Source organism: Staurois parvus, unplaced genomic scaffold, assembly GCF_062004578.1.
Source record: "Staurois parvus isolate SC_StPar_1 unplaced genomic scaffold, SC_StPar_1.0 ptg000552l, whole genome shotgun sequence".
Lineage (NCBI taxonomy): Eukaryota > Metazoa > Chordata > Amphibia > Anura > Ranidae > Staurois > Staurois parvus.
In genome coordinates, this window is record NW_028318348.1 from 2,877,501 (window position 1) to 3,121,768 (window position 244,268).

The 244,268-nt window shown below is 44.6% G+C and overlaps 1 protein-coding gene and 1 long non-coding RNA gene across 2 annotated transcripts in view; one reads left to right on the plus strand and one right to left on the minus strand.

The window, feature by feature from the left end:
• The window catches only part of LOC149451019 (uncharacterized), a 10,591-nt gene extending 7,410 nt beyond the window's left edge, over nt 1-3,181 (plus strand). The window contains exons 2-3 of the long non-coding RNA XR_016315169.1: nt 1-32; nt 2,911-3,181. The exon at nt 1-32 is cut by the window's left edge and continues 63 nt beyond it. This is a non-coding gene — a long non-coding RNA (uncharacterized LOC149451019). The remainder of the gene's footprint in view (nt 33-2,910) is intronic.
• Nucleotides 3,182-69,385: 66,204 nt separating this feature from the next.
• Nucleotides 69,386-219,703, minus strand: LOC149451020 (5-hydroxytryptamine receptor 7). The gene is made up of 3 exons (XM_089691171.1): nt 218,134-219,703; nt 216,231-216,796; nt 69,386-74,241 (listed from the first exon to the last, which is right to left on the minus strand). Exons 2-3 carry the CDS (start codon nt 216,737-216,739, stop codon nt 73,470-73,472), a joined length of 1,281 nt encoding a protein of 426 aa, XP_089547297.1. The 5' UTR covers nt 216,740-216,796; nt 218,134-219,703; the 3' UTR covers nt 69,386-73,469.
• Nucleotides 219,704-244,268: the final 24,565 nt, after the last annotated feature.

A 244,268-nucleotide genomic window follows, 5' to 3' on the forward strand; every position in this document is an offset into this window, starting at 1 on the left:
TGTGACATTACTGGGTCAAACCACGGACACCTGTAATATTAGTAATAACAATAATAATAATAATAATAATAATAATAATAATAAATCAATACATTCCATAACCAGGGAACTAGCATTTATGGAATCTAGTAAAGGCTGCCACCATATTTCCCCACAAGAAGACATCCACACAGAATTTTCTATGGCTTGGATGATAAATACAAAAATAGTCCAACTTGGACAGAACGATAGATAAACAATTTCGTAACACTTTGACAAACACTTGTCCCGTACTGCATCTATCAGATATTTTCTCAGCATAGAACTTTTACTTTTACATAGTTCAGCTCGTGCCATATGGTATTAATGCATCTAAAAGCTTTCACTGACCTACTTATCATTTCAAAGCTGAACAGTGGCAGCTAAGGAGATTGTGAATCATACAAATATTCCTTTGTCATCCAGACTGCGAGAACTTAGCATGTCATTTTTCTTGTTCCTTATCCTTTTTATCTTTTTGAGAAAAAAAAGCTGAATTTTCAGTTCCAAAATTTGCATTACATTGTATTACAGTGTAATTCTTTGTTATTTTACTTTTATTTATGCCGATGTTGCATTTTTTTGATTGGAGACTTTGCAAGGCACGGGGAAAGGATTAATGTAGAGCATCCGAATAATGTCCTCTGTTGACGGAATTTGGCTTGTGTTAATGGCATCAGTATGAAATCAGTTTGAGATGCTTTTGTGATCATTCAGAATTCAATGACAGGGGCATGTGACTTGCATATGACTTTGCCTACTTCCTACTTCAAGGGAGCTTTGCATTCCTATAGACTTGTTGAAAAAACCTGTAACGCCCCCCACCCCCAGTTTAGCAGTTAGATAAATGTATTTTTTTGCCTAGTTTTTGGAGTAGTGGTTGAATGTGTTGGTCTGCAGTTTGGTCTGATAGTTTTATTGCTTCCCCCTGCCTCTGGGAGGGAGATAAGCAGGGGCGGACTGACAACTCATGGGGCCTCCGGGCAATAGGGGATCATGGGGCCCCTGTGTCCTTGCCCAAACTCAAAAAAGGCTATGACAAACGTACCAGGGGCATCTCATGGGGCCCCCTACTGACCCCGGGCCCTCGGGCAGTGCCCGAGTTTCCAAATGGTCAGTCCGCCCCTGGAGATAAGCTGAATATCAGCTGAATATTTATCATACCCTGGCTAATTCCTGGAGGAGGGTGTCCAGAAGGTCATTGGAGAATTGATACATATAGATGAGGCCTGAGCAGATTGTTCTCCCCTTGTCAGGAAGGGATCCAGTACTCCTGGGACCTAGGAAAAGTATCACCAAGGCAAAAGACTACCGTTTGGGCCTCAGCATTTTCTGTGTTAAGGGCCTCAGCAGGACAGATGAAAAAGGGGAGACATGCTGAAAGATACTGTTTCAGAGTCCAGATCTGAAGGAGGACTTTGCCATTTTCCCCATTAAGGATCTAACCGTGGAGTCCAGGTGGTAGGCAACTCCTGGGACTCCATGAGTGATGACCTTACAGTGGACTGATAGTTTTGTAGAAGCAAAAGTGAACCAGCTGCTGGTGGCCGCTCCATGGTCTATAGCTGTGAGGCCTCAGGCATTCTGACCATCCCCAGCTCTAGTACCTCCAGAGAAGCTGCTACTGAGAGAGTAAAGAGAAGCTTGTTGCTGATCATTTTGGAGTATCCCATGACCCTACACTCCTCTCCCAGGGGCAGACTGACCATTTGGAAACTCGGGCACTGCCCGAGGGCCCGGGGTCAGTAGGGGGCTCCATGAGTTGCCCCTGGTACCTTTTTCATAGGCTTTTTTGAGTTTGGGCAAGGACACAGGAACCCCATGATCCCCTATTGCCCGGGGGCCCCATGAGTTGTCAGTCCGCCCCTGTCTTCTCCTAAAGTTCTTCAGCAATACATAATAAAAAGAAATCCCCTTTAAGTTGTTGGTGTGCTGGTGTGACTGGTGGCATGTGTACTACGTAGGGAGAACCTGTCTGTTTACAGTGTCCCCTTGAGGGGTGAGCAAAAACCATTTGCATACAAAAGTCCATCAACACAGGCCCTTACATAGTTATTGGATATCAAAAATAGTTATGATGTAGGACAACAAATGTAAGCATTAGCTTTTTTGTTAGTATAATGGTAACCCAGTTGAGCTGCTTTAAGGTTATCAGGTTAGGTTTGAGTCAGAGACTTGGAGTTTTTGACCGTGCAGTATGACCCTCTGTTGGGAGTTATAGCTAGGGGTTAGGTTAAGATAAAGGTCAGAGTCTAGGGGCAAAGGCTAGGGTTAAGTGTTGGGCTAAAACACATTCTATGGCTAAAGGTTCATGGACACCTGACCATCACACCTATAGGAGCATGTTGGATATTCCATTACAAAACCATGGGCAATATGGAGTTTTCTCACTTTATTTTGTGGCTATAATAGCCTCAATCTTCTGGGAAGGGTTTCCACAAGATTTTGGAGTTCCCATTCAGCCAAATAGCATTAATGAGGCCAGGTACTAATGTTGGATGAAAAGATCTGGCTTCCAATTGATTCCAAAGGTGTTCAGTACAGTTGAGGTTATGGCTTTACATAGGCCTCTCAAGTTCCTCCACCCCAAAGTCAGCACACAACAGTTTTATGGAGATGGTTTTGTGGACAGTCATGTTGGAACAGAAAAGGGTCTTCCCTTAACTCTTGCCAGAAGACTAGAGGCACGCAATTTTATAAAATGTCTTTGTATGGTGTAGTATTAACAGTATATTTCAAGGGAAACACCTGAATTCAGTTATTTGTAGGGGTGTCCTACACATACTTTTGGACATATTATGTAGATTTAAAATTTAGATGGATGACATTTAGGTTGTTACAGTGCTACTTTTTTTGTTTTACCTTTTATTTTATTATTTTTTTCCATCTCAGGACTGCTGATCATCTTCAGCTCCTTTCAGCCACTTCCACATGTGCTCACTGCAGCAGCTATACATCATTACTCTGAACCAGCAGGGATCCTGTGATTGCTTCAACAAGTGGCTGACTTGTCCCCAGGACCGATATTTTGCCCCCCTTATTGTCTTCTAAGACTTTATTTAGACTCATATCATTGGTCAGTCACTAACAGGGGTGGACTAACTAAGGCTTCTGTAACTTTTTACTGGAGTTTTGTAAAAATAAAGAAATACTGAAAGTTGTACATTTTACTCTTTTGTGGTCTCCGAAATCTCTAAATTCTCCCTATGTCTGCCAATCACTGGGATCCTTTTATACCAATTTTGCCAAAAGCAAGCCTACAGTGTAATATAGGTATAGGCAGGGGCGGACTGACCATTTGGAAACTCGGGCACTGCCTGAGGGCCCGGGGTCAGTAGGGGGCCCCATGAGATGCCCCTGGTACCTTTTTCATAGGCTTTTTTGTGTTTGGGCAAGGACACAGGGGCCCCATGATCCCCTATTGCCCGAGGGCCCCATGAGTTGTCAGTCCGCCCCTGATCACTAATGATGTAACTTCCAAGCATGTACAATTGAGTTAGATTATTCCAGCACTCAGGATGCATGTAATGTGTAAAATGTCGAAACTGGACAGCTGAAAGAGTTGTATACACACAAAAAAAAAATGCTAGGAGAAATGCTAATCTACTATAAATGTTAACTTTCTTGGACCGCTTGACTGTCAGCGCTAAAGCAATACTGCTACACAGTGGGACAAATTTATTAAATGTGTATATTATATAGAAGCATTTAAATTTCTAGATTTGAAAGCATTTTCTGAATTCACACTCTAGAGTCCCATTAGTTATAACAACAATCTGTGGCCAGTGGAGAGTGAAAATGCCGCCTTATGCCAATGAGCAATTAGGTTTGAATCCTCATTTGCAGTATGTTGAATGTGCAGTGATTGGGGGCTTAGCAAGCAGGATCAAGTCTAACAAGTCTCCATAGGGAATCAACAGTGAACTGCTGAGACGGTCAGGCTCAAGTGGCACCATTAAGGTCTTGGCTCACAATGAAGGTTTACAATAGAAGCAATTTTTTTGCTATCTGCATGAGTGGCTTTAGACTTTTACCCTGTCAGTTATAAACCTTATTACACTATTAGGAGTTTTTCTTTATTTGACATTTCTGAACCCTGACAGGTTGAGTACCTTTTTTAGAAACATGGATTCAGAAAAGAGGGAACCAAGCAGAGCAGTTTTTGACCTATATGGTAAATGGTCCTGCGTGTAACTGCCAACCAAGTGCTGAATGGTTCTGATGGTTTATAAGTCATTGGAAAACACTCCATTCATCATTGGTCTTTTAAGTCCAACAAGAGGGTTTGTGGCACTAAATGTCAATTTAGCTCATGTTTAGTTCAGCAGAACATATACAGACTGGCAACAGTTTTGGGCCTCACTCCCTTTGTCAAGCCAAATATGTAGAGGTAGAACCTAAAATACTAACATCATAAAAGCTAGAAACATTGAAACTGGTCTTCTAAATAGTATATTTGGTCCTTCGTGTTTAAAGTGAACTGAACCTCTTTGTTGGCAGGTGTTAATGTAGACATTGAGTTTATGTTTCAATATTTTTATTAGGTTTTTCAGAGATAAACAGGGAAAAAACAGGGACAAGAGATATGGTTCATTCATACATACAATATAGCAATAAACAAAATATGGTTGATTATTTTTTTTGTAGTTCCGCCCATTGGATGGATGAGGTGTTGGTCTTGTTTAGCAATATCATCAGAGGTATTCATGTGCAATTGATGAACCTTGGTGAGGAGTTTGGGGTGTTAAGGGGTTTTTGGTGGAGAGGTGGGGCAGGATAGGATTGAGGGGAGGAGAGATGTAACTGGGTATTTGAGGAGATACCAGTCTTGGTATGGGGTGTGATTTCATCTCATGAAATGTTATCAGGGTTGTACTGAGCATTTTGGGTGATTTAACCACCGGGTCCATTGGATATTGAATTTGTGATAGGAAGAAGTGTTAATTGCGGATAATTTTTCCATTTGACATTTGAGTGTTAAGGTCTGTAATTAGTGAAGTGATTGAGGGGGTATTATTTGTGTTCCATAATCTAGTGATATTAATTTTGGTGGCAAACAGTATGTGGGTGATATTTGTTTGGGAGTGAGGAGGGAGTGTCTCGATTCCAATGTGTAGGACTGCTAATGAGGGGTTTATGTTAATGTTTCTATAGGCACTGCAGTTATGCACGAATTAATGCCCACTACCTATGGGCCTCACTGTACGTAGTGGTGCATTGACCGGAGTATAGGTCACTTCCCGTTGCAAGGGTATATAGAAGAGTGTTCCCTGGGGCAGAATCTTTTGGTTCTATGGGAGAACAGGGGAGACCACACATCTTAAATTGTGCTCATTAACAGAGGAGGGCATCCACATGGACCAACTGGACTCAACTGGGCCCAGAGTTGGGAAATTGCACGATGTGTGGGAAGTCTTTAAGATAAAGGTATGCTCACCATTGTACCGCAACACCATTGTACAGCCTTACCATGGTATAGCCTACCAATGAATATCCTTAACCATTATTACAGCTTAGGCTACCTCAAGAGGAACTGTCCTATTGACCATTGTCTACACCACACAGAAATCAAATGATTTATGTGCAAATAGTGTGTTTGTTATGGAATAGTCTAATGTAAATGAATTGACTGTGTAAATGTCATTTATTATGCAGAGCAATGTAATATCTTTGTGCTAACCTAGGGAACTACACTCAGTAAACAAGTTCAAGTCTGGTCTGGTCACCTAATGAAGATAAGCTTTTGTGTGCCATTACAGTGTATGCAATAGGGGAACAAAGTGTAATTGAATCAGAGTGGTTTTGTAACTGAGTGCTTGTGTACCATTAGTATGCAGAAGGAAGAGCAACCAGTTCTGAATGCGAATGGTGGTGGACAGTGACAGAGAGTTCCAATCCAAAGGGTGGTTTGGTGTCTGTTTAAACATGCTCTTTTCAGCAGTGAGTCCCTATCCTTGGGCCATTGTGGTATGGAACTTTCCTAGGGACAGGGCTTTGACAATGGAAAAAGTAAGACCTCACATGTGTATGGAGTTTCCATTCCAATCCCACGGGTTTTAACAAGACAAAAGGTGCTGAACTGGTGAAGGATATTTATGTGTCTGTCCACGAGGTTTGGAGCTCAAAGTCTATCAAAACCACAGAAAAGCCACCTCAGTATGAATGCTCACACCCCACTTTCCAAATTAGAGCAGAGGGGAGGGATGTCTGTTAGCCTTGTGCATACTTGGACAGCTTTCATCTCAGATGTTTGGGTGCAGAATGGTTTCCGGGCCTACAAGCTTGAATTTAGTTCCCAGCGTTCTCCTTGGTTTCTCATTCCTAACCTTCCTGTGTCACTGCACAGATTAGCAGATCTTCAAGTAGACCCCTCAGGTCTTCTGGATCAAGGTGCCATTGCCCCATTTCCTGTACTAGAAGTTTTTAACAGTTTTACTGCAACCTGTTCACAATTCCCAAACCCAGTGTGCCCTATCTTGGATCTCAAAGCACTGAATGCGGTCTGTCATCTCCTCCCTTCACCAGGAAGACCTAGCTTCTATGGACATCATGGACACATACCTAGCACAGTGGCTAAATGGTTAGCTCTTCTGCCTAGCAGTACTCGGGTTGTTGGTTTGAATCCCAGCCACGGCACCAGCTGCCTGGAGTTTGCATGTACTCCTTGTGCCTAACTGGGTTTCCTCCAGATACTATTGTTTCCTCCCACAATCCAAAGACATGCTGGTAGGTGAATTGGTTACTATCTAAATTGGCCCCAGTATGTGTATGTATGAATGTAAGTTAGAGGTCTTAGATTGTACGCCCCTTGAGGGACTGATGTGAATGTACAATATGTATGTAAAGCGCTGTGTAAATTGACTGCGCTATCTAAGTACCTGAAATAAATAAATAAAATAAATAGTGTTCTGCACTGGTAGCCTCAAAATGCTCTGTAGTCTGCTGATGGGACAGGTAGGAACAGAAATTACCGGCTGGAGATAAAATGCCGTCTTTTTGGTGTGGGGCCTGGTTGAGTGATTTGACACATGGTCATCTGTGGGTGATAACTTACACTCACTATCATTATTGTAGTGGGGCAGGTGGCAGGTACAACACAGTTACTGGGGGTGGCGCCGGTTTCGTATTCCCCAACTACAATTTATGCTTTCCCCAAGCAGGGCAAAGCAACAGGTTCATTTTATTGGTAACCCCAGCAGTTGCACACATTTTCCTTTCCTTCAAAACCCTGCTGCTATATTCAGCAACAGGAGTGAGGGAAAAATAAGCTCGTGTAAGTTTGCAATTGGAGCTAGAACAGGGCTGAGGACTCTCCCCACATAAAAACACTGGGTGCCTGTGTGGCCAGTTGTTGGGAACCAGCATGGTCAAGTGCAAGGAAAGGCATACGCCTTAGGCTTCTCAAACCTAGAAGTACTGAACACTTTTTTTTGCTCCTAGCAGTTGAATGGAGCAGTGACAGAGCAAAGTCAAGGTGAGTGTTTGCTGCTGTTGGGGGCCACCATTAGAGATAACCTGCTTTTTCTGCCTATATTTTGCCTTATATCTCAGAATTTTATGGTCTGCCTCTATAAGCTATAAAACACATCTCTGGGCAACAAAAACACCTACCACAGCACCAGTACCTGGCCATTTTTTTTTAGGATTCTAAAACCTAGAAACCCTTATCTGAATTTGCTGTCACATGATCCTCCGGGGTGCCTCTTCCAATTATGGAGACCACTGCTTGGAAGCTCCTCTTCCTGGTCTCCACCGCTCAGCTGACTAGTCCTGTTGCTGTCTGTCGAGTGGTGATGTCTTGGTGCCACTGCTTGAAGGCTTCTGGACCCTGTTAGAAATCTTCAAGAACCCTGTGATGGATGTTTCTGGCACCCAAAAGACAGCATCCATGTCACCAGCAAATAAAAGGATTTTAGTTCAATAAAAACTATTGAGTGGCTTAAGGTGAGTGAAGTGAGAAAGGGTTTTTCTGAATACGCTTTAAAAAGACACCTAAAATAAATCTATCCAAAAACCATTGTAGTTTACCCTTGAAGAGGTAATCTTTTCTTGCCATGATATGTACTTCCTCATACTCTATACCCTTTTCCTAGATAAATTGGTTTTTCTTAAGATTTTAATTTAAAAAAAGGAAAAATAATTCTATTGCCGTGGTCTCCAAACTGTGGCCTGTGGGCTGGATGTTTGCCCTTTGGTCGCCTTTATCGGGTCCGTGGGGCACTATTCCTCCCACTGACACCAATGATGGGGCACAATGCCTCCCAATGACACCAACAATGGGGCATAATTCCTCCCACTCACACCAACAATGGGGTATAATTCCTCCCACTGACACCAACAAAGGGGTATTATTCCCCCCACTGACACCAACAATGGGGCATTATTCCTTCCACTGACACCAATGATGTACTATTCTTCCTATGGATACCAGTGATGGGACATTATCCCCCCCACTGACACCAACAATGGGGCACTATTCCTCCCATCGACATTAATGAAGAAGCACTATTCTTTCCACTGATACCAATGATGTGACACTATTTTTCCCACTGACACCAACAATGGAGCACTATTCTTCTCACTGACACCAACAATGGGGCGCTATTCTTCCCACTGACACCAACAATGGGGCCCTGTTCCTCCCACTGATATTAATGATGAAGCACTATTCTTTCCACTGATATTAATGATGGGGCACTATTCTTCCCACTGACACCAACAATGGGGCCCTGTTCCTCCCACTGATATTAATGATGAAGCACTATTCTTTCCACTGATATTAATGATGGGACACTATTTTTCCCACTGGCACCAACAATGGGGCACTATTCCTGCCACTGACACCAATGATGGGGCACTATTCCTCCCACTGATACCAATGATGGGGCACTATTCCTCCCACTGACACCAATGATGGGGCACTATTCCTCCCACTGATACCAATGATGGGACACTATTCCTCTCACTGATACCAATGATGGGGCACTATTCCTCCCACTGACACCAATGATGGGGCACTATTCCTCCCACTGACACCAATGAAGGGGCACTATTCCTCCCACTGACCCCAATGATGGGGCACTATTCCTCCCACTGATACCAATGATGGGGCACTATTCTTCCCACTGACACCAATGATGGGGCACTATTCCTCCCACTGATACCAATGATGGGGCACTATTCCTCCCACTGATACCAATGATGGGGCACTATTCCTCCCACTGATACCAATGATGGGGCACTATTCTTCCCACTGACACCAATGATGGGGCACTATTCTTCCCACTGACACCAATGATGGGGCACTATTCCTCCCACTGATACCAATGATGGGGCACTATTCCTCCCACTGATACCAATGATGGGGCATTGTTTATTCCTACTAACACCAGAGCGTTTTCTACTCTTGCTGACAGCGATCTCCCTTAATGGTTTATGTGTTGAAGTATTATAACAAATATTATTGTATTTGTTATTTTTATTTATTCATTTTATTATAAAAACTTGCTTGAGGCTCTTACCAATGACCCACATAAAGGCATAAAGCCTATTACTTTAATGTGACTGTGACTCTAGTATCGCCTATGAATAAACATTGTTTTTATTCTATGTTTATATTCATCTAATTGCGTGTGATGCCGCACAGGATGGGATGACATTAACCCAGCATGCTATGTATTATTACATGCAAATGATTGGGTTTATTTCCTCGGCCTAAAATAACAGCATTGAGATAACAAAGTGTTGCCATTATTTATGTCAATATAATACCAAAATAGTGACACATCAATTGAGATTCGACAATAAGACATGAAAGCACCTTATTGAAAATTGGAAGAATAATGTACCTCCAGCAGAGAAGTGTTGTAAGTGACCATTGATTCTCGCTAGCAGCAGCGTGTTATCGTGTCTGTAGCGTCCTCCCCCTCCCCCAATCTCCTCTCCTAACACAAATCCCCCCTCCTAGTACAAATCCCTGCAATCCCCTCGCTTTCAGTTATTTTGTAGTTCAGTCAGGGCAGGTGCTAGACTATTTCGCACCCTAGGAAAACTTGCACCCCCCCCAAAAAAAAAATAATTTCACTTGTAGTTTTACTTCACTCCTCCTAGCACACATCCTTTTTCCCCTCAAAATGTCCACCCTGGCACAAATCCTCTCTCCCAAATCTCTCCTCCTAGCATAAATCCCCCCAGTCCCGTATCCTAGCACAACCCCCTTCAAATGACCCTTCCCAGCACAAATCCTTCCTCCCCACCAAAATCCCTCCTCCTAGCACAAATTCCTCCCTCCTAGCACAACCCCTCCCAATCCCCCCTCCTAGCACAATTTTCTGCCCAATCCCCCCTTATAACACAAACACCCCCCATCCCCCTCTACTAGCACAATCCCCCCCTATCCCACCTCTTGACACAAGTTCCCCCCCCAATCCCCTTCCCTAGCACAAATTCCCCCCATCCCATCTCCTAGCACAAATTCCCCCCAAATTCCCCCTCCTCCAAGGTCCCCTCCTAGCAAACCCCCCTCTCCAATTTCCCTTCCTAGCATAAATTCCCCCCAATCCTACTAGTATAAATCCCCCTCCATCCCCTCTTCTAGCACATGTTCCTATGAATCCCCTCTCCTAGCACAAATCCACCTGCCCTAAATTTCCTCTCCTAGCACAAATCCCCTCCCACCAATCCTCCTTCCTAGCACAGCCGCGCCCCCCCCCCAATCCCCTCCTGTTCAAATTACCCTACAATACCTCTCCTAACACAACCCCCCCATCCCCTCTCCTAACAAAAAACCCACAATCCCCTCTCCAGGCAGAAATCCCCCCACCCCCAATCCCCACACCTAGCACAGCTCCCTCCAACCCCCCTTCTCCCAAAACCTCCCTCTTACTCCTAGCACATATCCCCCCATTCCTTCTCCTAACACAAATTCCCCCCCATCATCTTTACTACCCTTCCCAGCACAAATAACCCCCATCTTCTCCCCTCCTGCACTAACCTCTCATCCAGGGGCGGACTGACCATTTGGAAACTCGGCACTGCCCGAGGGCCCGGGGTCAGTAGGGGGCACCATGAGATGCCCCTAGTACCTTTTTCATAGGCTTTTTTGAGTTTGGCCAAGGACACAGGGGCCCCATGATCCCTTATTTCCCAGGGGCCCCATGAGTTGTCAGTCCGCCCCTGCTCTCATCTCAGCACAGATGATTTTTACCCATCCCCCCTCCTTTTATTGTGTACAATTGCAGCCCCCCATCCCCAACTTACAGGTGGGAAACCAGGTAGAGGTGCAGGCTGTGCTCTCACTTCTGTCAGTGGAGTGATCCTCCATACAACAGATGGCACAGGATCACTCTTAGATGAGGCTGTATACAGTTTGATTACCCCACCCCATCTCCTCCAATGATCGCTCCTCTCACGGAAGAAGGGAGCCAGAGAATGAATCAAACACTGATCATGCTGATATATGAGAGATCCTGTGTAATCTGCTTTATGGAGGGTCGTTCCACTGACAGGAGAGGAGAGCACAGCCTGCACCTCCCTCCTCTCTTCTGTCATTTCTCCTTTGCAGGCTTCACTGCCCCAGGCTCTCCCCTTGTCCCAGAAGTAAGTGCGGGGATGGGGGAAGGCACTCAGTGGCCAGGCACAGAATCTATGGAGAGACCAGCCTGGGAGGGGAGGGAAATAACTGAAAGCTGGGGGGGCATAGCCCACCCCTGCACCCCCCCCCCCAGCCATGGTGGAGAGTGGGAAACCAGCGCCCTAGGCAGCAGTGCATCCTAGGTGGCTGCTGAGTTTGCCTAGTGGTAGTGCCGACTCTGAGTTCAGTGTTGGAAAAATATTTTTCAATCAGCAATTAAAGTGCTTGTTCTATGCATGAGGGTAAAAAAACCTACGTGATGCTCCCTCCCAGCCCCCACCCTAATACTTACCTGAGCCCCATCTTGATGTAGTGATGTGTACGGGAGCAGCAGCTCTTTTGGGACTCTCTCTCTTCATTGGCTGAGACAATTACGGGGGGGGGGGGGGGAGCTGAGCCGTGCTCTGTGTTTCTTGCCCTCCAGAAGATTTACCCCCCTTTTTGACCAGGCCATTTTTTGCTATACGGCACTGCGCTGCTTTAACTGACAATTGCGCGGTCATGCAACACTGTACCCATAACGTTTTTTTCACACAAATAGAGCTTTATTTTGGTGGTATTTGATCACCTCTAAGGTTTTTATTTTTTGCATTATAAATAAACAAAGATTGAAAAATGTAAAAAAAATTAATATTTTTAACTTTTTGCTATATAACATATCCCATAAAAAATAAAAAAATACAATTTCTTTATAAGTTTAGGCCAAAATGTATTCTGCTATATTTCTTTGGTAAAAGAAATCCCAATAAGTGTATATTAATCGGTTTGCGTGAAAATGATGGCATCTAAAACAATGGTATACATAATGGATTTTTTTTTATACTTGTAATGGCGGTGATCAGTGGGACTGTGATAGTACAGCATTCCGACACTGGCTAACTGACACTGACATCCCCAGTGACACTAATACAGTGACCAGTGCTAATAAATTGCACTGTCACTGTACTAATGACACTGGGCAGGAAGGGGTTAACATCAGTTGAAATCAAAGGGTTAACTGTGTGCATAACTATATGCAATGTGTGTACCGTGTGCTGTTTTACTAGGGGATGTGACAGTTTTTATTCCCTGAATGAGGAAAGAAAAAAGAGAGGGCGCACAGGCCTAGTGCATTACCATAAAAAATGTTTAATAAGAAATAAAATAGGTGTTGTACTCACAAATGACAATATAGTCAAGGCACGTCATGAAAGAACAGCTGGGTCAACACCGCGCTGAGTAACAGTCCGTAATGGGGAATGTAGACATCCAATAGGCTGACGTGTTTCGAGGACTTGCCTCTTCCTCAGAGCCAACTGACCAAATGACTATTGCATTGTCACTGGGTCAAAAATAAAACAGCATTCTGCTGGCCTCTCCCACCACATGCATTCCATAGAGGAGCACAGAGACCCAGTGATGATGTCACTGGGCCAAAAATAAGCTATGCGTTGAATATCATAATATTTAATTCAAGCATGTTGATAGGGGGCAGGAAAGGCAAATTATAAGCAGACTAAACTTCAGCTTTAAAGCGGAGTTCCACCCAAAAGCGGAAGCAAAACTTGTTAGCCTCCTCCCCCCTCCACTGCCATATAAGGCACCTTTTGGGGGGGTTTTGACAGGTCCCCGCTCCCACGTTCGGCCTCCTCCTTCCTCCCATTTCCTGAGAACCTTCACAGGTCCCAGAAGACCACCAGACCAATCGGAATTACAAATCGCGCATGCGCAGTGTGCACCCGGCTGTGAAGCTGCAAGCTGTCACAGCCTGGTGCCACAGTTGAGATGCCGGTGCTGGGGAGAGAAGAGGGAGAGAAGAGGGAGAGAAGGGACGGCGCGGGTGAGCACATCGCTTGACTCTGGGACAGGTCAGTGTGTTTATTATAAGTCAACGGATACAAAAACTGCAGCTGCTGAATTTTAATAAACACACTTACCTGTCCCGGAGTCCAGCGATGTGCTCACCCACACCATCTCTTCTCTCCCTCTTCTCCACCCGTGCCGTCTCTTCTTTCCTTCTCCACCCACGCCGTCTCTTCTCTTCCTCTTCTCCACCCGTGCCGTCTCTTCTTTCCTTCTCCACCCACGCCGTCTCTTCTCTTCCTCTTCTCCACCCATGCCGTCTCTTCTTTCCTTCTCCACCCGCGCCATCTCTTCTCTCCCTCTTCTCCACCCGTGCCCTCTCTTCTTTCCTTCTCCACCCACGCCGTCTCTTCTCTTCCTCTTCTCCACCCGTGCCCTCTCTTCTTTCCTTCTCCACCCACGCCATCTCTTCTCTCCCTCTTCTCCACCCGTGCCGTCTCTCTTTCCTTCTCCACCCACGCCGTCTCTTCTCTTCCTCTTCTCCACCCGTGCCGTCTCTTCTTTCCTTCTCCTCCACCCACACCGTCTCTTCTCTTCCTCTTCTCCACCCACGCCGTCTCTTCTCTTCCTCTTCTCCACCCACACCGTCTCTTCTCTTCCTCTTCTCCACCCGCGCCGTCTCTTCTCTTCCTCTTCTCCACCCGCGCCGTCTCTTCTCTTCCTCTTCTCCACCCGCGCCGTCTCTTCTCCACCCGCGCCTTCTCTTCTCTCCCTCTTCTCCACTAGCACCGTCTCTTCTCTCCTTCTTCTCCACCCGCGCCGTCTCTTCTTTCTCTCTTCTACACCCATGCCATCTCTTCTCTCCCTCTTCTCCACCCGCGCCTTCTCTTCTCTCCCTCTTCTCCACCCGCGCCGTCTCTTCTCTCCCTCTTCTCCACCCACGCCGTCTCTTCTTTCCCTCTTCTACACCCACGCCATCTCTTCTCTCCTTCTTCTCCACCCGCGCCATCTTTTCTTTCCCTCTTCTCCACCCACTCCATCTCTTCTCTCCCTCTTCTCCACCCGAGCCGTCTCTTCTCTCCCTCTTCTTTACCCGCGCCATCTCTTCTCTTCGTTTTCTCCACCCGCTCCATCTCGTCTCTCCCTCTTCTCCAACCACGCCTTCTCTTTTCCACTCACACCGTCTCTTCTCCACCCATGCTGTCTCTTCTCTACCCACGCCATCTCTTCTCTCCCTCTTCTCCACCCACACCATCTCTTCTCTCCCTCTTCTCCACCCACGCCGTCTCTTTTTTCCCTCTTCTCCACCCGTGCCGTCTCTTCTCTTCCTCTTCTCCACCCGCGCCGTCTCTTTTTTCCCTCTTCTCCACCCGTGCCGTCTCTTCTCTTCCTCTTCTCAACCCGCGCTGTCTCTTCTCTTCCTCTTCTCCACCTGCGCCATCTCTTCTTTTCCTCTTCTCCACCTGCGCTGTCTCTTCGCTCCCTCTTCTCCACCCGCACCATCTCTTCTCTTCCTCTTCTCCACCTGCGCCATCTCTTCTCTTCCTCTTCTCCACCTGCGCCATCTCTTCTCTTCCTCTTCTCCACCCGCGCCGTCTCTTTTCTCCCTCTTCTCCACCCGTGCCGTCTCTTCTCTTCCTCTTCTCCACCCGCGCCGTCTCTTCTCTCCCTCTTCTCCACCCGCGCCGTCTCTTCTCTCCCTCTTCTCCACCCGCGCCGTCTCTTCTCTCCCTCTTCTCCACCCGCGCCGTCTCTTCTCTCCCTCCTCTCCACCCAGCGCCGGTATCTCAACTTTTAATAAACATAAAAAAGTCCAGAACTATATCAAACTTGTCATCCCTGATCCAGATCCTGACTTCACTGCTTGGGGGATCTCTGTCCTGGATAGGTACCTGGAATGTTGGCTAAGGTCAGTGATGGCTAGCAAACCAAACACATCCCCAATAAGTAAGTCCAGTTGTGTCGGATTTATTACCGCTGGATATGTTGAATGTTCTCGTCTAAATTTTAGAAATCTGCTAAACCCATTGAAGATGTGTCCACTCAACTAAAAGAAAACCAGATGTTTTGCTTCTGGACATTGAAAGTAAAACTACGTCAGAAAGACGTTTCTAGTGAGATGAGGCGTAGAGGAGTTTGTAGTAACTGCAGATTCATGAAGATAACAATGACATATCCCCGTTCATTCTGAGATCCTTCATGCTGTAACCTGACTAAAGTCACCAACACACAGCAAGGATGAAAGCTGAGTGCTCGACCTTCAATGGCTGCATACTTCTCTGTGGTCACTGATCCATAAGTAGGAAGGTGACTGTAAGGAAGGCAGTCTGAAATGATCATCTCAAATATTACCTTTTTTAACCCCTCGCCCTCCAGAGGATTTACTCCGCCCTTCCTGACCAGGTCATTTTTTGTGATACAGCGCTGTGTGACTTTAAATGACAATTGCGCGGTCATGCAACGCTGTACATAAATGAAATGTACGTCCATTTTTTCCCACAAATAGAGCTTTCTTTCGGTGGTATTTGATCGCATGTGCGTTTTTTATTTTTGCACTATGAACAAAAAAAGACCGACAATTTTGAGAAAAAAAACTATATTTTTGACGTTTTGCTATAAAAAATATCCAGTAAAAAAAAATTGAAAACCTCTAATTTCTTTACAAATTTAGGCCAAAATGTATTCTGCTCCATGTCTTTGCTAAAACAAATCCCAATACGTGTAAATTAATTGGTTTACATGAAAGTTATAGTGTCTACAAATGGCGGTATATATACTGGAATTTTTATTTTTGTTTTTTTTATACTAGTAATGTTTCTAGTGAGATGAGGCGTAGAGGAATTTGTAGTAACTGCAGATTCATGAAGATAACAATGACATATCCCAGTTTATTCTGAGATCCTTCGTGCTGTAACCTGGCTAAAGTCACCAACACACAGCAAGGAATGGCAGTGATCAGTGACTTAAAGCGGGACTGCGGCGGGCATTCTGACACTGGGGGGGGAACTCATTAACTGCCACTGACATCCCCAGTGACACTCATACAGTGATCAGTGCTAATAAAAAGCACTGACACTATACTAATGATACTGGGCAGGAAGGGGTTAACACCTGGGGTGATCAAAGGGTTAACTGTGTGCTGTGTGTTTTACTAGGGAGACATGCTGTGCAGAGAAATACAAAGCAGCATGTCCTAGCTGGCAGGAGAGAGACCTGTGTTGTTTACACACAGGTCTCTAACCCTGTCTGCTTTACGATTGCCAGGTGCCAGCGGGAAATCTCTAGCCAGGACCCGGTGATTGATATCCCTAGCCGCCAATGGTGGCGCGGATAGGGTGGCACGCACGTCCCCTGCCCGGAAATGCAAATCACGTACATATACATGATTTTGCGCAGCCCTTCCGCTCTGTAGCAGTAGTTCTACTATAGGATGACAGGAAAGCGGTTAAGATGATCAGAGATACCCATCAGCTTTGTATTCTATAATAACCGTGACCAGGGGCGGTCTGACCATTTGGAAACTCGGGCACTGCGCGAGGGCCCGGGGTCAGTAGGGGGCCCCATGAGATGCCCCTGGTACCTTTTTCATAGGCTTTTTTGAGTTTGGGCAAGGACACAGGGGCCCCATGATCCCCTATTGTCCGTGGGCCCCTTGAGTTGTCACTCCGCCCCTGACCGTGACTCTTGTGAGCTGCTATGCACACCCTACTAAAACATAATCTTGTATAGTGAATCGCACACACTATGCGCACTCCCATACAAATGTGTTATCATTGAAAATCCCTCTCAAAAAGTGCCGCGCCTCACCCACCTATACACCAATCAATCCAACTGTTCAATCTCAATTTCCAAAATTATACATGTTAGTCATGTGATTCTAAAATGACTTTAAACAATAATACATAAATGTGCAAAAAATAAAACGTCCTTATACAGTCCAGGGGATCCAAACAATCACTTGGAAATGTCTTCTCATAAGGAACCTTTCACTTTGTTAACGATTTTTCCAACACCCCTTGCACTCAAAGCGGAGTTTCGGCCATTTTTGTGTTTATTAAGTCAGCAGCTACAAAAACTGTATCTGCTGACTGTTAACCTCGCTAGCGGTATTCCCGAGTGTAGCTCGGGGTAAAATGTCAGTACCAAAAGCGGTAACCCCGAGCTACACTCGGGCTTACCGTGCGGCGCTGCATAGGGAGTCCCTGCAGCACTTACCTTGTCCTGCGCTCCCGCGATGTGTCCCCTGCAGCGTCCCCGGCCATCTCCTCCGGCCGATGCCGGCATCTGGCTTCTGTGTTCCGGTCCCTGTGACGGAACACAGGGAAAATTCGAAAAAATTTCATTTTTTTCAAAACAAATTTTACATAGTAAAACATTGCTGTTTCAACCCATTTCACATACATTTTGTCCCGAGTGCTTTGTCCGGCGCCCTGCCTGCATTTTGTCTGTTCTTTCTGCCTGGAAACTGAGAAAAGTCCATGGCGTTCAAAAAGTGTCCCTTTACGTCAAAAGCGGATTTAGACCGGCTAGAGAACAGCGATAGTAAATCAGAACCACTTGCAGAATTGAGTGATAATGATTCGTGGGGGAAATTCATCATCAGACACTGAAAACGATTTTACGACTTTGCTCAGCAATGTGCGAACTTGGCGCTCTATTTCAAATTTCAGTGTTTTTGGTTTGATTATATTATTGAATTAAATTTATTATTATTATATTATTATTATTTTTTATGATTAATTATTAAATTATAATTTATGATTTCGTGTTTCAAATTTTATCATACCCGGGATGTTTACTAGACTCTTGTTCGGACAGATTTCAGTGAGTTATTCCTAAATATTACAGCCTACAATAAAAAAACTACATATTTCCATGCAAAATAATGGTACCGCTTTCAGCACCAAAAATCTGAAATAATCATACCGCTAGGGAGGTTAATAAACACACTTAGCTGTCCCAGGATCCAGCGATGTTCTCACCTGCGCCATCCCTTCTCTCCTTCTCTCCTCCATCTCAGCTGTGGGCACCAGGCTGTGATAGCTTGCGGCTTCACAGCTTGGTGCCCACTGCGCATGCGCGAGTCGCGCTGCGCATTTTGATTGGTCTGGCAGTCTTCTGGGAACTGTGAAGGTTCCCCAGGAGACTACGGGAGGGAGGAGGGGGCCGAACTTCCGGCTCACTTCGCTGCTGCAAACTGAACTGGAAGTGGGAGTGGGCACCTGTCAGAAACGTGTCCGCTCCCCACTCCCCCCCAAACGGTGCCAAATATGGCAATGGAAGGGAGGAGGAAGAGGCAAATAAGTAGAGTTCTGCTTTAAAAACAATGTCCAAATGTTAAACAAAAAAACGGGCAGATTAGATGGACCACTCAGTCTTTTTCTGCAGTCACTTTTCTATGTTTCTACAATTATTTGGAAACTTCTTCTCATAGGGAATGACCTTGCACTTTGTTAACGATTATTCCAACCCCTCTTGTGCTTAAAAATAATGTCCAAATGTGATATCAAATCCCCTCCATCAGATATGCTCTCACCTGGATTATAGGACCAAACCGCTAGATGAGGTCATATACAGCTTGGGTCTGCACTTGCTCAGTTTCTCTTAATTCTCAGCACTGTGCCCAAAATCAGAGCCACTAGGGGCCGATCTGCTGACAGCTTTAAAATTTACTGTTACCAGCACACCATGGATCTCCAATGTGGGTCCAAAGCTGACCTCATGCCTGATGAAGGGGTACTGTGAGGCTCAGAAACATTGCTCTTGCTGTAACAATTTGATTGCTGAATAAAACTTTGGACCCACATTGGAAATCTATGGTTTGCTGGTGACGTTCTTCTGCTTTGACTATCCTCGGTTCCATCTGAGGATCCTCAGTTTTGTGCATGGTAGCCAATTAGCTTCTAACTTCACCTTGTACAATTGGGCTTTGGCAAAGACCTGGAAGTTGACTGGTTTCCATGCAGGGCTGAAAAAGATTTTGCACCCTCGAGTTTTAGTAAATCAAACCCTTTGTGTTGGTAAGTTTTCTTCAGTTCAGGACACCAAACAAGATTTAGGGTTGGAGCAGGGCCAGATGAAGGCCAACTGGTACCCTAAGCACAGTCCAACAATGGTGACCACCTCGGCCCTTCCATTGCTTAACTGACAAAATATTTAGACCCAATAAGTGCTGAAAGTGAAATAAAAGTTTGAACATGTAGAAGCCTTCATCATTTTTTTCCAAGTCAGCTCCAGGCCAAGCCCTACAATTATTTTAAATTGATGTCATGTGCCTGATAAAGGGGTCCTGTGAGGCTCCAAAACGTTTCTCTTGCTGTAACAATGTGATTGCCGAATAAAGCTTTGGACCCGAATTGAAGATCCACGGAGTTCTGGTGATGTTCTTCTGCTTTGACTATCCTTGGTCCCAGCCTATAGTCGCTACAGCACCTGCCCACACACACAGCCATTTCTAACCAGGAACGTGTGCGTTGGGATTGTGCATTGCTGCTCCTCATTATGTGGAATCTTCTGATGAATCCTTAGTGTTTCCGTCTCATATTTCTGCATATGGTTAACATTCTTTTGACTAAGATAATCAGCTGGAGTACCATTACACTGATGAGAAGATACTTTTTGTTTTTTTTGTTCTGCCATGCAGCTAATTATGCTGATGAGAACCTCGCTGTGCTCTTCTGCCGCGGTTGCTTTCAAACAGAAGTGGGAAATCTGCAATTCTCCAGTTGTGTTAAAGCATACCTGTCATGACTGAGCGGAGAGTGCCGGGCTGGGAAGCAAAAACAGATTCTTGTAGTGTATTGTAGTGTACAAGGGACCTGTCAGAATGGGAATATGGGACTTGATGTCTGTATGTTCTTGTCCAGGAGACACACTTACCTTCACAGACAGGTACTATTGGAAAAGAATTACTGGATTAAGGCCTCAAATTAAATTGTAACTAACCCCAGGACCCTGTATTCACTGGATCTGGTCTCCCCGGACCCTGCATTCACTATATCCGGTCTCCCCGGACCCTGCATTCACTATATCTGGTCTCCCCGGACCCTGCATTCACTATATCTGGTCTCCCCGGACCCTGCATTCACTATATCTGGTCTCCCCGGACCCTGCATTCACTATATCCGGTCTCCCTGGACCCTGCATTCACTATATCCGGTCTCCCCAGAACCTGCATTCACTATATCTGGTCTCCCCCGGACCCTACATTCACTATATCTGGTCTCCCCAGACCTTGCATTCACTATATCCGGTTTCCCAGACCCTGCATTCACTATATCCGGTCTCCCAGGACCCTGCATTCACTATATCTGGTCTCCCAGGACCCTGCATTCACTAGATCTGGTCTCCCCGGACCCTGCATTCACTATATCCGGTCTCCCAGGACCCTGCATTCACTATATCTGGTCTCCCCGGACCCTGCATTCACTATATCCGGTCTCCCCGGACCCTGCATTCACTATATCTGGTCTCCCCGGACCCTGCATTCACTATATCTGGTCTCCCCGGACCCTGCATTCACTATATCTGGTCTCCCCGGACCCTGCATTCACTATATCTGGTCTCCCCGGACCCTGCATTCACTAGATCTGGTCTCCCCGGACCCTACATTCACTATATCTGGTCTCCTCGGACCCTGAACATTCATTATATCTGGTCACCCAGAACCCTGCATTCACTATATCCAGTCTCCCACAGTACTCATAAATACAATTATTTTAGTAAATATAAACTGCTAAATACATTTTCTCATCAGCAGTATATAGCAGTCTTGTGACTTCTATCAGTGTCCGGCTAAGCACTGGCTAAAGCTTGTAGGAGGAGTTTTCATTCTCCTGACTGTCCTATGAAACTGCAGGACCCCTGACCCTCTGCCTCAAAAAAGTGCTGATTGGCCCTGTGCTGATCACATGCACCCTCCTCCCAAAAAAATTATCTAGCTATACACACCAAACTGAACATGTGCAGAGTGTCTCCTAAAGCTCTGTTATATCAGCAGATGGATTGGGGACAGTAGAAGAAGGGGAGGATCAGAGAAGACAGGATCAAACAGCTGTTTTACACTATGCAGAGGATTAACCCCTTAGGTTCCACAGTGAGTATAACAAGCATGCTTTACTGCATATACAGACTAATTGTACTGTTGTGGGTTTAGTAACACTTTAAGGGAACTGGATGTCCCTAGTTTCTGGGAACAGTCTTTGATTTTAGGAGGTTGTCTCTGGAAAATGTGTCCAAGTTTAGTTTCCCTCTTGCTCTGGCATTTGATAACATGCAGTACACACCTGGGTCTGGGAGATATTTGTTTTTGATCCAGTTATTCAACACTACACCAGGAGCCAGGACCCCCTAACCAGTTCACATATGGGTACCATGTAGTAGAAACCTATGCCGTATCCTGGAACATGAGATCCCCTTCCTCCCCTGATGACTTCGAATAGGACCAAATAGAGAGTTGTGTTGGAGAACAGCAGAGCAGAAATCAATATTCACTCTCCATTATTGTTTGTGGGACCACTGCATTTCACTGCCTGCTTATTCATCAAATATGGGGGTCAATATGCAGCCTATGGAATCCTATGGAGTTATCTCTGCTTGCTTGATCCTTTTTTTTTTTTGCTTCCTTTATTTTTATTTTCCAAAAGACATGAGAACACAAAATATAATACAAAGGTAAAAATAAAGAGTCACTTGAGGTGGATTAAATCCATACATATACCCAGTGAAGTGACTGGCCTCAAGTGATACACAGAGATGAAACAAATCCCCCTACATAAGTTGTACCTGTTTATCTGAAGTCTTCTCTTCTCTACAGCCATTCAAAGGCCCTACAATTATTTTGAACTGGCATCACATGCCTGATGAAGGGGTCCTGCGAGGCTCTGAAATGTTGCTCTTGCTGTAACAACAGACCAGGCCCTACAATTATTATAAACTGTCATCACATGCTTGATGAAGGGGTCCTGCAAGGCTTCGAAACACTCTTGCTGTAACAGACCAGGCCCTACAAATATTTTACAGAAGAATTACAGGTATGGATTTTTATACATAGTTACATTAGTCCAGTTTGGACCAATGTATTTATGTATATATCATACCTGCGGGATCCCTCTAGAAGCTGGAATTAGACACCACTACTCCAGTGATCTCCACTAGCTTCCGGGTCCTGTGCCGAGTGTCTCCTCTGGACACAGGAGTTTGGACACGCGGCATGGGTGCCATTCAAAGAATACTTTTAATCTTCTCAATGAATACAAATCATTCTCTGATTGGACGAGGCAGAGAGCATGACATCATACATTAATTAAACAGTCAACATGAGCTCATCCAATGTAGACCAAAAAAACAAGGATGATTGGACAGAGGGAGCCAAGTAGGCCCCTAAAGAGTCTCTATGCTGTTTTATTGGATGAAGGGGTAGTTATGGGTCTAGAGCAGCGTTTCTCAAACTTTTTTCAGTCAAGGCACCCATAAAAATGATGGACAGTCCCGAGGCACCCTTTAAAATGATGGACAGTCCCGAGGCACCCTTTAAAATGATGGACAGTCCCGAGGCACCCTTTAAAATGATGGACAGTCCCGAACACCCTTTAAAATTATGAACAGTCTTGAGGCACCCCATTTTAAAATGTGAAAAACTATTCTATCAGTTTTACAGTTGCAGGAAAAAGTATGTGAACCCCTTGGGATTACTTTTGTAACCCTTTCCAGCTTCATGCAAGTCAACAATTCTTGATCGTAGGTCTTCTGAGAGCTCTTTTCTGCGAGGCATGGTTCACATCAGACAGTGCTTCTTGAAACCAGTAAACCCAAAACAGGTGTGTGTTTTTTAAGGGCAGGACAGCTGTCAGCAACACATCCAATATCATCACACTGATTGGAGTCAAGGTTGGCTCACTCCTGGCTCCAATTAGCTCTGGGAGAAGTCATTAAGCTAAGGCCTCACATACTTTTTCCTCCCTGCACTGTGAATGTTTACATATTATGTGCAATTAAACCATGGCAACATCTAATGTTTGTGTAGTATTATGTTCAGCAGACTGTGTTCTTCTATTGTTGTGACTTAGATGACGTTCAGAGCACATTTTATGCCCAATTCATGCAAAACTCCATGTAATCCCAAGGGGTTCACATACTTTTTCTTGCAACTGTATATAATGCAGCAACATCCACACATGTAGGACACCCAACATTAGAGGTGATTTATTCTTCCAAAGCAAATACACTTCTGCACACTGGTACTGACTAGTATTTCTATGTTTCTCTTCTCCCTCAGTTTTTCTCCATCACTCAGCTAAAGTGACCCCAGCACTGATGGAGAGGGGTGGGGGAGGGTCAAACTAGGATGCTGTGCAGGCAGCTGACATGCTCCTTATCAATTGATGATGTCATTGGTTGTCAGGACGCAGGTGGCTAAAAGGCCGCAATGGTGCACAATGAAAACCTGTGACTTTGTATAACTAAAAGGCAGGCTTGTTCCAACCGCTGGCTTGAAAAAAAGTTTTGGGCAATTTTTAGACATTTTGCCAAGACACCCTTAAAGAAAGCTCAAGGCACCCAAGGGTGCCTGGGCACCCTGGTTGAGAAAGGCTGGTCTAGAGGGCTTGCACACTCCAGTATTTGCTTTGTTTTCAGTACCCGGAATGGGAAAATGTATCTTAAAATCATTTTAGATGCAAAAAATTTGCTGAGATTTCAGATCCTCCATGTTGGATCCCTAACACTTTGATTGGCTGAGTCATGGAAAGATCACTCTGGTTGGTTGGTTTGTCTCGTGTTCCTCCTCTCACGCACTTGTTCTACACAGCTCTGGGTTCTGCAGATGGAAAAGTACAATCATTGCAAAAGCTAATGTGAAATTAATGATGTTTGAGATTTAGTCAATGGCTCATTTGGAACAGCTCAGCTAATAAAATCATGTGTTTATAATTACTGCAGAATTCCCAATAAGTGATTGCATGCTGCCCATTAATAACGATTAGTTGGATAAGGGTTAAGGATTGTGGTATAATCAGGGTAGTTTATATGACAATATTGTCAGTTTGAATATTGTTGCATTAACATGATAAAGAAATGCCTAGATGAAGGAAAGCGCTTAGGATATATGACTCGGAGTCCACTGTGGGCCCTCAGGCGTACACTATAAATATAATTTCCCTACATCCATTGTTAACAAGTGGTCTCATTACTCACCTGTCATGAAATATGTGGCTATTTAAAGCAGACCTTCACCCAAAAATAAAACTTTCATTTTTAACCTCCTCACCCCAGTCCGTTAAGAAATCACAGATTTTTTTTTTCAGGGAGCAAGTACCTCCTTTGAGGGTACCCGTGTACACCGTGTACCAGGGTGGGCTCCCCAGGATACAGTGAAGTCACGAACGAGGAAAGCAACCCCAACACCAGCTTTTGCCACAACAGAATTTTACTTAGATGTGGCAAATAAACACAACCATAAATGCTGGGAACAAACAATAAATTTACATACACCCAGCCCAAAGGCTGAGACCCTTGTGCTGCACAGCACGGCGCCTTCTGATGGATGAAGGTAGAAAGTGTAGTAATTTACCTACTGGCGGGCACAACTAAGTTGCCACACCTTACCTGTTATTACCCTATGAGAGCAGGAATCAGTGTATGGGTGTACGGTATAGGCTAGCCTGCGGTGCAGCACAACAGCTTATAATCTTACACAAATCTACAGTATTCCCCCTCCCATAACTGGTCCTGTAGCACGTGCCTGAGTATTCCTTCTGAGCAAAACGCCAGTCTGGCTTGAGTTTGCAGGATTTTATCAGCTCTCCAATGTGAAATGTCACTTTAAGTTGTGGAGTCCTTCCAATGATCAGTAACAACACTTGTGGCCTGACACAGAGACCCTAACTAACTAACTATAGGCCTGGACTCAGTCTCAACACTGAAATGAGGTGCGTGCATGATCTTACCGACCCAGCTCTGCTTTGCATCTGCTGTTGACTCTGATCAGAACAAATGTCTCTCCAACAAGCATGCGGTCTCGCCGTATATGCTGCTTAGCTCCTCTGCTCTCATCAGCCTTCCTGGCAGCAATCTCATCAGCATTCCTGGCAGCAATCTCATCAGCTTCCTGGCAGCAATCTCATCAGCTTCCTGGCAGCAATCTCATCAGCTTCACTTAGCTGCAGCTCTGGTTACGGAGGGACGCTTTCACACCTGGATGTCATCAGATTCTCAGCTCACAGGGCCTCTTATTCACCATGCTCCAAAACATGGCTTCTCTCTCTCCTTCCTGTTCTCTCCAACTCTGTGTGCAAAAACCCCACCTCTTCATGAATATACAAATATCTATGCAGTCCAAGCCTGTGTTAGAAGAACAGTGACATCTTGTGGCTAAACCGCAGAATGTCAGTCAAAACATTAATTTACTTCCACACAAACAGTGTTCAAACAATGAGAGCTGTTTCCTCATCTCACACCCGTTCCCACTTCCAGTCTTGTTCCTTCCCTCTGGCAGACTCCTAGGATAACATCTCAGCCCAGGAGGCTGTAGGACCAGTTTCATGGCAGGAAATGTCTGACACATGCACAGTAGAAGACTATCTGTGAGTCACTTGCAATTGACGGCCAGCCCCCCGAAGCCAAGATGGCGTAGAGGAGGAACACAAACAGTGAGAAGCATCAACTACATAGAAGACAGTGTTGTGCTTCATGGGCTGGTAAGTATCTGTTTCTGGAAAGTCATTATCTACAGTACTTCTAGCTGCCTTCATTTTCCCATACATGAGGGAACTTCCTCTTGAAGAAAGAAGTTCAGTATTTCAAGCAATCAATTAGCCCGTCGTTCCAACATTTTTATTTCTAGTTTTTGGTAGGATGAGGAAGACTAAGAACTCCTGTCAGGTTTTACTGCTATCCAGGACTCTATTGGAAAGATTTCCCCCTCACTTCCTGTCCTACTGCCAATAATTTAACCAGACAGGAAGTCAAGCAAAATCTGCACCAGGGACACAGACAGAACTGAAAATCTTACAAGGGATCCAGTCTTCCCCTACTCTACTAAAAAAAGGGATTTTATTTAATTCCCACCTTCCTGAGTGCAACTCAACTGGTCACCCCAATCCAGCAATGTTTGCTGTGCAGCCCTATAGAGTGCCACACAACCTTCAAAAGAAAATCTCTGGTTGGCTTCTCTTCATCCTGTGTGTGGCCATACTCATGGTGACCTTCAGCAGTCCAGAAGTACCTGTAACAAAGAACACAAAGAACAGCAGCATCTGAAGAGCTTCTCACCCTTCCACCCTACCCTTTATTTCTTATTGCCATCATGGTTTGAGGGCCTTTGAAGGCCTTTCATTTGTAAAAGGCTGGTGTGGCCCATCCAAGGAATATAATAAATAAATCAGTGCTATCCCAAAAATAATATTTTGAAATGCCCTCAATACTGAAATATCCTTTCTCCCCTGAAAGTCAAAGTCATAAAGTCCTGTAGTTCATCGTCTCTATAGAAACACGTGAAACCCCACAAAAATGTTTTCTTCATAAAATGATCTTCCAAATTAACAGGAATCCTCCTTCTTTAAAAGGAAAACATTTTTTTGAACTCCTCTTCTTCTGTGAAATTCCCTAAAAAAAAAAACAAAATTGCAAATAGTGCATTATCAAAAAATGCATGTTATCTTTCAAAAACGCATTCTCAATAAATGTGGAAAGACATGAAAAACACTTCAAAAATCACTTCAAAATAAAGTGCACAAATGTGTCACACACCCACCTAGTGAGGGTGTAACTATAACTTCCCCATAAAATAATAATAAATAATCACAATTATGACAGGTGAATAATAAACCACCACCTATTCGGCTTATACACCTTACCGGATGATAAGCGATTATAAACATGTATTCGTACAAGGGAGGAATCTTCCAAACATTTATCTGCACCCTCCACTTATCAAATGCTCACGCTGTGCAAGTTGAGCCCCTTGCCTTCACCTCTTCTATATATGCACCTTACCAGATGGTTGAAAGTGAATGGCGTATAAAGATGTTTCTTAATTCCATATCATGTCCAGGTTGTATCAGCGTCATCACATGTGTAAAACAAAACCAAATATAGTGTAGTATGTTTCCATAAGCAAAAACCTTTAATCACCTAAAATATGCTCACATGAACAGAGTGAAAAACCAGCATTAGACATATTGGCAATTTTCTATGGACAAACCTCTTAGAGATGGCCGCTTCGTGACTTCCTTTCAGTGTCAGACGTCACTCCTTGACGCGTTTCGTCAGTGTCAGACGTCAGTGTCTGACGTCACTCTCTGACGCGTTTTGTCACTTCCTGACTTCAACTGAGGCTCACTTGAAGTCAGGAAGTATGTATGGATGGGCATTCTGTTGTTGTTTCCTGTAATTGTCCCCAAGGTAGTGTAGTGCAGCTAAAGGCCTACCAGGTAACAAAGTTTGGACCACAGATACAATATTTTGTTTGGCTGTTTATTTCCTGGTGCCTTCAAGGACAGTCAACCTGTCTTTGATTTTATTTATTGGTAATTATGATTATTTATTGAACTGGATTTTGTAATAAGGGGCTTCTATGACCGTTAAACGCAACACCCGTGAGGTCCAAATTGTTTGGGGTGATACAAGCGGTAAAGGTGGATATGGCCTAATGGTGGTAATGGCAGGCTTCCTCTGAAATCCCCTTGTCAGGTAGAGTACAGTTGTCCCTTAGGAATGAAACTGATCAAAAGGGAGCAAATACTAAAGTTCATCATTAGGGTTTTTCATACACTTTAAAGCAGATACTGCCTCTGAACACCACTAAACAAAAACTCTAATTAATTAATTTTTAGTATTTAGAGCAAACTCCCCCATCCATCCATGTCTCCATGATTTATTTTGCTGAGAAATAACTTTGAAAAACACTCCCCTAGCTTTTCCTGACCATGGCCATGTTGAATCCAACACAACAAACACTTTTTTCCTGTGCTAGGAAAGGACTCAGTAGACCCAACAGGAATGTTCTGGAATTTTCTGGAATATGCACTGCTTGCTGCCCTCAACAGACCGGGGTGGTCCGAATACACTGGATACAAATGGAGAAACAGAAAAAGGGCGCACCGACCTAGTGCATTATCGTTTAAAATAATTTATTGAAGAAACAAAATAGGTATCATACTCACAATGGACATATTAACACAGGCATGTCAAACTGAACAAGATGTATGATCCAAACAACATCTGAGTCCATACGATGGAACCCTGGATGTCCAACTGGCTGAGAGCCAAGAGGAAGGGGTTGTGTCCTCGAAACGTGTTAGCCAGTTGGTCATCCAGGGTTCCATTGTATGGACTCAGATGTTGTTTGGATCATACATCTTGTTCAGTTTGACATGCCTGTGTTAATATGTCCCTTGTGAGTATGATACCTATTTTGTTTCTTCAATAAATTATTTTAAACGATAATGCACTAGGTCGGTGCGCCCTTTTTCTGTTTCTCCATTTGTATCCATGGCCATGTTGAGTATGGGCAGATGATTCATGTAGCTTTGACTTCCTGGAACCCATCTGCCCTTAGCTCAGGCGTGCAGGCAAGAGGGTGTGCTTAGCTGAGAAAAGCCCTCCTCCCCTCCTGAAGATGTATGACACCATTTGCCTAGGCACAAAAACCAGGGAGTAGCTGAAGAAATAGAATATAATATACTTTTCTATGTATTTACTGATATTAGCGGCATAAGGATTAAAGGTAGTCAATGTTGATTGAGAGAGTGAAGTTCCACTTTAAATATATAAGGCCAAGCCAGTCTCTCTGTCTAAAATTACAACATGGAAGTACATTTCCAGCTTGCCCTCCCTCTCTTTAAATAGAACAGTATGCTTCCTTCAATTTAGTTTATGTTGCCGTCTTACTGTGTGATTAGAAGTCCCCGCAGGCTGGGTTACGTCCTCACTCTTGCCCATTTACTTGATCAGCCAGTAGAGCAGAAGAGATGAGATACTCTACGTTCCTCCTTGTCTGGTGTGCAGCAGATTCAGCTTCCAAGGAAAGTCTCAGATCTATAGAATTCATTTTTATGGATTTCTGGTTCCCAGAATGCTGAGATGACTAGATATAAAGGGGTTAAAGTATACAATATTAACCCTGGGGTTATATCTGATGACGAGGGTCAGTATAATGACATGTCCTACTTTAGGTGTCCACGGCTGAAATGGATCATTTTCCTTGGATATCCAGTCTTCTCAGGATGATGGAACAATCAAAGATTTGGTAAATTAACCACTTACCCTCCAGAGGATTTACCGCCCTTCTTGATCAGGCGTTACGACGCTGCGTTACTTTAACTGACAATTGCGCAGTCATGCAACGCTGCACCCATATTAAATTTACGTCCTTTTTTTTCCCACAAATTGAGATTTCTTTCGGTGGTATTTGATCGCCTGTACGTTTTTTATTTCTTGCGCTAAAAAAAAAAGACTGACAAATTTCGTCATAAATGTATGTCTTTGCTAAACAAAATCAGAATACGTGTAAATTAATTGGTTTCTGTGAAAGTTATAGCGTTTATTATTATTATTATTATTATTATACAGTATTTATGTAGTGCCAAAGGTTTGCTCAGCGCTGTACATTACAATGGGAGACAATACATGAGACAGTACAATAACCATACAATACACGAGGGGTTCGAGGGCCCTGCTCCTTGGAGCTTACAATCTAGGAGGGAGGGGATAGTGGTACAGGAGGAAATGGCTGTGGGGGATGGGGTGGTAGAAGGAGTGGAAGAGATCGGCAGTTAGGTGAGGGCGGGGTAGGCTTCCCTGAAGAGATGGGTTTTCAGGGTGCGCCTAAAGGTGAGGAGAGTTGGTGACAGTCTAATGGATTGGGTAGTGAGTTCCAGAGGATGGGGGAAGACCTGGAGAAGTCCTGGAGCCGGGCATGGGAGGAGGAGACCAGGGAACTTGAGAGTAGGAGGTCTTGTGAGGAGCGAAGAGTATGTGTTGGGTGGTATTTGGATATCAGGTCAGTGATGTAGTTTGGGGCAGTAATATGGACAGTTTTGTACATCAATGTTAGCATTTTGAATTGTATGTGTTGGGCAATCGGGAGCCAGTGGAGGGATTGGCAGAGGGGGGTGGCAGATACGGAGCGGTTGGTAAGGTGGATGAGTCTGGCCACAGAATTCAGGATCGACTGAAGCGGGGATAGTCAGTGATGAGGTAGACCGGTGAGGAGGGAGTTGCAGTAGTCGAGTCGTGAGATAATAAGGGAGTGAATGAGTTGTTTAGTAGTTTCTGGGGTTAGGAACGGACGTATGTTGGAGATGTTGCGGAGGTGGAGCCTGCATGAATTTGCCAGAGATTGGACCTGGGGCTGGAAGGACAGATTGGAGTCTAGAGTGACACCTAGAACTTTGGCTTGCAGGGAGGGACTGATGGTGGCATTGTTGGTCGTGATGGAGAGGTTGGGGGGGGGGGCGCGGGCTGGGGGGAAAACTAGGAGCTCGGTTTTGGAAAGGTTTAATTTGAGGAAGTGGAGTGACATCCAATCTGATATGTCGTTCAGTAGGCAAGTGATTCGGGCGGAGACTGAAGGGGTGAGGCGAGGGGTAGAGAGATAGATTTGCGTATCATCGGTGTACAGGTGGTAGTTGAAGATGTTAACCCCTTCCTGCCCAGTGCCATTAGTACAGTGTCAGTGCTTTTTATTATCACTGATCACTGTATTAGTATCACTGGGGATGTCAGTGACACCAAGTCAGTCCCCCCCCCGCCAGTGTCAGAATGTCCGCCGTTATCCCACTATAAGTTGCTGATCGCAAAATCATATATATATATACAGTATATGTGTGTGTGATTTTGCGCATAGTTGCTGCCCTGTAGCTATGGGTCGGTGCTAAAGTGGTTAAGAGACCGGAAGGGAGCAAATAAAAGGAAAGAATTTGTAGACTGCATTCACACCTTGGCACGGCGGGTACGCACGGGGGTTCTGCCTGCATTGCTGCAATGTATGAGACCATGCATTGGGGTGCTGCAGTGCCATTCATCCTTAACGGTAGTCCAGCTCATGTGTGATTTAGTGAAGCACAACATTTGGTAACACAACACCATGCATTATGGAGTGCCGCCATTCATAGCGCAGGTCCGGCTTGTCTAATAATCAGCTAGGCGCGGTAGCTGAAGCGTCCAATCACAGTCCATTTTGTGTTGAACTTTTGATGGCTTTGGGTTTCTGTAGTGTTTGTTGAACGGTCCGTCGGCGTTCAGCGCACCTCCAGTCGCTCACAAAGTCCTTCAAGGATCTCCTGCAGCTTTTCCGTGTCCTTGGAAACCGCATTCTTATTGTAGGAGCTATACATCAGCCAAGCCGCGCGTGTAATTACATTCTGCTCTCTATACATACTTGTACAGATAATTCCCTCGCACTGTTCCTCTGCCGTCTGTGTCATGTTCTCACCGCCACTGATGGATTATTATTTATTATTATTATACAGGATTTATTTAGCGCCAACAGTTTGCTCAGTGCAATATAAAGGGAGACAATACAATTCAATACAAGAGGGCTAGGAAGGCCTGATCCTGGGAGCTTACAATCTAACGATCTGATGTATAGAATATAAAGTGACAGGGATCACAGTGCTGCTCTGGCTTGGTGCAGATACATTGCTCTTCATATATAACGGAGAAGGTTATACATTGTTACTTAATGACACGTCCTTCAGAATAACCTACAAAACTGATAACGTGATTAATGAATACCGGGGATTCGCATTCTATCGATCCCAGCTGGAGCGTAATGTACATTTCTGCATAGGTGTCTGCAGAGAGAGATAAGCAGGACAGATCGCATGGCACAGCAACGTGATATTCATTTATAATACATTCATATTGTATTTCTGCTAAAATATATATATATATATATACCTTTTAAAGGTCCTTCCTTCCATGGCCGGATCTAGAAGGGTGCTGGGGCGGGCTATGCCAATCCAGATTTTAGTTGTGCCCCCCCACCAAAGCCAACCTTAACCTGCCACTATATTGCCACTATACTACTCTAACCTGCCACCATACTGCCCTGTGCGTTGTGTGGGAGAAGGAGCTGTGCCCCTGTCTTTTTCCCTGCCAGCATTCACCCCTATCCTCTCCCCTGTTGACCTCTCATCCTCTGTTCCCCTGACATTTTTTTTACTGCACCCCCACATCGGACAGGCTAGACACGGCCCTGCTTCCTTCCATGCCGGGGTCTTGGGTTCAGAATGCAACATGACCACACTTGTAGTCTTTGCACAAAGCTGCAATGATCCTTACCCCCTATGTTTATCCTCTTAAAGTAGAACTACAGGCGTAGCTCGGTTTACGAACGCCTCTGTTAATGTAATTTTCGGTTTACAAATGAAAATCCATTGAAAATAATGCCTCGGTTTAAGAATTTTTTTCACAATACGAAGCAAGTTTTCCCGGGATGAATTGCACCTGGGAGGTTTATAGCGTCAGCCTCATGCACTTTATAAAGAGTTTTGAACAGATAAGACTTTTTTTTTACTTTTTCTGCCCTCCGGAACGGATTAATTGGTTTTCAATGCATTTAAAAAAAATTTTTAAATCATGTCCCTGTACAGTATTGATGCCTTTAAAGTGCACTCTATAAAGAGTTATAAACAGTTAAAAAAATTTTTTTACCTTTTTCTGACCTCTGGAACGGATTAATTGGTTTTCAATGCATTTACAAATTTTTTAAAATCATGTCCCTGTACAGTATTTATGCCTTTAAAGTGCACTTTATAAAGAGTTTTGAACAGATAAGACTTTTTTTTACTTTTTTCTGACCTCCGGAACAGATTAATTGGTTTTCAATGCATTTACAATTTTTTTTTTTAATCATGTCCCTGTACAGTATTTATGCCTTTAAAGTGCACTTTATGAAGAGTTATAAACAGATAAGATTTCTTTTTTACTTTTTTCTGACCTCCACAACGGATTAATTGGTCTTCAATGCATTTACTAATTTTTTTTCGCAATACGAAGCAAGTTTCCCCGGGATGAATTGCACCTGGGAGGTTTATAGCGCCAGCCCCGTGCATGCTGGAGTCTGTGGGTAGCATGTGGCGTCGAGTGTGGAGGTGTTGGAGTGGTTTTTGCATCGAGTTTTGGAGCCATGCTGGAAATTTGTAATCATTTCCCTGTACAGTATTTATGCCTTTAAAGTGCACTTTATAAAGAGTTTGGAACAGCTAAAAGACTTTTTTTTCTTTTTTCTGACCTCCGGAACAGATTAATTGGTTTTCAATGCATTCTTATGAGAAACCATGTCTCGATTTACAAATTTTTCGCAATACAAAACGTCCCAGAGAACGCATTAAATTCTTAAACCGAGGTACGCCTGTATAGGGAAAACATTTTTTAGTAAGGGCGGGTAATAACCCCAGTCAGATTTTATTTCACCATCTGTGTCCCATTGGGGAGATTTCCCTTCACTTTCTGTCCCAGAGCCAAACTGGAAGTGAGCGGAAATCCCTGCAAATTAAGGGAATTACTTGGGTACCCCCAGGTCACCAGAACCAGTGTCCCCACTGGAAGATTTCCCTGCTATTACTTTTCTGGAGACAATTCAAAATTTGGGATTTTCTTTACTTTCATTTTCAATGATAATGGTGAACAGAACAAATATGGAGGGTCAGAGGCGGACTGACAACTCATGGAGCCCCCGAGCAATAGGGGATCATGGGGCCCCTGTGTCCTTGCCCAAGCTCAAAAAAGCCTATGAAAAAGATACCAGGGGCATCTCATGGGGCCCCCTACTGACCCTAGGCCCTCAGGCAGTGCCCGAGTTTCCAAATGGTCAGTCCGCCCCTGTGGAGGGTGAATCTCCTTAAGGCTAGGTTACATAGTTACATAGTTAGTCTGGCTGAAAAAAAACAAAAGTCCATCCAGTTCAACCATTAAAAAAAAAGTTATAATCCTATACCCACAGTTGATCCAGAGGAAGGCAAAAACCCCAGCAAAGCATGATCCAATTTGCTCCTGCAGGGAAAAAAAACTCCTCCCTGATCCCCCGAGAGGCAATCGGATATTCCTTGGATCAGCATTACCTATAAATGTTAGTAACCTGTTATAATCTGTGTATCCAAGAAAGAGTCCAGGCCATTTTTAAAGCAATCCATGGAAAGGTTCACAGCTATGCAGTTTGCGTTTGATCAGTTTCTACATTGTGTTTTGCATTTTTGCCGCACTTTTTATGCTTTTTGCTTCTTTTTTTTTTTCATTGTTGCTAGGCAGATTTAAAATGCAACACGCATCAAGAACACAGCAAAAACGCACTACATGCTTTTATGCAGCTTTTCCATTGAAGTCTATAGAACCAAAAATGCAACTTTTTGTGTTAAAAAAAATACCTGACCCTTTCCAAAAAATGCATCGGGTGAAAGTGTGCAGATGTGACCGTGTCCCAAGGAAATCATGTTAAATGGACTGTACTGCATATCTGCAAAACGCAAAATGCTTGGGAGTGAACTTCGGGTAATAGGGGGCACAGACAGCATAAAAAAAGTTTTGCCTTTAGTTATACTTTTAGCTTTTTTACCCCCTTCATGACCAGGGTGTTTTTGGCTGTTCAGCACTGCTATGATTGAACTGGATGGACTTTTGTCTTTTTTCAGCCAGACTAACTATGTAACTGCGCTACTTTAACTGGTAATTGCGTGGTCCTGCAACACTGCACAAAAATGAAGTTTATATCATTTGTTTCACAAAAATCATTTTCTTTTGCTGGTATTTTAACACCACTGGATTTTTTATTATATAAATAAAAAAAGACTGAACATTTTGAAAAAAAAAATATTTTTTTTTTACTTTCTGCTAAAAAAAAATTCAACGTAAAAAAAAAAAAAAAAAATCAAATTTCTTTATAAATTTTAGCAAAAATACATTCTGCTGCATGTTTTTGGTAACATAAAATCCCAGCAAGTGTACATAAATTGGTTTGAGTGTAAGTTATAGTGTCTACAAACAATGGTGTTTATACTTGAACCTTTATTTATTTTTTTTAATACTAGTAATGGTGGTGATCAGTGACTGTGATAGTGCAGCAGGCAATCTGACACTGACTGACACTTTGTGGGAACTGACATCACAAGCGTCAAGTATTGCATACCTTTCAGGTTCATAGCTATCATTCCTTGGCTACTGTAGCCTGGGAAGCAGCTGCTCAAGCATGGTCTGTGCTTTAATATCTGTAGTAGAAGGCAGGAGAAAAATTGGAAGTCTAATAGAACCCTAATGTCTCCATAAAGAGGACCTGTCACCTGTTCATTCTACCACCTACCCTTTGGTGGTGACGGGTCTACTATCTAAAACACATGACATGTCTGGATGAGTGCATGGTCAGCCTCTGAAGGATCTGGCCTGGCACCACTGTATCAGGGCCCCGGAAAACTCTGTTGTATAGTAGTTGTGTGGCCCCCTTGCCCAGGTAGAGACAGAGCTCAGGGAAGGTTTTTGACACCCCCAAAAATGTTTATGAGCATAAGAGACAGATCAGTCTACTGCACACATGCACAGGCGGGGGTTCTTTTAAAATAGACTCCTCCTTGCTTCCTGTAACTATGACAGCATGTCAAGAAAAAAGGGTGTCATCAGGGGAATGTGGTCACAGACCACATAGGTTTTAACCCTTCTAATTCAAAATTAAAAATGTGCTTCTATTCCAAATATGGGTTCACTTTAACCAACAATTCCCAACTAGGGCTTCATGGAACCTTAGGGTTCCTCCAGAGGTTGCTAGGGGTTCCTTGAGCTGTGGCTCATTGACCTCCCATTTGTTAACCACTTGCCGCCCTGCCACTGTAGTAATACGGCGGCAGGGCGGCACGGGCAGGCAAAACCACGTTTTAAAACGTGTTTTGTAAACAGATAGGGGGCGCGCGCGAGGCGCGCCGCCGCCCTATCTGTCCCGCCGATCACCACCGCGGATGTCAGTTGCCGGGTCACAGCCGGTCCTCACCGGCTGTTTCCCGGCGATCGGCGGCAAACAGTGACAGACAGCACAGCTGCAATAGCTGTGCTGTCTGTCACTTCCCTGACAGCTCGAGGACGAGCTGATCGAGAAAGAAGAGTTTGTCTCTCTCGATCAGCGGTGTCCCGTGCAGCACACACCCCCGCCCCCTAGTAAAACACTCCCCTCACTCAGATAACCCTTCCCTGCAAAATAAAGTTAACCCCTTCCTCCCCAGTGCCATTAGTACAGTGTCAGTGTTTTTTTTTTTTTGCACTGATCAATGTATTAGTGTTTTTGGGGATGTCAGTGACCGCAAGTCAGTACCCCCCAATGTCAGAATGTCAGCCGCAGTCCCACCATAAGTCGCTGGTCGCTGCCATAAGTCACTGATCGCCGCCATAATTCGCTGATCGCCGCCATTATTAGTATAAAAAAAAACTAAAAATCCCAGTATCTTTCCCGCCATTTGTAAACACTATAACTTTCACGTAAACCAATTAATTTACACGTATTGGGTTTTTTTTTTTAGCAAAGACATTTTGCAGAATGCATTTTGGCAGAAATTTATGACTAAATTTGATTTTTGCATTTTTTTTTTACTGGACATGTTTTATAGCAAAAAGTCCAAAATATTGTTCTTTTCTCCTTAAAATTGTCAGCCTTTTTTTTTATAGCGCAAAAAATAAAAACCGCACAGGCGATCAAATACCACCAAAAGAAAGCTCAATTTGTGGGGAAAAAAAGGATGTAAATTTCATTTATGTACCGTATTGCATGACCGCGCAATTGTCTGTTAAACTAGCGCAGCGCTGTATAGCAGAAAAAAGGCGTAAATTGCAGTATTTATACCATAGTTTGTAGACGCTATAACTTCCACACAAAGCAATCAATATACACTTATTGGGATTTTTTTTACCAAAAACATGTAGCAGAATACATTTTGGCCTAAATTTATGACCAACTTTGAGTTTACTATATATTTTTTATAGCCGAAAGTAAAAAAATATTGTTTTTCTTCAAAATTTTTGGCCTTTTTTTGTTTATAGCGTGAAAAATAAAAAGCGCACAGATGATCAAATACTACTGAAAGAAAGCTCTATTTGTGTGAAAAAAAGGACGTACATTTCATTTGGGTACAGCATTGCATGATCGCGCAATTATCAGTTGAATTAGTGCAGCGCCGAGTAGCAAAAAGAGGCCCGGTCATTAAGGGGGGTAAATCCTCTGGAGCTCAAGTGGTTAATACCTATACGGATCCAGTTCCTTACACCACATGGTAGAGCCAGCAGCTTGGCACCGCAGATCTTTTTTTAGCTTTTGTTCTTCCAAATAATCACCAATGTATCGGACATTTTTCCACTCACCTCCAAAGAACTGGTTTTAGTAGGGTTCCTTGAGACCTGGCAATTAATTCAAGGGTTCCACTGGAGTAAAAACATTGAGAAAGGCTGCTTTAAACACTAGATTCACTTGAAAATGTTGGCTCTTTAAAGTCAACATGATACATTGCCTAGTGTAGGCTCACATTAAACTTTAGAGATTTCCTTTAAAATGTTGGCATAAATTATCTCTACACAATCACTTTTGCACATTCAGCATTTCTAACACGTTTGGAGTGTTTAGATGTGTTCTTGTTTTGTGACGATTATGCTAACCGCCGCCTGTGCCACGCATAATAAATGACTCCTTGCAGCAGAAAGTAATTGATTGAATGTATCTCATATATCTGCATAATTGTGATCTATAACAAGTATTAAAATGGCAATATCCGTCAGTCTATGAAGGAGGCCTTGCCTGTACATGACTGCTTCAAGCTGAGAAATATTGGCTTTGAGAAAGTCTTCAATCTTTCATTTCTGAATCTGAATAAAAAAAACATCATGGAGCAGATATTCTGTTCTCTTTAATTGTCCCCTGCAGAAAAAGACATGGACGTCACCAAATTAATACCAATGAAGGGGACAACCTTTAAAGCAGAGCTCTAGGCATATTGAAAATAAATAAAAATGTCGCCTAGCTGGTGTGAATATGGAAAACTGTGAGGCAGCACTGGGCCGATGAGTGAAAATAAATTAATACATATAGAGGGAGACAATTCTCCTTTAAGGAGGGGAGTAGGTGGTAAAAACACAGTGTATGGGGAGCTGGTTGTGGTCCGAGGTTGCTGCGTCTTTGATCATGGTGGATGGATCATTCATCAGAGGATCTATTTTTGGGTGTGGGGTTAGGAGGGCCTGGTACAAACGATCATTTAGCATGGTGATTCGTTTATTAGTTGAGAAGATCGAGTACAGCTGATGAATTTCCGGGGAATTGCCGTGGCTGATGCGGGGAACAATGCTTACTTTGCTAGGAGATGATGTAATACAGAAGACTACCTAACCTCCTAACCAGCCATGTAACACATATATGCAATGGCAAGACAGGTGGGCTTTAATGTCCAGCCACCACACGTATGCGTCCATGGTGACAGGAGGTTGTGCTCTGGGAGCACGCTCACTGCACGCTAATAGTAAATTGGCCAAGTTGTCACTGAGAGCTCTTGGACATGTTTGAGAGCCAGTAGGAAGAGCTCCTGATCATGTGACCCACCAAGAGAACCACTTTGATGCAGAAACTGCACTGCATTATGGGCAATATAGCACACTTATGGCTTGTTCCCACTAGATATTGGGGGGGACCACGTGGGTTTACTGCCCCCCAACCACTCCCCTTTTACCTGCAGAGGCAGTGCCTGGGGGTGTAAACATACTATGGCCGTGATACTTTGCTTTGTGGCTGCAACAGGAATTACACCCATTGGCCACTTTATTAGCTACACCTGTTCAATTGCTTGATAACACAAATTGCTAATCAGCCAATCACATGGCAGCAACTCAATGCATTTAGGCATCTAGATGTGGTGAAAACGACTTGCTGAACTTCAAACTGAGAATCAGAATAGGGAAGAAAGGGGATTTAAGTGACTTTGAACGTGGCATAGTTGTTGGTGCCAGACGGGCTGGTCTGAGTTTTTCAAAAACTGCGGATCTACTGGGATTTTCATGCACAACCATCTCTAGGGTTTACAGAGAATGGTCCAAAAAGAGAAAATCTCTAGTGACCGGCAGTTGTGTGGATGAAAATGCCTTATTGATGTCAGAGGTCAGAGAATGGGCAGAACGGTTGCTGCGACTTTCAGATGGTAGGGTCAGAATTTGGCATAAACAACATGAAAGAATGTATCCATCCTGCCTTGTATGAACGGTTCAGGATGGTGATGGTGGTGTCATGCTGCGGGTGATATTTTCTTGCCACTAGCAAGGTTGACCTAATAAAGCGGCCAGTGAGTATATACCTCCTATCACTTTTGGTGGGCTCTGCTGGCTCATTAAAATAAATGGGAGGCAGTGTTAAGGGGTTAATTTAGAATCCCACAAAAGCTCTCCAGCACCGAGATGCGGGTAGACACTCCTACCCCATTACATACAACGTAGGACCAACTTAGGTCCTGCTTGACATGTGATGATGTTGAAAAGAGGTCAAGAGAAGCTAGAAGAACAACTTCGGGGCACTGGTCATCACAAGTGGAACTGGTAGGGAGGAAGACTGCAGGACTACACACATGACTGCATAATTATTTAGTAAAATAAGCATTAGGGTTCATACACACGATATTATTCAGATGCCTTTTCTCCTTCCAGGAGAAAAACAGCAGAAAAAAAGTGGTAGCAGCTGTGGTTTTTCATGCGCAGTCACACGCGTCCGTGCATTTGACGTTAATACATTATTTTGCATTATATTATAGATATAAACACACCTAGCAATAACGTGTGGTTTTATTTCTTCCCAAATCCTCCTTTTCAGAACACAAACGTGATGAGGTTTTTTTTGCCTCTCCTCTCTCCTGAAGCTAAACGCCTGTAAATGTTCTGTATGCATGAACACAGGCCAGGGGTCTCCAGACTTTTTAAACAAAGGGCTAGTTTACTGTCCTTCAGGATTTAGTGGGGCCGGACAGTGCCCAGTGGGAGTAGAAAATGTCCCAACATCAGTGTGAGTAAACAATTCCCCATCCTTGGTTTTAGCATGAGGAAGAGTGCCCCATTGCTGGTATCAGTGGGAGGGATAGTTCCCCATCTATGGTGTCAGTGGAAAGAATAATGCCCCATCATTGGTCTTAGCAAGAGGAATAGTACCTCATCATTGGTCTTAGCAAGAGGAATAGTACCCCATCATTGGTCTTAGCAAGAGGAATAGTGCCCTATCAATGGAAACAGTGTAAGGAATAGTGCCCCATAATTGCTTTTAACAGGAGGAATAGTGCCCCATGGTTGGCATCAATGGGAGGAATAGTACCCCATTGATGGTATCAATGGGAGGAATAGTACCCCATCGATAGTGTCAGTGGGAAGAATAGTGCCCCATCATTGGTCTTAGTAGGAGGAATAGTTCCCCATCCATGGTGTCAGTGGAAAGAATAGTACCCCATTATTGGTCTTAGCAAAAGGAATAGTGCACCATCAATGGTAACAGTGTGAGGAATAGTGCCCCATTGTTGGTATCAATGAGAGCAATAGTACTCCATTGTACAATTGTTGGTATCAATGGGAGGAATAGTGCCCTATTGATGATATCAGTGGAAGGAATAGTGCCCTATCATTGGTATAGTGGGAGGAATAGTGCCCCATCATTGGTCTTAGCAGGAGGAATAGTGCCCTATCAATGATACCTGTGGAAGGAATAGTGCTGCATTACCCCTGGTTCACATCTGTGAGGGGAATGCGGACTCGCAGGCGGGTGCCATTAATGCTAATGGCACGCCGCCCGCACTGGAGATTGCAACTGTACTTGGAACCAAGGTTCCCGTGCAGGCTGTGTTTTACGAAGTGCAGGGACTTCTTCCCTGCGTGTCCCTGGGCACTGGAGTCCATTTAAATGAATGGGCTCTTGTGCCCGTGCAAAACGCGGCCTGCAGGAACACGAAGATGTGAACCTAGCCTCAATTGTTTCAGTGGGAAGAATGGGGTCTCATCATTGGTCTTAGCAGGAGGAATAGTACCTTTTCAATGGCATCAGTGGGAGGAATAGTGCCCCATCATTGGTTTTAGCAGGAGGAATAGTACCTTTTCAATGGCATCAGTGGGAGGAATAGTGCCCCATCATTGGTTTTAGTAGGAGGAATAGTGCCCCATCATTGGTGTCAGTGGGAGGAATAGTGCCCTATCATTGGTATCAGTGGGAGGAATAGTGCCCCATCATTGGTATCAGTGGGAGGAATAGTGCCCCATCATTGGTATCAGTGGGAGGAATAGTGCCCTATCATTGGTATCAGTGGGAGGAATAGTGCCCTATCATTGGTATCAGTGGGAGGAATAGTGCCCTATCATTGGTATCAGTGGGAGGAATAGTGCCCTATCATTGGTTTTAGTAGGAGAAATAGTGCCCCATCATTGGTATCAGTGGGAGGAATAGTGCCCCATCATTGGTATCAGTGGGAGGAATAGTGGCCCATCATTGGTGTCAGTGGGAGGAATAGTGCCCCATCATTGGTATCAGTGGGAGGAATAGTGCCCCATCATTGGTGTCAGTGGGAGGAATAGTGCCCATCATTGGTGTCAGTGGGAGGAATAGTGCCCCATCATTGGTATCAGTGGAAGGAATAGTGCCCTATCATTGGTATCAGTGGGAGGAATAGTGCCCATCATTGGTATCAGTGGGAGGAATAATGCCCCATCATTGGTTTTAGTAGGAGGAATAGTGCCCCATCATTGGTTTTAGCAGGAAAAATAGTGCCCTATCGATGGTATCCCTGGAAAGAATAGTGCTCCATTAATAGTTTTAGTGGGAGGAATGGGGCCTCACCATTGGTGTCAGTGGGATGAATAGTGCCCCAAGGGCTGGATAGAGGCAAGCAAAGGGCCGCATTTGGCCCCCGGGCTACAGTTTGGAGAGTACTGGCGCAGGCTAACGTGGAGGGACATTTGGAGGCAGAAAATAAAGTGAAATGCCTGTAAAACAGGCATTTTTGAGCTGCAGTATGCATCCTTAATCCTTTTTTAAATTTATTTTTCAAATTTAGTTTAAACGACATTAGTAGTTTTATACATTTTTTTTTCAAATTTGTAGCACACAATATTCAGACCCCATGCAAAGTTAAGTACAAAGAATCCCTATAGGGGGGATACAGAGGTTACTCTAGAAGACACTAATGAACACTGGTATGAAAGATTTAATACAAAAGGTTTTATTATAATCTTCTTTCAAACGTTAAATCCAAATGTATACAAAAACCATTAGAAATCACCGGTGTGAATGACAAGCATTGATGAGCTTAAAGCACATGTACAGGCATACAGAAGCCTGCTGGTAAACAAACAAGACAGGACATAGACAATGAACAAATATAATAAAAGATACGTCCAGACATCTGAATATTTCCTTACAAAGGGATATACCGTTGCAAAAAGCCACATATATAGCTAATAAATCATTCAATAAGGTATTTCCAGTGTATGGATATTGGGGATTGGTGGCCACTGAAACAGCAACAGATTCAAGAAGCGTAATATAGAAACCCCGTGGTTGGAAATAATTAATGATCAAAACCTACAGTGAAGGAAAGAAGTATGTGATCCCCTGCTGATTTGCATGTTCATGAGGGAAATAAGTATTTGATCCCCTATCATTCAGCAGGATTTCTGGCTACCAGGTGTCTTTCATACAGGTAACAAGCTGAGATTAGAAGCAGTCTCTTAAAGGGAGTGCTGCTAATCTCATTATATTAGCTCTATAAAAGACACCTGTCCACAGGAGCAATCAAGCAATCAGTTTACAATTTCTCCACCATGGCAAAGACCAAAGAGCTGTCCAAGGATGTAAGGGACAAGATTTTAGACCTACACAAGGCTGGACTGGGCTACAAAACTATCGCCAAGCAGCTTGGTGAGAAGGTGACAACAGTTGGTGTAATCATTCGCAAATGGAAGAAACACAAAACAAGTGTCAGTCTCTCTAAGTCTTCTGCACCATGCAAGATCTCACCTCGTGGAGTGTCAATGATCATGAGAACAGTGAGGAATCATCCCAGAACTACACGTGAGGATCTTGTCAATGATCTCCAGGCAGCTGGGACCACAGTTACCAAGAAAACAATTGGTAACACACTACGCCGACAAGGATTGAAATCCTGCAGTGTCCGCAAGGTCCCTCTGCTCAAGAAAGATCATGTCTAGGCCCATCTGAAGTTTGCCACTGAACATCTGAATGATGCAGAGGAGGACTGGGTGAAAGTGTTGTGGTCAGATGAGACCAAAATCGAGCTCTTTGGCATCAACTCAACTCGCCGTGTTTGGAGGAGGAGGAATGCTGCCTATGACCCCAAGAACACCATCCCAACTGTCAAACATGGTGGTGGAAACATTCTGCTTTGGAGGTGTTTTTCTGCTAAGGGGACAGGACAACTGCACCGCATCAAAGGAACGATGGACGGGGCAACATACCGTCAAATCTTAGGTGAGAACCTTCTTCCCTCAGCCAGGGCATTGAAAATGGGTCGTGGATGGGTGTTCCAGCATGACAATGACTCAAAACACACGGCCAAGGCAACAAAGGAGTGGCTCAAGGAGAAGCACATTAACCTCCCTGGCGGTATGATTATTTCAGATTTTTGGTGCTGAAAGCGGTACCATTTTTTTGCATGGAAATATGTATTTTTTTTATTGTAGGCTGTAATTTTTAGGAAAAACTCACTGAAATCTGTCCGAACAAGAGTCTAGTAAACATCCCGGGTATGATAAAATTTGAAACACAAAATCATAAATTATAATTTAATAAATAATCATAAAAATAATATAAAAATAATAAAAAATTTAATTCAATAATATAATCAAACCAAAAACACTGAAATGTGAAATAGAGCGCCAAGTTCGCACATTGCTGAGCTCAGTCGCAAAATCGTTTTCAGTTTCTGATGACGAATTTCCCCCACGAATCATTATCACTCAATTCTGCAAGTGGTTCTGATTTACTATCTCTGTTCTCTAGCTGATCTAAACCGCTTTTGACCTAAAGGGACACTTTTTGGACGCCATGGACATTTCTCAGTTTCCAGGCAGAAAGAACAGACAAAATGCAGGCAGGGCACAGGACAAAGCACTAGGGACAATATGTATGTGAAATAGGTTGAAACAGCAATGTTTTACTGTGTAAAATGAAAAAAAAAAAAAATGACATTTTTTAAAATTTTTAAATTTCCCGCCGCCGGCGGCGCCCGTACGTCCCGACGTCACAGGGACAGGACACAGAAGCCGGATGCCGGCATCGGCCGGAGGAGATGGCCGGGGACGCTGCAGGGGACACATCGTGGGAGCGCAGGGTAAGGTAAGTGAAGAACACATGCCGGAGCAGTGCCGCATGGTATTCCCGAGTGTAGCTCGGGGTTACCGCTTTTGGTACTGAAATGTTACCCCGAGCTACACTCGGGAATACCGCCAGGGAGGTTAAGGTCCTGGAGAGGTCTAGCCAGTCTCCAGACCTAAATCCAAAGGAAAATCTGTGGAGGAGCTGAAAGTTCAAGTTACCAAACGTCAGCCACCAAACCTTAATGACTTGGAGAGGATCTGCCAAGAGGAGTGGGCCAAAATCCCTCCTGAGATGTGTGCAAACCTGGGGGCCAACTACAGGAAACGTCTGACCTCTGTGATTGCCAACAAGGGATTTGCCACCAAGTACTAAGTCATGTTTTGTGAAGGGGATCAAATACTTATTTCCCTCATGAACATGCAAATCAGTCATCATTTGTTAGACATGCATTTCTTTTGAATTTTTTGTTGCTATTCTGTCTCAGTGTTACAATACACCGAACATTCGATTTTTAGACTGATCATTTCTTTGTGAGGGGCAAACATTCAACATCATCAGGGGATCAAATACTTATTTCCTTCATTGTATATACAAACATAAGCTCAGGAGGGGCAAGTGCATACATTTCCACATGATGGTAAAGTAAAGTCCATTCATACTTCTTCCAGGACAAAGGTAATCCCATTTAACATCTTTGATAGGAAATTAGCAATGGGAATGTTGGGAAAAAAGAAAATCAGGAGACCTCCTACTGGATGTTGAGAAACCAACTATCAAGGACACAGCGGAAGCAAGCTTGGAATCGGCAGTAATGATAGAAAGCAGTTGAAGTATAGCGGCAGTGGTCAGAGCAAGCAGCATGGTAGAAATTGAGGAAACTGACATAAGCGTGATTTAGGATGACAGACCTGATGGAATGGAAGTCTCACATTTGATTGCTATCTGTATACTTCATCAAGGCGTGGCCGACATGTAGACTCTCCTTGATGGAGGCGGTGTCACGTGATGTATGACATCAACACGCTTCGCTAGGAAGTAGCGTAGCTTCCTTTGGACGTATCTTTTATTATATTTGTTCATTGTCTATGTACTGTCTTGTTTGTTTACCAGCAGGCTTCTGTATGCCTGTAAGTGGGGATCGAAAGTTTGGGCACCCCAGCTAAAAATTTGTATTAATGTGCATAAAAAAGCCAAGGAAAGATGGAAAAATCTCCAAAAGGCATCAAATTACAGATTAGACATTCTTATAATATGTCAACAAAAGTTAGATTTTATTTCCATCATTTACACTTTCAAAATAACAGAAAACAAAAAAATGGCGTCTGCAAAAGTTTGGGCACCCTGAAGAAATTTATAGCATGCACTGCCCCCTTTGCAAAGCTGAGACCTGCCAGTGTCATGGATTGTTCTCAATCATCGTCTGGGAAGACCAGGTGATGTCAATCTCAAAGGTTTTAAATGCCCAGACTCATCTGACCTTGCCCCAACAATCAGCACCATGGGTTCTTCTAAGCAGTTGTCTAGAAAACTGAAACTGAAAATAGTTGACGCTCACAAAGCTGGAGAAGGCTATAAGAAGAAAGCAAAGCGTTTTCAGATGTCAATATCCTCTGTTCGGAATGTAATTAAGAAATGGCAGTCATCAGGAACAGTGGAAGTTAAAGCAAGATCTGGAAGACCAAGAAAAATATCAGACAGAACAGCTCGCAGGATTGTGAGAAAAACAATTCAAAACCCACGTTTGACTGCACGATCCCTCCAGAAAGATCTGGCAGACACAGGAGTTGTGGTACACTATTCCACTATAAAGAGATACTTGTACAAATATGGTCTTCATGGAAGAGTCATCAGAAGAAAACCTCTTCTACGTCCTCATCACAAAAATCATCGTTTGAACTTTGCAAATGAACATATAGACAAGCCTGATGCATTTTGGAAACAAGTTCTGTGGACCGATGAGGTTAAAATTTAACTTTTTGGCCGGAATGAGCAAAGGTACGTTTGGAGAAGAAGGGGCACAGAATATAATGAAAAGAACCTCTGTCCAACTGTTAAGCATGGGGTTGGATCAATCATGCTTTGGGGTTGTGTTGCAGCCAGTGGCACAGGGAACATCTCACGAGTAGAAGGAAAAATGGATTCAATAAAATTTCAGCAAATTTTGGATGGTGTCAGGGATCACGGCGCCGGAATCCTGCATCACGGCGCCGTCCCCCCGCGCATGCGCACTGGCGGCGAGCCGCGGCTGACAGGACGCCGCGCATGCGCAGTAGAGAGTCGAGGGCGCGCCTCAGGCGTCCAATGACAGCCGGGGGCGCGTCCCAGCCAGCCAATGACAGTGCAGGGCGCACTATTTAAAGATGCCCTGCACTGTCACCCATTGCCGCAAGGTCTTATGTGATCCTGGATACCTGCTCCTGTTCTGTGACCCTGTTTTCGACCCTGACTACGCTGCCTGCCCCTGTGTTTGACCCGGCTTGTCCTGACTACTCTGCCTGCTCCTGCGTTTTGACTCGGATATCCTGACTATTCTACGGACTGATTTACCTGGCTGACCCTGCATGTGACCTGACTACTCCTTGCCCGCTGATTTGGTACCCCGCTTACCCCCCACGGAACCACTATCCGTGCCACCCTGCTGGGGCCGTCATCCGCCTCATATCTGGCTCTCCCGGTACCTACACGCATCCCCGGAGGCCTTCCCAGCCGCTGGTGGGCCCGCCCAGAGGTCGTGACCTGGCCCGGGACTGTTTCAAGTCCATCCCCACCATCAGGGGCCCTGGTGAAGGCACAGCCCGGGCTTAGACCCCACGCTCTGGGTTGGTCTATCAGTTGGCAGCCGGAAGGCTCCGCCTGGCGGATCATAACAGATGGTAACTTGATGCCATCTGTGAAAAAGCTGAAGTTAAAGAGAGGATGGCTTCTACAAATGGATAATGATCCTAAACACACCTCGAAATCCACGGGGGATTACATCAAGAGGCATAAACTGAAGGTTTTGCCATGGCCTTCACAATCTCCTGACCTCAACATAATTGAAAATCTATGGATAGACCTTAAAAGAGCAGTGTGTGACAGACAACCCAGAAATCTCAAAGAACTGGAAGACTTTTGTAAGGAAGAATGGGCAAAGATACCTCAAACAAGAATTGAAAGACTCTTGGCTGGCTACAAAAGGTGTTTACAAGCTGTGATACTTGCCAAAGGGGGCAGTACAAGATATTAACTCTGCAGGGTGCCCAAACTTTTGCAGATGCCATTTTTTTGTTTTCTGTTATTTTGAAAGTGTAAATGATGGAAATAAAATCTAACTTTTGTTGACATATTATACAAATGTCTAATCTGTAATTTGATGCCTTTTGGAGATTTTTCCATCTTTCCTTGGCTTCTTTATGCACATTAATACAAATTTTTAGCTGGGGTGCCCAAACTTTCGATCCCCACTGTACATGTGCTTTAACCACTTGCCCTCCAGAGGATTTGCACCCCTTAATGGCCAGGCCATTTTTTGCTATACGGCGTTGCGTTACTTTAACTGACAATTACGCGGTCATAAATCAAATTTATGTCCTTTTTTCCCACGAATAGAGCTTTCTTTCGGTGGTATTTGATTGCCTTTGCGGTTTTTATTTTTTGCGCTATAAACAAAAAAAGACTGACAAGTTTGAAAAAAACATTTTTTTTACTTTTTGCTATAAAGCATATGCAGTAAAAAAAACATAAAAAATCTAATTTCATTATAAATTTAGGCCAAAATGTATTCTGCTCCATGTCTTTGCTACACAAATCCCAATACATGTACATTAAGTGGTTTACATGAATGTTATAGCGTTTACAAATGGCGGTATATATACTGGGATTTAAATTTTTTTTATATTAGTAATGGTGGAGATTAGCAACTTATAGTGGTACTGCGGCTGGCATTCTGACACTGGGGGGAACTAACTTGGTGTCACTGACATCCCCAGTGACACCAATACAGTGATCAGAGCTAATAAAAAGCATCGACACTGTGCTAATGACACTGGGCAGGAAGGAGTTAACATCTGGGGCGATCAAAGGGTTAACTGTGTGCTGTGTGTGTTTTACTAGGGAGACAAGCTGTTCAGAAAAATACAAAGCAGCATGTTCTTGCTGGCAGGAGAGAGACCTGTGTTGTTTACTGGGACTGTGGCAGGCATTCTGACACTGGGGGGAACTGACTAAATTCCACTGACATCCCAATGAAACGGTAATCAGTGCTAATAAAAAGCACTGACACTGTACTAATGACACTGGGCAGGAAGGGGTTAACATCTGGGGTGATCAAAGGGTTAACTGTGTGCTGTGCTGTGTTTTACATGATGTGCTGTGTGTGTTTTACTAGGGAAACATGCTGCTGTGTATTTCTCTGCTGTGCAGAGAAATACACAGTAGCATGTTATTGCTGGCAGGGGAGAGACGGATGCCGGCGGGGAATCTCCAGCCGGGACCTGGTGATTAACATCTATAGCCACCAATGGTGGCGCAGGCAGGGCGGAGCATGCGCATGCCCCCTACACAGAAATGCAAATCACACACATATATATATACAGTATATAAATATATATATATATATATACTGTATATATATATATGGTTTTGTGCAGCCCTGCTGCCCTGTAGCAGTTCTTCTGCTGTAGGGTGGAGGGGAAGCGGTTAAGTTCATCAATGCTTGCCATTCCCACTGGTGATTTCTAATGGTTTTTGTGTACATTTGGATTTAACTTTTGAAATAAGATGATAATGTGGTAGCACCCAGATGTTGTAGAGTTCCCCTTTAAACGCTAACACTTCTAGCAGCCTGTGTTTGTAAAAGCAAGGTTTTTGGCTCATCTTCGTACCCCCTCCCATTATTTCCTGTGAGTATAATGTGTACCGGTTTGTAACTGGGATTCTTATCTGCAGCTGCTGTCCAAGGTTATTCTGTAGAGTTTAGGAAGCCTTTTGAGTGTATAGAAAGTAAGAAAGGAATGTATGACTTGTGACATAATCGTTGGTATATACGCTTGTCAGAAGTTTTCTATAACTCACTTAGCAGATAAGAGCACGAGCCATCTGTTGAGCCAAAACAGAACCGTTTTTAATAAATCATTTGTATTCCTCAAGTCCGTGTCTGGAGTTATCTGGTTTGCCACAATTGCTACTACAATAATAAAACCTTCTGTATTAAATCTTTCATATCAGTCCCTATTAGTGTCTTCTAGAGTGACCTCTGGATCCCTCCTATAGGGATTCTTTGTGCTGGAGTGTGCTGGAGAGGCTACGAAGACAACACCAATTTATAGGTGGAGGTAGACAAGGAGTATTATCACTCTGAATAATAATAATTATCCTCCTATTTATTTTGTATTCCCATGCAAAGTTGTTGTTAATGCTTTGGTTAGACACTTTTCTTCTTCTGTCTATAGGCAACGCTGCTTCTAGGCACTCGAAGGGGCAGTTCTGCATGATTGCCAAATTATTATTATGACTTTTATATGTTAAAAAAAATCTGAAGAATATATTTTAAAAATATATATTTTTAAAGTTATTCTTCAGATGTTTTTTAACATATAAAAAAGTCATTTTAACATATATATTTACATATATTTGTGAATGCAGTCCAAAAATGTAGATTTGTATTTTTTTTTTTTTTTTTTAGGCACTACACAATTTTATTAACATTAGGGTTTGTTCACAATAATGTACAGTAAAAAATTGACAATATGCCAATGACATCTCTAGATTTTTATAGTCCCCATTTTATAAATATCTGTTAACTTTGTGGGACAAGAATTGCCTAAAGGCCCGTTCACAATTTTGCACAGTGGCAATGCACCTGCTCTGTGTGCAGTGTCATGACTACTGCACCATAGATAGGCTTGTCCACTCCTACTTCCACCATTGCCTATCCTTACCACCCCAAACCCCCCCCCCTTAACCAAATAAACGTTACAAAAAACATGACACCATTTTTGGAGTAAATGGCCAACATGGCCTTTTATTAACAACTTCACAATTTACATACATCAACCGTTCCTTAACGAAACCAAAGAATTGTTGTTGGTCTTCAAAGGCACCCACAAACGATCCAAAATGCACCTGCGGACAACCCTATACACTAGGCCTCCAGCCGCAACCAACCAGCTCGGAGACAACCATACCGTCCGCAGTGCAGCACCACCACCTTCCAGCTAAACCTTGGTTAACTGGGAATATCCACCGGGCCCCCCATACCTCGGATGGGGTCCCACACCATTGTTTTCCTTCCAAGATGAGAACCGCCTCCAAAGACCAACAACCGCACCTGCCCCCGGACAAGACCCGATACCCAACCTAACAGGGAGGGCGGGAGGGAAGCTCTGGTCCTTGCACTCATCCAGCTGCAATGACGCCCCTTCCGCAGCAACCCCCACCCTACGGTGCCACAGACACCTCCTACACTCCACGTCTGCCAATCCAATTATTCCCAATCCCATTCCCCACCTCTTGGAGCTAAATTTTTTAACCCTTTCCGTTCCCAACCACTCTGGGCCTAGTCATGTATGCCCTGCGCTATTTCCATTCTTCCCTATTCGCTACGGGCATTTCTTGACTACTGCACCATAGATAGGCTTGTCCACTCCTACTTCCACCATTGCCTATCCTTACCACCCCAAACCCCCCCCCCTTAACCAAATAAACGTTACAAAAAACATGACACCATTTTTGGAGTAAATGGCCAACATGGCCTTTTATTAACAACTTCACAATTTACATACATCAACCGTTCCTTAACGAAACCAAAGAATTGTTGTTGGTCTTCAAAGGCACCCACAAACGATCCAAAATGCACCTGCGGACAACCCTATACACTAGGCCTCCAGCCGCAACCAACCAGCTCGGAGACAACCATACCGTCCGCAGTGCAGCACCACCACCTTCCAGCTAAACCTTGGTTAACTGGGAATATCCACCGGGCCCCCCATACCTCGGATGGGGTCCCACACCATTGTTTTCCTTCCAAGATGAGAGCCGCCTCCAAAGACCAACAACCGCCACAGCACGCTGGGTAAGCCCTTACCCATGCGTGCCACGCCACAAACGAACCGCCCGTAGAATGCCGTCCTGCAGCTCCAGGGACCACAAATCCGTGCCCACCGCATTCAAATGCACTCCATCACTGCGAAGGTACCGCCAAGTATCCACCTCCAACTCCACATGCCGAACCACCAATCCCCCATTACGACTAAAAAAGCGCCCCACCTCCCGGTTGACCTTAATCCTGGCCTTGTTGAGCCGCTCCACCGACCGCGCCAAGCGCCAAGAAGTGCGGGCGACCATGTCAGACCACACCACCACCAGCCCCGGAAACTCACGCCGCAACAGAAGAAAATCCAGCTTGACATCTCTAACCAGCTCCCGCATGGACCTACCCCCCAAATCGTTGCCACCCGCGTGAATCACCAACACATCCGGTGGCCTATCCAGCCGCGCAAAACGCCGCACCTCTGGCACAACACGACTCCACAACATGCCCGGCACACCTAACCAGCGGACACAAACCTCCCGTCTATCCAACCCCAGCTGCCTGCCATTAGGCCGAACATCCGCCCGCCTGGCCCCCCTAAAAAAAAATACGAGTGACCCAGGATCCACACCAGGCACACCGCTCCACCTGAAAGAAAAGAAACAATACCGCCAGAACAAAACAGCACAGGGACAGAACCGCAACAACCTCCCACAACCCAAACCACAGGACCGCCCACTAAGCCCGCAACAAATGCGGCCGAACGTACAGGCGAAATCTCTGGGAATCCCACCTACCTATGCGCTTCACCACATCCTCCGACAGCCCCCACCTGGCCGCCTCCGTAGCAGCCCCTATCCTAAACGAGTGCGACGCATACAAAGACGCATCCAAACCAGCAGCCGTCAAACACCGGCGAAAAACCGCCACAAACTGAAAACGCGTTAAAGGGGAGCCATCAACATGCCTGAAAAAGGACCCCCGCCCCCCAGGGCGACGGGACAAAAATTCCCGAACCGCCTGAACAGGGCACACCAGTGAACCCGGAAGAGCGAAAAAACGCACCTTCGCACCCCTGCCCAATTGATCCGTCTTAGACCGACGGACCAGAACCTCCACCCAATCTTCGGAGCACACAACCTCCTCCACCAACAACCCCCCAAGAACCGACTTGGACGGACTAACGAGCTCCCCAATGCGCAAAGCCCCAAAAAACGCCACCGCAAAGGCAGCCCGAAATAAAACCACCTCAAAATCCGAAGAACACACAGTCCGCAAATGCTCAAACAAAGACCCCAACAACTCGAACGACACCGGGCGACGAGAATCCCTACAACGATGAGCCCTCCGATAACCCCGCAAAGCCTGTCGAACCCAAAAATCCTTAGTAAAATCCCTACACCCTTGCAACTTAAAGAAAAACGCCAATGCCGCTAGACGGCGATCCACTGCGGACGCCGACACCCCCCGCTCCAAACTCCGCGCCAAGAAGTACAACACCGCCACACGCACCTCCGGCCCCCAGGGATCAATAGCTACCAGCCCCAACAGCTCCAGCCATTCCCGCCAGACCGTAGAGTAAGCAGACCAAGTCGCCTCACTCACCGACCGCCGGATCCACCCCGCAACGACTCCAAGGCAATCTCCCACAGCCAGTCGGGACAAGGAACCCCGTGTTGCTCCGCCGCCGGCGCCAACTCCCGGAATTTGTCCCACTGAAAACGAGACAAAGCGTCAGCTAAGGTGTTGTCAACCCCAGGGAGATGTACCGCATGAAGAAAAACATTCAGCTGCAAGCAACGCAACACCAAGTGGCGAAGCAGGGCCACCACCGGTCGGGAAGAAGCCGAGACCCTATTGATGACCTGAACCACCCCCAAATTGTCGCAGTGAAAACGCACCTTTTGATTCCGAAAATTCTCCCCCCAAACCTCAACCGCCAAAACCACTGGAAACAATTCCAACAGCGCAAGGTTACTGAGAAAACCTGCCTCCCGCCAGGAAGCCGGCCACGAGGCCGCACTCCACCGACCCCGGAAATAGGCCCCGTATCCCGCAGAAGCCGCCGCGTCCGTGAACAGCTCCAAGTCAAAATTACTAACCGGGCCCGACATCCAAAGCGCCCGGCCGTTGAAAGAATCCAAAAAGGTGTGCCACAACTGCAAGTCCTCCCGATGCTCCCGAGTCAGCCGAATGAAATGAAAAGGGGAGGCAATACCCGCTGTCGCCGCCGCCAACCGGCGGCAGAACACCCGACCCATCGGCAGGATCCGACAAGCAAAATTAAGTTTTCCCAACAACGACTGCAAGGGCCGCAGCTGAATTTTACGCTTCCCCTGAACCGCACGAATTTCACCCTGAAGGGCCAACAGCTTCTCTTCCGGCAGCCGGCACTCCATGGCGCCAGCATCCAAAACAATGCCCAAGAAAGTCATCACCGAAGCCGGACCCTCCGTCTTGTCAGCCGCCAAAGGAATCCCGAAACGGTCAGCAACGTGCTGCAACGTAGCAAGCAAAACCGCGCACACCCCGGAAGCCGGCGGACCCACGCAAAGAAAATCATCCAAATAATGGATGACCGAATTCACCCCGGAAACATCCCGAACCACCCACTCCACGAACGAACTGAACTTCTCAAACAGCGCACAAGAGATAGAACACCCCATGGGCAAACACCTATCAACGTAAAACGCGCCCTGCCAACGGCAACCCAAAAAACGAAAACTGTCCGGATGAACCGGCAACAGCCGGAACGCCGACTCAATGTCGGACTTCGCCATGAGTGCACCGCGCCCATATCGACGAACCCAGAACACTGCCGCATCAAAGGACGTGTAAGACACCGAACACGACTCCGGATCTATAGCGTCATTCACCGACCCCCCCTTAGGGAAGGACAGGTGGTGAATTAACCGAAACGCATTTGGCTCCTTCTTAGGCACAACCCCCAAGGGAGAAACCACCAGATCCGCAAACGGCGCACAAGTAAACGGACCACCCATACGACCCAACCCCACTTCCTTCCGCAACTTAGCCGAAACGAAAACCCTCCAAAAAACCAGCCGTCAGCAGCACCGCCGCAGCCCGATCAGGATATCTATTTAAGAAAGGCACCATCCTTTCCACCCGCACCGGCGTCGTCCCTCTTACCCGCAGGCTCTCCGGGAGGGCCTCTACCCCGCCTGAAGCAGCGCGAGAAAGGATGGGATCCACCGCACCCGGAACACTCGTGCCTAAACCTACAGGACCCTCCAAAACGACAAGTGCCCTCCTGGAACTGCCAGCAGAAACCCCTACGCTTGGCGGCCGATTGTCCCGGGGAAAACGAACCACCGGCCCCGCCCTGAAAAAACGGACCAGGAGCCCGCGGCGGCGCCATGAGCCGCATCCAAAGGCCAATGTCCTTGTGGTCCCAACGCAAAGACGGGCGAACAGCCCTCCGCTGCCTAAACTGCTCATCGTACCGAAGCCACGCAGACCCGCCGTAAACCCTGTGAGCCTCACTAATGGCGTCCAGGTAACAGAACAACGCCGAGCAATGCTCCGGAGCTTTCTCCCCAATGACACTGGCCATGATTGCGAAAGCCTGCAACCAATTCGCAAAAGTACGGGGAATAAGCCGAAAACGCCGCCGCTCCGCATCCTCCCGTCTACCGTCATCAACCCGGGACCCATCAAACGGAAAACGCTCCAAAGGCAAGAGCGTGAATATGTCCACATACTCCCCGTTCCAAATTTGTTCCCGCACGGCCGACTGCAAATGCGCACCCAAGGGGCCCTCAAAACACACATACACTTCCCCCTTCGCAGAGTCCGCCACGCCGACAGGTCCGGACACCCCCGAACCCTCCCCCAAAAACGCGGAAGGAACCGCAGAACCCATAATCCCAGACTCCGCGGAAACCACCCCAGGCCCAGAACCAAGCGGAGAAGAGACCCCCAGGCCCCGCACTACCCCGCTGTCCCGTCCCGGAACCGCGAGCCCGTCCCCACCGGCCGGCGGGAGCCACGCAGAAACAGGCCCAGGGGTCCCAACACCGCCCCGCTCCAGCCGCCGCACCAAGTCCCGCAAACCGGAAAGTACCTCCCCGAGACCCCCACCAAAACCAGACAGGGGAACGCCGCCAACGACCGCCGCCGAGGCCGCACCCACCGGGGCGGCCTGACCGCCCCCCAGCAGATCCCGCAACGCAGAAGAAAAAGAGACAGACACAGGAACAGATAACTCACCAGGCTGCCTAGGAGATGTCCCATCAGCCGCGCACTCCCGCTCCATCGATGAAGAGCGACGAGCCGTCACCCCCGCATCGGGTTCAGACAGCTCGCCCTCCGACCTCTCGTCCACCACTTGACGACCGGATGGCCTCCCAGTCCCAGGAGCCACGGGTCCCGCAGGGTTGTGCCGCTCCCGACTCTGCCTCTGGGCACCAGCCATGCCTGTCGCCAGCCCTGGGCTCCGTCCAGCAGCACTCCGCCCAGCGCTGCACGTCTTCTTCCGGCTTCTGGGAGCCCCGGCTCCCGACCGTCCAGGGGGCCCACCAGCCGCATCAGGGGACAGCCCAGCAGCCGCAGCTGACTGCCTCCCGCGCCGAGCTCCCTCCCTGACAGGCACAATGTCAGCGGAGGAGCCGGTAAAAGCACTCCCTCTCCTGCCGCCACGCCGTGCGGGCGGGGGGGAGGGACTAGCAGACGAAACCCCGCCCGCCGAGCGCACTGCACGTCCTCCTCTCCGTGTGGGCGGGGGGGAGGGGCCACCTGGCGAAACCCCGCCCACCGGACTCACGACACGGCCTCCTCTCCGCGCTGGCGGGACGGAGGGCCCACTCGGCGAAGCCCCGCCCGCCGAGCGCACTCCACGGCCTCTTCTCTGTGCTGGCGGGGTGGAGGGGCCACCCGGCGAAACCTCGCCCGCCGAGCACACCACGTGTCGTCCTCCTCTCCGTGCGGGCGGGGGGGAGGGGCCACCCGACGAAACCCCGCCCGCCGAGCTCCGCCATCGCCGGGGATTCCTCCCGGCACCGCCGCTAGCAGAGGCCAGTGAGCGCCCTGCCAGCGGGGCCGGAGGGTCCCGAGGGGGGCTCCCAATGCGGCGCTGAGCTCCAGGGGGCGGGGCCGGACTAAAGCGCTCCGGAGGCCTAGACCTCCGAGCACGTGGGCGCCCCCGCCCCCCCGCTGCTGGTGACAAGACCGGGTCTCCCAACAGATCAGAGACCCGGCCCTGCAACCAGCCCATACCTCGCTCCTCCGCCGCCTCCCGAAGCTGCGCCACCAGGGCCTCCATGCCGCAGGTCAGATAGGAGGGGGAATTGCAGGACCCAGCTCAAATGAAGCTCTGGTCCTTGCACTCATCCAGCTGCAATGACGCCCCTTCCGCAGCAACCCCCACCCTATGGTGCCACAGACACCTCCTACACTCTGCCAATCCAATTATTCCCAATCCCATTCCCCACCTCTTGGAGCTAAATTTTTTAACCCTTTCCGTTCCCAACCACTCTGGGCCTAGTCATGTATGCCCTGCGCTATTTCCATTCTTCCCTATTCGCTACGGGCATTTCTTTCATTGTGAATGGCACCCCAACACCCCACATGGAAGAAAAATATATTTGAAATATACTTTTAAAATATTCTTCCCGAATATATTTGAAATGCTACAATTTTGGCCATATTCAATATATTTCAAAATATACTTCTCTTTTACAAATAATTTTATTATAGAATAGATAGGAGCGGAGAATCAGTCAAAAACAGATGGTAGATTTGTATTTTTAAAGACATACAGTATATTTGAAATGTATTTTTAAAAATATTTTAATATATTTTGTAATATAAATGCATTTCAACATACAGTGTGTATATATACAGTATATATGAATATATTTTGAAATATATTGAATATGGTCAAATTGTAGTATTTCAAATATATGTCAATATATTTGGGAAGAATATTTGTAAAGTATATTTCAAATATATTTTTTTTCCATGTGGGAGTATAGTTCAGTGCAGAAAAAAATGCAGCATGTTCTACTTTTTTTTTTTCAGGAACTGGAACTGGAACTGGTGTGACTTATGCCATTGGAAACCATGTAACATACTATCAATGCGTTTTTGGTGCAGAAAAAAACACAATGGCCTGCATGTGGTGTGAACCAGCTCACACCACCTGCAGTCCAGTTCCTTTTTTTCCTGCATCATAAATGCATGAACAGTGTTTTCCATGTATTCCAATGGCCCTAGTTCACACCAGTGCAATCAGTTTCTAGTGCAGAAAAAAAGTAGAACATGCTGCTTTTTTTCTGCACAGAACTGTACAGGATTGCAGCAAAATGCATCAAAAACGCATCAGAACCGCGTGCACTGTGAACTGGAAGCAAAAAATGCATCCGGAGTGCATTTTTGTGGTGTAAACTCAGGGGTATCATGCATTTTTTTTACTGCTTCCAAATGACCCTCCATGTTATTCTATGAGTCCATGCACACATAGACTTTTAGAAGCTTTTAGTGACAGGGGCATTTACAGTCAGGGAGAAAAAAAAACCATGGCCAGTGCGTCCAGGAGCAGCAGCATTTTGGCATAAAAAACATTTGCCGCCCCTAATCGCATCTAAACGTGATTAACGCTAGGTGCGTTTAGTGTTTGAGCGTTCTATTTAGTGGTCATAATAAATTATTGTTCTGGCCAATGAAATGAATTAACATCCAAGCGCCGGACACCTGTAAACACTTGTAAAAGCATTAGACACTGAAAAGTTCTTCCAACATGCTGCTGCCAAGAGGATGAGCATGAGGCCTTAATGAAACAGAATCAGCAGACTGATAAGGTCATCCCTCTACTCTATGGCTGATGAGTGACAACACCGTTCAGACAGCAAAGACCCTGATGAAGTCACGGGGCAGTGATGTAACGTGTGGGTCTGTTAGCGGAGCGTGATGATGGCCGCCGCCATTTTGGTACACCCTGGAAGTATAAACCCATATCAATACATGTGTTCAGGGGCGGACTGACAACTCATTAGGCCCCCTGGAAATAGGGGATCATGGGGCCCCTGTGTCCTTGCCCACATTCAAAAAAAGCCTATGAAAAAGGTATCAGGGGCATCTCATGGGGCCCCCTACTGACCCCGGGCCCTCGGGCAGTGCTCAAGTTTCCAAATGGTCAGTCCGCCGCAGCATGTGTTTGAGGCCTGATTTCAATTGATGTGATGTAAGTGTTCATTTGGCATTTCTCCATTAAAGTTTTTGCTTTCAAATGACTACACTATGGAGGCGCTCTCTCTTTCTCCTCTGGGGTGCGTCTGAGCCGGCTGATGTTCCTGTGAAAAGGATTACCAGCTTCAACACCACTGAAATCATTCCGGTTATACGGGGAGGAAGGTCATATTCCTGTGATCGGTGTGATTTCATCATCTTGGATATCTATTAAGGTCCCTGGGAGTGTGAGGCCTGAAAGCTGTGTGGCCCCTTGGGGTCTTGGCGTGGAGGTGAGGAGGCATTTGATTTATATGGTGCCAACAGTTTGCTCAGAGCTTTACAATATAACGGGAGACAATACAGCAACAATACAGTTCAATACAAGAGGGTTAGGAGGGCCTGATCCTGGGAGCTTACAATCTAGGGGGGAGGGGCTAGTGGTACAAAAGGTAGTAACTGTGGAGGATGGACTGGTTGGAAGAGTAGAAGATTCCATTATTAGCTGAGGGCAGGATAGGCTTCCCTGAAGAGATAGGTTTTCAGAGATCGCCTAAAAGTGAGCAGAGTAGGCGATAGTCTGATAAATTGGGGTAGAAAGTTCCAGAGGATGGGGGAAGCTCTGGAGAAGTCCTGGAGATGAGCATGGGAGGAGACAATGGAGCTAGAGAGCAGGAGGTCTTGCGAGGAGCGGAGAGTACGGTTTGGGTGATATTTGGAGACAAGATTGGTGATGTAATTTGGGGCAGAGTTATAAATGGCTTTATATGTTATTGTTAATGTTTTGAATTTTATCCGTTGGGCAATGGGAAGCCAGTGGAAGGATTGGCAGAGAGGGGTGGAGGACACTGAGTGGAGGCCAGGGGAGGGATTGGCAGAGAGGGGTGGAGGACACTGAGTGGAGGCCAGTGGAGGGATTGGCAGAGAGGGGTGGAGGACACTGATTGGAGGCCAGTGAAGGGATTGGCAGAGATGGATGGAGGACACTGAGTGGAGGCCAGTGAAGGGATTGGCAGAGAAGAGGGGTGGAGGACACTGAGTGGAAGCCAGTGGAGGATGGGGGACACTGAATGGAGGCCAGTGGAGGGATTGGCAGAGAGGGGTGGAGGACACAGAGTGGAGGCCAGTGGAGGGATTGGCAGAGAGGGGTGGCAGAAATGGAATGGTTAGTAAGGTGGATGAGTCCGGCAGCAGCATTCATGATAGACTGAAGAGGGGATAGCCTGTGATGAGGTCGGCCAATGAGGAGGGAGTTACAATAGTCAAGGCGAGATATAACAAGGGAGTGAATAAATTGCTTAGTGGTTTATTTATCATTCATTTCACTCAGTTTCTTTGTTCATTTGGAGTTGGTGGTCTATTTACATGGACTTTATGCCGATTTGATGATCACTTATGTTTATTTTGATGGTCACTCATTATTTGTTATATGTCACATTGCTTTCATTATTATTTTTTGTGCTTATTGACACACGTTTATTTGCACTGTGCGTTTCTCACTGGCATCAATCCTGATTATAAGATGCATTTTTCGTTTCATGCACCTTGTATGATTAGTTTCGCACATATATTTCTTTGCTTTTTGATTGTCACAGTTTTCTTTGCACGGCGCTTTTTGTGCCATTTTTATTTAGGACGTGTTAGTCCTATTATGTTAAATACATCATTTATGTTCACTTGTTGATTATTGTGCATATTGTTTTCATCACACTCCATATTGCACTTAGTTTGGTCTGGTTTCAGGCCTTTACATTTTTATGTATTATTTATGATGTGTCGATAGTTTCATGCATTTATACACCTTGTATGATTAGTTTTGCACATTTTTGCCATTTGATTTTGGTACAGTTTTCTTTGCACTTTTATTTAGGACGTGTTAGTCCTATTATGTTGAATACATTATTTATGTTCACTTATTTATTTCAGGTACTTATATAGCACCATCAATTTTCGCAACGCTTTACATATATATTGTACATTCACATCAGTCCCTAACCCTCAAAGGGCGTACAATCTAAGGTCCCTAACTCACATTCATATACAAGGGCCAATTTAGACAGGATCCAATTAACCTACCAGCATGTCTTTGGAGTGTAGGAGGAAACCAGAGTACCCGGAGGAAACCCACACAGGCACAACATGCAAACTCCAGGCAGGAGGTGCCGTGGCTGGGATTTGAACCAACGACCGGAGTACTGCCAGGTGGAAGTGCTAACCATTTAGCCACTGTGCTGCCCACTTGGTGACTATTGTTCACGTTGTATTTCATCACAATCCATATTGCACTTAGTTTGGTCTGGGTTCAGGCCTTTACATTTCTATGTATTATTTATGTTCACTTGCTGATTGTTACTCACGTTGTCTTTGTCACAGTTCATATTGCACCTAATTAGGTCTGGATTCAGGCCTTTATATTTATCACCTTTGTTTTGGGGTTATTTTTTTTCCTGTCTTCCCACTCTTCAAATTATTGTGTCCTTAGTACCAGGGGCGGACTGACAACTCATGGGGCCCCCAGGCAATAGGGGATCATGGGACCCCTGTGTCCTTGCCCTAACTCAAAAAAGCCTATGAAAAAGGTACCAGGGGCATCTCATGGGGCCCCCTACTGACCCCGGGCCCTGTGGCAGTGCCCGAGTTTCCAAATGGTCAGTCCGCTCCTGCTTAGTACTATTGATATTAGCGCAACACCATTTTATTTGTGTTTCCTTGTGCGTGTCTAGGTCTAGGTGTTTGCAGCTTTTTTCAATAGTCCTATCTATACTTATAGCCAGGGGCGGACTGACCATTTGGAAACTCGGGCACTGCCTGAGGGCCCGGGGTCAGTAGGGGGCCCCATGAGATGCCCCTGGTACCTTTTTCATAGGCTTTTTTGAGTTTGGGCAAGGAGACGGGGGCCCCATGATCCCCTATTGCCCGGGGGCCCCATGAGTTGTCAGTCCGCCCCTGTTAAGAGCAGCGTAGAAAGTTTTTTTCTATTTTTTTTGTTAAAGCTCCTAGTGCTGCCCCTCCCTCTCCCAGTGTGAGTGCTGCTGTACATTGGATTAAAAGAGCCTGGTATAAAGACAGATTACAGATTATATGTAAAAGTACTCTGAACTATTAATTTTTTTAGTGGATACATAACTGGATTATTTGTGTTTTTAGTATAAGTATAGAGTTTAGTTTTTGAGGCTGAATTGTATTAAATGCACATAATGCAGCTGGACTGGTGTTTATAATGAACATGTAATCCTCATGTATTTAGGCTTTTACAGAATTCTATATAGGCTTAGATATTGTATCCCATCAATGTGACTTAGTGCTGTACAGGTACTAGTCTAGAAGAGGGACTCCCAAGGATTACATAACAGCACAGGGACATGACCTGCATGGGCAGGCAAACCATTTCTAGTCACAGTACCACTCAAGAGCCTTGAGGAACACTTTTACAAGATGCGGGTCTAGGGGGGGGGGGGGGTACAGGAACCCCTGCGGATGTTATGTGGAACAGGACACTAGGTATGGTGAGAAGCAGGAGGAATTCTAGCATAAGTCTCTTTGGGGATTTTGTCCACCACTGCATGACCAGCTCCCCTACACAAAACATCCTAGTATGTGTTGCCTTACCTGCAGATGTAGAAGTGATTGATTAGTAGGGATATATAGGAACATATCTCGCTTCTTGCCTATTTGCTTTCTTAACTTCACACTTATTCACAGCTTAAAGTTTGGGGGTCATAGCTTACTCAAGGTTTGACAGTTCACTTGTTGGTATTCTGGTGATAGTGGAACATACCTGCTAATGATCCTGGAACATGCTTGCTGGTAATGGCGGAACATACCTGCTAATGATCCTGGAACACGATTGCTGTTGATGGTGGAACATACCTGCTAATGATCCTGGAACCTACTTGCTGTTGATGGTGGATCATACCTGCTAATGATCCTGGAACATGCTTGCTGATGATGGCGGAACATACTTACTAATAATCTTGGAACATGATTGCTGTTGATGGTGGAACATACCTGCTAATGATCCTAGAACCTACTTGCTGTTGATGGTGGATCATACCTGCTAATGATCCTGGAACCTACTTGCTGTTGATGGTGGATCATACCTGCTAATGATCCTGGAACATGATTGCTGTTGATGGTGGAACATACCTGCTAATGATCCTGGAACATGCTTGCTGTTGATGGTGGATCATACCTGCTAATGATCCCGGAACATGCTTGCTGGTGATGACGGAACATACCTGCTAATGATCCTGGGACATGCTTGCTGGTGATGGCGGAACATATCTGCTAATGATCTTGGAACATGATTGCTGTTGATGGTGGAACATACCTGCTAATGATCCTGGAACATGCTTGCTGGTGATGGAGGAACATATCTGCTAATGATCCTGGTACATGCTTACTGTTGATGGTGGAACATATCTGCTAATGATCTTGGAACTTGATTGCTGTTGATGGTGGAACATACCTGCTAATGATCCTGGAACATGCTTACTGGTGATGGAGGAACATACCTGCTAATGATCCTGGAACATGCTTGCTTTTGATGGTGGAACATACCTGCTAATGATCCTGGAACATGCTTACTGGTGATGGAGGAACATACCTGCTAATGATCCTGGAACATGCTTGCTTTTGATGGTGGAACATACCTGCTAATGATCCTGGAACATGCTTGCTGGTAATGGCGGAACATACCTGCTAATGATCCTGGGACATGCTTGCTGTTGATGGCGGAACATACCTGCTAATGATCTTGGAACATGATTGCTGTTGATGGTGGAACATACCTGCTAATGATCCTGGGACATGCTTGCTGGTGATGGCGGAACATATCTGCTAATGATCTTGTAACATGATTGCTGTTGATGGTGGAACATACCTGCTAATGATCCTGGAACATGCTTGCTGGTGATGGCGGAACATACCTGCTAATGATCCTGGGACATGCTTGCTGGTGATGGGGGAACATATCTGCTAATGATCTTGGAACATGATTGCTGTTGATGGTGGAACATATCTGCTAATGATCTTGGAACATGATTGCTGTTGATGGTGGAACATACCTGCTAATGATCCTGGAACATGCTTGCTGGTGATGGCAGAACATACCTGCTAATGATCCTGGAACATGCTTGCTGGTGATGGCAGAACATACCTGCTAATGATCCTGGAACATGCTTGCTGGTGATGGCGGAACATATCTGCTAATGATCTTGGAACATGATTGCTGTTGATGGTGGAACATACCTGCTAATGATCCTGGAACATGCTTGCTGGTGATGGAGGAACATACCTCCTAATGACCCTGCAACATGCTTGCTGGTAATGGTGGTGCTGTGGAAAAAGTATTTGCCCCTTCCTGATATTTTTTTGCATATTTGTCACACTTAAATGATTCAGATCATCAAACTAATTTTAATATTACAAAAAGATAACCCAAGGAAATACAAACTGCAGTTTAGAAATGATTTAATTTTATTAATGGGAAAAATCTGTCTAAACCTGCCTGGCTCTATGTGAAAAAGTAATTGCCCCCTAAACCTATCTGGTTGTGCCACAATAGGCAGCAACAACTGCAATCAAGCATTTGCGATAACTTTCACATCGCTGTGGAGGAATTCTAGCCCACTCTTCTTTGCAGAATTGTTTGAATTCAGCCACATTGGAGGGTTTTTGAGCATGAATGGACAGTTTAATATCATGCTACAGCGTCTCACTTGAATTTAAATCTTTGACTAGGCCACTCCAAAACCTTCATTTTGCTTTTTAGCCATTCAGAGGTGGACTTGCTGGTGTTTCAGGTCATTGTCCTGCTGTATAACCCAAGTGCGCTTGAGCTTGAGGTCACAAACTGATGGCCGTACATTCTCCTTCAGGATTTTCTGGTAGAGCGCAGAATTCATGATTTCATCAATTATGGCAAGTCCTGGTCCTGAAACTGCAAAACTACCCCAGACCATCACACTACCATCACACTACCACCGCCATGTTTGATTGTTGGTAGGATGTTCTTTTTATGAAATGCTGTGTTAGTTTTATGGCAGAAGTAACGGGACGCACACCTTCCAAAAAGTTCAACTTTTGTCTCATCGGTCCACAGAATATTTGCTGAAAAGTCTTGGAGATAATCAATATGTTTGTTGGCAAATGTGAGACGAGCCTTTCTGTTCTTTTTGGTCAACTGTGGCTTTCACCTTGGAACTCTCCCATGGACGGGGGCGGACTGACCATTTGGGAACTCGGGCACTGCCCGGGGTCAGTAGGGGGCCCCATGAGATGCCCCTGGTACCTTTCATAGGCTTTTTTTGGGTGTGGTTTGAGTGTGGGCGAGGACACAGGGGTCCCATGATCCCCTATTGCCCAGGGGCCCCATGAGTTGTCAGTCTGCCCCTGCCCATGGATGTCATTTTTGCCCAGGCTCTTTCTTTTTGTTGACTCATGAGCACTGATCTTAACTGGGGCAGTTGAGCCCTGCAGTTCTTTAGATGTTGTTCTGGATTCTTTTATGACCTCCTGGATGAGTCATGATTGTGCTGTTAGAGTCATTTTGGTAGGCCGCTACCTCTGGAAAAGTTCACCTGTGTTCCAAGTTTTCTCTGTTTGTGGATAATGGCTCTCACTCTAGTTTGCTGGCTTTGTAATCCTTTCCAGACTGATACATGTCAATTACTTTGTTTCTCATCTCTCAGCTTCTGTGTAAGTGATTTCTTGATTCAACAGGTCTGGCAGTAATTAGACCTGGGTGTAGCAAGTGAAATGTAACTCAGCTTTCCAAAAAATGTGGTTGATCACAGTTCATTCATGATTTAGCAAGGGGCGGGGGACAATTACTTTTTCACATAGGGTCAGGTAGGTTTGGACAGCTTTTTTCCTTTAATAAATGAAATTATATAAAAACTGCATTTTGTATTTACTTTGTGTAATAGTGTATTATAAATGTGAGAAACTTGCAAGAAAAAAAATACTTTTCCAGAGGTTTTGACATTTCACTTGTCTGTTCTCTGGTGTTGGCAGAACACACCTGTTAGGGATCCTGGAACATATTTGCTGGCAGGGGCGGACTGACAACTCATGGGGCCCCCGGGCAATAGGGGATCATGGGGCCCCTATGTCCTTGCCCAAACTCACAAAAGCCTATGAAAAAGGTACCAGGGGCATTTCATGGGGCCCCCTACAGACCCCGGGCCCTCGGGCAGTGCCCGAGTTTCCAAATGGTCAGTCCGCCCCTGTTTGCTGGTGATGCTGGAACTTACCTGCTAATGATCTTAAGTTTTGACAGCTCACTGGTGTATTATTTAATGATCATAGAGCACACCTGCTAATGATGCTGGAACATGCCTGCTGATGATCTTGGATAGTGTATTTAACACTGGCAAGTAACAGAGCCCTCTAGATCAGTGGCCCTGTAGGTAATGAGGTTTCTTAAGGGGGATAGGGGAAACTGTCGTGGGTGGGGTCCATGCCTGGAGGGGGCTGGGTATCTTTTCAGGAGGCTCAGACTTTAGAAGGACCCTGTGGGAGATGGGAGGGTGTTTCTGGGGCTGGGGGTGTGGGGCACTGTTCAAGGTTGAGGCACCATTGGGGGCGGAAGCTTGGCAGTAGGCTGGGGGGCACTGCAGGGACCTAGGTTGCAGATCACTAGGGAAGGATGGGGGTAATGTAGGAGCTGGGGGACATTGAGTCCACAATGAAAGGTTGAAGGGCACTATGGGAGCTAGAAGGCAGTGTAGGCGGTAGGCTAGAGGTCTGTTAGGAAGGAAGCTGCAGCCCGGCAGTGGGCCACGGCCTGGTGGATGACAACCACTGCTGTACATGATACGCAACTTTTAAGTAGAGGAATATGAGGTTGATTTACTAAAACTGCAACATCTGGTGCATCTCTGCATAGAAACCAATCAGCTTCCAGGTTTTTTCATCATAGCTTAATTGAACAAGCTGAAGTTAGAAGCTGATTGGCTACCATGTGCAGCTGCACCAGATTTTGCACTCTCCAGTTTTAGTCATTTCAAAATGAATATAGGTAGTGTACAGGCCAACAATTCTCAGTCCTAAGGGGGATGCTCAGCCAAAATCCAGCCTCAGATAAAGTAAATAAAGCTTAACCACTTCCAGACCGGCCGTTGCATATAAACGGACGGATGGTGGCACTGCAGGGTCAGGTGGTCGTTTATAAACGGCCTCCCCGCACCCTGCTTGTGCTCGCTCCCTGGGAGCGTGCAGCACCGCGATCCAGTGCCCGCTGTGTCCTCCGGACACAGTGGAACACCGGTCGTCGGACGGGAGCTCTGTACGAGGTCCCGATCATGTGATCACTGATTGGCCAATCAGTGATCACATGCAAAGTAGTAAGCAAGATGTCACTTCTGACATCATTGCTTACTACGTGTGAAATCTGTGAATGATCACAGAGGTCACATGGTACAAGCCTATTCACAAAAGCCTTGTACCATGTGACAAGCTGTGACCAATCACAGCTCACTCAGTACTTCTCAATGGCTGCAAGAATGCAGACAGAGAGAAAGAGAAATGATTGCTTTTACATCCTATATGGGTGTAAAAGCAATCAGTGTAAAAAAATAAAAAAAAAATCTTCATCACCTCCCACAAGTAGTACAGTGTCACCATGGTGACACTGTACTGCTAGGGTGACAGTATGTAAAAAAAAATAATAATAATAATATAAAAAAATAAAATAAAAATGTAAAAAAAAATGTTTAAAAATAATAATTTTTGGTTATAAACTAATTTGGATTTTTTTTTTTTACTAAAAAGATAACGGAATACATTTTGGCTAAGATTTATGATGAAATATTATTTATTTGCAAAATTTTATAAAAAAAACACTTTTTTTCAAAATTTTTGGACATTTCATTTACATAGCAAAAAAAATACAAATCCCAGTGGTGAATAAATACCACCAAAATAAAGCTTTATCTGTCTCAAAAAAATGGTAAAAAATTCATTGAAGTACAGTGTTGCATGACCGCGCAATTGTCATTCAAAGTGTGATAGCGCTTAAAGCTGAAAATTGCCCTGGTCAGGAAGGGGGTGAAAGTGTCCGGACAGGAAGTGGTTAATAAGGACGCAAGTATAATTATTTTCAAATAAAGGTTTACATTGACCTAGTTCCTGTATCAAGAAACATCTTTTATTATTACTGGCCAGGGAGGAGCCTAGGCTGAGGCTTTCTATCTCGATGTAGTACATGGGCTGTTGAGGAGTGTGGCGTCTTTCAACTACATAATGCATCCAAAAGGGGAAGTTCTACTTGTTTGCATTCTCCCTTCCTCCACTGCCACATTTGGCCCTTTTTTAGGGTGGGGGAGGGGGTAGCTGGATTTGACAGTTGCCCGTTCCCACTTCCAATCTGTGTTAATGTTTGGCCTCTTCCACCTTCCCCCCACAGCCTTCTGGGGCACATCACAGGTCCGACAAGACTGTGGGGTCATTCACAAAGTGTAGCTCAGCTCGCGCATGTGCGATAGGAAATCAGCTGTGAAGCCGGGAGGCTGTACTGGCAGTTTCTCTTACCTAAGATGCCAATGCCTGAACCTGAAGCTAACTGAAGAATCGGCTAAAGTGAGGACATCACTGGATCCCTGAAAAGGTAAACGTCCTGATGTTAAAAGTCAGCAGCTACAGTATTTGTAGTTGATGACTTTTAATTTTCTGGAAGGAGACTGGAGCTCCTCTTTAATATGTTTTTTTCTTTTCTTTTTTTTTTGAGAGGGGGTCTGACAGTCTTTCCACAAACTATTTAAAACCAAAAATGGGCACATATACAATGTTTTTATTGGTAATTTTGCTAAATTGTAATAATTTAAAAGTAAATGCTCAGATTTTCATATAAATTCAAACTCATGCCTGTTTACAACATGAAAATTAAATAGCTAAGCTTTATAGGGAATAGCGAAGAGTAGTTCAGTTTTTATTTCTGTACTTCACCAACTCATCCAACTCCCACTGTAATCTGTAGAACACACCTGTTAATGATTCTGAATCATACTTGCTGGTCATGCTGGAAGACACATGCTGGTTATCTTGAAACACACTGGCTGGTGATCCTGGAACCATCGTAAATGTGATGCTGGAACACATCTGCTGGGGATGTTGAAGCACACACTAAGGTGTCTTACAGAAAACAATCAGATTTAGCCTTGCTTTTGACATTTATTGAGCCGAGTGCATTATGTGTTGTTTCCAGGGGCGGACTGACCATTTGGAAACTCGGGCACTGCCCGAGGGCCTGGGTCAGTAGGGGGCCCCATGAGATGCCTCTGGTACCTTTTTCATAGGCTTTTTTGAGTTTGGGCAAGGACACAGGGGCCCCATGATCCCCTATTGCCCGGGGGCCCCATGAGTTGTCAATCCGCCCCTGGTTGTTTCCTTCACACTTAGAAATTAATCTGATTATTGTTATGAATTAAATAACACTGGGGCCACATCAGAGAAGTGGGCAAAGCCTGTTTATTGAGTTCATAATGAAGGACAGACAGATCGATCAGATGGACCAAGTGCTCCTTCCATTAAGCAAAACACATTGGAATAGATATTAGCTTACCATGGTGAATTTTGTTTTTCGGTGACTGTAACACTTTGCAAAATGCAATTTAAAAAAAAAATCTGTTCGACCCATAATGTTACACTCCCACTATATACATAATACCACAACTTGTCACCCACAGAACCATATAAATAGAAGCTGAGTAGCATTTCCTCTTTTGTTCCAATTAAGAATACCTCACCAAACTTTAATATTAAATGGAAACAAATCTTTCTGACAGTTCTTTTTTTAGATATATAAATGTGATTGTGAAGGTATAATGAAGAAGATCTTACCAATGCGTGTTAATGCTTTAAAATGCTTTTTTGTATGATCTTTAATTATACATATATATACATGGGGGCAATCATATTTGCTCATTACATTTATAGGCCCTTGTCCTTCTAGTATGGCCCAATGACTGTGCTTTGCTGCTCCTCCAACGAGTCATGCCTTGACCTGCTAAAAAAAATACACCATCAGTAGCAGCCATTCTCAATCATGGTTTTGTAGAACCCTACGTTCCAGAGGTTGTTAGGGGTTCCTTGAGCTGTAGCTGATTGACTTCTCATCTGAAGGTACCTGATTAGTTCTGGGGCCAACACCACTTGGCAGAGCCACCTCCATGACACCAATAATCTTCTTAACTGTCCTTAATGGTAGTATTGTGACCACAACTGTAAGAGTGTCATTCTTCCTACTGACCACCACTGTAAGGATTTCATTCTTCCTACTGTCCATCGCTGTAAGGGTGTCATTCTTCCTACTGTCCACCAGTGTAAGGGTTTCATTCTTCCTACTGACCACCACTGTAAGGGTTTCATTCTTCCTACTGACCACCACTGTAAGGGTTTCATTCTTCCTACTGACCACCACTGTAAGGGTTTCATTCTTCCTACTGACCACCACTGTAAGGGTGTCATTCTTCCTACTGACCACCACTGTAAGGGTTTCATTCTTTCTACTGACCACCACTGTAAGGGTTTCATTCTTCCTATTGACTACCAATGTAAGGGTTTCATTCTTCCTACTCACCACCAGTGTAAGGGTTTCATTCTTCCTACTGACCACCACTGTAAGGGTTTAATTCTTCCTACTGACCACCACTGTAAGGGTTTCATTCTTCCTACTGACCACCAGTGTAAGGGTGTCATTCTTCCTACTGACCACCAGTGCAAGGGTTTCATTCTTCTTACTGTCCACCACTGTAAGGGTGTCATTCTTCCGACTGTCCACCACTGTTAAGGGTTTCATTCTTCCTACTGACCACCACTGTAAGGGTTTCATTCTTTCTATTGACCACCAATGTAAGGGTTTCATTCTTCCTACTGTCCACCACTGTAAGGGTATCATTTTTCCTACTGACCACTACTGTAAGGGTTTCATTCTTCCTACTGACCACCACTGTAAGGGTTTCATTCTTCCTACTGACCACCACTGTTAAGGGTGTCATTCTTCCTACTGCCCACCACTGTAAGGGTTTCATTCTTCCTACTGACCACCAGTGTAAGGGTTTCATTCTTCCTACTGACCACCACTGTAAGGATTTCATTCTTCCTACTGACCACCACTGTAAGGGTGTCATTCTTCCTACTGACCACCACTGTAAGGATTTCATTCTTCCTACTGTCTACCAGTGTAAGAGTGTCATTCTTCCTACTGACCACCACTGTAAGGGTTTCATTCTTCCTACTGACCACCACTGTAAGGGTTTCATTCTTCCTATTGACCACCAATGTAAGGGTTTCATTCTTCCTACTGACCACCACTGTAAGGGTTTCATTCTTCCTACTGACCACCAGTGTAAGGGTTTCATTCTTCCTATTGACCACCAATGTAAGGGTTTCATTCTTCCTACTGACCACCAATGTAAGGGTTTCATTCTTCCTACTGACCACCAATGTAAGGGTTTCATTCTTCCTATTGACCACCAATGTAAGGCCCTTTTTCCCAGTAACCCCCAATTAATTGGTCTTAGCTGGAGTTCCTCACAAGAGGAAAATTATTTTAAGGCCCCTTTCACACAAGCGGACTGATGAGGTCTGCCTGCCCGTTTTTCAGGGGGACTCAGTCGGTCACAGGAAAACAGACAGAGACCTGTCGTCCGCCTGCTCAGCGGAAAGATCCACCGCTGAGCAGGCGGATCACGCTGACGGAACCGCCCCGTCTGAAAGGGGCCTTAGGGTTCCTCCATATTAAAAAGGTTGAGAAAGGCTGATCTATAGGCTTACTGTAAATGAGTGAAAATAGGAGTCTCTAGTCAAATATAACTTTCAGGTAAAAGTTACATTAAGTCAAATTGTGTTCATACTAAAAATACACTGTAGTCCCTATTTAAATCAGAACTCTGGGCATTAACACCTCCCCCCCCCTTCAAGGAATCGCTATGCTAAGTGGTTGTAAACTCTCACATATACTCAGCCAAGTGACTGGCCTCAGGTGATACACAGAGATGGAACAAATCTTCCTACATAAGGTGTACCTTTTTATCTACACCCATATCTTCCCTACACCCAAAGTGCAGAATTTAAACAGGATCTCTCAGCTCTGAAAAGTAGAGGGCGGAGAGCTGAGGTTACATCAGTAAGGAGAGCCTTGAGAGCTGATTGGAAGGAAGAGACACACCCCTCTTCACACAGCAAACAGTAACAGAGCTAAGGCTGTCATTCACAGTCTGTGCCCTCCCCGTCACCATTTATCTCTTGGTGTCAGGAAAACCCTTCATAAGTGACTCATACTGATAGCAGAGGAAATAGGCAGCTGCCAGAAATGACACCTAGCCCTCTGGATTGAGACAAGTACACACTATACAGGGATAAGCTTTGTTCAAATTTCATGTCTGAGGTTTACAACCACTTTAAAGTTCTAAAAGAACATACTCACTTCCCAGTATTTATAGTGTTTCAATAAAGTTTATTTGCACCAGAGAGAACCTAGATCCCTCCATAGCCCATGTTCTATCTATTCTGAGGTCACGATGTCTGCTGCTATGTTCTTTTAGAACTTTACTGCAAGTGAATGAGAAATGTGGTGGACCTCAGGTGGATGCTGGGCTCAACTTTGAGTGGTTCCTATTGTTGGATTTGAATAATTGCTTTGCTAGCATGGAAGCAAATTCTAAACTAAAAGTCTTCCATCATCTTCACTACAAAGGAGGAGGATCAGACAATAATAGCTGTCCAGGGATGGGTCCTCCCTGGCTCTAGAAGATTGCTCTTGTAAAATCCGAGAAGTGACCAATCGGACTGCAGTGATGGATCACTGATCTTCACCAGCAAATGCTACACATTGTGGACTTTAGTGAATAAAAACAGCTTCAGAAAGCTGCTAAAAACATTTTGAATGGGTGGAAGCTGGGTCGGGGGATGATTGCTAATGCCTGGAGATGGCCTTTAAATCTTTCCCTACGTCTACTTACACTTGCCCCACATTTCTTGTACTTGGGCATACCACACCTACTTATATGAAGCCCCACTCCTCTAAAAACAAGAACTGGCTCAAAACACAGGTATGCTTTTACATATTGGTAGTCAATATTTTTTTTTTCCATAACAGTTAACACGAGGTACAAATTTTCATAAGTGGCAAACGATTACCAAACTAAATGATATCACAATTTGATGGCGATTGTCGAATCTGAAGCTTCAAAATGATATTGATCCTTATGTAAACCTTGGAAACTGAGGACAATGCACATTCAATATAGGTCATGTCGTCCCAAGTATCTATTTAGAAATTTTGTAAGTTTCGCAAATGCATTTTCCACCCAACAGTCTGTTCAAGTGTTTTTTTTTGTGTCTAGTATGTTGTAGAGATGCCACAGGTCATCACAAATGAATGTTAATGACTTAAATAAATATCTATTAAATATCAAACACAATTCACAATAAAGCATCATCACTTGGAGTAGGCACTGTATAGCATGTCTTTTGGAGGTTTCCTTCAAATTAAGTCAAGTTCACCAAAATGAAACCACACCGAATTGTTACAGGATGCCCTCATGTCTCTCCGTGACTTTCAGAGCTTCATGCATGCTAGCAGCCGACAGCCTCCGATTGATATTGGTGTATTTACACCTCAGCAAGTTCCAGAACGTAGTCCTTAAATCCCTGTTAAAGAAGGCATAGATCAATGGGTTTATGAGCGAGTTAGTGTAGCCCAACCACAGAAGTGTCCTCTCCAGCCTGAGCGGCATGCAGCTGCACCTAATCCCACAGATGAACGGCCGGGCTGTAGATAACAGGAAAAACGGGAGCCAGCATAACGTGAAGGCCCCAACAATGATTCCGAGAGTCCTTGCAGCTTTCTGTTCCCGCTTGAAGATGGAAATGTTCTTTCTGTCTTGACGTATTAGCTTCGACAAGGTGGCAAACTCTTCCACTGCTTTCTTTTTTTTGGAATTCTTTTTAGGAGCCATTTTCTCCTCCAAACTGTATATGCCTTCCTGCTCCATAAGTCTGGGGATGTTCACAAATTTGTGCTTCTCAGCACTGATTTTAGCTGCTACAAAAATCCTCTGATACATTATGAGCATGACGGTCATGGGGATGTAGAAGGCCACTGCAGTAGAGTAGACGGTATAGCCAAAGTCTTGACTTATGAGACACGTCCGGTCCACAGTCACATTTTGGGCCCATCCAAAGAGAGGAGGGAGGGTTATGGAGGCAGAGAGGAGCCAGACGATGAACACCATCTTAGCCATGAGCTTGCCATTTTGTCGAGCAGGGTAGGTCAAGGGACGAGTGATTCCGAGGTACCTGAGAAACAAAATCAAATGTTTAGAACTTGAAGACCTCACGGTATAAAAATAAAGAGTTAATTTTGTACATTTTTTTATAGGCAATGTCTGCACGTATAAACCCAATTATTTTTTATAACACTTGTTATTTGTTTGGTATGAATAAGAAAGGGTAGTGGTTTTGTTGACAAGTTTTGTTGGACAAGTTTTGTGGAAGGCAATTTTTCTACGAGCCTGGGGTTTCTGTAGGGGATGATATGATCTGACACCAGATGGCTAATTCACACAGTGTGCGGTGACAGACGTTTTACTGCATTGTAAAACATTTGTCACAGCAATGACATACAGAAAACAATTATTTCCTATGTTCCATTCATACTGCAATTCAGTCTAGGGCTGTGCTGCAGCATGCTGCATGTTATCGCACCACACCATGCCATATCGCATGGCAATGTACAGCAGCACAGTGCACTGGGGTGTTGTACATTGCCATGAATGAAATGTATATTTTTACACTTTAAATCAAGTTTGTACAAAAAAAAAAAGGGAGCCGTGTGATGCGCTGAATCACGCACCACACTGCTCCTTACCACACCCGGGACCAGATAGCTGTCAGAGTGGTGAAGCACTCCCTGTTCCCTTGTGAATTCACTATGCTTCCTAACAGGCCACAGACTGGTAACGGTCCACGACCTGGGGGTAACCGACCTCTGCTGTAAGGGATTCAAATCTATCTAAAGCCAAAATGGATTTTTTCCATTGGATCAAAGAATGATTCAAATACCCTGTCAGTGTTCTGCAAACACAACAGGAAGTGAGAGTAAATCTCTCCAAAGTTTGGGGAAATTTCCTCCTAGACAGCAGACACTAGTATAGTGGAAGATTTCCACTCTTTCCCTGTTCTGGTGATAACTTACAACCAGGGGCGGACTGACCATTTGGAAACTCAGGCACTGCCCGAGGGCCCGGGGTCAGTAGGGGGCCCCATGAGATGCCCCTGGTACTTTTTTCATAGGCTTTTTTGAGTTTGGGCAAGGCCACAGGGGCCCCATAATCCCCTTTTGCCCGGGGGCCCAATGAGTTGTCAGTCTGCCTCTGCTTACAACTTTGCATTTCACTTTCAGCCACCAGGACAAATAGAGAGAGAGAGTATCTTCTTAGTGGCACACAGACAGCAACAAAAACTTGACAGAGGTTATAACCCTTCACCGCTCTATCCTTTAATCTAATGACTTTAGGGCTTTCTGACTTTAAAGCGGCTCTTCAGTCATTGTTACAAAAATTAAAAGTTAGCAGCTACAAAAACTGTAGCTGCTGACTTTTAATAATAGGACCCTCACCTGTCCCAGGATCCAGCGCTGTCCTCCCCCAGCTGGGCTTCGGTCCCCAGTGCCACCATACTGTGGACAGCCAGCTCTGACTGCTTGTGGCTTCACAGGTGGCCACCCACTATGCATGCGGAAGTCATGCTGCACTACCTCAATGGTCCTGCAGTCTTCTGGGAATTATGACACATCCCAGAATGCTGCGAGGAAAGAGGGATTGGATATCTGTCAAAATCAGGTCCGCTCCCCCCCTAAAAAAAGAAAGTGCCAAATGTGAAAGGGGGGGGGGGAAGAGATAGAGTGAAACTTCCCCCTTATGGTAGTTTCGCTTTAAGGTAGTCATAGTGAATCAATATGGCAGTTGGACTTTTGGGCACCATCTGACCACATATTGAATGTTTTCTAGTTCAATAGCTCAATTAACTGACAAACCATACTGAATTGTGATACTTTTTTTCCCAAAGTACACCCATACACAAGGAATGAATTCATATTACGATCAATAAACATGACCTATTTATCAAAAGTTTGCTCAGTTTTGCACAGCCGACACTAATAATCATTGTATTACCCCTAATGACCCCATTATGACTCTTTAAAGTGGAGGTTCAGTCAAAATAAAAAAAAAAAAATAACAAAAACTATAGCTGTATTAAAAAACAGAAATATATAAAAAATAAATAAAAGTCGGACAGGAATCAAGTTAGGATCTGTGGTAAGAAGATCTTGCTTCTAGAACCCCTAAAGAAAGTTGTGAAGCCACTAGACATTCACTAGACTCCTCCAATAAATGACCTACCACAAAAGCCGCAGTTATACGTGATTTGACTCTACATTAAAACCATGAAGGGGCCCTCCATCCTTCCAGTCTCCCATCTCAAAAGGTCATTACCAAAGGTAATACCAAGTACAAATAGATTTCATAGCAATCGAATAGAGGTATTTATGCATTTATTTACCCATGTGTATTTGCCTGATACTTTTGCTACTTATACAGTTGTGTCCAAAATTATTCAACCCCCACTGAAATTGAGTGTTTTGGCCAGTTTGACATTGCTTTTGATCATTCAGTCATCTTGCTTACATTTACATTAAAGAGGCACTTGTAGGTCAGACAAATATAACATAACAGTTATAATGAAATAACCACAAATGTCTTTTCTGTGCTCACAGCATTATCAGTTTTATTCAACCCCCAAGTGACATTCAATCTTAGTACTTAGTACAGCATCCTTTTACAGTTATAACAGCTTTTAAACGTGAAGCATAGCTTGACACAAGTGTCTTGCAGCGATCTACGGGTATCTTCGCCCATTCTTCATGGGCAAAGGCCTCCAGTTCAGTCACATTCTTAGGCTTGCGCACTGCAACTGCTTTCTTTAAGTCCCACCAGAGGTTCTCAATCGGATTTAAGTCTGGTGACTGCGATGGCCACTCCAAAATGTTCCAGCCTTTCCTCTGCAACCATGCTCTAGTGGACTTGGAGGTATGCTTGGGATCATTGTCCTGTTGAAAGGTCCAACGTCTCCCAAGCCTCAGGTGTGTGACGGACTGCATCACGTTTCCATCCAATATCTCCTGGTACTGAAGAGAATTCATGGTACCTTGCACACGCTGAAGCTTCCCTGTACCTGCAGAAGCAAAACAGCCCCAAAGCATGATTGACCCTCCACCATGCTTCACAGTAGGCAAGGTGTTCTTTTCATCATAGGCCTTGTTCTTCCTCCTCCAAACATAGCGTTGATCCATGGGCCCAAACAGTTCTAATTTTGTTTCATCAGTCCACAGAACACTATCCCACAACTTTTGTGGTTTGTCCACATGGCTTTTGGCATACTGCAGTCGACTCTTCTTATTCTTTGGAGACAGCAAGGGGGTACGCCTGGGAGTTCTGGCACGGAGGCCTTCATTACGCAGTGTGCGTCTTATTGTCTGGGCTGAAACTTCTGTACCCACATCTGACAAATCTTTTCTCAGTTCCTCAGCAGTCACACGGGGACTTCTCTCCACTCTACGCTTCAGGTAGCGCACAGCAGTCGAAGTCAGCATCTTCTTTCTGCCACGACCAGGTAGCGTTTCAACAGTGCCCTTTGCCTTGAATTTGCGAATGATGCTTCCTAAGGTGTCTCTTGGTATGTTTAACATCTTTGCAATCTTCTTATAGCCATTGCCCTTCCTGTGAAGAGAAATCACCTCTTCTCTTGTCTTCCTGGACCATTCTCTTGCCTTCACCATGTTTGTAACCACACCAGTAAATGTCTAGAAGGAGCTGAGTATCACAGTCATTTTAAAGCTGCCTAATTGGTGCTTATTATGCTTGATTGCTGCTCGGTGACATCCACAGGTGTTTTCAATACCTGATGGAAAGCACCTGTATGAACCTCTGTTCTTCAGAGTGGTAGTCTTTAAGGGGTTGAATAATTGTGGCAATGAAGAAACCACATAAGAACCATTTACTACTGTATTACATAAACAATTGATGTCATTTTAGTTGCATTTGGGTAGTTACAACGTCCTTGTAGGATTTGATTCTGAATACAATTCCAAATGTACACTATAGTCCCTAAACCCCTTTACAGCATTGGGGGTTGAATAATTTTGGACACAACTGTATATCACAGAGTAGCTGACACAAAATTTCCTCTTTGAATATATTTATCAATAGCCACAAAGAATATAAAACCACTTTATGTGCACCTAATTCATTCACAAACCCAAATATTACCTTATATATAACCTTTTTGTGATATAATAAATTAATTCCAAATCATAACAAAATAAGTTAAGTTAAGAAATCATAAAATATATACCAAGAAATATAAAATAGAAATAGAAATAATGAAAATACAAAACTCCCCAAATCCAAAAGTGTCCAATAATAAATCCAAAAATAAATCCAAAAACAGTGTCCAAAATTCCAATCTTATTCTCCAAATACGAAAGTTGACCTCTATTTCATCCAAAACATACATGTTAAAACCAGATTATCAACTCCAGACATGGTTTCAATCTGTTCCCACCAAACATTTCCTAAACCATGTGGTGATAACCTTAAAAATGGCCGCGGCGACACTTCCGGTCTGTGTACGTGCGTCTTGACGTCACTCCTTTAACACGTTTCGTCACTTCCGGACTTCATCTGAAAGGATCCTTTCAGTGTCGCCGCGGCCATTTTTAAGGTTATCACCACATGGTTTAGGAAATGTTTGGAATTTTGGACACTGTTTTTGAACTTATTTTTGGATTTATTATTGGACACTTTTGGATTTGGGGAGTTTTGTATTTTCATTATTTCTATTTCTCTTTTATATTTCTTGGTATATATTTTATGATTTCTTAACTTATTTTGTTATGATTTGGAATTAATTTATTATATCACAAAAAGGTTATATATAGTTTATTACACTTTCTAGGGTGGAAAGTATTAACTTTTTGAGGGGATAAAAAAGGAGGGTACACATTTAACCAAATATTACTTTGTAAAAGTAGAAATGACATCATCATTCTGCTGTACAAGTAAGAATACACACAATGAATGACATGCAGACAGGGACAGGTGCACGGATCCGAATGCAGAGCTTCTGCTTTCAGATCTCTGGACCCACTCCCGCCCGCATGTCAAACTTTGACATGTGATTGTGTCCATGCATCTGCTGCATGCACATCGAATTCTCTGGGTGCACACAGCTTTGAGGTGGATATACATCTGCCAGTGGCTCTGCACAGAGAACGGCACTAATCGACCATCTGAATGCGTGCCAATGTGAGCAGGCGAGTGGAAATTTCAAGGCCTGTATTATATATATATATACTGTATGTTGAAATGCGGTTTTTAGATATTACAAGATATATGAAAAACATTTTTTAAAATACATTTTCAAATAACTGTATGTCTTTAAAAATACATTTAATCTACATTTTTGGAATACATTTACAAATATATGTATATGTTAAAATTACTTTTTTATTTGTTAAAAGAAATCTGAAGAATATATTTAAAAAATATATATTTTTACAAATAGTTTTCATCTATTTTGTAATATATAAAAAATGCATTTCAACATGCAGTATATACATATATTGGAATATATTTTAAAATATATTGTATACGGCCAAAATTGTAGTATTTCAAATATACGTCAATATATTTGGGAAGAATATTTTTAAAATATATTCTTCCATTATCCAAAATGAAAAAAAGATTTTGCTTATAGTTCTACTTTAATTAAAAGCTGTCCTCCTGTTATTTTTTTTTTCTTCATTTGGAGTATCCGGATCCATCTCTTAGACTGAGTCTGTAGCTCCCAGCAGTTCATGTGCCGCAAGCCACATAAGCTCAACCCCCCCAATATAAAACTCCATCCAAAAATGAATGGCAGACATTAGAGAATGTTTTGAAACCCACCCACTGTCAGAGTCTGTTCTAGAATGTGGACATATGTGACCTGAGATAAATGCTGGAGGAAACAGAAGTGTATGATCAGATTTGCCTTCATTTTATGCTCTCTTGACTCCCCTCACTGATGATAAGAGACAATAATTAAATCTAATATGACTTCAAAGGAAGAAATATAAGATCCATCCAAATAAGATAGCTACAGAGACATAATTAGAATCTGAAAAATAAAATTATCAAAATTGGAAATGAAAGATTATTGTAAAATAACATAGTGTAGAAAAGATGCAGCAAATAATTAAAAAAAATTAAAATAGACGATCTGGACCTTTGAGCAGTATTCCTCAATTTTATTAGGTTTAATCTCTTCTCAGTAAATAATCCTTTTTGAATATCTATTATAAATGTAATTTAGCTTTTTAAAGCCCAATGCCAGGCAAATAAAAATGATCCTTTGCAGTGGGGCTGTGCCAGCACTTCAAGGCATTAGTTACTCATTTTGGTCTAGGGCAGCCATTCTCAACCAGGGTTCCGTGGAACCCTAGGGTTCCTTCAGGGTTGGCTAGGGGGGTTCCTTGAGCCTTGGCTAACTGTCCTCTCATCTGATGGTGCCTGCATAGTTCCAGGTCCAGTGCCACTTGTCAGAGCCAGGGGTATGATTGCAAGGGTGTCATTCTAGACACCCCTCTAAGGGTAACAGTCTTCATACTTACCACCACCAACGTAAAGAGCATTTTCCTAATGACCCCTGATGGACTTCCATGGGGTTCCATGAGGCTTGAAAATTATTTCAAGAGCTCTTCTGGGGTAAGAAGGTTAAGAAAGGCAAGTCTAGGGTAACAAAGGAAATATACTTAACTGCTCCAGAGTGAGTCCCGACATCATCAAGACCAGAGAGCGGTCTTTAGCCCTGCTCTAGACGTGAGGATGCCGAGAGACAAATCACTGCCAGATCGTGGGGGAGCACTGTGTGTTGAGGGAGCAGAGGTAAACCCTTTACCTATAGGTGTAAATAAACCAAAATAAATTCTCATATGGTGCAGTGCTAAATTAAAACGAAATATATAACAATTATATATATATATATATACATATATATATATATATAAACAAAATGTAATTAGTGTAAATATCCTACAGGGATCTATCACAAGGTGCCATATAGTGTAGATGGTGAAACAAAACAAATAGGTCCTAAATTTGGACCCTTATATAAGGTGGAAAACAACAAACTTCCCAATCCCAAATATTGGATAATACTCATACACCAAATGTGTAGAAAAAGCGAATCCCAATACTGGGATAACCATACGTCAAATACCAAAGTGACAAGTGCTTTTTTAAAAAACTCATACAATATTCACATGTGAATTCAACAAATCCATAAATATGAAAAATAAAAATTGGAATATATATATATATGGTGAAAAAACAATCATAAAAAACAATGTCCAATAAAGTCCAATAAAGTGCAGAAACAAATTCCCACATCTAAGGTGCTTCGCTATTCAATGAACGTGAAAAAATGGTGCCGTGTGGTGTGCGCACCAAACAGATCCTACAATGGCTAAATGCCCCCTCACCTCCTTCATATGACCCTATGGGCCAATGCGCCTTTTGGATCACACCAGGATCCTACATGGTTAAGACCTCCTTGCTATCCGACCTCCAAATAGGCTCCACAAACAGCAAAAGGATGTCCCCTTTCCCTGGATAGGTAGGTAGATGACCTTACAACTGCCAATTTACTCACATGTGGTCATACGTAGCTCATGAAAGAAGAAGAAAAATCCTCCATAGTGCAGCAATGCTTAATTCCAGTAAATAAAAGTGCAAAAAACGCCAGGTTTGCACTCACATTTCAGTTGTGTCATACAGGCATTCACACCACATGTTCTGGGTGTATTAACATGAATCAGGGTGTACCAAGATGGCTGCCGCCGTAATGACGTCACCGCGTATCGATGCGTTGCTTCACGTATCCCATGTGACTTCTTCAGGATATCTTTTTTTTTTATTTTTATATATTTAGTTTTAATTTAGCGCTGCACCATATGAGAATTTATGAGGGAAGTAAAACTGTTTCTTCCTTGCTGTCTGGGGCAATTTTTTGCACGTTAAAATTATAATTTTTTGCTAGAAAATTACTTAGACGCTCAAACATTATATATTTTCAGAAAACTGGAGAATAAAAGGGACATGTTGCCATTTTATGTCACATGATATTTGTGCAGCTGTTTATCAAATGTAAATTTTAGGGAAAAAATACACTAAAATGAATTTTAATGCACACAAATCCAATTTTTGGCAAAATATAACAGATGAGGTTGCGATGAGCAAAGAGATATAAAACATGTCAATACTCAAAATTGTGAGCTCTCGTGAAATGGCGGTACCTAATATTTTGTATAGGTGATGCTTTCAAAGCCTTTATGTTACCAGTGTACAGTTATTCTAATAAATGATTACTGCTCTCACCCTGTTTGTGGCCATACCCCAGCCCGCACACCACCCCCCATTGACTTCTCCATCATGTCCAACAACGCCACCATCAAACCTGCCCCGCAGGCCAGAGTACTTGGTGTCATTCTGGACTCCAACCTATCCTTCCAGCCCCAAGTCCAATCTTTAACAAACTCATGCAGACTCCACCTCCGCAACATCGCCAAAATCCGCACGTTCCTAACCCCAGAAACCACTAAACAGCTCATCCACTCCCTCATCATATCACGACTCGACTACTGCAACTCCCTCCTCACTGGCCTGCCTCGCCGCTGGCTATCCCCGCTTCAGTCGATCCTGAATATGGCTGCCAGACTCATTCACCTTTCCAACCGCTCCGTTTACGCCACCCCCCTCTGCCAATCCCTCCACTGGCTTCCGATTGCACAACGGATCAATTTCAAAATCCTAACACTGACATACAAAGCCGTCCACCATACTGCCCCGAACTACATCACCGACCTAATATCCAAGTACCACCCAACACGCACACTCCGCTCCTCACAAGACCTCCTTCTCTCTAGTTCCCTGGTCTCCTCCTCCCATGCCCGCCTCCAGGACTTCTCCAGGGTGTCACCCATCCTCTGGAACTCCCTGCCCCAACCCATCAGATTATCACCTACTCTCCTCTCCTTTAGGCGCACCCTGAAAACCCACCTCTTCAGGGAAGCCTACCCCACACCCTGCTAACTTGCCGACCTCCTCCACTCTTCCTACCACTCCATCCCCCACAGCTATCTCTCCTGTGCCACCATCCCCTCAATCCTAGATTGTAAGCTCGAAAGAGCAGGGCCCTCAATCCCCTCATGTTTTGCATTGTATTGTATTGTTATTGTTCTGTCCCCCATTGTAATGTACAGCGCTGAGCGAACTATTGGCGCTTTATAAATACTGTATAATAATACCTCAAAGCCATGAGCTTGTTATGATCTATTGTTGGTAGGACGTGTATGTACATACGGTGGTCAGCAAGTGGTTACCTAAATTTTAGATCGCAACTCCAGTCAAAATATTTTCCTTTTTATACCACTGGATCCAAAAATGAAGTTGACACATCACTGATTACAATAAAGCCTTCAAATGTGTTGACCATGTTAAATTAACATCTCATTGTTCTCATGAAGAACCTCTACAGCAATCAAGAAGCCACAGTCATGGCAGAAAATGGAGACATGGACTGTTTCAAGATCTGCAAAGGAGTTAGACAAAGCTATGTACTCCTATCATACTTTGTACTTATTCAACTTGTAAGCTAAATAACAAGAGAAGCAAGGCTGGAGGAAGGTAGAGGTTTAAAAATGTATGGAAGGAACATACATGATCTTTGATGTGCCCAGGACACTACATCCATAGCTGAAAATACGGACAACCTCAAGAGCCTCAGGTAATAAAAGAACAAAGTGAAAATAACAAAAAAATAAGGTTATGACAAGGAAGACAGCCAACTTCAGAGCTAATGGTGAAGACATAGAAGGCATCTTCTGCCTCCTTGGATCCATTATTAACAACAAAGGATTCAACAGTCAAGAAACACGAAGTACATGGGCTATTGGAGGAGCAAAGATGAAAGACCCAGAAAAAATCTTATAGTACTGATGTGTCTAGCAGAACAAAGGTCTCATTTGTCCAGCCTCTGGTACTTTCTGTCACTCTCTGCAGTAAAAGCTGACCAACGAAGAAGCACAAATGGAAAAATATTGATGTCTTTGATTTGGTGTTGGCGATAACTGTTATGAATTTTTTTAATAGAAAAAGAAAAGAAATGGATCCCTCAGCAGTTCAAGTTCAAATTTTCAGTAGAAATCCAGATTCTTTAACTCAGCGGTTCTCAACCTGGGGGTCGCGACCCCTTTGGGGGTCGAACGACCATTTCCCAGGGGTCGCCTAAGACCATCGGAAAACACATATTTCCGATGGTCTTAGGAACCGAGACACCGCTCCTGTCTCCGGCGATGTGTGGGCGGGATGATACCCTGCTCCTGTCACCTGGCCACACCTCCGGGATCGCTCAGCAGCTCCGCCTCCTCGCCGCTGATTGGCCACCGGAACTGTAGCTCAGGAGAGGCACACAGGCGGCCAATCACCGGCGAGGAGGTGGAGCTTGGAGAGGAGGAGCCGAGCGGCAGCGCGCGTACATCAAAGAAGACCGAGGGAGCTGCCGGAGCGAGTGAAGAGGAGAGCGGCCAGAGAAGGAAGACAGCTGACAGGTAAGTGAGAGAGCGAGCCCAGGCTGGAGCAGGGGTCAGCAAAGTAAGTATCATTGGTGTCAGTGGGAGGAATAGTGCCCCGTCATTTGTGTCACTAATACCAACGATGGGGCACTATTCCTCCCCCCACTGACACCAACGATGGGGCACTATTCCTCCCCCCACTGACACCAACGATGGGGCACTATTCCTCCCCCCACTGACACCAACGATGGGGCACTATTCCTCCCCCCACTGACACCAACGATGGGGCACTATTCCTCCCCCAACTGACACCAACGATGGGGCACTATTCCTCCCCCCACTGACACCAACGATGTGGCACTATTCCTTCCCCCACTGACACCAACGATGTGGCACTATTCCTCCCCCCACTGACACCAACGATGTGGCACTATTCCTCCCCCCACTGACACCAACGATGGGGCAGTATTCCTCCCCCCACTGACACCAACGATGGGGCAGTATTCCTCCCCCCACTGACACCAACGATGGGGCACTATTCCTCCCCCCACTGACACCAACGATGGGGCACTATTCCTCCCCCCACTGACACCAACGATGGGGCACTATTCCTCCCCCCACTGACACCAACGATGGGGCACTATTCCTCCCCCCACTGACACCAACGATGGGGCACTATTTCCCCCCCCCCTGACCCCAATGATGGGGCACTATTCTCCCCTCCACCACACTGACATCAATGATGGGGCACTATTCCTCCCACTGACACCAATGATGGGGCACTATTCCTCCCCCCACTGACACCAACGATGGGACACTATTTCCCCCCCCCCTGACCCCAATGATGGGGCACTATTCTCCCCTCCACCACACTGACATCAATGATGGGGCACTATTCCTCCCACTGACACCAATGATGGGGCACTATTCCTCCCACTGACACCAATGATGTGGCACTATTCCTCCCACTGACACCAGTGATGGGGCACTACTCCCACTGACACCAGTGATGGGGCACTACTCCCCCCACTGACACCAGTGATGGGGCACTACTCCCCCCACTGACACCAATGATGGGGCACTACTCCCCCCACTGACACCAATGATGGGGCACTACTCCCCCACTGACACCAATGATGGGGCACTATTCCTCCCACTGACACCAATGATGTGGCACTATTCCTCCCACTGACACCAGTGATGGAGCACTACTCCTCCCACTGACACCAGTGATGGGGCACTACTCCCCCCACTGACACCAGTGATGGAGCACTACTCCCCCCACTGACACCAATGATGGGGCACTACTCCCCCCACTGACACCAATGATGGGGCACTACTCCTCCCACTGACACCAACGATGGGGCACTATTCCTCCCACTGACACCAACGATGGGGCACTATTCCTCCCACTGACACCAACGATGGGGCACTATTCCTCCCACTGACACCAACGATGGGGCACTATTCCTCCCACTGACACCAACGATGGGGCACTATTCCTCCCACTGACACCAACGATGGGGCACTATTCCTCCCACTGACACCAGTGATGGGGCACTATTCCTCCCACTGACACCAGTGATGGGGCACTATTCATCCCACTGACATCAGTGATGGGGCACTATTCCTCCCACTGATACCAACGATGGGGCACTATGCATCCCACTGACATCAGTGATGGGGCACTATTCCTCCCACTGATACCAACGATGGGGCACTATTCCTCCCACTGACACCAGTGATGGGGCACTATTCCTCCCACTGACACCAGTGATGGGGCACTATTCATCCCACTGACATCAGTGATGGGGCACTATTCCTCCCACTGATACCAACGATGGGGCACTATTCCTCCCACTGATACCAATGATGGGGCACTATTCCTCCCACTGATACCAATGATGGGGCACTATTCATCCCATTGACATCAGTGATGGGGCACTATTCCTCCCACTGATACCAACAATGGGGCACTATTCATCCCATTGACATCAGTGATGGGGCACTATTCCTCCCACTGATACCAACAATGGGGCACTATTCATCCCACTGACATCAGTGATGGGGCACTATTCCTCCCACTGACACCAATGACATGGCACTACTCCTCCCACTGCAAAATTACAGTTATGAAGTAGCAACGCGGCATTAGAAAGGTTGAGAACCACTGCTTTAACTGAATCTGTCTTATTTTGGAAATAGTTTGAGAATAGCCAGCTCACTGGCTCACAACTAGCAACACGGAGGCAGGATACAGTCACAGAAAGTATGGGCATGCAGTTATAAAGACTTGAAACCCAAATTGAAGACAGATCATTTGTGAGAAACAATATTCATGTGGTCTCCAGGAGTTGATTTTGTTTTGAAAGCACATATTAACTACTTGCCGGCCTGAGGATTTACCCCCCTTCCTGACCAGGCCATTTTATGCGATGTGGTGCTGTGTTACTTTAACCTCCCTAGCGGTCTGATTATCTCCGTATTTCTGTGCTCAAATCGGTACTTTTTTTGCATGGAAATATGTTGTTTTTTTATTGTAGGCTGTAATTTTTAGGAAATTTGAAACATGAAATTATAATTTAATAAATAATCATAAAAATAATAATATAATAATAAATTTAATTCAATAATGTAATCAAACCAAAAACACTGAAATTTGAAATAGAGCACCAAGTTCGCACATCACTGAGCAAAGTCGCAAAATCGTTTTCAGTGTCTGATGACGAATTTCCCCACAAATCATTACACAGGTCTGCGACTAAAAAGCTGTTTGATTATTTTCATCTAATTTCCATGTATTTTGGTGAGCTGAAAACAAATAAAATATTGAAAAAACTCCTAGACGTCATGATTTGCCACAAAATGCTAAATTGTCTTCAAATTTCTCACATTTTTTTAATTTTTGGTATTTTTTTTATATTATGGGTTTTTAACCAAATTTAAAGTCCAAATTACTATTAATTCACATAAGTGCATTTAAGATCTAAAATGCCAAAAAAACCTTAAAGGGGTTGTCCGAGTTATGTAAAAAAAATATAGCATTGTAAATCTGATGGTCAGCAATATATACATAAGCTAAGCAAGTTTTAGGGAAAAAAAATTCTATTTCCTCATTTCCCTAGTTTTCTTCTGGCCCTTTGTTGTTATTTGCAGGTAAACAATCTCTGCCCCTCCCCCCCTCCAAAGGGGCTGAATACAAGTGCTGCTCTGAGTGACATGTCTGACTACTGGGATACTCGGCAGCATGCTGTATGTGTAAGTCTCAGCCCTGAGTCTGTGCTTCTAATGGTAGAAGTTGTTAATCTTTCCTGAAGAATCCAGTGGGTGGGATACCAAATACCCTTGTTTTCTGTGTCTATGGGACAGTCGAGATCGACAAAATCACTGGACCAAGAAGAGTTGGCAGCCGAGGGTGCTAACAGTCGGTGAAAAAAATGTCCTCCGAGAAACTTTGGTACCTTCCCATAAAGTTCTTCTACCACCTCTCCGCATAAAATTGGGATTGATGAAGCAATTCGTAAAATCACTTCCAAGAGATGGAGAATGCTTCAAATACTTGGTCACCATGTTTCCAGGCCTGTCGGAGGCAAAATTGAAGGAAGTATAAACAGAGATCCTCCTGGGCAAAAGGGAAATAGCCCTACTGTAAGCTGCCAACACTTAATCTGTTACCCAAACAGTGAAAATATCAAAATTACATAAATAGTGCAGCGCTCAAAACTAACTTATATACACAAATAACTGTGCTCACATACAATGGTGACACACATATAGTGAAATGACCTCAATTATAAGTGCCACTTAATGATGATCTAAGGTGCCCACATAATCACACAAATATATGTAAAACGCATATAAACAACGACTATATGTCTTTTAAACACTGTCATTAAAGTGTTTTTTGGCTCTAAAATACTGCACTTAGAGGATCTCTTTCTTTCTTGCTCACTGGATGGTGAGTAATCATCCTATAGAAGCTTCTGAGTGGGGGTAATCGAAATACCCTCAAAGTGATCCAGGACGGCAGGAGAAGTGCTGATCTCCAGGGGATAAGGATCCAGAGAGATCCTGAATGCTGTGTGGCCCTTAGGGGTCGATGTAAGGAGGTGAGGAGGCAATCTAGCCATAGGAGGGGAAGAGTTGCACTGCTGTGGAATAAGGACACATTTGTTTTGCACAAATTTTTTTGCATTTTTTGCACTTTTATGCACTTTGCATGTGTTTGCCACTAGTATTTATGGACAATTTTGTTTGTGTTTGATTTTTTGAGGATAAATCTAATTAAGTGTGGTTACATCACCACACTTGGAGCACTTTTTAAATTATTTAAAATTATTTTCCAGTGAGGACTTTTTTATATGCTTTTTCATACGTTGTTTATATGCGTTTTACATATATTTGTGTGATTATGTGGGCACCTTAGATCATCATTAAGTGGCACTTATAATTGAGGTCATTTCACTATATGTGTGTCACCATTGTATGTGAGCACAGTTATTTGTGTATATAAGTTAGTTTTGAGCGCTGCACTATTTATGTAATTTTAAAATTGAAGGAAGGTGTTCATCGGACCAGACATTAGAAGGCTGATAGTTGATCAAGAGTTTGTCAATACCATGACTGATCCTCAAAAAGAAGGGTGGATCGCATTTAAAGAAGTCGTACAGAAATTTTTAGGCAATAACAAAGATCCTCACTACAAAAAGATCGTCGGACGAATGCTGAAAGCATTTCAAGCTTTAGGTTGCCTGATGAGTTTGAAAGTGCATTTCTTCCAGTCCCACCTTGACTACTTTCCTGAAAATTTGGGAGCAGTGAGCGAGGAACAAGGTGAACGATTCCACCAAGACATTAAAGAGATGGAAAGGAGATACCAGGGAAAATGAAGCATTACAATGATGGCAGACTACTGTTGGATGCTTCAGAGAGACATTCTGTTGGGAATGCAACAGCATGTACTATAATGTACTATATATAGTATTGTGTGTTAATATCACTTGACCAGTAGATGGCACTATACACTAAAGGTTACTAGTTGTGTATATCTGAAAACTTGTTTGTTCCTCTCTCTCTATCATCTTCAGGAAGTAATGTGTCTGTAATATGTCTGCTGCAATGTGCTCTGTATGTTTGTAACTTAAGCCACACAAGTAAAGTCCTAGTTCTGCCTCATCACTACCAGTGTCTTCTCTAACACATAACCAACAGGTTATGGGCACAGCTCCAGACACTGGAAAAAAAAGGAAAACTACAAGCAAGTAAGTGCTGCATTTACAATCCTACCAATTCACTGAAAGATGGCAAGTGCTTCAGATATGAAGTTTACAATAGCAAAGCTCAACAACACCAACTACCAGCTATGGAAGTTTAAGCTTGAAATGCTGTTATCCAAAGATGACTTGTGGCAGGTACTAGATACACACAGACCCAATGACAACCCAGAAGAATGGGACAGAAAAAACAGGCAAGCAAAAGCAGTCATAAGCCTGTTAGTGGAGGATGATCAACTCATTCATATAAGGAAAGAAAGCACAGCTAAAGGTATGTGGACTGCGTTACAAAGACTGCATGAATGTGCAAACCTAAACAGTAAACTATATCTGCTACGCAGACTGTATAAGATGAGGCTGGAAAAAGGGCAGGAAATGGGTGAACATGTAAATGCTATGCTAGAAATTGTGGACCAGCTGGGTGCAATAGGTGAAGAATTAAAAAGCAACCATGTTGTGTCAATACTACTATGCAGCCTTCCAGAATCATACAGTGCTCTTATAAATGCTCTAGAAACTAGACCGGAAACTGAACTGACACTAGAATATGTTAAGGGAAAATTAATTGATGAATACAGCAGAAGAAAGGAAAATTTGCATAGTGAAGAGAACGAGAGACCAGAAGCAGCTCTGAAGATGCATGAAGGCATAAGACAAAGCAAAGAAACCAGGGTATGTTTTCGCTGCAAAAAGGCCGGTCACCTGAAAAAGAACTGTTCAATCTGGAAAGCTGAGCAGCGAAAGCGGGGGCTACCCATAAGAGAAAGAGCTAAAGCAGTCATGAAAGAAAATGAAAGTGCATCATGGAGTGGTACTTTTAAAGTGACTCAGAATAGTACCTCACATGGATGGTACATTGATTCAGGGGCAACAAGTCACATGACAAGCAACGAGACATTCTTCACAGAAATTGATTTTAGTGTAAAAGATAAAGTCTTCCTAGCAAATGGGAAAAGTATTACAGCGGAAGGTAATGGTCAGGGATTTCTGAACTGCAAAACGCCATCAGGGGGCAAGCAGAGCATCCTTGTAAAGAATGTTCTATATGTTCCAAGCCTAGAAGGAAGCCTCCTATCAGTTAAAACCCTTGCAAGAAATGGACTCACTGTCCAGTTCAGAGGTAATGAATGCACAATTCAAAATGGAAAGCAAATTCTAGCAAGAGGAAGATTAAATGAACATCTGTACAAAATCATCACTGAAAGTGAGAAGGCTAATGCGGCAACTCATAACCCATGACAAGTGCATCCACCTGTGGCATAGAAGATTGGGGCATCGAAACCCAGAAGCTATAAAGGACTTTGCAAAGAGAGGTCTATCAGAAGACATGAAAATATTGCCTTGCCACACACTCAGCAAGTGCACGTGTTGCATCAAAGCAAAGGCCACCCGAACCTCTCTTCCACAGACCAGTCAGAGTAAAACCGTCAAACCCATGGAACTGATACACAGTGATGTGTGCGGACCAATGAAAACCATCACACCTGGCGGGAACAGATATTTACTGACTTTCATCGATGATTATTCCCGGTACACAATAACGTATCTAATGAAGCACAAAAGTGAGACATTAGGAAAACTTCAAGAGTTTGTAGCTATGACAAACAAAAAGTTCCAAAGGAAACCTGGAATAATACGCACTGACAATGGAGGGGAATATATGAATAAAGAGATGGAATCATACCTAAAGAAACAAGGTATTATACACCAAACAACCGTACCATACACTCCTGAGCAAAACGGTGTAGCGGAAAAAAAGAATCGCACTCTTGTAGAAATGACAAGATGTATGATTACGGACGCTGCCTTACCTATCAAATACTGGGGAGAAGCAATAATGACTGCAACATACCTACAAAACAGGCTCCCATCAAAAGCTATTGAGAGTACACCATATGAAATGTGGAATGGATCAAAACCTAACGTAGGACATATCAGAGTATTCGGCTGTAAAGCATATGCCCACATTCCAAGTCAGAAACGCTCCAAGTTGGAGAACAAAGCCATAGAAGGCATTCTGGTTGGCTACAGTGAGCAGAGTAAGGGATATAGAATCCTTTGTCCAAAGACCAACAAGGTCACAGTAAGCCGCAGTGTTTATTTTGATGAAAGTGAAGCACCAGATAATACAATTCTTGAAAAATGTGGAGATTTACGCGCTGAATTGGCAAGAGACACTGACCCATGCGAAGCAGGACAAGAGCCAGAACAAGAAGAAGTGGAACTTACAATCAACGAGCCAATAGAACCCACTGAACAACAAGAAATCAGAAGATCCTCTCGAATGACAAAAGGGATACCACCCCGCAGGTTATCATATGCTGCTAAAACACATCAAACACAGGAGCCAACATCCTGGGAAGACATAGAAACTTTGCCGAGAAGGGAAGCCGATCAGTGGAGAAAAGCAGCTGAAGAAGAAATAAAATCACTTCAAGAAAATAAAACTTGGTCACTAACAGAACTCCCTCCTGGTCGCAAAACCATCGGAAGCAAATGTACTTTTAAAGTGAAATATGATACAGAAGGAAACATCTGTAGATACAAAGCAAGATTAGTTGCCAAGGGATACTCCCAGAAATTTGGAGAAGATTACGATGAGACATTTGCTCCAGTTGTGAAACATTCTACCATAAGAACACTCCTTAGTATTGCTGCCGGAAAGGGAATTCAAGTAAAGCATCTAGATATCAAAACTGCCTTTTTGTATGGAGACATCAAGGAGGATCTGTACATGGAACAGCCACCAGGATTTGAGAAAGAAAAGAACCTTGTATGCAAACTGCAAAAGAGCATCTATGGGCTCAAGCAAGCAGCGAGAGCATGGAATGAAAAAGTGAACGAAATACTCAGAAAAGAAGGGTTCTCAAAAAGTAAAGCAGATCCATGTCTGTATTCAAAGAATCAAGAGAACAAATGGACATACATCCTAATATACGTCGATGACATCTTGACGTGTTTTGAACAAGAAGGGGACTATGACCAAATAGTTCACAAACTGAAACAAAATTTTGAAATTAAAGAGTTGGGAAACATTACTCACTACCTAGGAATTCAAATAGAGCGGGAAGAGGATGGAAGCTATCTTCTTAACCAAAGTCAGAAAATTACAGAAATGTTAGAACAGTTTCACATGCAAGATGCAAATGAAGCGAAAACACCAATGGAACCAGATTATTCAAAAACAAGGGAACGTTATTGTTTTCTACAAAAGAGAATAAATGTCATATAATTATGCACATGCCGTTGAGAAGGGGTGTTGGGAATGCAACAGCATGTACTATAATGTACTATATATAGTATTGTGTGTTAATATCACTTGACCAGTAGATGGCACTATACACTAAAGGTTACTAGTTGTGTATATCTGAAAACTTGTTTGTTCCTCTCTATCATCTTCAGGAAGTAATGTGTATATAATATGTCTGCTGAGAAATGTGCTCTGTATGTTTGCAACTTAAGCCACACAAGTAAAGTCTGAATTCTGCTATCACTACCAGTGTCTTCTATAACACATAACCAACACATTCCAGATGCTACTCACAAGCGTAAATGCACCAAGAGGAGCCTCACGGGGGAAGAAGAATCGAGTTTAGTGTGTGTAGGTGAGCTCATTTCAGTTCAAAAAAGGATTTTCATGAAAAAATTGTAATAAAACTTTAATTTTATAAGTCTATTTCCATTTATTTTGAGGTATTGCCTTATTTATAGTTACCTAAATTGTCAGGAAACGTGATGTCCTATGACAAAATGGAGGTCATTTGCGGATTCAGAGCACCAAAAAACATAAAGATTACGTGGAATAACCAAAACAGCTCTTGAAAAAAAATTTCTTTGCAGACCTGTGTTATCACTCAATTCTGCAAGTGGTTCTGATTTACTATCGCTGTTCTCTAGCCGGTCTAAAACCGATTTTGACCTAAAGGGACGCTTTTTGGACGTTTCTCAGTTTCCAGGCAGAAAGAACAGTAAAAATGCAGGCAGGGCGCCGGACAAAGCACTCGGGACAATATGTATGTGAAATGGTTTGATACAGTAATGTTATACTATGTGATTTTAGTGTATTTAGTGAATGTCACTTTTTCACATTTTTAAATTTCCCGCCAGTTCCATCCCCCGTACGTCCCGACGCTCGCAGGGAACGGAACCCGGAAGACAGATGTCGGCATCGGCTGGAGGACATTGCTGGGGACACTGCAGGAGGGACATCGCGGGAGCGCAGGACAAGGTAAGAGAAGAACAGATCCCGGAGCAATGCTGCATGATAAGCCCGAGTGTAGCTCGGGGTTACCGCTTGTGGTGCTGAAACTTTACCCCGACCTACACTCGGGAATACCGCCAGGGAGGTTAACTGACAATTGCGCGGTCATGCAACGCTGCACCCAAATTACATTTTTTTTTCCTCAAATAGAGCTTTCTTTTGGTGGTATTTGATCGCCTCTGAGTTTTTTTTATTTTTTTGTGCTATAAACATATAAAAAAAAAACTTTTGAAATAAAAAAAACCTATATTTTTTACTTTTTGCTATTAAACATATCCAGTAAAAAAAATTTTAAAAAATCAAATTTCATCATAAATTTAAGCCAAAACGTTTTTTGCTAAATGTCTTTGCTAAAAAAAAATCCCAATACGTGTAAATGAATTGGTTTACGTCAATGGTATAGCGTTTACAAATGGTGGTATATATACTGGAATTTTTTTTTTTACTGGTAATGGCTGCGATCAGCAACCTATAGCGGGACTGCAGCAGGCATTCTGACATTGAGGGGAACTGACTTGGTGTCATTGACATCCCCATTGACACCAAGGGGTTTATTTACTAAAGCTGGAGAGTCCAAAATCAGACTCCCTTCTGCATAGAAACCAATCAGCTTCCAGGTTTCATTGCCAAAGCTTCATTGAACAAGCTGAGGTTAGAAGCTGATTGGTTTCTATGCAGAAGGGAGTCTGATTTTGGACTCTCCAACTTTAGTAAATAAACCCCCAAGTGTCATTAGTACAGTGTCAGTGCTGTTTTGTAGCACTGATCACTGTATTGTTGTCACTGGGGATGTCAGTGACACCAAGTTAGTTCCCCCCCCCAGTGTTAGAATGCCCGCCGGAATCCCGCTAAATGTTGCTGATCGCCGCCATTACTAGTAAGAGAAAAAAAAATTCAAGTATCTATACCATTTGTAGACGCTATAACTTTCACGTAAACCAATTAATTTACAGGTATTGGGATTTTTTTTAGCAAAGACATGGAGCAGAATACATTTTGGCCTAAATTTATGAAGAAATTAGATTTTTTAAATTTTTTTACTGGACATGTTTAACAGGAAAAAGTCAAAAATATTGTTTTTTTCTTAAAATTGTTTCTTAAAATTGCTTATAGCGCAAAAAATTTAAAAAACGCAGAGGCGATCAAATACCACCGAAAGAAAGCTCAATTCGTGAGAAAAAAAGGCCGTAAATTTCATCTGGGTACGACATTGCATGATCATGCAATTGTCAGTTAAAGTAACGCAGCACCTTAATGCAAAAAATGACCAAAAGCGCAGCAAAACCGCATACGCGGTTTTAATGTATTTCTGCAAATGAGCAGTAAAAAAGGGGCCTAAGACAAGCCAAAGCTCCAATGCACCACAACAGGACTTTTAACCACATGTCGCCCAGCCACTGTATAAATACGGCGGCAGGGCGGCACGGCTGGGCAAAAGCACGTTTTAAAATGTGTGTTTTGTAAATAGGTAGGGGGCGTGCGCGAGGCGCGCCGCCGCCCTACCTGTCCCGCCGATCACAGCCACGGATGTCAGTCACTGGGTTACAGACGGTCGTTACCGGCTATGTCCCGGCGATCGGCGGCAATCGCTGACAGAGAGCACAGCTGCAGTAGCTGTGCTTTCTGTCAGTTCCCTGACAGCTCCAGGACTCGCTGATCGGGACAGAAGAGTTTCTCTCTCCCGATCAGCGGTGTTCCCTGCAGTACACACCCCCGCCCCCTAGTAATACACTCCCCTCACACAGTTAACCCTTTCACTGAATAATAAACTTAACCCCTTCCTCCCCAGTGCCATTAGTACAGTGTCAGTGTTTTTTTTTTTGCACTGATCACTGTATTGGTGTCACTGGGGATGTCAGTGACCCCAAGTCAGTACCCCCCAATGTCAGAATGTCCGCCACAGTCCCGCCATAAGTCGCTGATCTCCGCCATAAGTCGCTGATCGCCGCCATTATTAGTATAAAAAAAACTAAAAATCCCAGTATCTTTCCCGCCATTTGTAAACGCTATAACTTTCACGTAAACCAATTAATTTACACGTATTGGGTTTTTTTTTTTAGCAAAGACATGTCGCAGAATGCATTTTAGCAGAAATTTATGACTAAATCTGATTTTTACATTTTTTTTACTGGACATGTTTTATAGCAAAAAGTCCAAAATATTGTTTTTTTTCCTCAAAATTGTCAGCCTTTTTTCTTATAGCGCAAAAAATAAAAACCGAACAGGCGATCAAATACCACTGAAAGAAAGCTCAATTTGTGGGAAAAAAAAGGATGTAAATTTCATTTATGTACCGTATTGCATGAACGCGCAATTGTCCGTTAAACTAGCGCAGTGCTGTATAGCAGAAAAATGGCGTAAATTACAGTATCTATACCATAGTTTGTAGACGCTATAACTTCCACACAGAGCAATCAATATACACTTATTGGGATTTTTTTTACCAAAAACATGGAGCAGAATACATTTTGGCCTAAATTTATAACCAACTTTGAGTTTACTATATATTTTTTATAGCTGAAAGTAATAAATATCGTTTTTCTTCAAAATTTTTGGCCTTTTTTTGTTTATAGCGTGAAAAATAAAAAGCGCACAGGTGATCAAATACCACCGAAAGAAAGCTCTATTTGTGTGAAAAAAAGGACGTAAATTTTGTTTGGGTGCAACGTTGCATGACCGCGCAATTATCAGTTGAATCAGGTAAATCCTCAGGAGGTCAGGTGGTTAAAGTACATGCACATTTGTATTCATCACACTTCAATACACAGATGGTTCACATCTATGCACTGTGGTGTACAACAATGAGTTGGTTCTGGCCAGCTCAGTGGATTGCTGTAGGAAAGTCCTGGATTCTTTCTTGGATACACAGAATATAACTGGATATAACATTTATAGGTAAAGTTGATCCAGGGAATATCCGATTGCCTCTCGGGGGATCAGGAAGGATTTTTTCCCTGCAGGAGCAAATTAGATCATGCTTTACTGTTTTTTTTTGCCTTCCTCTGGATCAATGGTGGGTATAGGATTATAACTTTTTTTTTTTAATGGTTGAACTGGATGGACTTTTGTCTTTTTTCAGCCAGACTAACTATGTAACAATGCAGGTCCGTGGTGGTGCACCGAGGATGGGTGATGGCGTGCCAGTTAAAATGAAGGTGTGAATCTGATCTTAGCTTTCTAGCAGTAAATTCACACAAACAAAGCGATAACATACAGTACATACTCAATGCAGGTGTGATGTAAGCCCAGGACCTCAGCGTTGCAAGACAAGAGTGCTCACCACTTAGCCAACATAATACCCAATTAGTCGTGGTTTGAGATGTGAAGTTGTTTGCCATGATAAAAGTGTTACTTATATGAACACATAATTGTCTTCCTTCTAATTACACACACAAGATGCCAGTTTACCAGACAATATGTAAATCTTATATGCAATTATCTATAATTATTCCCTGGATTATTATATCTGAGGATGGTAGAACTTTAGGGGGAAAAATATTGCAGAATGATTGATCTAAGCATGGTCTGGGGAGAAAAAAACGCTTTACATTCTTCAGTATGTGAATGGTTTCATTGAAGATAATGAAGAAGTGACAGAGCATATGATGGCATTGTGTGAGCTGTGGGGGGGCCATTGCGAGATCAACGTGCACTGTGTGTAATGGCTACAGTGATGGCAATGATCATGTGACCCAGCAGTTACCTTTTCTTGGAATACGATTTTTGCTTAGATGTTTTTCTATAGATTCTACCTTCAGTGATTTTGTAAATGTAAATGTCATGGTCAGCTCTTATAACAGCAGGCGCGGACTGACAACTCATAGGGCCCCCAGGCAATAGGGGATCACGGGGCCCCTGTGTCCTTGCCCACATTAAAAAAAAGCCTATAAAAAGGTACCAGGGGCATTTCATGGGGCCCTCTACTTACCCCGGGCCCTCAGGCAGTGCCCGTGTTTCCAAATGGTCAGTCTGCCCCTGCATGTGTTTGAGGCCTGATTTCAATTGATGTGTGTCCTTGCCCAAACTCAAAAAAGCCTATGAAAAAGGTACCAGGGGCATCTCATGGGGCCCCCTACTGACCGTGGGCCCTCGGGCATTGCCCTAGTTTCCAAATGGTCAGTCCGCCCCTGTATAAGAGTACTGCTACAGGGTGGCAGGGATGCTCAAAATCACGTATATATATGTGATCGTAGGCGGAGATGACAGGGGAGAGGTCTGTATGTAAACAATACAGATCTCTCCCCTGTCAGCACGAACAGGCTGCTTTGTATTGCTCTGAATAGCAGAGTAATACAAAGCAGCTTGTCTCCCTAGTAAAACACACACAGCACACGGTTAACCCTTTGATCGCCCCAGATGTTAACCCCTTCCTGCCCAGTGCCATTAGTGTAGTAGCAATTTTGGAAAACCAGGGAATTCTGGACACGGACTTGAGAAAAACAAGTTATTTATTAAAACAGCATTGAGTGACCCAGCCAGGCTCATGCCTGCAAAGCCGAGTGAGTTCTATCTACTTCTTACAAGCGTATATACCAATGATTATGTAACAATGCATATTTTTCCTCTTTCACTTTCTATACATTCAAAAGTCTTTCTAAACTCTGCAGAATATAGCCTTGAATAGCGGCTGCAGATAAGGGTACTAGCTACAGTCTGGTACACATTACTCACAGGAAATAAGGGAGGGGGAAAGTGAACTGAGAACTTTGCTTTGCAAACAGATACTATTAAAAATAATAAAGTTTAAGGGGAACTCTGCTATATCTGGGTGCTACCACATTAGAACAGTGTCAGTGCTTTTTATTAGCACCGATCACTGTATTAGTGCCATTGGGACGTCAGTGGCAGTTAGTCAGTTCCCTCCCAGTGTCAGAATGCCCGCCGCAGTCCTACTATAAGTCGCTGATCGCCGCCATTATCAGTATAAAAAAACTAAAATGAAAAATCCCAGTAGATATATATACTGCCATTTGTGGACATTATAACTTTTACATAAACCAATTAATTTACATGTATTGGAATTATTTTTTTTTAAGCAAAGACATGTCGCAGAATACATTTTGGCCTATATTTATGAAGAAATTGGATTTTTTTAAATTCTTTTATTGGATATATTTAATAGCAAAAAGGTCAAATATATTGTTTGTTTTTTCAAAATTGTCGGTCTTTTGTTGTTTATAGCGCAAAAAAAAAAACCGCAGAGGTGATCAAATACCACCGAAAGAAAGTTATTTTTGTGGGAAAAAAGGACATAAATTTAATATATGTGCAACGTTGCATGTAAAATAAGTACTGTATCTACTACATAGCGGTTGGTGCCTCACTTCCTTGACAAATAGTATGAGCAAACAGAGAGCGCTAAGGTATTCAACTGTACAGGTATGTACACCCAGGGGCGGACTGACCATTTGGAAACTCGGGCACTGCCCAAGGGCCTGGAGTCAGTAGGGAGCCCCATGAGATGCCCCTGGTACTTTTTCATAGGTTTTTTTGAGTTTAAGCAAGGACACAGGGGCCCCATGATCCCCTATTGCCCGGGGGCCCCATGAGTTGTCAGTCCGCCCCTGTGTACACCCTAGCACTAAATCTCTCTTATTTACTACCTTTTGTTCTGTTAAATATAAAGCACCATTCAAATGTTTTGTTATATCGATTAATAACTTATCCTGCCAGAAATCCAATGAGCTTGTAGCTTCCTGTGGGCTCCTTGCAGTGTTATTTCAAGAGTTATCAGTCCTGCATAGGGTTACCCTTTGTGAACAGCAGAATATCTCCCCCCCTCCCCAGGCTATGGAGATGAGGAGAGGGGGACGTGTTCTGTAGTCCTAATGCACTTCCTTTCTTAGGATGACAATGCCATTTCCCTTATGGATTCAGTACAGCGAGTGAGTGTTGTGATCTTAGGACAGGAAGTGTGCTACTGGCAGGGTCAATAGATGAAATCAAGAAAAAAAAGTCTTATGAACTCCAGAAAAAAAAAATGTTTTCACATGCAGTGGGCTGTGCCCCATGCTAACCATTTAAAATCAATACTATGAGTGGCTGACCCTCAGATCAGGACCGTCAGAAGGTATTATGGGCTTCCTGGTTCCGGATCAGAGACTCAGACTCTTCAAGCAAGAAGGTCAGCAAGCAACTGGCAAACTGGAATCTGCAGAAGTAGAGGTCATCAATGGCAGTCTCCATGTTCCCCCTATGACATCTACCAATAGTGTCAACCAATTAGACTCCATAATGAATGAAGTGTGCTGCAAAATTAAATATTTTTCCCACAGGAGGACCTCTGTAGAGATCGAAAACAAATTATAAAATGGATTTTCCCTGAAACAACCATTACTACTACTACCTAAAACTCCATTCAACAACCGAAGTGAATGCTTTAAATCAGGGGTGTCCAAACTTTTGACTTTCCTAGGCCACATCGGAAGAAGAGGAATGGTCTTGGGCTGCACATAAAATACACCAACAGTAAGGATAATGGATGAGCAGAAAAAGCCGGGCAGATATAGATAGTGTACCTATCCGAGTAATAAAAAACTTCATTTTTTGTAATATAATTTATTACAAAAGCAAAAGAGAGCAACAAAAAACTAGTGCGATATTTGACACTGTTTTTGTTAAACTCACGTATCAATATCTATCAATTAGATGGACGGAGTATCAATTCCCATAGAATAGTGCCCCCTCAGATATTTTGGTTCTAATTTTGCCCTTCGTGTGCTTGAAAATAGTTGCTCACAAATATAGGTGCTGCCGAAAACTGATGACATGAATAGAAGTGATTGTGAAGAGTGAGAGATTTTTCTTTGGGAAGATAAAACTTAAAGAACTCCAGTAAAGAGACACTGTCAAATTTTACTTCGGCTGCATGTGTTTGAGAAGTCTAAACACATTTTTACAAAAAATCCTCCCTGAAAATAAATTTTTTTTAATACGTTTATGATTTTGTGTTGGGCCACATTCATAGCCGCCTTGGGCCAGTTGGACACCACTGCTTTAACCTCTTGCCGACCGCGCATAGCCGAATGACGGCTTCACCGCGGCCGGCCAGTTCTGAGTGGACGTCATATGACGTCCTCCCAGAACGCGCTCTCCTGCGCGCCCCAGGGGGCGCGCACCCGGCGATCTCCGTGATCGCTGTGTCCTACGGACACAGCTGATCACGTGATGTGGTGAAAGGCCGATCCCACCGGCCTTTTACCACGTGATCAGCGGTGTCCAATGACACGCTGATCACAGGGAAATGCAAGTGCCGGTTCTCGGCTGCACTTTCCTCACGCTGTCAGATTGTGAGGAAAGTACTGCCGAGAACCGGCAGTTGTCAGAGCGGGGATCGGCACCGATCATCAGGGCACTGATGATCAGTGCCCTGATGATCGGTGCCCAGCAGTGACACCCGCAAGTTCCGCCCAGCAGTGCGCCCACTAGCCCCGCCCACCCGTTCCCAGCAGTGCCCCCACCTGTGCCCAGCAGTGCCCCCACCTGTGCCCAGCAGTGCACCCACCTGTGCCACTCTGCAGTGCCACCTACCTGTGCCCAGAAGTGCCACCTACATGTGCCCAGCAGTGCCACCCACCTGTGCCCACCAGTGCCACCCACCTGTGCACACCAGTGCCACCCACCTGTGCCCACCCACCAGTGCTGCCCACTAGTGCCACCCACCAGTGCAGCCCAGCAGTGCTGCCAGTCAGTGCCACCAGTCAGTGCCCAGGGGTTGTGCCAGTCAGTGCCGCCAGTCAGTGCCCAGAAGTGATGCCAGTCAGTGCCGTCTATCAGTACCCATCATCAGTGTCACCTATCAGTGCCGCCTATCAGTGCTGCATATCAGTGCCGCCTATCCGTGACCCCTAATTAGTGCTGTCTATCAGTGCCGCCTATCCGTGCCACCTCATTAGTACTGCCTATCAGTGCCCTTTAGTGCTGCCTATCAGTGCCCATCAGTGCCGCCTATCAGTGCCCATCAGTGCCGCCTCATCAACGCAAATCAGTGAAGGAGAAAAAATACATGTTTGAAAAATTTTATAAAAGAAACAAATAAACTTTTTTTTTTTTCAAATTTTTTGCACTTTTTTTAATTTATAGCGCAAAAAGTAAAGCGCCCAGTGGCGATTAAATACCACCAAAAGAAAGCTCTATTTGTGAGAAAAAAATGATCAAAATTTCATATGGGTACAATGTTGCATGACCGCGCAATTGTCAATCAAAGTGCGGCAGCGCTGAAAGCTGAAAATTGGCCTGGTAAATAAGGGGGTATAAGTGCCTGGTAGGCAAGTGGTTAAACTATAACCACCTATACAGCCATAAAAATACAATAAAATCACATAACAAGCACATGGGGTTTGGCAAATATCTATACTATATTTAAAATATAACTCAAAACAGATATATTTACTGCCCAAGACCCTTAACGTGTACCTACTTCTTATTAACCATGACCCCTTGGGATGCATCCACTAAACAGAGCAAAGTATGTTTGTACGAATATTCACTGTGGTGTGTGAACGCTCTTCTCTCTCCAGTGTGTCCAAGTGATTTCCTACTATATAACATTGTGTTTTTGGGGGGTTTTTTTGTTCCTTTCTATGTAATTTTTTTTACTCATTGTCTGTCTAATCATTTCTCATTATGGTATATCTGCTTTTATTATAGTATGGGATTCATACAGTGAACCTAGTTCACCGACTAGTTACAAACAACCATTAACATGAATACATGCATAGTATGCATAGATACTGTAGAACAACAAAAGCACCCAAATACTAGAAATAGATGCAAAATCAGTACAATTTAAGTTAACTGTATAACAGCATAGATATTATTAAAACAATGTATATCAAATGTATAACATACAATGTATTAAACTATATATAGCAGTGGTTTATCACATTAGGCAAAAAAAAAAACAAGAAAAGGAAGGCTACAGGTAGTAGTTGAGGTTGGGACACTTCCACCATTCTCCACTCCATGGGTGTTGCACACATATTGTTGTACATAATAGTGCATGTCATCACTCCCAGGCGATGAAATGACTACCTTATAGAAATGGATATACCCTCCATAATTCCACTCACGATAAACTATGTGGAATTCATCAGTGGTGAGTGAGCTTCCATCCAATGTTGGTAATCACCAATGTTCCCATATGGCGCACTCACAGATGTTTTACCTCTCCGCCTCTATCACCTTGAATACAGCTTTGGGGACAGGACATATGAAGACCAGATGATATCAAACCCTAACATGCCTCTGCAGTGGTGAAAGTGTTCCATTGCTCCCAGGAATTAGGGGCTTTCTCATATCTATCCTTTTCCTCAGCCCGTGCACACACTGGGCACTCGTCAACACACATTGAGACTCTTCTCTGGCCTCCTCAGGGCATCCCATATTGCCCCCAGCCAGTCCTCCCTAGCAGCAGTGCTCTGTTCTGAGGATGCCTCCTCTTACCCCAGACCCAGAGGGTCCAACAGCTGTGAGTCTGCCTCCTGTACTGCTGATGTCAATGAGTAGGACTCAGCTGTTGACTCAAGGCCGTCATCGCTGGATGACATCTGGTTACTTGCTAGTATCAGTGCTGCTGACTCTAGGTCCTCCTCCCTGGGCTCTATATGGACAGGCTCGACCCCAATACCCATGAGGAAGCCCTGGTGCTGCCCTTCCTCCTCAAATGGCACCAAGTCCAGAGAGCCCAGATGCAGCCACTCCAGGAAATCTTTAGGGCCTCTGACTTACACCCAGATTGTGTCTTCCTTCCAGGGCATCAAGCGCGCGTGCACACGCACACACAGTAAATGGCAACTCAAAGAGAAACACTCGGCAACTTCCACAATGATCCCAAGGCACCATAACAGATGTCAATGCACAAAGTAAGTAAAAAATTAAAGTGAGCGCTAGATGAAAAGCTGCTGTATGCCAAAAGGTACCAATAAACCTTCAAAAAGTATACAAGGAAAGGGCGCAGTGCTAAGAGCAATAGAAATAACCCTAATGTACACAGATAAGCATATAAATGACAGACAACACATAAAATAAGTGACTGTCGTGTGTCAAAACAACGTGCTAGAAAAGTCTTTAAAAATAGCAGGGTGATGATCAAAAACGTGCGTCTTCCGGTGATCAAATGTTTGAATTACACACTCACCAGATGCATAATTCAAATATGCATGTAGAAGATTATAATCATCTCCAGGTATCCAAGTGAGGTCATCTTAGGGTTGGATATAGCGTCTCAAGGTCACCATCTAGGCACATCTGTCTGTCCAGGCTCCCCTATGGATCATGTACTTATAGACTATAAGTCTAACTGGGACTAACTATATAGAGCATCCCTTATCTACAGAGTGAGTCCACCATCCGCAGAGCCACCAGGGAGGACAGCTGAGAGGTATACTCTATAAGTACATGATCCATAGGGGAGCCTGGACGGACAGATGTGCCTAGATGGTGACCTTGAGACGCTATATCCAACCCTAAGATGACCTCACTTGGATACCTGGAGATGATTATAATCTTCTACATGCATATTTGAATTATGCATCTGGTGAGTGTGTAATTCAAATATTTGATCACTGGAAGACGCACGTTTTTGATCATCACCCTGCTATTTTTAAAGACTTTTCTAGCACGTTGTTTTGACACACGACAGTCACTTATTTTATGTGTTGTCTGTCATTTATATGCTTATCTGTGTACATTAAATGTCAATGCACGTCACTCGACACAGATCGGCACCAGTGTTTCAACAGCCCTTCTCCGGCACATGGTAAAGTCTCGTTTTGGCATCACTCTCAGCCCAGAATCCACAGTTGTTACTTTTATGCACAGGGATGTCCACAGTTATGTCCTTTAAAAACTGCTTTACCTCTTGAACCTCGAGCTAGAATGCGGGCTGCACTATACCTGTCAACAGAGTTAGTGTGTATTTCTGCATTGCAGCCATGGCATGTGTACACCCTAATGCAAATTTAAAAAATGCATAACATAGGAGATATATTAAAAAAATATGATCAGCTAGGTTCTGTGTGGGTCTATAGGCAGGTATAGATAGAAGCTAATGTGTATTTTTTATAACAATATCAGCCGTCATTTCAGAGATCAATGGCCAAGCTGACAGATGTCTGAGTTGGAAGAACATCCTAGATCCTGGGCAACAGGCCACGGGACATAGATGGCACGGGATAAAGTCCAAAACTGTAAAACTGTCCGGCAGGATCTGGAGCACTTGGCAACCATGGCACCGGTGAGTAGGTATTAGATTTCTCTAGCTCCAGCTTAGGTGATGATGTATGAGATTTGGGAATGCTTAGCTGACATCTGAAGACATGACTTGGATCGATTTTTCAACAATTTGTATTTTCTCTCTAGGAGTGTCTGGTTTGAGCCTTTAAAAATGTGGTAACCCTACAAAACCTCAATTATTGTTCGTTATGCCGCTCTGGAATGAAAGACAGAATCATCCCTGCCCAGACACAAACAGCCTTTTACTCTGCCAAGACTTGCTGTGACTAACCGTGCCAAATGGCTTTGAAGGTGAGAAGTGACGTCTTGCAGGTGATTCATTAGCAGACTGGGCTAGAGGATGAGTATGGGAGAGAAGATGTGATACTGAAGATGAAAGGAATCATTATAAGCACGGTCATAAAGGTCTTCACTAGAACAAATAATAGCTGAAAATATGGGAGATGGAACATTACGGTTTTATAGACTTCAAATTGGTGTTTATTATGCCAGCTGCCTTCTCCGTATGTTGTCTGGATAAAAACTGAACTTATCAAAAGAAGAGGTAAACTCCTAGGTCCCATTCATGAGCTGCCAATGCACCAAAATGGACTGAAAACTGCACATGCACCATTTTTCCAACACAGCCCACCACAATCCAACTGTGTTGTGTAAACGTGTGTGGATTGGTGGATTGGTGATACGTTGCATTAGTCCACTAGGGTGCCATTGAAAGTGAATAGCACTGCTATGTACTAATGTATGTAATGGTTTGCTCTGGGCTCTTAGGGTCATCTAATTAGTAGTACCAAATGTTTTCCAATGTCTCTGATCTCTAAGGGCCCTTTCACACGGGCGGACTCCACCAAGCGGATCCACCAGCTGAGTGGGGGATCTGTCCACTGGTCCCCACTGAGCAAGAGGATGAGAGATTCGTGTCTGCTCTGCTTGTGCAGAGCGGACATGGACACAGCCCACTGTTTTGTTGTCTATGGGGCAATCAGATGTAAACGGACCGCCTGTCCATTTACATCCGACTGTCACGGATCCCCATCCATCTGTTTTTTTAGTGGATCATTGGATTGGATGCAGGCGGGTGTAAACAGACACATGTCCGTTTACATTCGCCTCTCCATAGAGGGCAATGCATGGGACGATCGGGTCCTCCTGAGAGAGAGGCAGGCAGACCCGATTGGTTCGCCCATAGGAAAGGGCCCTTAAATTAACCCTTAACCACCTCCCGTCTGGCCATTGTATATAAACGGCCGGACGGTGGCACTGCAGGGTTGGGTGGCCGTCTATAAACGGCCTCCCCGCACCCTGCTTGTGCGCGCTCCCTGGGAGCGCGCAGCACCGCGATCCGGTGCCCGCTGTGTCCTCCGGACACAGTGAAACACTGATCGTCGGACGGGACCTCTGTACGAGGTCCCGATCATGTGATCACTGATTGGCCAATCAGTGATCACATGCAAAGTAGTAAGCAAGATGTCACTTCTGACATCATTGCTTACTACGTGTGAAATCTGTGAATGATCACAGAGGTCACATGGTACAAGGCTATTCACAAAAGCCTTGTACCATGTGACAAGCTGTGACCAATCACAGCTCACTCAGTACTTCTCAATGAGTGCAAGAATGCACACAGAGAGAAAGAGAAATGATTGCTTTTACATCCTATATGGGTGTAAAAGCAATCAGTGTAAAAAAAAAAAAAATCTTCATCACCTCCCACAAGTAGTACAGTGTCACCATGGTACTGTACTGCTAGGGTGACAGTATGTAAAAAAATAAAAATAAAAAATAATAATATAAAAAATAAAATAGAAATGTAAAAAAAAATGTTTAAAAACTATAATTGTTGCGTATAAACTTATTTGGATTTTTTTTTTTACTAAAAAAAAAACGGAATACATTTTGGCCAAGATGTATGATGAAATATTATTTATTTGCAAAATTTTATAAAAAAAAACACTTTTTATCAAAATTTTTGGACATTTCATTTACATAGCAAAAAAAATACAAATCCCAGTGGTGAATAAATACCACCAAAATAAAGCTTTATCTGTCTCAAAAAAATGGTAAAAAAATCATTTGGGTACAGTGTTGTATGACCGCGCAATTGTCATTCAAAATGTGATAGCGCTAAAAGCTAAAAATTGCCCTGGACAGGAAGGGGGTAAAAGTGTCCGGACAGGAAGTGGTTAAACTGACCCCAGCATGTAACCCTACATTCACCCAAACCCAGAAACATAAACTCAACACTAAAATGAACAGTTACCATTTAATCTCCCTCAAGCTTTAAACTTAAATTGGTATTAATCCCAAAATAAAAAATGTACTATATTGCAGCTTACCAATCATTCGATGTGGCAGCTGCATTCACTTTCTTTTTTTAGGTTTTTCCCCCCTTTGTTTTCACCTGGTGGTCTGGCCAGTGGCACTCCTTTTATTAGAGTGCCTCTACTCTGAATGAAGGAGCACAGTTGGCACCTTTGGACAGCAGCATTGTCAGTCTGGGGGAGGGGAGTGTTAGATGTAATAGCAGATTTAAATATACTAACAAACCGAAGCTGAGCTAACACATTAAAAGCAGTTATAGCAACAGGTTTTCATTTTCTTTTAGGATAAAGGTTTTACGTAAATAAATAAAAGCTGATCACTGTAAGCACTCCTGCCATTAGTAAATTGTTTGTCTCAACCCTCTAATTACTACATCTGCAGGAGAGCTTGTTTTGTTGAAAAACAGCTGACTTACTGGCCAGAATACCAGTTGAAAATAAAGTCTAAAAAAAGAAAACTAATGCAGCCATCCCATCTAATTGGTAAACTGAAGTATAATAAATGTTTGCTTAAAGTACATTTAAAGCCCAAACCGTTTTCTTTACTTTTGGATATAGCGAAGAAGGGTTAGAACCCCTTGCAGGTTTTACTGCTGTTTCTGCCCCCACTGAGGAGATTTGCCTTCTCTTTTGGTCTTGGTAACCATCCTCACCAGGACAGAAAGTGATGAAAAATCCATAATTCTAAGTTTTCACCCAAAACAAGAATAAAAGAAAAATCTTCCAAGGAGAACATTCAGACAACTAAGGGGGGAATTGCCTCACTTTAGAGATATTTTCTCTATGCAAAAAAAATATAATTGCTTGCAGGGGCGGACTGACAACTCATGGGGCCCCCGGGCAATAGGGGATCATGGGGCCCCTGTGTCCTTGCCCAAACTCAAAAAAGCCTATGAAAAAGGTACCAGGGGCATCTCATGGGGCCTCCTACTGACCCTGGGCCCTTGGGCAGTGCCCGAGTTTCCAAATGGTCAGTCCGCCCCTGATTGCTTGGCTGTAGATATAGTTTTACCTTTAACCTAACTCTAAAAATTACACCTTAATCTCATTCTAACCTTAATGTGGTTCTAAAGGCTCCATTTTTTACCTTCTTGCATCCTATGTTAATTATACAAGTTTGCACTGTTGATAAAGCCAGGAGTAAGCTTGGGAACCTCTTCAATAAAGTAGCAGTTAAATATTTTATCAAAATTAGAAGAATTTCCCATACAATACCAATGTAGAAAACCACACCCAAGATAAGATAAGTCTACATCAGTAAAACCATGGACCACAGACCACATAAGATCTCCAAAATGATCAGAATTGTAATGGTATGACAAATAACGTCACAGCCATTTTAAATAACCATGGAATGGTTAAGATACCCGTCTTACAGATATCACCAATAACTCCTGTAAAATAACACCTAAAGCTAAAGCTATTCCACAGGTAGGTGAGCATAGAGAGGTGACAAAAGGGATTATAAAAGTTTCATCAGCTGGAAAGAACAGGAAAAATGAAAGCATTAGCGGTTAATTGAGAATCTAGGATCAGTTCTTTATCTGACAATGAGTAGACATTGGTTACCCCAGTTATATACTCTTTATTGTTAACACTTCTTATTGCAGAGATTAGGTGAAATGATGTTGCAAGGTTGGGTAGGTTAGAGCAGTCTTTTTCAACCAGGGTGCCTTCAGATGTCTTCAGTGGTGCCTTGGCAAAATGCCTAAAAATTGCCCAGAAAATTGTATGGATCAAACCTGCCCAGGGGCGGACTGACCATTTGGAAACTCGGGCACTGCCCGAGGGCCCAGGGTCAGTAGGGGGCCCCATAAGATGCCCCTGGTACCTTTTTCATAAGCTTTTTTGAGTTTGGGCAAGGTCACAGGGGCCCCATGATCCCTTATTGCCCGGGGGCCCCATGAGTTGTCAGTCCGCCCCTGAACCTGCCTTTTAATTACACAAAGCCACAGGTTTTCATTGTGCACCATTTAACCTTCTAGCTGCCAATGACGTCATGGGTTGACAAGTAGGACATCGGGCACCTGCACTGCATCCTTTTTTGCCCCTTCCCTGCCCCTCTCCATCAGCATTGGGGTCACATTAGCTGAGTGAGGGAGAGAAACTGAGGGAGAAGAGAAACATTGGAATACTAGTCAGTACCAGTGTGCAAAGTGTGTTTGTAAGAATACATCACCTCTAATGATGGGTGTCCTATGTGTGTGGATGTTGCTGCAACATGTAAAATTATTAGTTTAGTTTTTTACATTTTAGAATTGGATGCCTTGAGATGATGCGGAATTTTAAAGGGTGCCTTGACTGGAAAAAGGTTGAGAAACATTGGGTTAGAGGACCAGTTATGAAGTGAACAGCTTTCTACTCAATTAAGGAAGGATGTTCTACACTACTAAAGTCAAGTTAAAAATAAAACCACAAAGATATGAAAAACAAAGGGAATCAGTATATATGGAGTTACACATGTACTCCTATGGTCACTTGCCCACCCACCAAAATTATTTAGTATGAACAGTGGAGATCCATGGTCAACCCACAGCATGCAAGAAAAAAATCACAGAGAGAAAGGCTGCCATTAAGGACCATGTTACTCAGCCTCTGAGGCATTAAGTAGACCAAAATTAATTGCAGCTCAGAATATAAATAATTATAGAAAACTTTATTAAATCCACAAAAACATATCAAAGGAAAAATAACAAAAAGACAACGTTGTCTTGATACAAAAAGGTAAGTCTAGATGTCAAGCGCACATTTATAGATCCCAAATAATAAAATGTATACCAAATGTATACCATCACAATGTGGAATTCCACCATCCACATTTTCCAAGAGGCATAGGTGACATCAACTTGCCTTCCAGTAGAGCTGGGACTTTTAGATTCCATGAGAATGCACTCTTGCAATAGGCTGGAGTGCATTCTCGTTGGATTTAGAGCTCCACGCTCCCATCACCCATGCACTCCTGGAAGAGTGGAAGACTTAAAGGCCAGGGCTGAGGTTGTGCCTCTTTTTTTTGGGGTGGAATGGTTTTTAAAGTAATTTGTTTTGGGGGTAGTGGGCTAGCAAGAAATTGGCCTTTTGTTTGCCATGGAAGGGCCACTAACCATTAGGAGAGAAGCAGATACTATGAAAAAGTACCCTTATTTAGAGGAAGAAGGGGAAAGGTATTCACTATGGGAGAGCTAAAACCTGTGTAAACCCGGAGATGATGTTCAGACACACTGGTTTTGGGAGTAGGTACTGTCATAAATGTATATTCAGGTCAATCAGCATCTGTGACAACACGTCAGCTAACATTCCCAACCATTCTTTTGATTAGTAATATTCCAATGGGGTCAGCCTTTCCTTCACTACCTGCCTGACTGGCACCGACATATGCAGATTGCTTATTTCCTAGAAACACCCACTGGGCTGAAAATGAGGAGTTTGTTCAATGTTTGACCTCATCTACATTTTGTGAACCATGAGAGAGCCCAGGGTATTGCAAAGTCTACTCTTTAGCATATATGAATGTGTATGTGTGTATATATATATCTCTCGAGAGCGTGAGAGAGAGAGAGCTTTGCAAATTGAAATAGAAAGATACACACATACATTGTGTGTGTATATATATATATATATATATATATATATATATATATATGTGTATATATATATATATATATATATATACACATACATACACAAACAGTATATATATATATATATTTACAGACACACACATACAAGCTGTCCCTACATCTTCTTCTGTATATGTGACCCCTGGGCTTCACATTTTCAACAAAATGTGGTATTGTTTCTTATTTTTCAGAAAACCTTGCAATAAGGCAGCGAAGAGCAAACTGAAATGTGGCTTTAGGCTGAACAGAAATGTAGTCAGGACACACAGCAAATGAATAAGTGGGTAAGGGCAAGGGCAAGTTAATCCTGTGTCTGCTAAGTGCTTGGGCCCTGGGGGAGCCACAATCTTTGAAAACCTGTAGTTACATCTATCAATACTTGCTTTCGGCACTCATTTCTTAGTCTCCTCTGCCTTAAAGTGCATGTACATTTTTCTTAAACCATTTCAGGTTTATTTTGTGACCTGCATTCACCTTGGAAGATTCACCCTATTTGTCCTGGTGACCAGGTGAACATTGTTAGGCTAAGTTGTGCCCATTCTCTGAAAAGCAATCCACAGAGTGTGGCTAATGGCAATTTTACAAGGGATTAGCGTGCCAACTGTTTGGATCCTGGGTGCTGCGCAGCCCCATTGACTTGAATGTTTGAGTTTGACAGGTGGTGCCACTTTTCAGCTTGATATTCCATGTTATAATTTGCCGCAGCCATTACACAAAGCATTATAGCAGCATGTACACAGCTATCTCTGGTTGTATTGTAGGCTTTGGGTGGGTGGTGATGATGTAAAATCACAGCTCAACCACCATTTTTTTTTACTAACCCATGGCTGCCCATGTGAAAGAGGTCTTACTAGGAATGAAGAGGAAAAACCAAAATTATGAGTTGTCACCAGAATATGAATAAAGGGGGCAGATCTTCCTATGGGTAATACTAACATTTCCATCACACACGTTCTTGGAATAGGCTCAGAGGTAGTGGGTGGTGCAGCAACAGTTAGCTGGAGACATCACAGGTCAAAATACATAGTTGCCAGCACAACGTGGATCATCAACTGTCACCCGAAAGTTTTATTGAAGAATGATCACATCACAAAAGACAAGGTGCAATGTTTCTGAGCAGTTTTGGACCCCCTTGTCAAGCATGTCACATGCCCAAAGAAGGGGTCCTGCAGGGCTCCATAACGTTGCACCTTGTTTTTTGTGATGTGATCATTCTTCAATAAAACTTTCAAACGATAATTGATTATCCCTGGTGTGCTGGCAAATATGTACTCAGATCTTCCTATGGGGGCACTTGTCTTCCTGTTGTGCCTACAAGATAGGAAGTGAAGGTGTATGTCCCTTTTATGCATAAGTCTTGCCACGCTTTCTGCCTGTAGGGTGTCTTGTCACTCAGGTTGCCTGGACTAAGGATTATCTACTGAGCTGTGGAAGGAGTTAGGGTCTTCACACGGTGGAGAGACAGCTTAAGAAGGAATTTAAGAAAACATAAAACAATACCAATGTGAGTGTCATGGGTTGATGCTCCCATTTGGGGGAGCAGGACTACTCCATGAAGGAGACTGAGGAAAGGGTTAAGTCTCTACCTCCGAAGTGTGGGCACTTTAGTTTAAATAGCAAGGAACTGTGTGGGCACTACTGGCAACCGAGAGCGACTTACTTTATTGGGGCTGAAGATGGGTGGAGGACACAACATTCAAACTGCTGGAGCTTGATGGAAAGAGTGGAATTAGGACTTGAGTGGGATAATGAATCTCTGTGTCTGTGATGTTGACTGAGAGCTTGACTTGGGGAAGGGAGAGGAGAGCATCCCTGAGAAAATGTGCAGCTAAGATTGACTTGGGTTCCCTTTGTCTGGAACAAGCTGCTCGGCCTATGTATTATGGAACACTTTTGATGCCATGGTACTGAAAATTAAAGTGACATGATGACAGTTGCAGTGCTAGTGTGTCCTTTACAAAGGAAAATCACCCCAATGAGACATGGATGGCATAAAAAAAAGAAAGAAGGGTATTAATTATTCCATTCAATATTAAAAAATGGCTTTGGGTATGCTTTAACGTTTACTTAGAAAATAAGCACAAGGGACATTACTTACCTTCAGTGAGCTGTGTCCCTTGTGCTTATGTGCTCTCGGTTAGCAGAAATATTCCTCCTCTGATGCCCCCCATCGCAGGGGTTAACAGTGACAGGTACTAATCAAAAGCACCTGACTATGCCCAACCTTTTCACCCACTTCCTCCAATCATATGTAGGAATCTGCTGCCCTCTATTTTCTGAATTTGTAAATAGCTTTTCTTTGTTAATTAACCCAGTTAATTGTGTATGTCACTGCCTGTCTCTGGTTTGTTGGATAAAAGCCTGCAAAAAGGAACTGGAGAAGAAAAAGTCTCATCCACATGTCCTGTGTATGCTGCTAAATCCTGGGCCAGAAGAGGCTATTATGCAAGTATTCCTATGTTCTAATAGTGTAGAGGAGAAGTAAGGCCAAAGCTCATTTGACCCTAGATCTCCTGGGGATCACAGTTCATTCTGCACTCCTGTGACCTGTATTCAGCTGACAGCAGGCTAAAGTCTGCTGTCAGCTGACGTCACTCAGCAGGTCCAGACTCTGGAAAGATTCTGACTTTAATGTCGGGATCCACTCAGATGCCTGGACCAGCAGCTGGCTCATCCTCTCAAAGAGCTGCTGAGAGCATCTGCCAGCAGCTCCCACCCCCCTCCATAGTGCTCCAGTAAGCTCTGTAGGGGCAGAGCAGAGAGTGGTGACTGACAGTCACCGCTCTCTACTCAGTGAAGATGAGAACTGACCAATCAGTGGTCCTTGATCGCTCGTATCAATGCTGCATCCACCTAGGTGAGAATGTTTTTGTTTTTTAAATCCTTTAACTGTAGCTACCCATAGTTTTTGAATGTATTTCTAAATCCTTGTGAAAAATAGAGTACCTTTATCCTATTTATAAAAAGTTTATATAGATTAAAGAAAAAAATATCGATATAGAATCAATATATCCAAAAGTCTATATCATCGCGCATCATGAATACAATATTAAGAATAGTTGATTATATTGGAGCTGCTATTATACAGCTATAGAGAAACAAATATATATAAAATGTGAAAAAGACCACAATAACAGAGCTCTCAAATTACAACCAAAATAAAATAAATAAAGTAAATAAATAACTGGAAAAGCCCACACCCACCAAATAAAGTGAAATTGTGTGACACAAAATTATATATAAAAACATATATAGTGAAAATCAAATAACTGATCCTACATAAAGTCCATCAAATAAAGTCCATATCAGGGGCGGACTGACCATTCGAGCACTCGGGAGCCGCCCGAGGGCCCTGGGTCAGTAGGCGGCCCCAAGAAATGCCCCTGGTACCTTTTTATAGGCTTTTTTGGGTGTGTTTTGAGTGTGGGCAAAGACACAGGGGCCCCATGATCCCCTATTGCCTGGAGGCCCATGAGTTATCAGTCCGCCACTGGTCCATATACTTATTATATGATCTTCCTTCAATGAAGATATGGAATCTTTCTTTCACAAAACTCAATCTTCCACCAACGTGAATACTCCAGTGCTCAACACCCCAGCAAAGTGCAAACTCACCAGATACCGGCGAAAAACCAGCATATCTTTGTATGTCAATGGATGTGAGATGAATCAGCAGCATATCATTAGTAATCATTCATCAGATGATCCCAGTAATCTCCGTCATATTGAACATGAGCCACATGTGCACAAATAGAAAACATTCTCCATAGCTTAATAACGTTTTAGAAATTTGATTCCAACAAATTCCCCCATTAAAGCCGCACTCACATTTAGTAAGCAAATATAACGCCTTTTAAGTTGAAAAATATTTAATATACCTAGTGAATGAAGTATTTAATATACCTAGAGATCAACTGCTTGGAGATAAACCTAAATTAGAATTGGACGATAAACACCAATGGGGTTTTATATCTAATTTTCATACACAATATAGAGATGTGGAACATATTTTTCATAAACACTGGCACATATTAAAAATGGATAGAATATTGGGGAATATTATTCCAGATAGACCTATGTTTATATATAGAAATATATTTGATGGACTTTACGTAGGATCAGTTATTTGATTTTCACTATATATGTTTTTATATATAATTTTGTGTCACACAATTTCACTTTATTTGGTGGTTGTGGGTTTTGTTCAGTTATTTATTTACTTTATTTATTTTATTTTGGTTGTAATTTGAGAGCGCTGTTATTGTGGTCTTTTTCACATTTTATATACCTTTGTCCTATTGCTGTTACCTTACATGCCAAGTGCCAGATAGCTAGGTGTGCGCTACTGTACAGGTGTAGTGGTCACCTCCAGTATATTAACAGATGATCCTTTTTATTGCAATATAGTTTATTTTCAGCTCTTGTTATTCTAGTTAACCCTATCAACATTGATAGGTAAAGTTGATCCAGGGAATATTTGATTGCCTCTCGGGGGATCAGGAAGGAATTTTTCCCCTGCAGGAGCACATGGGATCGTGCTTTGCTGGGCTTTTTTTGCCTTCCTCTGGATCAACTGTGGGTATAGGATTATAACTTTTTTTTTTTTTAACCTCCCTGGCGGTATTCCCGAGTGTAGCTCGGGTAAAATTTCAATACCAAGAGCGGTAATCTCAAGCTACACTCGGGCTTACCATGCGGCGTTGCTCAGGGGGTCCCTGCAGCACTTACCTTGTCCTTCGCTCCGCGATGTGTCCCCTGCAGCGTCCCCGGCCATCTCCTCCGGCCGATGCCGGCATCCGGCTTCCGTGTTCCGGTCCCTGTGACGTCGGGACGTACGGGCGCCGGAACCGGCGGGAAATGTGAAATTTTTTAAAAATGTCATTTTTGCTGTCATTGCTGTTTCAATGCATTTCACATATATTTTGTCCCTACTGCTTTGTCCTGTGCCCTGCCTGCATTTTGACTGTTCTTTCTGCCTGGAAACTTAGAAAAGTCCATGGCGTCCAAAAAGTGTCCCTTTACGTCAAAAGCGGTTTTAGAACAGCGATAGTAAATCAGAACCACTTGCAGAATTGAGTGATAATGATTTGTGGGGAAATTCGTCATCAGACACTGAAAACGATTTTGCGACTTTGCTCAGCGATGTGCGAATTTGCCTCTGTATTTCAAATTTCAGTGTTTTTGGTTTGATTATATTATTGAATTACATTTATTATTATTATATTATTTTTTATGATTATTTATTAAATTATAATTTATGATTTCGTGTTTCAAGTTTTATCATATCCGGAATGTTTACTAGACTCTTGTTCGGACAGATTTCAGTGAGTTATTCCTAAAAATTAAAGCCTACAATAAAAAACTACATATTTCCATGCAAAAAAATGGTACCGCTTTCTGCACAAAAAATCGAGCCAAGGAGGTTAATGGTTAAACTGGAACGACTTTTGTCTTTTTTCAGCCAGACTAACTATGTGACTATCTCTTCTGGTCTATGATTTTTCAGCTAGTTTTAGTTTAGGGCTCAATAACCAGCATAGGCTAGAGTCAGGTTAGGCACAAAGGACACATCTCATGGAAGGTAAGTAATATCCTTTGTGTATATTCCTTAATCTTTAACTAATTTTAAGCTTTATTTTTCAGTTTTGGATAGAGTAGAGAATTTGTCAAACTCCTGTCATTTTTATTTCTCTCTATGCCCCTATGAGGAGACTCTCTTAACCTCCCTGGCGGTATTCCCGAGTGTAGCTCGGGGTAAAATGTCAGTGCCAAAAGCGGTAACTCCGAGCTACACTCGGGCTTACCATGCGGCGCTGCATAGGGAGTCCCTGCAGCACTTACCTTGTCCTTCGCTCCCGCGATGTGTCCCCTGCAGCATCCCCAGCCATCTCCTCCGGCCGATGCCGGCATCCGGCTTCTGTGTTCCGGTCCCTGTGACGTCGGGACGTACGGGTGCCGTCGCCGGAGGTGGGAAATTTTAAAAAATTTCATTTTTTTCAAAACACATCTTTCATAGTAAAACATTGCTGTTTCAACCCATTTCACATACATTTTGTCCCGAGTGCTTTGTCCGGCGCCCTGCCTGCATTTTGACTGTTCTTTCTGCCTGGAAACTGAGAAACGTCCATGGCGTCCAAAAAGTGTCCCTTTAGGTCAAAAGCGGGTTGAGACCAGCTAGAGAACAGCGTTAGTAAATCAGAACCACTTGCAGAATTGAGTGATAATGATTTGTGGGGAAATTCGTCATCAGACACCGAAAACGATTTTGCGACTTTGCTCAGCAATGTGCGAACTTGGCGCTCTATTTCAAATTTTAGTGTTTTCGGTTTGATTATATTATTGAATTAAATGTATTATTATTATATTATTATTTTGTATGATTATTTATTATATTATAATTTATGCTTTCGTTTTTCAAATTTTATCATACCTGGGATGTTTACTAGACTCTTGTTCGGACAGATTTCAGTGAGTTATTCCTAAAAATTACAGCCTACAATAAAAAAACAACATATTTCCATGCAAAATAATGGTACCGCTTTCAGCACCAAAAATCTGAAATAATCAGACCGCCAGGGAGGTTAACTTCCTGGAAATCTCTGCATTGATGTTGGATATTACAGCTTTTTAATTATCTTTTGGATGGATTTCCACTTTGTAGATGTTTTAGTTAGATACACTTTAAATATTTGGCATCTTTGGATGAACAATAATCATGCTGCAAATGATGTGGTCACATTATAAATTCCTTTAAGGGAATTTTTTTAAAAAAAGTCTGGGCTACTCTCATTGAATTAATGTATTTCTCATCTTGCACTTATTGTGGAATAATTAGTTATCCTAACCAATTTGTCATTTCCCTTTCATGTAAAGTAGGATGAATTCCGTCTCCCTGTCTCCTTGCTTGCTCCGGTCAAGGTTAGTCCTGTAAAGTCTCCCAGTATGGATACACTATCCTCCCACAGTGAAGGCACCTAAGATATTTGCGAGTGTAATTTTCCAGCCGTGATCTAGTGGAATAATTACAAACGATCGCAGCTTATTGTAGGTTACCATGACAATCTCGGCAGGACATTTCGTCGTATGGTGCTGTATGCGGTCTATTTATGGGTAGAGACTAGTGAACCTAAAGTAATTTGTTCTGTTAAGTCACTTCGTATAATTCTAACAGAACCGTATGAGGTCACAGGCTTAACCACGACAGCACCTGAGAACCATTCACTGAATTAAGATGGAGTGACTCCTGCTTAAAGCACCCAGCAGGAGAGGTGACATGGAATTGCATTTAGTGACATGATTCAAATCAGCAGCTCATGCAGAAGACCTATTCTGGGGATTAAAAAAAAGTACATCAGCTCTTCGAGTCTATGATTTAGCTGAGAGAGCTTCAAGGTTCAGGTCATCCAAAACGTATACTTAAATTTATGGTAGATTTACGGTAGTTAAATCACCTACTGGATCAGGGGCGGACTGACCATTTGGAAACTCGGGCACTGCCCAAGGGCCCGGGGTCAGTAGGGGGCCTCATGAGATGACCCTGGTACCTTTTTCATAGGCTTTTTTGAGTTTGGGCAAGGACACAGGGGCCCCATGATCCACTATTGCCCGGGGGCCTCATGAGTTGTCAGTCCGCCCCTGTACTGGATCCTTCCATAGACTGGTGGTAGGATCTCCATAAATGGGTCTGCAAATCTGCTGTGGTCAATATGGAGGGGTCAACTTTTCCTGCTGAATTTTAATTACATTTTATATCTCAAAAATACAAAAGCCAAAGTGGAAACACCAAAGGTAGAAGGGAACACCAAAAACTCCAAGATGGGAAGGTTTGCTGCTGTGCCACTAACATGGGCATTTACATACTATGTATTATACTGATTTTGATTGATCTGTCCTGGATCTTTCTAAGCATGAAAGCCCTGATGTGGGAGTGTTTGGGACCCTGAAATGTGTTGTGCGCTTTTTGTTTTTCCTTTGGTCGCTTGCGGTATCAAATAAATGCTTTTGGACTCTGAGAAACATTTGTTTGACCTTTCTTCTGGCTCAATTATACATTGTTCTCTGCCCCTTCATAAGGAACCCGTTTTGTGGAGAGCTGAAAAACTTGAGCAAAAAACTTCCATTTGTATTGGTTGAAGACCCATGGATAGAGCCTTGCAACTACCTCTTCAATGGATGGGAGAGGTCATCTTTGGAATCTTCAAGAGGCCTACAAAGCTAATAAGCAACTTATTCCAGCAGGCTCCTGTTATAGCTGAACATTAATATTGAATGGATTAACCATTTCATAAGTTAAATTCCATTGGACACTGATGAATATTGTGAAATAGTTGAGCTTCAGGTGGGATTTCCAGCCATGTGACACCACTAGTCATAGACCACAAGCCAGCAACAGATGTACAGTATTTACAACATCAGTCCATGCAGTGTGATCTTTCTGATTTAAAAACATTCTGGCTGGATAATTTTTGTCCATCTACCTTGGGGATATTTTATTGCTGAATTATAGGTCTGAGGCTTCAATCATGTTGGATTTTTATTTGCATTAATAATGAGGAACACAACTGGAGGAGCAAGAGTTCCCATGCTTCTGCAGGTGCAGAAGACCACAATGCAAGCTAAGCAAAGCTGGAAACTCTAGGGGAAGATCTCCTCTGCAACATCCTGAGACTTCAACCTGAACTCCATGCAAGCAACTTAAACAGATTAAATACAAACAAGAGCTGTTTTACCTGCCAAAGAATTAGTATTTCTGTTCACCTAATTCTGAGATTTAGACAGTTCTGCCATATAGCACAGCCCCATCTAGCAGGGCAGAAGACCTGATTTTTATCTGCTGCAGTTATTTAACACTCGCAGATCTTATCCTATCCCCAGACGTTGACTCAACAGTAAACGTAGTAGTCTTATCGGACATCTGTCAGTCTTCTTTCCTCCAATTAGGTCATCCTGCACCTGCCAATCAAGATGGCCGAAGACTCGCACCCAAAAAAAGCTGGGAAAGGATGCCAGTGACAGCAGAGGGCCTCATAGACGGGCTGTTGCAGCAAATGTAAGTATTGGAGACATTAGTTCTACTTTAAGGGATAAGTTCACCTTTAGGAACATGTTACATGTTCCACCCATTTTTAGGGTGGAACATGTAACGTTCCCAATCCTGCAGAGAAGTTCCCCATACTATGTTTCACTTTTGAAAAACAGCGTGATCATGCAAGGCTTCAGTGTTCTGTGAATGAAAGAACTACAAGTCCTGACAGCCTTAGCAGTTGTTGACTTGTAGTTCTCAATCAATGAGTCTTCCTTTCAGAAGTATTGGCTTGCCCATATGGGATGTATGAGCAAGCAGATACATTGACAGTCTGCGGGAGACCTACATGGCATCAGAGATCTGCTGACACACCTAACTTCCCCCAGCCTAAGAAAAGGATGGAGTTGATAAATTCGCCCTTTCTTTTTAAAGAAGCTCATTCCACAAAGGAAATATATTTTATAGACAGGTGGTCATATGATACTGCAACAAGGAGCCCTTCCTGCCATACTTCTCGACTCCTGGGAGCTCCTACCCACCTTTGCACATTCCAGCACCTCCTGCTGCAATATAAAAAATGAAGAAAAAATACAAGTAGAGCAGGAGCCCCTCATACTGGCCATAGTATGTGTCCAGAGCTAGGAGCTCAAGTGCAGATACTAACTCCTGGGATGAATAAATAAGTAGATTCACTTTTACAGCATCAACCAAAAACAGAATATCCATTTTGAGTAGACGAACCTTTAATATGTATATATACCTACTATCTCATTAAATCCATTGAAATGACATAAGGATTATAGTGGGCACCTGCTGATGGCTGCATGTACCTGTAGGGCGTTCCTGGAGCTTCCCCCAAAGCCTTAGAAAGGCCATTATGTAAATCATATATATTGGTCAACAGAGCCACTCGTTGTTCTAACAGAGCAATAGCTGCAGGGGGCAGGGGTGTCCCAGTGCAGCCCGCACCGGGTGACACCATCCGAACGGGGTGACACCAGACCCGCTCCACAAAAAGGTAAGTTGTAAAGCAATGGATCGATCCATCCTGCGGAGGTCGTCAGCTTTCTTTACAACTTACCTTTTCATGGAGCGGGTCCGGTGTCACCCCGTATAGGTTGCATGCCTGGAGTTCAGCTTTAATACACAGGTATCATAGGTGCCTGCTACACACTCCTATGTATAATATTTAATTACAAACTCTAGGAATCAGCTACTCTTATCCATTCCTTTTGGTCTGTTAAATTCACCATTTAAAATATATTTGGTATATCTGATTCATAAGTGCAAAAAAAAATACTTGTTTGATCCTGCCAGAAATCTTGACAGCTGATACCTTGCTACGTTCTCTGTCTCTGTTAACTGTTGGTTAAATTTTTCATAACTTTATCTGATGTCTACAGAGCCCCCCCATATGGAAGAAAAATATATTTGAAATATATTTTAAAAATATTCTTCCCAAATATATTGGCATATATTTGAAATGCTACAAATTTGGCCATATTCAATATATTTCAAAATATATTTCAAGTAAAAAACAAAACAAAACAATTATATATATATATATATATATAAATACCTTAGATTGTACACTCCTTGAGGGTTAGGGACTGATGTGAATGTACAATATATGTATGTAAAGCACTGCGTAAATTGACAGCGCTATATAAATACCGGAAATAAATAAATACTGTATGTTGAAATGCGTTTTTATTTGAAAAATATTATTTCAAATACATTTCAAATATATTGTATGTCTTTAAAAATACAAATGTACATTTTTGGAATGCGTTTACAAATATATGTAGAAATATATGTTAAATTACTTTTTTATATGTTATTTTTAAAAATATATATTTTTAAAATATATTCTTCAGATTTTTTTTTTAACATATAAATAAATAATTTTAACATATATTTGTAAATGCATTCCAAAAATGTACATTTGTATTTTTAAAGACATACAGTATATTTGAAATGCATTTTTATTTTTCATATATTTTGTAATAAAAACACATTTCAACATACAGTATATATATTTATTTAAATATATTTTGAAATATATTGAATATGGCCAAAATTGTAGCATTTCAAATATATGTCAATATATTTGGGAAGAATGTTTTTAAAATATATTTCAAATATATTTTTCTTCCATGTGGGCCCTCCCTTCTATGTTATGGACAGGAGGAGGAGGGGGTGTTACTGTAGTCCTCTCCTAAAGTGACAACACTGGTTCAATGATACAATGTGGCCATTCAGTGTTGTCACCCTGTCAGGACCACTCACTAACAGGATCACTGTGTGAAAACAAAGGGTAAAATGAAAAAAAGGTTATTGCAGCCACTACATCAGGGGTGTCCAAACTTTTTTCAAAGAGGGCCAGATTGGATGAAGTGAACATGGTGGAGGGCCGAACATTTTTCCAAACATTCTTTGAACCATTACAATTAAATGCAAATAAATTATTTTATGCCAAGTTAATTGCAAACTACATACTTTTCATTTCATAACATTAAGATCAACTGACAGCTGAGTTTTCACAATGTATTGAAAATAAATTTTAAAAAAACTTACCTGCACTAATGTGAAGGGTGAAAAAGGTAGCTGGAGCTGAAGTCTCTGCTCGGCAGCCGGGAGGGGAAGAGAAAGACACTTCACGCTGGAAGCCCGGCCCTGACGTCACCGCCCTCTGTCACTCCCAGCGCGGCGCAGTCACGCATGCGCACTGCTCTCAAGCAGAAGACTGTCTGCCACAGAAGGGAGGGCCGTGCGACAGCCGCATTTACACAGACCAGGGAGAACGCGCCGCAGTCAGGCATGCGCACTGCCCTCTGCTCTCAAGCAGAAGACTGTCTGCCATAGAAGGGAGGGCCGTGGGAGGGCCACATTACACAGAGCAGGGAGGGCTGTTGGAGGGCCGTATTAAACCGACCCCGGGCCGTAAATGGCCCGCGGGCCGGACTTTGGACATGCCTGCACTACATCTAAGGTCTGGTAAGAGGCAATATACAGTATTGCATTTTTGTCCTTGGGGTTGAATTAAACCCTATTAGTTTAACAGATTGAGCACAATAAACATTTCCCAGTAAATAATTAACTTTGTTAACATTACTGAAAATAGTTTATTATATTAAACTAATATATATATATATATATATATATATATATATATATATATATACATATATAGAAGAAAATTGGATTGCTGCACATATAAATCTTATATTGTTGAAAAATTGTTTTTTATTGTTTTTTTTTGTTTTTTTCTTAATGTATACACATGCTTTTTATATTAGGTATTTATTTCTACATTCCACATCTTTAATATGGGGAAGTTTCTTCCCGGCTGCATTTTCACTCTTAAACCACCACATTTATTAGATGTTCATCTGATATGCATTCTATTTGTGGTTAATTATATAATTAATTACAATTATGATGTATGTATATATTGATCAAAGTAGCATTTTGTATTTTAATATATGTTCTGATCTGAAGAAGGGCGTTAACATAATAGCCCAAAACTGTTTGTTGAACACTATGATGTATAGCTTTGTCCATTTTTCTGGATCACTTTTTTTGTATGGTCATTTTTCAACAATATAAGTTTTTTTATGTGCAGCAACGCTATTTTCTTTTTTCTATGTATGCCCTTTGGGAGGGTCTGATTGCTATGCACTGTGATTGATCACCGTTGTGCACTCCACCTATATTACTGATACATATATATATATATATATATATATATATATATATATATATATATAGTCAGGTCCATAAATATTGGGACATCGACACAATTCTAACATTTTTGGCTCTATACACCACCACAATGGATTTGAAATTAAACAAACAAGATGTGCTTTAACTGCAGACTGTCAGCTTTAATTTGAGGGTATTTACCTCCAAATCAGGTGAACGGTGTAGGAATTACAACAGTTTGCATATGTGCCTCCCACTTGTTAAGGGACCAAAAGTAATGGGACAGAATAATAATTATAAATCAAACTTTCACTTTTTAATACTTTGTTGCAAATCCTTTGCAGTCAATTACAGCCTGAAGTCTGGAACGCATAGACATCACCAGACGCTGGGTTTCATCCCTGGTGATGCTCTGCCAGGCCTCTGCTGCAACTGTCTTCAGTTCCTGCTTGTTCTTGGGGCATTTTCCCTTCAGTTTTGTCTTCAGCAAGTGAAATGCATGCTCAATCGGATTCAGGCCAGGTGATTGACTTGGCCATTGCATAACATTCCACTTCTTTCCCTTAAAAAACTCTTTGGTTGCTTTTGCAGTATGCTTTGGGTCATTGTCCATCTGCACTGTGAAGCGTCCAATGAGTTGTGAAGCATTTGGCTGAATATGAGCAGAAAATATTGTCCGAAACACTTCAGAATTCATCCTGCTGCTTTTGTCAGCAGTCACATCATCAATAAATACAAGAGAACCAGTTCCATTGGCAGCCATACATGCCCACGCCATGACACTACCACCACCATGCTTCACTGATGAGGTGGTATGCTTAGGATCATGAGCAGTTCCTTTCCTTCTCCATACTCTTCTCTTCCCATCACTCTGGTACAAGTTGATGTTGGTCTCATCTGTCCATAGGATGTTGTTCCAGAACTGTGAAGGCTTTTTTAGATGTCGTTTGGCAAACTCTAATCTGGCCTTCCTGTTTTTGAGGCTCACCAATGGTTTACATCTTGTGCTGAACCCTCTGTATTCACTCTGGTGAAGTCTTCTCTTGATTGTTGACTTTGACACACATACACCTACCTCCTGGAGAGTGTTCTTGATCTGGCCAACTGTTGTGAAGGGTGTTTTCTTCACCAGGGAAAGAATTCTTCGGTCATCCACCACAGTTGTTTTCCGTGGTCTTCCAGGTCTTTTGGTGTTGCTGAGCTCACCGGTGCGTTCCTTCTTTTTAAGAATGTTCCAAACAGTTGTTTTGGCAACACCTAATGTTTTTGCTATCTCTCTGATGGGTTTGTTTTGTTTTTTCAGCCTAATGATGGCTTGCTTCACTGATAGTGACAGCTCCTTGGATCTCATCTTGAGAGTTGACAGCAACAGATTCCAAATGCAAATAGCACACTTGAAATGAACTCTGGACCTTTTATCTGCTCAATGTAATTGGGATAATGAGGGAATAACACACACCTGGCCATGGAACAGCTGAGAAGCCAATTGTCCCATTACTTTTGGTCCCTTAACAAGTGGGAGGCACATATGCAAACTGTTGTAATTCCTACACCGTTCACCTGATTTGGATGTAAATACCCTCAAATTAAAGCTGACAGTCTGCAGTTAAAGCACATCTTGTTTGTTTCATTTCAAATCCATTGTGGTGGTGTATAGAGCCAAAAATGTTAGAATTGTGTCGATGTCCCAATATTTATGGACCTGACTGTATATATAACAAACAAGGGATCTCTTGTTTGTTGTATTGTTGGGTCAGTAGCCAGACCTGAACCTTGTAGCTCTCCCCATTGTGTCTTTTCCCCTATGCTAGCATTGTGTCCGCAGTAGCACTTGCGTTGGCAGGGCAGAGTAGGACTGGCCATAGAGGGATTACTTTGACGCAGTTGGCCAGCTTAAACATGTATTGCAATATGTGTGAACCAAATATCCCTATTTGTTGCATAGTTTGCTTGAAAGGGTATATACCAGTGTGCAGAGGGTCCTTCAGAATTTCCTGACTGTATATATACACACACATTATATTGCCAAAAGTGTTGGGACACCCCTACAAATCTCCAAATCATTGGATTCAGGTGTTCTAATCCCCTCCATGACCACAGATGTATAAAATCAAGCCCCTAGGTATGCACGCTGCTTCTACAAACATTTGTGAAAGAATGGGTCGCTGTCAGAAGCTCAGTGAATTTAAGCGTGGTCCCGTGATAGGTGGCCACCTGTGCAGGAAGTACATCCGTGACATTTCCTGGCTACTAAATATTCCACGCTCAACTGTTAGTGGGATTACAACAAAGTGGAAGGAACTGGGAACAACAGCAACTCAGCCACCAAGTGGTAGGCCACGTCACATGACAGAGCAGGGATAGTGCATGCTGAAGCACACAGTGCGCAGAAGTCACCAACTGTCTGCAGAGTCAATAGCTAAAGACCTGCAAACTTGGTGTGGCCTTCAGATTAGCACAACAGTGCGTAGAGAGCTTCATGGAATGGGTTGCCATGGCCGAGCAGCTGCATCCAAGCCTTACATCACCAAGTGCAATGCAAAGCATCGGATGCAGTGGTGTAAAGCTGCCACTGGACTCTAGAGCAGAGGAGACGTGTTCTCTGGAGTGAAGACTCATGCTTCTCTGTCTGGCAGTCCTATGGACGTGTCTGGGGTTGCCAGGAGAATGATACTTGCCTGATTGCATTGTGCCAAGTGTAAACTTTGGTGGAGGGGGGATTATGGCGTGAGGTTGTTTTTCAGGAGTTGGGCTTGGCCCCCTAGTTCCAGTGAAAGGAATCCTTAAAGCGTCAACATACCAAGACATTTTGGACAATTTCATGCTCAAACTTTGTGGGAAGAGTTTGGGGATGGCCCCTTCCTGTTCCAACATGACTGCGCACCAGTGCACAAAGCAAGGTCCATAAAGACATGGAGGAGCAAGTTTGGGGTGGAGGAACTTGACTGGCCTGCACAGAGTCCTGACCTCAACCCCATAGAACACCTTTGAGAAGAATTAGAGCGGAGACTGCAAGCCAGGCCTTCTCGTCCGACATCAGTGCCTGACCTCACAAACGTGCTTCTGGAAGAATGGTCAAACCTTCCCATAGACACACTCCTAAACCTTGTGGACGGCCCTCCCAGAAGAGTTGAAGCTGTTATAGCTGCAAAGGGCGGGGCCAACTCAATATTGAACCCTACGGACTAAGACTGGGGGGCCATTAAAGTTCATGTGCTTGTAAAGGTTGGCGTCCCAATACTTTTGGCAATATAGTATAAATTATTTATTTTGGTAAAATTCTTACTATGACATTTGCAATTTACAACTTCTAAAGCTGCTGGCACTTGCTCTCTCAGAGCTGTTTCCCTGAACTTCTTGTTAATCCTTGTCTATGTTCCAGTTTAAGCTGGTGCCATGACTGCTGCCCCAGGTTTCCTGTTTCACGGTGGCTCCTTTCTCTTGAGCCACCCATATATGCAGGGACCAGAATTTTGTCTCTCTTCACTGTGTGCATAAATAGAAACACACAGCCCCTCAGCCTTAGTTAGTTTGCCTGAACTTCCACTTTAACAGTGGACAGTGCAATCTGGAGTCAGTCTGTTAGCTTGGAAAAGAGAGGGTAGATGAGGAAGCACTGTGTGCTTCTATTGATGCACACAGTGAAAAGAGACACAATTCTTGTCCCTGCATATATGGGTTGCTCAAAAGAAAGGAGCCACCCTGAAACGGGAAACCTCTGGCATAACCTCTAGCAGCGGTCATGGTACCAGCTTAAACTGGAACATAGACAAGCATTAAAATACTGTAGTCTGCTGAAAGTGCTTAGAAACTGAGGGTTTAAAATCTCTTTAACCTCTTGGTGCCGGCCAAAACACAAATGTGCGACCTCCCTGCGTCAGGGCTTAGACGCCGAGCGGCTGCACATTGCGGTCTATTAAAAAAAACATATGTGCTGAGATCGCACTCCCTGCGTGCTCCCAGCACACACATTGGGTACTCACGGAAAGGTCCCAATCTCCTCTTGCGATCGGGAACTTTTCCAATCATGTGACTGCCGTGACAGCGAATCACAGTGGTCACATGACCATAAAACCCCGCCCGCCTCCCGGCTTCTGGAACTCTTAAAGGGCTGGGAGGCGCCGGTGCCAAGGGGTTAAGGAATCAAGTCTCTGGACTTTTGCATTGCTGCTGTAAGCCTTGCCCCATATCACTGAAAACGGTAAATATGGCAAGCATGGTCCTCGGGTAGCTCAACCTATGACTTCATCCATAATCCAAACAAAACCAGGCACCCACATACATCAAAAGAATAAAATGTGATTTACAAAATTGAAGAAGAAGCAAGAGAGACATTAGATTGCACGTCTCCTCAAACAGGCAGCAATCTTTCATTAGAACTTCTGAAAAGCCTTCTGAAAATAGACTTCTGAGGGCAAAATGCAATCAATGACCTCAAGCTCTTCCAAAACCATCATAGATCATGCCGGCGGACAGCAAGCAGCTCCGGTAAACACAGAGGATGGAGCATAAGTACGGCCTGATGTTATCTTTGTGGAGACCAAAACAATTATCTTTGAAAATATAATTGTAATTTTTCTGTATTCTAACTTTAATTGCTTCACTCTGCTATTGATTTTTGTGGCACAGCCACCCACGCATCCAAGGGGTTCTTACAAAATATCATCGATCTTTTTTTTCCTCTTTCCCATCTACCTCAATTTTGTAAAATTTGATTGATTTTTTTTTTTAAATGTCTTTATTCCACTTTTTTTTTGACCAAACCTATTAATCATGAGGTTTGTTGCTTTGAAACATAATTACTACTTTGAACATGAGAGTATTGGCATGTTACAGTGGAGAAATGTAAACCGAAAAAAATGTTTACATAGGAAACAAAATGGAAAAAAAAAAAACGAATTTACCAACAAGCACCATATGTTAACCACATCCCAACCGCCCTATAGCAGATATACCGGGGTGTGCAAAATCACATATATATACGTGACTTTATATTTCCAGGTAGAGGGCACGTGTGAGTCGCGTGCGTGCCCTACCCGCGCCGCCATTCACCGCCGTGGCTGTCAATCACCGGGTCCCAGCTTCTCCACTGGCGCCCGGTGATTAACGAGTATCTCCGACGGGGAGGAGGACTGCTTTGTTTACTAAGAGTCCTCCTCTTTGTTTGCTCCAGCACACTGCTCTGGATGTCTGTACACAGCACAGCCATCCCTCGAAGTGTGCTTACATTGAAGCACCAACACATCACCCCCCAGTAAAACACTCCCAGCACACAGTTAACCCTTTGATCGCCCCTCATGTTAACGCCTTACTGCCCAGTGCCATTAGTACAGCGTCAGTGCTTTTTATTAGCACTGATCACTGTATTGGTGTCACGGGGGATGTCAGTGACACCAATCCAGTTCCCCCAGTGTCAGAATGCCCGACGCAGTTCCGCAGTCTGACTATAAGTCGCTGATCCCCACCATTACTAGTTAAAAATAAAATCCCATTATCTATACCACCGTTTGTAAATGCTATAACTGTCACGTAAACCAATTACTTTGCACGTATTGGGATTTATTTTTAGCAAAGACATGTAGCAGAATACATTTTGGCATAATTAGATTTTTTACACGTCCCCTTATGATATGAAGATGAAGAAAGAGGGAGGTGTTCTGTAGTCCGGTAGAGGAGAACAACAGTGCTTAGGATTTCAGTGTAACAGAGGTATTCTTCTCCATGTCTTTGCTAAAAAAAAACCAATACGTGTAAATGAATTGGTTTATGTGAAAGTTATAGTGTTTGTGAGGGGGGATCAAAGGGTTAACTGTATGATGGGAATGTTTTACTAGGGGGTGGGGGGTGTGCTTCACTGTAAGCACACTGATCAGGATGGCTGTGCTGTGCACAGCCATCCAGAGCAGTGTTCCCTGAGCTGACAGGGAGGAAGACTGTAAACGAAACAGTCTTCCTCCCCGTCGGTCATTGTCAGTAATCATGGGCGCCTGCGGGTAATTACCGTCCAGGACCCGGTGATTGACATCCGTGGCCGCGAATGGCGGCGCGGGTAGGGTGTGCGCGCCCCCTACCCAGAAATGAAAATCACGTGTATATATACGTGATTTTGCGCACGCGTGTAGCAGTATATCTGCTATACTGCGGCGGGGAAGCAGTTAAATACTACCAAAAGAAAGTTCTATTTTTTTTAAAAATTATAAAAGTTTTGTTTGGGTACAATGTTGCATGAGTGCGCAACTGTCATTCAAAGTGTGACAGCGCTGAGAGCTGAAAATTGGCCTGGGCAGGAAGGAGGTAAAAGTACCCGGTAGGCAAGTGGTTAAAGAAGTTCACTGCTGGCTGACACAGTGGAGCCAGATCACATAAACAAGGGAGGATGTCACCAGCACACCCAGGATCACCAATATGGCCTCTTTTCTCCTTCCTCCACACTTCCTGCCTTCTACCTCCTACTTCAACACTTTCTGCTCTCTACCTCCGTCCTTTCCACTTACTGGCTCTTACCTCCTTCCTCTACATTACCTGTCCCCTTCATCCAGACTTCCTACCTCCTAACTTCTTCCTCTCATCTAGCTTCTTCCTACACACTTCCTGCTTTCTATCTTTTTTCCCTTATACTTGCTACCTCCTATCTCCACACTTACTGCCTCCTACCTTCTTCTTCCACACTTACTGCCTCCTACCTTCTTCTTCCACACTTACTGCCTCCTACCTTCTTCTTCCACACTTACTGCCTTCTACCTTCTTCTTCCACACTTTCTGCATTCTACCTTCTTCTTCCACACTTACTGCCTCCTACCTTCTTCCACACTAACTGCCTCGTACCTTCTTCTTCCACACTTACTGCGTTCTACCTTCTTCTTCCACACTTACTGCCTCCTACCTTCTTCTTCCACACTTACTGCCTCCTACCTTCTTCTTCCACACTTACTGCCTCCTACCTTCTTCTTCCACACTTTCTGCATTCTACCTTCTCTTCTACACTTACTCCCTCGTACCTTCTTCTTCCACACTTACTGCCTCTTACCTTCTTCTTCCACACTTACTGCCTCCTACCTTCTTCTTCCACACTTACTGCCTCCTACCTTCTTCTTCCACACTTTCTGCATTCTACTTTCTTCTTCTACACTTACTGCCTCGTACCTTCTTCTTCCACACTTACTGCATTCTACCTTCTTCTTCCACACTTACTGCCTCCTACCTTCTTCTTCCACACTTACTGCCTTCTACCTTCTTCTTCCACACTTTCTGCATTCTACCTTCTTCTTCCACACTTACTGCCTCCTACCTTCTTCCACACTTACTGCCTCGTACCTTCTTCTTCCACACTTACTGCATTCTACCTTCTTCTTCCACACTTACTGCCTCCTACCTTCTTCTTCCACACTTACTGCCTCCTACCTTCTTCTTCCACACTTACTGCCTCCTACCTTCTTCTTCCACACTTACTGCCTCCTACCTTCTTCTTCCACATTTACTGCCTCCTACCTTCTTCTTCCACTCTTACTGCCTTGTACCTTCTTCTTCCACACTTACTGCCTCTTACACTGCACAGCCATCCAGAGCAGTGTTCCCTGAGCTGACAGGGAGGAAGACTGTAAACAAAACAGTCTTCCTCCCCGTCGGTCATTGTCAGTAATCATGGGCGCCTGCGGGTAATTACCGTGATTGACTGCCTCCTACCTTCTTCTTCCACATTTACTGCCTCCTACCTTCTTCTTCCACACTTACTGCATTCTACCTTCTTCTTCCACACTTACTGCCTCGTACCATCTTCTTCCACACTTACTGCATTCTACCTTCTTCCCCTTACACTCCCAGCCTTTCACCTCTATCCTTCATACTTCCTGCCTCCTACCTCCCTCCTCCATGTTTCAAACCTTCCTGCTCTGCTCACCTCTATTTCTCTTGACTTCTACCTTTCACCTCCAAATCTGCTGCCTTTTACTTCCGTAATACCTGCCTTCTGTAGGTACAAAGATGACATCTGCAAAGCTACTTATAGTAAGAGCTTGAGAGGTTTTCTGCCTGAAAAAAAACACTTCCAGCAGGTCTCTTTTGTAAACAAACCCATGTGATCAGTATAATTGGCTCTCAAGGGGATCACAATCAGTGTGGTTCCTGATCATTAATGTGAGACCAGTACTGTTAGTGTCAGCGTGTTCTTGGAACTAAGACTGGCCATACATTGTACAATTTTCCAAGCATCCACTTCTCTTTCAGTAATGTAGTGCAAGCTGTTAAGACAGCTCCTTCTAGTGGCTGGAATACAACTATTCTAAAATGTTACGGCCCCTTCTATGGCAATTAACGGAGGACAGGAACCAAGACACTAAATTCAGGGATCCTGTCTACATGGCTTCAGTGCTGTCAGGGATACATTTACTTTAGCAGGACTCTATTCTCACTGGTAGCTCCAGACATCTGGCTCCAGATCGCACTGCAACAATGTGGCCCTTGAGACAGCTGGGCACAAGGTTTACAGTACATTTGAGGAGAAGGGAAAATTATGCACCCCATGTCACAGCGGTCATTACCCACTACCAGGTTACATACCAGAACCCATGATGGTGCTGAGTAACTTTTCGACTCTGCTCACTCTCACTTTTTACCCCAGTCCACTGTAGACATAGAATGTTCCTAATATTGGGCTCAGATTGCAGTTTAAGAGCATTGCCTTAACATAGCTTGTTAGAAAACAATTTTTTCTTCACCAAGAGGCATTTCCAGTCTGATGGCTTAAGCCAAGTTCCAAAAGGACAAACATCTTCGAGGATTGCTAGTCCACAGATACTTAGGCTCCATGCACATGGGACGTTTTGATAACACTGGTAACGTTAGTTGTGTAAAGTCACATTAAAAATGTGAGTTTTTCAGCTTATTTTAGCAGTTTTGCATTAGGGTTTAGCGGCATTTTGCCGTGTTTTTATCTGTTTTTTATCAGAAAAAAAATGTTTTTTGGTAAAAAAAAAGTCCAAAAATACCGGTGTGCGGCGTTTTACCGCGTTTTTCAGCATTAGAGCGATTTTACAGCTAAAAAACTCCTCTAGAAACCCACCAGTCCTGTTTTTTTTTTCCAGCCAAATAACGTCCCATCAAAAAAATGTTAATTACAGTCTACGTGTGCATTGACACATAGCATAACATGCTGTGGGGGTTTATAACTGTAGAAAAATGTCAAAATCCAAAAACAGCCGCTGTAAAAACATCCAGCTTGCATGAGGACCTACAGTGTCACAGATGCTCAGTTAGTCTGGTAAAAAAAAAACTCTGTTATGTCTGTCCTCAGAAGGCTTAACATCATGGGTACTCATGCTAGACTTTGGGGTTCACCCACTTCCCTCCAGGAAGGGGAAGCCACTGCAATCAAGTCACCTGTGCATCACAATTCCTATGAAAGACTCAACTCTGATGGGGAGTAGTCCCTCTCTTTAGAGGATGCCACAGTGTACGACTAAACTCATTGCTTCACATTATGCTGTCCACTCCACTTCCCATGGTTCCCTCACTAAGATGGTGGGCACAGGCTTTTCCAGGATGGCTGCAGGGAACCCACTACAGAGGACAAATCAGTCCTCTACAGGAATCCCACTAGTGCACTGTAGTAATCACGTGATTGCTTTATTCTTTGTACTCTGTGTGAATGCCAAGACATAGTCCAACCTGGCATAGTTCAGCTGTACGCCTCAAAGAGGTGGGCTGCAGTGGAAAGTACTGCATGCAAAGAAAAACAAACAGAGGGCGCACCAGCCTAGTGGAAAATGCACTCCTTGCTGCCCTCAATGGACCGGAGTAGTCCAATGTCACTGAATGCAAAGAAAAACAAACAGAGGGCAGACCGGCCTAGTGGAAAATGCACTCCTTGCTACCTTCAACGGACCGGGGTAGTCCAATGTCACTGGATGCAAAGAAAAACAGAGGGCGCACCGGCCTAGTGCATTATCGCAAAAATGTTATTGGAAGGATAAAAAGTAATTATCGTATTTACAATAGGTGAACAGGTCAAAGGCACATCACACTAAACAGCGGTGTCCAGTTCACATAGCATATAAGTCCAAAAAAATGGAACCTTGGACTTCCAACAGGCTAATGCGTTTCGAGGTCTCAACCCCTTCCTCAGAGCCACCAACTGGCTCTGAGGAAGAGGTTGAGACCTTGAAACGCATTAGCCTGTTGGAAGTCCAGGGATCCATAGTTTTTTTACTTATATGCAATTTGGACTGGACACCGCTGTTTAGTGTGATGTGCCTTTGAGCTGTTCGCCTTTTGTGAGTACGATACTTACTTTTTATCCTTCCAATAACTTTTTTGCGATAATCCACTAGGCCAGTGCGCCCTCTGTTTTTCTTTGCATCCAGTGACATAGGACTACCCCAGTCCATTGAGGGCAGCAAGGAGTGCATTTTCCAGGATATCTGTAATGTTACCATAACCCTAGCCAAGTCCATCCCAAAGTGCAGGAGTTTGCTGTGTTTTAGTGGAAAGTGCTGCAGCTGACTCTCCCTACTAACACCCTCTCACGAGTAAAATAATACTTTCTAATATTACCCTTGATCCTTCCTCCTGCCGGTGTAAGATCATGCTCCCAAATTCATGATTTCAACTTCAAATTAAAAACAATTGCCTCTTGGACCTTATACACATTCCTAAGGTATTTGATGCTGAACCCTGGAATAAGCAAATATTGTGGAGTTATGAAAGTCATGTGAATTCTTCCTTGAATGTTGATGTGCTTTGTGTGTTTCTTCCAGAGATGTACTAATCCAGTGTGATTACTGGACCACCTCTGTGCAGGAGCTTCCTGTAATACAGACCGGTCACTGCCAGGGGCAGACTGACAACTCATGGGGCCCCCGGACAATAGGGAATCATGTGGCCCCTGTGTCCTTGCCCAAACTCAAAAAAGCCTATTAAAAAGGTACCAGGGGCATCTCATGGGGCTCCTTACTGACCCCGGGCCCTCGGGCAGTGCTCGAGTTTCCAAATGGTCAGTCCGCCCTTGGTCACTGCCGCTCTCTCTCCTTGTGCAGGGTGACTGCTCTTGTATCCGCCCCTTCCTGTAGTTTTTTGCTTGCAGCCTGTAGTGGGTGGAGCCTGATTTCCCCCCCCCCCCCACAGCTCTACTCTCTACACCGGCTATGCACATCAAAGTGATGATGTCACTGCTACCTTTCCAAGGTAATATCTGAGTTTGAATATGGCATTTGGTGCACACAATGTTCATTTATATTCTTTGTGGCTATTATAAAGTATATTTAAATGAAAGTGTTTATGCCTGGAGTTCAGCATAAAGGTCTCAGACATGCCCCCCTTTTCCTTCTTTCCTCACGCCTCTACATTTTAAGTTCCTAATATGTTTTGTCCCTTAGACCTTGCACTATTTTCATTGCCCATCTCTGAAATTGCTTTACCCGATTTAACCTTACTCACTTTGTCCAAGACTGACACTTTAGCTGGAGTGTCAGGGACATTTGCTGCCTTTCATCTGATCTTACAGCACTGAATACTTCTGATTGATGTCCATGGCTCAGTGTTCTGTATAAAACACTGCAGAATATGTCAGCATTTTATGCATGAATAAAATCCATAATCATCTGTTGCCCTCGGGTTCTCTGCAGTCAATCTGTTGCAGGGAAAGAGTGAGAACGCCAAGAAGAGACAACTGCCTGTCAAGTGTAACTTCATCCTGATTATGTGTAGATCCAAAGGAAAGGAGATCAAAGTTCTTCAGTGGTGGTCGGAAATGTCTCTAGTTTGCTCTTGCCGTTGTGTTTTTGTCATTATCTTCTCGCTGTGAAGAATGGATAGGTTCTCCAGCTGTGTGAACAATGAGCTCCAGTGGACTCATTTTATATAGCTTGGGAAGAAGCAGAGCAGGTTATGTAGTGGCATGCAGGGGTCATACATGTTTTTCCCAGGCAGGCCAAGCATAAACTGTAATGATCTGTTTGTCCATCGATGCCTCCAAATCAGACTTCTATGGATTTAAAATACTTGTTCAAAGTCTGCTTTCTAAACACTATGTGTATACTTTCAGAACTTGAAGTGGACCTAGCATCAGATAGATATTAATGTTAAAGCCTCACTTTGGCCAGGGATCAAAATTCAGAAAGCCCCTTCACTTTCCCAAATTTGTGGTCATGTTACACCTGACCGGGTCTTCCCTTATCCTCCTGGTAGGGTCCTTCTTTGAGTCCACATTGCTTTCAATGTTGCCCTCTTCCTAAACAAATAACATAACCTCCAATATTGGAAGATGAGATTTATCCAGTTCCAGCCAACACTGTTCCATATGCATACCTGGGAACTTTTTGAACTTGTTGACCTGGAAATTAGCACAATGGGATGGGAAATTGACTTGGTGCTTTCACTGATGAATAATGAAAGGCCAAAGTCATTCTGATCGAAATATAAATGGCATGTCACAAAATTTTGTTTATGTTTACAACTTTATTGGAAATCCGGAGAACTGGGCTGGACTGGTAATTTAAGCAACAAGCCAGCATTGCCAGGGTAGATCTGGGAAGTTCTGGGTATGGCCATATGGATCCTTCCTTGTATGATTAATGGACTCCGGGCACGCTCCAATGCTTCTCAGAGAAGAGCAAATCAGACACAACTCCAAGCACCTCCTCCTTTCACTTATATTTCCCAGAAGACCGCTACAAGATCAATGCTATATCCCTCTTCTGCTCTTAGAAACCCAATGCCTGTTCATTAATCTGAATGGGTCCATACAGGGCAGTGGTGGGTCACATTCTATCTCATTAGTGGATGCAAGCAGGGTCGGACTGACCATTTGGAAACTCAGGCACTGCCCGAGGGCCCGGGGTCAGTAGGGGGCCCCATGAGATGCCCCTGGTACCTTTTTCATAAGCTTTTTTGAGTTTGGGCAAGGACACAGGGGCCCCATGATCCCCTATTGCCCGGGGGCCCCATGAGTTGTCAGTCCGCCCCTGGCTGCAAGCAATATATTAGTATCAACAGTTTGATACATGTTTTTCTGTATGTGAGAGGCAACACTGGGTGTGCTTGGGAATCTCTCGTACCCCTTGACATGCCTGATGAAGAGGTCCTGCGAGACTCCAAAATGTTGCCTTGCTGTAACTATGTGATCATTCATTCAAACTTTTGGACCCATATTGGTGATCCTCAGTGTGCTGGTGACATTCTCCCTTGCTGATTCTGTTCGGTTCCAGCTGACTACAGCACCCACTTATACATACAGCCATTTTTAACGCAGGAACATGTGCCTTTGGATTGTAAACTTACAAAGAAGAGTTTCCCAGAACAAAAGCATGCTAACAAGGGGGAATATAGTGGACCGCTGCACTACAACAATGGATGAACGCTGATCAGGGAGTGCGAGTCCTATGCATTTTAAGACTTCATTTTAGTCTTTTTCCTGTACATTCTTGTAACATCTCTACTACCATGACTGTGTTGCAATCTTTGGTGCACCACTAAACTTGGAACTTTATTTTTCTGTGGCTCCATGCCTGATATGTTTGCCAGAGTTGCATTAGTCACTCAACGGAATGTTACCAGGGTCTGCCATAGAGAGGTGCAGCTGGGACTTTAGACCTGCACACATACACTAGGGACAATTTAGACAGGAGCCAATTAATCTACCAGCATGTCTTTTAGTGTGGAATGAAACCAGAGTACCAGGAGAAAGGCCATGTAAGCATAGGGAAATAGTATCATGACCAGGATTCAAACGAGGACTCCAGTTCTGAAATGTGGGGAAAAGCACAGGTTAGGTCCAAACTTAGGTTCAGACTGAACCTTAAAACAAGCTGGTACTCCTACAAAATCAGTGCCCAATTAGCTGTGGCATTCCCTTCCCCGCAGCTGTATGTAATAAAGGGTCGGGGATGCTTTTAACATCATTGGCCTAATATAGTTCAATGGCCACATGGTCAATGGTCTTTATTATTATTATTATACAGGATTTATATAGCGCCATCAGTTTTCTCAGCGCTCTACAATATAATGGGAGACAGTACACGAGACAGTACAGTAACAATACAATTCAATACATGAGGGATTCGGGGGCCCTGCTCCTTGGAGCTTACAATCTAGGAGGGAGGGGATAGTGGTACAGGAGGAGATAGCTGTGGGGGATGGAGTGGTAGGAAGAGTGGAGGAGATCGGCAATTAGCTGAGGGCGGGGTAGGCTTCTCTGAAGAGATGGGTTTTCAGAGTGCGCCTAAAGGTGAGGAGAGTAGGTGATAGTCTGATGGATTGGGGTAGGGAGTTCCAGAGAATGGGGGAAGACCTGGAGAAGTCCTGGAGACGGGCATGGGAGGAGGAGACCAGGGAGCTAGAGAGTAGGAGGTCTTGTGAGGAGCGGAGAGTACGTTTTGGGTGGTAAATGGATATCAGGTCGGTGATGTAGTTTGGGACAGTATTATGAACAGCTTTGTACATCAATGTTAGCATTTTGAATTTTATCCGTTGGGCAATCGGAAGCCAGTGGAGGGATTGGCAGAGGGGGGTGGCGGAAACGGAGCGGTTAGTAAGGTGGATGAGTCTGGCCGCAGTATTCAGGATAGACTGAAGCGGGGATAGCCTGCCGTGAGGTAAGCCGGTGAGAAGGGAGTTGCAGTAGTCAAGTCGTGATATATATATTAAGGGAGTGAAGGAGTTACTTAGTGGTTTCCGGGGTTAGGAACAAACGTATTTTGGAGATGTTGCGGAGGTGAAGTCTACATGAGTTTGTCAGCGATTGGACCTGGGGCTGGAAAGACAGATTGGAGTCAAGAATGACACCTAGTACTCTGGCTTGTGGGGTGAGACTGATGTTGATAAGTGGCATTGATCTGATTTGTTGGGAGTGACAACTTGCTTCCAGGTTCGGTCATGTCCGGGTTCCTGCTCATCCCTACTGCTAGGTGCTGTATATTCCTGTACATTTTGCCTTTTTTTTCGTTGTTTCCCTGTATTTTACCCATGAGAACATCTCAATACTGTTTTGTTTTATTAATAAAATGTTCAGCAGTTGTTTGTATTATGAAGTGTATTGCCTTTTTATGAGACGCTTTGCTTTATTTTGTTCTCTGGCCAATTTATAGAGCTCAGTATGTCTGTAAATTCTTTTTATATTCAGTCCCGCTCAGGGCAGATTTATCATTTTCTTTCATCTATCTTTACACCATCGGCTCTAAAATAAAACTGCTGAGCAGCTGTAAACAACAGCAAAAGAGAAACTTCCAGAAACTAATTACCAAGCTGTAATAAATATCCTCCTTATTAAGGTGTGCTTGTAGTGGAGCTACTTAACTGGCACATAATTCATTTTATTGCAGTTTTTATAAGAACATCTCCCGGCTTCTTTAGACAGGGGCAGGGGACACTTTACAACCCAAACTTTTTGCACTTAAGGCATTTTGTCAATCGCGTGCCTGCAAGACTACTTAAAGTGGAACTCTCAGACACTTCATAAGTCTGCTTGAATACATTTCTGACATGGTACAAAATTTCACAAATGCCAAATACACGGGTGTAGCAAATCATTGTTAAATGAACTCACTTGGTATAAATTGGGGGGAACCCCAAGTCATTTTTATCCCCACCCCCTTGCTTACATGTGTGCACCCACTGGCATCCTTAACAACATCCTTTTATTATTCAGTATTTTATTTAAAAAGTTTAAAGTTTTCATAAAAAGTACACTATATTGCCAAAAGTATTGGTCGGCCTGCCTTTACACACACATGAACTTTAATGGTATCCCAGTCTTACTCTGTAGGGTTCAGTATTGAGTTGGCCCCGCCCTTTGCAGCTATAACAGCTTCAACTCTTCTGGGAAGGCTGTCCACAAGGTTTAGGAGGGTGTCTATGGGAAGGTTGGACCATTCTTCCAGAAGCACATTTGGGAGGTCAGGCACTGATGTCGGACGAGAAGGCCTGGCTCGCAGTCTCCGCTCTAATTCATCCCAAAGGTGTTCTATCGGGTTGAGGTCAGGACTATGTGCAGGCCTGTCAAGTTCCTCCACCCCAAACTGGCTCCTCCATGTCTTTATGGACCTTGCTTTGTGTACTGGAGTGCAGTCATGTTGGAACAGGAAGGGGCCATCCCCACACTGTTCCCACAAAGTTGGGAGCATGAAATTGTCCAAAATGTCTACGTATGCTGACACCTTAAGAGTTCACTAGAACTAAGGGGTCAAACCCACTGAAAAACAACCCCACACCATAATCCCCCCTCCACCAAACTTTACACTTGGCACAGTGCAGTCAGGCAAGTACCATTCTCCTGGCAACCACCAAACCCAGACATGTCCATTGGATTGCAACATCAAAGCATGATTTGTCACTCCAGAGAACACGTCTCCACTGCTGTAGAGTCCAGTGGTGGCGTGCTTTGAATTGCACTTGGTGATGTAAGGCTTAGATGCAGCTGCTCAGCCATGGAAACCCATTCCATGAAGCTCTCTACGCACTGTTGTTGTGCTAATCTGAAGGCCACATAAAGTTTGGAGGTCTTTAGCTATTGACTCTGCAGACAGTTGGCGACTTTTGCTCACTGTGCGCTTCAGCATGCGCTGACCCCGCTCTGTCATGTGACATGGCCTACCACTTGGTGGCTGAGTTGCTGTTGTTCCCAGTTGCTTCCACTTGGTTATAATACCACTAACAGTTGACCTTGGAATATTTAGTAGCCAGGAAATGTCACGGATGGACTTATTGAACAGGTGGCAACCTATCACGGTACCACGCTTGGAGTCACTGAGCTCCTGAGAGCGACCCATTCTTTCACAAATGTTTGTAGAAGCAGTCTGCATGCCTAGGGGCTTGATTTTATACACCTGTGGCCATGGAGGGGATTGGAACTCCTGAATCCAATGATTTGAAGGGCTGGTCCAATACGTTTGGCAATATAGTGTATATAGAAAGAAAAAAAAGTCATGTATAATAAGAGAAATATTACTGCAATTATACATGAAATTCCGCTCTCTTCAACCGGTAAATGTTTGGTTCATCCAAATGCCCAAATAGCCAAAATTCTGTCTGAACTTGTGTTCTCTATTGGCAAATGTCCTAGAGCCACCCACCCTCATAAAAATGAACAGCCCATTAAAAGATAAAATAACAAAACCAGCTTACACTGAAATTTTCACCTTCAATCCAGAGCTCTCCCCACAGTACTTTTTTCTGCCAGTACACATCCTCAGTCAGATGTTCAGCATCATTCAACCTACTTCATCTTGAACCCACCGCTAGCTTGTGATTGGACATTGAATAGAAAAGCAGCTCAGTGATGAGTTCATCCCTCTGTCACTCTGCTCTCTCCTTCTTGTCAGCACATGAACTCATTAGCTCTATGTGCTGCTTCTTCCTTTCACACAACAGCATGCTGAATGGGGACTACAAGAGACTCATACCAGGACATATTCCGGTACACTGCTTGTCTTTAAAAATACATTGATGTATGAATGATTGCAGAACTGTAATAATTTATGTATTTTATATCTACCTAGCGTTCAGTTTTAAAGTGATAATAACCCCTCGCCTACCAGGCACTTTCACCCACTTCCTGCCTAGGCCAATTTTCAGCTTTCAGCGCTGTCACACTTTGAATGACAATTGCGCGGTCATGCAACACTGTACCCATATGAAATGTTTATCATTTTTTTGAGACACATAGAGCTTTCTTTTGATGGTATTTAATCACCGCTGGTTTTTTTATTTTTTGATAAACAAACCAAAAACAACTGAAAATTGTGAAAAATAAAGGGGTTTGTTTTAGTTTGTTATAAAATTTTGTAAATTAGTAATTTTTCTTCTTCATTGATGTGCGCTAAAGAGGCTGCAGTGATGGGCACTGATAGGCTGCACTGATGGGCACTGATAGGCAGCACTGATGGGCACTGATAAGGAGGCACTGGTAGGTGACACTGATGGGCATTGACAGGCATCACTGGTGGGCATTCACACACATCACTGACGGGCACTGAAAGGCAGTACTCATATATGGCAATGATAATGGGCACTGACTGGCACTGATAGGCGGTACTGACTGGAACTGTTAGGTGGCACTGACGGGCACTGATAGACGGCACTGACAGGAACTGATAGACGGCACTGACTGGCACTGATAGGCAGCACTGATTGGCATCACTCATAGGCAGCCCTGACTGGCACTGAAAGGCAGCTCAGATGGGCACTGATATGTGGCATTGATGTGCACTGGTAGGCACTGATATGTGGCATTGATGTGCACTGACAGGTGGCATTGATGGGCACTGACAGATGGCATTGATGGACACTGACACGTGGCACTGATGGGGCTACACTGATCATCAGTGCCCTGATGATCAGTGTAGATGTCCCCTCTGAGGAATGCCGATTACCGTCTCTCCTCTCCTCTGTCAGCGTGACAGCTCAGGAGGAGAGAAATGCAGATAACCGGCATTTCCTTATTTACATGCAATCAGCTGTGAGTGGACACAGCTGATCACATGACAGAGCCAAGTCATCGGCTCTTTCCGCTGAACGGTGATGCACACCACCGATCGCCGCGCTGCGTCCTGCAAGTGCGGTTAGAGTGGGAGGATGTCATATGACGTCCTCTCAGAATGAAAGAACCACCTTGCTCCCGTCATTTCCTTATATGGTGGGCAGGAGGTGGTCAAAAGCAATAGTAATAATTTAAAAAAAAACGTTATACTTACCTGTTCTGTACAGTGGTTTTGCACAGAGCTGCCCTGATCCTCTTCTTCTCAGGTCCTTCTCTCCTGCCAAATGCCCCCAGAGTAAGCAGCTTGCTATGGGGGCACCCAAGCAGGCTCACTCTTGAGGCGCTGCTCTGCATGTCCATTTACACATAGAGCCACTGCTTGGCCCCACCCCCTTTCTCCTCTCTTTGGCTCACTGGCCAATCTTAGCCAATGAGAAGGGAGAGTCCTCAGAGAGCCAAGGCTCTCATGTACATCACTGGATCATGATGGAGCTCAGGTAGGTATTTGGGGGAAGCACACAGAAAGTTTTTTACCTTCGTGCATAAAATAAAAAACCTCAAGCCTTTACAACCACTAAGTATTAATTTAGAGCAAACGCTTCAATAATAAGTCAGTATTTGCTTACTGCACTCTAATTTCCCCATATTAGGAAAGGTCTGGTAGGTGTGTGATAGCGCTGGACCGAGGAGAGCAGAGACTGATTTTAATGAATAAATGAATGATTGATTTTAATGAATAAATGAATGAATGCTTCTAATGAATAAAGAATGAAGCGTGTTTTTCTTGCTGGAGTTCAACATACGTAAGCACCCAGTTATGACCCAGGTTGCTGTCACTCTGATTATGGTCGAATCGCTCAACAGATGAACAACTTCCAAGTGTGTGGTTAGGAGGACACAGTACAAACTTCCATTTCACTTGAAATTCATTTAAAATATTTAATTGTTAAAAGCACCAGATGCAACCAGTGTGCTCCTTCAGGGCTTGAGCAACGATCTTCGTTACAATCAGGATGAAATCATACAAGGGAGTGTGGAATCGAGGCTGGGTTGAAGCAGTAAACTGACTATTTACCATACTGGTGGGATGCTCTTGTAGGGGGGGGGGGGCTTGAGTGGCTAGTATTGGCCTCAAGAGCACAAGTCCCTGCCCCACCTCTTTCCTTCCAGATCATCATCCTACCTGGTTGAAGATTTAACCCTCCGCCAGGGGCGGACTGACAACTCATGGTAGTTCCATCGAGTTAGGATCATTGGAGACGCCTTCAGATGCCCTCCCCCCAGGTCCTCTTGGGTAGTAGCCTCACTCCAGGGCAGGGGCGGACTGACAACTCATGGGGCCCCCGGGTAATAGGGGATCATGGGGCCACTGTGTCCTTGCCCAAACTCCAAAAAGCCTATGAAAAAGGTACCAGGGGCATCTCATGGGGCCCCCTACTGACCCCGGGCCCTCAGGCAGTGCCCGAGTTTCCAAATTGTCAGTCCGCCCCTGCCCTCCGCCATCTTGTGCCCCTCTCTGTGCCAGAGGCCTCCTCATGAGGATCCTAGCCATTTGCCTTTAAATGCCTAAGGAAGGCATGTCCACACAAAAATAGAATTGCCTCACTTTACTGAGGTTAATTTAAAGATGGCGTTCACAATCACATCACTTTGACATACTATCTGAATTCACTTGACAGTACATTGTCAATCACGTATAGTGGATGATCTGCAGTAGTCACATGTGAAAGCAGCACATTTTATTAAGCCATCTCCCCTGACCCAGTCTCTCTTCACCAAAGGGTTCGTACGGCTTCCTGACGATGTCCAATTACAGACAAAATTAGTTGAAGCACTGTTCCCCAACCAATACATCACATCCCATCCTTGAAGTACAAGCCAGCTCCTGGCGGCAACAGCCATCTTAACCACAAGCGCTGTATGTACCCGTTGCGGTGTTATTGTTAGGTTTTATATGATTGAACAAAGTCGGCTGCTTTGCACAATGAGTTGGCTCTGAGGAAGAGGTTCTGTCTCGAAACACATCAGCCATTTGGAGGCCTACAGTCCCCCAACAGCCACCATCTAGGGAGATTGGACCATGCTGTCTTTTTTGTGATGTGCCTTTGATTTTATTCTTTTGTGAGTATATGACTTTTTATTCAATAAATCTCATTTTTAGAAGGTAATGCACTAGGCCCGTGCGTCCTCTATTTCTTTGGATTTCCCTGCTCCGTTGAGGACAGCAAGGCTTGCATTCCCAAAAAGTACTCCTTGTGGGGTTCCTGACATTGTGGAGCTCATCGTCCAGCGCAGGAATTTCAGCATTCATTTGCTCATGCTTTTTTATCAGCTCTGCACAATGAACCCTTTTCCTGATACTGTTTGTTGAGTGGCAGTGTATTGCGTGGGAAGGAATCACATTCCTGGTGCATATGAATGGTCAGGTTGGTGACAAGACACACAGTTGGTCCAACCAAAAAATGTGCAGTGAGACCCATCTAGTAATAGAAGGTCCATCCATTGTGGTGAGTGCAAGTCCATGTGGGGGTCACCTGGAACTGGTCACCTGTGTTTTCTGTTACTAATGGCACCAGCACCTGTTCACCTATATTTTGGTTTTCAAGCAATTATCATTTGAATGGGACTTACTGATACATCAGACATTATTTGTATTATCTGGTGTTCTGGTGCAATCCCGGGGGCCACAAAATGGGGCAGTAATAACAATAACAACCTTGTCTTCTCCTCCGGGGTGCTCAGCTTCACCATTCCCTTCATCCTGGTCATCGGACCTGTACCCACCAGCACCGTTTTGGAGTTCATATTATGGGGGTGGAGGTTTGGAAGATCCCTGTTCCGGGCATGACATGGAGAACCTGCTAATATCTTACACTGCAATGCTGGTTGAGACCCCCTATAATTAAGGGGTCTCAACCAGCCTCCATTTAATCATTAACCACTTGCCGCCCTGCCACTGTACATATACGGCGGCAGGGCAGCACTCGCAGGCAAAACCACGTTTTAAAACGCGTGTTTTGTAAACAAATAGGGGCCGCGCGCGAGGCGTGCCGCCGCCCTATCTGTCCTGCGGATCACCGCCGCAGATGTCAGTCGCCGGGTCACAGCCGCTCCTTAGCGGCTATGTCCCGGCGATTGGCGGCAAACAGTGACAGAGAGCACAGCTGCAGTAGCTGTGCTGTCTGTCACTTCCCTGTCAGCTCGAGGATGAGCTGATCGAGAAAGAACAGTTTCTCTTTCTCGATCAGCCTTGTCCCCCCCAGTACACACCCCCGCCCCCTAGTAAAACACTCCCCTCACTCCTATAACCCTTCCCTGCAAAATAAAGTTAACCCCTTCCTCCCCAGTGCCATTAGTACAGTGTCAGTTTTTTTTTTTGCACTGATCACTGTATTAGTGTTTTTGGGGATGTCAGTGACCCCAAGTCAGTACCCCCCAATGTCAGAATGTCCGCCGCAGTCCCGCCATAAGTCGCTGGTCACTGCCATAAGTCCCTGATCGCCACCATAATTCGCTGATCGCCGCCATTATTAGTAGAAAAAAAAACCTAAAAATCCCAGTATCTTTCCCGCCATTTGTGAACGCTATAACTTTCACGTAAACCAATTAATTTACACGTATTGGGTTTTTTTTTTAGCAAAGATATGTTGCAGAATGCATTTTGGCAAAAATTTATGACTAAATTTGATTTTTGCATTTTTTTACTGGACATGTTTTATAGCAAAAAGTCCAAAATATTGTTTTTTTTTCCTCAAAATTGTCAGACTTTTTTTTTTATAGCGCAAAAAATAAAAACCGCACAGGCCATCAAATACCATCGAAAGAAAGCTCAATTTGTGGGGAAAAAAAGGATGTAAATTTCATTTATGTACCATATTGCATGACCGCACAATTGTCCGTTAAACTAGCACAGCGCTGTATAGCAGAAAAATGGCGTAAATTGCAGTATCTATACCATAGTTTGTAGACGCTATAACTTCCACACAAAGCAATCAATATACACTTATTGGGATTTTTTTACCAAAAACATGTAGCAGAATACATTTTGGCCTAAATTTATAACCAACTTTGAGTTTACTATATATTTTTTATAGCTGAAAATAAAAAATATTGTTTTTCTTCAAAATTTTTGGCCTTTTTTTGTTTATAGCGTGAAAACAAAAAAGCGCACAGGTGATCAAATTACACCAAAAGAAAGCTCTATTTGTGTGAAAAAAAGGATGTAAATTTCGTTTGGGTGCAGCATTGCATGACTGCGCAATTACTAGTTGAATTAGGGCAGCGCCGAGTAGCAAAAAGAGGCCTGGTCATTAAGGGGGGTAAATCCTCAGGAGGGCAAGTGGTTAAGTGGTGGTGGACACGTTGGTGAATATTTGAAGCCAGACTACTCATATTGCGCCTACAGCATTAATATACAGCATTATCACTGATTGTGGAGTTCCGTCTTCATATGGACTTTATTATATGTATATATGGACAATATGTCTCTGTTTTTTTTTTTATTTGATCACATTTCACAGTTTGAGTGTCTTCATATGTATGCATATGATTATTGAAATTTACACAATATTATTCCAGTTATTTATTTATTCGATTTTTATTGTTTTTGATTGCTTTTCATAGGTATGAAGGTCTTCGTGTTGTATGAAGTTTACTGTTTCACATAGCACAATATTTATTTAATTATATTATCTGGTGTTGTTCATTAATTTTTTGCATTTTCTCATGTGGCAAACTGTTTAGTAATTTTGATTAACATTTGTTTGGCAGCACGATCTATATACACTTTTATAGGATTCTCTCCACCCAGGGTCATTAGTACTCACTCAGAGGTTCTGGTTCACCTTAGCTGTTTGGGTCCACTCACTGTTCCTTATAGGTAGTCCCATCGAGTTAGGATCATTGGAGACCCTCTCCCCCAGGTCCTCTTGGGGAATAGCCTCACTCCAGGGCAGGGGCGGACTTACAACTCATGGGGCCCCCGGGCAATAGGGGATCATGGGGCCCCTGTGCCCTTGCCCAAACTCAAAAAAGCCTATGAAAAAGGTACCAGGGGCATCTCATGGGGCCCCCTACTGACCCCGGGCCCTCGGGCAGTGCCCGAGTTTCCAAATGGTCAGTCTGCCCCTGCTCCAGGGAACACTTGGCCTGGCTTAAAAGGTCTTTTGCAGCCTGACCTTGCCTTCACCGCTATAGGGGTCAGGGGTGGACTGACAACTCATGGGGCCCCGGGCAATAGGGGATCATGGGGCCCCTATGTCCTTGCCCATACTCAAAAAAGCCTATAAAAAAAGGTACCAGGGGCATTTCATGGGGCCCCCTACTGACCCCGGGCACTTGGGCAGTGTCCGAGTGCTTGAATGGTCAGTCCGCCCCTGGTCAGAGGTACAGCCGGCTCTTCTGGGAGCAGGTCTATCTCTCCCTGTCCTCGGCCTCCACTTGCTAACTACATCTGCCTGATGGTGGGGTCATTGGCTCCCATGCTCTAACTATACTAGGGCTCCTCCCAACCTTGCTTATATGTGGGTTCTGACTCACCCATTACATCCCTACAGAAGGGCTCTAACTAAAAGGGACCTAGCACCTGATTACACCATTCACTGTAACCACACACTCTATTGTGGGTCAGAGCCACCTAGTGGCAAACTAGATAGCTGCACCTGCCTATACACTAGCTTAAATCCAGCCTCAGTATTAGGCTCCCTAAATAATTTCATCCTGATTACATCACCATTTTCTGTTTAACCACTTCCAGACCGGACACTTTTACCCCCTTCCTGACCAGGGCAATTTTCAGCTTTTAGCGCTATCACACTTTGAATGACAATTGCGCGGTCATGCAACACTGTACCCAAATGAATTTTTTATCATTTTTTTTAGATAGATAAAGCTTTATTTTGGTGGTATTTATTCAGCACTGGGATTTGTATTTTTTTTGCTATGTAAATGAAATGTCCAAAAATTTTTTAAAAAAGTGTTTTTTTTTAAAAATTTTGCAAATAAATAATATTTCATCATAAATCTTAGGCAAAATTTATTCCGTTATCTTTTTAGTAAAAAAAAAAAAAAATCCAAATTAGTTTATAAGCAAAAATTATAATTTTTAAACATTTTTTTTTACATTTTTATTTTATTTTTTTATATTATTATTTTTTATTTTTTTTTTTACATACTGTCACCCTAGCAGTACAGTGTCACCATGGTGACACTGTACTACTTGTGAGGGGTGATAAAGATTTTTTTTTTTTTTTTTTTTACACTGATTGCTTTTACACCCATATAGGATGTAAAAGCAATCATTTCTCTTTCTCTCTGTCTGCATTCTTGCACTCATTGAGAAGTACTGAGTGAGCTGTGATTGGTCACAGCTTGTCACATGGTACAAGGCTGTTGTGAATAGCCTTGTACCATGTGACCTCTGTGATCATTCACAGATTTCACACATAGTAAGCAATGATGTCACAAGTGACATCTTGCTTACTACTTTGCATGTGATCACTGATTGGCCAATCAGTGATCACATGATCGGGACCTCGTACAGAGGTCCCGTCCGACGATCGGTGTTTCACTGTGTCCGGAGGACACAGCGGGCACCGGATCGCGGTGCTGCGCGCTCCCAGGGAGCGCGCACAAGCAGGGTGCGGGGAGGCCGTTTATAGACGGCCACCCGACCCTGCAGTGCCACCGTCCGGCCATTTATATACAACGGCCGGTCGGGAAGTGGTTAAGGGCTCAGCTGATAAAATGACGTTCAGGAGCTTTTCTGCGTTTTTTTTCAGCAGCCCCTGAACTCCCCCTAATGTTTTCCTATGTGTCCATGTACACTACAGTCATTTACAGACAGTTGAGTTTACAGTCGTTTTATTTGAATGCACCAAACTTGCGTTCAGGAGTAGATTTTACCGGCATTCCAAACGCCAAACGCTTGTAAACTCGTGTAAACGTGGCTAACCGCGTTTATATGCGTTTGCGTTTTTTAACTGTTCCATATCCAGATGCTGTCCAGAGCCTCACTGTCCATGCAACACTAACACTGACAATTGCGCGGTCTCACAACACTATCCCTGACAATTGCGCTGTCTCACAACACTATCACTGACAATTGCGCGGTCTCACAACACTATCACTGACAATTGCGCTGTCTCACAACACTATCACTGACAATTGCGCGGTCTCACAACACTATCACTGACAATTGCGCTGTCTCACAACACTATCACTGACAATTGCGCGGTCTCACAACACTATCACTGACAATTGCGCTGTCTCACAACACTATCACTGACAATTGCGCGGTCTCACAACACTATCACTGACAATTGCGCTGTCTCACAACACTATCACTGACAATTGCGCTGTCTCACAACACTATCACTGACAATTGCGCTGTCTCACAACACTATCACTGACAATTGCGCGGTCTCACAACACTATCACTGACAATTGCGCTGTCTCACAACACTATCACTGACAATTGCGCTGTCTCACAACACTATCACTGACAATTGCGCTGTCTCACAACACTATCACTGACAATTGCGCTGTCTCACAACACTATCACTGACAATTGCGCTGTCTCACAACACTATCACTGACAATTGCGCTGTCTCACAACACTATCACTGACAATTGCACGGTCTCACAACACTATCACTGACAATTGTGTTGTCATGCAGCACTGTACCCATATGTAATTTTTATCTTTTTTTTGTGACAGATAGAGCTTTATTTTGGTGGTATTTAATCACCTCTGGGATTTTAATTTTTTCTTAAACAAACCAAAAACCACTTAAAATTTTGAAAACAAAAAATGTTTTTCTTAGTTTTTGTTATAAAATTTTGTAAATAAGTGATTTTTCTCCTTCACTGATGTGCGCTAATGAGGCTGCAGTGATGGGCAATGATAGGCTGCACTGATGGACACTGATAGGTGGCACTGATGGGCACTGATGAGGAGGCACTGATGGGCATTGACAGGCATCATTGATGGGCACTGAAAGGCAGCACTGATATATGGCACTGACTGGCACTGATAGGCGGCACTGACTGGCACTGTTAGGCAGCACTGGCTGGCACTGTTAGGCAGCACTGACTGGCACTGATAGGCGGCACTGATGGGCACCGATAGGCAGCACTGATGCGCACCGATAGGCGGCACTGACTGGCACTGATAGGCGGCACTGATTGGCAGCCCTGATAGGTGGCACTTATTGGCATTGATAGGTGGCACTGACTGGCAGTGATGGGTGACACTGAAAGGCAGCTCAGATGGACACTGATATGTGGCATTGATGTGCACTGGTAGGCACTGATATGTGGCATTGTGTGGCACTGATGGGCACTGGCACGTGGCACTGATGAGCACTGACAGCTGGCACTGATGGACACTGACAGGTGGCACTGCTGGGGCTACACTGATCATCAGGGCACACTGATCATCAGTGCACTGATAATCAGTGTAGATGTCCCCTCTGCGGAATGCCGATCACCGGCTCTCCTCTCCTCTGTCAGCGTCACAGCTCATGAGGAGAGAAATGCAGATAACCGGCATTTCCCTGTTTACATGTGATCAGCTGTGATTGGACACAGCTGATTACATGACCGAGCCGACAACTTGGGCTCTTTCCGTGGATCGGTGATCAGAGGGACACAGCGCACTGCCGATTGCCACGCTGCGCGCTCCCTGAGCCGCGCATGCGCAGTGAGAACGGTAGGACGTCATATGACATCCTCCCAGAACGAGAGAACCACCGTCATTGGACTATATGGCGGGCGGGAGGCAGTTAAGCCCTGAAGAAGGAAGCATCATACCACAAAACGCATTGGCTGTATCTGATGATCTTAACAAATAAACATTTAAAACAAATTTTAAGCAAGATGGAAGTTTGTACCAGGCACCCCTAACCACACACCCTTAGCAAGAATGGAATAGTAACATTCTTATGAGACGAGTGTTGGGGGTGACATCAGGGGTACAGAATGGGAAAAGGTTTTTAGGCTAATGAGGTCAATTCATGCAACTTGTATATATTTACCAGCTTTCTGCTTACATTTCCTTCTAAAGAATAAAACAGATTTCTTTACTATGTTTCACCTTTTTCTTATTAGCTGTTTAAACCATTAGTTGTTTTCTTGAAGATTTGAAGTCCAACTCCAACTTAGAGTGGGGAAAGCTTAGAACTTCTAAAGTTTTTTAACTAAATTCTTGGGGGATATTTCCTCTAAAGCTGGCCATATACCAGTAGAATTTTGGTCAAAAAAGTTTATTTTTCTGAATATTCATTAAATTTTCTAATGGTTAGTGGGGTCAAATTAACATTCATTTTAACCACTTGACCTCCAGAGGATTCCCCCCCCCTCCCCCTTCCTGACCAGAAATTTTTTTGCAATACGGCGCTGCGTTACTTTAACTGACAATTGCGCTGTCCTGCAATGCTGCACCCAAATGAAATTAACGTCCTTTTTTTTCCACAAATAGAGCTTTCTTTTGGTGGTATTTGATCATTTCTGCATTTTTAATTTTTTTGCGCTATAAACAAAAAAAGACCGACAATTTTGAAAAAAAAACAAAACTATATTTTTGACTTTTTGCTATTAAACATGTCCAGTAAAAAAATTCAAAAATTAAATTTCGTCATAAATTTAGGCCAAAATGTATTCTGCTACATGTGTTTGCTAAAAATAAAATCCCAATATGTGTAAAGTAATTGGTTTACGTGAAAGTTATAGTGTTTACAAATGGCGGTATATATATGGAATTTTTTTCTTACTAGTAATGGCGGCGATCAGCGACTTATAGCGGGACTGCGGTGGGCATTCTGACATTGGGGGGGAATTGACTTGGTGTCACTGACATCCCCAGTGACACCAATACAGTGACGCTGACACTGTGCTAATGGCACTGGGCAGGAAGGGGTTAACATCCTAGACTGTAGGCTCGAAAGAGTAGGGCCCTTGAACCCCTCGTGTATCACATTGTATTGTTACTGTACTGTCGCATGTTCTGTCCCCCTTTGTAATGTACAGCGCTGAGCGAACTATTGGCGCTTTATAAATACTGTATAATAATAATGTGGGCGATCAAAGGGTTAACTGTGTGCTGTTTTACTATGTGTGCTGTGTCTGTGTGTTTCACTGTAAGCACACTGCTCTGTATTGTTTACATACAGGTCTCTCCCCCATCGGTAATAGCCTGTACCCTGATTAGTTAGAACGTTAGGAGGAGCAGGAGAGAACATTTTCTTGAACAACAAAATTCTAACTGTGAATGTGTTTTTCATTTAGAAAAATGTATTTTGATGAAACTTGTTTAACACATTGGGAATTCTGACCATCCCCACATCCCATTAACCCTTTTACTTCCACCGCCATGAGACTTTCAGCAGCAGAGGGTTTTACAAAGACTCCCAGTGTGTGTGCAGTACTCTCTCCACACCATTGGTCTCCAAACTGCAGCCCTTTGCTTTCCTTTATTTGGCCTTTTGTGCAATATTCTATCCATTGACTCCAGTAATGGCACAAAGTTCCTTCCAACGACACCAACAATGGGGCACTATTCCTCCCAGTGACACCAATGATGGGAAACTATTCCTCCCACTGACACCAATGATGGGACTCCATTCTTCCCACAGACACCAATGATGGGGCACTATTCCTCCCACTAATACCATTTATGGGGCACTATTCCTCCATTGACACCAATGATGGGGCACTATTCCTCCCACTGATACCAATGATGGGGCACTATCCTTCCCACTGACACCAATGATGGGGCACTATTCCTCACAGTGATACCAATGATGGGGCACTATTCTTCCCACTGACACCAATGATGGGGCACTATTCCTCCCACTGACACCAATGATGGGGCACTATTCCTCCTACTGATACCAATGATGGGGCACTATTCCTCCTACTGATACCAATGATGGAGCACTATTCCTCCCACTGATATCAATGATGGGGCACTATTCCTCCCACTGACACCAATGATGGGGCACTATTCCTCCCACTGATATCAATGATGGGGCACTATTCCTCCTACTGATACCAATGATGGGGCACTATTCCTCCTACTGATACCAATGATGGAGCACTATTCCTCCCACTGATATCAATGATGGAGCACTATTCCTCACAGTGATACCAATGATGGGGCACTATTCCTCCCACTGTCACCAATAATGGGGCACTATTCCTCCCACTGACACCAGTTATGGGACTCCATTCTTCCCACAGACACCAATGATGGGGCACTATTCCTCTCACTGATACCAATGATGGGGCACTATTCCTCTCACTGATACCAATGATGGGGCACTATTCCTCCCACTGATACCAATGATGGGGCACTATTCCTCCCACTGATACCAATGATGGGGCACTATTCCTCCCAGTGACACCAATGATGGAGCACTATTCCTCCCACTGACACCAATGATGGGGCACTATTCCTCCCACTAACACCAATGATGGAGCACTATTCCTCCCACTGACACCAATGATGGGGCACTATTCCTCCCACTGATACCAATGATGGGGCACTATTCCTCCCACTGATATCAATGATGGGGCACTATTCCTCCCACTGATACCAATGATGGGGCACTATTCCTCCCACTGATACCAATGATGGGGCACTATTCCTCCCAGTGACACCAATGATGGAGCACTATTCCTCCCACTGACACCAATGATGGGGCACTATTCCTCCCACTGACACCAATGATGGAGCACTATTCCTCCCACTGACACCAATGATGGGGCACTATTCCTCCCACTGATACCAATGATGGGGCACTATTCCTCCCAGTGATAGCAATGATGGGGTGCAATTTCACCCAGTGACACCACCGATGGGGCACTATTACTCTCCTAATACCAAAGATAGGGTCTTGTTTACTTCCACTGGCACCAATACATTTTCTGCTCCCACTTGCCTGAGTCTGATTACCTAAAGTGTGAAGGATAGTAATCTGGCCAGTTGTTTAGAAAGTTTGGAAAACCTTGCTCTACAGTGAAGCAATAATGAAAGCAATCCAGTTGTACAGCCACTCAATCTCTATCTGTAACCCCTGAAGTGTGCCTCCCTTCATCCCGGCGTGACCTCCCTGCCATGCTTCCAATTCTCCGCTGTCCCCACCTGTGTGCCTGGGACATGCATGGCGGACATCACTGTGTGGAGGGGAGGTAGACCAGTGTATGTCTGTCTGCAGATCTTCCCTAGCTGGACTGAACCCAGAAGCAATGTGTAAAACATCATTTTCCCCTGCAGGAGCAAATTGGATCATACTTTGCTGGGGGTTTTTTTGCCTTCCTCTGGATCAACTATGGGCAGGGGCGGACTGACCATTTGGAAACTCGGGCACTGCCTGAGGGCCCAGGGTCAGTAGGGGGCCCCATGAGATGCCCCTGGTACCTTTTTCATAGGCTTTTTTGAGTTTGGGCAAGGACACAGGGGCCCCATGATCCCCTATTGCCCGGGGGCCCCATGAGTTGTCAGTCCGCCCCTGACTATGGGTGTAGGATTATAACTTTTGTTTTTTTCTATGGTTGAACTGGATGGACTTTTGTCTTTTTTCAGCCAGACTAACTATGTAACTGTGTTCCAGTTTCTGCTGACACTTTCCCTGGCCCGAACAGCCAGGGAGAAGACTAATAAAGCGAGATCAGCAATCCATCAGCTCAGTAGAAGGCAGGTGAGACATCAGGGGTCTAAAAGACCCCTGATATCATAATAAAGACCTTCTGTATTAAAAATATTACATCACATCACCCCCCCAAAAAAAAAATGAGCCTGCCCAGCCCACATGTGCACACACACATGAACAGAAACATACCTGTTAGGGGCGCCTGTATATGAAAATGTTACCTGTGTGATACACCTAACATATCGCCGCAATGAGAGCAATAACTCTAGGCCCATTACCCAGGATTATTTCTAAACCGATGCTCTATGGGGGCTTTTAAAGATTTTTTTGAAGTTCATTATCATTTTGACTTGACGAAGTTTTGTTTGCTGAAGCACTGTGGGGTTGACTGGAGAGTACAAAATCTGGTGCAACTGTGCATGGCAGCCAATCAGCTTCAAACTTCAGCTTGTTCAATGAAGCTTTGACCATAAAACCTGGAAGCTGATTGGTTTCTGTGGAGAGCTGCACCAGATTTTGAACTCTCTAGTTTTAGTAAATCAATCCTTGTGAATTATAAAACAATGGCATGTTATTATTCTTTTTTCTTAAATTATTGTTTTTGCCCTTTTTCATCCAGCCGATCGCCCTAAGCCTCTTTCTGTCTACATGCACAAGCTACAGCATCAGCTGCACATCATTGCTCTGGACCGGCTTTCAGGAGGGTGACAACACAGGAGCTCAATTGGGAGACCATTATCACTCTTTAACAGGAAGTTCCTGGACATAGTAGGATCACCATGCAGCAGATTTACAAAATGTAAAATTACTTTTGAAATTACTTTTAACATGTTGTGTGAAAGTTTGATGATTAGGGTTATTGAACAGGATGAAAATCAATGTGATAGGGTACTACCACTTGAATATCATCATGTGTGCTCAGACTTTCTGAAAAAGCCTCCTGTGATTAGTATATGCACCCAGTACAGTAGGGGTGATATTTACATAGTTACATAGTTAGTCTGGTTGAAAAAAGAAAAAAGTCCATCCAGTTCAACCATTAAAAAAAAAAGCAAGTTATAATCCTAGAGGCAGGCAAAAAAAACCAGCAAAGCATGATCCAATTTGCTCCTGCAGGGAAAAACTCCTTCCTGATCCCCCGAGAGGCAATTGGATATTCCCTGGATCAACTTTACCTATAAATTTTATATCCAGTTATATTCTGTGTATCTAGGAAATAATCCAGGACTTTTATAAAGCAATCCACTGAGCTGGCCAGAACCAACTCTTGAGGGAGTCTATTCCACATTTTCACAGCTCTCACTGTGAAGAAACCTTTCCGTGTTTGGAGATTACATTTCTTTTCCTCCAGATGTAAAGAGTGCCCCCTTGTCCTCTGTGATGACCTCAGGGTGAATTCACTATAGGAACCACTGATGTATTATACATGGAGATCATATCCCCCCTTATGTATTATACATGGAGATCATATCCCCCTTATGTATTATACATGGAGATCATATCCCCCTTATGTATTATACATGGAGATCATATCCCCCCTTATGTATTATACATGGAGATCATATCCCCCCCTTATGTATTATACATGGTGATCATATCCCCCCTTATGTATTATACATGGAGATCATATCCCCCCCCCCTTGTATTATACATGGAGATCATATCCCCCTTATGTATTATACATGGAGATCATATCCCCCCTTGGGTATTATACATGGATATCATATCCCCCCTTATGTATTATACATGGAGATCATATCCCCCCCCTGTATTATACATGGAGATCATATCCCCCCTTATGTATTATACATGGAGATCATATCCCCCCTTATGTATTATACATGGAGATCATATCCCCCCTTATGTATTATACATGGAGATCATATCCCCCCTTATGTATTATACATGGAGATCATATCCCTCCCTTATGTATTATACATGGAGATCATATCCCCCCTTATGTATTATACATGGAGATCATATCCCCCCTTATGTATTATACATGGAGATCATATCCCCCCTTATGTATTATACATGGAGATCAAATCCCTCTTATGTATTATACATGGAGATCATATCCCCCCTTATGTATTATACATGGAGATCATATCCCCCCTTATGTATTATACATGGAGATCATATCCCCAAGACAAGATGGCGGCGGGAGCAGACACGCTTTAGGAGCTCCTGCGCTCCTAGCCCCAATCCGCTGCCATCCGGGCCGCAGCGGAACCCAGCGGGGCCCCTAAGACACTCCCGGCCCAGCCTGACCACCAGGGACCACTTCTGGACCTTTTCCCGGAGCCCCGGAAATCGCGATCGGACCGGATCGCCGGACATCTACCCGGACCGTCACCGCTCTGCCCACCGGGTCCCGCCGACCTGCCTGCCTGCCCAGGGCCCTCCCCATCAGCCCTGGGTCCTCGCTGATCACCCTGGACCACCAGGAACCGGCACGGCCTCACGGTCTCCCTGGAGCCCTCCCTAGCTCTGGGACCACCCCAGACCACCCGGCACCCAGCCGCCACCTCGGGGCACCCAGCTGCTCGCACCCGGCGACCCTGCCTGGGAACTGCTTCAGGCCTCCCAGCACCCTGCGGGCCACCCTGCACCAGCCAGCCCCAGACCAGGAACCTTTCCAGGACAACGCCGCACCTCCGCTACCTGCATCGAGGGGATTCTGTAAAACCATGGGTCTTTAATGCCGTTCCAGATATTGCAATGCATTGTTGATGAGGATTCTCCCGTCCTTCCCATCTCTTGGCCTTTGCTTGGCAACTCGAAGTCTAAGCTCCCAGCTAACACCCCTGGACACCCAGCACCCAGCTACCGGGTACCCAGCTACCACCCCTGGACACCCAGCACCCAGCTACCGGGCACCCAGCTACCACCTCTGGTCACCCAACACCCGGACCACCCAGCGAATCGAGACGTCGCCCAGCGAATCGAGACGTCGCCCAGCGAATCGAGACGTCGCCCAGCGAATCGAGACGTTGCCCAGCGAATCTCCCAGACCCGGACCACCCAGCGAATCTCCAGTCACCGAGCCGCCAGCATCACCAGACACCTTGCCTGCCAACGCCCCCCAACATCGCACCCTACGTCCCCTCCACTCGCCGATCCACCAGACCCACTGATGCCCCCTCGGACGCCAGCATACTGCACCCACAGATTGCAGCCAGCCAGCTGCTGGACTCTACTCCCACTCTCCCCCTACAGAAGGACTCTAGTGGACTCCTCCACGGTGATATAGACTCTCCACATCACCTCGCCCTGACCCGTATCCCTTCACCTCCCCTGTCCCGAACAGCACTGCACTCACCCCAGCATGCCACCTGCACTTCTCCTCCTCGTTTTCCTCTCCTCCATCCCAAAAATCGCCTCCCTCTACCCACCCACCCCCCCAAAACAGCTCTACATTGCCCCTTCACTTCTGCCCTCTCCCCACTACGGCACTCACCACCTCCTCCTGGTACTCCACTCCCCGGTCGACCCACGTGCCACCACTACCAGACCCACACGCTCCTGCACCTCCCATTCCCATGCCACCCTCCTCACCCTTCTCCTTCTCCTATCCGCTGGGGACATCTCCCCGAACCCTGGCCCCTCACCACCTCTCCCCCCCTCCAGGGACCCCCCTGCTCCCGCCAGCCGCCGCAACCCCCTCAACCTCATACCTGTGCACCTCCTCCCCACATCCATCCCCCCTCTCTCGGTTGCACTTCTGAACGCCCGCTCGGTTTGCAACAAACTAACTGCCATCCATGACCTCTTTATCTCCCGCTCCCTCAACCTCCTAGCCATCACCGAAACCTGGGTACAGGCCACCGACTCTACCTCCCCTGCGGCACTCTCTCATGGAGGTCTCATCTGGTCCCATTCACCAAGACTGGGCGGTCACAAAGGTGGTGGTGTCGGCCTGCTCCTATCACCGCTGAGCACCTTCCAGGTCCTCCCTAACCCCCCCTCCCTAACCTTCTCCTCCTTCGAGGCTCACTGCATCCGGCTCTTCTCACCCACCCCCTTAAGGATCGCAGTGATCTACAGGCCCCCCGGATCCATAGCCCACTTCCTGGATTGCCTGGCTTCCCTTCTTCCTCTCCTCTGAGCTACCGACCATCATCCTCGGGGACTTCAACATCCCCATCAACGACCACACCCCAGCTACCTCTCAACTCCTCCACCTAACCACCTCCTTCGCGCTCACACAACACACTCAATCCTCCACCCACATCAATGGGAACACCCTGGACCTCGTCTTCTCCCACCTCTGTACCCTTAACCACTTCACTAACACCCCCTTCCCTCTCTCCGACCACCACCTCCTCACGTTCTCCATCTCCCCTTCCCCTAACTCCCCCCCCCAGTGCGCCAAACCATCACCAGCCGCAACCTCCGCAACCTGCACCCGGCCCCCCTCCACTCGGCTGCCGACCGCTTGCACGACAGCATCCTTCCACTGTCATGTCCTGACCTAGCCACCACCGCGTACAACGACTCACTATCAGCCACCCTAGACTCTCTGGCACCCCTAACCACACGCAACATCAAACCCAGACCGCTCCAACCATGGCAGAACGACCACACTAAATGCCTCAAACGTCGCAGTCGTGCGCTGGAGAGACTATGGCGCAAAACCAGGTCCCCTCATGCATTCTCCCTCTACAAATCTGCCTTCCTCACCTACACCTCCTCCCTCCACGCCGCCAAGCAGGCCTACTTCGTTGACCTGATCAACACCCTCTCAAACTGCCCTCGCCGACTCTTCTCCACCTTCAACTCCCTGCTCTCTCCCCCCCTCCTCCACTCAGTACCTCACTTACCGCCCACGAGATTGCCATTCATCTCCATAGCAAGATTGACGCAATCCGCAAGGACATAGTCAACTTGCAGTCTACCTCCCCATCTAGCCTCTCCCCTTCCATCACCCTCTCATCTCTCCCCTCCTCTGACCTTGCAACGGCACTGCCCCCCACCACACCCAAGGCCCTGCCTACCGTAACCCCCCCATCACTGCACTCCTTCAGCCCTACTACCACTGAGGAAGTCACCAGAGTCTTCTCAGAAGCCCGCCTCACTACCTGCCCCCTGGACCCTATCCCCTCTCAACTCCTCCGGTCACCCCCCTCTTCCCTCATCCGCTCCCTTACCCACATCTTCAATCTCTCCCTCTCTACTGGCGTCTTCCCCTCCCCCCTAAAACATGCGCACATCACCCCCATACTCAAAAAGCCCTCCCTGGACCCCACTGACCTCAACAACCTCAGACCAATTTCCCTGCTGCCACTCATGTCCAAGCTCCTTGAGCGCTTGGTCTACGATCGCCTAAGCGCCCACCTAACTGACAACAACCTCCTTGACCCACTACAGTCCGGCTTCCGTCCCCTACACTCCACCGAAACTGCCCTCCTCAAAATCACCAACGATCTACTAACCGCCAAAGCCAAAGGCGACTACTCTGTCCTCCTCCTCCTAGACCTCTCTGCGGCTTTTGACACAGTCGACCACCCCCTCCTCCTTAATAAACTACTCTCCCTTGGCATCAGAGACACCGCTCTCTCTTGGTTCTCGTCCTATCTATCCCAACGCTCCTTCAGCGTTTCCTACAACGGCGCCACCTCCTCTTCCCTCCCCCTCTCTGTTGGGGTCCCCCAGGGCTCTGTCCTTGGACCCCTTCTCTTCTCCATCTACACCTCCTCCCTTGGAAAACTCATACACTCCCACGGCTTCAACTACCACCTCTATGCTGATGATACTCAAATCTACCTATCCACCCCTCACCTCACCCCCACATTCTCCGCCCGCATCACTCACCTCCTAAACGACATCTCTGACTGGATGTCGCTCCATTTCCTCAAACTCAACCTCTCCAAAACCGAGCTTCTCGTCTTTCCCCCTTCCCGTGCCCCCCCCCCCCCATCCTTTCCATCACTACCAACAACACCACCATCAATCCCGCCCAGCAAGCCAAGTTCCTTGGCGTCATTCTGGACTCAAACCTTTCCTTCCAACCTCATGTCAAATCACTCACAAATACATGCAGGCTCCACCTTCGCAACATCGCCAAAATACGCTCCTTCCTCACCCCAGACACCACTAAACTACTCGTACACTCCCTGATTATCTCACGCCTTGACTACTGCAACTCCCTCCTCACCGGCCTACCCCAGTGCAAACTCTCCCCGATTCAGACCATCCTGAACTCAGCTGCCAGACTCATCCACCTCACCAGCCGCTCCACCTCTGCCACCCCCCTCTGCCTCTCCCTCCACTGGCTCCCCATTGCCCAACGCATTAAATTCAAACTGCTCACTCTGACCTATAAAGCCATTCACAACACTGCCCCTAACTACCTCACCGACCTGATTCCCAAGTACCACCCTACCCGTACCCTTCGCTCTTCACAGGACCTCCTTCTATCTTGCTCCCTGGTCTCCTCCTCCCACGCACGACTGCAAGACTTCTCCAGGTCCTCCCCCATCCTCTGGAACTCACTACCCCAATCCATCAGACTGTCACCTTCCCTCCTCACCTTCAGGCGCTCCCTGAAAACCCACCTCTTCAGGGAAGAATACCCCACCCTCACCTAACAGCCGCTGCCCTTCCCTCCTCCTACCACTCCATCCCCCACAGCCGTTTCCTCCTGTACCTCTACCCCCTCCCTCCTAGATTGTAAGCTCGAAAGAGTAGGGCCCTCTTACCCCTTGTGTGCTGTTTGATGTTACTGTACTGTTTCATGTATTGTCCCCCCTCTATTGTACAGCGCTGAGCAAACCCTTTGGCGCTATATAAACTCGATAAATAAATAAATAAATATCCCCCCTCATGTATTATACATGGAGATCATATCCCCCCTTATGTATTATATATGGTGATCATATCCCCCCTTATGTATTATACATGGAGATCATATCCCCCCTTATGTATTATATATGGTGATCATATCCCTCCTTATGTATTATACATGGAGATCATATCCCCCCCTTATGTATTATACATGGAGATCATCTCCCCCCCTTATGTATTATACATGGAGATCATATCCCCCTTATGTATTATACATGGAGATCATATCCCCCCTTATATATTATACATGGAGATCATATCCCCCTTATGTATTATACATGGAGATCATCTCCCCCCCTTATGTATTATACATGGAGATCATATCCCCCTCTTATGTATTATACATGGTGATCATATCCCCCCTTATGTATTATACATGGAGATCATATCCCCCCCTTATGTATTATACATGGAGATCATATCCCCCCTTCGGTATTATACATGGATATCATATCCCCCTTATGTATTATACATGGAGATCATATCCCCCCCCTGTATTATACATGGAGATCATATCCCCCCTTATGTATTATACATGGTGATCATATCCCCCTTATGTATTATACATGGAGATCATATCCCCCTTATGTATTATACATGGAGATCATATCCCCCCTTATGTATTATATAGAGATGAGCGAATCGAAGTATCCGAAGTGGAATTCGAGTCGAATATCGGAAAAATTTCGATTCGTGCCGAATCCGAAAAACAGCCTAATTCGGACGCGCGAATCGAAATTTTTCCGAAAATGGCGGCTGACATGTGCGGCGACGGAGCGGGGATGTCGGGGAAGGCGCGCAGACAAGGCGCGCTGCCCCATAATGCATTCCTCAACGACATGTGATCGCATCAGCCAATCAGCAGCCAGCCAGCCAGCACTGTGTAATGGTCGAGGTATATATAGCGGCCATTTTGGAAATCTTCATTTGCCTGCAGTCATTGAACAGAGGCAGACCGCTCTGTACTAGGGACAGGGACAGAGTTAGGGCCACAGAAACGAGAATTGGGGACAGAGAGAAGTTACTTAGGGACAGAGAACCATTACTCAGGGACACAGACTTGTTAATGAGGGCCACAGAATCGTTATTTAGGGACAAAGAAACGCTAGTTAGGGCCACAGAATTCATACTCAGGGACAGACAGAATTTTCACTCAGTGCCAGAGAATTGTTACTTAGGGCCACAGAAACGTTATTAGGGCCACAGAATTTTTACTCAGGGACAGACAGAATTGTTACTGAGTGCCAGAGAATTGTTACTCAGGGACAGACAGAATTGTTACTGAGTGCCAGAGAATTCTTACTCAGGGCCACAGAATTCATTCTCAGGGACAGACAGAATTGTTACTCAGGGACAGACAGAATTGTTACTGAGTGCCAGAGAATTGTTACTCAGGGACAGACAGAATTGTTACTGAGTGCCAGAGAATTGTTACTCAGGGACAGACAGAATTGTTACTGAGTGCCAGAGAATTGTTACTCGCACAGACACAAAATTGTTACTTGCACAGACACAGAATTGTTACTCGCACAGACAGAATTGTTACTCAGGGCCACAGAATTCATACTCAGGGACAGACAGAATTGTTACTGAGTGCCAGAGAATTGTTACTCAGGGACAGACAGAATTGTTACTGAGTGCCAGAGAATTGTTACTCAGGGACAGACAGAATTGTTACTGAGTGCCAGAGAATTGTTACTCAGGGACAGACAGAATTGTTACTGAGTGCCAGAGAATTGTTACTCGCACAGACACAAAATTGTTACTTGCACAGACACAGAATTGTTACTCGCACAGACAGAATTGTTACTCAGGGCCACAGAATTCATACTCAGGGACAGACAGAATTGTTACTGAGTGCCAGAGAATTGTTACTCAGGGACAGACAGAATTGTTACTGAGTGCCAGAGAATTGTTACTCAGGGACAGACAGAATTGTTACTGAGTGCCAGAGAATTGTTACTCAGGGACAGACAGAATTGTTACTGAGTGCCAGAGAATTGTTACTCGCACAGACACAAAATTGTTACTTGCACAGACACAGAATTGTTACTCGCACAGACACAGAATTGTTACTCAGGGCCACAGAATTCATACTCAGGGACAGACAGAATTGTTACTGAGTGCCAGAGAATTGTTACTCAGGGACAGACAGAATTGTTACTGAGTGCCAGAGAATTGTTACTCAGGGACAGACAGAATTGTTACTGAGTGCCAGAGAATTGTTACTCGCACAGACACAAAATTGTTACTTGCACAGACACAGAATTGTTACTCGCACAGACACAGAATTGTTACTCAGGGCCACAGAATTCATACTCAGGGACAGACAGAATTGTTACTGAGTGCCAGAGAATTGTTACTCAGGGACAGACAGAATTGTTACTGAGTGCCAGAGAATTGTTACTCAGGGACAGACAGAATTGTTACTGAGTGCCAGAGAATTGTTACTCGCACAGACACAAAATTGTTACTTGCACAGACACAGAATTGTTACTCGCACAGACACAGAATTGTTACTGAGTGCCAGAGAATTGTTACTCAGGGACAGACAGAATTGTTACTGAGTGCCAGAGAATTGTTACTCAGGGACAGACAGAATTGTTACTGAGTGCCAGAGAATTGTTACTCAGGGACAGACAGAATTGTTACTGAGTGCCAGAGAATTGTTACTCAGGGACAGACAGAATTGTTACTGAGTGCCAGAGAATTGTTACTCGCACAGACACAAAATTGTTACTTGCACAGACACAGAATTGTTACTCGCACAGACACAGAATTGTTACTCAGGGCCACAGAATTCATACTCAGGGACAGACAGAATTGTTACTGAGTGCCAGAGAATTGTTACTCAGGGACAGACAGAATTGTTACTGAGTGCCAGAGAATTGTTACTCAGGGACAGACAGAATTGTTACTGAGTGCCAGAGAATTGTTACTCGCACAGACACAAAATTGTTACTTGCACAGACACAGAATTGTTACTCGCACAGACACAGAATTGTTACTCAGGGCCACAGAATTCATACTCAGGGACAGACAGAATTGTTACTGAGTGCCAGAGAATTGTTACTCAGGGACAGACAGAATTGTTACTGAGTGCCAGAGAATTGTTACTCGCACAGACACAAAATTGTTACTTGCACAGACACAGAATTGTTACTCGCACAGACACAGAATTGTTACTCAGGGCCACAGAATTCATACTCAGGGACAGACAGAATTGTTACTGAGTGCCAGAGAATTGTTACTCAGGGACAGACAGAATTGTTACTGAGTGCCAGAGAATTGTTACTCGGGGACAGACAGAATTGTTACTGAGTGCCAGAGAATTGTTACTCGCACAGACACAAAATTGTTACTTGCACAGACACAGAATTGTTACTCGCACAGACACAGAATTGTTACTCGCACAGACACAGAATTGTTACTCAGGGCCACAGAATTCATACTCAGGGACAGACAGAATTGTTACTGAGTGCCAGAGAATTGTTACTCAGGGACACCTAATCGTTGAATTAAATAGTATGTCAGACAACATGCAGAGGAGTGGCAGAGGAGGCAATGTTTTAGGAGCGAGCAGACGTGGCAGCAGAGGAAGGGGTCGAGGCAGCAGTATTCGCAGCCAGAGGCCAGTGCTCCCGGTGTCATCCAGCGGTCGTGTCTCCACCGACAACCCTGCCGTCATTGATTGGTTGGCTCGGTCGTCTTCCTCTTCCCAGGTCACCTCTGACACCTACAGCCAACGGTCGGTGGGTACGTCAGACACAACCGTTAGTTGGCATGGCCCGGGAGCAAGCCCACTGAAATCACGTGTCCTCTACCTGCCCCTGTCCTTTGCTGTTCCCTCACCAAGCGAAGTATCGCATGCTGTGGGCTCAGCCCCACTGTACAGTGAGGAAGAGCTAACAGAGGGCGGTCAGGAACGGGGGGAGACATCGGCCTTTTCAGCAGCCAAGCGAACAAGTACTGGCGAGGAGAGTGGCTCGGTAGCCGGTCTAGAGACAGGTCTGTCTCCTGACCCAGACGCAGCCGAGGGGGCTAGTAGTGAGGCGGAGACCCTACTTGATGATGAGGAGGTTGATCGCACTTGGCAGCCTCGTCGTCATCAGGCAATTTCTTCCGCATCATCAGGAGAAGAGGGTGGCAGCTTGGCAGCGAGCAAAACAGTCGGTGGGTTGCCCAGGAGACAGCAGCAGGGTCGCATCAGTGTCAGTGGAGCCAAACGTCCACGGAGTAGAGCACCAGCTCCACTGCAGCCTACCACCACGGCCAGTAGTGGTGCCGGTGCGCACGGAGGAAGTAGCAGTCAGCCAGTGAAGAGTAGCGGGGGCAAAGTTTCCTACTCGGTGGTGTGGCAATTTTTCCTCAAGCCGCCCGAGGAAGTAAACGTAGCCGTATGTCGACTATGTGGCCAGAAATGCAAGCGTGGCCAGGGGGCCCATGTTGGGACTACAGCGTTGCGTCAGCATATGCAGCGTCACCATTCGGTGGCCTGGGAAAACCGTGATAAACATACGGCGGTTCTGCCTGCCCCAGCCCCCGCTCCATCACCCGCTCCGTTACTTGCTCCGTCACCCGACGTCGTCAATCGCCCTCTATCAGCCAGTCAAGGCTCCAACACCTCTGCTGAGGGGAGTTGTCGCTCGTTGGCATCTTCCGCTCGTTCAGATGCTCCTTCTCCTGCTACTCCTCTTCTCGGATTCCGTCAACAGTCTTTCTTGGAATCCGTATCCAAGAGACAACAGTTTGCGAGCACGCACCCGACGGTGCAAAAGCTGAACGTCCTCCTGTCCAAGTTGCTGGTGCTGCAGTCCCTCCCTTTCCAACTGGTGGACTCAGCACCTTTCCGAGAAATGATGGCTTGTGCCGCGCCGCGGTGGAGAGTGCCAAGCCGTCATTTCTTTGCCCAAAAGGCAGTGCCAGCCCTGCATTCACATGTAGAAGAGATGGTGGGCCAGTCTTTGAGCATGTCGGTCTCTGCCAAAGTGCACGGCAGCGCCGACGTGTGGAGCTGTAACTACGGTCAGGGACAGTACATGTCATTTACGGCCCACTGGGTGAACGTGGTGCCGGCACAGCCGCACCAGCAACTTGGACAGGTCACGACGCTTTTGCCTCCACGTTTGCACGTCCTTGGTCCAGCAAGCATGTCCGCCTCTACCACCTCTTTTTCCGCCGTGTCCTCAGCCGCCACCCCTGTGCCAAGTCCCATTACCCGACCGGCATATCACATGTGCAGGGCGCAACGGTGTCACGCTGTGCTGCACCTGGTATGCCTTGGCGAACGTAGTCACACAGGGGAGGAACTGCTGAGTGTAATGAACAGAGAAATCGACAGATGGCTGTCTCCGCGCAAACTAAAAATCGGAACCATGTTGACTGACAACGGAAAGAACATGGTGTCTGCTCTGCGTCAAGGAAGGTTGTGCCATGCGCCATGCATGGCTCACGTGTTCAATCTGGTTGTCAAGCGGTTCCTAAAATCCACCATCCCACTGCAAGACATCCTTAAAATGTCACGTAAACTGTGCATGCATTTCAGCCATTCCTACACCGCAAAGAACACCCTCATTGAGCTGCAGCGGCAGAACGGAATTCCACAGCATCGCCTGATCTGCGACGTTGCAACAAGGTGGAATTCAACCCTACACATGTTAGACCGCCTTTACGAGCAGCGAAAGGCCATCACCGATTTCCTGATGTTACAAGCGGATAAAGGTACTCCCCTGTGTAACTTAGATGTCAGCCATTGGCAGCTCATGCGTGACACCTGCCGCTTGCTCAGGCCCTTTGAGGAGGCCACGCTATTCGTGAGTCGGCAGGACTATGGGATGAACGACGTCATTCCTCTGTTGCACGTCCTGGAACAAATGCTGTTAACAATGGCTGGTCAGGGTGCGGTAGACGTGGCGCACAGATCTCAACGCCACATGACCCCTGTGGGGGCAGGACAGGAAGAAGAGGAGGAGGTAGAGGAGGACATTTGTGCTCAGGAATTATTGAGTGAAATGGGTGGTTTTTCCACTCAGCGGACAGGAGTGGAGGAGCAGGAGCATCTGGTAGAGGAGGAGGAGGAGGAGACAGAGGACCCAGACGCACCGTGGCAGTATGCTGTGGAGATGGAGGCAGGGAGTCCCTCGCATTCCTTGGCACAAATGGCCCATAGCATGCTCGGTTGCTTGCGTAGCGACAGCCGAATAATAACCATCAGACAGAGGGATGACTTTTGGCTGTCCACCTTGTTGGACCCTCGCTACCGGTCCAAAATGGTGGCCTTTTTCACACCTGCTGAGAGGGAGGCCAAAATTACGTACTATAAAAACCACCTATGTAGTCAGTTGGTCTCTGCCTTTGTGCGCCAACGTCCATCCTCAGACACTGTGGGCCCTGTGCGCTCGCGTTCCGCTGGCATGGCAGCAGGGGAGGGGTGGGGTGGTAGGAGCAGTGGCAGCTCCACCAGCAGTGGCTGCCTCAGTCTGCAGTCGATGATGAGTAGCTTTCTTCACCAGCGCAGTGAGGAAACTACTAACCAGCCGCAGCAGCAGCAGCAGCATCAGGTGGACCTGGAGCAGGAGCTCAAACAACAGGCTTGGGCCTACTTGGACAGCACCCTGCCAACCGAGGTAGACAATCCCCTTGACTACTGGGCAACGAAACTTGACCTTTGGCCCCAACTAGCTGAATTTGCCCTTGAAAGGCTGTCATGCCCGGCCAGTAGCGTGGCATCGGAGCGCGTGTTTAGTGCGGCAGGAGGTATTGTAACTCCGCGGAGGACACGACTGTCCACCCAAAGTGTGGAGAGACTCACGTTTGTGAAAATGAATCAGGCGTGGATTAGTCTGGATTTCAAACCACCAGTTCCTGACACAACTGACTAAATCCGCCATGAATCATGCCTCAAACATGTGCCACTTTCAGGTCTCCTCACACTGCTGGTGTGTTTAATTTTTTGACATAGGGTGCTGGCAGATTACGGGCCTCCTATAGCTGCTGCCAGGCCCCTAATCTGCCATAGGCCCCTATATACCGCCTCCTCATGCTGCTGCTAGGTCCAGAGTCTCTCATGGGTCCCTGTACGGCCTCCCATTGCTGCTGTCTCCATCGCCACACTCTGCTGCCATGTGCCACTTTCAGGTCTCTTCACACTGCTGGTGTGCTAAATTTTTTGACATAGGGTGCAGGCAGATTACGGGCCTCACATAGCTGCTGCCAGGCCCCTAATCTGCCATGGGCCCCTATAAACCGCCTCCTCATGCTGCTGCCAAGTCTAGAGTCTCTCATGGGTCCCTGTACGGCCTCCCATTGCTGCTGTCTCCATCGCCACACTCTGCTGCCATGTGCCACTTTCAGGTCTCTTCACACTGCTGGTGTGTTAAATTTTTTGACATAGGGTGCAGGCAGATTACGGGCCTCACATAGCTGCTGCCAGGCCCCTAATCTGCCATGGGCCCCTATATACCGCCTCCTCATGCTGCTGCCAAGTCCAGAGTCTCTCATGGGTCCCTGTACGGCCTCCCATTGCTGCTGTCTCCATCGCCACACTCTGCTGCCATGTGCCACTTTCAGGTCTCTTCACACTGCTGGTGTGTTTAATTTTTTGACATAGGGTGCTGCAAGATAACGGGCCTCACATAGCTGCTGCCAGGCCCCTAATCTGCCATGGGCCCCTATATACCGCCTCCTCATGCTGCTGCCAAGTCCAGAGTCTCTCATGGGTCCCTGTACGGCCTCCCATTGCTGCTGTCTCCATCGCCACACTCTGCTGCCATGTGCCACTTTCAGGTCTCTTCACACTGCTGGTGTGTTTAATTTTTTGACATAGGGTGCTGCAAGATAACGGGCCTCACATAGCTGCTGCCAGGCCCCTAATCTGCCATGGGCCCCTATATACCGCCTCCTCATGCTGCTGCCAAGTCCAGAGTCTCTCATGGGTCCCTGTACGGCCTCCCATTGCTGCTGTCTCCATCGCCACACTCTGCTGCCATGTGCCACTTTCAGGTCTCTTCACACTGCTGGTGTGTTAAATTTTTTGACATAGGGTGCAGGCAGATTACGGGCCTCACATAGCTGCTGCCAGGCCCCTAATCTGCCATGGGCCCCTATATACCGCCTCCTCATGCTGCTGCCAAGTCTAGAGTCTCTCATGGGTCCCTGTACGGCCTCCCATTGCTGCTGTCTCCATCGCCACACTCTGCTGCCATGTGCCACTTTCAGGTCTCTTCACACTGCTGGTGTGTTAAATTTTTTGACATAGGGTGCAGGCAGATTACGGGCCTCACATAGCTGCTGCCAGGCCCCTAATCTGCCATGGGCCCCTATATACCGCCTCCTCATGCTGCTGCCAAGTCCAGAGTCTCTCATGGGTTCCTGTACGGCCTCCCATTGCTGCTGTCTCCATCGCCACACTCTGCTGCCATGTGCCACTTTCAGGTCTCTTCACACTGCTGGTGTGTTAAATTTTTTGACATAGGGTGCAGGCAGATTACGGGCCTCACATAGCTGCTGCCAGGCCCCTAATCTGCCATGGGCCCCTATATACCGCCTCCTCATGCTGCTGCCAAGTCCAGAGTCTCTCATGGGTCCCTGTACGGCCTCCCATTGCTGCTGTCTCCATCGCCACACTCTGCTGCCATGTGCCACTTTCAGGTCTCTTCACACTGCTGGTGTGTTAAATTTTTTGACATAGGGTGCAGGCAGATTACGGGCCTCACATAGCTGCTGCCAGGCCCCTAATCTGCCATGGGCCCCTATATACCGCCTCCTCATGCTGCTGCCAAGTCCAGAGTCTCTCATGGGTCCCTGTACGGCCTCCCATTGCTGCTGTCTCCATCGCCACACTCTGCTGCCATGTGCCACTTTCAGGTCTCTTCACACTGCTGGTGTGTTAAATTTTTTGACATAGGGTGCAGGCAGATTTCGGGCCTCACATAGCTGCTGCCAGGCCCCTAATCTGCCATGGGCCCCTATATACCGCCTCCTCATGCTGCTGCCAAGTCTAGAGTCTCTCATGGGTCCCTGTACGGCCTCCCATTGCTGCTGTCTCCATCGCCACACTCTGCTGCCATGTGCCACTTTCAGGTCTCTTCACACTGCTGGTGTGTTAAATTTTTTGACATAGGGTGCAGGCAGATTACGGGCCTCACATAGCTGCTGCCAGGCCCCTAATCTGCCATGGGCACCTATATACCACCTCCTCATGCTGCTGCCAAGTCTAGAGTCTCTCATGGGTCCCTGTACGGCCTCCCATTGCTGCTGTCTCCATCGCCACACTCTGCTGCCATGTGCCACTTTCAGGTCTCTTCACACTGCTGGTGTGTTAAATTTTTTGACATAGGGTGCAGGCAGATTACGGGCCTCACATAGCTGCTGCCAGGCCCCTAATCTGCCATGGGCCCCTATAAACCGCCTCCTCATGCTGCTGCCAAGTCTAGAGTCTCTCATGGGTCCCTGTACGGCCTCCCATTGCTGCTGTCTCCATCGCCACACTCTGCTGCCATGTGCCACTTTCAGGTCTCTTCACACTGCTGGTGTGTTTAATTTTTTGACATAGGGTGCTGCAAGATAACGGGCCTCACATAGCTGCTGCCAGGCCCCTAATCTGCCATGGGCCCCTATATACCGCCTCCTCATGCTGCTGCCAAGTCCAGAGTCTCTCATGGGTCCCTGTACGGCCTCCCATTGCTGCTGTCTCCATCGCCACACTCTGCTGCCATGTGCCACTTTCAGGTCTCTTCACACTGCTGGTGTGTTTAATTTTTTGACATAGGGTGCTGCAAGATAACGGGCCTCACATAGCTGCTGCCAGGCCCCTAATCTGCCATGGGCCCCTATATACCGCCTCCTCATGCTGCTGCCAAGTCCAGAGTCTCTCATGGGTCCCTGTACGGCCTCCCATTGCTGCTGTCTCCATCGCCACACTCTGCTGCCATGTGCCACTTTCAGGTCTCTTCACACTGCTGGTGTGTTAAATTTTTTGACATAGGGTGCAGGCAGATTACGGGCCTCACATAGCTGCTGCCAGGCCCCTAATCTGCCATGGGCCCCTATATACCGCCTCCTCATGCTGCTGCCAAGTCCAGAGTCTCTCATGGGTCCCTGTACGGCCTCCCATTGCTGCTGTCTCCATCGCCACACTCTGCTGCCATGTGCCACTTTCAGGTCTCTTCACACTGCTGGTGTGTTTAATTTTTTGACATAGGGTGCTGCAAGATAACGGGCCTCACATAGCTGCTGCCAGGCCCCTAATCTGCCATGGGCCCCTATATACCGCCTCCTCATGCTGCTGCCAAGTCCAGAGTCTCTCATGGGTCCCTGTACGGCCTCCCATTGCTGCTGTCTCCATCGCCACACTCTGCTGCCATGTGCCACTTTCAGGTCTCTTCACACTGCTGGTGTGTTAAATTTTTTGACATAGGGTGCAGGCAGATTACGGGCCTCACATAGCTGCTGCCAGGCCCCTAATCTGCCATGGGCCCCTATATACCGCCTCCTCATGCTGCTGCCAAGTCCAGAGTCTCTCATGGGTCCCTGTACGGCCTCCCATTGCTGCTGTCTCCATCGCCACACTCTGCTGCCATGTGCCACTTTCAGGTCTCTTCACACTGCTGGTGTGTTAAATTTTTTGACATAGGGTGCAGGCAGATTACGGGCCTCACATAGCTGCTGCCAGGCCCCTAATCTGCCATGGGCCCCTATATACCGCCTCCTCATGCTGCTGCCAAGTCCAGAGTCTCTCATGGGTCCCTGTACGGCCTCCCATTGCTGCTGTCTCCATCGCCACACTCTGCTGCCATGTGCCACTTTCAGGTCTCTTCACACTGCTGGTGTGTTTAATTTTTTGACATAGGGTGCAGGCAGATTACGGGCCTCACATAGCTGCTGCCAGGCCCCTAATCTGCCATGGGCCCCTATATACCGCCTCCTCATGCTGCTGCCAAGTCCAGAGTCTCTCATGGGTCCCTGTACGGCCTCCCATTGCTGCTGTCTCCATCGCCACACTCTGCTGCCATGTGCCACTTTCAGGTCTCCTTCACACTGCTGGTGTGTTAAATTTTTTGACATAGGGTGCAGGCAGATTACGGGCCTCACATAGCTGCTGCCAGGCCCCTAATCTGCCATGGGCCCCTATAAACCGCCTCCTCATGCTGCTGCCAAGTCTAGAGTCTCTCATGGGTCCCTGTACGGCCTCCCATTGCTGCTGTCTCCATCGCCACACTCTGCTGCCATGTGCCACTTTCAGGTCTCTTCACACTGCTGGTGTGTTAAATTTTTTGACATAGGGTGCAGGCAGATTACGGGCCTCACATAGCTGCTGCCAGGCCCCTAATCTGCCATGGGCCCCTATATACCGCCTCCTCATGCTGCTGCCAAGTCTAGAGTCTCTCATGGGTCCCTGTACGGCCTCCCATTGCTGCTGTCTCCATCGCCACACTCTGCTGCCATGTGCCACTTTCAGGTCTCTTCACACTGCTGGTGTGTTAAATTTTTTGACATAGGGTGCAGGCAGATTACGGGCCTCACATAGCTGCTGCCAGGCCCCTAATCTGCCATGGGCCCCTATATACCGCCTCCTCATGCTGCTGCCAAGTCCAGAGTCTCTCATGGGTCCCTGTACGGCCTCCCATTGCTGCTGTCTCCATCGCCACACTCTGCTGCCATGTGCCACTTTCAGGTCTCTTCACACTGCTGGTGTGTTAAATTTTTTGACATAGGGTGCAGGCAGATTACGGGCCTCACATAGCTGCTGCCAGGCCCCTAATCTGCCATGGGCCCCTATATACCGCCTCCTCATGCTGCTGCCAAGTCCAGAGTCTGTCATGGGTCCCTGTACGGCCTCCCATTGCTGCTGTCTCCATCGCCACACTCTGCTGCCATGTGCCACTTTCAGGTCTCTTCACACTGCTGGTGTGTTTAATTTTTTGACATAGGGTGCTGCAAGATAACGGGCCTCACATAGCTGCTGCCAGGCCCCTAATCTGCCATGGGCCTTTATATACCGCCTCCTCATGCTGCTGCCAAGTCCAGAGTCTCTCATGGGTCCCTGTACGGCCTCCCATTGCTGCTGTCTCCATCGCCACACTCTGCTGCCATGTGCCACTTTCAGGTCTCTTCACACTGCTGGTGTGTTTAATTTTTTGACATAGGGTGCTGCAAGATAACGGGCCTCACATAGCTGCTGCCAGGCCCCTAATCTGCCATGGGCCCCTATATACCGCCTCCTCATGCTGCTGCCAAGTCCAGAGTCTCTCATGGGTCCCTGTACGGCCTCCCATTGCTGCTGTCTCCATCGCCACACTCTGCTGCCATGTGCCACTTTCAGGTCTCCTTCACACTGCTGGTGTGTTAAATTTTTTGACATAGGGTGCAGGCAGATTACGGGCCTCACATAGCTGCTGCCAGGCCCCTAATCTGCCATGGGCCCCTATATACCGCCTCCTCATGCTGCTGCCAAGTCTAGAGTCTCTCATGGGTCCCTGTACGGCCTCCCATTGCTGCTGTCTCCATCGCCACACTCTGCTGCCATGTGCCACTTTCAGGTCTCTTCACACTGCTGGTGTGTTAAATTTTTTGACATAGGGTGCAGGCAGATTACGGGCCTCACATAGCTGCTGCCAGGCCCCTAATCTGCCATGGGCCCCTATAAACCGCCTCCTCATGCTGCTGCCAAGTCTAGAGTCTCTCATGGGTCCCTGTACGGCCTCCCATTGCTGCTGTCTCCATCGCCACACTCTGCTGCCATGTGCCACTTTCAGGTCTCTTCACACTGCTGGTGTGTTTAATTTTTTGACATAGGGTGCTGCAAGATAACGGGCCTCACATAGCTGCTGCCAGGCCCCTAATCTGCCATGGGCCCCTATATACCGCCTCCTCATGCTGCTGCCAAGTCCAGAGTCTCTCATGGGTCCCTGTACGGCCTCCCATTGCTGCTGTCTCCATCGCCACACTCTGCTGCCATGTGCCACTTTCAGGTCTCTTCACACTGCTGGTGTGTTAAATTTTTTGACATAGGGTGCAGGCAGATTACGGGCCTCACATAGCTGCTGCCAGGCCCCTAATCTGCCATGGGCCCCTATATACCGCCTCCTCATGCTGCTGCCAAGTCTAGAGTCTGTCATGGGTCCCTGTACGGCCTCCCATTGCTGCTGTCTCCATCGCCACACTCTGCCATGTGCCACTTTCAGGTCTCTTCACACTGCTGGTGTGTTTAATTTTTTGACATAGGGTGCAGGCAGATTACGGGCCTCACATAGCTGCTGCCAGGCCCCTAATCTGCCATGGGCCCCTATATACCGCCTCCTCATGCTGCTGCCAAGTCCAGAGTCTCTCATGGGTCCCTGTACGGCCTCCCATTGCTGCTGTCTCCATCGCCACACTCTGCTGCCATGTGCCACTTTCAGGTCTCTTCACACTGCTGGTGTGTTTAATTTTTTGACATAGGGTGCAGGCAGATTACGGGCCTCACATAGCTGCTGCCAGGCCCCTAATCTGCCATGGGCCCCTATATACCGCCTCCTCATGCTGCTGCCAAGTCCAGAGTCTCTCATGGGTCCCTGTACGGCCTCCCATTGCTGCTGTCTCCATCGCCACACTCTGCTGCCATGTGCCACTTTCAGGTCTCCTTCACACTGCTGGTGTGTTAAATTTTTTGACATAGGGTGCAGGCAGATTACGGGCCTCACATAGCTGCTGCCAGGCCCCTAATCTGCCATGGGCCCCTATAAACCGCCTCCTCATGCTGCTGCCAAGTCTAGAGTCTCTCATGGGTCCCTGTACGGCCTCCCATTGCTGCTGTCTCCATCGCCACACTCTGCTGCCATGTGCCACTTTCAGGTCTCTTCACACTGCTGGTGTGTTAAATTTTTTGACATAGGGTGCAGGCAGATTACGGGCCTCACATAGCTGCTGCCAGGCCCCTAATCTGCCATGGGCCCCTATATACCGCCTCCTCATGCTGCTGCCAAGTCTAGAGTCTCTCATGGGTCCCTGTACGGCCTCCCATTGCTGCTGTCTCCATCGCCACACTCTGCTGCCATGTGCCACTTTCAGGTCTCTTCACACTGCTGGTGTGTTAAATTTTTTGACATAGGGTGCTGGCAGATTACGGGCCTCCCATTGCTGCTGCCAGACATGTAATCTGCCATGGGCCCCCGTACCGACTCCTCATGCTGTGACGTTGCAACAAGGTGTAATTCAACCCTACATATGTTAGACCGCCTTTACGAACAGCTAAAGGCCATCACAGATTTCCTGATGTTAAAAGCGGATAAAGGTACTCCCTGTGTAACTTAGATGTCAGCCATTGTCAGCTCATGTGTGACACCTGCGCTTGCTCAGGCCCTTTGAGGAGGCCACGCTATTCGTGAGTCGGCAGGACTATGGGATGAATGAGGTCAAATCGGCCATGGGCCCCCGTACCGCCTGTTCACGCTGATGCTGGTCCCACAGTGTGACCTGGGTCCCTGTACGGCCTCCCATTGCTTCCACTCTGCCATGTACCTCTTTGAAATCTCCTCACACTCCTGCGGTTGTCCATTTTGTCATAGGTTGCTGGCAGATTAGCGGCCTTCCATAGGTGCCGCCAGGCCCCATATCGACCATGGGCCCCCGTACCTCCTGGTCACGCTGCTGCTGAGCCCACAGTGTGACCTGGGTCCCTGTACGGCCTCCCATTGCTTCCACTCTGCCATGTGCCACTTTGAAATCTCCTCACACTCCTGCGGTTGTCCATTTTGTCATAGGTTGCTGGCAGATTACAGGCCTTCCATAGGTGCCACCAAGCCCCATATCGGCCATGGGCCCCCGTACCGCCTGGTCACGCTGCTGCTGGGCCCACAGTGTGACCTGGGTCCCTGTACCGCCTCCCATTGCTCCCACTCTGCCATGTGCCACTTTCAGGTCTCCTCACGCTCCTGCTGGTTTCCATTTTGTCATAGGTTGCTGTATGGCCTCCCATTGCTGCTGCCTCCACCGCCACACTGTGGCTCCAAACACTGGTTTTGGCCCCGTGACTGGCCAAAGGAGTGAAGTGTGCAGTGATTCTAAGATCGACGGCACTCATCTGCATGTCATACTGACAGACAGTATTATTTCTCTTCCCCAGCAGACTCCAAGGGCATTTAAATTAAAGGTACAGTGTTCTGCACTAATATTAAGTCTCTCTGAAGCCTAGAAACACCCTTTTTTAAGTTAAATTCACAGCGAATTTATTCGACTCGAATCGAATATTGTCCACGAATTCGCCGAATCAGTCGAATCGAATTTTTCATTTCTTCGCTCATCTCTAGTATTATACATGGTGATCATATCCACCCTTATGTATTATACATGGAGATCAAATCCCCCTTATGTATTATACATGGAGATCATATCCCCCCTTATGTATTATATATGGTGATCATATCCCTCCTTATGTATTATACATGGAGATCATATCCCCCCTTATGTATTATACATGGAGATCATATCCCCCCTTATGTATTATACATGGAGATCATATCCCCCCCTTATGTATTATACATGGTGATCATATCCCCCCTTATGTATTATACATGGAGATCATATCCCCCCCCTTGTATTATACATGGAGATCATATCCCCCTTATGTATTATACATGGAGATCATATCCCCCCCTTATGTATTATACATGGAGATCATATCCCCCCTTCGGTATTATACATGGATATCATATCCCCCTTATGTATTATACATGGAGATCATATCCCCCCTTATGTATTATACATGGAGATCATATCCCCCCTTATGTATTATACATGGTGATCATATCCCCCTTATGTATTATACATGGAGATCATATCCCCCTTATGTATTATACATGGAGATCATATCCCCCCTTATGTATTATACATGGAGATCAAATCCCCCTTATGTATTATACATGGAGATCATATCCCCCCTTATGTATTATATATGGTGATCATATCCCTCCTTATGTATTATACATGGAGATCATATCCCCCCTTATGTATTATACATGGTGATCATATCCCCCCTTATGTATTATACATGGAGATCATATCCCCCCTTATGTATTATATATGGTGATCATATCCCTCCTTATGTATTATACATGGAGATCATCTCCCCCCCTTATGTATTATACATGGAGATCATATCCCCCTTATGTATTATACATGGAGATCATATCCCCCCTTATATATTATACATGGAGATCATATCCCCCTTATGTATTATACATGGAGATCATCTCCCCCCCTTATGTATTATACATGGAGATCATATCCCCCTCTTATGTATTATACATGGTGATCATATCCCCCCTTATGTATTATACATGGAGATCATATCCCCCCCCTTGTATTATACATGGAGATCATATCCCCCTTATGTATTATACATGGAGATCATATCCCCCCCTTATGTATTATACATGGAGATCATATCCCCCCTTCGGTATTATACATGGATATCATATCCCCCTTATGTATTATACATGGAGATCATATCCCCCCCCTGTATTATACATGGAGATCAAATCCCCCTTATGTATTATACATGGAGATCATATCCCCCCTTATGTATTATATATGGTGATCATATCCCTCCTTATGTATTATACATGGAGATCATATCCCCCCTTATGTATTATACATGGAGATCATCTCCCCCCTTATGTATTATACATGGAGATCATATCCCCCTTATGTATTATACACGGAGATCATCTCCCCCCCTTATGTATTATACATGGAGATCATATCCCCCTTATGTATTATACATGGAGATCATCTCCCCCCTTATGTATTATACATGGAGATCATATCCCCCCTTATGTATTATACATGGAGATCATATCCCCCTTATGTATTATACATGGAGATCATATCCCCCTCTTATGTATTATACATGGTGATCATATCCCCCCTTATGTATTATACATGGAGATCATATCCCCCCTTATGTATTATACATGGAGATCATATCCCCCTTATGTATTATACATGGAGATCATATCCCCCTTATGTATTATACATGGTGATCATATCCCCCTTAATCTCCACTTCTCAAGAGAGAATAAATTCAGTTCCTCTAATCTTTCCTCATAGTTGATCTCCTCAATGCCTCTTATCAGTTTGGTTGCCCTTCTCTGTACTTTCTCCAGTTCCCCAATGTTCTTTTTGTGAATTGGTGCCCAAAACTGAACTGCATATTCCAGATGAGGTCTTACTAATGATTTGTACCGGGGGAAATGATATCTCTCTCTCTGGAGTCAATACCTCTTGTAATACAAGAGAGGATTTTGCTCGCTTTAGAACCCGCAGCTTGGCATTGCATGCCATTATTAAGCTTGTGAACTACTAGAACTCCCAGATCCTTCTGCACCATTGATTCCCCCAGATCCTTCTCCACCATTGATTCCCCCAGATCCTTCTCCACCATTGATTCCTCCAGATCCTTCTCCACCATTGATTCCCCCAGTTGTACCCCCCCCCCCCCTAGTATATATGATGCATGCATATTCTTAGCCCCCGAGTGCAGAACCTTACATTTATCAACATTAAACCTCATTTGCCACATAGTTGCCCAATTACACAGAGCATTGAGGTCGGCTTGTAAATTGTAGACATCCTGGAAGGACGTTATTCCACGGCACAGCTTGGTGTCATCTGCAAAGACCGAAATGGGATTTATAATCTCAGACCCTATATCATTTATAAATATATTAAAAAGTAAGGGTCCCAACACTGAACCGTGGGGTACACCACTGATGACCCTAGACCATTCAGAGTATGAATCATTAACCACTACTCTCTTCATTTATGAATGAAGGGGGGGGGGGGGTGTTGTAGTGTGGTCCGTATTCTGGCAGTGAATGGAAGATCTCATCTTCCAGGCTGCTTCTAGACACTCCAGCGGTCTTCACATCAGCAGAAAGCCTGCAAATGGGGGTTTTCTGTCATGTACTCAGCAGGCATTAGAGGACGCGCTCGGCTTTTGCCGTAATCTGCTTCATCTGCAGCTATGGAGCAGAAGAAAGGAGAAAAGCCTCTTATAATAGTAGAATGTTGTTCATTGACTTGTAACATCACTAATGTGAGGATTCAGCCTCCTGCCCGCACTACTGAGGATTATTAGCAACTGCGCAACCCCTGACTCCATGAAATATTCTTCTACCCACTAATCCAGATACAGAGCTTTCATCAGGATGGAGACACACAGAAAATACACATCTGATCTTCTGTCCACTTCCAGTCTATTCTATCTAATTCTGTACAGAACACCCCTCATGTTCTCCATTTCTGTATAGAACACCCCTCACTATCTCCAGTATTGTATAGAACACCACTCACTATCTCCAGTTCTGTATAGTACATCCCTCATTATCCCCAATTCTGCATAGTACATCCCTCATTATCTCCAATTCTGTATAGTACATCCCTCATTACCTCCAGTTCTGTATAGTACACCCCTCATTATCTCCAATTCTATATAATGCATCCCTCATCATCTGAAACTCTATATAGGATACTCCTTACTATCTCTAAATCTATATAGTACACCCCTCATTATCTATGATTATATATAGTACACCCCTTATTATCTCCGATTCTATATAGTAAGCCCCTCATATTCTCCAATTCTGTATAGTACACCCTTTACTATCTCCAGTTCTGTATAGTATACCCCTCATTATCCCCGATTCTATATAGTACACTCCTCATTATCCCCAATTCTATATAGTACACCCCTCACTATCTCCAGTTCTGTATAGTACACCCCTCATTATCCCTGATTCTATTTAGTGCACCCCTCACTAGCTCCAGTTCTGTATAGTACACCCCTCATTATCCCCGATTCTATATAGTACACCCCTCATTATCTCCAATTCTATATAATACACCACTCATCATCTCAAACTCTATAAAGGACACTCCTTACTATCTCCAGTTTTGTATAGAACACAACTCAACTAACTCCAGTTCTGTATAGTACATCCCTCATTATCCCCAATTCTGTATAGTACACCCCTCATTATCTCCAATTTTGCATAGTACACCCCTCCTTATCTCCAATTCTATATAGTACACCCCTTATCATCCCAAACTTTATAAAGTACATGCCTTACTATCTACAAATCTATATAGTACACCCCTCATTTCCTCCAGTTCTATATAGTACACCCCTCACTATCTCCAGGGCTGTATAGTACAACATCTCTATCTCCAATTCTATATAGTACACCCCTCACCATCTCCAATTCTATATAGTACACTTAAAGATAAGAGTGCAGCGCTTATAAAGATAAATAAAACACATAAAATTACATAACAAAGTGTATAACTGCAAAAACGCAGGTAAATAAAAGTTCTAATCCTGTCACTAATGGAGTGACTCAATATAGTAAAGGTGCTCAGTTCACAATCTCCTCAATAAGTGGAGTGAAGTGGGGGATCAGTTGGATCCCTGTTGGTATATAGTGATGACCAGAAAACGATATATAGCAATATCCAAAATTAATATAGGATTGTGCACTCACCAGATGCACAATCAATATGCGCATGTAAGAGATAACCCCTCTTAAGGTATGACTCCAGGACTCATCTGAAGCAAGGTCTGGTCTAGTTCTGCGTTGTGGACCCTCAGCTGTCACGCATGGCTCTGTCCCCTATAGCTCTTGACTCTGTAGGTAATTGGAAGCTCACCCAAGAGCCCCAGAGAAAAAAGGAGGCCAGAATAGCATGATATCGTTTGAACATGCGTGTGTTTATTCCATCCAGCAAAAAGGGTATAAAAACATAATACTGACCAGACAAGAAAGTAAGTTGGCCGCCGGGACCCCAGTGGTGCCGGCGGCAGTAAAACGTCACTGTGCCGCAGTTCCTTGCTGACGCGTTTCGTGCAACCGCACTTACTCATAGGGGGTATCATACACACGCATGTTCAAACGGTATCACGCTATTCTGGCCTCCTTTTTTCTCTGGGGCTCTTGGGTGAGCTTCCAATTACCTACAGAGTCAAGAGTTATAGGGGACAGAGCCATGCGTGACAGCTGAGGGTCCACAACGCAGAACTAGACCAGACCTTGCTTCAGATGAGTCCTGGAGTCATACCTTAAGAGGGGTTATCTCTTACATGCGCATATTGATTGTGCATCTGGTGAGTGCACAATCCTATATTAATTTTGGATATTGCTATATATCGTTTTCTGGTCATCACCATATACCAACAGGGATCCAACTGATCCCCCACTTCACTCCACTTATTGAGGAGATTGTGAACTGAGCACCTTTACTATATTGAGTCACTCCATTAGTGACAGGATTAGAACTTTTATTTACCTGCGTTTTTGCAGTTATACACTTTGTTATGTAATTTTATGTGTTTTATTTATCTTTATAAGCGCTGCACTCTTATCTTTATGTGAATTTTGGAGGTTGTTTTTTTGGTACCTTTTGTGTTCAGCAGCTGTTTTACCCTTAGCGCTCACTTATACCCACTTTATAGTATATAGTACACTCATTATCTCAATTTCTATATAGTAAACCCCACATTTCTTCAAAATATTTATACTACACCCCTCATTATTTCAAAATCTATATAGACCCCTCAACTCCATTTCTATATAGTAGACCCCTCACATTCTCCAATTCTATATAGTACACCCCTCACTATCTCCAATTCTGTATAGCACACCCCTCACATTCTCCAATTCTATATAGTACACCTCTCAATATCTCAATTTCTGTATAGTAGTACACCCCTCAAGATCTCCAGTTCTATATAGTACACCCCTCACTATCTCCAATTCTATATAGTACACCCCTCACTATCTCCAATTCTATATAGTACACCTCTCATTATCTCCAATTCTATATAGTACACCCCTCATTATGTACAATTCTATATAGTACACCTCTCGTTATCTCCAATTCTATATTGTGCACCCCTCATTTTCTCCAATTCTATATAGTACACCCCTCAATATGTACAATTCTATATAATACACCCCTCATTATCTCCAATTCTATATAGTACACCCCTTATTATCTCCAATTCTATATAGTACACCCCTCATTTTCTCCAATTCTATATAGTACACCCCTCATTATGTACAATTGTATATAATACACCCCTCATTATCTCCAATTCTATATAATACACCCCTCATTTTCTCCAATTCTATATAATACACCCCTCATTATCTTCGATTCTTTATAGTACACCCCTCATTATCTTTAAAGCTACATAGTACACCCCTTATTACCTCCAATTCTGTATAGTGCCACTCTCTCTCATTCCTAATAGTAAAACCCTCATTATATCCGATCCTGTATAGAACACCCCTCATTTTCTTCAGTACTGTATAGTAGAACCCTCATTATTCAATTGCAAAAGTATGGTGTGAACTGGCCATCACCCAGAATATTGTGCAGCAACCCCTCATGTCCATTATGTTCCTCTTTTCATGTTTGTGTTCCCTTGTATCTTATATAATGGATCTTGCTGAGAAAAATATCAAATGTGACACAAGTGAATCTTAAGGAGGCTGTAAGGAGGAATGAATGTGGAGGCATTGATTTGTAAAGGGGCAATAATAGCAGTCTCGTCTAATGTGTCTCCAGTCTATGACTGTCTTCCACATCCCCAGTCACCAACATCTCCTATAACTTCTGAGTTTCTGATCATTTCATATATTGTCTCTGCAGTCTCCGACCATCTCCTATAATATGTCTGCAGTCTCTGACCATCTCATATACTATGTCTGCAGTCTCTGACCATCTCCTGTACTATGTCTGCAGTCTCTGACCATCTCATGTACTATGTCTGCAGTCTCTGACCATCTCCTGTACTATGTCTGCAGTCTCTGACCATCTCATGTACTATGTCTGCAGTCTCTGACCATCTCCTGTACTATGTCTGCAGTCTCTGACCATCTCATGTACTATGTCTGCAGTCTCTGACCATCTCATGTACTATGTCTGCAGTCTCTGACCATCTCCTGTAATATGTCTGCAGTCTCTGACCATCTCCTGTACTATGTCTGCAGTGTCTGACCATCTCCTGTAGCATGTGATGTCCGAGGCCACACTTGAGTCCTTTTACTGTATATCAAAAAAGTTGAGCACCACCTTGCCTCACCCCATCCCTCACTTCTTCCCCATTCTCTATCTATCTAGTAAATTTCCTCCCTCGCCCATTCCTATCTCACTGGTATTCTCCCTAGACCCCCTCATCCATATTTTCTCTCTCTCTTATTCTCTCTAGAACATTACTAGATTTCATTGATTTAAAAAAAAAAAAACAAAAGAAAAAAACGTTCTATTATTGTAAAGCCACCCTTGAGCTCTTTTGCCTTTTCTTCAGATTAACATGGATCCATGTAAACTGGAACTAAATGGGCCTAACAAATAAATCCCCATTAAAATAAACCCAATATGATCAGCTCCTCTCCTATTGCAAAAGCTCTGCTTGTATGGCCTATTTTACACTTTTGGCTGGGGGTGGTAAACACCCAGTTGAATTGTGTTTTTACTGCCCCCCAACTGCTCCCCCTAGGCTGCAAAGGTTTAGGGTACACACATGCTGTTTCTGCAATGCTTTGCACCACTCCGTGGCAACATTTATTGTTGCTGTTGTGTCAGCAGGCATTACCACTTGCCAAATGCAACATATTCAAATGAATGGGGCCGTGCTGCAACTGTCCCACAAACGCATGAAATACACATGGTTTGTGTGGGCTTTTAGGGGTTAAAACAGGCAACAACATGCTTCCTCACCACCTGTCAAACATCCTCTGAAAAGCTAATTACTACAGATCGCTCTTTAGAAGGCAAAGCATGTGTAAACAAGCCCATGTCCTTTTAAGCTACTTTATGCTCAGACTACCAGCATTTCACATCCAAAGAAACTATCTTCAGATTAGTGGACTAGGTTTCCTTCCTGCAGTTATGAATGATGTCAATCTCTCCCCCACCCCAATGAGGGAGAATTTTTGTCCTCCGCAGCCCTGCAGAAAGGAATTTATAATAGATAATAGAATTATTGCAATCTGATCCTCAACCAAAGGTAGGGAAGTATCTGTCCTCCCGAGCCCTACACATAGGAATGGATAACAGACATTCATCCCACCTCCTCCTTCAAAAAAAATCCTACAAAACCCATCCATTGCAGCCATAAAGGGTTTCAGTCTCTTCCCCATCCCAATGTAGGTGAATATCTATCTTTCCCATCTCTACACATAGGAATGGATATTAGACATACATCCCACCTCCTCCTTCCCATTAACAATAAAAATCTTACAAAACCCATCCATTGCAGCCATGAAGGGTTTCAGTCTCTTCCCCATCCCAATGTAGGTGAATATCTATCTTTCCCATCTCTACACATAGGAATGGATATTAGACATACATCCCACCTCCTCCTTCCCATTAACAATAAAAATCTTACAAAACCCATCCATTGCAGCCATGAAGGGTTTCAGTCTCTCCCCCATCCCAATGTAGGTGAATATCTATCTTCCCCATCTCTACACATAGGAATGGATATTAGACATACATCCCACCTCCTCCTTCCCATTCGAAAAATAAATCCTCATTAAACCCATCCATTGCAGCCATGAAGGAACTCCCTCTTCCCAAGGCAGGAGAATATCTGTCTTCCCCAGCCCTACACATAGAAATGAACAATATGTCCCGCCTTCCCCTTCCCATGCAAAAATGCTACTACAATTACTAAAATCCTGAAGAAAACAAATGATCTGTCCATCCTACACGAAAACCCAACTCAACAAGGTATTGCCTACTGGAGACACAGCTCAAGAAGTCATGGCAATCTGGACATACAGTCTACAGACAAAGTGCCAAGTCCACACGCTTTCCATCCGAAGAATCCCTTCACACCATGGCCGGGACAAGGGGTAGGCGGAAGAGGCGGCTGCCCAGGGCACAATGGTTTGCTGTAGGGATGGGGGTGCCTGTGCCTACTGGAGACACAGCTCAAGAAGTCATGGCAATTTGAAGATATAGTCTACAGACAAAGTGCCAAGTCCACATGCTTTCCATCCTGTAGGGATGGGGGCGCCTTCCTTCTGTTACAAGGCTGACAGAAGTAGTGACAGTGGAAGTGATTTTGACAAGTGAGTGATTGCTGGGAGTAGGGTCCCCTAAGCTTGCACATTATGGGGGGGGGGGGCAGTTGTGGTACAGTTTGGCATCTTTACCCTGGGCACTGGATGACCTTGACCCAGTACTGCTTCACACCATTGTGGTGTGTTCGTGAAAGCACATTGACAAGCATTGTGTTAAGGCAACTCATTCATTTGAATAGGTTGCCTAATGCAGGAAAAATGGGGCGTGGACCATTTCTGGCAGCTCATTGTGACACAATGCAATAGTGTGAATGTGTCCTAAAGATGAATGATCTGTCACTGGCTTTCCCAGGTTACACTGTTCTTTGCCATGTATTATTCATTTTCCAATTCCAGCAGTCAACCATCATCCTAAAGGGTCTATAGAGTTGCCACATAGAAATTAATTGACTGCTTTTAAAAAAAATGTAGGTCATCTGGCTGAGCGTAAAGTCCATAATGTCCATTAAAGGATTGATTTTCACTTAAGCATAAGCTGACCACAATTCACATGTAAATCTGACATGTTCCTTATACACGGCTCAAAAAAAATAAAGGAAGACTTTGAAAACACATCAGATCTCAATGGGGAAAAATCTAATGCTGGATATCTATACTGATATGGACGGGTAATGTGTTAGGAATGTAAGGATGGCCCATCGTTTGATGGAAATGAAAATTATCAACCTACAGAGGACTGAATTTAAAAACACCTAAAAATTCAGTGAAAAAATGGTGCAGCAGGCTAATCCATTTTGCTGAAATTTCATTGCAGCAACTCAAAGTGGTCCTCAGTAGTTTGTATACATGCCTGACAACATCGGGGCATGCTCCTAATGAGACAACAGATGGTGTCCTGGGGTATTTCCTCTCAGATCTGGACCAGGGTATCACTGAGCTCCTGGACAGTCTGAGGTGCAACCTGGCTGCATCATATGGACCGAAACATGACATCCCAGAGGTGTTCTATTGGATTTAGGGCAGGCAAGCGTGGGGGCCATTCAATGGTATCAATTCCTTCATCATCCAGGAACTGCCTGCATACTCTCGTCGCATGAGGCCGAGCATTGTCGTTCACCAGGAGGAACCCAGGACCCACTGCACCAGTGAAGGGTCTAACAATGGGTCCAAGTATTTTATCCCTATATCTAATGGCAGTCAGGGTGCCATTGTCCAGCCTGTAGAGGTCTGTGCGTCCCTCCATGGATATGCCTCCCCAGACCATCACTGACCCCCTCCAAAACGGTCATGCTGAATGATGTTTCAGGCAGCATAACATTCTCCACGGCTTCTCCAGACCCTTTCACATCTGTCACATGTGCTCAGGGTGAACCTGCTCTAATCTGTGAAAAGCACAGGGGCCAGTGGTGGACCTACCAATTCTGGTGTTCAATGGCAAATGCCAATCCAGCTCTATGGTGCCGGGCAGTGAGCACAGGGCCCACTAGAGGATGTCGGGCCCTCAGGCCACCTTCATGAAGTCTGTTTCTGATTGTTTGGTCAGAGACATTCACACCAGTGGCCTGCTGGAGGTCATTTTGTAGGGCTCTGGCAGTGCTCATCCTGTTCCTCCTTGCCCAAAAGGAGCAGATAAAAGATACATACCTGATGGGTTAAGGACCTTCTATGGCCCTGTCCAGCTCTTCTAGAGTAATTACCTGTCTCCTGGAATCTCCTCCATGCTCTTGAGACTGTGCTGGGAGACACAGCAAACCATCTGGCAGTGGCACGTATTGATGTGCCATCCTGGAGGGTTTGGACTGCCTGTGCAACCTCTGTAGGGTCCAGGTATCGCCTCATGCTACCAGTAGTGACACTGACCCTAGCCAAATGCAAAACTAGTGAACAACAGTCAGAAAAGATGAGTAGGAAAAAAAATGTCCACCTGTAAAACCATTCCTGTTTTGGGGGTCGTCTCATTGTTGCCCATCTAGTGCACTTGTTGTTAATTTCATTAACACTAAAGCAGCTGAAACTGATTAACAACCCCCTCTGCTACTTAACTGACCATATTAATATCTTGTCCCTGGAGGAGGGACAAGACCTGTGAGTGTTACTGAACTGCAGCAGATAATAATCAGGTCTCCTCCCCTTCCAGACAAGGCTGAGCTGTGAAAATCCTTGATTGACACCTTTGGCATGTAAAATTGCTCCATTATAAGAATGAACGGCAGTTCTAAAAGTCTACTTTTAGAACTGCCGTTGACTTGCTTCTGATCTGCATCTGACCTCCTGTTGACTTGCATTTGACCTGCTGTTGATTTGCTTCTGATCTGCATTTGACCTGCCGTTGATTTGCTTCTGATCTGAATTTGACTCGCTGTTGACTTGCTTCTGATCTGCATCTGACCTGCCGTTGACTTTCATTTGACCTGCCGTTGATTTGCTTCTTATCTGCATCTGTCCTGTTGACTTGCTTCTGATCTGCATCTGACCTGCATTTTTTCACTGTCCAGTCACAGGCTGGAGGAGAGACAAGACCTGTGAGTGTTACTGAACTGCAGCAGATAGAAATCAGGTCTCCTCCCTTGCCAGACAAAGCTGAGCTGTGAAAATCCTGGATTGACACCTTTGGCATGTAAAATTGCTCCAATTTTAAGAATGAAGTCTACTTTTAGAGCCTGTGTCAATAGGCTTTGGGTTTATGTTGATGGCATCGGTTTGACATAAGTTTTGAGATGCTCCTGATCTGCATTTGACCTGCTGTTGACTTGCTTTTGATCTGTATTTGACCTGCCATTAATTTGCTTCTGATCTGCATCTGACCTGCCGTTGACTTGCTTCTAATCTGCATCTGACCTGCTGTTGACTTGCTTCTGATCTGCATCTGACCTGCCGTTGACTTTCATTTGACCTGCCGTTGACTTGCTTCTGATCTGCATCTGACCTGCATTTTTTCACCGTCCAGTCACAGGCTGGAGGAGGGACAAGACCTGTGAGTGTTACTGAACTGCAGCAGATAGAAATCAGGTCTCCTCCCTTGCCAGACAAAGCTGAGCTGTGAAAATCCTGGATTGACACCTTTGGCATGTAAAATTGCTCCATTATAAGAATAAAGTCTACTTTCAGAACTGCTGTTGACTTGCTTCTGATCTGCATCTGACCTCCCGTTGACTTGCATTTGACCTGCTGTTGATTTGCTTCTGATCTGCATTTGACCTGCCGTTAATTTGCTTCTGATCTGCATCTGACCTGCCGTTGACTTGCTTCTGATATGCATCTGACCTGCCGTTGTCTTGCTTCTGACCTGCCGTTGACTTGCATATGACCTGCCGTTGATTTGCTTCTGATCTGCATTTCACCTGCTGTTGACTTGCATTTGACCTGCCGTTGATTTGCTTCTGATCTGCATTTGACCTGTTATTGCCTTGCTTCTGATCTGCATCTGACCTGCAGTTGACTTGCATTTGACCTGCTGTTGATTTGCTTCTGATCTGCATTTGACCTGTTATTGACTTGCTTCTGATCTGCATCTGACCTGCCGTTGACTTGCATTTGACCTGCTGTTGATTTGCTTCTGATCTGCATTTGACCTGCTGTGGACTTGCTTCTGATCTGCATCTGGCCTGTCGTTGACTTGCTTCTGATCTGAATTCGACCTGCCGTTGACTTGCTTATGATCTGCATCTGACCTGCTGTTGACTTGGTTCTGATCTGCATTTCACCTGCCGTTGACTTGCTTCTGACCTGCATTTCACCGGCCGTTGACTACCTTCTGATCTGCATTAGACCTGCTTCATGTGGGTTTTGCATTCTTATTGACTTGTATAGGAATGCAAAACCTGTTTGAAACAAACAAAAGGCCATCAATGCACGCCCTACAGGTATCTATCATTTGTAGGTCAGGAAAAAAGAGGCGGCACCCTCTAAGTGCAGTATGAAAGCTTTTTAGTGGATAAAAATTGTAGTAATACAGGCCACTCGCAAAGCATAAACAGGTTTGTGCTTGTAAATTAATAAGCATGCGCTGTAGTGAAGGAATGTGAAGCTTCTGGATGGATGGTTGTCACCGTCATCTGGCGATGGTGCTGGTGGCTTCCAGCACGCCCTCTTAGTTCTGGGATTCACTCAGTTGAGACGTCACTTCTGGTCACATGATGGCAGGGGCTGGCGCACATTCGGAGCATGCGTGCTCCCTCATCAGGCCGTAAGGATACCATCTTGATGTGGCCTGATGAGGGAGCACTCATGCTCCAAACGCATGCCGCATCTACCTCCTTACTACGTCTTGAAGTGGGCCAAATATCCTACTTGCCTTTTTTCTATCATTTGTAGGTCTCTATCTGCAAAAAATACTCACTTTTGACTTCTTCTTTCTTTCACGCAGGGGCAGACTGACCATTCAAGCATTCAGGCACTGCCCAAGGGCCTGGGGTCAGTAGGGGGCCCCATGAGATGGCCCTGGTACTTTTTATAGGCTTTTTTGGGTGTGGTTTGAATGTGGGCGAGGACGCAGGGGCCCCATGAGTTGGCAGTCCACCCTGCTTTCACATTACAGTTCTTGTTCAGTGTCTCGCTTTTCTATTTTCTCAAGTATACCCCCCCACCCAAACTCCTATTCCTCCTGTTGCTGTGGCCCACTAATGGTGCGCAATGTGTAAGAGAATTCTTAGAAAAGATTTTCAAAAGAAATAAGAAAATTCTTTCAGAATTCGACCCATGTATGGCTGGCTTAAGGCTGTCCATACATTATACAATTTTCTTCAGCCATATAATATAAGGTCGAACCTAAACAACACTTTCAATTGTATCCAATTAGGCAGGACCGCACACTACTTAGTTGAAGGTAAATCTAAAGGAAATTGGGCAGAAAATTGAATAGTGTATGGCCAGCCTTAATCTCGTGTTTCTTTTTTTATCTCTGCAGAAAGGCAGACCTGCAACCAAATAATGTATACCTACCAGCTATACACACTCATAGAAACTCCTTAAACTGTATCTTAGCATCACAAACTGAAAAAGCTATTTAATTAATTTTTAATAGTAAAGCAAACTCCCCCATTCACCCAGGTCTTCGTCCTTTATTTTGTTTAGAAATCACTTTGAATCCCCCAGTATATCTAGCCACAACCATCTTGAGAAATGCCAGATGATTCGTGTAGCATTTACTTCCTATAATCCATCTGCTCTTAGCTCAGTCATGCAGACAGGAGAGCATCCTTAGCTGAGAAAAACCTTCCTCCTTAAGAAAACATAACTTTTTACCTATTTACTAACGCTTCGTCACATAGCTATAGCTCCCATCTGATCCTCATTTGGAGGCACTGGTCAGTTGTCTTTTTTTGTCTAACGAATAGGCCTCTATATAAAATGCACTATTCTATTAATTCTACGAGACTGCCAAAGACTTGCATTAAACCTTTTATCCAAGCTCTTTATTGTTGCTTTAACCTCCCTAGCAGTCTGATTATGTCAATATTTCTGTGCTCAAAGCGGTACATTTTTTTTCATGGAAATATGTAGTTTTTTTATTGTAGGCCTGTAATTTTTAGGAATAACTCACTGAAATCTGTCCGAACAAGAGTCTAGTAAACATCCCGGGTATGTTAAAATTTGAAACACGAAATCAGAAATTATAATTTAATAAATAATCATAAAAAAATATATATAATAATAATAAATTGAATTCAATAATATAATCAAACCAAAAACACTGAAATTTGAAATATAGCGCCAAGTTCGCACATCACTGAGCAAAGTCGCAGAATCGTTTTCAGTGACTGATGACGAATTTCCCCCACGAATCATTATCACTCAATTCTGCAAGTGGTTCTGATTTACTATCGCTGTTCTCTAGCCGGTCTAAAACCACTTTTGACCTAAAGGGACGCTTTTTGGACGCCATGGACGTTTCTCAGTTTCCAGGCAGAAAGAACAGTAAAAATGCAGACAGGGCGCCGGACAAAGCACTCGGGACAAAATGTATGTGAAATGGTTTGATACAGTAATGTTTTACTATGGGATTTTCGTGTATTTAGCGAATGTCACTTTTTAAATTTCCTGCCAGTTCCGTCCCCGTACGTCCCGACGTCGCAGGGAACGGAACCCGGAAGACGGATGTCGGCATTGGTCGGGGGACATTGCCGGGGACACTGCAGGGGGGACATCGCGGGAGCGCAGGACAAGGTAAGTGCAGAAGGGATCCCGGAGCAACGCTGCAGTGTATTCCCGAGTGTAGCTCGGGGTTACCGCTTGTGGTTCTGAAACTTTACCCCGAGCTACACTCGGGAATACCGCCAGGGGGGTTAATAAATATAGGGGCACCTATTACTTAGATCAGACAGATCCGCTGGAGAACACAGTCCCTGCATCTTGGCCACTCCCCTGTGACACATTTCACCCTGATTGGGCTTAGTCATAGAGTCTAAGCCCAATCAGAGGGGAAATAAGTCAGAGGGGCGTGGCCAAGATGCAGAGACTGTAGATCACGGGTGTCAAACTGGCGGCCCTCCAGCTGTTGCCAAACTACAAGTCCCATGAGGCATTGCAAGGTTGACAGTTACAAGCATGACTCCCGAAGGCAGAGGCATGATGGGACTTGTAGTTGGAGGGCACCAGTTTGACACCCCTGCTGTAGATGAAGCCTCTATGTTCACCAACAGATTTGGCTGATCTAGGTGGAGTGCACCTAGGTTTACCACTGCAGTTATCTCATAGAGTATAACATGCTCCTGGAAGGGCTGGCACCCACTGTGGGAGGAGAACCAAGGAAAGGACAAGCGGGAGGCTTTTGAACAGCACTATCTTTTATTTGCAATCACTTTTTATTATTACATTTGTTATTTTGAAAAACCAGTATAAAAGAACCATAAAAAACACATGCTCCTCTCTGCTTCTAAAATTACCAGTGTTGTAAATGCAATGTTGTCACACAGGTTATAAAAAGTTCGTTCTCAGGTCACATCCCCAGTTGTTTGCATTCAGATTTCCAGTAGTAAAGTATGAGAACTGATGTAGATTAATAACTTTGGAAACATATACCATCAATGGTTTACAGCTGTGACGGGATTCACTTTGGGTGGGAGGCCCATGGAACACAGCTCACTTTGGAGAGGTGGGGAGACCCCTGTATCAGCTCCCCATATCTCTTTTATGTGTAAGTCACCCTGTGCCTGTTAGGGGTGCAGGGTGGTATGTCATGATATTGTGTAGACATGTATAGGTGGGGTGGGGGGTTGTTCATTGTTTAATGCCATGTGGTTGTATCCCATTGTTCTGTTGTGTGTCTTGCTTGGGAGCAAACTATTATGGGATGTATGTGTTTGTGTATTGGCTTGGTGGGGGGGGGGGTTCCAGCAGCCCTTCCCCCTGATGGGAGTGTCTGCTGATGTGTCTCTTGTTGCTAGATGTGGTTTGCCCCACCCTGTGTCATTATGCAGGGAGGGGGGAATTGCTCCCTTGAATGTACAGTATATATCTTGTATCTGTGTTAAAATAAAGGAGTCTATTTCCTGATAGGGAAGCGGTAGTATAACGAAAATACCCAAATGCAGTCGGGGTCTGGTTCCATTACAACACCTTCTAAGGTGCCAAGTGGCGTAGTATCCACAGCTGATTGAAAAATTTGTTCTCTGTTATAATGAATTATAGTCACTCAATGTGATAGCAGAGGGTCAAAGAACACATGGCAAGCCCTAGGGCTTGGATTTGTGGTTGGATTAAGCCTAAATAACAAATCATGGAAAACAAGAAAACCCAAAAGATTAATTTACAGTAAAGGTGGTCATTGGGGAATTGTAAAAATCCTTCTACATTGGCTCTGCAGTTGAGATCTATCAAAGTCAACTCCCCCATCTACAGAGGTTTCTTATGTACACACAATGTATGTATGTTCCCACTACTTAAGAAATGTACTACTGTTGTCTGGCTGGAAATCCCAAGTTTGTGTTCTTAACCACTTGCCGTCTGGCTGCTGTTTATAAATGGCAGGATGGTGGCACTCCAGGGGCAGGTTGCCGTTCATAAATGGCACCCGTCATTTCTAGCTGCGCGCGCTCCCTGGGAGCGCGCAGCACTGCGATCCGGTGCCCGCTGTGTCCTCCGGACACAGTGAAACACCAATCGTTGGACGGGACCTCTGTACGAGGTCCCAATCATGTGATCACTGATAGGCCAATCAATGATCACATGCAAAGTAGTAAGCAAGATGTCACTTGTGACATCATTGCTTACTACGTGTGAAATCTGTGAATGATCACAGAGGTCACATGGTACAAGGCTATTCACAACAGCCTTGTACCATGTGACAAGCTGTGACCAATCACAGCTCACTCAGTACTTCTCAATGGCTGCAAGAATGCAGACAGAGAGAAAGAGAAATGATTGCTTTTACATCCTATATGGGTGTAAAAGCAATCACTGTAAAAAAAAAAAAAAAAAATCTTCATCACCCCCCACAAGCAGTACAGTGTCACCATGGTGAAACTGTACTGCTAGGGTGACAGTATGTAAAAAACAAAAAAAACAAAAACAAATAATATAAAAAAATAAAATAAAAATGAAAAATGTAAAAATATGTTTAAAAATTATAATTTTTGGTTATAAACTAATTTGGCTTATTTTTTTTTACTAAAAAGATAACGGAATACATTTTGGCCAAGATTTTGATGAAAGATTATTTATTTGCAAAATTGTATAAGAAAAACATTTTTTTTCAAAATTTTTGGACTTTTTCATTTACATAGCAAAAAAATAAAAATCCCAGTGGTGAATAAATACCACCAAAATAAAGCTTTATCTGTCTAAAAAAAATGGTAAAAAATTCATATGGGTACAGTGTTGCATGACCGCGCAATTGTCTTTCAAAGTGTGATAGCGCTCAAAGCTGAAAATTGCCCTGGACAGCAAGGGGGTAAAAGTGTCTGGACAGGAAGTGGTTAATATATTAAAATTTGATATTCAGTTTTTAAAGGCTATTTTCATTTTAGCCAAATGAAAGATACCACATGGAGCGCTAGAGCAAGTAAATAAATCACAACAAGGTTACAAAAATGCGATGGGTACATTTGGTTTCCACGGAATACTATAGACATTTGGTGCATATTTACAGAAAATACTTGGTACATTTTTTTTGTTTATTATTGGAAAATATTGACATTGTTGTTTCTATAACAGTTTTTTTTACCATGAATAACTTTTATCACACCTGAAATACTCAAAAATTACTATTCAATAAAACTCAATATGACTCTTCAGCATAATCCTAAACCTAACTCCTGACCTTGTCTTTAAAGGATCAGGTCACCTTTGCTCAAAAAATGAAAGGTGAACTGACTCACAACATCCTCCCCACCCCTCCGGTCCCCACTACATGTACTTAATATGATTCCCATCTACCGACACCCTTCCCAGCTGGTATAATGGTCCAGCACTTTCAGACTTCACCAAGCAAGCACTGGAAGCTGTACAGCAGTGTATTGCTCACAATGTTGAGTGCTTGTTGGTCAATGCTAACCACGTAACCACGCTGACTAATGAGAATCTTTTCTTTGCTATGGGGCTCCATCCCAGAAGAAAAGAGCCTCAAAAGGACTCTCATTGGTCAGTGAGTTCATGTGGCCAGCCTTGACCAATAAGAGCTCATTGTTACTCTCATTATGGTATCACACAGCCTACAGTGCTCTGTAGTGACGTTTTAAAGTTGCACTCCATTATACCAGCTGAAAGGGGTGTTGGGGTTCATATGACGTACATGCATCAGATAATGAGGGGATGGGGAAGGAGTTCTGAGTTAGTTCAGTTTTTATAATTTTGTGAAAAGTTGAATTAACCCTTCAAAGTGTAAGTGCACTCTCAGGCCAGTTACACTTATGGAGCATTAATGTGCATCCCTCATTTTATAGACCACATGGGGTTTATTTACTAAAGCTGGAGAGTCCAAAATCAGACTCCCTTCTGCATAGAAACCAATCAGCTTCTAACCTCAGCTTGTTCAATGAAGCTTTGGCAATGAAACCTGGAAGCTGATTGGTTTCTATGCAGAAGGGAGTCTGATTTTGGACTCTCCAGCTTTAGTAAATAAACCCCCATATGTCAACTCCAATACCAGAACTCTGGCTGACAAGAAGCTTTGAGACTCCAAGGAGGCCACACAACCGAGATCTTATCCAGAAACACATAACTTAAGGCTCAACCTCAACGAAATCCCTAAACTTAAAGTGATACTGAACACACACTGTTTAATTTACATTATCCCTTTCATTTCTGTATGTGGACGATGGCACTGTAATTATTTTAATAAAAAATATACCTCATTTCCTAATCAATATACAGCTGTCACATGACCCAGCTGTTTCCCAGTCTGTCCGTAGTCCAGCAGTGGCAGGAGGGGTTTCTAGCCCTCTGCTGCTGGTTACTTGTTAAAAAACAGCCTTTGGACTACAGAGTAAAACTAAATAATTAATATCAATAAATTGTTTTACATCATCATACAAATATACATTTGAAATCAGATCGTTTTTTAATTTTTGGCAATAAAATGGTGTGGGTGGATTTCTGCCAATCACAGGCTGTTTCAAGCCGCTCCAGCCTGTGTCTTAGAATAGCAGGGAGGTGAAGTCTCCAACAATCAACATGGAATACCCCATTGGGTTTAGCTGGTGAGGGCATGGAGGAAGAGGGAGGGAGTGGGCTGTCATTTACCAGCGTGTATATGCCCACATGTGTGACTCTATAGTCACATGGACTGCTCAGATGCAATAGGGAGAAAATGCTCAGCATTGAAGCTCACTGAAAACTGAGCATGTGCAGTAGCTGCCTACAGCTGCTCTGAAGAATCCCCAACTGCAGTGGAGACATGAGCAGGAGAAGGAAAAAGAAAAAAGAAAACTAATCCCATGGTGACTGAGTGAATATGAACAGTAGTAATATAGCATCTATTGATAGTTTTTTATAGTATGGATTCAATGCCACTTTAACCATTAACGAACACCTAATTATAAACATCAGGTAAAATTTAGACCTTCTTGGTGATGCTATTGCATCAAAATCATCATATTCTTCTTCTACAGATAGTCTAGTACATGTTTTGGTGCTATATTGTAAGTTTTTAATGTAGTGATGCTATCTTCAGTAGTATAAAACAGATATTTCACTATTGATAGTAAAGCATTTAGGTTGTCAGTGGAAATGATAGAAGTGTATCAAATGATGCTGTCAATATTACAATCATGTACGTCATCTACGTACCCGAGCCATGTTATTCTTTTATATGACTGTAGATGACATGCTCAGCCTGTGGACGGAATAGGTTGATGCCCTTTAATCATTTTGCATCCCTACTAAGATTAAATATAAAGAATAGACAAGCCATCTCTAGAAAATAATTGTTACAAGTTGATGAAGGTGGAAGCATATTTGATACTGATAACAGATCCCTGTACATGGAAATAATAGGATCCACCTGATTAGGAGTGTCAAGCTCAATTTCATCTATAGCCACATCATCAAAATGGTTTCCCTCAAAGGGCCTGTTGTATCTGTAAAACTATATAAATGTATCTAATCTTTATCATATTAAATCATTGCCTCTGCATTTGATTATTACTGGTTTTAGTAATAAATTAAGTAATAACTAGCTCTAAAAGTAGAAGTCTAGGAAAAATAATGGCAAGCAGACATTCAAGTGTACAACCATTGTACAATTTATTACAAAATTGGTTTTGGTAACAGAAAGTAATTTTTTTTAATGATCAAATATTACTCTTTGCTTCTGCCAGTAAGAAGCTGGAGGTGGAGCTGGGAAGCAGAATGTGCAGGGTCTGGAGGAGAACCAGAGGAGGGGTGGAGTCAGCTGCCAGAGTCTCCTGAATACTGAGACCAGGGGAGGTGGAGACGAGGGAGTGCTGCAGAGAGGGGCAAGATCTGTAGGAGTTGATCTGACCTCCTCTCTGCTGCTGACTGCTGAGACAGGAAGGGGCAGAGACAAGTTTCTCTGTGGCTGCATGGAGAAGCGCAGGATCTGGCGGAGCAGTTCTGTCATCCTCTCTGCTGCAGCTGCTGAGACAAAGGGGTGTCCTGAAGCTGCAGGAGAGCTGGGCAACATGAAATTGGCCCACAGGCCTTGTGTTTGACACATGTGCATTAGAGGTTCAGTCCACCAAGACTTTTTGGTGGATGCTGGAGAGTCAAACCGCCTGACAGTTTGTTATACCTCTTGAGGACTCTCTCTTGCAAGGATTGGTGACGTTTCTAAGATCCCACCACTGCTGCTACAGTATATCTCCATTTGTTTTATGTTATAAATGTAACAAGAGAAGTTGTAACTCACAGAGGTGGGAGAGAACACTCAAATTTCCAAAGTGGATAGGAACCTAGTCAGGAATGATGGCTGGGAGATCTCACTGGAGAATCTAAGACATATGAGAAGTCAGAGGCTGAATCACTTTTGGGTAGGATGGCGCTTTAAAGTTTTTGCATGAGAAGTGGAAACCTGAGCTGTGATTTCTTTGATTGTAATTTGTAATTTCTTTAAATGTAATTTGATAATTTTATTGTTGCAATACTACTTGAATTTTAGGGCAGCAGCAAGGAGAAACTTGTGTATTTGTGCATGTTTATTTAACATACCTTTCTAATTCTACCATTCAATAGGCTGGTTTATGTGGTTGCACATTTACCTGTGTAAAATATAACCAACAAATAGTCTGGTGAACCGTTGGCAGCGCATTACACCATCATGAGTAACTGCCTCTCCATTTACCTTCCGTGTTTGAAGAAACATCTCTTGAGTATTTATGAGATGTTAATCTTCGCAATGTACTCAAAAAAAATATCTGTGAATCGTAAATGACATCTGTCAGGCAGACACTGTGCGCGGCATGAATGATGAACAGTTCAGGTGTGGCTACAGTCTATTAAGTACAAGGAAGTAAAACAGCATAGGAATGACCGGGGGTTCCTAATTCTAACTGTGCTTCCTTGAATATTTGATGACCAAGAATATACTAAATATTTGTGTATAGCTAGCAGGTTTTTCCCTTATTGACTTCCCATAGAGATAAGGTAGCGGTTCGAAGAAATAGGTGATTTAGAGTCAGATGTTTTACAGAAACAATCCTACTTAGATAAACACCTCCACAAGAATCAATATGAACAGTTGGGATTTTCAGAACTATTGAGATAAACAATTTTTACATATCCATTTTAAAATGATCAGATGATTGAACGCAACACACATGCCCATTCTTTTGACAATTATCTGGTACATTGATGTGTATTTTCCGAATTACCAACTGTTTTTCAGCAGGGAAAACAGGTACTGTTTATGTAACAATTCTTAGTGTAAGGATATGGTGATGTATGGGGCTTTTCCATGAGAGGCTGACATTTAAGCCCGTGGATGAGTGTACCCTTACTACATATCTGTAGCAAGATAGATTATACTACAGTCAATTAATTTGTCCATGGGGTAACTCCATTTCCTTAACAGAGATTATATATTCAAGCCGATAGGTTTATGATCAATCTACAGTACCTCCTTGTATGCCGTCACTTCATCTGAAACGGTATTGTATTTGATTTTGGTCTGGCGTTATCAACCATTTGGGCGTGATGTAAACAATTGCAATGGTATTCAGTTATATTGTTGTGCGCAGTACATTCCATTCCAATAGGCATTAATTACAGCTGAGCATACATTTTCTCTATATTTTAATAAAGGTTATATTTTAGATTCATCAGTTGGTCAGATGGTGCATGGGGAAACACACTCTTGTTCAGTATAGACAAATCTGATGAGAAATCTCTTATCATTCCCAGCAAAAACGGCCATGCACAGGGTGTCCCTAAAGTCTGGACACATAGGCAAAATGTATATTGAGAAAAAAAAACATATAGTTAGTGATATTTCCTATTTTTCCAGACTTTAGGGTCACCCTGTAGATGCCTCTATGTCCTCATAAAATGAAGCATGTCATAGCAGAAAGGCACCAAGTAGGGCTTCCATGTGCATGTTCTCCAGAAGAATGGACTGTAGTTTTATTGAACGTTGAACTTGAGATCATTGGTGTGCATCCATTTTTTTTTGTGTGGATTATGTATGGAAAGTGCTCGATCTAATGCCTACATCTGAGTTTCCAATCACCAGCATCATGAGAAAGTTTGAAAACAGCAACCATTACTTCCATTTATGGATGTCTATGGGTAGCCTCAGTGTTCACATCTCTTTGTCTCCCAATCTATTTTGTTTTTCTTTGCTATCTCTATCTCTCTCCCTTTCTCTTTCCGTCCTTTTATTTCTCTTTCTCGCCATTTCTCTATTTCCCTTCCCTTTCACTCCTTCTCACTCTCTTTCCCCTTTCTCTTATCCTCCTCTCTATCTACCTCTCCTTTATCTACTTCTCCCACTCTCTCTACTCCCTTGTCTTTGTCTCTTTCTTCCAATCTCTTTGCCTCTTTGTCTCTATTCCCTCTGCTCTTTATCTACACTTTTCTCCTTCTTCCTCCTTTTTCCTCACTCTCTACTTGTTTATCTCTCACCCCTTTTCTTTCTGTAGTCCCCTTTCTTTCCTTTTCTCTCCATCCCCCTTTTCTTGGCCACTCTCATCGCCTTTCCTTCTTCTTTCTTTCCCCGTGCCGCCTTTCCTTTTCTCCCCTCTCCTACTTTTTCTCTCATGATATTTTAATATTGCACTCCCTCATTTTCTTTACTTCTCCCCCACCTTGTCTGTCTCTCCCTCCGCATTCTCTCTTGTTTCTGTCTCCCCCCTTTCTTTTTGTCTTTTGTCTCTCTCCATTCCCCATCACTCCCTTCTCTCTTTCTTCACCCCACCCTCTCTTGCTCTCTCCATCCAACCCCTTCTCCTACCTACTTTATCCCATTTCCCCCCCCCACCCTTTCCAGCCCCCCTATCTATCTCCTACCCTTTTTATCCCACTCCCCCCCCTACCCTTTCCAGCCCCCCTATCTATCTCCTACCCTCTTTATCCCACTCCCCCCCCACTCTTTCCAGCCCCCCTATTTATCTCCTACCCTCTTTATCCCACTCCCTCCCGCACCCTTTCCAGCCCCCCTATCTTTATCCCACTCCCTCCCGCACCCTTTCCAGCCCCCCTATCTATCTCCTACCCACTTTATTCCACTTCCCCCACCCTTTCCAGCCCCCCTATCTATCTATTACCCTCTCTGTCCTTCTCTCTCTCTCTCTCTCAGCCTCCCCTCTCTCCTCTCTCTCTTGACTATCTCTACCACACTCTCTGTGGGCTCAATTCGCTTTAAGAACTGCAGTAAAATACCTCTTCGTCTTTCTCAACTTTTTTTGCAATTCACTAAAAGATGCTATTATATTATTGCATGAGCTATTTTATTAAATGATGTGGTAATTTAGTCGTGAAAGCTATCTGTATCCATAACAACCAGTAAACATGTACCCCATACTCATTCACAAGGGGGGGGTGAGATCTGGGGGACCCCTTGGGAACCCTGCTGACAGCAGATGAATCATGGTTGTTAATGACGTGGTGGCCGCCTGCTCCTTAACAACCATGATATTTACTGGTTGTTGAGGAAGCCGGTGGCCGCCTGCAAATTAACAACAAGCTATTTGCTGGTTGTTAAAGATACCGGTGGGTGCCTGCTCCTTAACAACCAACGCTAATTGAATATATTCCTTGAATAATGCGTGGCTAGACCACGACTTATTCAACAAATGTATTTATTTCTTTATATAGTTTAGTAAATTGACTTTAGAATCAGTTTATGAGGTATTTACCACGCGTTTATATTAGTGCGGTATATACCACGTAAACTGACTGTGAATTGACATTTTCAGTATCACATGAGACATTTGGAAAAAAATGTGTCGCGTGATCAAATTATCTCACGCAGTATTCTATAGTGAATTAAGCCCTGTGACTCTCCAATTTTCTTGTGTCTTTCTCCCTCTCGCCATATTCCCTCTCTCTCTCTTTTAATTATCCCTTTCTCTCTTTCTGTCTCTCCCCTCTTTTTCCCATCCTTTCTCCTTTCTCTATTTACTCCCCTCTTTTTCACCATCTCTTATATCTATGTCTTTCTTTCCGTATCTCCCCGTCTCTCCTCTCTCTCATTTCTCTTTACCACTCTTTCTTTCTCTCTTTACCACTTCCTCTCACTCCCTCGTTCGTCTCTCACTCACACATATTCTCTTTCTCTCTCTTTTATCCTCTCTCAGCTATTTTTCTACCCTCTCTGTATCCACTCCTCCTCTTTCTTTCTTTCTCTCTCCCTCTCATCTCTTTTCCTCTCTCTCTTCCTCCCCCCCTCGTCTCTTCCTCTCTCCTCTATCCCTCTCCCTCTCATCTCTTTTTCTCTCTCTTCTCCCCCCCACCCTTGTCTCTTCCTCTCTCCTCTATCCCTCTCATCTCTTTTTCTCTCTCTTCTCCCCCCCACCCTTGTCTCTTCCTCTCTCATTTCTATTCCTCTCCCTCTCCCTCTCTCATCTCTTTTCCTCTTTCTATTCTCCCCCCCCATCTCTTCCTTTCTCTCTCTTCTACCCCTCTCATCTCTTTTCCTGTTTCTCTTCTCCCCCCCCCCCTTGTCTCTTCCTCTGTCTCCTCTATCCTTCTCCCTCTCATCTCTTTTCCTCTCTCTCTCCCCCCCCCCATCTCTTCCTCTCCTCTATCCCTCTCTCAGCTCTTTTACTCTCTCTCTCTTCCCCCCCCCCCTTGTCTCTTCCTCTCTTTCCTCTATCTGTCTCCCTCTCATCTTTTCCTCTCTTTCTCCCCCCCCCCTTGTCTCTTTCTCTCTCTCTCCTCTATCCCTCTCTCGCTCATCAATTTTCCTCTCTCTTCTCCCTCCCTCGTCTCTTGCTCTCTCCTCTATCCCTCTCCCTCTCATCTCTTTTCTTCTCTCTCCTCTCTTCACCCCCTTGTTTCTTCTTCTCTCTCCTCTGTCCCTCTCATCTCTTTTCCTCTCTCTCTTCTTCCCCCCCTCTCGTCTCTTCTTTTTTACTCTATCCCTCTCCCTTTCATCTCTTTTCCTCTCTCTCTTCTCTCCCCCCCTCGTCTCTTCCTCTCACCTCTATTCCTCTCCCTCTCTCATCTCTTTTTCTCTTCTCCCCCCCCCCCCAGTCTCTTCCTTGCTCTCTCCTCTACCCATCTCATCTCTTTTCCTCTTTCTCTTCTCTCCCCCCCCCCCCCTTGTCTCTTCCTCTCTCTCCTCTATCTCTCTCCCTCTCATCTCTTTTCATCTCTCTCTTCCCCCCCATCTCTTCCTCCCTCTCCTCTATCCCTCTCTCTCAGCTCTTTTCCTCTCTCTCTTCTCTACCCACCCCCCCTCGTCTCCTCTTCTCTCTCCTCTATCCCTCTCATCTCTTTTCTTCTCTGTCTTCTCTTCCCCCCTTGTTTCTTCTTCTCTCTCCTCTATCCCTCTCATCTCTTTTCCTCTCTCTCTTCTCCCCCCCCCTCGCTTGTCTCTTCTTTTCTACTCTATCCCTCTCCCTTTCATCTCTTTTCCTCTCTCTCTTCTTCCCCCCTCGTCTCTTCCTCTCACCTCTATTTCTCTCCCTCTTTCATCTCTCTTTCTCCCCCCCGGTCTCTTCCTCGCTCTCTCCTCTACCCCTCTCATCTCTTTTCCTCTTTCTCTTCTCTCCCCCCTTGTCTCTTCCTCTCTCTCCTCTATCCCTCTCCTTCCCATCTCTTTTCATCTCTCTCTTCTCCCCCCCCCCATCTCTTCTTCTCTCTCCTCTATCCCTCTCTCTCTCAGCTCTTTTCCTCTCTCTCTTCTCTACCCCCCCCCCCCCCCTCGTCTCTTCTTCTCTATCCTCTATCCCTCTTCCTCTCATCTATTTTTCTCTCTCTCTTCTCCCCCTCCCCTTGTCTCTTTCTCTCTCTCCCTCAGCTCTCTTGCTTCTCCTTCTTTCTCTGTCTCCCTCTTTTCTCTCTGTTCACTCTCTCTCCTGTCTTTCATCTCTCTTTCTCTCTCTTTCTCCCTCTTTATCTCTTACCTCTTTACTGCTCTCCTCTCTTTCTTTCCCACCCTCTCTCTTCTTTCCCTTACCCTCTCATCTTTCTCTCTCAGTCTCTCTTCTCTCTTTTTTTCTCTCACTCTCCTCTCTCTGTCTCCCTCTTTCTCTCTCCTCTCTTTCTCGCCTGCTCTCCCATCTCTCTCTGTCATCTCTGTCTTGTCTCTTTCTCTCTCTCTTAAACACTCTGTTATAACAACCTCACTTTATCATCCGTGTCACCAGAAATTCACACAATGTCTAACCCAACAGTCTCCAGAGATCAATTTGACACCCTAGGCAAACCTTACAGAGCAATAACTGTGCTGTACCTGCAGAGGCAGACGTAGCATGAATGACAGGGGAACCTGGATCTGCCTGTCTCATCCTATCAGCCCTTATAAATAACTGATGAGCAATTAATAAACAGTCAGCGCTCATGTTTTATAAGATGGATTGCCAGGGATTTAATGGAGGTCGAAATATAGATGATTGAAGTAAACATCAGACCTTCAGGAACTACAAATCCCAGCCTACTCCCCACCTTTCCTGACCATTTACAAATAAAACAACGAGCCGTATATGTTAATAATGTGTATATGTAACATATACAAGCATTACAGCCCAATAAATAAACACCCTACTCATCCCAAGCACTATATAGGACTGTATGCTAGAATGATGATCATGTGTACAAGGGATAAAGGCAAATACTGTTCAAAATGGGCATGGAGGCTAATGGTGGCCATACACGCTTTGATTTTATTATCTGATCGATTGCGTGATCTGATCTAAATGATCCAATCTGTAATATCTTCCCTTTCAGTCATTTAGATTGGATTTAATCAAACTGAGTCGATCAGTGAGGGTGGAAAATGATCAATCATGTTGGTGGATTTGTCTATGAATTAATTTGTATTTCGATCAATCAGGTTATGAGATTGCATGGTGGTATAGGGATGTAATAGATAATGATTGTATCTTCAAACTATCAATCAAAATCCACGAAATCTGTAATATCTTCCCTTTCAGTCATTTAGATTGGATTTAATCAAACTAAGTCGATCAGTGAGGGTGAAAAATGATCAATCATGGTGGATTTGTCTATGAATTAATTTGTATTTCGATCAATCAGGTTATGAGATTGCATGGTGGTATAGGGATGTAATAGATAATGATTGTATCTTCAAACTATCAATCGAAATCCTCAAAATCTGTAATGTCTTCCCTTTCAGTCATTTAGATTGGATTTAATCAAACTGATTCGATCAGTGAGGGTGGAAAATGATCAATCATGTTGATGGCTTTGTCCATGAATTCATCTGTATTTCGATCAATCAGGGTATGAGATTGCATGGTGATAGAGGGATGCAATAGATAATGATTGTATCTTCAAACTATCAATCGAAATCCACATCCCCATGTGCCATATCAACCAAAAGGTTTGATGACTATAGATAAGTTTTCCTTTTGGAAGGGATCAATTGGAAAAGAATTGATCATTTATCAAAACATGTATGATCACTATAGAAGGGCAGCTTCTTTACTGATCTTGTGCCCAATTCCCACAGGAACACCATCTGCATGGACTTTGTATGTTTTTTGCATAGCTGTCCTTTGAGAACTCCATAAATACTCTGCTAGATGAATTCTATCCACATCTCCAAAAACTCCATTACTACTCTGTTAGATGAATTCTATCCACAGTAATCCAAGTGCATGCTTCCTAACCTTCCATAATGGGAAGAATAGATTAATTCTATCAACAAATATCTAAATACATTCTTCCTAACCCTCTGTAAGGGGAAGAAGGATACTTTTTAGCAAAAACCACTTATCCCTCAACCATTGTTCATAATACAGTGTTTTTGTATTAGACAAAATAGCCAAAACTTCAATAATCCATGTATAATAGATACAGTTCAATGATTATATACATACCAGGGGTGGACTGACAACTCATGGGGCCCCCGGGCAATAGGGGATCATGGGGCCCCTGTGTCCTTTCCCACACTCAAAGCACACCCAAAAAAGCCTATAAAAAGGTACCAGGGGCATTTCATGGGCTCCCCTACTGACCCCGGGCCCTCGGGCAGTGCCCGAGTGTTTGAATGGTCAGTCCGCCCCTGATACCTACAATGGTCAACAAAAAGAAAGACAAAGGATTCTACGTAAGAAATAAATGTAAACCCTAAACGGATTACATTAATTTTCAAAAGAAAAGAAATTGCATTTTTTTCCTTTTAGAAAATATTATTTTCACCTTTTTTCAATCTTTCTGCATCTCAGTGCTGATGCTTCTTTCAACCAGTTTCTGTCTACATGCACTCACTCAAACATCGGATTGAATTTATTGCTCTGGAACGAGTTTGCGATGGAGAATGACAGAACATGCCTGCACAATGAGTACTGGCATGACCCCTTGTGACCCAAGGGTGCTCATGACTGGGTGACAATGCAGAAGCAATATTGGGAGACAGGGACAGAATGTTGTCACCACATAACAGCAAGGATTCTTTCACATATCCAGTCCAATCAGAACTGCCTGTCAATTTCTCAGATGGATCTAAATCAGTGGTTCTCAACCTTTCTAATGCCGCGACCCCTTAATACAGTTCCTCATGTTGTGGTGACCCCCAACCATAAAATTATTTTCGTTGCTACTTCATAACTGTAATTTTGCAGTGGGAGGAGTAGTGCCATGTCATTGGTGTCAGTGGAAGGAGTAGTGCCCCATCACTGATGTCAGTGGGATGAATAGTGCCCCATTGTTGGTATCAGTGGGAGGAATAGTGCCCCATCATTGGTGTCAGTGTGAGGAATAGTGCCCCATCATTGGTATCAGTGGGAGGAATAGTGCCCCATCATTGGTATCAGTGGGAGGAATAGTGCCCCATCGTTGGTATCAGTGGGAGGAATAGTGCCCCATCACTGATGTCAGTGGGATGAATAGTGCCCCATCACTGGTGTCAGTGGGAGGAATAGTGCCCCATCACTGGTGTCAGTGGGAGGAATAGTGCCCCATCACTGATGTCAGTGGGATGCATAGTGCCCCATCGTTGGTATCAGTGGGAGGAATAGTGCCCCATCACTGATGTCAGTGGGATGAATAGTGCCCCATCACTGGTGTCAGTGGGAGGAATAGTGCCCCATCACTGGTGTCAGTGGGAGGAATAGTGCCCCATCGTTGGTGTCAGTGGGAGGAATAGTGCCCCATCGTTGGTGTCAGTGGGAGGAATAGTGCCCCATCGTTGGTGTCAGTGGGAGGAATAGTGCCCCATCGTTGGTGTCAGTGGGAGGAATAGTGCCCCATCGTTGGTGTCAGTGGGAGGAATAGTGCCCCATCGTTGGTGTCAGTGGGAGGAGTAGTGCCCCATCATTGGTGTCAGTGGGGGGAGTAGTGCCCCATCATTGGTGTCAGTGGGGGGAGTAGTGCTCCATCACTGGTGTCAGTGGGGGGAGTAGTGCCCCATCACTGGTGTCAGTGGGAGGAGTAGTGCTCCATCACTGGTGTCAGTGGGAGGAATAGTGCCACATCATTGGTGTCAGTGGGAGGAATAGTGCCCCATCATTGGTGTCAGTGGGGGAGTAGTGCCCCATCATTGGTGTCAGTGGGGGGAGTAGTGCCCCATCATTGGTGTCAGTGGGAGGAATAGTGCCCCATCACTGGTGTCAGTGGGGGGAGTAGTGCGCCATCACTGGTGTCAGTGGGAGTAGTGCCCCATCACTGGTGTCAGTGGGAGTAGTGCCCCATCACTGGTGTCAGTGGGAGGAATAGTGCCACATCATTGGTGTCAGTGGGAGGAATAGTGCCCCATCATTGGTGTCAGTGGGAGGAATAGTGCCCCATCATTGATGTCAGTGTGGTGGAGGGGAGAATAGTGCCCCATCATTGGGGTCAGGGGGGGGGAAATAGTGTCCCATCGTTGGTGTCAGTGGGGGGAGGAATAGTGCCCCATCATTGGTGTCAGTGGGAGGAATAGTGCCCCATCATTGATGTCAGTGTGGTGGAGGGGAGAATAGTGCCCCATCATTGGGGTCAGGGGGGGGGAAATAGTGCCCCATCGTTGGTGTCAGTGGGGGGAGGAATAGTGCCCCATCGTTGGTGTCAGTGGGGGGAGGAATAGTGCCCCATCGTTGGTGTCAGTGGGGGGAGGAATAGTGCCCCATCGTTGGTGTCAGTGGGGGGAGGAATAGTGCCCCATCGTTGGTGTCAGTGGGGGGAGGAATAGTGCCCCATCGTTGGTGTCAGTGGGGGGAGGAATACTGCCCCATCGTTGGTGTCAGTGGGGGGAGGAATACTGCCCCATCGTTGGTGTCAGTGGGGGGAGGAATAGTGCCACATCGTTGGTGTCAGTGGGGGGAGGAATAGTGCCACATCGTTGGTGTCAGTGGGGGGAGGAATAGTGCCACATCGTTGGTGTCAGTGGGGGGAGGAATAGTGCCCCATCGTTGGTGTCAGTTGGGGGAGGAATAGTGCCCCATCGTTGGTGTCAGTGGGGGGAGGAATAGTGCCCCATCGTTGGTGTCAGTGGGGGGAGGAATAGTGCCCCATCGTTGGTGTCAGTGGGGGGAGGAATAGTGCCCCATCGTTGGTGTCAGTGGGGGGAGGAATAGTGCCCCATCGTTGGTATTAGTGACACAAATGACGGGGCACTATTCCTCCCACTGACACCAATGATACTTACTTTGCTGACCCCTGCTCCAGCCTGGGCTCGCTCTCTCACTTACCTGTCAGCTGTCTTCCTTCTCTGGCCGCTCTCCTCTTCACTCGCTCCGGCAGCTCCCTCGGTCTTCTTTGATGTGCCGCTCGGCTCCTCCTCTCCAAGCTCCACCTCCTCGCCGGTGATTGGCCGCCTGTGTGCCTCTCCTGAGCTACAGTTCCGGTGGCCAATCAGCGGCGAGGAGGCGGAGCTGCTGAGCGATCCCGGAGGTGTGGCCAGGTGACAGGAGCAGGGTATCATCCCGCCCACACATCGCCGGAGACAGGAGCGGTGTCTCGGTTCCTAAGACCATCGGAAATATGTGTTTTCCGATGGTCTTAGGCGACCCCTGGGAAATGGTCGTTCGACCCCCAAAGGGGTCGCGACCCCCAGGTTGAGAACCGCTGATCTAAATGGAAGCTCTATGTTAGTCTATGGGCAGACAAATGTAAGCAAACGTGTGTCTGTTTACATTCGATTACCTCTGTCTAGGTCCAAAAAATAGGACAGAAAGGTCTGCATTCTTTTTCATACATAAATGGATGCCATATGATGTATCTAAGGTAGTTAGAAGTCCGTTTACATCGCCTGCCCACAGACCTAACATGGGCCTTTAAAGCTCCAGCAGGGCAAAACTGGATGGTCATGGATGTCACAAATGTGACATCTGTATCCCTTGGTTCTGATTCTGCAGAGGATTATGGATCCCCTGCTGACTGGTACAGACAAGGCAGGTGTAAAAGGACACCACTAGCCTGAACAAGGACCTTCATGGTAGTCAAACCAAGTATAGTGAAACCTCGGTTTACGAATTTAATGCGTTCTGCGGGACGTTTCGTGTTGCGAAAAATTCATAAACCGAAACGCGGTTTCCCATAGGAATGCATTGAAAACCAATTAATCCGTTTCGGAGGTCAGAAAAAAGTAAAAAAAAAGTCTTTTATCTGTTCAAAACTCTTTATAAAGTGCACTTTAAAGGCATAAATACTGTACAGGGACATAATTAAAAATCAATTCGTAAATGCATTGAAAACCAATTAATCCGTTCCGTAGGTCAGAAAAAAAAAAAAAGCCTTTTATCTGTTCGAAACTCTTTATAAAGTGCACTTTAAAGACATAAATACTGTACAGGGACATGATTCATTTCCAGAGTGGCTCCAAAACTCGATGCAAAACTGCTCCAACACCTGCACGTGCTACCCACAGACTCCAGCATGCACGGGGGAGGCGCTATAAACCCCCCAGGCGTAATTCATCCTGGGAAAACTGGCTTCATATTGCGAAAAATATTTGTAAACCGAGGCATTATTTTCAATGGATTTTCATTCTTAAACCGAAAATTACGTTAACCGAGGCGTTCATAAACCGAGGTGACCCTGTATTATTATATTTAAAGTTTCATATTTATTTATAAAACTATTTTAGAAATTACAATATCATATTAAAGATTATACATTTTAGTGATCTACATTAAAGAGGAACTCTGGTCTACCTGTTACTGGCACATCTGGTGCTTGGTGGAAAACTGTGTTGCTCTAGAATTATCTGCCATACCCCTCCACACTGTGTGTCTTTGGATTCTCATTAAAGGGTATTGCAGCAGGTACAATTCCTGTTTTCAGACGCCCAGCCTCCTACAAGACTGTCTTAAATGGTCTTTGATACACCCCCTGAGCACCATAGGGTGGCAGTCCCTGCTGCTGTGTCCTATGTGGTGCACATATCTTTCAGTTTGGAACATTTGGAAACTCGGGCACTGCCCGAGGGCCCGGGGTCGGTAGGGGGCCCCATGAGATGCCCCTGGTACCTTTTTCATAGGCTTTTTTGAGTTTGGCCAAGGACACAGGGGACCCATGATCCCCTATTGAGGGCCCAAGGTCAGTAGGAGGCCCCATGAGATGCCCCTGGTACCTTTTTCATAGGCTTTTTTTGAGTTTGGGCAAGGACACAAGGGCCCCATGATCCCCTATTGCCCGGGGGCCCCATGAGTTGTCAGTCCGCCCCTGGTTTGGAATGGAGTTACTGCTAAGACCACCTCCTGGCAGCATTGAATCCTACCTTGGGTGCAGCAACTGCAGCTTACAGTGTATGTCATTGTGTTGCTCTCTATGTGTGAATGCAATGTTGTTTCTCAGCATCCCAATGCGGTACGTTAATGCACACTTGATGAGCGTTATGTCATGCATTACCTTACATAGTTGGTAAGGTTGAAGAAAGACACAGTTAATGCATCCTATTTATTGTGAATGGGTTGCCAATGCACCACAACAGATGAAAAATGGACATGACCCTTTTTTAAAAATGCGTCGCACCACAATGCATTGTATATATGTTGTGTTGTGCTGTACAATTCGTTTGATTGGGCGCATATGGTGTGGTAACATATATTTCCACAACACACAAGTATTATTATTATTATATTATTATTATTATACAGGATTTATATAGCGCCAACAGTTTGCTCAGAGCTTTACAATATAACAGGAGACAATACAGCAACAATACAGTTCAATACAAGAGGGTTAGGAGGGCCCTGATCCTGGGAGCTTACAATGTAAGAGGAAGGGGCTGTTGGTACAAAAGGTAATAACTGTGGGGGATGGACTGGTAGGAGGAATAGAAGATTCCATTCTTAGCTGAGGGCAGGATAGGCTTCCCTGAAGAGATAGGTTTTCAGAGATCGCCTAAAAGTGAGCAGAGTAGGCGATAGTCTGATAGATAGGGGTAGAGAGTTCCAGAGGATGGGGGAGGCTCTGGAGAAGTCCTGGAGATGAGCATGGGAGAAGGAGACAAGGGAGCTAGAGAGCAGGAGGTCGTGGGAGGAGCGGAAAGGACGGTTTGGGTGATATTTGGAGACAAGATTGATGATGTAATTTGAGGCAGAGTTATAAATGGTTTTATAAGTGATACATACAAGTATGTAGAACTGACATGCTGTGTTCCTTATTTTATTTTCTAATAATGTGTGCTGTATTATCCACTTATACAGGAGCAGTATGGGCATGGAAGAGGAGTTCAAACTAGTGTGTCATGTGTTCATGCGATCTGGACACCACAGCATCTGGTTTATTGACTTCTACTGTTCACATTTAGGCAACGCTGTGTATATTCATTTTAACAGGCATGATGTCTACTAAATGTCAATCAATGTTTAGTGGGTGCTACTGCAGTGATGTGCTTGCTCTACCTGAATCCTCCCACGGGCCTGTGTAGAGCAAGATACAAAGACCAAGAATGGTCACATGACCTCTTTTTTCTTTGCATTTTTAAAGTAGAAAACTCAAGATAAATATTGATGGCATAATCCACCTTTTGCCATAAAGAAATGAATGCACCCACAATGCAGCCAAGATCAGTGCATCCCAGGTGCAATGCGTAGCCTCCTGCATTGTTTGCATCCCAACCCAAAGTCCATATGGAGGTATGGACTTTCTCTTATGAAGCTGGAAGAAGTAAACAATGGACTACACTTCTGCTCCACTGAGATCTGGGAGTCCCTCTGGCATGGTGGCAGATAGGACATGTAGTCTTTCTTTTGTAGAATTTGAAACAAATCTGTGAATGAATGGAGCTACGCACAGCTGTGCTAAATTAAAGAATCAACAGTGCACTTCATGGAGGAGCACCCTGCAAATCTGTTAAGTGGGGGAGTGGTGGTTCAGTTGGGTGGGGAGTTATATCAACACTATTTATTATTGTATGGCCTATGACAGCCTTTCTCAACTTTCTCAACGCAGAGGAACCCTTAAAATTACGTTTGGGTCTCAGGGAACCCCTGCTAAAAATTACTACATCTACTACTCATGATACATTAGTGTGATAGTCAGTGGGATGAATGCTCCTTACACTTGTGGCCATTGTAAAGAATTACCCACTTACGGATAACTAAAAAGATCATTGGTGTCAGTGGGAACTTATCTGGGAGGCAGAAATGGCTCACTGCTCAAGAAATCCATAGAGGAACCCTAGGGTTTCATGAACACTGGTTGACAAACCCTGGCCTATGGCAAGAACTACCCCGTACAGATTTGGGAAGAATTACCCCATTACAGATAGCTAAAAATATCATTGGTGTCAGTGGGAACTTACCTGGGAGACAGAAACAGCTCACTGTTCAAGAAACCCCTAGGAACCACTAGAGGAACCCTAGGGTTCCATGGAACACTGGTTGAGAAGCCCTGGCCTATGATGTCTTTCATGTAATGTAGATGTGGATCCACAAATGGACTAAACCTGTCCATATGGACCCTCTGGGTTAAAGTGATCCTGTACTATACTGACTAAAGTAACATGTTCAGAGTGTCCTGGCTTGAGAGAACATTGTATTATGCCATTGCTGACCTCTCCTTTTGGGGGTGCAACTTGCCTGACTATCATGCTGATGCTTTGGCTTCAGTGCTTTCTGTGCCACTGACCCGGAACAAGGTATAAAATTCTACAAACATTTGACATTTGTTTATAGCAAGCTTGTTCCAGGTGTTTACTCTGTTTAACTCCTGAAATCCAACAGTGGTATTCCTTAATATTTCTCCACCCACTTACTGCCAATGAGAGCTAGCCCTTTAAGGGGATCTAAGCATGGGAGGTCTACAGGCAAACTCTTGATCATGTGATCACTGTAATTTACTTTCACAGTTATCACAGGATCGGAAGCCCATCCAGTTCCTGACTGCAAACAGTGACTGAGAGGTGTTGGTGACGGTGCAGTCACAGTGCTGGGGGTGGAATGCTTCCACCACAAAGCAGTGGCACTAGCTATACTCATATATTCGCCAACACAGCATTGAAGCCCACCGCCATGCTGCTAGATATAGAAGTACAGGTGGTAGAAAGGAGCTAAGTTGTGTGAATTCACCTTCTAAGCATTTCCCCACCATTCACTTTGCCTCCGGGCTGTTCAAGAAATTCTGGCGTTTCCAGTGGAACTCCTGCCAACCCAAAGTGCAGTGCTCTGTGCCTGAGAAGCCAATTACCAGGGCTTGTGAGACCCAAGCACTCTCAATAATGAGTGTCATGGGCAGTGTGGAGACAGATCAGGAGGAAAGGGGAGTACATGAAAGATATAGAATGCCCTCTTGTAAAATGAATCCATTACTTTGCCCAGGATAAGCATAGTAGGAAATCACATGTTTGAAAGAGAAATCTCAGAAATGTGTTTTTTTTAAATATGTTGTTATTTATATTTTTGAGTCACTTTTTTGTTTAAGTCACCTGTTTGAAGTAGTAGACATGAAGAAGGTAGATAGAAAAAGCAGTCCTTATGGGATTCACTGTCTAAATAATGGGTCTTTTACCCCTATGCACATGCAAAAATGGTAATTTTTAACATGCATTACTGCATGTGTGTATACATACCGTGTGTGCATTTAACATGCATTAATGGGCCTTAGTGGTCAAGAAAGAAATGATAATGAGGTGTTCCAGATATAGTTATAATGACTTGTTTTTATAAGTAGCAGGGAACAGGGAATGGACCTTTCACATTTATAAACCACAGTCATTCGTCACGTAAGCTGAGATCCTGGTGATGTGTGATCAGGGGCGGACTGACAATTTGGAAACTCGGGCACTGCCCAAGGGCCCGGGCTCAGTAGGGGGCCCCGTGAGATGCCCCTGGTACCTTTTTCATAGGCTTTTTTGAGTTTGGGCAAGGACACAGGGGCCCCATGATCCCGTTTTGCCCGGGGGCCCCATGAGTTGTCAGTCCGCCCCTGTGTGTGATAGATCTAGAAGAAGACCGTCATGCTTGGCAAGCATAATTGACTTGTCTGTGGATGTCAAACTTATGGGACTGTTTGCCATTGTTGGTGGACCTCAAAAAGAAGTTGTTCTCCTTAAACCATAGTAGAATGAAAGTCTTATTTAATTTATCCCTAATCTAGTGACTCCAAACAAGAAAGATTGTACTGTCCAGGTATAGGATGTTCACCTGTCTGTTCGTCGCTCATCTTTTTATACTATTATGTATTATGCGTTTATATAGGTAGCCAGACGTGTATGCTAACCAAGTTAGATTTTTACTACTTAAATAAAATGTTTCATTAACCTTTTTGGCCATCAGAGATCCTAGATGTCTCAGTTGGGTACCATGCTAGTTCCAGACATTCAGTTTGTCTTGTCTAGTTCACTGGTACCCTTGGTTAGGACTGGGAACTTTTGGACTGATGGGCAAACCCAACCAATTGGCCCTTTCATGGCAGGGAGGGTTTCCTGAGGGCTAAACAAAGTGCACCAATGCTGCTGTGATTGTTGAGCATGCTGAAATAAGGACATTGTATATCATGATATACACACTGTGTATGATATAAAAGGGATTGTGAAGGATGAATTGTAAACCTTGAACTACTTTGAGACAAACAAGATGATTACTGTTCTATGGAAATGCCAATGACCAGCCCAGCATATATTATTTGCATTGGCCTGGAGGGCAAATACCCCCTTGGCTTCTGACACGGTCCTTCCCTACTGACACCACCAGTGCCTCTATTTTATGCCTTAGTCTCACCCTCTGGTTCTAAAAGTTGGGAGCATCTCCACCTATCAACGTCATTAATCTGGTCTAGAAGACCTGGAGTCATCTAAACATTGGTGGGCACATAAAAAGGCAGATGCTAAAGGCAAGTGTACTGTAAACTGGTAGATACACCTGATCTTTACCCGATTCCTACCCAGGATTTATGGTAATCTGTAAACCAGGAAGATGACAAATATGGCTACAATTATATTCAAAATCCATCTGTTAGAAACCAACTTTTTCTGTGGTCCTAGATACACCATTATGGCCAAATGAACAACTTAAACAGTTATAAGCAACTAAATATATTTCATGTGCATAAAGTTTTCAAAGTCTCATAAGTAATTTTCTATAGAAATCAGGCACTAGTAACAAATCCTGTCCTCTGCCATCATACTGCAAAAGAGGGCACTTGTTCTTTGTAAGGAAGCTGTGGCCTCTCTGCAGAGGTTCAACATGCACTCTACTGAGTGAGAGCTAGATCTCTCCAACCAACAAGGACATGAGCTTTGCTAATTACAGAACTGCAGGTCTGACTAGGAGGCATGTTGGACCTCTGCAGAGAAGGCACTGCTTCCACACAAAGAACAATGGTCTTTCTCGGAAGTATGCTGGCAGGTGACAAACTTTTCTACTAAGGCTGTGGCTTCTTTCTAAACTTGAACAGCCTTGGTGTGCCTGAAATGTATTCAGCTAATTTAAAGTGGGTTGAACTGGATGGGCATGTGTCTTTTTTTGAACCTTATAAACTATGTAATTATGAATAAAAGTGAAATTTCCATTGGGCTTCAACCCAAAAGACAAGGTATTAAAAAATGCGTATTGTCTTCTTAGTCTCCAACTGAACAAACATTTCAGCACTATTCTAGACTAATGGTTTTCTCCATATATTTCAAACAATGCCACCTATAACTCATACAAGTACTTCAAAAAGACCAGCCAACCCTACAGTTGATGCCCCATCTCTTACCTGTCCACACTGATGACGCACAAGGTCATGATTGACGCAGTACAGCACATGACGTCCATGGCTATAAAGACATTGCAGAACACTTTCCCAAAGAGCCATTTTCCACCGACCAGGTCAGTGATGATGACAAAGGGCATCACTGCGATGGCCACCGACAGGTCTGCAGCCGCCAAGGACACCACAAGGTAATTGGAAGGTTGCCGCAGCTTCTTCACAATGCACACTGAGATAATGACCAGACCATTGCCAGCAATGGTGAACACAGTCATGATTGACAGGACCACGCCAATGACAATCTTTTCGATGTCCCCATAGAGCAAAATTTCCTCTCCGCAATTGGTAGTGTTGGTGTGATTTGTGAGAGTGACCAAGTCTTGTTCAGTAGAAGATAAGGGTCTGTCAGTCATGAATGCAGGTGGGAGAAGGTGTTGAGGGGGACAGGGTGACTCCACACTGTGTGAAGAGTGATGGACGGATGACAGCTGAGTTGGTTGGACCTGTATCAACATCCCCTCTTCCTGAGGTCCTCACGGATGCCAAGCTAGCCAAGATGCTCTGTTGCTCTCCTGAAGAAGACAAGAGTATTGTTCTGAGTTCCGACACTCAAGGCAAAACTACAAGGTGCACTGAGAAGAGCCAGACAAGCTCACACATATGTCCACCATTAATATTAAATGTACATTATCATGATTAATGAACTATTCTCCACACTATTGATAGTGCCTTATCACTTGTCGAAGCATTCAGAAATACATGCCTTCATAGGATTACTTCTCCCCTAGGTGATTTTTTTTAGACTTTGAAGCCCATTTCTTGTTCCCAATTGTCACTACAAGCAACATCCGAAATCTCTGTGCACCGGAGCACAGCTCCCTAGACTATATAGGGCAGTCAAGCAGGTTCAGCAGGTCTTAAACAGGGTTTCCTGCCTGATGAAAAATTAAAGGGCAATCTGGAAAGCAGTGCAAGTCAGCATACAGCAAGCAAAGCCAGCTTGGACTAGGTTTGAAGAACAAGAAGAAGAACAGGGTAGGTCCATGGATCAGGTTCTGATCCTGCCTTCTTACCAAGTCACTGGGCATTGTTGCCAATGGTCTTGGAATTCCCACAATCAGAACTCTCCTTTTTTTAAAAATTGGTCCCAAACTTTTTGTCCTTTGTGGTTAGCAATCTAACATACTTTCTAGAATTCAACCTCAAATTCCATTGATGTTCTGAAAGAACCAAAACCAAGATAAACATAGATAATGTAAGCAAGTGCTAATAAATAGCTGACTTCAGATTTGGAGATCTACCCTTGCAAATTTCTGATCTTGTGAATGTTTCTAATTTTAAACACTGATGAGCTTTAAAAAAAATCTGTTTTTGGAGTATTCCTTCTATCTGTTCAAATTGAATTTATAAGTAATGTTTCTAATAAGAAGGCAGATAATGTGTCAAAATATTTTAGAATCTAATTACTATTAAACGTAATGCATTATGACACGAGAAGGTAAAATTGTAGCTAGCTAAACAAATTGAGCTTAATCAACTAATGGTCCCTGAAATCATTTTTAACTGTTTGCAGCCATGCAGTAAAGTGATTTTTACTATTCTGACACATAATTGGATTGACAAGCATATAATACATCAGCTAAATGCCGTCCCCTTAAAAATTAATTTTAAAATATTGGCAACTATGTTTCAGTTACAAAAACCCAAGACAAGCTGCAGGGCTCCGTTAGCTCAGGGGTTAACCTATGCATTAACTGTTTATGACGCCTTTCCTCCTTCGGCTGGAATAAAGAGCCAAGCTTGCATCTTTACGTAACTTAATGTATAGATGTTATGTAAGGGAGCAGCCATGCGTGGCAAATGGACATATAACCTACATTTGTCAGCTAACACATTCATGCCATTTTACCTCCAATGATCAGCGCTGGGTCTTGGCTGCACTTTAGAAGTCCAGCGCACAAAGTCATCTTCCTGGCATGTGCAGATTCAGAATGAAAAGGACTGGCATCACATGAGATGTTACAGGTCTCAGGTTTTGGGTCACCTCAACCTCAGATAGTGTCATGGAAAAAATTTCAAGAGCAAACATGCACAGCTGGGCAGAGAACCTAAGACATCTGCATGTGGCCACAGTCTGAGGCACCACTGACTACTGTGCCAAACTGGTGGACCTCCAGTATTCAAGATCAGTTTGTAGCCACCTTCGTTGGTGGCATGGTCATCTGGTTACAGCTGCAGACTGCAGTGCTGTGGAAAGTTGTGCCAGAGCAAAATGTGTCTCTTGTTTTCACATTCAAAACCTGGATGTACCCCCAGGTGCCAGGGAGAACTGTGCCAAGCTGGTGGACCTCCAGAATTCAAGATTAGGTTGTAACCACTGTCAGTGGTACCATGAAGGACATGGTCATCTGGTCACAGCTGAAGACTGCAGTGCCTTCGAAAGTTGTTCCAGTGCAAAATGTACCTCCTTTAGTCACATCTAAGGTTAGGATGTAATCACAGATGCCAGGAGAACTGTGCCAAGCTGATGGACCTCCAGTTTTCAAGATCAGGTTGTAGCCACTGCAATTGGTGCTAAGTGGGACATGGCCATCTGGTTACAGCTCCAGACAGCAGTGCCATGGAAAGTTGTGCCAGAACAAAATGTGTTCTTATAGTCACATCCAAGGTTTGGATGTATCCCCAGGGGCCAGTGCACCAAGCTGGTGGACCTCCAGTATTCAAGAACGGGTTGTAGTCGCTGTCACTGTTGCAATGTGGGTCATGGTCATCTGGCTACAGCTGAAGACTGCGGTGCCGTTGGAAGTTGTACCAGAGAAAAATATGTCTCTTGTAGTCCAATCCAAGACTAGGGTGTACCCACAGTTCTACATAAAACTGTACCAGTCCTGGCAAGTTTTCTGTAGTCCTAGCTGGACACAGATCTTACTTAACCTGGTTATAAAGAACCTAGGTGTAGGTGCCACAAAGAATTGCTAGAGAAAGTCTTCAGTGCAGGATCCTTAGGTACTTAGTGTCCAGGGTGCCATGGAGACCTATAGGTAGAATGGCTTGAGTCTTCTTTATTCAAATCAAGAATTTTTTGCCATAGAGAATTCTGCTAGTCCAAAAGAATCTTTTATAGTCACAGCTAGGCAAAGACTAAAGGTGCTATGGCAGTAGGCACAGACTCAGGTGCCAGAGGTGGTGGGTCTTCTTCAGCATAAATAGCTGCAGGCTCTTCTGTGATAGCCCATCTCTCGCAGTCTAAGGAACTTCTCCTCTAACCATCTTCTTCACTCACAGCACAGACTGTTTCCTTATCCAGCAAGCAGCGTGCAATGCTGCTCTATGTATCTGCCCACTCCAGCCAGTGAGCCCAGCCTCAGCTCTCTCCTCCTGTCACTCATGTTGTATGTCACAGTTGGAAGTCTACTATGTGTAAAGTGCAGCTCGTGCTCAGCTCTGAGCTGGATTAATGACAAAGTTACCGTCTCCCAGCAAGGGGCAGCTGCAGCTCGCAGAACTTAAGATAAATTGTCAGCATCTCCTTTCAGTGGAGTCTTTTTATTGTTCTCCAGGGGTAGTAAAATCCGGAGCGGCGCTGTGCCTAGTCACTGTCGTTTTCTGGGACGCATCGTTGCGAAATTTATTATTTTATTATAGATGTTTATATAGCACCAACAATTCATGCAGCACTTTACATCCTGTATGTCCAAGCTGATCTCCGGGAATTAGGTCAAATGTAGGGGACCCCAGACTGCAAGGGTTAACAGCTTGTTAAGTCTAGGGGCTAGGGGTAGTAGGGGTGTAGGGAGTATTACGTACCTTAGTTCTCGCTCCAGCAGGCTCCCGCCATTTGCGCAGCTGGTCCCGTGCTGCAACCGGCAGTCACAGTCTTGCCGTCTCCACAGACAATGCAAGGTTAATAGCCCAGCATTTTATTTGATGAAACCAAAGGGATGCCCACAGCACGGGGGGGTTAAAGTAGAACTAAAGGCTAAATATTTTTTTTCATTTTGGATAAAGTAAGAGCTCATTTACACAACAATCCCCATGTCCACTCTGTAGGGGAGATTTACTAAAAGCTTGTTCACTCAGAATCTGGTGCAGCTGTGCATGGTAGCCAATCAGCTTCTATCCTCAGCTTGTTCAGTTAAGCTTTGGCAATAAAACCTGGAAGCTGATTGGGTTTTATACAGAAGTGAACCTGATTTTGCACTCTCCAGCTTTAGTAAATAAACCTGTGTTCAGGCCCGGACTAGCCATAGGGCACACCGGCTTTTGCCCGGTGGGCCGGTGCTGTCTGGATAGAAGGCGTAGCACATAGAGGAATCGGACCGTGCATTTCTCAATTCCTCTATGTGCAACCCCTCCTATCCATCTCCTGCATGCCCTGGGTTCCTGTATGCTGCCCTCATCTTCTGCAGCGCTGCAGCTAGGTACCCCCTCGCGGGGATCTGTCAGGATAGACTAGGTCCCCAGTGAGAAGAAAGAGAAAGCTAGATCTGCCCCTCCCCCTCCCGCCGTCTCCTCCTGTGTGTGCTCCGCCCACACTCCCCGCCAGCCTTGTGTCTTCTCTCACCCCTTCTTTCTCTCTCCTTTCTTTCTATACTTTACTCTTTCTTTCTGTCTCCTGTTTCTCTCATTTCTCTCTTTTTTCTTTCTATACGTCTTTCTCTCTGTCTCCTATTTCCCTCCTGCCTTCTTTCTTTCTTTCCCTCCCTCCTCCCTTCTTTCCCCCTTGCTTTCTCTCCTCCCTTCTTTCCCTGCTCCCTTCTTTCCCTCCTTCTTTCTTTCCCTCCTTCTTTCCCTCCTTCTCTTTCCCTACCTTTTTCCTTCTTTCCCCCTTGCTTTCCCTCCTCCCTTCTTTCCCTCCTGCCTTCTTTCTTTCTTTCCCTCCTTCTCTTTCCCTCCCTCTTTCCTTCTTTCCCCCTTGCTTTCCCTCCTCCCTTCTTCCCCTCCTTCCTTCTTTCCCTCCTCCCTTCTTTCCCTCCCTTCTTTTCCTTCTCCCTTCTTTCACTCCTCCCTTCTTTTACTTCTCCCTTCTTTCCCTGCTCCCTTCTTTCCATCCTTCCTTCTTTCCATCCTTCGTTCTTTCCCTCCTCCATTCTTTCCCTCCTCCATTCTTTCCCTCCTTCCTTCTTTCCCTCCTGTCTTCTATCTTTTTTTCCCTCCTTCTCTTTCCCTCCCTCTTTCCTTCTTCCCCCCTTGCTTTCCCTCTTTCCTTCTGTCCCTCCTTCCTTCTTTCCCTCCTCCCTTCCCTCCTCCCTTCTTTCCCTCCTCCCTTCTTTCCCTCCTTCCTTCTTTCCCTCCTCCCTTCTTTCCCTCCTCCCTTCTTTCCCTCCTCCCTTCTTTCCCTCCTGCCTTCTTTCCCTCCTGCCTTCTATTTTTTTTTTCCCTCCTTCCTTCCTTTCTTTTTTTCCCTCCTTCCTTTCCTTCTTTCCCTCCCTCCTTTCTTCTCTCCTACAAAAAAATAATAAAATATAAAATTGTAAAAAATTAAATAAAAACCTACTGACACTAGTGGTGGAACTACCAGGGTCGCAAAGGTCGCTCTTGCAACCGGGCCCTGGCGTTCCACCACCTGGCTCCAAGTAAAGGGTCCCCAGGCTTGGATCTGCTCAGTCCAAAATGTCTAGGCCTATTTTTAGTCTCAGTCCAGGCCTGCTTGTATTTCTGCATGTGCGTTTACATGCAATTTTGTCGTGTTTCCAGTGCGTTTGCAGTGCATTTTGGATTTTTCATTTTGTATATTGTAAGGGCTCATTTACACCACAATCGCTGCATTTCAGTGTATTTGAATGTACTTTTTTAATAAGTTGTATTTACATGTGTTTTCATGTGTTCACAAGCATTTGTGGTGCGTTTACATACGTAAGCAGTGCGTTTTGATGCAGAAAAAGCAAGCATTCTGTACTTTTTTAACAACACATGATAGCACTGCAATGGTGTAAACTAGGCTCATTAAAATACATTAACCTGTTGACGCCAACTGCATGCATATATGCGGTCACTTGACGAGCAGCCACATATATATCCAGCCCTGTTAAAACTACTTACCGTGCTGAGAGCATGCTCCCTGCACGGTAGCCGGCGGTGATTGGTGAGCTCCCAATGCATACTTTCGATCGGGAGTTTTCTGATTATGTCACATGACTAGAAGGTCCGCCTCCCGGCTTTTAGAATCCTTAAAGGGTGGGGAGACGGTTGGTGACAAAGGGTTAAAGTAGATCTTCACCTTTTTTTTTTACCCCTACTTACCTTGTGCTGGGTTCTCCACAGTTCACATTCTCACTCACCCAGCAGATCCAGTGTTGTCCTGCCAAGATCCTCTTTTCAGCAGCCACCTTTAGGTTCCTGTGTTGCCATGTTTATTTGAGACATCATCGGGAAACCAACTCGCTTCCAGGTTCACCTGGTGGGCCTTCAGATGATATGCTACTGGGCCCGGCCCTCCTCCGCTGTAAATCAAACACTAAAGCCTCCTAAGATATGTGACGTACATAACTCGGGTAGGGTTGCCTACTCATCCCTTTAAACCTGAACCCAAGTGATGAGGTGGCCAGTGGTCTCCGAACTGGCCAGGGGACAGATGTGGCCCTTTTCTTGCCTTTATCTGGCCCCTGGAGTACTTTTCCTTCCCGTGATATTTGACACTATTGTTCCAAATGACACCAACAATGGGGCACTATTGCTCCCAATGATATCAACAATGTGGGCACGATTCCTCCCAATTACACCAATGATTGGCCACTATTCCTCCCACTGATATCAATGATGGGGCACTATTCCTCCCACTGATACCAATGATGGGGCACTATTCCTCCCACTGATACCAATGATGGAACACTATTCCTCCCACTGATACCAATGATGGGGCACTATTCCTCCCACTGATACCAATGATGAGACACTATTCCTCCCACTGACACCAATGATGGGACACTATTCCTCCCACTGACACCAATGATGGGGCACTATTCCTCCCACTGATACCAATGATGGGGCACTATTCCTTCCACTAATACCAATGATGGGGCACTATTCCTCCCACTGACACCAATGATGGGGCACGATTCCTCCCACTGACACCAATGATGGGGCACTATTCCTCCCACTGACACCAATGATGGGGCACTATTCCTCCCACTGACACCAATGATGGGGCACTATTCCTCCCACTGATACCAATGATGGGGCACTATTCCTCCCACTGATATCAATGATGGGGCATTATTCCTCCCACTGATACCAATGATGGGGCACTATTCCTCCCACTGATACCAATGATGGGGCACTATTCCTCCCACTAATACCAATGATGGGGCACTATTCCTCCCACTGATACCAATGATGGGGCACTATTCCTCCCACTGACACCAATGATGGGGCACTATTCCTCCCACTGATACCAATGATGGGGCACTATTCCTCCCACTGACACCAATGATGGGGCACTATTCCTCCCACTGATACCAATGATGGGGCACTATTCCTTCCACTGATACCAATGATGGGGCACTATTCCTCCCACTGATACCAATGATGGGAACTATTCCTCCCACTGACACCAGGACAATTTCTACTCCAACTGGCCACAGTCCAGCCCCCCTAAAGTCTGAAGAACAGTAAACTGTCCCTTTGTTGAGAAAGTTTGGAGACCCCTGGCCTACACAAATGACATGTATTGGAGGAGGGACCAAACCCTTTTTCAGAATTGAAAACTATATTCAGAATGTAGAGCGGAGGAGGGGTGGACAGGAGGGACTTTTCATTTGAGGGTGCAGATGTGCTTTAATTGTTCATGCATATGCGGTTCTACTGCGTTCAAAATGCGTTTACAAACGTCCCCGACTGCATCTGATGTAAATGAGCCCTAGAGGAGGGTTTATAGTCCCTGTCAGTTTATTTTCTTTCTTGCCTTCTGAGTCCCATTAGGGAGATTTCCTTTCACTTCCTGTCCATAGCTAAAACAGGAAGTGAGAGGAAATATCTGCAAATTAAAGGAATCCCTGGATGTCACCAGAACTAGTGTCCCCATTGGAAGATTTCCCCTCTATTCCTATTCTGGCTCAAAATTTGGGATTTTCTTTTACTTTTAATCTCGGTGATAATGGTAAACGGGACAAATAGAAAGACAATCTCCCTAACGGAAGAAATACAAATGATGTAGCGCTAAAACACCCAGTTAAAGCGTCAGTCCTGAGGAAGTCACGGGGTCACGTGACGCAACGCGTCGACGGCAATACGTGGTGACGCACTTCCGGCGCGGCGCCATCTTGGTACACCCTCAGCCACACGCATACACCCATGCTATGGGAAACAGCTTGTATGTTATTTGGCAATTGTGAGTGTATTATACATTTATTTTCCGGCATTTATTAAACGGTTTTACACTATGGAGGATGTCTTTTGCTTCCTTTATCCCATGGGGGCTTGAGCTGGGGTGCATCCTGCTCAGCTCACCTCGGAGGATACCACAGGAGAGGTGGAAGCTGTATACTGGGGATATACCAACCATCCACTCAAGAGGAAGCATACCTTGACTCAGTGGGGATCTGATAAAGCTCTGTGGCCCTGCAGGGTCGCAGGGAGGAGGTGAGAGGCCACTTCAGCTGATTTCGGATTGCACGTGGTGGTGTGCGGGCCCACATACAGTCCAAGGACTCTGTTTGAGTGCAAATATTGATACAGGATCACTGGACTTTATATTCATATATGTGCACTGTGTGTAGGGGTTGCACATCTGTTTTCCATTTTGTCAGTATCATCACGCACATATATGTATTATGTTCATATAGGATTTTAACATCATGCTGCATGTCCTAAGGCACTGACGCTTTAACTGGGTGTTTTAGCGCTACATCATTTGTATTTCTTCTGCATTGTTTTGATCTTGGGGTATTGGATCAGATGTTAGCAGCTTCACACGTTTACCAATTGTATTTTACATAGGAGCGCAAGCAGATTCCTAATTATAATCTCCCTAACGGGGTCACAGAGAGCAATAAAAACTCGACAGGGGTTCTAATCCCTCTCCACTCTATACAACACTAAATACAAAATTGCATGTTTCCCAAGTAATATGGAAGTATAACAGTTCCAGGCAGGGGCAGACTGACCATTTGGGCACTGCCCAAGGGCCCGGGGTCAGAAGGGGGCCCCATGAGATGCCCTTGGTACCTTTCATTGGCTTTTTCATAGGCTTTTTTGGGTGTGGACGAGGACACAGGGGCCCTATGATCCCCTATTGCCTGGGGGCCCCATGAGTTGTCAGTCCACCCCTGGTTCCGGGTATTTTTTACTTCCTACAGAGATCACAGTACTCCTCCTGGCAATGCTTTTTTCTGCTTCTCTCTCCAGAAGGTTGGAGTCATCTCTGTTCCGGCATCCTCCAGGTTAACCATCTACTTCCTGGACTGAGATGCTACCAGAGATAACACAATGTAATGTAAATGCAATGTAAACCCTGGTGCCTGTGCAGTTCTTCATTGTGTTCACAAATGTCTGACACAGATCAGGCCCTGCTGTAGAACTTGCTACAAAGTTACATTGCTGCGGTAGGGAAAACTAAAAGAACCAAAAAGAAAAGCACAATCACTATGCAGCAGAGGGCTGTATCAGAGTGTTACAGATCATTTTGTGTTTGTTGATGAAGGAGAACGTACCCTTGAGGACCTGCGAGATGACATGTTCGGTCTCACAGGGGTCTCAGAGCTTGAACCAGATCTGGAATACCTGCTGATGAAAGAACAGCATCTGGAAAGGGCATACAGGTAACTACTAAAACATGTTCAGCAGCATGCCCAAGAATCGGCAGTGGAAATTCCAGAGATTGCCGTCCCCAAACTTGAAGTGCTGACAAAAGGGCAGAGCTCTGCTAGCCTCTGCCCAGAGCTGGTAACATCTTCTGGGTTTCACGGACAGGAGATGGTGAACCCCTATCCCCAGACACCAGTTCCAGAGACTGGGGATTTGATAGACTGCTCAACTGAGGAAAAACAACCTGGTGAGCCTCCAGCAGAAGAGCTGGCAATATGGCCAAACATTGCTGAACTTTGCCCAGCACTGGTAACATCTTCTGGGTTTCACGGACAGGAGATGGTGAAACCCTATCCCCAGACACCAGTTCCAGAGACTGGGGATTTGATTGACTTTTCTGCTGAGGAGGAACCAGCCGGCGCACCTCCAGCAGAAATGCTGGCATCAGGGCATGGCGTTGTTGACCTCTGCCCACAACAATCAGCACTGCAGGAGATACAGGAAGAGGATGCAATCGGCACCTCACAACGGCAGCTTGAGCTGATGTCCGTGGATGGGACTTCGGTCTCCACTGACACAACCCCAGAAAAGGGTCTGACATTGGGACAGGAGGATGTCAGCCTTACTTTGCAAACACTGGGGGATGTCCATCAAGTCAAAGTGGATGAGACTACAGTCACCACCTGGATACCCCAAGGATGCTGGGCAGTCGGCCCAGATCCCCCACAGCATGATGGAGTCAGCCCAGCCACCCTGTCTTCTCTCCAGTGGCTGAGAGGACTTCAGGGAGAAGGACCAGCCCGTACTTCTCCCCAGCGGCAGGTATGTTCTACGAGAGAGGCAGAGGTTGGCTGGGTGAGTAATGCTTTGTGTGGGACCACTTGCTTGGGGTACTGTGTGGGTGCTGGCATTGGGGGACTGGAAGTACTGACTAACTTCAGAGTCAACCCGTCTGGGGTCTCCTCCTGTGTTAGTCTCCTGCCGAAAGGGGAGATATGTGAGGGAGTCACTTTGGGTGGGGGGCCCATGGAACCCAGCTGACTTTGGAGAGGTGGGGAGACCCCTGTCTCAGCATCCCATATCCCTCTTATGTGTAAGTCACCCTGTGCCTGTTAGGGGTACAGGGTGATCTGTCCTAATATTGGGGTGGGGGGTTGTGGATTGTTTAATGCCATGTGGTTGCATCCCATTGTTCTATTGTGTGTCTTGCTTGGGAGCAAACTATTATGGAATGTATGTGTTTATGTGTATTGGCTTGGTGGGGGGGTGTCTCCAGCAGCCCTCCCTCCTGATGGGACAGTCTGCTGGTGTGAAGTTTGAATACCCGTGTGCCTCTTGTTACTAAATGTAGATTGACCTGCCCTGTGTCATTATACAGTAGAGGGAGGGGGATTGTTCCCTTGAATGTATATATCTTGTATCTGTGTTAAAATAAACTAGTCTACTTTCTGGATTACTTCAAGATTGGTGTCGTCTAGTCTTGTTTGGTCGGCTGTGATGTCTGTGGTCGGTGTTCGGACGGGGAAGCGGTATTCTAATGGAAGTACCCAAGTGCAGTCTGGGGTCGGTTCCATTACACTGTCCCTTTGACACAACAAGATGTGAACAGAAATCCACCCAAAGTCAGGAGAAATCCCACCTTTCACAAATGTTCTCAGTGGAAGATTTCCCTCACCTCCTGTTTCAATGACAACTGCAACATTTTGGCTTTCCCATTGCTTTCTGTATCTATGGAAATGGTCATCAGAACAGGAAGTGAGGTCAAATCTACCTACTGGGGACACAGAGAGTAATAAAAACTCAACAGATGTTCTATCTAGGGTTCAACTTTAAATGGAGATGATTCAATTTGCATTCTTTCGTTGAGTACTTCAGAGTACAGTATATATGTTGGTTATTGGATTGAACTGTATGGACGGTTTTGCATTGTAGATGCGGTTTTGCTCAGCAATCCATATTCCAGAGTTCACAGTCAGATGATGATAATAAATGCTGAGATAACACCGTGTACACTGACAGTACAGCTGCCAGATGTCACTGATTCCTGAGAAGTCATCTCAGGATTTTAGGAATCTGTCCCCGGAAGGATTTCAAAGTGTCCTTCTGTTGATGTTATCCACTTGCCCTCCAGAAGAATTACCCCCCTTCCTGACCAGGCCATTTTTTGTGATCCGGCACTGCGTTACCTTAACTGACAATTGCGCGGTCATGCAATGCTGTGCCCAAATGAAATTTGTGTCCTTTTTTCCCCACGAATTGAGCTTTCTTGCGGTGGTATTTGATCGCTTATGTGTCTTTTATTTTTTGCGCTATAAAAAACAAAGGTCAACAATTTTGAGAAAAAAACAATATTTTTGACTTTTTGCTATTAACCTCCTTAGCGGTTTTCCCGAGTGTAGCTCGGGGTAAAATTTCAATACCAAGAGCGGTAACCACGAGCTACACTCGGGCTTACCATGCGGTGTTGCTCTGGGAGTCCCTGCAGCACTTACCTTGTCCTTCGCTCCCGCGATGTGTCCCCTGCAGTGTCCCCAGCCATCTCCTCCGGCCGATGCCGGCAGCCGGCTTCCATGTTCCGGTCCCTGTGACGTCGGGACGTACGGGCGTCGGAACCAGCAGGAAATTTGAAATTTTTAAAAAATGTAATTTTTGCTGTCATTGCTGTTTCAATGCATTTCACATATATTTTGTCCCGAGTGCTTTGTCCTGTGCCCTGCCTGCATTTTGACTGTTCTTTCTGCCTGGAAACTTAGAAAAGTCCATGGCGTCCAAAAAGCGTCCCTTTAGGTCAAAAGCGGTTTTAGACCGGCTAGAGAACAGCGATAGTAAATCAGAACCACTTGCAGAATTGAGTGATAATGATTCGTGGGGGAAATTCGTCATCAGACACTGAAAACGATTTTGCGACTTTGCTCAGCGATGTGCGAACTTGGCGCTCTATTTCAAATTTCAATGTTTTTGGTTTGATTATATTATTGAATTAAATTTATTATTATTATATTATTATTTTTTATGATTATTTATTATATTATAATTTATGATTTCGTGTTTCAAGTTTTATCATACCCGGGATGTTTACTAGACTCTTGTTCGGACAGATTTCAGGGAGTTATTCCTAAGAATTACAGGTCTACAATAAAAAAACTACATATTTCCATGCAAAAAAAATGGTACCGCTTTCAGCACCAAAAATCGGAAAGAATCATACCGCTAGGGAGGTTAAACATGTCCAGTAAAAAAATTTAAAAATTCAAATTTCTTCATAAATTTAGGCCAAAATGTATTCTGCTTCATGTCTTTGCTAAAAAAAAAAATCCCAATACATGTAAATTAACTGGTTTATGTGAAAGTATAGCGTCTACAAATGGCGGTACAAATACTGGAATTTTTTTTATTTTTACTAATAATGGCGGTGATCAGCGACTTATAGCGGGACTGCGGCAGGAATTCTGACACTGGGGGGGAACTGACTTGGTGTCACTGACATTCCCAGTGACACCAATACAATGATCAGTGCTAATAAAAAGCCCTGACACTGTACTAATGGAACAGGGCTGGGAGTGTTTTACATAGGGGGCCGTGTCTGTGTGCTTCACTGTAAGCACACTGCTTTGGATGGCTGTTCTGTGCACAGCCATCCAAACCAGTGTGCCCGAGCTGACAGGGAGGAGAACTGTTAGTAAACAAAACAGTTCTCTTCCCTGTCGGAGATCGTTGGAAATCACCAGGCGCGGCGAGTAATCACCGGGCAGGACCTGGTGATTGACAGCCGCGGACGCGAAATGGCAGCATGGGTAGGGCTTGCGCGTGATTTTGCGCACCCATGCAACCCTGTAGCAGTATTTCTGCTATAGGGCGGCACAGAAGCGGTTAACGAAGTATTAACCCAAAAGTGAACATTTATTATATTACAGCTTACCAATTCTTAGATGTGATGGCCGCATTCGTTTTTTTTTTTTTAGGCTTTCTTTCATTCTTCCTCAGTGATCCAGCCAGTAGGTCTGTGTTTCAACGGATCCTGAAGATGTATCAGTTAGAGGCTTGAGATCCCCGGGCAATAGGGGATCATGGGGCCCCTGGGCAATAGGGGATCATGGGGCCCCTGTGTCCTCACCAACACTCAAACCACACCCAAAAAAGCCTCTGAAAGGTACCAGGGGCATCTTATGGGGCCCCCTACTGACCCCGGGCCCTCGGGCAGTGCCCGCGTACCCGAATGGTCAGTCCGCCCCTGCTTGAGATAAACCTTTAACCACTGACAGGGGTGCTTACAATGATCATCCAAAAAAGGAAAAAAACTATTGCTGTAACTGATTATAAAGTGTGAGTTGAGGTTTGGTTTCAATTTGTTAGTGTATTTGTCTGCTTGTCCATCTAACACCCCCTGCCCTCAGACTAACAATATTGCTGTCCAAATGCGCCCCCTGTGCTCCTTCATCCAGAGTGGAGGCACTCTAATAGGTGTGTTACCGGTCAGATCACCAGGTGAAACCAGAGGGAAAACTATTGCAGCCACCACATCTAAGGATTATTAAACTGCAATGTATTATATTTTTAGTTTTAATACCCCATTCATTCATTAAAATAACCATTCCCCAGTAAATTATTTATTAAAATGCTTACCCCAGCACCTGCCGTTGTACAACTTTCAATGCTTCTGGCCCAGTGCTGCTTCCCTGAACTTCCGGTCTTCACAGGAAAGCATTAGCAGTGGACAGTGCAGTCCAGGGGCGGACTGACAACTCATGGGGCCCCCAGGCAATAGGGGATCATGGGGCCCCAGTGTCCTTGCCCAAACTCAAAAAAGCCTTTGAAAAAGGTACCAGGGGCATCTCATGGGGCCCCCTACTGACCCCGGGCCCTCGGGCAATGCCCGAGTTTCCAAATGGTCAGTCCACCCCTGGTGCAGTCTCAGAGTGCTGTACATAGCTTCCTCAAAAACACTACAGCACCCTGCCTCAATACTCAGTCTTGGTGTGAACAGCAGGCTGGCTCTTGAAATGAGTTTGTTCACACATATGCAGATGGAATGCGGTTTGAACGGCATCCAATACACTTCTCCTGTGAAAAAACATTGTTTCCTGTGGTACCTGTTCACATATCTCTGGTGCACCGGTGCGCCTGCCCACTGCTTGCATCAAGGCTGAGAGCATTTGAGAGGAGCACTCTGCTGGCCCCTCCCACCAGCCACAATCTGGTCGCATTGCATAGAGAAGCACAGAGACCCAGTGATGACATCACTGGGTCGAAAACAAAGTATGTCATAAAAATGGAAAGTTCTTATTTAAAAATGTTATTAACATGTTGATGAGAGATGGGGGAAGGAGCCAGGGAAAGCAGCGTATAGGAAGCAGGGGCGGACTGACCATTTGAGCACTTGGGCACAGCCCAAGGGCCCGAGGTCAGTGGGGGGCCCCATGTAATGCCCCTGGTACCTTTTATAGGCTTTTTTGGGTGTGCTTTGAGTGTGGGCAAGGACACAGGGGCCCCATGATCCCCTGTTGCCCGGGGGCCCCATGAGTTGTCAGTCTGCCCCTGATAGGAAGATTAGAATTTAATGATAAAAAGTAGACGTTTTCTGGAAAAAAAATAAGATACTGTAGTTTACGTTGATATGCCCAGAATTTATTAATTCAGGCTCATGAAGTAAAAAAAAAAAAAAATAGAATAAAAGGTAAATATTAGGCAATAGAGTGCACAGCACAGTAGGCACTTTTCAAATTCAAAAAAAAAAATGAATAAAATAAAATATAAAATAAAACTCCAACTGGTTCTCTTAATAGGGGCCCGGTATAATGGATGGAGAGTGATCCGTGTCCCTGTGAGTCATCTCTAAGTTTCCCTGGCTGGATTATACATCCATCTGGCTCCAAGCAGCCCCTGTGCCGCTGACAGGTCACCCTCTACAGAATGCTCCGAGATTTGTCACTGGTGATTACTCAGCAATGACAGCACAAAGTACAAAATCATTCAAATCTGCTGCACATAATTCACACAGATGAATCATGCGATACCCTGACATATCTATTCGGAACATCTCTTTCACTAGCTTCTTGCTTGTTTAGCAAGGTGTGCTGGTAAACCTGCCACATTGTAGCCAGGGTTCATTTGTCTTAAACCTGAACTCCAGGCAAATAGCTAAACGGTTGAAATTCATAAATCACGTCTTTATCTGCCAAAGGATTTGTAAGTCTCTCTGGTCACCTTTGCGATTCATGCAGCACGAGGGTGACCCCGCTTTCTCTTTTAGGAGTTTTGGAATAGAGTGGTGTCACCTTCACATTCCGAGGCCTGCTGATTGGACAATGGCAGATCAGCAATATAAATATGCCACGCTTCACTTATAAATGCTGAAAATAGATGATATATGCATACAAATTGCTACTATTTATATCAAAGAAATATGAAGATAAAATAAGTGAATCAACCAATATCAATTTCCCATAAACAGTGTCCATATCATTGCCAAAAAAAGTAAAAAAAAAAGGTCCATATCTTTTCTCATCAGCAGTTAGAGCAGTCTTGTGACACAGATAAGAGTGCTGGTAACTGCTGATGAGAAAAGATCTGGCTCTCCCTGCTTAGTAGTAATTATTATTATTATTATACAGGATTTATTATTATTATTATTATACAGGATTTATATATTATTATTATACAGGATTTATATATTATTATTATTATTATACAGGATTTATATATTATTATACAGGATTTTTTATTATTATTATTATTATTATTATTATTATTTTACAGGATTTATATATTATTATTATACAGGATTTATTATTATTATTATTATTATACAGGATTTATATATTATTATTATACAGGATTTATTATTATTATTATACAGGATTTATATATTATTATTATACAGGATTTATTATTATTATTATTATTATTATACAGGATTTATATATTATTCAGGATTTTTTATTATTATTATTATTATTATTATTATTATACAGGATTTATATATTATTATTATTATACAGGATTTATTATTATTATTATTATTATTATTATACAGGATTTATATATTATTATTATTATACAGGATTTATATATTATTATTATTATACAGGATTTATTATTATTATTATTATTATTATTATTATACAGGATTTATATATTATTATTATTATTATACAGGATTTATTATTATTATTATTATTATTATTATACAGGATTTATTATTATTATTATTATTATTATTATAATACAGGATTTATATAGCGCCAACAGTTTGCTCAGCGCTTTACAATTTAACGGGAGACAATACAGCAACAATGCAGTTCAATACAAGAGGGAAAGGAGGTCCCTGATCCTGGGAGCTTACAATCTAAACAAATAGAGGGCGCACCGGCCAAGTGCATTATCCTTTAAATCATACATTTCCTGTAAAAAGGGGAGCCCATCGATTGAGTGAAGGAGTGTCCATATCATTGTCAAAAAAAAGAGGTCCATACATAAACTTCTTCGGACGTGCAAAATTCACTGTAGAATAAAATATCCCGTGCCATTTAATTGATTTTTTGTGTGAAAAAAACCCTTTATTTAGTGTGCTCCCCCTCCGGTTGTGCTCTCCCCTCAAGCATATGGCCAAACTGTTAACCCCTTCCAGTCCGGACACTTTCACCCCCTTCCTGCCCAGGCCAATTTTCAGGTTTCAGCGCTATCACACTTTGAATGACAATTGCGCGGTCATGCAAAATTGTATTTTGGTGGTATTTATTCACCACTGGGATTTTTATTTTTTTTGGCTATATAAATGAATCGTTCCAAAAATCCTGTATAATAATAATAATAATATATAAATCCTGTATAATAATAATAATAAATCCTGTATAATATTAATATATAAATCCTGTATAATAATAATAATAATAATAATAATAAAAAATCCTGTATAATAATAATATATAAATCCTGTATAATAATAATAATAATAATAATAATAATAAATCCTGTATAATAATAATATATAAATCCTGTATAATAATAATAATAATAATAGTAATAATAATAATAATAATAAATCCTGTATAATAATAATAATAATTATAATAATAAATCCTGTATAATAATAATATATAAATCCTGTAAAATAATAATAATAATAATAATAAATCCTGTATAATAATAATATATAAATCCTGTATAATAATAATAATAGTAATAATAATAATAATAATAATAATAATAATAATAATAATAAATCCTGTATAATAATAATTATAATAATAAATCCTGTATAATAATAATATATAAATCCTGTAAAATAATAATAATAATAATAATAATAATAAATCCTGTATAATAATATATAAATCCTGTATAATAATAATATATAAATCCTGTATAATAATAATAAATCCTGTATAATAATAATATATAAATCCTGTATAATAATAATAATAATAATAATAATAAATCCTGTATAATAATAATAATAATAATAATAATAATAAATCCTGTATAATAATAATATATAAATCCTGTATAATAATAATAATAATAAATCCTGTATAATAATAATAATAATATATAAATCCTGTATAATAATAATAATAATAATTACTACTAAGCAGGGAGAGCCAGATCTTTTCTCATCAGCAGTTACCAGCACTTGTATCTGTGTCACAAGACTGCTCTAACTGCTGATGAGAAAAGATATGGACCTTTTTTTTACTTTTTTTGGCAATGATATGGACACTGTTTTTGGGAAATTGATATTGGTTGATTCACTTATTTTATCTTCATATGTCTTTGATATAAATAGTAGCAATTTGTATACATATATCATTTATTTTGTGTGTTTATAAGTGAAGCGCGGCACATTTTGGTGAATAGTATTGGTTGGCACAATAGTGTATGTGTCAGGTGCAGGCGATTCACAATCAACACTCAGTAGTAATCATCACTCACATAGCAGCTCACAAGCTTCCATTTTTCAGCAATATAAATATATCATTCATTTTCTTCTCTCTGCCCTCTCCTCCTGTCAGTGTACAGAATGTGCACTGCAGCAGAGCCTGATCGGTTTATGGTGCTGCCCCTTCCTCTTCTGATTTGAGTGCTGCTGTGCAGAGGAGGACAGGAGGCTTATAGAAAACATATTTATGTACTTATATTTACGGGTCTATGTATAAATAAATCAGCAAAACCTGATTGGTTGGTAGTGCCACCCCCCCCCCCCCCACTCCTCATATAAAGACAGATTCAGGTAAGGAAGTCTACTTATAAAGAGCTCAGTGGAGCCTGATTGTTTGGTAGTGCCGCCCCCCCCCCCCCCCTCCTCCTATAAAGACAGATTCAGGTAAGGAAGTCTATTTATAAAGAGCTCAGTGGAGCCTGATTGGTTGGAAGTGCCGCCCCTCCCTCTCCTCCTATAAAGACAGATTCAGGAACTGAAGTCTACTTATAAAGAGCTCGGTGGATCCTGATTGGTTGGTAGCGCCGCCCCTCCCTCTCCTCATATAAAGACAGATTCAGGTAAGGAATTAGCTGTGGGAATGTCTCAAGCATGCGCTCAGCTGTCATGAATAGTACCTATATTTTGTCTAATATGTTTATTTCCTATGATCGGCAGTGCCATCTAGTGGTCATAACGCAACATTCTCCTGATTAAGGTATTTCAAGGAAATATGGCATTATGGTGACTAGATGGAGCCAGTGATCACAAACATACTAGTCAAAATATGGGATTTTAAGTGACAGTTGAGCAAATGCTTGAGACATTCCCACAGCAGATTTTTTTTTATTACAAATAGGCCCCCAAGAATATATAAAATTACATTGTATTATTTTAAAAGAATAAACAGCTGCATTGAACTGCACTTTTATATATGCTTGGAATAAAAATAATGTTGGAAAAAAAAATAGAAATGGGAGAACGGCTTTTGATAGTTTTATTGCTTTTTAATAAAAGACTTATTATTATTATTATTATTATTACTACGAGTTTATATAGCGCCAAAGGGTTAGCTCAGCGCTGTACAATAGGGGGGGACAATACATGGCACAGTACAACAAAGACAGACAGCGTACGAGGGGTAAGAGGGCCCTACTCTTACGAGCTTACAATCTAGGAGGGAGGGAGTAAAGGTACAGTAGGAAGTGGCTGGGGGGGATGAAGTGGTAGGAGGAATGAGGGAGGGTGGCCGTTAGGTGAGGGTGGGGTAGGCTTCCCTGAAGAGATGGGTTTTGAGGGAGCGCCTGAATGTGAATAGAGAAGGCGACAGTCTGATGGATTGGGGCAGTGAGTTCCAGAGGATGGGGGAGGACCTGGAGAAGTCCTGCAGTCGTGCATGGGAGGAGGAGACCAGGGAGCAGGATAGAAGGAGGTCCTGTGAGGAGCGAAGGGTACGGGTAGGGTGGTACCTGGTGATAAGGTTGGTGAGGTAGTCAGGGGCAGTGTTGTGAACGGCTTTGTAGGTCAGGGTAAGGAGTTTAAATTTGATGCGTTGGGCAATCGGGAGCCAGTGGAAGGAGAGGCAGAGGGGGGTGGCAGAGGTGGAGCGGGTGGTAAGGTGGATGAGTCTGGCAGCTGAGTTCAGGATGGTCTGGAGCGGGGAGAGCCTGCACTTGGGTAGGCCAGTGAGGAGGGAGTTGCAGTAGTCAAGGCGTGAGATGATGAGGGAGTGTACTAGAAGTTTGGTGGTGTCTGGGGTGAGGAAGGAGCGGATCTTGGCAATGTTGCGAAGATGGAGCCTGCATGTGTTTGTGAGTGATTTGACATGCGGTTGGAGGGAGAGGTTCGCGTCAAGAATGACGCCAAGGACTTTGGCTTGCGGGGCGGAAGTGATAGTGGAGTTGTTGGTGATGATGGATAGGATGGGGGGGGGGTGTGGGCAGGGGGAAAGATGAGAAGCTCGGTTTTGGAGAGGTTAATCTTGAGGAAATGTAGCGACATCCAGTCTGAGATGTCATTTAGGAGGTGAGTGATGCGGGCGGAGATAGTGGGGGAGAGGTGAGGGGTGGAGAGGTAGATTTGGGTGTCGTCAGCATAGAGGTGATAGTTGAAGCCGTGAGATTGTATGAGTTTGCCCAGGGAGGAGGTGTAGATGGAGAAGAGAAGGGGTCCAAGGACAGAGCCTTGGGGGACCCCAACAGAGAGGGGGAGGGAGGGGGAGGTGGCACCATTGTAGGTGACACTGAAGGAGCGTCGGGATAGGTAGGATGAGAACCAAGAGAGAGCAGCATCTCCGATGCCAAGGGAGAGTAGTTTATTAAGAAGGAGGGGGTGGTCAACTGTGTCGAAGGCCGCAGAGAGGTCCAGGAGAAGGAGGACAGAGTAGTCGCCCTTGGCTTTGGCGTTGAGTAGGTCGTTAGTGATTTTGAGGAGGGCGGTTTCAGTGGAGTGTAGGGGACGGAAGCCGGACTGTAGAGGGTCAAGGAGGTTATTGTCAGTAAGGTGGGAGCTTAGGCGATCGTAGACTAAGCGTTCAAGGAGCTTGGAGGTGAGTGGCAGCAGGGAGATGGGTCTGAGGTTGTTGGGGTCCGCGGGATCCAGGGAGGGCTTTTTGAGGATGGGGGTGATATGCGCGTGCTTTAGGGGGGAGGGGAATACGCCAGTAGAGAGGGAGAGATTGAAGATGTGGGTGAGGGAGCGGATGAGGGAAGAGGGGGGTGACCGGAGGAGTTGAGAGGGGATAGGGTCCAGGGGGCAGGTAGTGAGGCGGGCTTTTGAGAGGACTTTGGCGACTTCCTCAGTAGTGACAGGGCTGAGGGAGTGCAGTGCGGGGGGGTTTATGGTGGGCGGGGCATTGGGAGAGGAGGGGGGCAGTGCGGTTGTGAGGGCAGAGGAGGGGGGAGATGAAGGGGTGACGGGGGCGAGGAGGCTAGGTGGGGAGGTAGATTGCAAGTTGACGATGTCCTTACGGATAGCGTCAATCTTGTTGTGGAAATGGGTGGCAATTTCGTGGGCGGTGAGAGAGGTACTGAGTGGAGGAGGGGGGGGGGAGAGCAGGGAGTTGAAGGTGGAGAAGAGTCGGCGGGGGCAGGAGGAGAGGGTGTTTATTAGGTTAACAAAGTAGGCCTGCTTGGCGGCGTGGAGGGAGGAGGTGTAGATAAGAAATGCAGATTTGTAGAGGGAGAAAGTATGAGGGGACCTGGTTTTGCGCCACAGTCTCTCCAGTGCGCGACTGCGACGTTTGAGGCGTTTAGTGCTGTCGGTCTGCCAGGGTTGAAGCGGTCTGGGTTTGATGATGCGTGTGGTAAGGGGTGCCAGAGAGTCTAGGGCAGCTGACAGTGAGTCATTGTACAAGGTGGTGGCTATGTCAGGACATGACAGTGAGAGGATGCTGTCGTGTAGGCAGTCGGCGGCAGAGTGGAGGGGGGCCGGGTTCAGGTTGCGGAGGTTGCGGCTGGTGATGGTTTGGCGTTTTTGAGGGGGGGAGTTGGGGGAAGGGGAGATGGAGAAGGTGATGAGGTGGTGGTCGGAGAGAGGGAAGGGGGTGTTCGCGAACTGGTTGAGGGTACAGAGGTGGGAAAAGACGAGGTCCAGGGTGTTCCCTCCGAGGTGGGTGGAGGATTGAGTGTGCTGTGTGAGCGCGAAAGAGGAGGTTAGGTGGAGGAATTGGGAAGTGGCCGGGGTGTTGTCGTTGATGGGGATGTTGAAGTCCCCGAGGATGATGGTGGGGAGCTCAGAGGAGAGGAAGAAGGGAAGCCAGGCGGCGAAGTCATCCAGGAAGCGGGCTATGGGTCCGGGAGGCCTGTAGATCACTGCGATCCTTAGGGGGGTGGGTGAGAAGAGTCGGATGCAGTGCGCCTCAAAGGAGGGGAAGGAAAGAGAGGGTGGGTTAGGGAGGACCTGGAAGGTGCTAAGCGGTGACAGGAGCAAGCCGACACCACCACCTCTGCGATCGCTCAGTCTTGGTGAATGGGTCCAGATGAGACCTCCATGAGTGAGTGCCGCAGGGGAGGTGGAGTCGGTGGCCTGTACCCAAGTTTCGGTGATTGCTAGGAGGTTGAGGGAGCGAGAGATGAAGAGGTCATGGATGGCGGTAAGCTTATTGCAAACCGAACGAGCATTCAGGAGTGCAACCGAGAGAGGGGGGATAGATATGGGGAGGAGGGGTACATGTATGAGGTTGAGGGGGTCGCGTCGGCTGGCGTGAGCAGGGGGGGCTCTAGGGGGGGTGTGAGGTGGTGAGGGGCCAGGGTTTGGGGAGATGTCCCCAGCTGATATGAGAAGGAGGAGGGTGAGGAAGGTGGCGTGGGAACGGGAGGTGTAGGAGCGCTTGGGTCTGAAAGTGGTGGCAAGTGGGTCAGCGGGGAAGTGGAGTAGCAGGAGGAGGTGGTGGGTGCCGTAGTGGGGAGAGGGGAGAAGTGAGGGGGCGATATAGAGCTGCTTAGTGGGGGTGGGTGGGTAGAGGAAGGCGGTTTTAGGGATGGAGGAGAGGAGGACAAGGAGGAGGAGCGCGGGCGGCATGTTGGGGTGAGCGGGGTGCAGGAAGGGTCAGGGTGGGTGAGGGGGTGCTGGTCAGGGATGGCGAAGCAGTGTCCGAAACGCAGTGGGAGGTGGCTGGTAGTCCCAGGTGGGGTGAAGGGCAGGGGATCCCTGGTGGGATGGTGGCCGTGCTATCCCTGGTGGGTTAGTAGCGATCCCTGGAGACTTGCATGAGTTTACTCTCTGATTTTGCATAGAGGAGCACAGAGACCCAGTAATGACATCACTAGGTATAAAATAAGTATGCCATGAATATTAAAGGTGGCATTTACAAATTTCAGTAGCGTGTTGATGCAGGCGTAAAGGAGGAACATGGAAGGCTAATTATAAGCAGCTAAAGCCTAGCTCTAAGAGTTCCTATTGGGCGGCACAGTGGCTTAGTGGTTAGCACTTCTACCTTGCAATAATTGGGTCATGGGTTCAATTCCCAACCATGGCAGCTCCTGCATGGAGTTTGCATGTTCTCCCTGTGCCTGTGTGGGTTTTCTCCAGGCACTCTGGTTTCCTCCCACACTCCAAAGACATGCTGGTAGGTTAATTGGCTTCTGTCTAAATTGTCCTAGTTTCATCCCTGGCCATGTGGGATCTCCTGCATGGTAGGGGTTGGGGAAAGACCTGGCAACCTACCCTGTAAAATTATTGCTAAGAGAATTCATGGAAAAAGTCGCTTACGAGTGACAGTCTATGCAATCGCTAAGAGTCGGATACAACTGGATAGATAGAAGTGTTTCTATTGCCGATCCTTTTTTTCATTTTTGATATGGTGGGAATGGGTTAAGGGGTGTCAAACTGGCGGCCCTCCAGCTGTTACGAAACTACAAGTCCCATCATGCCTTTACTGTTGGAAGTCATGCTTGTAACTGTCAATCTTGCAATGCCTCATGGGACTTGTAGTTTGGCAACAGCTGGAAGGCCGCCAGTTTGACGACCATCTAAGTTTGTTTTTTTTCTGTGTTTTGTTGAATTTTCCTTCACTTCCAGTGGCCTTACAGGAAGTTCAAATTAAAGGGAAATCCCCTCTTAGACAGTTGTGCTGGGTGTCCCCATAGGGGGATTCCCCTCACCTCTTATTCTGATGAATTTTGGATTTCCCATCACTCTGTGTCCTAGTCGCATCAGTCACGGCGACAAACCAAGAAGGGTGAAGGCACAGCGATTATTATTATTATTCAGGATTTATATAGCGCCAACAGTTTACTCAGCACTTTACAATATAACGGGAGACAATACAGTTCAATACAAGAGGGTTAGGAGGGCCTGATCCTGGGAGCTTACAATCTAAAGGAAGGGGGAGGTGATAGAAAAGGTGATAGCTGCGGGGGATGATCTGGTGGAAGTGATTCAAGTACAGTTCTTAGGTGGAGGTGGGTTAGGCTTCCCTGAAGAAGTGAGTTTTCAAAGATCACCTAAAGGCAGACAGGGTGGGGGCTGACCGGACATGCTGTGGTAGGGAGTTCCAGAGGATGGGAGAGGCTCTGGAGAAGTCCTGGAGGTGAGCGTGGGAGGAAGTGATGAGGGAGTTAGAGAGGAGGATATCATGGGAGGAGCGGACTGGGCGATTTGGGCGGTATCTGTGGATGAGGTTGGTGATGTAGCTGGGGGCAGTGTTGTGGATGGCTTTGTAAGCTGTGGTTAGTATTTTGAATTTTATACGTTGGGTTAGTGGAAGCCAGAGGAGGGATTGGCAGAGAGGGGCAGCAGTCGCTGATCGGTTGGTAAGGTGTACGAGTCTAGCAGCAGCATTCATAATAGACTGAAGGGGGGATAGCCTGTGTAACGGTAGACCAATGAGGAGGGAGTTGCAGTAATCGAGGCGGGATATAACCAAGGCGTGGATAAGTTGTTTTGTGGTGTCATTGGTCAGGAAGGGGCAGATTTTGGAGATGTTCCGGAGGTTGAGGCGGCAGGATTTAGCCAGTGAGTGGATGTGGGGCCCAAAGGAGAGGTCAGAGTCTAGGATTACGCCTAGCAGAAAAGGGTGCAAAGCTTCCCCATCTATCCAAAACTATTATAAAGCCTGGGTTAGAAGCACACTCTGTAAGGCCCTGTTCACACCTATGTAGGCTGTGGTTAATGCATTTCCTGGTGCGTTTTGCTTTTTTTTGCAGGCAATTTTAACGCGTTTTTAATGCGTTGTGCGATTATGGGAGGTGCCTGTTGTCTTGTGATGGAAACCAGCAAAAACGCAGCAGAAATGCATCAAAAATGCAAGCAGTGCGTTTTTGATGCATTTCCTCTGCATTTCCATTGAAGTCTATGGAACCAAAAAGGCAACCCAGAAAGCCACACCTTGTGTGTCTGTACCAAGGCCAAACATTCCAGGGGAGGGAAACTTTTGATCCGGGCCATTTGGGTGATTTCTGTTATCATTATGATCTAAAAAGGAGCCAAACAACTATTTGACAATAAATGGCTTCATATGATCATCATCCTTCATTAAAATAGCATTCTTTGGCATGATCAGTCATATTTTCAATATTAATGCCAAAATTTCACAATTTCTGCCAGGGGAGGGAAACTTTTGAGCACAACTGTACATGTTCCATACCTGACTGATCCCTGTGGAAGTGAAGTAGCTGCCACTACTACAGTGATCCTTGCTGTCTCCCAAGCCCTGTGCCATTCGGAGAACGCCTTGAGTTTTTCACAGTCGATACAAGGAGTTCTCTGATGTGACATCATTCACAGCCGGGTGCCCACTGCGCATGCGCGAGAAGTGCTGCGCATTGTGAATGGCCCCATAATCTTCTGGGACCTGTCTTGTGTCCCAGAAGACTACGGGGAGGGAGGGGGGAGGACAACCTCCACTTACGATCGCCTAGGTGATCGCAGCAGAAGTGGGAGCGGGTACCTGTCCAATTCGGGTACCCGCTCCCCAAAGGTGCCAATCCTTAATGGGGAGCAGGGGACAAAGGCTTAAAGCGGAACTTCACCTTTTGGGTGGAACTCCGCTTTAAGTGATTACAGTAGTCAATGCTACAACAGCGATCACTGCAACCTTTCAGGTCTTGTTCTCTGACTGGAAGAGGTGAAGGACATGACATCACCACGCTTCCTCCATACCTCATCCAGTCGCAGAACACTGTGCAAAAAATGTAAGGTGTCCTCTGAATAGCGCCCATTCTGTGGCTGCTACAGTGATTCTCTGCTTCAATGGGGATCGACCAGATATGGAATATGTTTCCAAGCTGGACCAATGTAACTATGCAAAAAAAAACATATAGATCTGGAATTTAGCATTTTTATAAAACAATATGAATTAATATGTAAACATGGAGAGATGCAGATCTGAGCTGCATTCCTTGTAGGATTTGACCAATGTAAGAAGTGGGTGCTTAAAGTGACGGCATCGGATGGCACCATGGAAAACCAAAGTGAAAAGATGAAATGTATCCAATACTCATCTAATTGTGGAATGTGAAATTGGTCAGATAAAGCCAATGTTTCCAAGCCCTGCATGGCCCCTTCCTCAAGGTGATATCGTTACTAGGTTGCCTTGAGGTTGGGACCATACATGGCACCATAACTTCGGCCTTATCTGACTATTGTGACGTTCCACAAACAAAATGTGTGAGCATTGCATCAAAGAGCTGCTGTCATTTCATCCTTCTAATTTGTAAAATTTCAACAGCAAAGCCAACTATCATTACACAAACCCTCTCAGATGAAATCTCTAGTTGGCTTCGTGTGGAAATATTTGTGTCACCAATATCATTCCCCGGTTATCTGCTCGATATTAATAACCAGCGCTGTTATCACAGTTTACTATGGCATGGTGTAGGATTAGTCACCACTATGAGAAGAACACAAATGCTGTTTGTATAAGGATCAATCGGAATACATGGAGTCTCCGAGCTCCATAGTAACTCGTTGTGTTCCCACACTGTCAACGGTTGTGATTATCTACAGCTTTTAATCAAGACAACTACTTAATCACTTAATCTGTTTAATTATTAAACTGTAATAGCTTCCTGAATAAAAAATGAAGTTCCCTCTTCCTGTGTGAAATTCTCATTGCTGGTATACCTGAGAATTTCATATTTCATGGTTCTTAGCAGCAAGTCACATCTGAGAACATTGGATCACAGTAATAATCTTTTATTGTCTAAAGCAGTGGTTCTCAACCACAGTGCCGTGGTCCACTGCCAGGCCATGGCCTCCCTTCTCCCTGGCCTCCAGCCAGCTGCAGATCCCTTAACCTCCCACAGCACCTCCTAGCTCCCATACTGACCCCCAGTCTCCAATAGTGTCTTTCTAAGGGCCCTCAGCCTTCATATTGCCTCCCAATCACCGACAACACTGCCCAGCATCCCACAGTGCCAGCCAGCCTCCCTCAGTGTCCCCCAGCCCACTGAAGAGCCTCCAGCCATCCAAAGTCTAGAAACCTCATCCCCTACAGGGCCATCAAGTCTGCTGACAAGTAACCTAACCCACTCCACAACCCCCATCCCCCATACATTCTTTTTGGAAGGATAGTTTACAGAATATATATATATACAGTTGTGTTCAAAATAATAGCAGTGTTTTGAAAAAAGTGAATAAAGCTGAAAATCCTTCTAATAGCTTTTATTTCCATCCACACATATGCATTGGGAACACGACACATTCTATTCCAGATCAAAACATGAAGAAAAATAGATCAAATTTGTGTTGTTCCTCTAAAAAAATTGAAGAAAAGTGAATATTAGACTGTTCAAAAAAATAGCAGTGTTTGTATTCTTCTTTACAAACTCAAACATTCACTATATAAACTGAGAAATGTTTGAAGATTTTGCTTTCCTTTGAATGACTTCATGAATATTTGGTTGTAGTCGCACTGTTTCTGAGAACTGCTGTACATCTGT

Coding starts and splice junctions, on each gene's coding strand:
- LOC149451020 (XM_089691171.1), bottom strand. CDS start 216,739: ATGTTGATACAGGTCCAACCAACTCAGCTGTCATCCGTCCATCACTCT. Junction 74,242..216,230: donor TGCGTCATCAGTGTGGACAG/GTAAGAGATGGG, acceptor TTTGTTTCTCAG/GTACCTCGGAATCACTCGTC.